Raw genomic sequence first — 287,370 nt, forward strand, 5'->3', positions numbered from 1 at the left:
TTGCAATGACCTTGACTTGCTGGTCATTGAGGGGAAGGCTTCTATCATTGTTTGCTTGCTGAGTTTTTTGTTGTTTTTCCAAGGTACTTGTTGGCTGTGGTGCAATGACTCAAGGAGTGCAATTAGTCAGAATGAGAGCCCTCTGTACTTGTGGCAATAAAGTTTGGCACATACATTTTTGTTATTTTCCCTGCAGTGAAGCACTCCTAGATGATGTATGGGTTTGGGATTGGTTGCACTTGCTGAGGTATTCAATGCCATGGTACCTTCTTTGAAGAAGACTGAAGAGTTTTGTAACTTGAGTTTTGTGGTAGGCAGGTGATGGGCAGCCTGATGGGACTCAGGGAGACTGCCACCCTGCCAGGGAGTGAAATGGGGAACTGGGAACTACCATGAGATGGGAAAGTCCTAGGGGAAAGGAAACTGAGGGAGCCTATGGAAAAAACAAGCTATAGGGTTATGAGGATTGGCTCAGGAAGAAGGCTTTGAACTTCAAGAAAGGAGGCAGGGATTAAGAAGCACTGGGGAAAGGAAACACAGCTCTGGAGCACATGGCTAGGAGCCATAGTGAGATACAAAGGAAAAGTAGTCCAGAGGACAGAGCTTGGCATGAGGAGCTGGGGAAAGATTTAGAAATAGGCCAGGAACCTGTGCCTGACAGCAGGGGAAGGGAAAAGAACAGGGTGGGGACAAAGGATGAGGAGACCAGACAGGCTGGGGGTGGAGGGTGGGGCAGCCAAGAGAAAGGAAGATGAGTCTGTGCCTATTTCAGTGTTCTCCTGGTTCTCACTCCTGGGTCTGGCATTACACAGCCTTTCCCTTCATCTGCTGTCAGAAGACACTGTCATGCCCTGATAACGTGCACACGTGGACTCCTACACAGGAGACAACCTGCCACAGAGGACAGCCTTTCACTGCTTGGGACACACAGTCACTGTGGCCTGTGGCAAAGCCACTGGGCCCAGCTTTATCTCCAGTGTCATTAACCCCCACAGGGGATGGGTAGGGAATTTGTGACTTTTAGATCAACAACATGAGCAGCCCACAAAGGTTTCAGAGCAAACATTCAGACTTGTAACAACACCCATCTTGCTTTTCACTCTTAAGTCCCTGTTTCTTGAGGTTTGCACCTGCAGCATTCTTTTTAAGGTACAGCTGGATTTTCCCTAGAAAAGCCTTCCCAAATGCCTCGTGAAGTATGTGACGGCTGGAATTCATGGCAGTATGACTTCAGCAGTTGAACAAGGCAGAAGTCAGTAGGGGGCCACATTAATGTCCATTAGTATTTGCTGGGGGCTCTTGGAGTAGGTAATGCAGCTTTTACAGAGAAAATCAGTCAAAACTGCACTTGATAAAAGCAATGAGGGCGTAACAATGTGGCTTATGCAGGCTTTCATTCTCTGTTTTTTTCCTGAGGAGGAGAAGGATATAAATTAAATAGTTATTCTTATGAAATGAGTATTGCTTTTGCGTAAAAGGAGACAAAACACTGAGCAATTTAACCTCCCAGATGCTTGGAAGTTAATGATTGCAGGTCAGCTTTGAGATAATAGCCTGGGCAGTGTTGGGAGAGTCATTTTCTGGCAGATAACAGATTCCATTTTGGCATGTGGACAGCGGATTACAGTTCTTTAACCACCACGAAGAGCTGCACTAAGCTCTGGTCTCTCCAAGAAACAAACAAGATTTCACAAGAGCCAGCTGGCTTCAGTTGCACTTACAGTACTTGTAACCTCAGATATTGTGGGAGATGCAGTCATGGTGAACTTAAAGACATATAGGGATGGTTTCCTAGCTGAGAAAGGGGGGATTGCAGAAAAACATGTTTGTCCCAAGCTGGTCACTGCATGGATGGATGCATTGGGGTGTGGTGGAGCAATAACTGCATCCACCCCAGCACTGAATGCTGCCTCAGGCTCATTTGGGAGAGTTCTCCCTCCCTAGAACTAAAAGCTAACGCAGCACAAGGGACCACATCACTTCTTTGCACTTCCAAAGGCATTCCAGGGCTTGTCTCTCCTTTCTCAAACGCTGCTGCGCCGATACCCTGAACAGGGAACTGTCTTTGCAAGGGCTTAACGTGTTCACTGTGCCACTGGAACTCTGTTTGTGTTCTGCATGAGATGCTTGGTCTGTGACTTGCTGCTGCAGGGTGTTATGCTCTGGGGAACCCTTCAGTGGGGCCTAGGTTTGGGGATCCATGGAAACAGTCCTGAAACAAAGAGAAAACAAACGGGAGAGTTGTGACATTCCTTCTGGAATACTATCAGCACAGATTGTTACCAAGAGAGAGGGTTTTGCTGTTGTTTCTTTATTCTTGCTGTTTTCTACCTGCCAGCTGATACATCCTACAGAAATGACGCAGAGCAAGATTTCGGTTGTGCAAGTGGTAGAAATTAAATTCATGATGTAGTAAAATAATTTTTTTTTTCTTTGTAATGTCCCGCTGATCTCATGTCTCCTTGCCCTTCAGTGTGACATGATGAAAGCTGCATGATGTGGTAACTGCTGTTCCTTGGGAATAGTCTGTCTTTGCTGTATTCCTCCAGGAGGTTACTTTGGCCTTGTACTATAACATACCAGTGAATGGAAAGAGTATTTTTCTCACTTCCACCTATATTTATATTTCCAGCTGCAGTCCTGTGAATAATGTAACATTCTCCAGAATTAGCCCATGTGGAAGTTATGAATTCTATGACCTGTATAAGAGTCTAATTTAAGAGAGGATAAAGACAAATCTGTAACAAAAATTTCACTTTTTCATGATCACTTGCTAGGAGAGAGACAGCGAAAGAGACATTTTTGACTTGCGAGGGGTTTGTAGCTGATGTGGAAATGTTTAGAGTTAAAATTATTGCAGGCAGACTTGTTGCAAGCAGCCCTGCTTGAGCAGGGGATGGACCAGATGTGCAGAGGTGCTTTCCAACCTTAATTATTCTGTGTTTATGTGAAGATCCACTTCCTAACAGTTTGTGTGTGCTCTGATCAAATGGGATAATGGGTTTCTGAAATGATAACCACGCAGGCAGGCACTGGCTGGATCTGCCCCACAAGCACTGATATTCCCCCCAAACACAGGGAAGATCTCCCTCTAATCTCTGAATATCTGTCCAAGCACTTCCCATGCAACACCAGTTGCTTTACCCTATAGCACAAGACACAACAAAATGTGTCTTGAGTCCTGAGCAGGGGCCAAGTTATTCTGGAACACTTGTTGCCACCCCTCCAGTGCCATGGGATCAGAGAGATAAATACCTAAATCATGGTCTTATGGTTATAATACAATGCTGTGAGAAAGAGATGTGATTTTATGATTGTTCCCATTAAGGAATCTCTCAACAAGTCTGGATTTCATTGAAATCCAATATTAACTGAAATTGAGTTCATGAGGTTTGATTGCAGAGAATTTTAATTTTTTTAAAAATTTTAATGTATATATCATCAATCTTTACACTGGCGTTGTTTCTTTTCCTAACCTGGAATAATTTTTCTAATTTAGATGTATTACTCTATGTGATGTGGATTAAGAGAGAGAGAGAGGGTGTGTATACATGTTTGTATGTACATTAGAGAGAAGGAGAGGGGTGATTTTGCTGATTTTGAACTCTAACCCCTATAAATATTTATACTTAGGACATTATTTCTCATTTATCATAAGGTAAGGTCAGTACTCCATCTCTTAGACCTGCAACAGCTGCCAGTGCTTCCAGACAATTCAGTTCTTCTTCCAAGTGCAATCATTCTGGACCACAGGAAATTTGATTTACTACCAATTTAGGCCTCACTGGATTGTTTGTTCTCTTATCTTCAGCCGTGCTGGGCTGGTGTGTTTCCAACATTTGTAAAGACAACCCAAAACAAAGATTTGGCCATCTGTGGCAAAATAAGCATATATTGAGAAAATTTTATTTAGAAAGATATAAACAAATGTCCACTGGTGCTTTAGAGGAATAAAGTACTCCTTTGAACTGGAATGGAGACTGTAAGAGGTTTGTAATAGGGAGGAGGTTTTTTTTCTGTTGTTGATGTAATATCTTTCTACTATTTGCACCAGAAAAAAGAAAAAAAAAAAGGAAGAAAGAAATAAGCTTTTGTTTAAAAGAAATATTGATGAAAAGTCTTAAAGTCTTCAGAAAGGTAAATGAAAAGCTGAACTTCTGTTACAGATGTTTTTAAAAGAGTGACCACGCAAGAAGACTTTCCCATACTTAATATCCATATATACCTGACGCAGAGAAACTTTGCCTCAAAACCTGCACCTACAAAAGTAGGTGGGCAAAACCTGAAGCTGCTTTCTATAGTAACTAATATTTAGAATGAAAATTCATTTATAGCCAAATTTGTGGCTGTTTGCTTCCATCATACTAGGCAGGTGCAGCATGTGCTTAAGGTCCTGAGCAAACATATAAATATTGATCCAGAATATAAATATCTTGATGGTGAAACAACTAAATGTTCTGAGGAAAAAATTTGTACTGAAGTTTTAAACTCATGCTCAGGCTTTGAAGGAAGGAAATCTTTCTCCCAAATTTAAACTCAAGCAGTTAATGTACTTCAAGTTTTTGACATTTCTTGTGACAAGTGAGTGTGTGAGAATTTGTGGGAGACCTTTGGTGTCAATATGTGCTGGAGAAAGGAGATGGATGATTTTTTCCTCTGCTAGCTGAGCACTAGACAACACTGGAACAGCTTCAGAAGGGACACAGAGCTCATCCATCTTTTTGGTTAATTGCTTCTTGGATGTGCACCAAAGAGAGGGATGGGGGAGCCAAGAGTCCCAGGGAGTGGAGAAGCTCCGTGGTGGAGAGGAGGCCTGGGCTGATGTTCCATTTCCAGCGGCTGGAAGCGTTCCCTGCCGCCACAGTGAACAAACCACCCGCTGAGATGTCCTCATGGTGGGAAGATGGATGAGCCTGAATGTTCCTGGGTGTCTTTGCTTTCCTGCAGTTCTAATTGCTTTTCAAAAGTGAGGGGCTTATTGTTTGTTTGTTTGATTTTAATTCCATAGTAAATCAGGTCTTCTGCAGATTAATTTAGGATGCTTTTCAAACACTGTTTTCATTATTCCTGTGTGAGCAAACTGAAGATGAGCATCCTGGTAAACTGTCAGGGACATATGGCTGAAACCCCTTTAAAAGCAGCTTCTGTGAATGGGGATTGACATTTCCTGGGCTTGTCATATGGCAGGATTTGTAGCAATAACTGCTGGAAAGCTGAGAAAATTGTTGCCCCTTGGATTAAAAAGCAAAAACTGATAGATGGACCTGATGGAGTTTTTTACTTTTAATTGAAAATATCTCAAAAATTACTCTTGGATTTTTCAGGGTTTTTCTGTTACCACACTAACAATATAATTTAGGTTTGAATTGTACTTTGGAGTTTTTCCCCAGATGTTGTTACTGGGAGTCTCTAGAAACTTAAGAATTATATATTGAATAAACGAGATGATTGGATGTGCAGATGAGTGCCTTGTGTTTAGTATGGCCTGTATGTGTGAGAGCAGCACAGAATAAAGCAGCTTTTTCTCTGTAAGAGGTAAGGAATTCCTGCAAGGAGCAGGGAATTGGACTCAGATGATCTTTATGGGTCCTTTCCAGCTTGAGATGTTCTGTGATTCCATTAAAAATTGTAGCAGGTTACAAAACAGTGCAGGACAAACAGAGAATGGCAGCAGTTCAGACAAATGGAGCAGGTTAGAGAAAAGGTCTCTAGGAGGTACTTTTGAAGTAGCAGGAAGGTGGGGCTGAAGACACTGTAACACGGAGTGTCTTACACGGGCCAAGAGAAGGCTTGTGGAGGGGTTGGATAATTGATGGTCTGGGTGGAGGGGAAGCAGTCGGGTGGGTGTAATTGTGTGGAAGATCTGAGTTGAGGAAGGGTGGTGGAAGAGGCCACAAGAAAGGAAAATGCTACTGCCAGAATCGCTTTAGTTGATGTTTAAGGGCAGTATTAATGACCATATTAAGAGGCTGTACTGCAGAAGAAAGTAGAGCGGAGAAAATAAAACCAGGCGTGTTTTCCATTTGAAGAAGAGAAAGGAAAATATATTTAAAAATATAGAAAGTTGGCAGATCTTGAGGTGAGCATAGATTGCTTAGGGAATAGGACTTTCATTTCAGCACTATCTTTTAGTTGTAGGCCCATGTACACAATTCCCAGTGACAAGCTTCTAAAGAGTTCTCAAGTCTCACAGTCTTATTGGTGAACTGGTTTTTACTGGTTTTCAAAAGGATCATTTGATAAGGAATTTAAGCTGGCTGCCATACCCACCCTGCCACCACTGGGTTCAGCCCCCTCATGGAGATCAGGGCACCAAAGAATCTGAGAAATGCCAGGACCCTGTCCCGTAAAGCACAATGACTACTCTGCAGCTCTGGCAGGGCAACCAGCTGAGAGCTGTGACGGCTGCCGTGTGTGCAGGGAATGTCAAGTTCCAGGAATGGCTGAGTGGAACCATGGATGTTTAGGCTTTAGAAAAGTTTTTTTCGTTTTAAGCATTTTGAGATCGCTTTTTTGTTTTTCAAAAAACTTCAATTAGAGTTTTAAAAATCAGATTTTCACCCCTTCCCTTCATCTACTTGAATTCAGCTTCATCTTCCTTTCATCTGCCTCCCAAGAGAGACACAAGGACTTTGGGAGGCTCCACAGTGCAAGGACACAAAACGCCCTGAATGGAGCTTCTCTTGCAGAGGAGCAAGAGGAAACAAGGAGGGTCTTCACTGTTGGCTGTGACTGTCCAGCTCTCAGGTACAGTGATAAGGATTAGGATTTCCATGAGAAATAGGAGAGTGTTTGAAGTGGATGGGTTCTGGGGAACCGAGGGGAGGGGGGATGCTCCCGGAGCAGCAGTGCTGCAGTGTCCATTTGGCAGCAGCTGCCTGTCCCTGGGCTGTGCCTGTGGCACCGAGGGGGAGCTGACACGGAGTGAACCTGTGCCAGGGCTGGGCCGTGCTCTGCCTGCTCCCTTCATCATGAGGGTGTGGGAAGCAGCGGAATTGTCTCTGATTCTGGTAAAGAACTAAAATTTATGGCTTGCCAGGGGTCAGAGATGGGAAGGGAAGTTAAGCGGCAACAAAATATCCTTGACGTAGTCGCTAGCAAAGTGAACATTGCAAACTGCGTGCGCTGGAGGCTGTGTCTGCCTTGGCGTTGGTTTGCTCCTGTGGGTTGCTGCACATCGGCTCTGTGAAAAGCCCAGTGTTTGCAGTCTCGCTTGGGACTGCCCGGGGCTGCCTGTGCTGCCTTTGAAGCCAGAGAGCTTCCCAAGCTCCAGGCATGAGCAGCCAGCCCGCTGTTAAACAGGAGATTAGGGGCGCAAAGAAAGCATGTTTTGGAAAACGAACCTTTTCATCCTGTTTTGTTGTCAGCCTCGGGCACAAAGTGCATTTGATGGGTCACTACACTTTATAAACTCTGTGTAGTTTGTTTTATTAGAGGGGGAAGGCCTGTGCCAGAATTTTCACCTGTTGTCTTTTGCTATCAGTTTGCTCCTGTCGGGTGGGAGGAGAACTGGTTTCTGGTGAATGCAATGGAACAAAACGGTTGTATTTATTTTAAACACATGTTTCATCATATTGCGATTTAAACAATTTAGCATGGTGCAGAGGCCACACAACTTCTTCTGGTCTAAAATAACTCTCCGGTTACTTTTTTCATAAAGCCAGAGGAGAAGATGTCCGACCGATGTTCGCTGCATCCCGTTCCCAGCGCTGCCGGCAGCGATGCTCAGCCGGACGGAGTCCGGGGTTCCTCGGCGCGGGGACCCGCTCCCGCCCCTGCCCGCTCCCCGCAGACGGCCGGCCCGGCTGTGCCGGCGCAGGGAGCGGCCCCCGGCGGGGGCGGTCGGGGGCGGGGCGCGGCGGGGGCAGCCCGGTGCCGGCGGGGAGCCCGGCCCCGGCGTGCTGGGCTCTGCCGCTCATCTTGCTCCCCGCGCTCCCGAGCCGGCAGCAGAGTTGCGCAGCTCCCGCCGAGCGGCCGGGACGGGACGTGTCGAGAGCTCGGCGGGGCTCGGGGCTTGCGAGGCGAGGCGAGGCGAGGCGAGGCTGGACGGCCGGGGCAGGGGCCGAGGCCGCCCGGCGCTGGCGGCGGGGGGCGGCGGGGGCCCGGGGCGGCGCGGTGCCGCCGGGGCCCGGCGCATGGCGGCGGCGGCGGCGGCGGGGGGCATCGCCACTCTGCCCGACGACGGTGGCAGCGGCGCCTTTCCCCCGGGGCACTTCAAGGACCCCAAGCGCCTGTACTGTAAAAACGGCGGCTTCTTCCTGCGCATCAACCCCGACGGGAAGGTGGACGGCGTCCGCGAGAAGAGCGACCCGCACAGTGAGTGTGTCCCGGCACCGGGGCGGGCGGGCGGCTCCTCGCCCGGGCAGCGGGGCTGCGAGAGGGGCCGCGCCTCGGCCGTCCCGCCCTGCCGAAGTTTCGGCAGCGGGCCGTGCTTGGGAAGCGCCCGTCAATGTGCAGAATGTTCCTATGCGAGTAACCGCGAGTGCGCAGACCGAGTTAATTCATACCGAGTTAATTCATACCGAGTTAATTCATAGCCCCGTCCCGTAGCTGGTGGTTCCGCATCGGAACCCTCGGGATGTCCCGGGGCAAAGCCTCGATAGCGGCTCCGCGCTCAACCTGCTGGGGGTACAGAGCTCGTCAGGTGCACAGAGGTTTGGTTACCGGCTTGAGGAGGTCTCGAGTTTGTTTGCTTGGCCCTTACGGAGGTCTAATAGCACTTGACCGGCTGTACACGGCGGCGGTGAAATGTGTTGGATGCATCAAGGTAGAGAGGAGGTTGTTCTTCCCAGTGCGGGTAGGTGCTCATGAGTAGGAGCACTTTCGGCACACAGGTACTCTTAGGAACAGAGGGGCAAATCTGGCCAAGGAAGCGGGGTTTATAACAAACTGCTATTTGTTTATAACAAACAAAGGTATCAGAACACCTTTTTTGGCTTAAATGTTACAACTTGCGTTGGGTTTTTTTGTGGGTTTTTTTTTGTTTTGGTTTTTTTTTTTTTTTTTTTACTTATTTAATGATGGTTTAGATACAGATAAAATCCAAGGATTCTAGCAGCAGAAGGCTGTCCCTCCAATACCTGATCTTTTGAGGGGAGGGAAAGGCTCCTGGGCTGGGAACACAGCCCATGGACTTGGTGATTACAGGCTTGCAGGGAGCGTGTGGCAGGTTGCTGTTAGCAGCACAGGGTGCTTTTTGTCCCACAAACAAAATGCCTTTTGCAGAGCTCAGAGTATTTTAGAAGTATTCAGCACAGAGGTTTTTTGGATGTGGTGGTCAGTTTTTGACTGTGAGGCATTTCTTTCAGCGCAGGTACAGGGAGCTGTCAGATCATCCCAGTGCCATTCCTGGTTGGAGGGAATTTGTTGCTGTGCAGTGTGTGCTGGGCCTGCCTGCAGGCCCTTGGCATGAGGAGCAGGTGAAATGCCTTGCTGGGGTTCTTCATCTGCTTTGCACCTGTGCTCTGAGTGATGGATGCAGGGACAGGGCTAAACTCAGGGACTAAGAGGACATGAGGACACAGACCAAGACGGACCAATGATTCTTAATATGACTTTCCACTCTGGACATTCACTTTTTGCCAAACAATTAGTTTTACCCAACAATTCCAAAGAAACCTTGTAAAAGGAATCCTTAAAGGAAATAAATCTCATCAGACATGGCATGTCACCCTAGAAGTAGCTATGGAAATGTGCTGGCAATCTGCTGCAAAGGGAGGTGATGTTGAGTGGAGGATGTACAAGGCTGAAGCTGAGTCCAAAACATTACCATGGCTGTTGGGTTCTTGCCTCATTCCCTGTCTTTACTTTTGAAAAGTGCAGGTAGTGGTGGTGTGTGGTGGTGTGTGCTCACCTGGCTGGCCCAGGCTGCCCTGAGTGGAGGTGGTATTTATCACTGCTGCCTTTCTCATCCTAGAGTTCCCCCATAATAATTTCTCCTCCCTGCCTTTTTTATTATTCTCTCAGTAAAACTAATACTAGTTTTTCATTCTTGAGTCCACTGAATGTGTGTTTTGTCTTCCTGCTGAGCCTTATCAATGCTACAATTTCCAACTGGCATCTCGTGCTTTCCTAGTAATGAATTCTCTCCTTTTCTCATTATCTTGGCTAGCTGCTTTTTCTTCCTTTCTTTCTTTTTTTTTTTTTTTTTTTTTTCCTGGAAGAACACTAGTTCAGAGAAGCAGAGAATAATCAGTGCTTGAAGCATCAGCAAGGCTCATTACTGAGGCATTGCGTGGTTCACATCCTCAGCATCCTTGCTGTAAATACGTCATTCCACACGACTCTGCTCAACTCTGACCTGGTGAGTGCTGCTCTGTGGAAGTCCCTGTGAAATCTCGTGGTATTCCTGGCATGGCAGAGGGCAATAAATCTTGGACAATGTGAGAGGACTTTAGAAATTAGCAATGAAAATATATACCTCAAATAATTCAGGGTGATTTTCTTAGCAAAAGGTTTTCTAAGGTGGTTTTGAGAAAAGAAATACGATGTCTGCAGTTTGGTTTAGAAATAATTAAATGCCAGTTAGTAGAGATGCTTGTGGTTGCTGCTATTCTTAGGAATTAATTATACAAAATAACATTTCAGTAGCACTTCATCCTTCTTACTTTTAAAGGAAGTTCTTATTTTAGAAGGCAAGTTATTGTCTCCTTATGTTTCAGACCAAAGTTTCAATACTATAAACCAATTTCCATGATCCAGGTCCTTTTCAGCTCCCCTCCTCCTGCCTCTATTTGAAATACACATCTGCTTTGTGTCGTGGCACGGTTTTACACTCACCCCACTCACCTCCATTTATTAATAACGGTGTCGTTAATGAAATTAGGAATGGAAGTTGACGTCCTGCATGCTGGAGGATTGGGATCATATGATTCAAACAGCTGAAACCCAGGACAGGGCGTCTTCCATGGCCATTATTGCCACATCTGACGCGTGTGCTGCAGTGACTCCAGTGAAGTGCCCCTTTGGACACACTCTGGGGACTCAGTCTGGAGTGTTTTCCCTTGAAGAGGTACTTTCAGACAAACAAGAAACAGAAGGCGCTTTCTGAGAGTTTTGTTGTCTAAAGCAAAACAAAAACACGGCTGGTTTGTTGTTGTTGGTCAACAACTGTTGATTTATGCCCTGGAAAACGTACAAAGGGTGCAGTGTTTTTGGAAAGGCTTTTAGAAACTCTCCAGAGGTGTTCCCCTCAAAGAGGCTACAGTGCCAGTGAGGGGGAAAAGCCTGGAGAATGGAAAGGGAACACTTATCCATACATTTAGAACATGTCTAGTAGCACAGCTGGTTCCTTTCAGAGTTTTCCTAAATGAGGAATGGTTGGCATTTATGTATTTCCATAATTTCTTAAGCAGCTTTGTTTCATGATGAGCATAACCCAAGACAGTATCCAAGGCATCCCAAACCATTCTTGTCCACTCCTTAATGAGGTGACAAGGCTCCAGCCTCTCACTTGGAAAGGATTCAGCTGTGTGAGCTCAGTCAGCCCTGCAGTTGTATGAAATACCTTTTCCTTCTCAGTACCTCTCTCCTCTTCCATACCGGTCCAGGAAAATTTCTGAAGAAGGTTCCTTTCATAAATAGTTGTTAATATTAAGATTTTGACTTGTCTCTCTCACAACATTTAAATGGTTATGCTCTAAATGTTTTGGAAAGACTGCTGAAGTATAGACTGACTTTTAGAGCAGCTCAGTGAAGACGATGGAAATTTGATCACTGATCGTGCAATGGGAGAAAACTCATGGCGATCCTCAAGTTGAGCAAATGTCAGGAAGTGTTTTCATATAAAGGTTCAGGACCTGGTGTTTAGCTTTTTGAGGTTCATAGGTTGTTTGGGACTTGGAATATCTCCTTTCCCATTTTGGTCTCCCACAGACGTGGCCGGAGCTGTTGACAGGGCAAGATCTCTTCCAGATCTTAGCACTAAGTGAGAGGTGACTCAAAAAAAACCCCCGCCCCTAAATGTTCAAATACATTGCTTCCACCCAAGTCCTTCTGGAAACAGACTCTTTTCGCATTACTTTTGATCTGTTGCACAGACCTTAACTGCTTTGCCAAGTGCTTTGTGGCATAGCACAGAAATTCCTCCTGGCTCCTGGATGTAGCTGCCTTTAGGGGATGAGGTAGCAGAGATCCCCTGTGTGAAAAAGTTTGGAATATGCTTCCTTTGCCTCTGGTCATAGAAATACCATCATGTTCCTGCTCAGGGGAGGATGCCTTCTCATCTCTCACAGTGTCTGCTGATCCTCTATCCCAGTTCCTAGTGAGTCTTGCCCATCCCGGAGCTGTGTGGTCCAGAGGTGGACCAAGACAACCCGAGATGTCTCCAGTGGGCAGTGAACTGTCCTGTCCCTCCCAGTTTTCCTCCCAGTTTGGAAGTGGGGAAGGTTCTGAGGGCACCCACAGGTACACTAGAGGGCAGGATTTAGCCCTTAAATTGTCTCACTTAGGAGATGAGGAGCACTTTTAGGTAAAAAGGTGGTTTGCAGGAGAATGATAATCCAACTCCTGTTAGCCACTGCATTCCCAGAGCTGGAAAAGGCAAATACAGGTAACATGTTGTGAGATCAGGTGGCTGCTCTTGGTTTTCATTTGGTTCATAAATGCTTGAAATTTGTGCAGCTGATTCTAAGAAAAAGTTTATCTGTAGTGGGATCATATTTAAAAGCATTTTATGGGAAGTAAATTGTTAGTAACAACCTGAATTTTGAATCATAGTCTTTTCAGTGATACTTTGTTTCTGTAAGCTTTCCCCAGCTCCCCTGGATTACAGGTAAGGCAGGCAGTTCTAATAAATAATTATTTGATTATTATGGTTTTTAGCACCCTTGGGAGCATTGCCCTGGGATCACTGGCCATCTGTTCCAGGATATTTGAGAGGTGATGGATTGTGCTGAGCTGGTTCACAACCCTGGAATTAATGGTGCTTTTGACTGTTGGTGACAGCGTGTTTAGTGCAATTATCTAATAAAACCAAACCAGACCCAATGCAGCCCAGAGAATGCTCAAGTTACTGCTGCTGAAGAACATACATAAGTATATGACATCTGTAAACTGAGTATCTATACCAGGTGATATCTGAAATGTTTATGGCATGATTTTTGAAGCCTTAAAGTAGTTAATGAGATACTGTTTCAATCCTGATGGAGAATTAATAGCTTTTGCTTTTGTTAGCACCTGTTTAAGACTATGTGTTTCAAAATAAAGCAGCTCTCTCACCCTTCATCGTTCTCAGTAGTGTTTGGTGACAATATGCCGGTCAACTGTTTTGCCTGTCTGCCTCCTCTGCTGCCTCCAGACTTGTCAATAAAAATATTAAAAGGGCGACTCTCTGGAGTGCCGGTGGCATTTTAGGGTTATTATCTTACGTAGTTTTTTGTTTGTTCAGGGTAGGGCCAGATTTTGACTGGAGCTCGATAGGATCGGCTGAGAATACAAATGAGATGATGTCTGCACAGTTGGGTGGAGGTCGTCCTGCAGGAGCTGTCATGGTGCACTGCTGCTGGAGTGACCCTGGCTGAGCCTGTCGCTCATCTTTGACTTTCTGAGCTTGAAACCACATTGAGCGAGTGAATCAAAGGAGAAGGAGACTCAGGGTGCTGAGAAAGGGCAAAGTAAGATTCCATGGCTGTGTGCAGCGCCAGTGTAGTGAAATTCTGCTCTTGTGCTGCAGCGCTCGGTGGTTTGTCTGTTACCTTCTGACAGGATTTCAGCAGATCTCATAAAACTGCAATCATTAGGATTCCTCGAATATGCGAGTCACAAAATCCTGGTAACCATGGCTGTGGCATCCTGCACGGTGTTTTGTAAGAGCAAGGAGAAATGGCAGCTGTGGTACAGCTTGAAAATACTTGTAGTCTGTTTCTTGGTTCTTTCGTTTCTGCTCTCAGGCTGGCCCACAATTCCTGATGTAAGCATACCCCACATCCCCAGACACTGTGCCTCTGTTCTGTGAGCTGTAGCTTTGGGGGTTATTTTTGCTGTTAAAGGATGTCCTTCATACTCAAATTGTGTAGTTACCACAGCATCTCAATCTTTTTCTTGAGGGAAGGTCTGTAGCACCTCTGGGGACAGGCATTAATTTTTTGGTATCTTTTCTTGGTGTTTCTGGGTACTGGAAAAAAAATCTTGAAGCCTTTATGTTTCACCACATATCCATCATTGAGATGCCAAGAAAAGTGCCAGAGCTGGTGTGAGGGAAGTGGTAGGAGTGAGAGGCTGGGAGTGTGGAATGGAGGGACACGGAGTGCCCCTCTCCAGCAGCAGCTGATTGTCACTGCCTGTGCTGTGATGCCATGTCCTGAACCATCTCGTCTGTGAAAATGCAGGACAGGACACAACGTCCTTCCAGATGGATGTCTTGAAGAGCATGACCAAAGTCTATTCAGTTGTTACATTTCAGGACAGGATAGTAATTTGGTATTTTTGTATTACAAAGAATGTTCATACAGTCCCACAACTCTGGGAAGACCAATGGAGAGGCTGACATTCCTGGCTGTAGGAAGCCACACCCATGGAGTGGTTGTGTGCAGTTGCTCTGTGGCACCTGCTGGTAGCCACGGGAACAGAGGTGGATACAAAACAAGGAGCAGGTGTTACTGTGGAGAAGCAGCCACCAAGGGCCGTGTAGGGTATGTTGAAGTCACTTAGGGAATCCTGCTGCACAGACTTGTTGGGCTGAGCAGTTCCTGGGAAATAGTATGTGGATTCAGTTCTTTGGGTTTCTCCACCTGTGATGGAGCAGTTGTGATGAACAGCAGAATGGGCTCCTGGGCATTCATCAGAGTATGTAAATAGAAGGGATTCATTTTGTGGTTTTAGGGAAGTTTGCAGACTCACTATGGATGTTTTGCTGTCAGTAATGTTGTTCATTCAGGAAAGTGGAGGAAGAAAATGTACAATGTCCTTAGAAATGCAGGAATTCCTCAAAGCTGAAGAGGTGCACAGAATGTTGCCAGGTGTCATTTATTTCAGTCCCAACCTTCTGCTTGCTTTACAGCTTCAAGCAGTAGCCTCTTCCAGAGCACTTAGCTGTGCTAGAGCAAGTACCAGTAATAGTAAGGCGTTTTCCAGTGACCAGGCTCTAGTCCCATGGATCAGTGTTGTCAGTGTGATATTTTATTAGGAGAAAATGCTATTAGGAGTGGGGTGCCTGGCTGCTGCTTTGATGTGGTGAGACAGTGTGGTGGCTCGTGCTTGTAGCTGGTGTACTGCAGGAGCACCCTCTTGCAGGAGGTCTCTGGAGCAATGTGGACATTAAAACCACCACATGGATCTAAACCAGGATATGGGAACTAGCAATAGTCAGGCTGAAGCAGCAGGGAGTCAAGTAGGTTCTTCCAAGCTGCAGATTCCAAAGTCTCTGTTGTCAGCAAAGTGCTCACATCTCTTCTTAGTACGGTTCAAATGTACTCAGAATAAAAGTGAGGAGTGTTACCCAAATATGCACTGTGTGTTTTATGTTCAGTTAAAGGATTTGGTTTCTTGCAAAGAAAACTCTTTACTCAAGCAGGGCTGCATTCAAAAGTAAATTAGAGCCCTTTTGTGAAGAGTGGGATTCATTACTGTGCTGGGTCAGCAGTGACTGACAGCTCTTGTCCTTCACTGCAGCTCGTGCTGTTCCCCTGTGGATGCTTTATTTAAAGGTCAGCACAGGGTGGTTACACAGCTTGATGGAAGGGGATGAAATAGGAGGATGAAGTAAGACTCTGAGCTTATTGTGGCATTAGCACTGTCCTTGCAATAAAGGAGCTGGGCTGGCACCAGCGCTATGCTGTGTGCGCACGTGTATAGCTTTTAATTTTTACTTTTTGTTTGTTTTGGTTTTTTTTTTTATTTTTTGCAAAAATATTTATTGAAGTCTCAATGATCAGTTCCGTTTCATTGGTACTGGAGATGGGGGAAGTACAAACCCAGCACAGTCGCTGTCTCAGCCTTTTGGCCAGGTTAAGAGCAATCACATCTAAAAGGCAGCTCCTCCATATGCGGTTGTTCCTTCTTCCTCCCCCTGTCTCCTGTGCCATCTCTCTGAACCCTGGGTGCCTGGCAAGAGTTCCATTTTCACCACCGTGCTCCAGACTCTCTGAAATCCAATTTACTGATTCTTCTTGGCCTTCCTAAAATCCAGCCTTTCCTTTCCTACTGTGACACTGAGGCTTATTGAGCCTATGGGTCGGCAATGTCTCACCACCGCTCTGGCAGCCTTTGCCTTTCATCTCGAGTGTTACTGCTCCGACACCTGTCACAGCCCTGAAATACTGTGTGTACTACTCAGCAGCTGTGTGAGGTGTACTGGGGGGAGGAACACTACAAAATACCTTCTAACAGTTACACATTTTACCTTCTCTGTCTTCTGAAATGCTGTTCCTGTTTGTGCCTTGAGTTGTCCCTGGTTTTACGTGTTTGTTTTGCTGCAAGTGAAAAACAGGTCATAGTTACAAGGAGAGGAGTGAATGCACTGTAAACATAAAGCTGAATTTCTGCAAGTTCTGTACGTGTCTTGTGACACAGCTGTGCTGGCTGAACAGTTGCACCAGCTTTGTTCTCAAGTTGAACACCCAGAAGTGGTTATCCTGTGATTTACTGCAGTCAATACTAAACGAAGTGAAAGTAGATGGAAGCAACGCGGGGGACACCTTACTCTTGCAAATTAAATTTGGGAACAGTCCTAAAAAAAACTACATGTGAGCAGGCATGCATCATTATTTTGATAAGGAAGCCCTGAAACATTTTTCTAAATCAAGAATATAAGGTGAAAATAATGGTGAAACTATTACCTGTACCCAGTAATGACTGAAGTTCTTCTCTGGTAAAGTGAGGAATTTTTTCTGTTTGCTTTTGTCCTCTTGACTTCCAAAGATGCATCAGTTCATCTGCAATGCCAAGGAGTCAGCAAACAGTGTGGCAGGAGGCATTTAGAAGGGTTTTACACGATGGTGACTTGGAGTTTCTGGCATACGATATCCTTTCGTAATGCGAAGCACTCACTGTTTACTCGGCAGCGCAAAATGCTCAAGTCGCGCTTTGTAAGCAGAATCCACAAACTTTGGACTTGCTTTTGCATGACATTTTTACTTTTAAAGGGCTCTCTTAGGTTTGATCTGCCAGATTATGCAAGCTGTGCATGCTTTACACATGGGCACACAGGTAAGGAGCACGGTGTCACACTGGTGCCAGAAGTGTTGGATGTCGCACTATTCTGAAATTATTGTTCTGCAGGATGACTTTACTGTCTTTTATATGAAAAAACCTTTTAAACTAAAGAAACTTGTATGAAGTTTATAGGGACCACCAGAGAATGCTGTGTATTTTGTAATCAGTGTTTAATGGGAGGGATTCCTAGTGCCACGGGTGCAGGTTAGGTAGAGTTGGGTGTTTGTAGGAATTGAGGTCAAGATGTAAATCAGAATAGGTGGAGAACCTGAACAAGGGAAATAATTTCCATTGTATTCAGTATCTGTACTACTTTAAAAGGTGAAAACTTTTAAAATCTGGGAATGTCCATGTTAATGCAGTGGATTAGGATAGTGTGGGGATACTTAAAGTTACACAAGTTTCTGCTTTAAGCCTCGGTTTACTCCTAAGTGTAACCGGAACTTCCTTAAGTGTTTGTGTTTCAGGAGTGTGTATTTTTGTTGTAGATGTTTACATTTTGGAGACCTTGGGTCTGTCTGCAAGTGGTTTTCTGTCTCTGGCTGGCAAAAAGGAAAAAGATACACTTAGAATGCTGTCATGCAAAAGCGAAGAAGCGTGCCTTTGTATGGGAGCGTGACTCACTGTTTCTCGCTGTGACACTCCATTGGCTCGATTGTTTTTGTTGCAATTCTGATGGTTTGGTTTATTAGCAGCCCACCTCTCCTGCTAAGGTTAGCTAGTTGTTTCTCCTCTCCCTGCCTCTCATGTGTTCCAGGTTTTAGGTAGTGTGTGCATCAGTGACTCTGGCAGTGGCTCAGTTTTACCATGAGCGTAAGCAAGCGAGCAAGGAGTTGTTCTCTTGTTCATGGTCTGAAGACTCGGGGATGCCTCATATGTCAGCACGTATCAAATAGCAGGAGATAGTAAATCGCTAGTTGTGCCTTTGAGAAAGAGATATCAGAAGTTGTCAGAGACTGATGTGGGAAAGAGGGATACAAACATATTTGTAATTCCTAGAGAAAGTTACAGTAGGCATCACCAGGCTGGGGTTTGGATCTGATCCAGCAGGCAGGAAATGTTGGAATGGGGGTGTTAATACATGTGTGTTTGTAAATGCATGTGTAGCTTTGAACCAGTCCCTGGGCTTGGGAGGGTTTGTCGTGTTAGGTGTGGAGAAAGCACGTCCTGCTCCTTGTGTTTTTCTTGGACACCTGGCTGGGAATAGATGTTGCCCCCGAGCATGAAGGAATGGCCAACTTCAGCCACAGAGGATGGCGGAGTGGGAATTCGGCTGCAGGGTGTTGCATTTAGCGAAATGTTGTTGAGCCTTACTTTTTTCTCTTTTTTTTGTGAACTTCCTTGCATTTCTGATGCTTATTCCCTCTGGAGCTGACCCACCTTGGCAGTGAGATTGCAAAATAGCTGCTTTGTGCTTTCCTGTGGGCACGGAGGTGCGGGAGGACGGGCAGTGGGAGCTGGCGCAGCAGCTTCACCGCACTGTCACTCGGGGGCCTCGTGGAAGGGTTTTCCTTACAGGGCCTCTGCAAATATGTTGGAGAAGGGCCCTGAGCCTTTGGCTGGGGCTGAGCTTTTCCACAGCAGACTGTAGTAACACTGGTCATTGATCCAGAGACGTGCAGCCTGGGATTTTTGGGGGGTACAGAAACTCTCCCTTCTCCTAAACTGAGTGAGAGGTGTTTTGCTTTTTGTTCCAATAAAGCAGCTGTATGCTGGTGAAAACAGAGATTGAAATAGTACCCAGTTTGTCCTCCCTTCCCCAGCCGTGAGCTGCTCCCTTAGCTGCAGTGTGGCAGGCAGGGTTCTCACTGTGAAGTGATGGAGGCTGGGCTAGAGAGTCCTTCTGGCCTGAGTTTTGTGTGATCCTTACACTGGGGCTGGTACTTGTAGCTTTAGTCTGCACTGAAGTCTGTGTGTAGGGTATTTGCTAGAAGGGTTACAGTGAAAATACAGCTGAGGCTGTAACCAAACCTTTATTTGCTGTGTAAATGCATCCAAAGCCAGAAGCTCATAGTTGGTTTTTACTTCAGGGTTTCTTTGCTATACTGGTTGGAGTTCCCATTTCCTTGTGGAAGAGTAGAAGAATGGGGTTTTATTAACCTCTTTGACTAATAAATCCTCAAATTTCATCTCCTTCAGATGTGTGTTTGCCTCACGCTTCAGTACAGCACCCTCCTGTACTGCCCTTACCCTGCCCTCACTGCTCTTTGCTGCGTTTACCTTTTATTTTATTCCTAATGTGCTTCTGTCCCTTTCTCTCCTGCCTGTGACCTTTATTTTCCCTTTTCCTTACTGATCCTGAGGCATTCTCCTGCCCCAGAACATCTTAGCCAGTGCAGCTGCTGGGAGTGAAATACCAGCACGTGGCTTTGCTCACAGGGATTGCCCTGGGTGAAGGGCTTGCCAACAGATTCCCACTGGGAGTCAAAAGGTAGTGCCAGCTTAGCAGTGAGCAACTTCCAGAATGTGCAGCTCTGTGTTTCTGAAGTATTAAGTTGGTAGATTTTGCCCAGGTCTTTGAAATGAACCGATTTTGAAGGAGATTTTTGGCCAAATCCATTATGATGCAGAGCAGCGAAACCATTTGGGACCATTTAAGCTGTGCAGTTCCTGGGTCTGGGCCACTCTAAAGCTTTGGTTTATTAGAACTGTAAAAGGACCTGAGGGTTTGCATTGTACGTGTGATTTTCCAGTTCTAGTGCTCAGGACAATAAAAGTACTTTTGGAAAATGTTCATGTTTTCTCTGTTCTCTGCATTTGCCAGCAGCTTTCCTGTCTAGCTACTTGTCCTTAGAATTATTTTCTCCACTGGACTGTGAAGAACTGCCTTGGAAATAATTTTTTTTTTGAGGTCTTTAAGAAAATGAGGAAGATCCATTTTTTAACAGAAATCTGAAACCTTGCCAACCACAATGCTATTAAATACCACTTTTCAATTTCCATATTCTTAGAAAAGTCTCTCCAAGTTGTGAAATAAATGCCCATTTGTAACTCTCTTAAATTATACTGTTTGGTTTAACCTGCAGCTTGTACATCTGTCCTGGCCACATACCCTGTGAAAGAACATCTCAGTGCCTGTTGCAGTGTGGTCCAGCTTCCTTTAGTGCCACAGACTGTACTGGTTTCAGTGGAAATTTGGATTGGCCTGTAGAGCTTGTGGTGTTTTTCAGCCAGAACATCAGTGAATATGAATCTCTAACAGAACCTCTGTGTATTGTTGGGAAAAACCATTCCCTCTCTCTCCATTTTTGATACTACTGGAAGGCACTGTAGGTTCACCTGAGCTGGTGTGGAAGTGCATATGTACATCCTGCAATTCATCCTTCTTCCTCAGCAGGGGGATCCTATGAAGCTTCTCGTGATAGAAAAGAAAGTCTTTTAATAGCAGCTGTAAATTTCCTGGGTCCTTTGAATTGGTTGTATTGTTTTATTTAATAATTAAGCGATGAGTTAGCCCCAGTCCTGGAGATGTTTGCTCAGCAGGCGAGCTCTGTGTTCTCACAACACCAGCAGGCATCGAGCCTTGTGCTTGGCGTTCCTCGTGGATTGCAGGGCATGAATGGGAACAGGGAAATAACTCGAGGGGCCCTCAAAGGAGTGCCAGAGTATCTGGGAAAATGAGCCTTTTTACCCTTGGTTAATGAACTCCTTCACAACAATCTGCTACTTTTGGGGGGCTACAAATGTCTTAATGATTTGACTTTCATGGATGGGGTTTTGAGGTTCACTTGTGCTGAAAACAAGTGTTGGGAGTAGATGTGATGAACACAGTCTGCACTATTGCTGTTGGTGACCAAAGGCTGCAAAAGGTGCGGTGTCAAGTGATAAATTTGTCTTACAACCAATTTAGTTGCAGTGAGCTAAACCTAAAATTGTCGCTTCTGGTGACGATCATGCGGTCAAAATGTGCTTGATCAGTAAGGCTCTGCTCTATCTTGGCATCTCCAGTTTACTGTGGCTGTGGCAAATAATCACTGCATTAATAAAGCTGTAAAATAACACTGAAACCTGACAAACTCACAGTACTGTTCTGGTTCTGTTTGTTCATGTGTTTTTGGAGTTGGAGAGGAAAATCCAGTGAAGCTGATTTTCCTTTTGAGGCTTTCAGTATTGGAGCTCTTTTCAAACTCTACAGGAATACCTTGGGGCTTTCTTATTCTTTTCACAAGCTTCTCCAAACTATACAAATTTTTACAGGACTCACAAACCTTTACCAGAAGTTTATTTTTACAGAATTTGAACTTCTGGCCCAGTGTGATGCTGTAGGATTTCGTGTGTGTTTTTGTCCAGAGAAAGTCACGAAGCATCATAAGTCAGTACTGCAGTAATTAATATTAATTTTCAGCTGTTCCACAGCTGTTTCTTGTTAAGTGTGTGGTGAAAGCTGTGTGCTTGGGCACATCTCAAAAGTCCATTTCCCACAGTCCCTGCCCAGAGCACTCTTCCAAGTTCTTGCTTCCCCAAAGGCTAAGGAGTTACACCAAAGTGTTTGGAGCTGTTCACAAGTCCGATTTTGGCCTCCTAACTTGGGAGCGCTGTATTTTGGATACTTGATTCTGAGATGAAATTGCGCCTGACTTTTTACTTTTACCCTGAAAAAGGGTTTGCAGCAATTATCCCAACAGTTTTACATTCCCTGTATTCCTGGTGTTGTAGTTTCGGTTGGTTTCTTCAGTACTGCCTTTTTTTCCCTTCAACAAAAAGCCAAACAAGCAACAACCTCTCTTTGAATCTCAAGAGATGCTCCTTCTCCAAAATTTACAGTCACTTCAGGAATTTATTCTGATGGCTGAAAAACTCAAGCTATTTAAAACTGCATTTCCAAAGGGAGTAAAGTCCCTGCTGAACCAAAGCAGGTGGGTGAAGGAAGCTCTTGTCTGAGATGTTGTATACAACAGGCAAAAGGGGAAGCTTTCATGTGTTCATCCAAACTACTGGGTTTGATTTATGGCTACAGAAATCAGTTAAGGCTTTTTGTTAATAATTCACAGGTAGCAGCTGAAAGCTGTTTGATAGGACCTTACAGGTTTTCATTCCTATAAAATCTTTAATTTCTTTTAATTGATGCAAAACATGTTCCTGCTTTGTGTAACACTGTCTCTTGTGCCTTTGCTGCCTTCACCTACTGCTGCAGTTCTGTTTGTTTGTTCCACCCACTTGTTGGATGGACGAGGTAAACAAATGGATATTTTTCTGTTGGGACCTGCCAGGGCCCTTAGGAGTGATATGGACCTGGATAGTCTCAGTTAGACTCGCTGACAGTCTGCCTGTACAGAGCTGTGTGCATTCAGTGTCCGAGGCTGTTCTGCAAACATTGAGAGACACCTCTGGAAAATTTGCCGTGAAAAATTTCCATGTTCTGGGAGCAGTTCACTGTGCCCTAAGTGGCCTTTCAAGGAATTTCATGGGTTTTAAGCTGCCTTTATGCAAAATGAAGATAGAACTACTCAATCTCGCCGTTGCCAGTTTGAGAGTAGCTGCTTTCTTTGTAAAAATGGGATCAGAAAGCCAAAGGTTGAAAATTTACTATCTTCATTCCAAGCTGAAGCTTTCTGTGATGGAGGGTTTGAAGCAGTGACTGTCAAGTGCTGCGATCCCAGGGCGGCTGAGAAACCTTTTGTTGTTTTTTTTCGTTTGTTCGCAGTCAAGCTGCAGCTCCAGGCAGAGGAACGAGGCGTGGTGTCCATCAAAGGTGTCAGTGCCAATCGCTTCCTGGCCATGAAGGAGGATGGCAGATTGCTGGCCTTGGTAAGCAGCACTTCCCTGATGTCTCTGTGTATCTGTGTACTGCCCTTGCTCTGTGTGGTGTATGTAGCCTTTCTTCCTGCACGACTTGCTCAGCTGCTCGGGGTGGGATTTATCAGGTGGAGAAATGAGCTCTGCACAGCTTCTGTCAATTACTTGAAATAGGAATTAGGAGGATTTGGGTATTTCTGCCCTAGCTAGGAGCGGCAAAATTTAACAGGAATGGCTTGTCTGAGAGAAAAAAATCACAGTGACCAGGAAGTTATAAAAACAATGAAGAATAAAGTGTCTGCCTTTTTACCCTCAGGAGTAATTTTTTCTCTTTCACTTACTTTCACATAAAGCAATTTTAAAAGACCTCTTTAAAGTGAAAAGTAAAGCAAATTTCTTTAAAAAAATTACCTTCATGGTACTAATCTGTGTACATTATTTTCTCATTTTCCTCTTTGTAGAGAATCAAGGTTTTGTTTTTTTTTTGGGCACTTCTACTTCCAAGCTAGAAAACTAGCAAGAAAAATATTTTTGAAAATATGATGATAAAATTTTAAAAGTTATATAAATGTGGGTAAATTAAGCTGCTCTCTAGTGAGACTAGTTTTAGTTTAAACTCTTGTGTGTTTTTGGTACCAGCCGAATTTTTAACCGTGTTTTAAAGCCAGTGCACGCAGCAGACTCTGAGAGTTAATGTCTCTCAGAGACAGATGATAAATTTTGCTTTAAGAACTGCAGTTATATTCATTTTTCTTATGAGACCTAGGCACTATAATTGCCTCATCTGCATTTATATCCTTCAGTGCCTGCTGAAGCACCACTGCAGGGCATCCACCCTACCAGAAGTTTGGTTTGCAAGAGTCCCTGGTGCTTTGTGTATTCACACAGCCCCATTCAGCCTCTGTGCAAGTCCCCTCCGTGGCTGGGGCTAAGAATGTGCATTCCTCACCCTGGCTGAACTGCAGCTAATGAAAGAGCCCTGACAGGGGCTGCAGAAATTGCTTCTGATTCCGCTCCTCTGCCTCCATGAAATGAGACTGAAAGTAGTTTCACAGGAGCAGGGCTCCCTAGGGCTCTCCTCAGTTCTGACTCCAGGGAGTTTCGTGTGGGCTCGGGAATGCAGTTCAAGAACCTGCTTCAAGTTACTTGGATACTGTGTGACAGCTCAGTTGAAGAAAATGTGAGGAGTTGTCCACTGTGCTATTCTTGAGTTAAGGATAATTGGGAATTTCCTGTGGTGCTGGTGCGGTGGCATTCGGCTTCCCATTTTAATAGCTCTTTGTACCCTGAGCGATGGGGAATGGTCAAAATAGGGTGTTGAGCACTATTTGTAAAATGATAAACAGAAACACAGGGCTGTGTTTATATTTGGGATTTCTGAGCTGCTGCTGCATGGTGGGTTTGGTCGTAGAACGTGCTTCCCCTGCAGCAATTCCAATTGCTGAGTTCCTATAAAGCAAAACGCTTGGAAAGTATCGTCCAGTCACTTGGAACTGCTCTCTCAGAGTATGCAAAATTGGGTCACTTTTTGCTTCTAACTTGAGCTTGTAAAACTCTTTTTTTTTCCTTTGGTGTTGTTTCTAGAAATGGGTATTCCTGAATCGTGTTTGCTGCACACAACATTGTTGTTATTCATAGGTGGAAACTCTCTAGTCTTTTAAAACTTTTTTCTCCAACCAGCCTAACAAATGCTGCTGCAATTTCACGTCTGTTTTCTGTAGCACCGGCAATGTTTTTCCATGTGGATTTCTGTGCTGTGACTTCCAACAGTCTGTGGCTGGCTGTGCCTTTAGCATTTTCTGCCTCTAAACACATTCAAGAAACTGTTTCTAATTGCCAGTGTCCCTTGTTCAGTTAGAGCAGGGCTGTATTTCACGAGAGCTCACAAAGAGCATACAGGGGAAATGTCTGTGGTAAATTGCACATGATGAAACACTGCTGAAATTTCTTTTAAAACTTCATGGAACTTTAATTCTTAAACACATAATTTAGTCCTCTAATCCATCAGTCACTCAAGTGCTACTCTGTCCTTTTTAATGTCTGGGGTTCTTTAATTACTTTTCAGCATCCAGAATCAATTTGCAGTGTCCTTGTTTTACAAATAAATTAACATTTTCGGAAATACATTTGCAAATTTTCCTTCAGGCCTGTTTTTCGTCTTGTTGGATGTTTTTGTAATTACTTGTTGAGACATGCTGCAGGGTTTGTTCTGAGCTGGACTTTGCAGGATGATTTACAGCCTGTGGACCACTGCTCACCCTGGTGATCTGCGTGGGGGTGCAGTGGGTTGCGTTCTTGTCTGGAAATCCGGATGATGCAGCTTTTCATTGATCATTTTCATGCTCTTTACTATAAGGCTCAGTCGTGGGGGAGAGGTGATCCCTAGCACTGGAGGAAATGCCTGGTTGTGAATGCAGATATTCAAAACTTCCCCTTGGAAAATCTACTTTTAACTGAAAGTATCTGTGCAGAAATGCATCTGTTCCATCAGATTTTTCGATGGAAAACCAGAAACATTTCCCATCTGATATGGTTTATTTTGACTTTCCGGTTTAATTATAAGAATGAAATACTTTAATTTTATGGAATGAAATGTGATTATTTCATTTAACAAAGAAATTTCCCAAACTTCTCATGAAAGGACGAATTTTGACTAACTTGTATTTTCTGGTAAATAATTTGTTATTTAAGGATATGACCTATTCATTCCGTCGTGCTTGTGTGGTTTCACTGTGATCAGCGAGATTTTGCCAGACTTCAAGGACTTGACTCGAAGGGAAATTCTTGTCTTTTGATGTTATGGATTCAAACTGTGCTCAAAGAATGTTTGTGAGAATAACCTGCATTTAGTTTGAGCAGAGTTCAGGTGTTTCATGAGGTGCTGTGAAAGATTATACTGCCAGATCCACCCTCTGGATGCAGCCTGGACTGAAGTGTGTTTGAAAGGAAAAAAGCATGGATATCCAGGGTTTTTCCAGGTGCTGAGATTGACAGTGCAGTCAGTGGCTGGCATCCTGCTCTTGTTGGACGGCAGTCCAGCTCCTGAAATGTCACCTCTGGAAGATGTTAAGGAATACATAGTTCATGAAGCCTGAGTTGTCATTTGTCACCTAAATGCTGGGGTTTATGTCAAAATGTTTACATTGACAACGTACTGTAGGAAAGCACTGGTGTTACGTATGCTTTGGGGAGGAATAAGGACTTTTCTTTTTTCAGCCTTTATTGATGTGCCTGAATTTCCAGCTTGGGCAATTGTACTGAATTGTCTACACTCAGTTTTAAAGTTTTGGTTCTTAAAGGCTTTATACATTTTCTGATCAGAACAAGGAATTACACAGTAAAAGCAAATTAAAAGCTGCTTGGTCTGTGTCAGAGACAATAAATGAACCATAGGTAAAAACCTCTTCTTGTAGGTGCTTTTAACAACATTTTCACAATAAATCAATAAATTCACAATTTCTTCAGTCATGAAACAGTCTCTAGTTCTTTAAAGCCAAGGTACTGCTCACATTCTTGCTAAGTTAGTCCCCTGAATGTGAAGAATTGATTTGTGGTGCTACAGCAGTAATGCTTTCTCTTTTCCCTTTTAGAAATACGCAACAGAAGAATGTTTCTTTTTTGAGCGTTTGGAATCCAATAACTACAACACTTACCGGTCACGGAAATACTCGGATTGGTACGTGGCACTAAAAAGAACTGGACAGTACAAACCTGGACCAAAAACTGGACCTGGACAGAAAGCTATTCTTTTCCTTCCCATGTCTGCTAAAAGCTGACTTCCATGGCAGGTTCTGAGCACCAATGCCACACCAGCACTAAAGATGTTGCCTTTCCTACTCCTCTCTGAAGTAGCCAAATATAAGCAATTATTTGCTGATATTATAACTACTTTTGCAGATACCAGATTAAACCATGAATGTTTAGTACTGTCTTTATATTGCTCTTTAAACCTATTGTGCCAGTGTGTGTGAGATAAAATGACTTGCAGAATGTATTTTCAGGATCAGTAACACTTCTGTTTTCTTCTAGGTACTTATGTATTTTATTTACCTTGTGCTTGCTTTATGGAGTAGAGGAGAACAAACCTGATGCACACTCATAGCAATAATTACCTTTAAAAATAATTTATATCTTAGCTTATTTGAGGACAATTACATTCTAATAATTACCTAGAAAGAAGTCCACAGCTAACTGTAATATGCAACACTGCAATAATAACTCTAAATTATTACTATAAGGAAATGTGAAATGTATTGCTATCACGTCATGTTTCTGTAGGACTCGGGCAGCTCCCTGTGGTAGAGTTTATAGAACAGGCCTGTGTAGACAGCTGGGAACTCCCTCATGGTTATGTCAATCCTATCAAACCCTTCCCGGTACCCGAACAGTAAGAGCTTGGCCACGTTGCTGGTGATGGGTGTGGTGTTTTCCGTCCTGGCCAGCTCCTCCAGGTCCATCCACTCGCACCGGAGGCACTCGTGCTGGCAGAAGCTGATGTGGAAGGAGGAGGGCTCCATGCGGCAGATGATGTACATGTCTGACTTCCCGAAGGCTCCGGGGTGTTCGTGTTGCTGCCTGATGCTTAGGATGGACTTGAACTCTGACTTGATGCCAGTCTCTTCAAAAACCTCTCGAACTGCTGTGTCTCCTGGGTGGAAAGAGCAATCCTCACAATACATCTGAGAGTAATTTAGCACTCCTTAAACCTTCTGGAAAGGTAAAAAGCCTCTTACTCAGCATGTTCTCTGTTCTGCTTCATAAGGTTTTCAGAACGTAAGTCTGTTTTTCCAACACAAGGATAAGCTAAATTTTTTGGTTCCCAAACAAAAATAATTACTGTGTGTTGTTCCTGTGTATATCCTACAGAATTACTTTGGTAATGCTGTACAGGGTGTGGTTTGTAATGGACACTGATGGCTGCTGGCTCCACTGATCTGTTAATCCAAGCACTGCACTGTCTTTGCAGTCCTTTGGATCTCCATCCCTCTCCTTGCCCCTGCCCAGTCTCGGGTTCAGACTCTGTGCAGCTGCACCTGTACTGATCTCAGTTCTCTTGATCAGATCAGTTTCTCTGCACCTCACCCCAAGGGGTAACAAAATGGGTAAAACTCTTTTCAGAAAGTGAAAGTTGGTGCCAGGTCCTTTTCAAGATGTACCTTTAGAGTCTGGTGACATTTCAAATATGCCACAGCACCAGTGCAACACAGAGCCCGTTCTTGCAGGAAGCATGCTGCGAGCATGTTGCATCTCTGCTGCATCTGTGCTGCACGTGTGCATTCTGTGTGCCCCAGCCAGAGTGAGGTCAGTGCTAACATTCCTCACCACAAACGCAGCAGGAACTTGAAGGGTCTGCAGGGTCTGCGTGCTGCAGTTCCAGCCAGAGAACCACCCATTCATCCACAACTCCTCCAGAGAGAAGATTTTTCTCTTCAGTAACAAATTCAAGAGCCCCAAAGAAGTTTTTTAATATTCCACTCATTTCCTCAAAGTCTCCAATTTCATCGTAGTCAAGTCAAATCCAACTTGCCTGGGGTAACTACTGGTGGGTTAAATACTGTCTTTTCCCAAATTAATGTAACCTGGTCGTGTCTGTTCTGAGTGGTCAATGTACAGAACTGTTGTGCAGTGCTATCTGCTCCTGTTAGTTCATCTTCAGTAAGGAATGTGTGCTGACTTGCTTCTGAAAGCAAATGCATTTTAAAAGACTCGTAGAGATTCACCATCCTACGGAAGCTTGCATCTTGCCAAGTCAGAGGGGAACAAAACAGACATTTCAGGGGTGATTTTAGATATTGGAAATTTTAACTCCCTGCAGGTGTTTTTGTTAGTGGGCAAGGAAGGGGCTGTGTTACATGGAAGTGAACTGAGATCGTGAGGAATGCTGAGGCAGGCTATAGTTAAGAAAATTGCAGTAATGAGGGATTTCATTTAAGCTTTGAGCTTTGCTTTTAGATGGAGTGCTGTTTTGTTTCTCTTTTATTTAAATGTGTGTGTGTGTATATATAAATATCTAATGACAGTTAAACTAGAAGAAACACTAAGGCTGGAGTTTCAGAAATACTCAGATACAAAAATGTGTGCACTTTGCTTAATCTGAATTGTGAAACTCTTGGTGTCACTTGCAGGAGTCAGCTGGCGCTCATTTAAATAGGCAGCCATGCATGTTGTGACTTCATGTCACCAAAGGATTTTAAGCATTGTAATAGCAATTTTTAATTGTAATTTGAAATTTAGTCCCTTGACTGACTTGTGTTTTTAAGGTTTGATGTAAGAATGAGAAAGGAAAATTAGGCTCTGTTGTATTTTATGCTTTACTAATTTATATCTTCTTGTAATATAAGCTGTGATGCAGAGAATAGTAACTTTTATTATTCTGAAGTTTAGAAGTGGCAGGAGGGAAGCTGTAAGAGATTCTTCTCCTGGGTGGTTTTGAGTCCAGGCTCCAGCCGTAGTCTCACCTGTTAAGTGAGGGGTGGCTGCTGTTGTGCTCAGTAGCAGTATCACTCTGGGGAATCCCACTGGAACACCAGTGCTGGTCATTTGTGGTTCCCCTGAGTACAAAAGTCCTGCTGCTGCTGGCACTAGAAGTGAGGAGGAGCCTGGCTAGACAACAGCCATGGCATTTGGGATTCTTTTGAAAACATGGATCCATTTCACCACATTCCATTGCATTGTTCAGCAAGTATTTTTGATTTCAATTACCAGGTCTGACAGAAAGACTTGAAAAATGACTCATGAGTTATAAAAACTAAACTCAGCCATATCCTGACAAGCAGAAACTTTCTTCACGAATTGAAATAGTAACTGGATTACAGCTCTACCACACACTGTTGTAGGGAGACTGCTAAAGCAGGTATTTCTAAGGTATGGAACAGCCAGGAAACCTGGGCTTAAGAAGTAACCATCCTACGGATCATGATTTTAAGGGCTGAGATACGAGGAGAAAAAAGCCAGATTTTCTCTCTCTCCATAAACACCCTTGTTCATTCATTCACCTGTGAAGATAAACTGCAAGCAGTGTTCACCAGTTGTGCTGTGTTGGAGAGAAATGAGTTCTCAAGCCAGCACTGTTTCATGCCACAGGAGTGCCTCACGTCTCTGTTGGGAATATGTGCCCCCAGGACTGAGGCCCTGCACTTCACCCTGGCCCTGTGCCAAGGAGCTCTTGGTCCCAGCTAATCAAGTGCAGGGGGTGGAAGGAAGCAAGTGCATTTATTTCTGTTTTGTGCATAAAAAGGGAGAGTTGGAAATTTGTGCTCAGTCCATCCCTGAGGTCACTGCCCTGGATTCCAGTGTGAGCCGAGAGCTCCCTGTTTCAGTTTTATTTGGGCTATATATGGATTACCTTAATCCTCTGCACTTCTGGCTCATATTGCAGCATATCTGACCAGCCTACAAAAACTTAGCTGGCCTCAAGCACTCAAAAGAAAAGTGTGGAAAAGAGTAAATGTTACAAACACAAAACTTCTTTGTCCTGAACATGCTACCCTGTTACCATTAGGGTCCCAGGATTGTGTCACTCCATCTATTCACCATTAATTGAAGGAAACAATCCATCACAGGAGTGACAAAGGTCAGGCTGTATTTCAGCGGTGTTCATGTGTTTATAGTTCAGTTGATGGCTGACCTGTTCTCACAGAACTTACCAATGTCTTCTCCTGGATTAGACAGACCTCCTGGAAATTTCCATGCGTTTATAGTCTGTATTGGGGGAAAAAATCCATTAATGAAACAGTCAGCCTGTGCTGCACTCTTTAATACAAAAGAGACAACATAACTCTTTTGACATATTGACACATAACTCTTTTGTTGAAGTTGCAGTAGTGTTATTTTACAAATATCAGTAAGTAGGAACTTGTTTGTTCCTGCTGATGTGATGATCAGAGATGGCTACAGTCTGTATGAACTATTGGAACAAAACACCTACTGACTGAAAATACAAACTGTCCAACAGTCATTAGACAATGTTGCTGCTAGATAGAGTAGTTGAATATTAAAAAAAAAAAGCTGCTATAGACTATATAATCTTCTATTTAATCACTAATGTATTCCACATCCATTGTTTTGGCTTTTAAAAAATGTATATATATTTAATCTTACAAACAGGTATTATGATTGTACTGTTCTATACTGCACTGGCTTTAAGATGTCTCTGTGTGTCTGTAATGATCATTTAATGTAACTTGTCATTTTCATGGAATACAAGAAATGAGGGCTTGTGTGTGGTTTATGTATAGAAACATTTATTGAATTGCAATAAAGTTCAGTATTAAAACATGAAGTGCAGGCTTGGTGTTGTTACTCACATTGCTAAAGGAGTCCCAGTCCCTGCACCTCTTGCAAGGGCACAAAGATTTGTAGGTTTTACCTTTACTTCTATGTACTTTCTATTTCTTTCCTTGTCAAAAGTTTATGTAGGAAGAAGTTACCCTTCTCCTAGAAATAACTGCAGTAAAAAGGCACACTGGCCCAAAAAGAGCTTTTTTTTTTGTCTCTGCAGCATAGCAGGGAAGCTGTGTGCTTTCCAGTGATTTGAAACCCTAATGACTACATTGGAAATTATTTTTTTTTCCTGGGCATTCTTAAAGGGCTTGGATAGCAATCTAAAGTAATAGATTAAAAATAGTGCAGATGGAAAATACATATATTTGTCTACTGGCTTTCAGATTTCCTTTTAGTTCCTGGAAATCTTTGTGTGCTGTGGAATTGTCCTGTCATAATTAAACCCAAACAGCTCTAATAATTCCAACAGTTGTTAATTTATTCATTTTTTTTTACTCTCATATCTGCTTCAAATATTTACTAAAAGGTAAGCATGCACATTTATATTTTAGTGTATAAAAGGGTAAATAAATGTCATGTTTCTAATGTTTACAATGTGCTGTTCTGTCCCTGGAGACTCTCTGGAGCTGGAACCACTTTTGGAGTCTACAGCATGAGATGTAGGTTTATGCTTTAATTGGTAATTGCTGAATGACAGCCTGAAAGTCCTCCTAAAGCCAAGTCCTCAACATTTTACTTTATTTTAAGTAAAAATATAAAACACAAAAATGAAAAATAAACATTTTCAATTACAGGAAATAAGTTCAGAGGAAGAGTATCTTTTGTGTTACAAACTGAGTGTGGTATGATTGAATCTGCCTATGAAAGCACTCTTTCACTGAAGCTCATTAATTGTGTTGTAAGTCATAACGAAGTGATGTTTTGGGTCCTGAGGAGAAAATTCAGGAAAGACAGGAGAATGAAGCCAGAGAGATTCTGACACAGTTTCAACTGTATAAAATGAAAATTATGCATCCAAGTGTTTTCAGTCTACCTAGCTAAGTTCTGATTGTTTTATGTTAAAACTGCATTAATCTCACTCTCTTAGAGAGTTAATTTGTGCAGTTTTAACAGGAAACACTTTAACTTGCAAATGGAAGCATCATGGAGGCTAAATGTCCCTTGAAATGAGTAGCACAGGCAGCTGCCAGTGAGCTGGAGAGCTTTCTGCAGCAGCTGAGCTCAAATCTGGGTTAGCTTGCTAGGGGCTGGAAGACATTTCAGTGATGGATGGAGTGACCTCAGGCCACATCACACCAGCCACCCTCACCACAGCCCTGCTCTGGTCTGGCATCCCCTGTAGTGAGGGTGGGCGCTTGCGTGTGCGAGGAATTCAAGATCTTTATACCTGCTGGACCAAGGTGGTCTCCAGGTCACGGCCAACCATGCTACTGCTTGTTTAAAGCCACAGGTACGCCTGGAACTCTGGAAACCAAACCAAATGGGTATCCTCTCAAAATCTGTTTCAAGCCATGGGCATTTTTCAGAGGTCTGCCTGGATCCAAACACGAGATGAGGGACTCCTGGGTCAGTTACAGGAGAAAACAGAAAGCTCCAAGCAGGAAGGATACTTTAGTTCTGCTGAATCAATCTGCAGTTATAACAAAGCTGTTGATTTTCAGAGTTGTTTTTTTTTTTCCCTTAATATGGAATTCAGTGATTTGTTGATATATGTGTTTAAGACACTTGTAAAAGGAAGTAACTTTCAATGTTGGAACAATTTTGGACTGGAATAAAAATAAACACATTTTTGTTTTACACTACAAAATAGGCTTATCTAAATTAACTTCTCTGTTTTATAATCCTGCAACAAACATACCTTATTTCTGTCTTGTACAACCAACACCTTTCCAGTGCTTTCATCTAGAACAGCACCTGGTATAGAAAGAACATTGAAAAAGAGGTGGTGTTGGACAGTGTCGTTCAATAAAGCATAACAAACCCCTAATGTACAGTTAGCAAGGTTTGTATGGATGAATCACGAAGCGGTTTGTCAGTGGAAAACAGATGCACAATAAAGTATCAGAAAAAGGTTAAGTATCCCGTATAAAAATTCAGGGTTGGCAGTACCAAGATAAATAATTGCAACATTTAAGTTCCAGATTAGACAAGAAATGAAAAGAAAAACTTGCCTGTGTTAGTATCAGAACTAAAGAATGCAAGATCAAGAGGTTACCCAAACAATCCGAAGCCACTCACTTCAGCAGAGACGTGCCTGTAATCTTCCTCAAATAACAGGGAATTTTCCAGTGACTCTGGCTCAGAAGCCACCCTTAACAGGGACCAATTTTTCTCTTTTTCAAATTTCAAATTTTTCACGTTTTTGTGAAATTCATGACAAAGCCCCCACCTGCTGCAGTGAAGGTTTGAGTGGTTTTGGGTTAGTAACACCCCAGGTTTAGTACTCTGGGCTGACTGCACAGATAATGTTCAGCTGTGTGACTGGCTCTGAACTGGCACTACCCAGCTAACAACTCATGACAGGAACTGCACCATAATCTGGGTCAACTTCTCAATCAAAAAGGGTTGCTTCCAAGTGGAGAAGTGACAAAAACTTTGATGAAAAAACCTGTCTGAGAAGTGCAGCTTTTCCTTATGCCCTCATGCTCAGCCCATGACTTTCTCCCACAGATTACAAGTTTTCCTACTTTCTGGAACCCAAGTGCTTTCATGTTTAATTATGTCATAATCACTGGTCATACTTTAAAAATGTCCTTGCTTTAAAGCAGGTATTTTTCTCAGATTTTGAAGAGTGCTGTGGTGAGCAGGACGAGTGCTGTGGTGCAACTTACCAGGATCTTTTCCACATCACTCATGCATGGCTTTCAAATTAGAGGTTAACTGTAACAAAATGCTTATGTCATTTTACAGCAGGAGGAAGAGGATACAGGCACATCTGTGATGACATGTGCATTTAAAATGCTATGGGGAAGTATGCCCAAAGGAAGGAATTATTAAGGAATGAGTGTCCAGCTAAAAACATCCTGGTTTTTAATAATACATGGCGGAGTTGTGTGTAGGAGGATATTTCAAAGATGAAGTACCAGTCTTCCTTCAAGATATGTCAAAGGACGTGCTTTAAGAGGGTAGTCACGTATCTGCCTCCCCAAGGCTTGTGACTTTATGATTTCATTCCTCCTGTAAATATTTAGCAGTGTCCAAGTCCAACTACTGTAATGATTAAAGGAGGCAACAAAAGGAAAGCAGAAGGAACTTTGCGATTAGAGGATCTGTTTTCTAGAAAAGCCATTTCTCAGCCAAAGCGTCTGCTGAGGCCAGGTAGGGCTGATAAAGGCAGGAAACTGCTGTTTGAATCAAACAGAAAGTGTGCTTGCTCTCCTCTGTCCCCCTGAAATTGAAGCATATGAATGTAATTTTTGGCAGTGAAATTCCCAGTGAGGTAATCAGAATCTCTGCTAGGGGACACCTAAATGCAGAGCAAGAGGGAAGAAAACACACTAACAGGATTTGCTGCCTGGTGTCATGTTCCCTCACTGGGCCACACCTGGTTGGCATCAGTGAGATTAGAGTGTGACTGCTCTGAATTGTGGTTTTTAAAACTCTCCCTCCTGCTACAAATGTGGAGGTTTAAATCATCCAATGCCAGGATGACTTTCTGGAAAGGTTTACACTTGAAACCCAACCAGGTAATCACTATTACAATACCACTTGGTTTTGGAATGTTCTCTTTTGGGAAATAGGCAAGAAAAGCATTTTATAAAGCATTTAAAAAATAATCCCTCAGATAACTCCAGATTATGAGTAACGGAGGAGAAAAGTATCTTTACCCCACCTGTTTTATTTATGACTGATGTAAAAATGCATGCAAAGATTTCAGTGTTGAGATGCACTTGTTAAGCAGAGATTGAGAGCAGACACCACTGCCTGCAGTGTAAGCATCAGCAGACAGGAGCAGGTATTTGTGAAACACCTTGGGAACTACTTTTAAGTCACAGTAATGCAGCTGCTGGTTTCAGACCTCCCTAAGTACCAGGACTGGCCAAGGCTGACGATCCTATGTGTGTGTAGGCTCTCCTTCCTGGAGTCCTTCAACTCCAAGGACTTTGTTTCAACAGGCGGATTAAGGTGGTAGCAATGCAAATAACAGCTGTGTTGTAAGGCTTGTAGAGCATGTGAGGGGGAAGGAAATGCCTTTCACTTTTCTTCCTCTCCTTTTACTTTCCTTCCTCAGCTTGTCCTCTCATGCCATTGTTGCGTGGCATGTTTACAAACACGTCACTTGCTGGATGGCAGGCCACATCCTCCTCGGAGGTGGAGAATTTTGGAAATGCTTTTTAAAAACACGTTAATCACTTCATACACCAGAGACTCCTCTGTACCTTCACACATGTGGAAAATCCTGCCGCCTACAAACGGATGTAGTAACTTAGCTGGGAGACACATCACATATTCCACTATTTCTAAACAACAATGGCCAAGCCCAATGAGTAACATTTGCTATTCTCTGCTTGGCCACTCTCTATCCAGTCTGGTAAAACATGACCTGACCCCGCTTATTCACACCTTTGTCATCACTTGGCTGCACTTGGTCCTGAGGCACAAGCCCTGGCTGTGCTGTTTGCTGCGTGGGAAAACTCCAGACAGGAGGAAAAGCAGCTGCTGGTCTACTTGGCAATGAGACTCGCTACCTGCTCCCTGTTCCCGTGCTGGTTCCTGCTGGCCAGCCAACCACTCTCCACATCTCTGCTTTCCATTTTGAGGATGCTCACGGGACTGACTCCTGCATTTCACTGACTGGCCACGGCTTCGAGATGGGGACTCTCACCAGAAAATTGATTTTATTTATTGCAACATATCCTAAAATACTTTTTGGTTAGGGAATAAAGAAAGCCTTGTGTTTGACCCCCTCCCCAGTATCCGTATTTAAATACTTTAATATTTCAATAAAATGAATTAAAAATATAGTGGAGCCTTTCCATTACCCCAGGTTTCCCTCCTAAAGTAGAAAGATAATGGAGTAAACCTACCAGGTGGTATCCATGTATTTTTGGGATGTGTTCCAGATCCACTGACAGTGAGTAGAACAAAGGACAAAAAAACCCCACATAGCAATCATTATTTTACACTTTTCACACTTTCAGCTGCCTAGAATGCTTTCCTGGAGTATTTACGTCCTTTAAAGAAAATCCCAATAAAGACTAAAAGCACACAGGTTTGAAAAATGGTAGCAAAGAACACATCCATTATATGTTGCGCCATTTTAAAATCCATACAATAAATTATGAAATCCATATACCTGCACTTTCCAAAGTTTTCTTTAAAGATTATTCCTACTTACAGAGTGCAAATTAGTACAAAGTACTTGCACAGCTGAAAATTATGCTCTGAAAATACATTTTTAAATATTTGCGAGCTTTTCAGAGTTATGATTTTTCTTATAGTTCTTTCTGATGCCCACCAGGGTCACAACAACAATCTCTTGCGTGATTTCCTTTCAAGCAGCACTTTCAGCTGTGCAAGTTCTACTTCAGAAAAACCTCTCTCTCCCTTAGGTTTCCTCACAAGGAGTAACCCCGTGCTTTTGCGAGGAGAATGCGCTGTCCCGCTCCAGTTTAATGCCACATATTTTAATGGTGAGGTTTCCATACCTCAGGAAAACATGCTCCAACATGCCCATTGACAAACTCCAAGGCCGCCTTCAGCATCCACCCTGCCCTCTGCTGGCCTGGGACCGGAAGACTCCCAGTAGTGATGTCTTTTCCCCCAAACTTCCTTTCACCTGACCTGCTGCTACACGGAACAAACCATCTTTTGTGAGTTCCTCCTAACTAGATTTTTAGTCGAGAAGTAACACTCCCCAGAGTCCCTGCAAGCCAAGGACAAAGAAGTCAGGGTTGCAGCTGGAGAGGTTTGCTCTCCCCAGTAATTTCTGTGTGTTACTGTAACCCTCAACCAGCACATGAGGGGTCCAAATCTCCAATTACAACAGATAACTGAGCAATGGGATAAGTAATGGCTTAGCTGTGGAACTCTGCTGAGTGAGAGAACACAACCACTGGAATTTGGTGAATCTAATTTCACTTATTATTAATACTGGCTTATTATCAGTCCCTTGTGCTGTGCTATATGAAAAAATAAAATAAAAAAAAAAAAAAAAGGGAAACTGTCTTGTCTAAGTCCTTGGAAATTTTCTCAGTTATGGAACAGCTTTCCAGCTGTGGTTGTGGGAGGTCTAGATGGGTAAGAGTATGGCATTTGTTGGTTTTTTTTTGTAAAAGATATGTTTGGATTAAAGACTTCTAGGCACTTAGGCAGCTTAGATCAGCTTTCAGACCATTGCAGTTTAGGGTAATAGATGCTTTAGCTTCTCAACAATCTCTGTTGGGTCAAGTTTTCCCCATTTACAGACATTAACTTGAACATAGCTTAGATAAATACACATACTAAGCACACGGAGCAGAGGAGTGCTTTCTTCTCTACTTTGGTGATTACTTTTTCATTCCAAAATGCAGGAGCCAGCTGGTTTCCACGTGCTGGTTGTACAGAGGAACAATTCCTACTGAACGGGCTCCCAAGGGCTCCTTCAAGACTTTCTGAGGGTGCAACCGCTCCCATAACTCACCTGCAACCCCCAGCTGGTGTGTGGCGAAGCCTGGCAGCCTGCTGGGCCCCTCTCCCAGCCACAGCGTCAGGGTGGATGAGCCCTGCTCAGCGTGGTGGAAAGCAAAGCCTTGGGAAGCAGCCACTGCCACAAGGCTGCTCTGGAGGATGGGGACACGGAGCCAGACAGCAACACGGCCTTCATCCCGCCACTGAGACACTGACTCTGCAAGAGAGGGAAGTGAGGAGGGTCAGGGATCCTTTTGCCCTTGATCTGCGCTGTTTTGAACTTTACCACACGCTACAGCTGTCAGTAATGTGCAAAAATCTGTATTTTCCATGTTATTTACCACAGGGTAAAACTATTGCTGGTGTGAGAAACTCACCAGCAGTCTCAGAGGCTGCCAGCTCAACATTTCATGTGCAACAACTTGGTGTTCACGTGCAAAATGATGGCTTTTACGTTTGGGTCTGCCATGAGAAACAGGGACAACTACTCTTCTGGAGTGCTGTGTCCCATTCTGGGCTCCTCAGCACAAGGAAGATAAGGAACTAGTGGAGTGGTCCAGTGGAGGCCACAAAAAGGATGAGAGGTCTGGACCATCTCCCTGTGAGGAGAGATTGCAGGAGCTGGACCTGTTCATGTGGAGAAGATGAGTCTCAGATGGGGCCAAATCCATCCATCCAAGTACGGCAAAGGTGGGTGCCAAGAGAATGATACCAGACTCTTTTCAGTGGTGCTCAGTAATGGGACAAGGAGCAATAGCCATAAACTGAAAACACCTGAAGTTTCACCTCAACATGACGAAGAACTTCGCACTGAGACTGGCAGAGCACTGGAACAGGCTGCCCAGTGGGTGCACGGAGTCTCCTTCTCTGGAGACATTCCAAACCCACCTGCTGTGGTTTGTCACTCCTATGCCTCCTGCTCCGGGCGATCAGACTGGATGATCTCCAGAGGTCCTTTCCAAACCTAATTATTCTACGCTTCTGTGAATGACCCCCTGCTCCCTCCTGCCAGTGCCCTTCACCTCCGGGTCGCGGCTCAGGGTCCGTGAGGGGAGGGCGGCGGCTGAGGGCGCCCCCTAGCGGGCCCTCCGCCGCCCCTCACACACCGCCCCCCGCCCGCCCCGGGACTCGGGATCCCCGCCCGGCACTTGCCCCGCAGCCACCGCCCGAAGGCGGCCCGCTCCAGCCGCGGGGAGCCGCGCAGCTCGCCCAGATCCACGCTCACCCCCCCGAACTTGTCCGGCCTCGCCCGCAGCCCCGCCAGGGCCACCCAGCCCCGCGCCCTCCGCAGCGCCCGCCACGGGCCCGCCATGGCGCTGAGCGGGGCGGGGAGCGGCCGCCCCCGGGGCGGCGCCGGCCTCTGCTCCGGAACCGCTCTGTGCCGGCCGCGGGCAGCATGTCCGCCTCCTCTTCCAGAAGGAAGAGCAAGGGGCGCCCGGCCGCGGGCGGTGGCTCCCCTCGGGATGCGCCCCTCGGAGCTGCCGCGGGCGGGCCGCTGGCGCTGCGCGTCGCCGACGCCGTGGAGGCAGGTACGGGGTGCGGGAGGCGGGGACGAGCAGCCCCAGCCCCGGCTGCCTCAGCACGGCGCGCTGAGGGCGCCTCGTTTGAATCGGAGTCCCTGCCCAGCCGCGCTCCTGGCTCCTCAGGAAGACGGGACCGGGGTAGGGGGCTGTCTCAGTCCAGGCCGCCAGGAAACCTGCTCTGATCCCCGTGGAAGGGGAAATGTCGGTGGTAGCTGAATCGCGGTGGAAGGGGCAGTGCCGAACGGCAGCGTGGGACCGCCCGTGTTCCCAGTCCCGCCGGCTGCGCCTCACGGGGCTCCGCTCGCTCCCCTGAGGGCGAGCGAGGTTGTGCTTGCCGGGGAGCGCGGGAAACGCCGGGTGTACTGAGGGGAAGGGGAGAAAAAAAAATACTTTGTTTTTTTTTTCCTTTCGAGGAGATGACAAAGTCCCGAAGATGCTGCGCAGAGCTCTGGCACAGCTGTCGCTGAACAGCATGAAATCGGCAGATCTCTGCATAGGGAGGCCGGCCCTGCTCACCTCCGCTGAGGGGCGGCAGGAGGTGAGACCCTTTCTTGACCCTATAAGTGCATTTCCTGTTCTATTAGCTTGTTCTTGTTGTATTCAGTGGAACCAGCATGGATGGTGCATTGAGATAAATGGTGAACGTGCTCTTACGCGTTTTCTACACTGTAGTTGCATCTGTTGGAAAAAATCCACGCAGCTGATATTTTTTTTTCTATAAATTGATAAGTCATGTGTGAATAGATGGGTTATATATTATATTTCACATAAGCACACACATCTCTTACGTGCAAATAAAGTGTATAGCTATTTGCTCATCTTTTTTTCACTGAGGGGTAGCATTTTCTGATCAGCACAATGTATGCTTTTGAGTTATCTGCAGAATGTGTAGAGAGTCCTGGTGGAATTTTTTATCATATTGGTAAGCAAAATATAGCCCCTTCAATTTTGAAAGTGTCTTAGATCAAATATAAGCTCAGTGCCCCTTGTGTCTTGCTCAGTGGGACCAGGTTTTAACCTAATCCTTCATATTAAATCACTGCTTACCTTGACTGGAAATGAGAGGGGCAAGACCTCAACTGACAGCTCTTTGCTTTGAAAACTCTTCCTAGGTCTGTATTGCCTGGCCCACCACAGGCTTCCCAGGGGGAAGAATTGGGCTGGGTGAAACCACACAGAAGAACCTGAAAGTAAATCCAGGTGATGCTGTCACTGTGCAGCCTGTGACTGGTGCAGTCATCCAGGCAGAGGAAGTCGATGTAAAGTTGAGGTATGGAACTTGTTATATCACCTTATTGAGGTTTTCATTCAACCACTTCCCTTCAAAATTTGTCATTCTCTTATCATTTCACAGAACTGGCATTTGGATTGTTGCAGAGTCTGATTATAGTTATTTTCTAAATAAAGTTACTTTACAGGTACTTTTGAAAGTGTCCTAGCACTTGAATTAACATCATAGCTCCCAGGCAGTCAGTTGCAGATTTTTTTTTCTGGGAAGAAATTCCTCCTGATGTCCAGAGAGCCATACATTCATGTAAGAAGCAAGAATACTAATTACTAAAAGAATAAATTGACGTCCCATTGTTCAAGCACTTCCCAGGTTTCTAGGTGCTTTACAGGTGTAGCTCATTCTCTGCAAATTAAACACCTCTGGGTCGTGCTTGTGTGCATAATTTAGCTTTTCCTCCACTTAAAAGAATCAATCCCCAACTCCAGACCCCAACAACATAACTCTATGTTTACTGATCAGGAAAGGCAATGATCTATTAAGAAGTGTCCTCTGAATTAACTTCGTGGCACCTGTTTTCCATCAAGTCTTGATGGTTAAAAGCCGAGAGACAGCTTTCATTTGCAGGCTTAGGGCTCCCCCCGTTGTTCACACTGAGCTGCAGCAGCTGCGGCTGCTTTCAATGCCTTTGGTGCCGCTGCTTTTCAGCATGGAAGTCACACCCAGGTGTCAGTGCTTTACACAAGTTGTGGATTTCCATCTGCAGAACGGATGAAGTGAGTCTTAGCTCTGAGCCAGTTAACTAAACGACTAGAAAATGCTGTGTGGGGAAAACTTGGAGTGTTTTGCTAATGGATGTGTAAATGCTCAAGGCACTGTTTTAGTCAATAGAGGTTGTGTATGTGTGTATGCAAGGCTGAAAAAGACATGCCTGATCTGAATTCTTCTCAGTTCAGTACCTGTAACAATTATCATGCCTGGACAGGTGAGATGCCTGCATTGCCTATTTGTGATCCTAAGAAACGATAAATACAATCTAGAATTTTGTTAATTACAGCATTTTGTTTGGCAAAACTAGCCCCAGATTAAATAGGTACGCTTCTTTTGTTGCTATATGTTTAATATCTTCAGGGTTAAAAATCCATATGATATGAAGACTGTGATGTTCTGGGGACTGTGGTTTTATTTTTAAGTGCTTGGAAAAAACCAATTTTTTTCCTTCCTACCTCAGGGACAAAGATGCCATCGTGAATGCTGAGGAAATGTCTGTCTGTCTACTGAGAAACCTTGGTATGAGTTTTCCTGCTTCTCTTTTGACTGTTCAATTTTTGTAGTTCTGGATTCAAGAGCAAACAGTTTCCTTTTATGTTCTAATCAAGGGCTTATGGCAAAATAAGGGATGTTACTTTGTTCAGGGATCTGTCCCTGATCCCTTCAGGCTGACACTGTGGTGCACTTCAGAGTTTGCTTGCACTGTGAGGAAGAGTTCACTGCTGCACGTTAATAACAAGTTAAAGGATCAAGTTAACTTGAAATAAAGGATTCAAGTTAACTTGAAATCCCAATCTTTGAATTCCCTTTTTTATGTTGGTGGTAAATAAGTCAAGTTGCTCTTCATTGGGTGATAGGTGTACTAAAAAAGCATGGTGAGTTATTCAAGGTAGTGAATACAAAATTTTTACTTCTCACAATACTAATTCCAAAATCCTCCCTTTGTATGAAGTTTAAAAAGCTGAAATTAATGATGAGTTTAAGTATGGGAGATTACATGTGATACTGAGAAATGTTTATCCAGTAGAGCATGCTTGTGCACAAAAGGATCATTGAAAGGACCTGAAATCACCTCCTAATTAACTTCAGTTAATTAATAACTTGTATAACACGTTTGCTCTCCCTCCTTAGTGTTTACACCCTTCAGTTATGTTAATTTATAGCACTTTCTAAGCTTCCTGATAAAGAATTATTCTGATGCAATAATGTCTTGAGTGTTAATTTGTGCCAAAATAGATTGAAATAGCATCATCTTTGTATTTTTTTCTTCTTTAACCTTCTCATAGATGGGAAAATAGTCCTGCCAGGAAACCTCTTGGCTTTCACTTACTACGGCAAGCTTTGCAACATCGTGGTGATGAAAGTGAAGGGGACTGACGGTGCCGAGCTGATTGCCCAGGGCAGCGCCGTTCCCAGCGACTTCAATGAGCCAGACCTTGAGAGATCAGATTTGGGGAGCAGTGCCTTAGACCTGTCCTTACAGCTCAGCAGGATGGACATTGGTGACAGCCCAGAGGTTGCCTCCACGAGCACCCCGAGCAAAGCCGTGGATCCAGGCTCACCAGCCACACCCTGCGCTCCCGACTCCGGGCACAGAGACAAAACCTGCAGCGCGGGAAATGGTGCAGACCTCACCCAAGATCTGGAGCTGGCTGGGGAGCACAGCACTGAGGGACTCCCACTAACTGGCAAAATCGGAGCAATGAGCAATACAGATTGTTTTTACTACATTTCTTCAAGAACTAAAATCAATTTTATTGAACCAAGGACTGGTGTAGCAGAGGATGGCGACTCTGAGTCCCGGGTCACCTATGACATGATAGGAGGCTTAAGCAGCCAGCTCAGAACTATTAGAGAAACTGTTGAACTGCCCTTGAAGCAACCTGAACTGTTCAAGAGTTACGGTATGATGCCTGAGAGTTGGCTTTCTTCATTAACTTGCTTCTTTGACGTGGCTTTTTTTTCATTTTTTTAAACATAAATTACTCCAGGATTATGCACCAAATTTTATGTAGCTGATCTGGTAAACTTGTGTGTCCCATCAGTGTCAAACTGCTTTATAGTTACACTGTATAGATACTGTGGAGATGTTCTGGTTAGCCTGTGTGAAAAACAGTTGAGCAGTGAAGAAATGTGTGTCTGTACCAAAATTCAGGCATGCATGAGGAGAATTTATAGCAAACAGGAAAGGCTTCTCTACCTGGACACTTGAAAGGTGCAGTCGTTTGTGTTGTCACACGATTTTGTGTTGGTAGACTCAGTTAATTGTATGGAGAAGAACTCGGATTAATTCTGCTTTTTTTTTTATCCCTGTGTGTTCCTGCAAAATTTGAAGGAGGTCTTTTAACTCTCTTTACTCAAACTGCTCAGTGTGGAGTTACAGGGTGGAAAATCAAATTTGATTACTGTTGCCACACATACATAAAAAAACTTGGAGGATTTTTGTGACTCTGTGCTGTGTATCTATCACAAATGGCTGTGTACCTTGTTGAAGCGTGTGTTGCTGTGAGACAGGGCTCTTCTACCTATAAATATTTCTTTAATATCTTGTCTTGGAGGCCCTTTGTTTCTCTCTATGACCTCTTCCCCCCCACACACTTCAGAGAGGAGATTTCAGCAGGGACAGTTTCCATAGCACACAGGTGGCTCCTTCCTGGTCATGATCCACAGGTGTCAGTGGGGCAGTGTGAGGTGTCTCCATCCAGGAGTGGTCCAACCCCAGCATCACCATGTGGTTTTGTAGCAGCAGTTTGCTTCAGCATGAGTGTTCTTCGTACCTAATCCCTAAAGCTTGATTCTCTACTAATCACATGATGGATGGTGATGTTTTCTCAGCAGTTACAAACATTTAGCCCCCATCCAAACGTTGGGGGTCCTTGTCTGCTCATGAGCAGTGAGGCTGGAGCTGAGGTGAGCCTGTGGTTCCACAGCCCTGTGTATTGCCAGTGCCAGAAATGCCACAGGAGGGAGCAGCACATGCTTTAATGGACTGCAGTGAAGGAACCTGTCTGTTGAGATGCTTTTATTTTTGTCCTTTGTCAGAGGGCAGATTAGTTTTTCTCTTTCCCAGTGTATTAGTTTCTCAGATTTGGGCTTGTGGCCTGCCTTTGAGGCATCATTCCCTGTCTGATTCCCAGTCCCACCTGATGTTTCTTTGGTTGTGTTTCACCAGCGTCTTTTGTGCTGGGGTCAGGCCTGTGTACAACATTTGTCTCTGCTTTTTGCTTTCTAGTTTTTCAACTTCTGGTTTTGGCTTTTGTGCCCATTTAATTTGGTTTTGCTGGTCTGAAACTTTCTTTGGTGGGCTCTTTACCTGGGATCAGGGTAGCGTTTCTTGCAGTTTACCTGTGTTTTCTGACCAACTTCGGCTGTACACAGCAGTACCTTGTTCTTCCAAAGTCCTCTGTGTTCTGTACCTGAATGTTTTTGGCTCTTATCATGTGCCATTAAATAGGCAGATTCATCCTTTTGATGTGTGTTTTTTCATCATCTTGTAAGCATTTGTAAATCAGGCCTCACAGTATTTCTAGAACTTTCTGGAGTGTTGAAGAGGAGTGGTTTTCTGCTGTGTGACATTTGTCATAATGATACTGCAAGAATCATGAATAACTTAAAGTGTATTCACAGATGTTAGGTACTCAGTCTAGTAATTTTTTTAAAAAAAAAGCAGTGAAGATTATAATGAACGACTGAAAATATAATGATTTAAATAGGTGATTTTAAAGAGAGTTTTCTGGACATTAAAAATAAAAAATGTGGATGAATGTCCCATTTAAGAGTGATCTTTTCCCTGAAAGCCTAATTCATCGTAATGACGTTTCTGCTGAGGGGATTAATGCTGAGGTCAAGCTAATACTGGTAATAACAGGGACAGTGAAATGTGCAAGTGCAGGCTGGGCATGGCATTTATCACCAGTAACTTCTTTTCTCTGTTTGCATGTGCTTATCCCAAGGGATCCCTCCTCCTAGGGGAGTGCTGCTCTATGGCCCTCCAGGAACTGGGAAGACCATGATTGCCAAGGCCATCGCAAACGAGGTTGGCGCTCACGTTACCGTCATTAACGGCCCTGAAATCATAAGCAAGTAAGTCCACCCACTTGGTTTTCATTAATTCTGTAAATACAGTAGCCCAAAATATACCCTGGCATCTGTCCATTGTGGAGGGATGTAGTATTTGGTGTGGGTTACCTGCCCAAAAGAGTCAAAACAAGCAGGAATGGGTTCTCTCAAGTCGGGCTTGTGTTTCTTGTATCAAAAGAGGTTTATTGGACTTGGCCAGGAAATTTGTGTAAGGCATGGACTGAATTTAAAGAGGGGATTAAAATCTGCATCTGCAGTTGCCTGTAGGTTAGTTCTGCAACAAGAAGAGAAACTTGTTAAAGTGTATTTGCAATTAAGGAGACACTGCACAGACTGATGTCTCCAGAGGAATAATTTCTGTGTTCTTCTTCAAAAATGTAGATAACACTGTTTCTAACACAGAAGAGAAGCAGTTCCCTTCATCTCTAATGGTTCTAACTTTGCCTGTCTCCCATTTCTTTATTTTCTGGTCCTTGTGGAAATAAAGATTATAGACTTCAGGACTTTGAATATGTGCGCTACAGCTTTTTGTGAAGTCACAAGCAGTAATTTTCCAAGTTGCTTGGAAAAGACAAAAAAACCAGTTTTTTTTTATTAAAATCTTTTCATTCTCATAGGTTTTATGGGGAGTCTGAGTCAAGGTTACGTCAGATATTCGCTGAGGCTTCTCTCTGGTACGTTCCTTTGGGGAATTCTATTAGTGGTATTGGTTCCAGCCTTAATGTTCTTAATAGAAAAATATATGCAAGGAGCTTTGAATTGTGATTTTTCTTTTTTTTCATCTATCAGCTTTTTAAAAGGAAATAAATTTCTTAATGTAGAGCTGAGCTAGAAGGAAAGCAGTGAGATTTTAGGATGCCTCTTAAATCCTTTAGGACACTGTCCTTTTTAACAGGCTGTTAGGGATGGTGCCAAATCGCTCGACCTGTGTGATTAGTGCATTGTGTTCTTATTTCATAACAGACGGGAGCATGAGCCAGAGTTTCACCAGGATCCAGATTTTCCTCTAGTTTTTATCTTTGGAGGCCAGCTCTAAACGAGTTGGCCTTGGTACTGGATATAGCATTCTTCTGGAGTAGGGTGGCATCTTGTCCAAATTGTTAGGCCTGGCTCAGGCAGACTTTAGACTTCCATGTGACTGGTGTTCATAGTACATTAGCAAAAGATTATTGCATACTGAGAGTATTAGTTGTCTAATATATTATTGGTTTTCATTTTCTCTCTGAGTAACACTGTATACAAGATTAAAACTTTCAGTTACCTAAAGGAGTGGGATGCTTGTTAATTTTTGTAGGAACTGGACGTTTTCTATTAGCAGCTTTCCTCTGCCTTAGTGTTTTAAATCTTCCCAAGCACCTTAACATTCTTTCTCCTTAATTTTTTTCCCCTCAGTCGCCCCTCAATTATATTTATAGATGAGTTGGATGCACTCTGTCCAAAGAGAGAAGGGGTTCAGAACGAAGTGGAAAAGAGAGTTGTTGCTTCACTCCTGACATTAATGGATGGCATTGGCTCAGTAAGTTGAATCTAAAGGGACAATTAATGTACATGGGGACTCACTAAACAAAATGATATTGCTTCTACTGTGGAGCCAATGTGAGATGTATCACTTGTGGGGAAAGGAAACAGATTTAGGTGAGACTTTTTAGAATAATCTAATGCTTTTTTGGATGGTAAGCAGAGGACATAGGAGAGGACTGTCTCCTGAAAACTGTTAGTTTAAAAGAAAGTAGGTTTTTTCCATTCACTGCCTTTCCTTTGCCTTCTCTCACCACTCCTTGTAGTTCTGGAGATCAAACTGAAATTTCAGTGATAGCCCATCATTGAACTAAACCAGGTATTTTTAATTGCTCTGAAATCAAGGTCATCAGAATATTTCTGGTGATATGTAGGCTGCATGATTAAAGGCAACAGCAGCTATTTCAAGATTGCCAGAGCAGTATGTAGGGCATAAACAAAAGCCTAATAAAGAAAGAGTAAATTTAATTGACTTGAGTAAATTATGGTTTAAGCCAATAAAGTTTGGCAATCTCTGATCTATTATTTTATGATTATTAGCAGGAAAGATGAAAGAACTCTGTCCAGAGTATGAAAATAAATTTCTTCTGTTTATGTAATCTGCAAGTTTCTCATTATTTTCCTGCATGGCAGTTTGAGTTGCCCAGCCTGGAATTGTTCACAGGCAGATCTTATTTTCTGGTGGCAAGTGCTGATGGATATTCTTCCTGGAGACTGCTTCATTCACAAAAAGAGAATGACATTGCAAGAGACCTCCTAACTGATCTTGCCTCATTGTAAAAATGAAGAACCAGAGCTTGAGGAAATTTATTAGGATTTTTGACCTTGCTTTTCCTGCTAGGCCTACAGGAAGTTTTATAACCTCCTGTCTCTGCTGGGTTTGATACCTGAACTGATTTGTTTCCCAACCTTGTTTATTCAAGGTCTGCTGATATCATTTTGTTTTTGTGCCAAAGCTGCATTTTAGCTTAAGCCTTTCTTTTTCTCTCCTTGGTTCTTTCCCAGTTTAGGAAAACAGATTCTTGGGGATTAAAGTGGGAGTGCCTCTAGTATTATCTGTTTGACATTTAACTGTACTTTTAAAGTAATATTTGGTGTTGCTTGATGCCTTCAGGAAGGCAGTGAAGGGCAGCTGTTGGTCCTTGGGGCCACCAATCGCCCTCATGCCTTGGATGCAGCACTGCGCAGGCCGGGGCGTTTCGATAAGGAAATAGAAATTGGAATTCCCAATGCCCAGGACCGTCTGGACATACTCCAGAAGCTTCTCAAGAAGGTTCCCCATTCACTCACAGCAGAGCAGTTGGCCCATCTGGCTGACAGTACACATGGTTATGTGGGTGCAGACTTGGCAGCCTTGTGCAAGGAAGCAGGTAAGGCTTTGCTTATCTTATTTAGGTGATTACTTTACTGTTAGTCTCTATTACAGGAAAAAAAAAAATCCACAGTCTGTACTAATAGCTTTTGAAACAACTGAGGTCTTAATAATTTTTGTGTCAAGGAAAACACAGCCAAGCGTGTCTCTTCCCAGGCAGACGGGAAGAATTATTTGAATATTAATAACTTTTAAAATGCAGTGTTTAGATCAATAACCCTTGGGAATCCCTCGTGCCATTTCTAGGATCTTAGCTTGCTCTCTCTCAGTAAACCACTGGTTTTGGGAGTTGACGAACATCCCTGAGAGTTCTTCTACTCTCTAGACAGCCCCTTGCCCACAAAAATCCTGAGTCACTCTGGCTGCACAGCTTGTCCTGCAGGTCCTTGTTTCCAGGATGGCTGTGGGCCTCAGTGGTGTTTCCTGTGTCTCCCTTCCATATATTGTGCCCAGATTCCATTTTCCTGCAGGTGAGAAGCTCCTGGCAGGGGCGAGGGCGCTGTGTGCACCTGGCTTAGGTTGTGCAGCAGAGCTGAGAGAGCTGCAGAGCGCGCCCTGTACCGGGGGCTGGAACGTGGCTCCTGGCCTTGGGAACAGGCATAGCCCTGGAGAATTATCCATGCATCATGCAGCCAGGGTTCAGTATGTTCCAGGGAATGCTTCAGCATGATTTCAGTTCTGTTTTCATTGGATGAAATATTGCAAGTACGCTCTATCAGTTCCCAGGTTTTGCTGGAGTGCGTCTGCAGTTTGAGCGTTGGAGCTTAAACCTGCCCGTGAGCAGCTCTTTAAAACAGCTGAGTCAAAATACGACTGTCCAGCTCTGCTGACATGTATTTGCTCCCTTGTAGTTCACAAATAAGTTTGCTGCATGTGCTGGTTACTTTTATTTCCTTTGGCAGCGGGACAGCTTCCTCTGGCAGTGGCACAAAGCACGGATAATTCTTGCATCAGAGCTGACTGTGAAGATGACAGATGTTTATTAGGGGTGATGGCACCTGGAACAGCAAGGTCTTTGCTTGCCAGCTTCCAGAATTTTTAAGGGATAGTTCTCAAGTGTGAATTCGTGGAGTTTTTATGGATCAAGAAGAAAAAAACATATGAGATGATTCATTTTCTAGCGCTTTCTTCTTGGCTTTGGTTGTGTTTGAAGCTCTGTTTTAAGTGAGAAAACATCATTATTTTTCCTGCTTGTATACATTTGTTAAAAAAAAAAAAAGATAAACTCCCTTTTCCTTCCGCTGTGTTTTTGGAAGCCTGTCAGTCTGCCTGTGTCTCAGGACTCAAACAGCAAACACTTAAATAATGCAATCTCAAGTTCTCAGTGAGAAGTGTTGTGGTTTCATTTCCAAACATGACCCAGCCGAGGCTTTTACTTACGCATGTGCAGATGGATTCATAATCCAGCTGCAAATAGATGATATTTACCCACTTCATGAGGACCTCTTAGAAAATAAATCTGGAATGTTGTGCCGGTTGAACATTACATGGATAAAAAAACTTCAGGCATCGACCTGTGGCTGATTGCGGGACACGATGTTACCCAGGATCTTTGCATCCAAAGCCAGTGGTGTGAATGAGGGGAGGAGGATGTCTCTCCTTCCTACTGCTCTTCTTTCTTCAAGCTCGAATCCATGCAGTCGGATTTCCCTGCCGTTTGTTACCGTGGGGTGACCTCTGCTGGGGAAAATACAGTCCAGCGCCCTTAACTCCTTGCAGCCCATGTGAAGTTTTCCTCTTCAAGAAGTTGCAGAAGCATGAGTCAGTCGAGCTGTTACATAAACTGAACTTACGTTGCTCATCATTAAGGAACGTTCTTAGTTGGAGTATTTGTTTTTTCCCCAATTAAGCTCTTTATCTGCTTTTTATATTACGTTTTCAACGCTTTATAAAAGATTACTGCTTTCGCTGGAGTTAAACTTAGCAAAGACTCTTATAATCTACTGTTTCTCCTCAGGAGAGCAAGATTCCTTCATATGGCAAATTTTCCAGTGTTTTGTCTAGCTTTTTGTGTTGTTCCAAGATACATGGGCTCCTATTGCTTCACTTCAGAAACTGTGCTGTGGGCCAAACTAGCTTGCTGTCCAGGAATGCTCTCTGATATTCAGCCTAAGCTTTCCTTGTTTAGTTTTATCCCATTATTTCTATTTACATCCTTGTATAACACGTTTGCTCTCCCTCCTTAGTGTTTACACCCTTCAGATATCTCTAGGCTGTTCTCATGTCCCCTACCTCCTCATTCATTACTGAGCCAAACTATAAATATTTAGCTCTTTTAATCTTTTCTCATAAATAAGTCCTTCCTGCCTTCCGAGAAACTGTGTTGATTTTTCTCTGAACTGCCTCCAGTTTGTCAATAACCTTTTTGGTGATGTAGGCCTTAGAATTGAATATAGCATTTCATATATGTATATATATATTACAGCATAAAACATGCTATAAACATATAGTTAAGACGACTAATGCACATTTCTAAATGTCCAAAATGCTTGGTATTGAGACAACATCCGAGCTAAGAATTCTTTCACAAATATTAAGGTTATTTGTGCCACATTCAGACCTGATGTGTGTATAAGTACAGGTGACATGTGGAAACTAGCTTAGAAAAAGGATTTCAGAACGCAGGAATGTTCGGTTTTTGGTACAGGATTACTGTTGCTTGCTGATTGTATTTCTGTTGTGGTCTGTGGGAGATTCTCGAGTCCTGCATACTCCATTTATATTGTTGGGTTTGTGGCTGGAAAGACTGCAAGTTTGCAAGCTGAATATGTTTATATTCTTAATACAAAGTTTAGATCATTTTCCAGAGAACTCATCTTTCCTTATCTTTCTACTTCAACTCTGTTTTTTTAACACATGTATTGTGTATATACTGCTTATATAAACCAAGGGTGTAGTAATTAGTGACATGGTAAATCTTGTATTTGTAGGGCTTTTGCATCTCTAGTCAGGTTTCCTAAGATACTTCATTATAAAAGCTTTGATGTTTGCCTTCTATATAGTTCTGAAGACCATTTTTTAATGGAAAGTAAGTAACCATTGTAGAATTAAACATATTCCAACTGTTTTTTTTTTTGGCAGAAGTTGTTTGTTCTCCAGTGCAGGATTTGCCTAGTGATACTGCTGGGGTCAGACAGGCAAGTTTCATGTTCTGTTCAGCAACTCTGCATTTTCCTGGGAATCCTGAAGAGGTTTTGGGGGCCTGTAGTGTCCATTTTGTGTTGAATGTTTCTAGGCCCCCGTGACTATGGTGCGTACAGAATTGTGGTGTGCTCTATGCTGGGATGGACAGGGAGAGGAAAAGAGGACAAGGAACCTGGAGAATCTGTGCAGTGTGATCTGGACTTTCCCATACAGGGTATTGTGATCAAAATCTGTGAAGCTTTTATATGGAGATGCTTATAATAATCAGCTAAGAGTGGTTTTATCTGCTGAATTTTAAAAATATTAGTGGATTTTTCTCTTTTTCCTGCACTGAAGATACGGCTCTAGCCTCTCACAAAAATGAAACCACAAGACGGATTTTTATAGGATATCTACATGTCCAGGGTTACAATATCTGTAATGGCTACACTGAAGAAATTAAGATTTGCTGTGATTCTCTACTGCCTAGCCAAGATACTTGTGATTTACACAGAAGTTAACAGCCAAATGTGATAAACCTGCAGATTCCTTGGTGGGCACTGGGCCACATCCCATGGACATCACCTCCCAGTGGGATCCTCTTGGTACACTTCTGAGGACTTGAGTACCATCCAAGGGATTCACACACACAGAATTCTTGACAAGAAAATGGCTTGTTTATGTGTGTAGCTGAGAAAGTCTCATTCTTCAGGTTGGGAGAGGTCTACTGTGTCCTAAATTATTTATTAGACTGGTTTTTAGTGTGAACAGCTGCCTTCTGAATTGGTTTATCTCAAGCAGAGGAATGTATAGAAGACAGACTGCCATATCCTTGCATATAATGTCAGTGTTTGTATGCCCTTGAGATCTTGTTGCCTCTCCTTTATTTAATTTACCACGTGGTCTTCTATTAATTCCCTAAAAAATTATAATGGTTTTAATTTATTGGCAAAGATAAACACCATGCTTCTTTTTTAAAAAAACCAAAACATATGAAATGTTAATTATGTAGCAGGGACATGAATGGTATAAACTGTACTGAATGTTAGAAGATGCTTAGCAACAAAGGTTTCCAAATATAGCAATTTATTATAAACTTATCCTTCTATGGCTGCCTGTAGCATTTCAAGAGGGTGAATATAAATATAGCTTGATTTCTTCAAGGAGTGGGTTCAGTCATATTGTTTACAGAGAAAGGAAGTCTTTGCTTTGTGACTCTCAGAATTTATCTGGAACATCCTTGTTCATTACACATCATTTCAGTGCGCTGATATAAAACACTTGGGCTGTGATAAGATAGCATCATGAGGAGAGGAAGAACAAATGGCCTTGTTTAAATAGCGGTCGCTCTGGCAGGAACACTGATTTGCTTCCAGTAAGGATGCTGTGAGCACTGAGACTTTGAGACTTCTGTGAAAGAGGCACTGGTGGCTTTGTTTTGCATCAGAAGTTTTTTAATTGCCTGGAAAAGGTATCACCCTGCTTAGCCTTTAGGATTAGAATGTTTTATTGGCTTGAGCTGTCGGTTACAAAAAAAATCTTAGAGAAATTAGAGATTGAGATGCATCTTTGGCCAGTAAGAATCAGCATTACTCTTCTGAATCTGTGAAGCCACTTTCCTGGGCGTGTGATCATGGACTGTTGTCTTGTGCTTATAATTTTGAGTCCTGTTGTTTGGAGATCTTGTCTGTGCTGTTCATTTGCCCCTTTAGTTACCCCTGCATTCTGGTGAATAATACAGGACGGAGAGGCTTTATGCTGTTTAATCCATAGCTCTGTGTATTGATGTTATCTGGATATTAGAACTGTAAAGGTGTGATTTATTTAGGAGCACGCTGTACTTGGCTTTTTGTTGGAGCTGAGAAACTTCCTGCTGTATCTTCGATGCCCCCAAAAGAAGAGTTTCTGCAACCCACTTGCATTAAAAGTAAGAATTAAAAAACAATATTCAGCTGAAGGACTGTCTCTTAGGATTTTTCTGCTTTTCCCTGTAATTGGCAGGGAAGTGAATTCCCCTGAAGCCTGGGAATGTCTCTTTGTTAGACCTGTGTAGGTTTTTTTCCCCCCAGCCCCTGCAGTTGTGGTTGCCTGGCCACCTGCAGGAAACATGAGCCGTGTGGGCTAATGTGATTAACAGTGAGGCTCTGTGCACCCCGAGGAGCAGCCCCCGACTGCTCTTTCAACCAGACAAACGCTGCCTTCACTCCGTGCCTTCCCAGCCTCCTATCTCCAATCGAGCTCTTCCTTTCAGCTCAGGCACAGCCCTGATGAAACAGCCCAGTGTTAGGGCATCAAGGATATCCTTCTTTTCTTTAAGCCATAAAGGTTCTGAGCCTTTCCCAGCGCTGTCTGGACCCGGGTTCTGCTGGGGGTGTGCAACAAACATAGATATTTTTCTTGGATTATACTGTTAAATGGAGGAATGTGGGCTTGAGATGCTGTTGAAAGTGCAGATTTTGACAAGATTCAGTTGATGACCAAGGCAATGGGATTGTTTATTTTGCAGGTTTTTGGTTGGCTTTCAAATTAAGTGACTGCAGTTACAGATTTGAAAAGGGAAGCGCTGCTTGACATGCTAAAATTATTTTATTCCTTTATGGAAAGTGACTGAAAATACCATGTCTGTGTTATTTATTTATTAGTAGCAGGGGCAAATATTGAAGCTATGCTGTTTGCAAACAATCTGCTATTGCATTGTGTGAGTACTGGTCCCCATGTGACACTCAAAATGAGGTGGGAAAGTCTGCTTGCCTTTTTGTGAAAAGGTCATGTAGAAAATGTGGGAGTTTGGGGAATATTAATAACATATCTGGTCAGATGGTCAATACAAAAAAAGAAAGCATTATGAAATTTTTGCAGAAAGGGCAGAATGTTGGGTTTTGAAATGCACTGAAAAGCACAGACGTGATACGAAAGTAAAGCTACAAATGAATTTTTGGACTGGGACAACTGAGTTTTCTGGCACTGTGTTCCATCACTCTTAATTTATGGTGTAAGTAGAGCAAGAAAAATCCAGTGTCCATCTTCAGTTCTCATGAGTGTTGAGTTGGTACTGTGTTCTGTGGTGTTTAAGTTGGGTCCCTGAAGCAGAGGGCGTTTCTGAACCAAAGCAAGTGGCTGAGCAGGTTAGGAGCAAACAGGCCCTGGCTTGCGCACACACACACAAACGGCAAAGCAATGTGGCTTTTTTGGCCCCTGTAACACATGTTTTGGGGTTGTTTCCTTGAGCAGCAGCTCAGAATGATGGCTTTTCTGCAGAGAAGTGGCTACATGTGGCTGCTGCCTCTCTGAAGCAATGCTGGTGCACACTGTGTTGGTTTTTGGTGTTATATATTTCTTTAAGAAAATCTTTGCCCCCTTTTTTTTTGTTTATTTTGTAATGGTACTTGATTTTTGTTTTAGCACGAGGAACGTTGCACTCACTGCAGTTGGGGCATGTGAACTTTCAGTTTTCATCATAACTAATTTTAAGTGGGTGTTTATCCAAAACTTGCAGCTAATTGGATGATGGGATTGCTGACTTCATGCACACAGTTGTGGGTTGAGTACTTAATAATCTGTTTAAATCACATCCCATTCTGCCTGCTGATATTTATATAAGCAGGAAATAGGGATTATTTTTCAGAAAAGTTGATCAATAACTAATATTTTAAATTAACCTTCTTGGCAGATAAGTCACCGTGTTCTTGCTTCTGCAGCTGGAGTGGTATGGAAGAAATGATATTATTCATGTGTGGCAGTGCAGTCAGCAGTAGGCATTTGTATGTAGAACGATTAGCTACTATTGGGGGACAGAGCTTAAACATTTTCAGGCAAAGTTTTCATAAGTCTCCTGACTTCAATTTTTAGCTGTATCCCTTGCCAACATTCCTAATTACAATTACACCGGGCAGTTAGCCATTAACTGTTGCTTCTTGTCTTTCTGCCCTTGCTGTTCTGATAGCCTGGCAGTCCTTATTTTTCTCCTCACACACGTGTGTGACCACCCTTAGGTACATTTATGTCTGGGAGCAGGCTAGGAACAGGCAGTCTGGTATTCCTTATTTCCCTCTGTTGTCACAGTGTTGGGATAAATGACGTGTGTGTGTACCTGATCTGTGGATAAACCATTTCCTCTGCGAAAGAAGTTCTGAAAGTGCAGTTCCTCCTTCCTTCCTTCCTTGCCCTCCCCGTCACACCTCTCAGCAGCTTTCAGGCAGCTCCACAGACATGTTCCAGCAAATGCCAGGGCTCCTGAGGAAGGACTATAAATCGTGGAAATAATCCCTGTAGTCGGTTAGTGCTCAGGTTAGCCCAGTAAATTTGCAATGTTATGGTTACAAGGGATTTAAGGGCATTATCTTTCCTGTGCAAACAGTGCATGAAAGTCCTTCAGGGATTTTTCCCATATAGCTCTGGCAGCTAAAGACAGATTGCAGAATATGGTTTTGAGAGCAAAAAGTTCTGCTTCCTGACTTTTTTTCCTAAATACAGTTTTATGTACAGGTTAAATTAAAATAAAGTTTAAAATACATTTATAAACTGACTTGAAATTATATGAAATGCTTTTTCTATGCATAAACCTGTTAAATTTTGAAGTGTATTATGTAAAGATCTGGAAGCAGAGGAAGATGCCCCCTCCAGTGCCACAAGAAAACTGGGATCTTACACATCTATGTGGTGAAGGATCACGTTGGATCTGACAGCTGACACAGGGAGATACAGTGTCTGTCTTCTGGGTTTGGCCAAAAGAATTTGGGAGGGAAATGCCAGGTTAGCAGAGAGAGAAGAAACTTTTCCTTTTGTAAACAATCTTACAAGAAGATAACAATTTCTTTGAAGCTACTTGAAAATTGTGGTATTTGGATTCTGGTAGAGTAAGTCCAGACAGGATGGATTTGCAAAAGGAACAGCTGACAGGCAGTAAAAGATACACGATTAACCATTTTGTTGGGCTCAGTTTATTTCCTCAAGCGTTGTGTATATATTCTGTTTTGGAAACCTAAACTATATATGTTGGTCATTCTGAGTGGCTGCTTCCTATTATGTACAGTGATGTGTAATTATACACAGACTCTGACAAATATAGCAGTGTCGTAGGGTCTATTTTTAGGCTCAGATATTTGTTATTATGACCTAATGTGCCAAAACTTAGCCAAGCTATGAGCAAGAAAATCTTACAGGCAAACAATGCTATCGACCTTGCGCATAGCCTGGTACCAAAGAAAGATCATCTGTACCAGGACAGGGCGTTCTGCAGGATTTTTCCTCTTCGTCCAGTTGGTTTCCTCTGTTCTAGACAGACAGGATGAGTTGGTGAGGTAGAACACACAGTTGCTGGGCTGGAACAAGATGTTTATTTTCCATTGTTTGTAATCATGCATGCCTTATGCTGCTTTTTTTTTTTTTTTTTTTTTTTTTACTTTCCTTTTTTGTTTTGTTTTGTTTGTTTGTTTAAACCAGGATTTTCCACTGCTGCTTCACTGAGGATCGGTGTTGTTCACTATCCTTTTGCTCAAAATATGTATCCTGTGCCTGTGTGAAATCCCACTGACCCTTCAGCAGGATAACTGCACTTCAGTCCTTCCTCCCCTCGTGCAGGACTGGAATAAAACAGGGAAAACCCAGTCACCCACTTCAGAGCCCCCTTCCAGGCTCTGCCAAAAGGATTACTGGTGCTCATTAACCCAGAGGAATGGAGTAACATCTGAAAAGCAGCAAGCAGAGCTGAAACAAATGCTGAGCTCAGAGTCAGTTCACAGCAGTGACATTATGCTCAGCCCAAAACATTCCCATGTGGAAGACACCCAGGAGGTGCCCGATGTTTTCAGAGGTGATCCTGTTTGTATCTGCGTTAGAACTTGTGCAGTGGTGAACGTGGCTTTGCTGTAGGGTTCCACTTCCTTTGCCTCTGCACTGCTTCTGGCAGCAGGGTTTGCATCCTACCTTGCATTTCCTTACATTAAATCCATCCTTCAGCGTCTCAAGACATGGATGTGTTTTCCTGCCTCTGGCAAGCCCCTGGCTGTATCCTTCTCCTGTTTCTGAGGCTCCCCCCCCCCCCCTCCCCTCTTGTTAGAGGTCAATCTGAAGTGCAGGAAAGAATGATTATGATAACAGGAGGAAACAGGAAGAATCATGCTTTCTTTTTCAATCTGTTTTTTATTATTGTTTTAATGTAAAACATTGTTTCAATTAAATGCTGACCTGTGCAGTGGCGTGTGCGTGCACATGCTGAAATGAATTCCGGCTTTGTTTGGAAAGCTGTGACCTCTTTATTCCTGTTCTGGATCAAGGCTGTTGCCTTTCAAACCCACTGCTGAGGACTGAAATTTCACTCATACTCCTTGTAGCTCTGGCAGTAACAAACCTTAGGAGCAGTGGTCTCCTTGGGCATTTTTATTTGCTGATCTTTCTCAGTTTTTAAAATAAGCATCCTTGGTTTTAAGATTTACTCACGTCAGGGTAAAAAAACCCAAAAAACTGTTACATTTAAAATGCATCAAATGAATGCTGGGGTACACTGGCACTTGGTGGAGCAGATAGGTATAGAAATAAGCAGATATCTTTATCATTTACTTGCTTTCTCTATGCCTTAATTTCATGTGATGTTATTTACTTGCAATTTTTTAAACTGGGAATCCCATGTGAATTGACTTCCCTGAAAGGAAATACAAGACTGGACCCCAATGCCCACTCCCACTCCACAAAATCTTTGCTGCAATGTCATTGGAATAATATGTTGAGTTCGTTATTTGTTTGGATATAAATTTTAAATCTGGGGGGTTAAATCTATGTTGTCTCATTTAAGTTTTTTGTTGTGGTTTGTTTTGGTTTTTTCCTTAAAATGAACTTCTTTGGAGGAAGGAAGAAGTGGGCAAGGAATAACATGAAATCTGCCTGAGTTGTTAAAATGAGTCAGTTACATTTCATACTTGTCCTCTGGTGACCAGATTTTCATTTTTCTCCTTGGCCTCATGGAATGTTTTTGTTTATGTATCTTATTAGTTTTGGATGTTCTGTGCAAGGGGAAACCTGAATTACAAACTTTTTTCTTTCTGCTATTGTATTAAGAGCCCGGGTATTGGATGCAGGTGCTCCGACTGTGCCGTAATTGGCACTTTATGGAGAGACAGCAGCTGTACTGCTTCACAGGGGACATATTATATCTCTTCACACGTTGTATATATCGTAGGAAATGCAGAATTCCTGTCATTGTCAGAAACTTTGCATGTCTGCATCTACCAGAGCCTCTGCAGAAAAAAAAAAAGACAACAATCTGATGAAAGTTAAAACCACCTCTATTTTCAGAAACGGCTCTTATCCCTTTTATTGTCCTTTCATGTAGCACTAATTGATGTTTTGGTTAAATATAGAAGAGACTTAACAAATGTTTGTCTTTTTATGGTCATGCAAGGTGGGCTGGTGTGGTATGAACTGCCTCATTTGTTTTGGAACACATGGCAACAGATACTGCGTATCTGGATGTGCGTATACCTGTATTTAAAATTATACTCATCACGTATTAATATACAAAAAAAAAAAAAAATTTAACATTTTCAGTCACAGGACAAGGTTGGAAGCAGAAGCAATAAAACTCTATATTATATTAGGCCTTAAAAGGGATAATTATACAGGGGAAACTGTCCTGCTTTTGGGTACATTGAGGGCTGCAGTTGCTCTCTGGGGAATGCCTGGGAGCTGCCAATGGTACCTCTCTGTCCTGCCTGAGGAGTATTGATGTGTGAGTAGGTGGGACTTGTGTGGCTTTTGAGGGATTGATTTATAGGAGGAGACTAGGAATTCGTATCAAGATTTATAGATACTGCATGTGAGTGATTTGTCCAAACAAAAGAGTGGGTAAAAGCTCTGCCTGCTTTTTAATAGTGTAATTGCTGAAGGGAACAAAGAACTGTTGAGTGTCACAGGGAATGTTTGTTTCATATCAAGAAAAATGCAGGTGTCTGGCATCTTGCTACATGGAAAAACAGGGTTCCAATGGAAGTTAAAACAATCTCATCAGGTTTTTTAAAAAAGTTTTGAAGATACTGTCCTGATAATAAGAGAAGTGGGCAAGGTTGTGGATTTCTTGTGAGCTAATTTAACATGTCCTTGAATGTTCATTGTCCTTCCTCTGTGGTTTAGAAATGTGTGCAGATCAGTGTATGGACACTTGGAGAGTTTGCCCTATAAACTTCATCTCTGGGAAAACAGCAATGAGGCTGTTTAGTTCTGTCTTTTGGAACAGATACAGCTTATGTTCTATCTGTGGTTGTTAAATCCCCTTTCTCATCCTCCCTCGTCAGAATTGTTTTGCCTGTTCTTTGACGCAGTTCAGGCCCAGCACTGAGACGCTCTTCTGAACATCATTTCCTTTCCAGTGCTGCAGTATGTCTGTGTGTGGTACACTCTGCCTGTGAGAACCAGGAGGAAGCCTACCTATTCCCATGTTTTTTTGTCCCGCTAGGTTTGTACGCCCTGCGGAGAGTGCTGGGGAAGAGGCCCGGCCTGTGGGACGCTGCGGTGGCTGGGTCAGTGATGATTGCTTTCAATGACTTCCTGCAGGGGATGAATGATGTCAGGCCCAGCGCCATGAGGGAGGTGGCAATTGATGTGCCAAAAGTAAGTTCTTTTGTGCAATGCTGTGGCAGCATTGTCAGGGCCACGTGAAGAGAGGATTTTTATGGAGTGGAAGCCTTAATTTAATGGTTAATGTTGTGCATCATCTTTCTGTTTGCCTGTTTGTTTATTTATAACTTTGAAGAACTGTTTGCAGAATGGTCTCTATCAGGAAGAGTTTGGAGAGCAGGATCATATCTCCTGATCTGTAGATTTTTATGCTGGGTGGGTTAATGGGGTAAAAATTTTCAGATGCATGTTCAAGGATGGTCTGGAGCAGCTGTGAAAGCTGGAGCCTTTTGGGAAGCAGACACAAACTAAAGCAGAAACCAGCTGTTAGCAGTTGTAACCAAAGTGTGTTGAAACAAAGCTGTGAAGAGTTTGCTCTAATTTTTATGTAAATGTGGTCTGAATGTCTGGCATTATATGGTTTTAAGTGAAGGCAGAATTCAATTATGTAGGCTGATTATCACTGCCAAACAGTCACCTGTCAGATGACTGTCATAATATGAACAGTTAATTTGGCTGTGGCAGGTTCATCTTCACCCTGCTCACTGCCCTCTTAATTACATATTATAATAGTTCAGTAGCAGACCCAACATAAATTGTGCTGGGGAACTGATCTGATTTAAGGCAGCTCTTGATCTATGTTAAGAAGATTGAGCAAAAGAATTTTTTGTTTAATCTGACTAAATCCTGATTCTGTGTGCAGTTGTGCTGGTGTTTCTCAGCAGCTCCCCAAGCCCTAGAAGAAAACATTTATGTTTCATTGCATGAAAATGAGTCATTTGGGAATTGGATTGCACAACTGTAGAGCCTTATTCCCAAACTTATAGGAATGGGAAATAAAATCCACGAACCGGATGCTGCACACAGCCAGCTCGGATGTCACACTTGGCTTGCTAAGAGTCCATGCTGTGCAGGGTGGAATTGCCTGGGCTGGCCCCAAACAGCTTTTCCTGGAAATGGTGTCATGGCACCAATATCCTCGAAGCTAAGTGGTTCTGCTGAGGGCCAGAGTTACTGATTCTTGCCTTGCTCGTTGTGCTTGCTGGCACATGGGCTCAGGTTGTCATCCCTGTGCTGTGCCTCTCAGGCACTCCAGCCCCTTTGGAGCCAGGTGGAATGCTGCCCAGCAGCACAACACAGGCAGGTAGAAGCAAGGTCTGGAGGTACAGCAGGAAATCTCTTCTCAGTCCAGGACAACCTGCTCCTCAGGCTTCTCTTTTCCACTAAACCATCCTGCCAGTGGCTTTCTTGATTGTCACTTGATTTTATTTGTTAAACACCCACTGAGTTATTGGAGTACTACTGGAATTCATTCATTTATTAACGTAGTGGAGATTGGTTTTGTGCTGACAGAGACTGCATTTCCACAAAGTAATGTGTATTCTCTGAAGATGTAGGGTAAATGTCAAGCTATCTGCTTGCTGCCTGGGGTGAGTTTCAAGTAGAATCTAAAGTACAGGGTGCAACAAATTTTGTGTCCTCCCGTATCACCTGCCAAAGGAAGGGAGTTTGGAACTAGATGATCTTTAGCGTCTATTCCATCTCAAAATATTCTGTGAATGCTGTAATCTAAAAAATCTTTGCTAAAAATAACTTCAAACACCAAATAAATTATAAGATGTGAGATTTTTTTTTCCCCAAAGAGAAGACAGGAATTTGAGCTACATTAGCAATACCAGCTTTTTAGGTATTTATTGCAGATACAGTACCCACTTGGCATTCACCCTTGCTGTGGATGGGACTTTTGGCCTATGTAGCTAATTACAAGTAAAACCATTGACATACATGAGATTTTTTTGATTTTTAGCTTTATTTTTCAGATGGTGGGGCTCTTTCATATTTCATTGCTTTGCAGTAGCCGTGTGCCAATCAAATGGCAAGACTTCAAGGAAACTTCCTGAACAAAGCCACAATTCCTTCCTCTTGTGTCTGAATTGTGTTGGCTGTGACCAAGGCAGACGTAAAATCCTTGCTGCCTTGTTCTGTGTGGCATCTTGCCTTCCATTTTACCAGAGCTTTCCTTGAACTTTGCTGTGTGTTACAACCTTTTTAGAAGGCTGCTTTTTCTGCATCAGGGATTTAGGAGAGAGGGGATGCACATTATAAATCAGGAAGTTAATATTGCAGTTCTTTGGAGAGTTGCACTGCAGTTGCCATTCCTCCCTCTCCTATGGGTCTTTTTGAAATGTTTTTGAGAGAGTGCTGTGGGTTTTGCTTGCCTCTTTCACTCCCTTTACTGTAATTCAACGCTCAGATTTGTGTCTTTGCAGCCAAAAGGTTCTGGACAAGACATCCTTTGCCTGTCTGCTTTATTTCTTTATTACTGGTTCTTAATAACCTCTGGGGAGCTGCTGCTCTGCATCATACTCTTAGCTCTGTTGACCTGGGGAGAGCTAAGGATTGCAGCAGTAATGAAATGTTGGTGTCATACACGCTGTAGCAGAGAGCTGGTTTTGTATGTGTGAGCCCAGCCCCAAGGCTAATCTTTAAAGCCATTTCCACAGTGACAGAACATCACACCTCATTGCTGGTGTTGCAAGACCCCTCCTTTGAGTTCCTGTGCAGGTGAGAGCAGTGTAACTATGGCTGGTGGACTGGTCCCCAGCCTCTCTCCCCACTCCCCCCCCCACTTATCTCTCTCCTTTTGAAACGAGAACAAATTTGTTCTGTTTAGAATTCACGTGTGAATTGTGAAAGTAGTGGTTTACTAGCTGTTTTTACTTTTAATACTCTTGCCACACCAATTCCACGCCTTGAACTGTCGGAATTTAGAACGTAACCGAAGTCAGAATGGGTCTCCAGATTGCTGAAAACAGCCTTCATCTAAGGTGGCCTTACTTCACCTTTTCTGTACAATTCTGTCACTTGTGCTGGTGTTAAATGACATGTAGTGGGTCTGAAAAATCACTTGAATGATGCCTGAATGATATTCAGTAGACTGAATATTTGCAGAGGGTAAATGACTGAATATTTAAGAGGATAAAAATAGCATTTAAGTGTTTTCTCCCTGGCTTTTTATGTGCAAGTAAAGTACTGCTAATAGAGCTTGCCTTCTGTTGCTGAAACTTCTAGGGAATTCATGATGGCCTGATTAATTTCAAGATGGTCGTGTTTGTCAAAGTCTTTGTCTAGATAGAAAGACATGATGATAGGAATGCCTGGTCTGTGCTTTGCCAGATTCCTGGCAAAGTAAGGATTGACACTGAAAAAAGGAGAACAAGCTTATGTTGTCTTCTTCTCTCAGAAAAAGTTGTCTAAGAATATCAAGATTTAGTTCTGTGCAGTTAAAAAAGCTCCTACACAGAATCAAGGGATGTAGGGGAAGGTAATAGATATTTTTAAACGAAATTTAAACCAAACTAGTTCATATATGACTCAGAAACACAAACTTTTGTTGTGTTTGCTCTCTGCTCTCTTTGTAATCTTCTTCTATGTCAAGGTCTGACAATCTAAGAGAAATTTTATTTGCTTTGAAATTTGCTTGGTCTTAAACAAAAGTGCTTGCACCACATCCAAATGCTCTTTTTCATCCACTTCAATAGCAGACTGGATTACATTTTTCAGGGACTGTCTACTTCTACTTTCCACTTCTTGTCCTGGCATCAGGAGAAAATAAGGACAAACCTTATTTATAAAAGGGTGAGACCAGATTTCAGCTCAGGGGAAAGGCAATGCCTTACCTCTCAGCAACACTTTGCTTGCTTTTCACATGTAACTCATTTTCCAGAGAGGAAGGATGATTTATGTGGAGCAAATATCTGGAAGAGTGTTTTAATGCAGAAGATCATTTGATTTAGGTGTGCCTTGACATGTTTAATACTTGAAGTGAATGGGAGTGGATGGTGACCAGAGGAAGAGCAAGCTGGGAGGATGTGGAGAAAAGTCTCAGGCTTGTTGACAGCCATGTAGGAAGAGGTGTGGCAGGTTTTAGATCTGCCTGCTTTTTTGGGTAGGATGTATCACATGCCTTTATGTATTCCTGACAAGCCTGTCTTGTGCTTCTTGTTTAACAAAGACTTTTTGAAGAAGTAACTCATGAAAAAAAACTTCATTAAAGAACTAGTACACATTCTACATAGCATTTTTGATTTGTTTACTTTTTTAATTGTTCTGTTCCATTGTCTGAATTCAGCAAAAATGCTCTGTTCTGCAGGTATCTTGGTCAGACATAGGAGGATTAGAAGATGTCAAGCTGAAGTTGAAACAGGCAGTTGAATGGCCTCTCAAACATCCAGAGTCCTTCATCCGAATGGGGATCCAGCCTCCCAAAGGTGTCCTGCTTTATGGACCTCCTGGGTGCTCAAAAACCATGATAGCAAAAGCTTTGGCTCATGAAAGTGGCCTCAACTTCTTGGCAGTGAAGGTAGGCCATTCAGACTCGCATTTTCTTAACTCCTGCATAACAATGGATGGTTTACCAATTTCCAGAGTTAAAATCCAGTGGCTCTCAGTGTTTCTGATCCCTCTACATGCTCCAGCAAACACCTTGTAAATATCAAGTAAGTTTGTGTTTTCTTGTATGCTGTTAAAAGAATTGTTATTTATTTTATCACAGCACAGATGTTGGATGGACCGGTAAGCTGTGGAGTGGCATCTTAAATGTTGGCAATGTTTAAAGTCTTTCTAAAAGTGGCAGCAGTATTTATACTGCAATTAAAGCAATGTAAGTGAGAAGTGACTCTGGATAGTGGATAGTAATAATTACTTGCGTGCATGGAAATATTGTCATCTAATCCCTTACATTCCTTTTCATTCCTCAGGACAGTCACTTCCTTTATCTCACTGTTCGTGTTTCATTACAGATTTTTCTTGTTCTATTTGCCTTTTTTTCTGGGAAAATAGTTCTATTTCCTCAGTTTTCAGAGAGCTTGCAAAATCAGTTATATCTTGAATGCTCTTGGATAAATGGGATATTCTCTCAGCGTTAAGAAACACTTGGTGTAGAAAAATTTTGGATTTTGTTGCCTATGAATCATTGTAATCGATCACTGTGGGTTGTATGGAAAACACATGAATGGAAGTTATTTAATAATAATACTGGGCTTCACTGCATAGGAAAGAAAAAAAAAGATAGCAGAGTGATTCCACATGGGGTAGTCTTGCAGCTGTGTCAGAATGTTAATGAAGTGCAAGAAAAAACATTTGTCTAAGTATTTTGAAAGTGTCTCCTCCTCAGCAGTAAGATCACGTCCCCTTCTCTGTTGACCATCTCTTTACTCACAAAGCCTCCTGTGTTGGTTTCTGCACAGCTTCCTCCTCCCATCCTTTCAGGCACACTGTAGCTGTGGATCCTCTCTGGGAGCAGAGGGTTGTGTTGACCCTGAAGCCAGCAGCCCTTCACTGCCCTGGTTCCCTGGGATTGCAGGCAGCCCTCTGGGTCACGGTCACATCGACAAGGGCAGCCTTGGAAACCTCAGCCCTTAAGAAACACTACCTTTACTGCCTCTTCCATAATGACAAAGTAGTTCTTTGTGCTCCAGAGTTAGTGGTAAACAAGGTAACCTTTTCCTCTGCCTCAGCTTAAAAGAAAACATTCCTCTTTGTCTCACCCTAAGCACTGGTGCCTGGGAGGGTAGGGAAAAAGGGTGGCAGTCTGGAAAAAAAAAAAAGCCTGTTAAAAATGGATGGTGTTGCTGTCTTATATCCCTCAATCCTGGCACCATCAGACATTTTTACTGATGCAGTTAATATCCAGAAGTGAAGGGTGGCTCATGTTGACCATGAGGTATCCGAGGGTGCAGTGATGGGAAGTGCTGGTGTACAGTAAACGCAGCATTTTTCCGTGGTGGAGTTCTGCACGTGCAACATCCCCCATCATTGACAAGCTGCAGCAAAAGTGTCTGGTTCTTGGAAACTGCCTGTGATTCCCTCTTGGTTTAAATCCCCTGGCCTGGAACTGGTCAAATAGTCAATGTACAGATGTTTTGAGAAGCACATCTCTGGAGCATGTCCAACCCTGGACATGTTGACTCCAGGAAGGGAACATAGCCCATTTCTCTAACTTCACATTTGTTTCCTGGATGGAAAAAGGCAACATTTGTCATGTACTAAATGTGTTAAACATCGTCTGTAGCACTTTTTCAAGCACAACAGGCATGAATTAATTTCCACTGCAAGTATTCCTGCAGTAAATCCAAAGTAGATGAATATCTACTGGGTTTTGGTTTGTTTTGTTGGGGTTTTTTTGAGAGGGGATTTTTCTTTTCTTGCTTACAGCCCTATTAATTTTCCCATTTGCTACATTATGTCTTGGATGTCTGTGCCTGGAACTGACATCAGGCATTCTGAAATGAAAGTGTGATCCTTGATGATTTACTTTTCAGACTTTAATTTTCCTTCCAGTCTCTCTCACATAAGTAATTCTGATGAAAAGTGTTGGCTGTCCAGCTTGTAGGTACTCTTTTGGGATAGTGGAGAGGGCAGAGGTTCTTGGGCCCTTCTGGAGCAGGGGCTGCAGGCAGGAGGCACAGCTCTAGCTGTGGGAGCCTGCTCTGGATGCTGCCTCTCCCTTTGTCTGTGAAGCCTGAGAGAAAATCAATGCTGTTGCATGCAGTGCTTGCTCGGTCCAGTGATTTTTTGGAAGGCTGGACCTATTGTGTCTGCACGCTGCATTTAAGAGCCATGTGCACAGTAAGTCTCAGCTCCCACCAGTGCTGGATGTACTGTCCTTGTCTGAGCTGGCTGTCCTGCCTCAGTGCAGCAGGTATCGCCCCTGCCCCAGCTTGCCTCTAGGAAGGCTTTGTTTGCCACATGTGTCTGTGCAGTTTGGACAGCTGACTCTGTTCAGTCAGACGTTTCAGCTGGGTTATGAGCAAACTGTTCAAATGTGACCTTTCCATCAGTCTTGGGCATGGGGAGCTGTCACAAGGCAGCCTCTGGCCCACGTCTGACTGGCCTCTCGTGAGGTTTGGGAGATGGGCTGAGTCTCGATGTCATTTCTGGGCAGAGGAGCTGAAGAAAATAACGTGATAACAGATGTTTGACGTTGCATCCTGTTCTCTCCTGAAATCTATTGTGAGGTTTGAATGGTTAGTGTTACAATGAATGTGGCCCTTTTGTAAACATGCTCTTTGATACTTGGCCAAAAACTTTTTATAGCTGTATTTTCACCGAGATTGGTGACCTTTTGCTTTTCCAGAGCAAAGCAGCTTGTTGGTTGGTTTGTTTTACAAAGCAATCTTGCATATAATTCCTAGGGGGAATAGTTTATTTTTGTTCCTTCTCTTGACTTTCTTTGTCTCTAATACAATGTATCTGCTAAATTTACTGGGGAGGAGGTTGTCAACTGCTTTCCAGAGGATGGCTCTTCCTGCTTGTTCCAGCCAACTCCTTTTTCTAAATCTCTTGTAGCATTGAGGCTTTTCAGGGTTTTAGTGGTCATCTGGATTATTCTCCCCTCCAAATCTCTGTTACTGAAAGGCAACTGAATTGTTCTCAGCTGCTTGGAGATTTTTCAGTGTTTTGCAGTCATGGATACAAGCGAGTCTAAGACTGCATGAAGGAATGGATTAGGATATTTTTTTTTTCATTCTTCACCATTGAGCATCAGTCTTGACTTATCAATAGCTTTTGATCTGATTCACTGCTTATTTCAGTCAACCTTCTCTGCACTTTTGTCCTTCACAGTCCTCTTGTGTTTGTCCCAGAGTTTATGATGTTCTTCTGAAATGTGTTTTATGCATTTTTTGTGCTAGTAAGAAAAACCTCTTGTGTACAGGTATTGGACCTATCCATATGAATATGATGGGGATATAATTTTCACCTTCTTCCAGGCTGATGACACATTGCTGTTATGTACAACCTGTGTCTCTGATATTTTGGTTTAGATGTCATCTAGCTTTCTGAAACTGAACATGAAGGAAATTAAATCCTTTGTCACTGTGTTCCCTCTTTTGGCTATTTATGTGGTAGGTATTTCTGTGGACTGTTTCGACAGTTCCTGCAATTAGGGTCAGCTTTGACTAGCTGTTGTTTTGAGCTATATTTTTGTGAGACCAGTAGGATTTTTGTGGTCATATTAGATTTTTGGAAGAAACTCACTTATCTTGCTCTATGGCATAGAAAATTATCTCTGCATTTGTCTTGCATCTTAGTTTATTTAGATGTGTTATGACTGTGCTTTTGGATTTTAAGTTTCTTAGTTTATTTTAGGAAATTCTGTGTCATTATGTTGTGCTAAGAATCAAATGAGTATTACTTTTCCTTACAGATTTTCTGTTGCTTTTCTAGAAGCAGTGGCAGAGACTCCATGTAGAATTTTTTTCCCCCTCCTATTATTATGCTATTTAGGCCATTAACTTTACTACCAAATAAGAGAACCATTAAGCTTTTTTTGATTTTAACCTATTTCAAAATGAATATTGGAGTCTGCTCTTGAGCTGTCAAGCTGAGAGGCACCATCAGGGTACCCATCCAGATAAGCTCTGTCACTCAGCTGTGATGGTCTGATCCATTGGGACCTACCTGGAGTTCTGTTTTCTGTCCAGCAAACAGATTACCTGTGTTTATAAGATATATAGCAAGAAAAACTATGTACCTTCTATATGCTTGTGAAGTTTTGAGAAACATATTTTTCCTCTTGCTGCTTAGTGCTTTTTAACGTTTGTCTGTTTAAAATCAACACCAAGGCAAAACCTCACTTAGGGGTAGTGATGAAAAACAGCTTAAATTTTAAAAAGTTAAATACCTTGCAGTTCAGCTAAGTGAGACACATAATTGCTGTAAACAGGATGAAGCAATACTTGGAAAAAAACCTCACCACACAAAACAAAGAAAACCAAACCCACCTGTGACAGTAAGGAATGTTTCAGGATGCCAGCACTGAGCAAACCACTGGTACAGATGATGTGAACTATACTGTTTTAAACTTTAATTTGAAACATTGATTAGGACATCCAACTACAGCATGACTTTAAAAAAAAAAAAAAAATTGAAAAAAAAGGAGAAAATATTCCTGACCTTTTATTTGCTGTTACTTAAGGGCTGGGACTGAAGGAATCTTTTCTTTTTTTCAATTACCAGTAATTACCAAAATATACACTGTTCCCAGGGCTCTGACTTCGCCTTGGCTTGGTTTAGCTTCCTCTATCACCCAGCCGATGCTTTTGTACCACTCCCCGTGCTTGACATGTGCTTAAGCTTAGTTTGTCATCTGGGTCAATTATGTCAAAATATTTTCCAATTCAAGTTTCCTCTGCTTTTCCCTTCAGCTCTAGGCTGTGGCAGCTCCAACAGATTAATGAGGCTTGGAAAGGTCGACTGCTTTGCTTTGTGAAGAACTGTCACTGAGTTTTGGGGGAGATAGCTTAGCTTTTTGATGGGGATTTCAGTGAGCAGAAGCCTGAAATAAGGAAGCTTGGTGACTGTGAGTAGTTATAAGCAAGGCATTTAGGATGAAAAATGCAGAAGCATTGTGGTTTCATGAGAAATTTTGGCGAACGTTTGATAAAATTTCTAAAAAGACCCACAGTAACACATTTACAGCAACTTGTTAGTTAATTAGCAGATAGTAAAAATAGCTCTATTTGAAAAATTTGACATTTTTTACAAGGGATAACAAGTTGAGACGCTTTGGTGAGCTCTTTTAATCCTGAAGCTCTCGGCATATTTTACTCAACTAAAGGTAAAAAAATCATTCATCCATTCTTATCATAAGCTTACCAAAAGTGAATATGCAGGCAGAAAATGGTTAAATGTAATCCCCATCTCTGTTTCTTTGTCCCTTCTCAATTACTTTGCAAATTTAGTTTTTATTAGCACTTAGTTTCTCTCTCTCTCTTCAAGTTTACAGTGGAGGAATGTAGTTTTGCTTGAGGTGTGAAGTCTCAGCAAATAGGTTTTGCAGCAGGGGTGGCTCGTTTTGTGTGGTTTTGCTGTGTGATTTTGGATCCTGCATGGATCCTGCCCTGATGATGCTAAAGGCACTCCGAGGGCACTGGTGCATGCAGTGAGTGTAATTCAATGTTTCCAGTCAGTTCATTCTGCAGTGCAAATCCTGGCTTCTGTCCTGTGTAAAGAAGCCTCAGAAGAGTGTAGCTGGAATTTGCTGGTCAAGGCAAATGGCAAACAAGTCTCTGAGGCATGGCAATAAAGAAAATCAGATATTATAGTTACCTTTGCGGTCTAACCATGCTATTTGTTGCAGCTTCACTGCAGGGATTGGGGATGACAGGGTTTTGCCAGTTTGCACCCTGAAATACTTTGGGAGCCCACAAGCACCTGCTGAAATTGAAGCTTTTTGAACCCCAGACAGGTGTCAACAAGTTTTTAAGGTCCTCTGGAATGCAGGGCAGAGGGAGAGGAAGTGATTAAAGTAGTGCATGGTGCTCAGCCTGGGGTTTCCTTGTGCTGAGAAGCTGGGAGTGATGCAGATTAAATCTTTAAGCAGCCCTGAAAGAGAAAAGGCAGGCTTTATTCTTAACAAGCAAATAGAATGCATTTTCTGAGCAAATATTTTTCTATGCAGCGCAACAAATTACCAAATCACACATGCATGGCCTCTGCCTTAGAAAGAGCCTTACTGTTAAAATAAAGGAAGTCTCAGTGTTTATCTTGTTAACTCGCTTCCCTGCAGCCACCCTGAGTCATGTGCTGCTTTGCTTGGACTGTGGGAGGGATGGAACAGCATTTTGCCATGGAGATCACAGTGCCAAAAGACTCAATAACTGATTTCTGAGTCTCTTCAGTGCTGTTAGAGTAGACCATAAAGCTGAGAGAATTGGGATTGAACAATCTGGAAAAGAGAAGGCTCTCCAGTCATTAGGTCATTAGCAGTGACCTAATTGTGGCTTTCCAGAACCTATACAGAGCCTACAAGAAAGGTGGAGAGAGGCTTTTTTGAAGAGCATGTAGTGACAGGATAGAGGGGAATGGTTTTTAATTGGAACAGAGTACATTTAGTTTAGAAAGATTAGGAAAAATTCTGTACTGTAAAGGTGATGAGGGAGTGGCACAGGTTGCCCAGAGAAGTTGTGGGTCACCCATCCCTGGAGTTCTTCAAGGCCATGCTGGATGAGGCTCTGAGCAGCCTGGCCTGGTGGAAGGTGTGTGTCCCTGCTCATGGCATGCAGGTTGGAATGAAATGATCTTTAAGGACTCTTCCAACCCAGGCCATTCTGTGATTCCATGACTCTATCTCACCTTCAGTGTCAAAACTGTAAAGAATTAAAAAAAGATGCTGATTTTAACACTGTGAAGGGTGTAGTGGTGGGGTGGGATCAAACATTGCTCCTCTGAGCTGGATGTCTAAGCTTCTCCTGCAGTCGTAAGAGAAATTAAGCACATGGCACCTGAGCAGTGAATGTCTGTCTGCCCAAAGTGTGGGCACTGAACATTGCCCTGGTAACACATTGTGAACAGCTGAAAAATAATTTTGACACATCTGTCTTTTTTTTTTGTTGTTCTTCTTTTCTGAGATTCACAATACAGAGCTCAGTTTCTAGAGCCATCATTTGAAATTAAATATTAATTATGACTGATACTTCAATGTCTGATCATTTCTGCTTTGAATACAGCAAAGAAGGAATTGTGCATTATCTTGTAGTAATAATCTATTGGATGTGATATAAACTCTCTAGTTGGATTTTTAGAACACAGGAATTGTACTCTGTGGATAACACAGTTTAATGTGTCTGTGTAAGAGCCCAGAACCTGTATGTGAGGTTATCATGGTATTTCTGAAGTGTCTAGACTGAACTGTGTGCTGGAGATGTCTGGAGCTATGCCCATGTGACTCAGAAAGCCTAAGTGCATAACTTGCCTGATTGTCAAAAGAGTAAAAAATATGGAAGAGAAGTCACTGATTAAATTTCCTACCCAAGTGGTGGAAAAAATCTGCAAGTGGTCTTAAGTCCTGCTCAGAAAAATGACTGATACTCTCTAACTTCAGGGATAGCAGATGTCCCTCTTGCAGTTTAAAAATGCTTTGAGAACTTCTGTCAAAACCATATGGGCACAAGCTTATCTCATGTTACTGCATGTAGCAGGGGTTTTATCTTCTGTGCAGGTAATCTTTCAAGAATAGATTCTGATAATATTTTAAATGTAAGGAATTTTTGGTTTTTATGGAAATAAAAAATAAATTAAGAGTCATCCAGTCCAGACCATAAGCAAGTACAAGGTTTCATGATATACGGGAAAGATCCTGTAAGTGAGGGTGGAATAGTCTTTAAGCAGAGCATGCCTGGAAACTCTCTCTACTTTGAGGCTGAATAAAGAAACCTCAGCAGTATCCAGTGGGCCTGAATTAGATTTTTTACTGTCAGTCTGGACTTTAGCTCACAGATGCTTATATGCATGGCTAAGCTACAACTACTTCTGCCAATTTTCTGCTCCAAATCTTTTACTGGTTTTGGAGTCTCTGTGCAAATGACCACAAGAAACAGGTTTTATTTCTTCATGTCTGTTTGTATGGAAGATTACTTGTTGCAGATGAGAACAGAGCTGTGCAGCATTAAACTGAGCTATTTTTTACTAGCACCTCTTGGTCAGTCTATCAACAGCTATAAAAAGCTTTTAAGAGCATCCTTATCCTCACCCCTTGGCCAGAAATGATCTTTCAACAAATGTCAGCTTGCTAAGTCAAGCTCATGTCATTTGATTTTTAAAGCATTTAGAAAAGCATTGAAAAATAAAAAAACTCTCCTGGTGTTCCTTCAGTAGCCTCCAAAAAAAGTCTGCTAAAGATGAGCTTTGTAAAAATGAGAAGCTGTGTCAGCTGCCAGCAGGTGACTTTGTGGTGGCCTGCAGACTGCCTGTCCTGCAGATTCATTTTTCAAGTAACAGCTGCCATCAGTCTGAGCTGAAGGACAGCACAGGTGCAGACAGGGTGAGGCAGAGGCTCAGCTCAGATGGGACCAGAGCTCACCCAGTTCATTTGCTATCTCCAGCTGCTTTGAACATTTCTAGTTTTTGTGTTGTGGTTTTCAGTGTTTGCATGTTTGAATTGTGCAGTAATTCAATCCGTGTTTCTCCTCTTCTGTGTGTGCTTTGTCTTACTTTGGAGCTTTTTCTTTTCATGGACAGTAAGGATTCTGAGCTGCTCACAATAAAAAACGTGACACTCAAATGCAGTTCTTGTATCTCTCAAGAAGGGTAAACTTGGAGACTTTCAAACCAACTTTCATGAAAATTCTCCACAAAGAGGCACTGGTCATTAAGATGTAGCAATCTTTCACCTAGGGTTGCAGCTTAATGAAGAGAAAACTGAGAAAAACTTCATGTTGAAGCTTACAGCAAAAAGTTGCATTCAAAAAAATTCTCTTTGAAACATTTTAAACAGTATTTATTGCTTTGATGTTACCTTCATCATATTTTAATGCTTAATTAAAAATAAAACTACAAGCATCTGAAATTATCTTGTACCTTAAAGCTCAAATAGAGTAGTTTTGGGTTTAAGTTTTGTTTTTGCTGAGACAGAAGAAAATGTCAGGCTGTTTGATGTTAGGTCATAGGAGTGGAGCACTCTGTTGGCACTGATGTGTGTGATGTTGGTTTCCATGGGAATACTGATGTGAACAAAGATTACTTATGGGAATCGGGGCATGAAAGAGAAGGTCCACAGGCTCCAAGGAAAAGTTAGTGAGAGAAATCTGTAATTGTGGGTAGAGTCTGCAGCGGTTTCTCATTGTAACAGAGAGCTGGATGGAAAGAGAGGACTCTGCTCTTGCTTCTTATGGATTTGTCAGAGCCATGCTGTTGGATTGCTCTTCTGTCCTGACATGATGAACAATGAGGGCATGGAGCAGCTGAGCTGCAGTCTGTCCCTCACTAAATGCTGCACGCTCCTCATGGGTGGTGTCAATAGCACCAAAAGACTCTGTGCTTCTCTCTCTCACCTTGTTTTTGGTGTTTCTCACCTTCTTTTTACCCTTCTGTCTTTCCTGTGTTCCTTGGTATTGTGTCTGTGTAATTCTGTTTCCACGCAAGTACCCACCAGACTCCAATTTTGCAGTCATTGGGGGCCTCCAGGTGACACTTCAGCTACCACAGCAGTTGCTTTAAGGGTAGATGTTGCTGAAAGAAAACAATGATAAATGTATAATTTACCTTTCCTACAGGCAAGGCACACATTGCTGGCCCTGTCAAGCCTTGTGGCTTCAGCCTGTGTGGTGTTCTAGGTCTGGCTGCTGCACTGTCTCACCTGGTCCTTTGGATAAAGGACAGCTCTTTGAAAAGAAAGAAATAAAAATGGTGTCTATGCCTGGATGCTTTGCTGATACCAGATAACCTGTGCTTTGCTTTTCAGAGGATGTATTTTTTAACCCCTGCTTAAGCACAGGTGTTTTCCAGTGTCAAGGTAAAAGTCAGTGCATTAACTGTTACTGCAGGAATGAAGATGAGCATGAGGAGGGGAGGCTGCAAAAACCAGTGTGCTGCGTTTTTAAAGTGATGACTCTCTGTTCCACCGATCTGGGAGCAAAGTCCAGATGGTCCCATTCAAAGAGGGCTTGTGACAGAGGCTCTGTCACTGCCAGTGCATAAATGTGTGTCTGTCACACATTTTTAATTGTGACACACCTGCTGTTAAAGCTGCTCTGGGCTGAGTGTTGCCTGAAGGCACCCACAGCTGGGAGGAGGTGGTTCAGCTTTCTGACTGTGAAGGAAGTTGTTTCTTCTGGGGAAATTACAGGGATACCTGTTGTTGCCTGGGAAATAGGTTGGAGCCACTGGCTCTTTTTGTTCAGGGCAGCAGATAATGATCCTTGTTTGTGGCTGCAGATCAATGCTGATGCAAACCGGGCTGAAATGAACAGCATGAAATGAGTCATTACCAAACCCAGGAGAAGCTGAGACCTATTAGGAAGCATGATTTAAGCAGCCTATCCTACAGGATACCTCAGAACAGAAAATACTCTGAGAATTTGCCATTGTTTTACTTTTTATAATTTTAAGAACTTGAACTTCAAGACTGGAATGCTGACCCTGTGGTCTCCAATCTGTTTCTGGTGGACAGGGCTGTGAGGAGAAGCAGGCACCACAGCAGCTGGCACTCATAATCCTGCTTGGCAGCCTCAGCAGAGGAGCAGGAATGTGCATGAGCTCAGCCACTGAGCAGCTTCCTCACTAGGGATGGGTTTCAGGTGTGCTGCTGTGGAGCTTCTTGCTTCACCTGCAGAGTGTCAAGTTCAAAGAAGTGCTGCTAAATATTGGTGTAAGTCACTGTTGTGGTGTTTGGTTAGACAGGATGCAGGTTGAGAGTGCAAGTAAATGCTTTACTGTGATTTGTCCTTCTGGCTGATTTGCAGCCCCTTGGTGTGCTGTTGTTGAGCACTTTCAAGAACCTCACAGTGTTTGGTTTTTATTGTTAATTCCATTTCTCATGAGGGTACTGGCAAAGTATTAGGATGAGAGGACTAACCAATTGCATAGGTACTAAAATAAATGGAGAAAGCTTGGTGCAGGTAGAGGGTAAGTAAAAATGCACTCATAAGACTTATAAATGACAAAATCTCAGAATTTTTTTGTAACGGCATGACCTGTGTAGCTCTGGCAGATTGTCTCAGTCATTTTGTGTGCAAATGTATCATGCATTTTCATTTTCTATTTTGCAGGGGCCTGAGTTGATGAATAAATACGTTGGTGAGTCTGAGCGAGCAGTGAGAGAGGTGAGAAAGGGCAAGCTGTGGATAACGTTAGATAATAAGCTTCCTTGGCTTTCAAATTCTTCTCTGCTTATGCTTATTAAGCTTTCTGAAAAACTCCTGGTGTAAGCTTAAAAAAGGAAAGAGGAAGATGAAGCAAGAGGAATATTTAGCTTCCTCCTGCATCAACCTAGTCAAATTTGACCTGCATCTCAAATTTGGGATCCTGTGGCAGCTTTTACTACAAGCTCATATTATTAAAAAAATCTGTTTTAAAATGAAAACAACCCAAGACAAGACAGGCTGCTGTCTGTTACATGAAGCTCTGTAGCTCTTGAGGTGTGCAGGGGGTGATAGTGTACTATGAAAAGCTTCCACCTCTTAAAACTGGGTATTTCATTGTTTTTTGTAGATCTTCAGGAAAGCCAGAGCAGTGTCTCCTTCAATTCTTTTCTTTGATGAAATAGATGCCTTGGCAGTTGAAAGGGGAAAGTAAGTAATCCTGTTAGAAAAACAACAGACATTATTTCCTGATAAATTACTCTTACACAGCACAATCACAAATTCATTTACCTTTCTAGAATTATTTTATTAAATATCTTTATTCTTTGTACAGAGGGGGGTAACGTGTGACTTTTACTCAAGCCTATTTAACTTGGCATAAACAGGTAAGCTGATGTAGTTCCTCCTTTCTCATCTCATTAGCAGGAATGAATCTACTGGTTCTCATGCTCTTTGGCTCTTTTCTGTGGTTTTACCTTTTATTTCCAGTAACATAACTCCTTTCTTTTCCCAGGCCCTGGCCTAATTTGGTGTCTCCATCAAGCAAACAACATGATCGTAGGCTGTATAGCACAAATTTCCAAAGAGAATACTCTTGTACCTAAATTTGCATCTATGTTTAAATGTTTTGCCAGACTGGGAAAAACTTCATGAAAAGATTTGGAAACACTTGTGTCCTTTCATGTGTGACATTAAGAAGGGATTATTGTGCAAACAGCTAATAGTATTTTTTTTTTTAATAACCTGCTTTGTGGTAATTCCAAGAGATGTTTAGCTCATGTCTGAAGTAGGATTATTGCAGTTTTTAGTTCTGCTACAGCATATTTAAGATTTGACAGGCTCTGTAAGTGGACTTTCTTGGGGGATACCTCCTTATAAATGAAACTGCTACTTGCTGTTGCAGTAAATACTTTTATCCTGTTTTATATTGCATGACAAGCTACCAAATTGGTGCATCAGAAAGTATCTGTTGTGTTTAAAGGCACATCAAAACTTCAGTGTTTTTTCTGGGAAAAAAAGCTCCCTCAGCACACCTACAGATCATTTTTGTTTACAAGAAGGGCATTTGTATCTTCAGGAAAGGATAACAGGTGTAATTTTTATGTTTTGGTGACAGAGGAGGTGGCATCACATGTAGCATGGAACTGCCCTGTGAAGCTGCTAAGATATGAACATTGCTGTTGAAAATGCAAAATCTGATTGAAGATGTTTTCCTCAGAATCCTTCTCATGTGTAGTGCATGCAGCTGTGAAATTTGTAAGCTTCCTGTGTACTAAAGCAACAAAGAAATTGCAAAATTGTTTGCTTGAATCAAGCCAGTGGAGGGGAAAAAAAAATCATCCTCTGCTGCCATTGTTAAAGTGTTTAGCTTTCAGAACCAGCACTTCATCAAGATCAAACCTCTTAGAAGGTTAAGCCATAGTACATTTTAAACAGTCTTTTCACACAGTGCCCTGCAGGCGCTGAGTTTGTTTGTTTGTTTGCTTTTTTTAGGGAGTAAACAACCTGATTTTACCTTACCTGGGACTGTCTGTGGGGAATAGTAGGCCTGGCACAGCTTGCTGAAGAATGTGGTGTGACCTGCTGCAGTCGTGTTGTGCTGGAGACATCTGGTTTTGGAGCTTTAAAAAGAACAGGGTGGGACACACAAATATTTCATTGTCAAATCTGAACCAGATGGGAGGTAAAATATGTAGCACAGTTCTCATAAAATTCATCTGAAATTAAATGGTGTAGGAAACCAGACAAGGCACTTATTAGAAATGACCCTTTTTTTACAGGCTGACTTTGCACAGTAGGAATTTGCAAATGCACTAGAGATGCTAACGATTTGTGGCCTCTGGAGATCCATTTCCTGTACTATTACTGACCATGCTGAAGTTTTCAAGGAAACACCTGTTTATATTGTCTCCCCATTCCCTCTGTTGGCTCAATTAGTTTTCTTTGCCTTGGCAGTGAAAAACACTCTGTGATACAGTATTGTGAGAGTTTGAATCCTCTTGGTTTAAATCCTTGACTGTGATGGGATGCTGTGGGCTTGGTGCAGAATGTTCCACATTCCATATCTCCTGGGTAGGCAACCTCTCCTGATTCTACCAGGGATGTCCAGAAATCCAGAAAAGATGAAACTGTTAAGTTGGAGGAGTAATTTTACGTATAATTCTGATCAGAAATACAGATGTAAAATAACCTTGAGTAAATTGCTTAATGCTTTTGTTCTTCAAAGCACCCTGCCAAGTATTCATTAACCCATTATTTAGATTTGACTAAAGCTTGTGGGTTTCAAACATAAATGTTTTGCTCCAGCCCTTCTGTAGAGATCACTAAACAATCCCTTCTCAGCAGCAGGCATATATGAACCAATAGACTTTGTAATTAAATGGGTGTAGAGGTAGACAGACAAAGCTAAAGAATTTTCTTGTTTGGACCATTCATAATAATGTCTCCTTTGGACCAGGTAGTGGATTCTGTCACTGCACAAACCATTACAAACACTGTGGCTGCACTCATTGATTTCACATTCCCAAGCCATAATTAATCCCATAATTGTAATGCATCTAACACGCTACCTAATGTAACTGTCCTGTGTAGCAGTTTTGTTTTACAAAATCTGTTTGTGTGTGTTCATCAGTTAGAACTAATAACACTTTGAAGTCAGAAAAAATTAGAGTAATTGACACTGTTCATTGTCAAAATGTTGTTTTATTTGGAAAAGATTATTTCTTATCCAGCCTGCTTAGAAGTTCTGTATATTTTATCCATATGAATTAAGCTCCTGGATTTTTTTTCCTGTCTGTCCACATCCTCCCTATTTTGCATGTAGGCAACCCATTAATACATATTAATCAAGGAATTGAGAATGTGGGATGGATACACACCACTGTTAAAGAGAGTTTATGAAAATATAATCCCGCAGCTCTGAAGAAAAATAATTCATTGTAAGGAGCAATTGCTTGAGAGACAAATCTAATTATCTTTAATGCAAGAAGTTGAGAGGGTGATTCTGAATGGACTTGAATTTCCAGTGTGGTAGTGAAGATGTGAAGATATTTTGAGCTGTGTTCACTTCTGCTTTTTGTTCTGTTACTCTGAGCTTGTAATGCTCATGGAGGATTTTTCCATCTCTTTCTGATTTATGTTGAGATATTAGAATAAGTTTAGAGAGAACTGAAAATGAAAAATTAGTGGCTCAGTGGCCTGACTGTAGAGAAAAAGGGGGCGTTCACCATGACTGTTTCTAAAGAGCACATGGTAAACCTGCAGCAGAAAAGATGATAGAAAGTTAGAGGTGTCACTGTGAAATTTGAAGAGGAGAAATGATTGAAAAAGGAAAACCTTCTGCAGTCATGTACCAGGAGAGTTGAACCATGAGATGCACAGAGCCTTTTCCTCTATTTTGTGGTTCTAATTAGCATTTGCTTATAAGCAGATTATGGCTTTTTATTTTCTTTCCCCTTACTTCTGAAAGATGCTGTTATGACTTTTTGTAGGACAGATGGCAATGAAGCAGGACAGGTCCAGATGCAGCAGAGTGTGAGCAGGAGGGTTTGCCTTGAAGTGATCCCGTGCCTGCACAAAGCTTGGGAGGCTTTACAAATTGTACAGCTGCCGAGAGTTACGGGTATTTGTTACCCTCAGTATCCTGACCATATAAAACCTAATTCTTCTGGCCATTAGGGGTTGCCAAGAGGGAAATAGCTTGGTAATTAGACTTGAAAGTGATGAATGAACGTGGGTCTGTGTAAATGCAGCGCAGACAGTCTGTTTGCTGAACTTCAGAAATCTCTGTGCTTTGGAAATGGGACATTGTTTATATAAGTAAGATTTTTAGGATTTTTCGGCAAGAGATATCCTTTTCTTGTTTTTCAGAAGCAAAGCATTTCCCCTTTAGCTGCAAGTCTCTCTAATGTAGGATGGGAAATTCTGTAGACTGCTGAAAAAGACACTGAGAAATTCTATTTTCCAAGGAGAAAAAATAAAGACAAGGGACAAAATCAGCACCTTGTATTTCACTTGTGGAGGCCAAAAGTTGCTAGATGAATGTTGCTAACCTTTTCAGAGTGAGGGTAGAAGTGACAAAGTGAAGGGACTTTGGTAGCAATCCCCTCAAACCACAGCATGATGATGCTTTGTTTTGGGAAAATAATGTTATCCTGTATGCTGGGGGGAGGATAGATAGCCACAATTTAAAGTAGTCAGAACCCCTGAAAGACACACTGTTTTCACTTTAGGTATTAATATCTTTGCAGTCTCAAATTTTGAGGCTCTTGGGCTTTTAGAAGGAGCTGTGAGGAGCAGCAGCTTCTCTTCTGCAATGTGCCACCTCTACCTTGAACAGGGATAGTGATAAATCTTCTTTTTAAACCAGGATATCTTTAAGGGATGTTTTAGCTCATGTTTATTTATCCTCTGCACTTGAACTTATTGCATTTCAGTACCTGTGCAAATTCCCTGGTGCAATGGACAGCATCTGTCATTGAAGGAGGTCAGTGTGATGCATCCCATAGTGAAACCCACGGGCTGGATTCTGTGGGGACACAGCAAAAGAGAGAGGTTCTTGGCAGAAATCCACTTTGCACAGGGTAAATTGGCAGTACTGAAGCTGGAGGAAGTATTGTTCCCCTAATATTTCTCATGCAAAGACAGAAGAACATGAACAAAGTATACCTGGAAAAAATTGAGTTTCCCCCTGCCTGATTGTTTTTGAGGGACCCAATTCTTGTTCAGCTCAGACAGAACTTTGTGTTTCTGGTCTCTGTTGGCACTGGTGTCCCTGAACTGGGGGACATCAGCTGTTTCCCTGCAATATCTGAGCCATGTTTGCACATGATGGAGAATTGAAGCATTCAAAACTTTTGTGACTGCTCTATGAATTCTTTAAAGTTTTGGAATTTGGTATCCAAACAAATATTGTCTAGGGAAAAAAGCTGCATGCATTTTACTACTGCCAGCATTTTATTTTAGGTCTAGAGAGGAGTGGTGAAAGAGGAAAGTTTTGAAACAATTTTATTGTACAGTAAAGGTTGTAATTGGTTTTGGAAGAGCAATTTTAACAAATAGCATTACCCATAGTTTGTACATTGTATACAGTAAATGTCTGCAATCCCTTTAATTTTAAGGTAAACTTCTTAGTGCTTCTGACTATCAAGAATCCTTTATCACAATGTGGTTTTGAATCTGTGTTTCTTCTTTTTTGTTTACAAACCCCAATAATTTTTAACTTCCCAGCCTGCATTAAAATTTGGATATTTGAAGTCAATAGAGACTTCCATTGACATCAGTGAAAGCAGGACTGGATTGATAAACGCTTTCCTTGAAGTCAACATTTTGATGATATGCTGGAGGAACATAATTGTAACTAAAATTTATAAACAGTGAACCTATTATAAATAAATATTGTTGTAATGAAATTAAATCAAATCCAGTCTAGTTAGTTACTCTTAAGTCTAAAATACTTACAACTTGGACTGTGCTTGCTTTCCTGATAGACATGATTGATTAGAGTTTTAAACTTGATTAACTTCCAGGAATGCACAGAGAAATGCTGAAAAAAACAGAATGAAAGGAAGTGGGAAATTTACTGTGCATCAGGTGTGTGCTTGGTTTGGGGTTGTCTTTTTATTTTGTTTCATTGCTTTTTTTTAAGGCCACATCAGTGTTAGCAGAGCAGGAGAATGATGTTAGCATCCTTCCTGTGTCAGCCAGACAGTGCCAGGGCCAGCTGGAAGTGTGGGCTAATGCCAGTCTTTCATGGTTGTGCATCTGGAATTAGCTGCAAGCAGATGGAAATGGGTGATGGATCACCACCTAGGCGCTCAAGCATTTGGAGATGTGCTTGGGGAAAGCCCTTTGGAAGAAAGACTGTTGATTCCAAACCTGTCTCAAACTGGCTCCTTTCCTCCTTTTCTCTCCTTTCACTTTGTTTCATTTTTCTGGGCCTACTTCATTAACTTTTGGAAGCTGCAATAATGAGATATTTAAGCAAGTGGAAGAGGCTGCTTACACAACCGTGAAGGATAATTAGGATGTGTCTGTAGCTGTCTGCAGGCCATTTGTTTCAAAGTCACCTGCTGACAGCTGAGCACCGTTTCCTGTTTTCACAAAGTTCATCATCTTTTTATAGGAAGGCTTGCAAGCTGGAGACCACTCGAGGAGTACTTGGAGTTCTTCTATTTTGCTGTGCTCTTCTAATGCCTTGAAAACCAAATTACATGAAAGGCGTTTAATCAGCGACTCGATGGTTGGCAAAGCAAAGCATCATTTTGGTGTGCAGGTGACCATGAAGATAAATATTCTACCCAGACTGAATTTCCCAGACTTTTTGCCTAGGTTTCCTCTGGATATTTTCCTTCTGTGGTACTTGAGTTTTGTGCTTGAGAAAGCAGGGAAGATATGAAACAGTGTAGTGGGTAATAGTTGATGCAGGTGCATACAGAATCCAACAGCATCTAATTGTGGCGTGCTGATGGGTTTAGGTTTCTTCTTGAAGGGTTTTCCTGATCACACAGGCAGGAAAATTCCCTGCCATGGGGAATATTTCTTGTCTGAGCTTTGAAGAGGCTTGTGTGTGTTTTGGGGTTTGTTTGTTTTTTCAATGAATAGTGAATCTTAAAGTGGTAATATTAAAGATTTGCATGCTGTATGTATTTTTTACAACATCCAAGCCTGTAGTGGTCTGAATAATGGTCATTGAAGTTGTACCATTCACATGATAAAACATTCACACAAGAAAATTTGGCCCAGTGTTTTAATACTGGACAACCCTGCTTTTCCTGGCTGGCACAGCAGTGTCCATTCTGCTGGACAAAATGCCCCAGTGATGGAGTTTTTCCACAAAATTTAATATCTGTGACCATCCTGCAGTTATTGTCTTCTGATGCTGTTGGAGTAGATAATTTTTTTTATTTTTCAAATGCTGAGGAAAACCTTAACCTACCAAAGCCATATTTCACCCGAGTTCATGAGGGAGGGCAATAAAAGAGCGTGACAGATAATTAGGATCGTGGCAGCCGGATGGAAAAGCCGGGCTTGGCAGGTGCTCCTTGCTGACAGGTTCCCCCTGCAAAGCCCCGACACAAATGTCAGACTCAATAAAAATCCTTCAGGCTGTGCAAGCGAGGCGGCTCTCGCGTGGGAGTCTGCTGGCAGGGTGCTTCTGTGTTTCATGAACCTTTTACCTCTGTAGTTCAAGGAGATGTGGAGAGTCCTGCCAGAAGGGTCTATTTCAACCTGTTCAAATCTTTTTGATACTGAGCATTTTGTCATGTCAATGAGTTTTACATTTGTTTTGATATGAAATTATTTCCAGAGGTTTCAGTGAAAGGGTTATTTGAGATGATACCACATCCACAAGTATTTTTAAAAGCTATAAATTTTTATTATGATTGCTATTCTTTTTTTTTTGGGGGGGGGGGGGGATAAAAATAATAAAGCCAGTTTTTATCCATATGTAAGTCTTGCCTGATAGGATGTTTTGGAAGAGAAGGTGGACTGGACTCCCTTGTGACAAAACCTGCATTATAGATTTCAGCTCTGTGGGGATTAATCCGTCTGCAGTAATTTATCCTGGATACTTCTCCTGAGCTCTGCCTCTGACCTCACAGCTCTGCCTGAGGTAGGGTCAGCTGTGCAGGGGAGGGGTTCTCCCAGACCTCCTCCTGCTTTTGCAGCCTCACAGTTGCTGTGATGTTAACAGCTCTCAAAATGTTATTGTGTGAAGATTTCCTGCATTTCCACATCTACAGTTTAGCAGTGTAATTAAATTAAGGTCCTGATTCTGAAACCAAGGTGTTCCAACAAGCTCCAGTGCCATTGAAGTTAGTGGTGGGATGGAGAGTCACTGGTCCTCCTTTATGAGATTTAAGTGGTGGTGGAGACTTAAATACAGTTTTCAGTGAAAATGACATCTGGTGTTGGAAAGGCAGTGAAATGAGTATTTTTTCAGAAGTGCTGTAGATGGTCAGATGATGCAAATTTATGTTTGCTTAAGCTCGCAGTGGCGATGCTTACCAAATTTCATCGTGGGGTGAAACCGCAGTGACTGCATTCTCAGACTGTTTTTAGTTTTCAAATATTTAAAAACCTGTTAGAAAAAGGGTGGTGGGGGGAGGAAAGGAAATTAAATAAGTAAAAATGTACAAAACAAAAAGTTGCTGTCAAAAAAATGCCTATAGCAGGAAGGGTAACAGATTTAAATGTGATTTCATACATCTGGTTATGTCTGGAAACAAAATCTTCTTGGCTTGAAGATCTGTATAAGCCAGTGAACTGTATGTACTCCTTGGTGCAGTGATAGGATCGGGCTGTGGTTGCTTTTATATCCCCTGGAAGAAGTGTGAGAGTGGTTTAAGGTGTCCAGGGGGAAATTTCAGTGCCCACTGATATATGAATCCAGCTGGCTTGAACAGTCATTGGATAAGACCAGAGGAGATAGAAATAAAAGCTGTGGAGAGCCCTGTCCTTTTATATTGATTTTGGAACTGGTGCTCCTGATCTTGGGTCCATCAGACAAAGGCAGAATTAATTCAGATTAATTGCGAGTCTTTGGTAAACTGTAGGATACTTGGTTTATTCTGCCAGAATTTGTATTGGGAATGCCTTTGGCCAGAGTAAAATACCAAGAACAGGTTTGTCTTTTGTATTCACTGTGGATAGTCTTACCTGACAGGCTTCAGGAATCTTCTCTGGTGGTCAAGCTGAGTGCCTGTGCAGGAGTGCACATGTGCTTTGTCTGAGACTGGTGGGACCCTTGCAGTATTAGCTGGAATATCATACAGAGGAGGATTTCTGTCCCTAAATGCTGTAACTTCTCTACCTTTAAAAACTTCATCGAGGATTGTAAATAAAATGGGCTTGGCAAGAAACTAAACCAACACACAGCCTAATGAATTTCGTTAGGGCAGCAGCAGCGGTCGCCTGAAGTTCTCAGGCAGGCTGCTCTTTGCTCACACGTTTTTTATTTCAAAGGTATTTCTGGTTGGGGCACGGCTCCTGCGTGCACACAGCCGTGCACACACATGGCCCTGCGTGGATTATGTGAGGGGCTTAGCTCTGGCTGCCTGGATTTGCAGGCAGCGTGTTGACAGGAAATTAGTTTGTACCAGGACGTGCCTTTGGAGGACCATTTCCAGGCAGTTGTGAGGATGACATCAACGTGTGGAGGTCAGGTGGAGGCAGGGGCGGGGGGCCAAGGCAGCCCCTTGGCTGGAAGTTGGTTTTGGCACTGCCTCCCTGGGACTGGAGGGTCGATCATGGTTTGTTTCTCTGGCTGGTGTTTGTGTCAAAACTCTGGGCTGCCTTAATGAACGTTGCCTGTGTTAATTTGGAAGCCTTGCTGGGAAACCATGGGAAAATGGAAAATCGCGTCCCTGCGTCTCACCGCTGGAATTAACGGCTTGGGCAGCACTGGAGCTCTCAGAGCACACCATGGCTGTGAGGCAGCTCCCAGCAGCTGGGGAAGAGATCTCTCCCTGTGCCTGCCTGGGCTTTTTATAGGGTGCCCTGTTCAGGCAAAAGCTAATTTATTGTAGGCTGTGCTAAAATGGTGCAGCTTGTGATAGCTTACTGAACTATGTAAATAAAAGCACCGACATTAGAAATCCCTGGTGTCATAGGACCCAGTCACTTCTTCATTGATACTGGTTTTATTATTGATATTTACAATCAGTGATTGCCTAACTGCAGTTTCCTGATGATGCCCTGATTGCATGGAAGTCTTTGCAATGTGCATTCCTCTTTGGGGATTTTCCTTAGAATAATCACTTCTTTAGTGTGTTGTGGGTTTGGGTTTGTTTTGTTTTTTTTTCATTCTGAAGCTTGTAAGAGAAATGTTTATACTGGGGAAAGATGTAATATCCGTTCTAGCCACCTCTCTCTAAAACAAAATGTTTATTTATTTATTTTTAAGGAAACAAAGAAAAGTTTAGCATCTCCTCCAAAGTCTTACAGCTTTAGATCATCTCATAAAATGTTAACATTTATGTCCCAGTTTTACAATTATTTTTTCCTTTGCTTAGCGTTTTCTTTTGCTCAGTCTGTTGGGTATAAAGTGGAGTAAAATTGAAACTCGTGCAAGATGGGAGGCCTGGATCCCTACTGAGACTAGCTAATGTTACAAAGTTGATTTTAATTTCCTTTAAGCTGTGTGTCTCTCCAAAAGCATTTGCTATCCATGTCTAATACCTGAAGTGTTTTATCACACTCAGCTCTCTATAAGTCAGTGAGACCCTGACCCGTGGATATGTTAGAAATGCTCAAATATGGCTTGGGAATTTCCAGTGTGGCTGCAGAAACCCCAAAAGCTGACAAGCAGGTAACCCAAGTCCCCTCTCTAATATTTCTTAACAACCTAAATATTTTACTCTCTTAGCCAACATTTATTATAGCTCCTTAAAGATGTTTTCCAGACTGGGCGTGATAAGTTCACTGTTTTGCTCTGGAAAATTGCAGAACCAGTTGTAGGATAGGAAAGTCAGGGGATTTATTTGGAGCCATTACTGTTGATTTGGCTCTGGGACATCACTGTGGTTGCAGGTAGGCTGGTGGTGGGGTGGCAGTGCTGCATATATATGTGTATAATAACTGTGCAGCTGTATTTGTGCACTCTCTGTTGTATGGAAATACTTGGAGCACTTATGTTTTAGTATCTTTAATATTTTTATTTTTGGAAAATGAAAACATCAGGATGATCGTACTGCACTTCTGTGTGTGTAGGTGCCTGTTTACCTGTATAAACATTAAAGAGAACTTTTGGAAAAGGGCTTTCAAAAAATTTGAAATAAAAAATTATCTTAATCCTCTATAAATTTGGTCTTGTTTCAAGTATCTTCTTTGTTTATAGTGATCCAGAAGAATGGGAGAGATTAGTTTTTTCAAATTGTATTGAAGAGCCTATTTAAGGGTAGAGAAGTGAAACCTTCCCCTGTGCAGCAGAGGAGGGAATAGCCCTGGGACAGCAGCCCCATTAGTGAAAGATGATGGAGGTATGTGCCTGCCATCCACAGGGGAAGGTTGTGTGGAAAACAGCGAGTTTTAGGTGTGTGCCACAAGCAGGATTCCCAGTTTCTGGCAAAGGAGTATAAAACTCATTTTGGGTACACTCTCCAGCTGCTGTCCCTAGCCTGCTTCAGTTTCCTTGCCCCTTCTCAGCAGAGGGAATGCTTTGTTTGTCTGCTTAGGTTTTTCATATATTGGTGATTTCAAAGCTGGAGTTCTCAGTTTTTTCAGTGTTGGGTTTTTTCCCTGGTATCTGGAAAACGAACTGAGTTAAAGGACTGACAGTGAAATTATGAGGCAGTTGGTCAACACTCAATTTATTCTCATGTGATGGAGAGAGTAGAAAAACGTAGAGCAACTCTGCAAAAGACATAACTGCCTAATTTTTTTATACTGCATTGGGTGGTGTAAGCTCTCACTTGGATGCTGCTATAAATGAAAGTTTGTCTGACTAGTAAAGAAGCTGTACGAATTCAGTTTGCTTCAAAAAGTTTATTCTAGATACCCATATTGTGCTATGTTCTTTACAACCTCCGTAGCAGTTCAATAAGTAAAAAAACCCAAAATCTCAGTTGCTTTGCTGAATACCACGAAAACTTATGGAACTCAAATTATCTGATTTGGTTTTACTTCATATCACTGATGCTGTTTCAGAGGTTGAAGGCGAAAATAAATACTATGAAGAATTAAGGCAAAAAAAGTGCATCCCTGTAAATTGGAAAGAACAGTGCATCTTTTCCTTTCTCCTATTTCTAGGAAGGGAAAGATAATGCTGTGACTTTTTCTTTTTTTTTTCTGTAAATCAGCTCTTCAGGTGCTGGGAATGTAGCAGACCGTGTCTTGGCTCAGTTGCTGACGGAAATGGATGGGATAGAACAGCTGAAGGACGTGACAATTCTGGCAGCTACAAACAGACCGGACATGATAGACAAGGTACAAATAGATGCACTGTCTATATCCTGTTCCTCTTGAAAATACCAGATTTTGGTATAATCCCACCCTCTTTTACTCTTCAAACTGTTTTCTGATCAATTTAATGATGAAGAGTAGAAGTTTGGAAATGAAGACAAGGTAGAGGAATGGTTCATGTCCCTCACTGTTTCTCCCCTCTCCAGATTTTTTAACAGAAAAAAAAAATGCTTTAGGGTAGCCTTGAATATCTGTTTCCTAGGAGAAGTGTTCTATAAGTCAAGCTCATTGAACTTGTGCAGCAACATTTCTGTCAAACTGCTGCTGTGGTTTTTGCTTCTGTTGTGTTTGTTTATGCAGGAGTTCGCTGGAGTTTGTTGGTTTCATTAGTTACTTCCTTTCAAGGATTAAGTGTCTCAGCAATTCAGTTTCCAACTGTAAACAGGGAAATTTCTCCTCAAATCCCATGGCAGCTCTGCTGGTGTGACAAGAACATTTAAAGTTTGTAAAATCTGTAACACTTCCTGCAGAAAACCTCCAAGCAACAAACCCAACCCAGCAGCCCTCTAGAAAATCCACTTTAAAACCATTTAGCTTCCTCAGAGTTTATTTGTGCATTTATCTCTGAGCCTGCCATGGCAAAGCAGAGTTAGCAAAGAGTTTTCAGTAAAAGATAGTAAAACTCATTAGTGAAAAGTGTGCCTGTGCAAGATTGAAACTTGCAAGATTTCACTTTTGTTAAATTGATTTTGGGTTTTTTTGGTGACTGTTCTAAGTCAGTAAGACTAAGCTGAATTTGAAAACATTCTGATTGTTGAATAGCAAGGAAATTGCCTTTGGAGTCAGTTCAATGTTCTGCTGTGTTGTCTCCATCACCACCTGGGAACTGGGTTATCTGTCATTCTCCCTTTTGCTGGATTTCTCCTGGGCACACAGTGAACGCTGCTTTCTCATATTTGAGGTTTTATTCTAAATACTGGCAACACTGGAACAGAAATACCACAAGTTAAGAGTGCCACCCTGCAATAGAGAGGACTTTAGGATAGAAGCTAAATTCCTGTGTACTGTACCTACATCACTCCAGATGCAAACCCAGAGCCTGGGAATGAAAGTTTTCATTTTGATATGATGCATAAAATTGTCTTGTGTATCTCTCATATGTCTTCTGTACATATGAATTTTATGGGAGTGGTGAACTTCTAAAAACGAAAAAAAATTTTTAAAAATGAACAACATTTTTGTTATCCAGACCAGACAGGGTGTACCAGGCCACTGTCTTCTCCTAGATCTGCAATATTTGCAGTGCATGAGTTGTATGTTTTCCCTTCCCTGGAAGAAAGAAGATGACACCAGAAAGCATTTGTACTTCAGTAGTGGGAAATCTTTTAGTGGGGGATTTTAGTTTACTCTGTAATTGGTGATCCCTTTGAGAAGGTAAGAATTTGTTAAATTAATATTTTATATGGAAATAGTTATGTATGACAATGAGTGTCCTGTTTTTATAGGTATGCATGGTGACCATACAGTGGTATTTTTTTAAGACATGACTTTTACATATGGTATAAAAGTGCAATGCAGTTTCTGTTCTCTCTTTCCAAGGACTGTGAAAATGTGTGGAATGGTTTTTTGGGGCTATTCTTCAGCTTTTCAAAGCAAGAAATGCTTGAGGAATGTGTGTTTTATGCCTGCAAAATTGGTAACAATCCATCCAGCATTTTAATTTATGTGGCCCCTGCTTAACTGACAATGATGTGATGATTAATCTCTTGTAATTTGCAAACAGCACGTGGGGATATCAAAAGTAAGGGTATTCCCCTGAGCCTATGCAGACTTCACTGTCCCTGGAAACACCACAGCACATTGCTTTCAGAGACTGAATAGATTTGAGTCAGACTTTATACAAAGTTATGTGTAATGGGAAACTTGTTTGGACTTGTCACAGATGCCTGTTAATAACATATTTCTCTAAGATGTCATGATTGTATTGAAATATTATTGCATCTTAAAGTTGTGTCTTGTGTTTGTGTCTCAGCTACTTTGCATCTCATTCATGTGATGCTGGGGAGACTTTGGAATTGTTTCTATTTTCTGTAAGAATACAAACCCAGTACGTACTGTTTTCAGCCATGTATGGTACAGAAAGTGATTTCTCTTGGAAGGGAAATACTCTGGAACAAGATGTTCTGAACATTCTTTGAAAGTGATACAGAAACAAAACACTCTGAGTCAGTAATAATAGTAAAATCTTAACTTCTCTTCTTCATTCTATAAGCAGAATTGATGAGCAATAACTGGAAAAACTGCCTTTTGGTTTTGGTGACTTACCCACTCAGGAGTGATTTTTTCATGCCTAAAATATGAAGCAGTAACTTTATGGAGCTGCTTATGATTCAAAGCCTGTTTGTATTTTCCTATGCATCAGTTGTCCTAATGAGAGATCACTCATCCCCACATAAAATTTTTTGAACCCTGTGTATAAACTGCTCAGCTTGAAATGAAACATTCTGTCTGGACATACATGTGAACAAGTTTTCAGGTGTGGTGAGACAGATTTCCATGGAAGAAAACCTAGACCAACTCATTTGTGTGCCCCATTTTTCCTTTTGTCAGTGGAACCTATTTTCCTGGTCCTCTAGTGCTGGGCTTAGTTCTAGTGTGAGAAGGGTGAATTGGGAATTGGTGTCATTACCTATCCATGCAAATCTTTTTTTTCCCCCTCTTAAGCAGCATTTCAAACTCCCTTAACAAGGGTACATTGGGAAGAAAGGGTGACTGTCAGATCCCCAGGGACCTCGGTGAGTATTTCAGCACAGGAAGCAATATGCACGTTGCTGCATCGGGTGGTTTTCCCTCCTGCTGGGTCAAATTTGAATGTCAAACACTTTAGCTGTGATGTAAAACACGAGGTGCTGAGTGAAAGGATGGCCCCGTGGTACAGGATGACATCCTGGTGCTCCTGACAGCTTCACTTCTCCTTATCTTGGGGTGCAGAAAAGATGTATCCTCAAATATGCTATTTGCATAAGAATGACAGGATGTGATAGGACAGATGAAGATTAATGGGAAGCTGTGCTGTCAGCATTGCCCATTGTCTCCAGATTGATGATGGTCTGGATTTTGTCTGCATTTGTGGGCTTCAGTGTAATTTAAACTGGAAGCTGCCCTGGTACCAGAATACTGAAGAGCTGAACCTTTACAAATGCTTTGTTAGCACAGGAGGGCAGTGCTTGCCTCCCCATTTCCAATCATCCTGCTTGTTGCTATAAAAACATGTATTTTGCATATTGTGCCGGTGCAGGGGATTTTTCCTTCCTCCTTTTGCATGTTTATTTTGCTTTTAAAAAAACTTCCTGCTCCCTAGTCTTCCTCCTTACTTTTTTCCTTTTCCATCACCTGCAAGTTTTGCTGCTTCTTATGTAAGCTTTGTTGACTTCATTCTATTAACCACTGGCTTTGAATTTAGCTTATTTAGTTTGAGTCATGTGGATAACACTGAGTTTTCTGTTCTGGTTGCATGAACAAAATAAAACAGAACTGCAGCTGATACTCTTCCTAGCAACTGCCAAGCATGAGAAAAAGGAATAAAACTCTCTTCCTCTATGCTTCAGTTGCGTTTGAAGAAATCTTCTGGGCAGAGAAATGAGGCAGAGAGTTATCAAATTGATCTGCCCCTCAAAATGTTGATTACTATGTAGTTATGGGACAATCTTAATTTAAAGTGGCTTGTTTTGATGAAAATAAAAAATGCGTGATAGAACCATTTGGCAGAATCAGTAAAGAAATTATAATTTCTTGCCTGCAGCAAAAGTGAATAATCTTTCCTCTTTACAAACATCAAAGTTCAGCCTTTCTGAAGGCTCATGGAAGAAATTCAAATATTTAAGTCTTCAGTTTTACAAGTTAAAAGGAATAGGAAAGAATCTTACACATTTATTCATTATTGTCTGGAGATGTGTATGTGCTGTTACAAAGCAAGTGATGCAGTCAGATGCAGTGGCACAATCTTACCTCTGTACCACGTCATATATTCTCCTATTTACATATTTGCCTATTTGTGATTTCTGTTTTGGCCAGATACATCTCACTAAAAGTTATTCCTGTGTTACAACTGTGACTTGGTAGGATTTCAGTTTTCCATTATTATTATTATTATTATTATTATTATTATTATTATTATTATTATTATTATTATTTCCCTGTAGATTTAGAAGCCACATAATCCATCCATGTGTCTTTCAGTGGTAGGGAAGGAGCAGAGTAAGGAAAAGGGGAATAAGTCTCTTGCTGCCATTTCTCAACTGTGCAGATTTCATCCAGATTTGGAGTACAGGGTTCCCAAGACTGGGTGCTTTTTAGAAGGAAATGGTGCAGGAACATGTAACTTTCCCACCTATTGTATTCTTGTGATGCAGTATTTTGGAGCAGGAATCAGAGTGCGGGAATGGAATCACCAAGTCTGTCCACACTGCTGGACCATTAATTATTTTATTTTTTTTTACTTTAAATGCTGAAATGCCTCTCTGCTTGTCAAAGGACACTCCTCATATTCTTGTAAAACCCTGGGATTAAAAACAGAGAGGGAGATTTTGTGGGTCTCCTTTTCAGTCAGCCAGCACCTAGAGCACTTACATCATCTTGCCCAGGTGCAAGTATGGCTCTTTGAAATAACAGAAGATGTGGGATTTCTTTTGAAGACAAGATTGTTCTGGAGCATATAATAAATTTTCAGAAAATGAAGCTTTAGGGAAAAATTATATCAAGCTACATGACATGGAAAAGAGGATCTGATATTCTAAAATACTTTCACAATTTTGGCACCATCACATTTTCCATCAATTGGTTTTCTCTGGTATGTGTTTGAGTTTTTCCTCTTAATTTTCTTAAACCTGCAACTCTGAGTGAGGTGGAGAGGTGCTCTGAAAAGTTTTTCAGAGGTTCAACTTTACCTTTATTAATATCAGATCTTTACAATTTAGGGTGATTAGAAGCTTATTACCTTTATTTTTAAAAAAAAGAGCAAAAGAGTAAAATAAAATTATTTAAAAATTTTCACATGTTCTTTTCACCTGCCAAACTGAAATGGCTGAATTGACACAGTTGATGAGCAGTGCTGTTTACTGGCTGAGACTTTCAAGGGGCTGAGAATACCAGGCTTTGAGGCTGGATTACTTAGCAAATCCATGGTTTCTAAAGATCCTGACTGCTTTTACTGTGCAGAGGTAGTTTTGGGGTTCATATATATATATATATATATATATATATATATATATATATTTGTACCTCTTTAAGTCAAGAACCAGGTTTTAAGATTCACCTCAATCTCCCTTCTGTCTCGCTCCCCTTTCTCCCCTTGCCTTCTTCCTCACAGATGAAAACTTTGTTTTCTCATGAGCACAGCAAATAAAATATTTCCAGGTGTGCAAAAGTGATTTTTGTTTCCAGCTATTCGATTGTCAGAGTGTGGAGGGCTGAGTAGTAAATCAGCCTTAAGGCTGCTATGGTTTTAAAAAACAAAATCTTAGTGGTGACAGCTGAAGAGCACAGTGACTTTTTCACTCAAGATTTATTACTTGCCTGAAAAGAAAGGTTGGAGGGAAAACTTGCTGGGCTGCATATTTTCTCCTTTAGCAGATATACTATAGGGCCAGGACAAGCTGGCTTTATTTTGTCTGTGAAAACATACATTTAAACAATGTATGTAAAAATATAGTAGTTTTACTTCAAATAGAAAAGTCAATACACCCTTCTCTTGTTGCTTATAGTGGAAAGCATTCCTTGTGTCAGCTCAGTTGTGTGTTTTAGCATCACTTATGCTTTTATAAACCTCCCTGCAGCACATGCCAGAAAATTTACTTCAAGATATCAATGTGTATTTATTTCATTCCAGAGATGGAAAGGTAAAGGCCACAGGCCAAAATTTGTTCTTATTCAGACCTCCTGCCTGGAGGTCACAGAGTCCAGCTAAGGTACACAGGGTGCTAGCAATCCTCTGGACACACTGGGAACTTGGAAAGGCTCTTGGCTTCATGTCTGTTGTGTAAATGCCATCCTGGTTCAATGAGTCTGTAGGTCTGCTACCAGGTGTGATTTTGGAGGTTTGTGTTTGTTTTTTGTTTTGTTACTTTTTGTGTGTTTGGGTTTGTTGTTTTTTTTTTACTGTGACATGGAAATTATGCTGTATTTCTAAGACAACATGGGAATATCTGGGGTTAAAATGAATAGTGCCTCTAAAAATCAGGGGCATGTAAGCAGTACCTGTAAACTGGGTGTTAATTCCTAGTGTTGAGTTAGGTCAAGTTTATTCTTCATGCAGGTTTAGTGACAAAGCAAAAAACTTCATCCAGAGAAGTAACAATAATTTTATGACTAAGTGTAATGTACCTGTACAGCAAAGTACAGAGGAGGCAGCGAAGCAAGGTGCAGCAAGGCATATTCCATAGTCAGCGTGCTGGATGGCATGAATCTTGGTTATATTAAATTAGCTTCATTAGGATGGTGATAACAGTTAAAGGAGAGACATTCCAAACAGCCTTGGGTTTTAAATATTTATGGGAGTGATGCTGTGGAAGGGTTATAAGTGTAATTCTGAGAGCTGCAGAAGCTCGAGGAAGGGCCGCAGTTACGGTACTTGGGCTGTAGCCACAGACACATTTAGAGCTTGCTTTGCACTTGGTCTTCTGCCCAGCTTTCCTCTTTGTGGATGCAAAATGCACAGTGTTTGTCCAGCTTTTTGTGTATGCTATATTAAAATAGCATTATAGAGGACGTTGTGTTTGTTGAGCACTCATGAGTTAAGAACTGGCTGCAATCTTAATTCATTCATCCTCAGTGTGTGCATCATACTGCAGTCTCGATTTACATTAATTAAAGACGTGTGCATTGTGCATGATTAATTAAATTGCATTCATTTAGAAAATTATTTCTGCAAGTCATTACGATTGCCTATACTTTAATTACCTTAATACTCACACTTCCTTGCTTTTGAGGGCTCTGATTAACACTGTTTAAAATCAGACTAGTTTCTGGGGAGGAATTATCAGGTTCTATCAGTTTGTGTCATACTGAGATCTTTGTGGTTATCAGCAGTACAGGACCCTCTGGGTGTGCCACAAAAAACTTGTTTACTTGAAATAGGTGATAAATTGACAACATTAAGCTCCCTTGCTGGTTTTTTTTGGTGGGGTCTGCTGTGCAAGAATGGGATTTTTGCCTGTTACCCAGGATATTTTCTGACAACCAAAGAGTGCTTTTGCCCCAGTGTCCAGACTCTTGGTTTTCAATTTGCTCTCTCTTCATATAAGGCTTTTCATTCTGGTGTCTTCTCTCTCCTTCGGCTTGACTGTATCCAAAAAGCTCCGATAAGGGGAGAGGTTGCTTCCCTGCTGTCATTTTGGGAGCCTAAATCCAGCACAGGCTGCAGACTCCTTGAGCCGTGGTAGGATCAGTCTTTGAGTGGGCAAAATTTGGAAAATGTATCCACAAAATGTCAAGAAGCCTCACAAAGCCTTTTCAAATTGAGATGTTTCAAGTCCTCCGTAATGTGGTCAGGTCTCAAGACCTCTCTCCAAAGGTTAGGGTGAAAGAGTTTTATTTTTATTAATTTTTATGAACTGTAAATAAAGCAACATTTTTCCTGGTCTCCTTCTCATGCAACAGCTGAAATGTTTTGACTGGAGCATTACAAAACAAATCAGTCTAAGGCAGCCAGCCAGCTTGGAAAGGACAAGAAGGTCAAAGCTCCGAACAGCATAAGCTACTAAATGGATTATTTTATAATATAAAATGTTGAGTGACTTCTATATTAACTGTTGATAGTTATCTCTCCCCTAATAGGGTAGGGAGCTGTTCCAGTGAAAAGGGAAGTTGTGGTGAAATGGAAGGCCTGGCTTTGTACAGGTCAGTGGGTTGGTGTCAGTCAGAACCAAGGGCAGCTTGGGGGGGATGAGATGGCCAGTGCACAGTGCCACTATTTGGTTGCCCACTTAAAGATTGTGACCTTTTCACTTCTCGTTTTAGGTTTAGGAAACCTTTGAACCTCAGAGCTTTATAATGAGAAAGCTGAGATAATAGTCAAGCTCTTTATATCAGTAAAAGGACTCTAAAGAGCAGCTGCATTTAGGGGTTAGGTGCTATGCACTTGTTTCTCAGTAAGGATTTTAGTAATATTTTGTGTTCTTTATGGATATTAGATGCCATCATTAGTCCTTTCAGTTGGTTAGAACCATTTCTTTGTGAAATTTCTGTGGGGAGAAGGAAAAATAGATCTCAGGCAGCCAATTTTTAGAAAAAAATTTCTTTTTTTCCAGGAGATATAACTTTAAATTCTATTTGCTCCATCAGTCATGAAAGTTGAATATCTTGCACATGTGATGCACGTACTTTCAGGGATAAATGGAAATACCATTCCCATGCAGGGTATGTAACACTGAAAGACAATGGATTTGTTCAGGAAAGACAGGTTCTTTCTCTAAGATGTTAGTTAAATTCTTAACATGAAGCTGAATGTGGTACTGTAATAATGTAGAACAGAGGGAAAGGGAGAAATCTGAAGGTGACTGATTAATAATGTATCATTTCATAAGGTGTGTGGAAGGATTGATGTGCACTGAAGTGCAAAGCTAGGGCTCTCCATGTGCATGTGAGATGTTTACATCTCCTGTGCACACTTGGATGACTGCTAGATCGCTTGGATGCCTCAGGGTTGGATTGGATAGGCATATAACAAGATTTTAGGGGTGTTTTAGGCTGTGTATGATTCCTTGTATAGGCAACTGTCAAAGTTGGCTCAGGACAGTTTGTGATATTTTTTGGGATAACCTAGAAAAACATGTGAATGACTAAGTGATTGAGAGCAAAGGGTCTGAAAGTTAAATGGATATTTTGATTGAGTGGTGCCAGGCAGGATTCAGCAGTTCTGGAAATCTGAAGTGACTGCTTCTTTTGGGGGTTATATATTACATATTCTTGCCTAGTTGAAGAATTCAATTAAAGAGGGTGTAGTCACTTCTTCCTTTGTTTTACATGTAAGTGTATTCCCTCCATGGCAAATGAAGTTTTGTGTTACAGAGAAGCATAAACCAGGTATGTGTGCTTTGAACGCACTTCACAACAATACTTTGATTGCTGTCTGCAGCATCTTCTTGAAGTACTGTTCCCAGTCAGGTGCTGGAAAATATAATTTTGGGAACAGCCCTTTTTCTGGGGGTGTTGATTGTGTGATACTGTTTTGTGCAGAATGAAAGGAGAGTCAGCTATTCCTAAACAGAAACTGGTTTATGCCTTTGATCATCCTTGCTGCCCTCCTCTGAACCTCTTCCAGATCTACTGCATCCTTTTGGAGAGAAGGGGACCAAGGTGCAATCGGGGTTTGTGTGGGTACACAGTGATGTTTTCTGGTTTGATCTCTACCCTTTTATTAGCTGTTCTGAATTTTTAACACCAGAATTGCTTTTTTGACTGCTGCCAAGAACCAAACTAGAGTTTTCATCACTGTCTGTTGAGAAGTGGTAATGATTCATCTCATGGCACATCCGTTTATTTCTAAAGAGAATATTGAATTTCCCATGCTCAGTGCGGTGCCTTTACTTAATTGAACATTATCCAATTGCTGTCTTCTGAGATTCTTGGACAGTTCTTTACCATCAGTTTTCATCCCTGTTTCTTTGAATAACTCAATCATTAGAAATTAGGGCTCCTATATGACATAATTTCACTGGTATTAAACCTCATAAAGGAGGTGTGAATTTTATACAGGAAAAGTAGGTGGAGATGAAGGGGTCTGTATTGTGTCGCAATAGAGAGGTAACAGGAAAGGCCTCTCCCCTGCCAGTGCATGCTGTTATCTCCAGACAGATCCTGACAAGCACAGTTGGACTCTTACTGAAAACAGAGAAACAGTGGAATGAGCGATAAAGCATCACAAAATACAACGAGCTTGAGGGAATTTGTATTCCTTTGCACTGTTTTTTATCGGTTCTGAAAAAGGAAGGGAGAAGAACGAGGAGCCTGTTTTTCATGCTGGTTTGGGTGCAAAATAAGCAAGTAGAAGCAAAACAAAACAAAACAAAAAAAATCTTGAAGAGAATGATCATTCTAAAAAGAGTTTGTATAACAGCGTGCCTTATTGTGTGGAGAACCTAAGCTTGCCTATCTGTTTATGAAGAGGAAAACAGTGAAACAGGCAGTCACTGAGATTTACTAGGTGGTAGGAAAATAAGCAATCTGTAAGGAGGACTGTGTCTTTACAGTAGGCAGCAATCACAAGAAAAGTGCAGAGTGCCAGCGCAGTCTGGGGGAAAACACTCCTGAGAGTGGCACAGAAAATGGAGGGATCACGGTGTTGGTTCTCACAGACAAGAGTGAGTCTTCTTCAGACTGCAGAGAGCGTAGCTGTGCTTCAGAAGTTGTTTTTCTTAGCGGTGAATGCTTTCTGCAGAAGTCACCGAGCGAGGAGAGGCGGCGTTAGCCAGTTTGCAAGGCAAGTCTTATTCCATTACTTAACAGGGAGGCACGTGAGCTATGTAAGCAAGAACACACGCCAGGGTGTGTGTGTTCATCAGTCAGCATGTGGGGTGTGTGTAATTGGCAAACACACACCTTGGAACATGTTCCTGCGCCTATAAAATGGGCATTTATTTTAGTTTTATTAAGGAATGTAAATACCCTCTGCTAGCAAAAAAATACTCTTTTTTACATATATAAAATTGAAACACTGTTCTTTCATGCATTTAATGCTGAAGTGTGTTAAAGTCTTTAAATACCTGTTTTAGTGCTTAAATGCTAGTTTGATCTGATATCTGAGCCTCTCTGTTGTCTTGATGCACTAACAATTCCATTTGAGTGGGTGTGAGGAAATGTAACTTGACTTCATCCTAGATTTCCCCATTGATTCGTATTCCTTGTGCTCCTCTGAGCTTCCCCACCTGTACTTAGAAACTACATTTCCCAGGGGAGCTGCGGTGCAAACCTTATTCTTCATCCAGAAGGACTAGCTGCAGAGGATATCACTCTTAAATGATGGTTTGATTCTGTGTACCAGCAGGGAGGGGATTTCGTGATGTTGCTTCTCTCTCCAGAAAAGGTCTTGTCAAGGAATGGAAGAATGCAGAGAATTAGTGCCATGGAAACAGGTTGTGCTCCTTGCTGCACTTAGGTCAATGTACTGCTTATGGAAGACTGACATCTTCTTATTGAAGGCCTCTGTCTCCTCTGTGCACCGTGAGCAAGAGTGATGGAAACAAAGTGAAAGAGCTGTAATTGCTGTAGGCACTGTAATTGAGGCATTAGGTGCAGTTCCGTCACTGTTTCTCCCAAAATTGCTGATTACCATTCACAGAGCTCAAAATTCTTCCCTCTCTGCAACCCCAACTGCGTGTGAAGGGATTTCTGAATTATGGCTGAAGGGGAAGTCTTGTGTTTCCTCTGTTTTGGGTTACTTTGAGTTACTTTCCAGTGAAGAGAGCAGGGGAAAGGAAAGAAGCCGCCACTGAAGGCTCTAGATCACGTGCACCACTTGTACAAGACCAATTACTGGCTTTGCAGCTAACAGGACTCTGTCCTGCCTTTGTTTTTCATGTGAAAATAGAGTATGTTTCACAGGAGACGCCACATCACAAATAAAGAAACTGTTTAAGCAGACACATTTCCACAACAAAGGCATATTTTGACGTCATCTGCCAGCCATGCTGTGACAGAACATAAATAATGTAGGCTCTTGGAAAAGGAAAAATATTAATTGGAACCATTAGACTTCTGAGACAGTGAAGACATTTGGAAATAAATGATTTTAATTAGTACTGTTCTAAGAGAAGGAAAGTTGTGGTTTGATTCAGAATCACCAGAATTTGTGTACCTGGCATGCCACCTGAAGTTTTGGGCTCACAGAGAAATGCAAACTCATTATTCAAATGGCAGCCTGGTTTTGGTTTTTTGTTTTTCTTCTGTGGTAGGATTTCCATGGGTTTACATTTTATTCATGTGGATCTTATAAAAATACTGATACAAAAGATCTTAACCTGGAACTCCTTCAGTCCATGCTCAGACCATTTTCTTTTCCCATAAGCTGAGGATTGCATTTTTTTCTGACACTGGAATCATTTATGTATATGCTTTACTGTAAAGCTCAGTGTGGATTTGAATGTTTGCAGAATTGGAATTTTAGGAACTAGCAAAGGGTGGCTAAAGTCAGTATCTGATTAGGCAGAAATACACCATGCATAAAAAAGGGCTGAAACAATGCTTGTTTTGGCAAATCTGAACCCTTTAACATTGCTTATATAAATATAACATATATATATATAAAATATACCTAAATAATTATTAATATAATCACTTGCTTTTCTTCTTTTCTCATATAATAATGGAGCAAAAGAACTAAGCTTTGCTGGAGGAAAAAATTGAGAAAAACTTGTAAGAGTTCTCCCACTTCACCAGAGATGAGGGAGAGAGTGAAAATGAACCTGGTTCTTTCTCAGCCAGATGGTCCTGATGCCCTGGGCTGATAACTTCCTGCACATGGACAGTCATCTTTTGTAGATGCACCAGGTAAAGCAGGTAAAAACATTCTGGGTTAGAAAAAAAACCCCCTTCAAGTCCTGTCCTCATCTCACAGTGTGTTCCCTTCCAAAGGGGTGGTTGGTGTAATCATATTCACATCATTCAGCCCTTCCCCAGGTATATGCTATCTTGAGGGAAGTAAAAGGACAAATGTCAGGGTCCTGAAGGTGAATTTTCTTTCTTCTGTGTGTGTTTCATTGGGGTATGATAAAACAAAGGCTTTTTATAATATTGAATATTTTTGTGGTAAAACGGGTTGTTGTGGTGTTTTCCCTTGTGGAAGAGAATATAAAAGTAGTTTATTATTCCTCTGTATTTTCTTTGGGTTTTTTAGTAGTTGCTTCAACTGTGATTCCCTTTTCTCTAAGGAGCAGCTGTTGCACCTGATTTTCTGTTTCTTACTATCACAATGGCCCTGGGCATTACATGCTTTTTTTTCAACAGCCATCTTATTCATGCACGTGAAATTATTAAATTTTCTGTGTCTGCTTATCTGAAAATTAGCTAAAGGATCTGGACACTTGGTCTAATTTTACTTCTTTAAACAAAGACACCTGTTATCTCTAGTTATCTGATTTCTTCGTTGCCAAGAACTGGAAGAAGAAACACTGAACATTTTGAAAGTTCTGTGCACATGTTTTTAAATTACTCTTCAGGTTCCCAAAACTTGGGATCAGCAGATGGCAGTCAAACCAAAGTTCCATCTCTCAGCTTGCACGGAGATTTCCAAATCCCATGCCTGTAGGAGAAAGTGGGAAGAGAGACTCTGGGACAGAATTGTGTCAGAAGAGATGTTTCTTACACATCTGTAAATAGATACAGGTTTGTCAGACCTTACAAAAGAGGAGCTTTGATTTCTCTCTGTCTGGGATTTGCAGAGGGTGTTTGTGTCAGGTCTTTAGACTTGGGAAGCTCTTGAATTTTTTTTTTTTTAAAGCAACTGTGGGTGTTTTGAAAAGAGCAAACTGCTGATTAGGTTGCCTCACTAGTGTTTGAGAGCTCTGTCTGTTTAAAAATATTTTCATATTCGACATGTGTAAGGAAAGAGCTTTGATTTTATACTTGGAGTGTCTGTCACTACGGAGTATATGTTTTTTATTAATCAGTTTTTGTTTATTTTAAATAAAAAACCATACATTTCTATAATTCATGGTGGTTAATGCTTAAAAGGAAATTTTGTTTTTACACTTTCTACTTGTAGTTTAATTATTGTTTGGTGGGATATCAGCTAAGTGGCTGATGATTGGTTGGTATTATATGGTCTTTTTTTCTACATCCTGTTCTAAATAGTTGTGACACTTGCAAACCAGTACAGCTTTATTTAAGTTGTCGATGGAGTAATTTCCTAGATCTGCACCTTCTATGTTACATAGTTATTCCAAAGCTTAGTTACTGAAAGCATGAGATCTGGAAGGAGTTTGAAGTATCATTATGCATTTATTGTACTATTATTTTATTCTGTTTTCATGTTTTTCACTTTACAGTGTCTTTGAACTTCAACCATTGATTTTTATTTTTTTTTTCCCCCATTTATGTTGCAAATTCTGTTTTCTCCTATCTGCTATTAGGAGGGGAGAGGGAGAAAAATCCCCTTAATGAAAAGCAAGCCAACAAAACAAAAAACTTTGTGGGGAAAAATACCCGCAGGTTTTATCATGAGTCGGTATTTTCAGTTCACACTTCACATCTCCTTTTCCCCTGGAGGGATTAACACTGCCTATTAATTGAAGAGCACAGTTTATACTGAGCATTATTTAACATATTCTGGTGGAATTACTGTACTTCCTGTTTTGTATTCACAATAATAGGTTGCTGAAGAGTTGTCTTTGTGTAAATACCTCACTGACATTTTAGGCAAGTGTATTCATGTCTTGGAGTAAGCACGAAAGAGTAATATGTTGGAACACTGCTAAAGAAGGAAATCTCTTTGTGTTTCATAAATGATACCCCTAAAGCCTTTTAAAAAAATCTGTGTTTTTAATTGACAGTTCTGCAATGGTTTTGTTTCTTTGCTTTATGTTATTCTGGATTGAATTGGCTCTAGTAAAGCATAAAGGGAAACTTGTGGCTTCAGCAAGGAATCTTCTCTGCACCTGGAGTGCTCTGCCGGGAAGCTTGAAATACTGTCACATGGAATAGCAAATCTGCAGAATGTGTTAATGTTAAAAGGAAGTGAAAACTTAATAACAAACGAGCTATTAATGCAAGTACTAATTTCCTTATATGTCTCTTAGTCCCATTTAAAGTCACTTGCAAAAAAATCAGGGGGCCGTGGGGAGCCCAGGGAGTGAAAGTTTTCACCAGACTCTGTGTCCAAGTTTTGTCTGTAGTGGTTGTGGGACTGCAAAGTTCTTATGATGGCCAAAGCTGATAATGCATGATGGAGATCAGGTCAGAACTAATTAGGTTTTATTATCAAAAGTCATTTGCTAATACTTACCGACCATCTGGTTAGTTCTGAAATTTATTTTGAGTCTCTAGAGGAGAAAGAGATTAGAGATAACAGTAATAGTGACTTTTTTTGCATGAATGTTGAAATTAATAGAAGATATTTATCCTCTGTTAAGGATTTGTAAGCCCTCTGATAATGTTTATGTTTGTTGCTCATTTGTTTAATGTGCACAAAATTGACACTGGGCTGAATCATCGGTTCTGTTTTCTTTGCCTCTTACTTAGTTTTTACCATGTTATGTAGGCACACCACTGCTCTCCAGGATGTGTGAAGTGGTTTCTGACATTCCAAAATGTGTAGAAAAAGTAAGGAATGGGAGGATATTTTTTTCTCCTTCAAATTAAAGCTGCTAAGTGTAGCTTTACATATTTGCCAGTTAAAATCTCTGATGAAAATACTGTAGAAAAAAACCCGGTCTTGTGTTTTTGTGCTCTCAGTTTCACTTCAGTTTTCACCTGGTCTGAAAGTGACACCGCAAAGATATCTTGTGTTTAATCCTGAAATCATCTTTGTCCTGTTTTATAGTCTGAGAGGGGAAAAAAATGTGGGGAATTTCCTTTTAAGATACCCTCGTTTCCTGCCTTCTCTTTAATCTCCACACAAGATATTCTTCCCAGAGAAGTGTCAGCTGGCAATCGCTAGCAGAAGCAATGCTGCATGTGCAGGCCCTCAACTGAAAAGAAATTCAATCAAATGACACATAAACCTGAATTCACAGAAATTTAAGTAACTTGGCAATCAGTCTCCCCTCTGCACGAGTTTTGGTTTGCCTGCCTGAAGCTCTGCTCGTGGCTGATCTGCTGGCAAGGTTTGCACATTTGTGATGGTGCTGGTGTAGCTGAATGCCCAAGACCTGTATTTCTCTGGCTGAGTTACCAGAAGGCTCTGGTGGGGACTTTCTGCTGATGCAGCTGTACCTTTTCCCTCAATGATGTGAGCCAAGCAAGGCCAGAAAACAAAAAAGAAGCCTCAATTCTTTCCAATTATTTGACTGCTGTGGTACCAAACCTATATACCCCTAGAGGAATAATGTCCAACATTAACCACTCTGACTGAAACATTCTGGGCTTGCTCTTAGTTCTGGGCTGACTTGTCTCTTTAAGTTTTCACAACGATGTTGCAGATGATTCTGAGAATTAAAAAAAAGAAAAAGAAAGGCATAATCTGTCTAGATGAAATCAAGTCTCTGAAAAACTCCAGGCTCTTTATCTTTGGAGGATTGGTGATGATCCAAACAGGAGGATTGCTTTCCCTGGAAGGATTCACCTAGATTTGGCCATGGAAAATATATTTGCTCAGCAAATTTAATCAGCTTATCACAAAGTTCTGCAAGCATCTTCTCTGTGTTTTGGGTAGTCTGGACAACATACTGCTTTCCGAGTAGCTGCAGCCCTATCCTCCATGGTGTCTTGTCTGCAAAGCACAAAGCTGGACTTTGGGCTTGAGGAGAGGAAAGAGCTGGGAATTCTGAGGTCCTCCTACTGTCCTTTGTGGAAAGGAAAAGGGCAAAAGGATCCAGGAAAATCTTAGGGTGTAAGTTCTCTGGATTTTATGGTCATCATGGCACAGTGCTGCAGACCAGAAGGCAAGCAGGGAGCGCTCACCCTGTTTGCAAATGACATGATTGAGATGCTGCTTGTGGTCATATTAGATGCTTGTGGAGAAGCAGAGGTCTAATTGTAGCTGCACCAGAGCTCTTAAATAGCATCCATTTAGTCACCCAGACTCTGAGAGAAGTCTGTGTTTGGTTGTGATGCTGGTAACCACTGCACCACATTCCTCCTTAGGGGCAGAAAAAGAAGCCAAGTCTTAAAAGAAATAATTTCTCCGCTGCCTTGCAAATAGTAGCGCAATCCACAGGCTGCGTATCTGTGGTAGGGTTTTTGAGTGGCTGGTCCGTGCACAGAATAACATCCTCCTGCTGCCACAAATTGTTCTCATCATCCAGATGGAAAGTGTCTGCGCTGTGGATTGGCTGCTTATGTTAGTAAATTCAGGAAGGCTACTGGGAGCTGTGGTGATGGACCAGCACCACACTGGACACTGTACAGGAAAAAAACCTGTCCTTGCCAGCCCCAAGAGGTGAGGAGCCCAAGTTGCCCTTCTGTCAGCACTGTGCCATGGGATAGACTCTGCTTTTCCTTGCAGGTAGCTCTTCCTTTAAGCTTCAGAAATAAAACCTACACAGAATCTGATAAAAGGTTGTATAGGCAGATGCTGGGAGTTAACCAGACCTGCATGGGCAGCTGCAGCGTGATTTTGTTCTCCTTTGTGCGTGTGTGCTACAGGGTCCTGCCAGAGATTTCCCAAGCGAAAAGTATTTGTTTGAGGGATTACTTATGGATGGCCCAGTGCCAGTGAAAATATCTGCTCTGAGCACAGCAACAATCAAAACCCAAACAAGCGTTTTAAGATATATGCTGAGCAGTATGGGGGTGATATAAAAATAGTTTGGTGTTTTGCTCTGGGGTGGAACAATGTGGCCAGAGCCTACATGGTGCTGTGGAGGAGGCTCAGAGATCAGCATCAGTCCTGCAGGGAGTTCAGCCACTCTCAGATGAGGGAACGTGGCCTTTATCGTTACAGTTTTAAACTTGGCTAATTAAAAAGAAGGCAAAAGTGGACGGGGAACAAAGATAGAATAAAAATATCTATTTGTATTCCTTGTGAGTTGAAGGAGATAATTACATTGAGTGGATAAGTGGCTACCTGGTGACTAACGGGGATAAGTGGCTAATGGAAGAACTGACTTCAAAAAGCTATTGAAGAGAAAAATAGCTCATAGCAATCACTGCCATGCAGTGTCATTGAGGTAAGCATCTTAGCTGGGTTACACAAGGGATTTTCTGTTTGTTCAGGTAATAAAATTATCCAGATTTTATGAAGAAATATTATATAAATGTGTTTTGTCATGTCTGTATTTTAAAATGAATCCAAGTCCTTAAAGTTGATTATATTACTCACATTCTGCTTCCTGGAGTTTGGAGGGTCCTAACCAAGTGGAGTCTGCAAGTTTTGACTCAGAAACAGCAGCAAAGCTGTGGTAACCCTTCCTTTGCACAGCACATTCTTTATTTACTGCAGCAAGTGTGTGGTAATTTGCCCATCTGGATTTGAGTTATATGCTGCCTCTCAAGGAAAATGTGTGTTCCAGCCACCGTGGCAGGGAACCTGAAAGATAAAATGTGGTTGCCATATATAAAAGTGTAAATAATGCAGCTTCTTGTCATCAGATGAGCCATGGTGGTTCCAAGTCTGTGAGTACATTCTCAAGAGCTTGAAGGATGGAGAGTACACAAGTAATATTTCTTCTCTGACAAAGGTGTGTGTGAAATGACATGCTAAAATAGGTAATTTTTGTATAATAATTGTTGCTCATTTTCTAGTTTGGAGCAGTTTTCTGCTTTATACAGTTCTTTATGAGGGAATATGTTGTTGCAAGCTTTTTTTATTATTATTTTATTTTTATTATTGATTTTATCGTGTTGGCTGTGGAAATATTGCCAAATCCTTCATGGTGAGCTGTGTAGCAAAAACACATGGGATTAATCAAAATGCAAAATAATATATATGATTTCCACTTTTATAGGGTAGGAATCCCATGTGTGCATGCCAGTTAATTTTGTTCAAGGAAAACTTTCTCTTGCACTGCTACTTGTCACAGAAGTAGAAATAATATTATAGTTGCATTTTAAAAAATCCAACACTTTACTCTGAAGGTAAACTGGAATTTTTTTTGGTTGATTTTCACCATGCTGTCAATTAACTGGAACAAAAATAAAAGCTCTTTCTGTACAGTGTGAATAGGCAAGCAGAAAAGCAATGCAGAACTGCTGCCCTCTTTACCTTGTATGCAGCAGGTGAATATTAACATGTACTTGTAGGTGCAAATACCTCTACAGAGAATGAGCATGTACAAGTTACATTTTTCCATGCCCAGATCTATTTGACAGCTTTTGAAGCTACAGGAATGGGTGCAGTAAGGAACAGTACTACAGACAGAGATCCCAGCCATGATTTCAAACATCCCTGTGCAATTTGGATAGTTTGACACACAGTAGCAGACCAGTACCTTTTGTAAATAAACAAATGTCATAGATGATGAACAGTTAACTAATTGAAACTGTCCACCCTCAGCCAGCATTATAAATGGACTGCCATTTAGCAAGGCAGAGAGGGCTGCACTTTTTTTTTTTTCCTGATGATTAGATGAAAACTATTTTCTTGTAAGCAACATTTTCAATAAAGTGGATTGATGTCAGGTTCAGTAATGCATGTAGAAAAACTTGGTAATTTACTGAGGTACGTGATGGTTTTGGTGGTGTAAGTTTGATGTAGTTGCATTACTCAAAGTGTGGCTGTAAGGAGCTCTCTTTAAATCTGTGTCAATATGGTATTTAAACCGTATCACACAAAAAACCCCCATGTAGTGCCATTTTTATATGCAGGACCATATAATTTTTGGAAGAAGCTTTGTTGAATGAAAATATGTTGACTGTCCTTATGATACTTTTTGGTTAATCATGAGATTGACTCCTCCTCATGCTTGTAAGAAATGACAGTGTTTAATTAAGATATATAATGAGAAGTAAATCTAAAATACATAATTAATAATATCTAAAATAATCACAGAACCATGGCCTGGTTTGGGTTGGGAGGGACCTTAGAGATCATCTAATTCCAAAGTAGGGACACCATCCACTGGACCTTGCTTGCTTGGTTGCTCAGAGTCCGATCCAGCCTGCTCTTGAAGAAGGTCTGATGCTTTACAACCTTACCAGCCTAGGGAATAAAAACCCCAAAAATCCAGGTTTCATGGTGAATTTCTTTCTTTGGCTTAGTGGTAGCTGTCTGGACTGGCAGATTCTTTAGGAGGGTAACTACCAGATGGTGTGCAGGACAGGCAGATGATGGTGCAATAGTGACCCATCCCCTTATGTGGTTCTGCAATTCTGGCTTGTAGGTGTCAGTAGTAGCCAAATATAGACAGTGATTAAGTTCTAGTTACTCAAACTTAAATAATGTAATTCTTCGTATTTTAGTTGCTCTGTTGATTCTTACTTCAGCTCTATCTCCTGCCCACCCCCTTATCTCAGCTGTTTCATTTTAGCATGTCAAGGGAGAGGAAGAAAAGAGAGGCTGCAAATGTGTGGGGACAGCCTTGTGCCTGTGGAGCAGATTACCTCCGGGACATGCAGCTGAAGTGTTTGAAACACCCTGGAGTTTGGCAGCTTTCCGTTTGCTTTCCCTTTTCCTTCCTTTTTTTAGTCCTCCAGTAATAGCTCCCTTGTTCCAAAGAACAAAACCAGCACTTAGTGGTCATTCAGAAAGATTCATTAAAAACAGGAATGGAGTAATTGTAAACAGGCACCCCCCTCCTATCATTCCTCCCCCTTCCATTCTAGCCCAGGGCACAGCAGCCTTGTGTTGTCTGGCTCCAGACAATTTTTGGGAGAAAAAAGGGAACAATAGCCTTTGGAGGTTAAAATAACCATTCCTCATTCAGCTGTTACAGTACTTTCTTAGAAAAACTGAGAAAATAACTACAATTTTATTTTTTTTTAAAACCACACACTTTAACTGATAAACGTTCTCTTGTTGCAAAATCATAGTATGACTTTTATAATAAAATAAAGGTAATGATTGTGCTAAGATTTCATTAGAGAAGGTAAGAAAGGTAGAAAACAGCAGTGAAAATGTTAATTAATGCTGTTTTCTTATAGACTGGGGTGATCAGTGGCTGATAAAGCTGTGATTCACTCCTGGTTTGTCTTTTTCACAAGAGCTATCCAATAATATTGCAGATTTGTTAACCTTTGTGCTTACCAGGAATAATTGGCAGCGGTATAGCCCACAAGGAATAGCGGTGATTTGCTGGATAGATGATGTTTGTGGAAATTGTTAAGAGACTTTTTGAATTATGGAATTATGGAAGGGAGTTGAAGATGTGCTCTGGGTACCTCTCCTTCCTCCCCTTTGCCTTCACAGCTGCAGAACCCTTGTAGTGTCTGCTGCCTTCCCACCCTGTTACCTCTGCCCTAGACTGACCTGAAGCTGGAGCTGCTAAAATGCCGTGGATTTAGATGCAACAACAGGTGCAGAGTTGCTTTAACATTTGCAGCTGCTCCAAAATTGAGCTTATTATTGATAGCAACCAGTACACTGGACAAGGGGTGGGTACTTAGTAAGAATTGTGGCATTTTTGATTGACAGATGGTTTGGCAGTCCTTCTTGTATAAACTGTTCTGTTACCTGCAGTAGTAAGTGAGAAGCTAGAGTCCAATTGGAGAGCCAGCTGACTTCAAAGCAGGACAATCCATGTGTTTGTCTGAGCTGGCATGGGGTTGCAGAGAGATGAACTGGATCTGAGTGAGGCACACCAGGCAGTGACACTGTATGGCAGTGGTTGCTACAAGCAATTCTTACTTTTCTCTTTGATGAACAGCACAGTGGCAAAAACTGCAGAGCTGCTTTCCATGGGGTGTGGAGAAATGTGTTTAGTCTGAGAGCTGCATTTTTCAAACTGGTACACAAATTAATTGAGTTTGAATCATCCTGGGTTCCTTGTCATGACCCACTGTTTTGCCAGGAGGGATCTACGTGGTGCTGGTAGAGGATGGTACTGCAAGGTTCAGGTGCAAGGATGTTCAGGCCAAATCACAGCCCTGTTGTTGCCCTCCTGACTGGGTGGTGTAGCTGTTTAAAAATAAATACCATTAGGAACAGTCTAATCCATCTAATATTCACTGCTGTTATGCAAGTGATGGGGAAGAAATTAAATTGTTAGCATCCTTGTGTTAGGATCTATGCTGTGTATTTAAAAGCTTCTCAGAGTGACCCATTTTATCCCTTTTTGCCTCCCTGCCTTAAGCAGAAGAGGCCAGAGCAGGAAAGCGTGGGCAGGACAGCACGTGTAGGGTCTCTTGCCGTAGCAAATGCAAAGAGACAGGTTTTGTGTGCTGGATTGATGGGATGTGGCACAGCTCCCCTCACCCCCAGCCTGACCCTCATGGCAGAAGACGGTGTAAGTGGTCCCAGAAGCGATAGGTCTGTCATGGGAAGTCGTGTGTGGCTGTTGAGCCGAAGCTCCACACCTGTTCTCTGTCACAGCAACTTCCCCTGCACACAGGGGGAGTTCTGTGACTTACTTGTTTAGCTGTTACATCAGCAAAGCTTTCACCTAAATCTTTTTGACTTGTCCTATTAAACTTGCGTGTGCATGTCTGCAAAGACTGTTACTGCAAAGGCCTCTGAAATCATACTGTGATATGGAGGATAATAATTACTTTTTTCACAGATTTTTTATTTGTTTTGTCACTTCACAAAGTAAGCATGAAAAAAATTTGTGAGAATTTTCTAATGTGTTATGGAAGAATATACCAACCTTACACTTGATTTGCCATGCTGTTACCCCATTTACCCTTCCTTTAGCTCTGGCCTCAACCAGGTTTGCCTGTTACAGATTAGTATTTTCAGTCAGAGACTGTAACAGCATCATAGCTTGGCAGCATCCTCACACCCACAAAACCACATTTTTCTGTGGTTTTTGACTTGCTAACCTCAGTCCTTCATTGGTTCATACCTATTTAAGTAGGTGGTTGTGCTGTGTCTTCAGAAAGCATCACCAGAGCTGTGTGCTTCAAACTGTGCATAGGGAAGATGGAATTTTTTCCCTGAGCCTGTTAAAATCACAGGGGAAGTGAGCAGGGGAAGTGCATTATCATTATCTTAGTATTATTTTGGGTCAGTGTCATGCACCATAAAGCTATTATGCTTTGATTATGAGTTTTAAGTACAAGGGTGTGACTCTGAGAGTGGTACTTGAGGGCTTTCTTTTATAATAATGCATATAGTCCATTTATTTTGGTATAAAAATCTTAAAGCTTAGTTTAATATTGTACTAAATATCTGCATACCTTATAGTCATCTACCTCTTCCTTCACTAGGATCTATTTTATAATTGTTTTCCATTTTTCTGTGTAACCTGATGAGATCAGGCTTGGGTTTCAGTGATTAGTGCTATTTTAGATCTGCAGATACCATTTATACAGATGGACCCAGCTGTTTGTGGCTGATTTTGATTCCAAGCTGCTGATTGCTGTTGGCAGGTTTTTTTTACTACTGTGCTGCCCTTGGTTGTCCTTGAAGTTGTGAACTGTCAAAATAATGGGGTTTTGGGAACCTCATTCTTCACTACATCACAGTTGTTGTCTTGAACCTTGCACAGGTAGGATGTTGGAGGGATCGTCCTGTCTTGGTTTGTGAGTGTGAGGAATTGCCAAAGTTAAGGCACACAGGGAATAGGAAATAGATATAAAGGCATCTTTAAGAAACAGGATCATTGGCCCCAGAAAATCCAAAGCAAAAAGCTTCTGCAGCCTGACCTCTCATCAATGTTGAGGTATAAAAGAAATTTGAGAAATTTGGAAATTTGTGTTTAGAGTTTTACCAGGATTTCTGAATGTGTTATTGACAGACTAAAATCTGTGTTTAAATAGTCATGACATATTATTGCTAAGACTTAGTGATAGGAAAGGAACTTGAGGCACATGATTTTCTTGTCACAGAAAATGTCGGTGCTTTCAAGTATGAATACTTATATGGAATATCTCAGCTTTCTGTGTGTGTTTTTAGTTTTGACTTCCACTGTTGACATTTTGCACAATAGCTTCTGTAAGGTGTAAATATAGAGAGTGTCCAGCAAAGGGCGAAGGCAGGTCATGGTATTGTACAGAGGAGATAATACTGGATGGAAAAGAGGAGAAGAAGCACGGAGGCGGTGTAAATTATAGCGATTCAGTTACTTTTGAAGTGGTAAGTGCTGCAGTATTACCACAGTTGCTCTTCCTTGCCTTTGTTCTGTCATTACCTAAGAAAAGATTGTTGTTTGATAAACAATGTGCAGCATTGGATGCCAGATGAAAGCATAGCCAAGAGATTAGATTACATTATCAAGGGAGAGAGGAAGGAAGATGCATTGAGAATGGGTCTGTTACCAGTCACCAGGTAATTATCAAACTCCGTAATTATAAAGGGACAGCCTCTCCTTTCTAATGTCTGTTTTAAATGTTGCTTGTGATTAAAAGCAGATCATTTTGGGAGGGAGGAGTGTGCTTTGTTATTTCTGCATCCAGATTGTTGTTGAAACAAAAGCTGCAAAAGTAAAACAAGTCCTCTGATGGTGTGCATACATGTGCATGTTTGGAGGGCAGATGGGATTGTGAGAGCTCTGAACTTTGGATTTCCCAGCAAAGTGGATGTAAGAATCAATCTGAAAATAGTGTGGCATGAAGTAAATTAGTTTTCTTCTGGTAATGAAGTCATAGGTCTGGTTTAGCTAATGTGAAAGGTTGTTGTTGGTGTGATATGCTGAGGTGTCCCTACAAGTTTCAAAACTGGGGGAAAGATAAAGTGCAAAATGCAGGTAGCTTATTCTATATCACACATAATGCTGATGTTTTCACAATAGTTAATATCATTTTGCCACATGATGTATTTTTCCTTCTGTGTCTCACGTCATTAGAAATTAAATTTTGCCAGCTCCAATTACTAGAATATTAAATAGAAAAAGTTTTTTCCCTCTTTAGAATCACTGTATATGTGATTGAATAAGGACTGTTTTTCAGTCAGTCCTTAAATGGCCAAACAGCCAAAACAGGTTTCCACTCACATAAAAGTGTCTAAAATCCCACAAGTAATGCTATGGAAGTACCTGCATGACCACCACTCCTCTGTGTTAGATTCTCATTGGTGATCTATGAGGAGAATGAGAAAGAAGACAATCTCAAAATTATGCACAACAGTCTATAAAATGCCTTTTTATTTCTTCAGTGTTTCTAACTAGGAAGATTGCCAGGATGATGTGCTATGGCCTTTGTACTGGTAGAATTATTTATTTTCTGTTGTAGCCATGCTCACCTTTTCAGCCTTTTCTGCCTGCCCAACCCCATGGTTGAATTTGTAGATGCTGTGGTTGCAAACATCTCTCCAGAGAGGTGAGGCTCACCAGGTGCAGAGCACCTGTCACTGTGAATGGGCTCAGGAACACAGTTCAGAGAATGTGTCCTGGAGAGCCAAGGAAAGGACAGACTATGGCTAATTAAATGGAAGAGCATTAATGTGCCATAGAACAGGAAGAAGAGAGAAAAAAAACAACAAAAAATAACCCAAACACAACCCAAATGAAACAAATTAACTAAACAGCTTTCAGAAATATGAGGTCTTCTAATTTGAGCTCAGACCTGGAATATGTCTTAAATCTCAGACTACTTCATCAGGTTCAGTCGTAAAGGGAGAGCAGGCACATGCCTTTGGGAGCCAAAGAGAAATATTGATAAATAAACTGCAATGGATAGTTTTTCCATTCCTTACAAACAATGCTCTTAAAGAGGACAATGGAGGTGTTGTTTTAACGAGATTCTAATCCGTGAGTGGAATAGTTTTGCGTAAAACATGGAAATTTTGCTTTGTCAGAGGCCTGTGAGTGGTACTGAAACTGTAATTGTGGTCAGTGCTATTGTGAGATGGAAACACTGGAAGATGTGATCTGTTATGAGTTTTCACATGTTCATTTTATTTGCCTGGTGGCTGATGTATAAAAGCCTTGTCATAGTTGGTAGAGCAGGGAGCAAATGGACTTGCTAATGCCAGAGAGTCAGCCCTCAGTTGGCATGTGAATGAATGGCTGTGGGCTCAGCAGCATTTATTGCACAGTCTGCTGTGTTTAGCCTGTTACTCCAGAATGAAACCTGAAATTCTTAGAGTCCTGTGTTAGACCTGATTCACTCTGAACTGATTAAAATGTTTCTTTCTGACATTCAGTACCATATTTAGTCCACATAATGTGGACATGTCTGTGAGAAGCAGCTTGCCCTGACTAAGTAGTACTTGGTAGGGTCCCAGCCTTCCTGGAAAGCTTCTCCCCCTCCCATACCTTTTTCTTTTTTTTTTTCTTTTTTTTAAAGTAGGTTTTGTGGAAGTATTACTGTGGTATTTCAGAACAGACTCCTCAGATCTTAAAAAAAAAAAAAAAAAAATTAAAGGCAGGGGACTAGAGGGATGTAGGAAGAGAAAAGCTCTGCATGGCAAACCATTGTCTCCAGAAATGGAACACGCCCACTAGGTATTTTTCCATCGGGAGCCATTGAATTAGTCCTCTGCATCCTGATCAGATAGATTGTAAAAGTAGGATGCTTGTGGTGAATAGGCTGGTTTTTGTCAATAGCTTTGAAACTGCCTGCCAGAGCTGGCGTGCTTTTGTGCAGTAATTTGTTTATGATTACTTCCTTCCTGTTAAAGCAGAATAAAAGGAGCGACAAGCAAAATACACATTTGGGTGAGAATTTGCAGTTTGAAGACTGAAGTGTTTCGTAAGAATAATTCGATGGTGTGCATTTGTTCCCTCGTGCAGTGGGAACCCAGAGGGCAGTGTCTGCTGGGGTGTGCTCTTCAGGAAATGGGAAAGCAGCAGGATGCTCCATCTCTGCAGGGGACACAGTCACTACTGAGATGTGAGAGATTGCATTGAACTCAGTTCCTTGAAACACTTCGTGATACCATTAAAAGAATGGTGCTTGGCAGCACAAATTAGCTGCATCTCGTGGCTACAGCAGTGTGGTGAAAGTGTGGGTCAGCAATCACAAGCTGCAGAGTTCCCAGGTTGTGTAACTTTGCTACCCCTGAGACAGGAGCTGCTGCTGAGAAGAGTAACTGAATTATGAGTGGGTGCTTCTCCTGTGCCAAACAACTTAACTTGAGCCGTGAAGGTGATTTACCTGAACTCATTTTACTCATTGTTTACACGTGCAGACTTTAAGAGGGGTCAGAAGTAAGGCCTGAAATGTGAATTAAGGTGAAGGATTTTAACCTTCAGGTAGACAGCACTTTGGTTGGTTCCTGTCCTTTGGCTGGTTCTTCTCCTTTGGCTGTTGTGTCACAGTGAAGAATCTCACAGTGAGTTGATGGCAGGGGCAGTGTGAATGAGCAGCCACTCATGTTAGCACCTCACAAACAGCTGTGAGGGAAGCTTGCAACTTTAGAGTTCTCTAAACCACAGGTAAGAATAAGCTGCAGACCCTGAACATTAGGTACTCCTTACCCCACCCCTGGAGTTGCCTGGTTCCTGGAGATGGATAGGTATGCTAATGTATTTATTTTAAAATTCAGAAAACATAATTTCACCTCACCTCTTTTTTAATAAAATAAGATATACACAAATGCAGCACAGAGTTGGTTAAAGAAATTGGAAGTCCCTAATGTTTTTTATAAATATTTTTTAGCTATTAATTTCTTATTTCTTATTCACTATTCAGTTCAGATAGCATGCAATGCCTGGTGTTTTTTTCATGAAGGCTTGGCGTAGTCAACGATGAGACCATCTTAACCTTGCAGCTCTCAGCACGAGTGAGGTGAAGAGAGCCTGGAAAGTGCGACATGTTTTCCACAGCGAGTCGTGGGTGATTAGCAGTTGGCAATGAGCTGATATGAAATGATAATGCAAGAGTGGCTGTGGTAATTGTTGTGTTGTCTGTGTCTCAGGAAGAGGTGTGTCTGCCTCTTGCCTGCAGTAAAACTGATGACATGGTCTGATAGACAAGTGCTACATAAAGACTGAGAGGAATTTATAGGCACCTGAAGGCAATACAAGCCGATGATGAAAGGCGTTCTCAGTGTTAGACACTAATTCATAGTGAGGTGAAATCCTCTCAAGGGCTTTGTGTCTGCCGTGCAGCTCACCAGGATGAAAGCCCACCTAAATGGCAGCAGGTTGTAATTCAAACACACTTTGGTACCATGTTGAATTCACAAGCCAAAAATAAAAAGTAGAAATATTAATTAGATCTTAGCTGCAAACTTCTTGCTGCAGTTTGCTCTTAGGAATCTCCTCAACTACTCCACCTTTTCCTCATCTGTTATTTTGCTATCTGCTTCTTTCCTTTTTGGTTATCTTAAATAGGTGTATTCAATGCACATCAATAAATGCTTCTGAAGTAGAGGAAAAGATATATTTGAACCAGTTGAGTTAGAATTTTACACTGCCTCTTTTACAGCTAACTAAGCATTTTGTTCTGGGGAGTAACACATTTTCTCAGTCTTGCTGTCTGTCTCCAGAGCCTGTTTATGTAGTTCATCCGGTTTCTGTGAAACAGGGGTGAGGTGACACACTCCAAAGACTCAATAGTGCTTAAGAGCAGTTTCACTTCCTAAAATATTGCTCATGGTTTAAGGACTGCTGTGAACTAGTCTTACTACTTTGTTTTCTTCCAGAAGATACCAGTTCTCAGTGATAAGCCAAAGAATTGTTATAGTACTGAATGGAGAATAGAAGACTGGGGCAATTTATGGGAACAGATTAATTACTGTTATGTCCTGTGCTGTAATCATGTTATTATGGCCATCATGGTCTGGCTCTGTAAGAGGGGCCAGGCTTATAGAGAAATACATGAAAGAAATGGAAGAAGTTTCAGGCACGAGTTACCGTGATCTGGAGAGTGGTGTGTTTGCCAGGAACCTTCTTTCTTTTTGATTTGTCAGCTGATTCATAAAAGATAGTGCTTTCTGTGTATCCTGTTGGAGAGAGAGAGTTACAAACTGCATTTTGGATGACTGTAGCAGTCTGAGGTAGTGAAAAATCGGTGTTATTGCACTGTCCTTTCAGAACTATCCTGTCAGATGCTCAGTGCACTGGTGGAAGGACATGTTCTTTCATTTCTCAGAATGCTGAAATTCAGAGACTACATTTTTATGTATGTATAAATGTAACTACGTTGTATAATTGTCACTGTGCTCACCTTTTCCCCACATACTCAAAATCTGTTTTTCTGTGTATGGTCTGTGTCATGTTTGCTTGCAAAGCTAAGAGCAGTGTAGTGGCAGAATTCTTTTAGAAACATTAGAGGTGCCAACAATAATGGTGATGATACAAAGTTCATAAATACTTTTCTTTATTTCAAAACTAATTTGTTTCACAGTCTTTATTCACACTTTGCCTTCTTGTAAGTTTGAAAGAAAAAAACAACATTGGACTGTGTCACTACATCCCGTTAAAGGAGGGCAAGTTGTACTCTAACGCCTAAAGTTATCTGAGACTCTTCTCAAATATGCCAAACAAATCTCCATTTCCAAGGTCAAAACCAGCTAAATTCCAGTGGCTCTGGAAGTTGTCTTTTTTTCCTTTTGGAGCCATCTTGCTGTTCCCTGGATGGCGTCTCCTGTTCACTCCTTCAGTTCATTCACTTGAGCTGGTCTTTACCAAACTCTGTGTGGGTTTCCCCCCCTCCGCCTCCAAATCTTTCTCAATTGTTTTTCTGTGAACCACAACTTGCCCTTTTCCACCACTAATGATGCTTTTTTTTCTGACTTGCTCCTTTTGTGAACACTGGCCTATTCAAGGCTGAATTTCTCATTGCTCCCAGCTTGACCTTTCTTCATTTTGTTGACTTCATGCTTTCAAATTTTGTCTGCTTTTCCTCCCTCTCTTTTTGTTCTTCTCCTCTTGTCTTTTCCCTGGCACTGTATTTCTCCATCTTAGTGTGTCCCACCCTTCCTGTTCATGTCAGCTACCTCTCATTTTGTCACTTCTGGTGAAATCAATCACCTTGGGAAGGAAATTCTCAATTATATTGTATTTTCCTTTTCAGTTCTTTGCTTTGTAAATCGTTTTTCTGATTCTGTCCCTTTTCCACTAGTCATTTACTATCTCAGGTTTTACAAGTTGATTAGTGAGATGTACTGAGTCAAAAGAGTTACTCTCACAAAGTGAAAATGTATCATGAATTAAAAAAATATGTCTTGAGAATTATCCATGGCAACAGAAACAGCTCTTTCCTCTCAGAGCTAAAACAGGAGCTTCCACAAAGCTGCAAAACTAATGAAACTTCTGAAAAATTTGTATGTTTGCTTGTTGACTGACTTCTGCTAAATTTTAGGAGGGCTGTAGCTGAACTTGTGGTATATTAAATATCATAGAACCTACTGCAGGTAGAAATATTATTCCCAGTGAGCAAGGGCTAAAACCTTAACTGGAGTTATTACCAGTGTGGACACTGGATAATTTGCATGGAGATGGTATTGGCTCTATTGGACATGGTGTGATGGCACAAACCTGATTTCCTGGTGAAAACAGACCAAAATGTGTCAGTGGTTTCAGATCTGGCAAAACAAAATTCAGAAAGTTGAAGACTGTTGTATGTTGGGTGTGTATTTGTTTGCTGTTGTAGTTGTTTGGTTTTGATTTTGTTTTTTAATATCTTGTTGCAAAGTGTAAAAGCTTTTAGGTGTTTTTCTAAGCTTTATTGTCCTCTGATTTCTTTTACCCACTTTGAACATTTCTTCAGTTCCATTTCTTTCTTTACTGACTCTTGCCCATTCCTCACCTCTGCACTTCTTTCCCAGATTTCTGTTTCCTGGTATTTCTTGCTTTGAACTGATGGTTGCTGTGTTATATATAGCAAACCTTTCTGTTTTTTTCTGAAACTTTTCTGGTGAGGTTTTTTGTGGGGTTTTTTTCCTTATATTATAATGTCTACTCTTCTTTCTTATTTCTTCCTAGTGCTAACTAAAACGGTCATCGTGGTTTGAATTCACATTATCACTGTCTTTTGGCCATTCAGATCCTTTTCTGAAATGGACAAGTGTTTTCTTCAGTAACAAAAGCAGTGATGCCACCTCAAGTCTCCTTCCCCCCTCCCTGCAATGGCCAGTGAATTAAAGTTACAACAAAGGGAGACAAGGAAAGGACTTGTGATGGCACAAGTGGGCAGCAGCATTGCTTTGGTTGCCATAGCAATGAAGTTGCCCATTTTGGCATGTGAGCATCAAGAGATTTAAGTAATGGCATCCATTAAAATATAGTGTGGGTTTCCTGCAAGTTGGCAGCAGGGCTGCAGGGTTATTCTCAGCTATCTGGGGCTTTTTTGTCTGCTCTCTTAACCTTCCTGATTGACCTGTTTGCAAAAACATTCTGTATCCAGTGGCTGCCTTCCAATCGGAGACAGCCCCGAGGGTAAAGTTCACTGTTTAATTCCACAAGTGCTTATGGACAATGGGTATTATAAAGGTACACAGAAGACTGTTGTGCTTGCTCTGCCAGTGTTAATGGAACTAATGTACTTGTCAGGAGAGGAAAATACAGCTACCCCTGTGCAGAGAGTGAGCACAGACTCTCACTGAAAGGAGAAAAATATATTATTAGTTCTATGGGGTCCTTCCTGGTCTGTAGGATACATAAACTCGGAGAAGAATAAAATGATAGTTTTGATTTTATTACTTTTAAATGACAGCTAAATCCTTGCTTCAAAAATAAACCACAGAATGAAAATCACTTTGTAAAGCATCCCATTTCTTACTTACTGCATTACTTTTTATTTCCTGCTACTGTAGCTTTTGCAGAATTCCTCATACTTGAGATATTCAGCTATTTTATACATGGTAGAAATATTATGGATGTATTCCATGGCAGAGATGATGGCTATTAATTTGTTAGGGTGACTTCTGAAATGTGTTTTTCTGTTGATGTGGACATTTGGTGCTGTTTGCAGATATACCTGAGGGTGCATCCTCTCAGAATGTGATTTTTCTTTTCTTCATGGCAGTATTTCTTCTATTGGTATGGAACCCTATTGCTTTTATTTACACTCATTATTTTTGCAAGTAGAGGAAGCATTTCTGGATATTGTCATAACATAATAACATTAAAGGAAGCATTGATTTTTCTAATCTAATCTACTCAGAAAGTAATGTGAATGGAAGGAGCATTTTCAGTTTGTGAATACTTCTTTGTTTTTATTTCTGTGCTTGCAAGTCAGAGTATTAAAGATTTAAGTATTAAATTCTGAAATATTTTTATGTTTAAATCCCTGATATTTTTCTGCTTGATTGTGCAGCATTTGCTGCACTTAATTAAAAAAAAGAAAGAAGTAAAATTGGATCCCAGCTAACTGTTACTGTTGCTCATAGAAATAAAAAAGTTAAAACTTGAGCTGAATGGTTGAAGAAAGTGTGAGTTTAGACAAAGGTTATTAATTGTTATTTAGCCTGCACCAGTGAGTATCAGGGAACACCAACATAAGAGTTTTTATGTAAACCTGCAACCACAGCTACATAAACAAGTCTCTCAGCTCCTTTGAAATCACAGGCAGCTTGAAACCATGAGCAAGTTTCCTATGGAAATAACTAACATTTAAACCCTTTTAAATTCCACTGGCAGTTGAGAAAATAACCTGTTATTTAAGTCATGGAACATTTTTGTCCCTTACTTTGCTTGTACCCCTTGCATCAAATGAGGCTTCCCCTTCTATTAAATGTGACTTTTTACAATTGGTTTTATGCCTCATGTTTATTGTAGCTGATGGTGGGGGGCACTGGGGACTGGACACGTTTTGAGTCTAATTACAAGTGATTGGTTTTTCATTTTTCTTTACACATCATTGTTTAAATTCTGCTCTTTTGACATGTTTTGTCCTAAAGCACTGCCTGTTTACAATTCAGTACTTCTATTAGCTTAAAGCCCAGCTAAGAAAATCCTGTTCTGTGTTAGTAAATGTCTTAGTTCCTGACAGATGCTGCAGCAGGAATCTGATGGATATGACATTTACAGCATTAGAACTGCAATGGTGAGAAATGATCCATATCTTGTCAGTCTGTGGTAGAATCAAACCTCTCTTTTAGTGGAATGAAACAGTAGCTGTTTCCCACTGCAAGTAAGAGAGATGCATTTTTGGTTGGTTTTATTGGGTGGGGGTTTTTTGTGATTTTTTTTTTTTTTCAATTTAATGGAAAAAAAAAATCAACTCTTTCCCGCAATCTGAATTTGTAAAATAAGTTGTGGTTGTTACAAAATTTTATATAAAGTGTTTGGATCCATAAGCATGAGAAGATAAATGTTGTATTTCTCAGACTCAGAAGGCTAATTCCAAGTCTTTGTTTTATGTACCCAGATGTTTTGGATTTACTGGGTCTACATTGAAAACTGTGGGTGAATTTGGCACAGAAACTACATGACTTGATCATAAAAAGTTGTGTTATCTTCTGAGAGAGAAAATTTTCATGATAGATGGAATAGTCCCTGAGCTGTCCAGCGGTTCCCAAAGCAGCAGACAGGAGAACTACTGGTCTTGGCTTTCCTTTTCATTTCAAGTTAACAGGAAAAGAACAAATGTGTGAAGATAAAGGCTTTATCCTCTAAGGAAGTTCTTTGATCCTGTGGTGGCTATCCCTGTCTAACTCCTTGTGAGGACACTTGTATTCCAGGATGAAAATTCCCCCTTTTTTCTGTGTACAAAATACAAGCAGAAGAGGCTAGGCAGCATTAATCCTGGAGTACAAGTGTCCCAACAGGATTAGCATAGCTATTAATGTCTCTGTAGACAGGCCTGAGAGGAGAGAGTTAAAGCAGTCTCTATTCTCTTAATTTTCTTTTTCAAGCTCAAAACACGCCCTGCCATGCCCCAGGCTAAGTTCAGAGTTGAGGGGTGCTTCACTGTGAGTGTTTTCGGTATCTGCCGTTACCCCTTCGGTATCACAAAGAGGTGTCACACCCAAAATCTGCATCAGGCTGTTCACCTGTCCCAGTCACAAACCCTGCTGGAAGGGAGTGTTTGCTCTCAGGTGGGATAAAACGAGATCTGTGCTGCCTCACTTCCAGAGCTCAGGGTTATTTAGCACGTACAGTCATTCCCAACTTGCTTTTTTTGTTTTGCTCATCAGTGCAGACGTGTTCTTAAGGACAGAAATCGCAGTGGCCTGAGTATGAAGGAAGCTGCTGACAGCTTTACTGCTCGTTTTTAATTGCTGTTATTCTCTGTGAGCAGTGTGGCTTTTCCAGAAGTAGTTCTGTGGAATTCAGTGGAATTCTGAAAATCATACTCTGAGTGTTAAAAAGGTGCTGTATTTTATTGGTAAATCTTTCTGGGTTTTTTTCCCCTCCCAAAATTATGCTAATGGATAATCTCCTGTTCACTTTTTGAGCATTTATTATTCTGAAGCAGCTCCCACTCTGGTTCATAGTTGACATTCTAATTTTTGGACAAGTACTAGTTTTTTAGGAATAATGGATTTTTAACAGTAACAGCTTGTATGAGAAGTATTTTTCCAAACTCATATACAGGCAAAACAATATCCCTGCTTTATAAGGAATTGGCAGAATAGACCTCAATTTTCAATCATGGGAACATTCTGAAAACCTGCATGACAAATTCAGTTATACTGAGGGTGTGAATTTTTTTTCCAGCTTTTCTTGTTTAAAGGAGTCTTCTGAAGCTGATTCCATTTGTAATCCATATGCCATGTGTGGAGCACTGTCCTTTATTCTTTATTACACTCTGCAGGTTGTTGATTGCATGTACCTTTTGAGTCTATCCTCTGGCATCCAGGAGCATAAACAAAGCTGCAGACACTGTGTTTTCCTCTCCCAGCAGCATGATGTGTTTGTGAATTAACCAAGTAGCCTTGGGTTCTACTTGGGTTTCCCCATTGTTGGAAAGGCAATTTATTCCTTTAATGAGACCGGAGATTAAGGATTGAATTAAAGGGAGAGTGTGGGTTGATACAAAAACCAGTTAATAAATAAGTTGAATTACTGGTCTTTTCAGTTTTAATAGCTGATGAGGTGTTGGCTTTCTTTGGACGGTGCTGAGTTGTTGGGAATGATTGTTTTTTTTTTTACGGTTATAACCTCTAAAGAATACTGTGCACTTAGTTTTTCATAACTGAGAAACCACTGAACTAAAAAAGTAGGCAGCTCCAGAAGTGGGAGTGTGTGATTTAGGAAAGATCATGTGAAGATCCTGTGGTTTAGAAAAAGATTGGGCTGTGAGGAGGAGAAACCACCCATTTTTCTAGGGTGGCATAAAAAGATTCACTGCAGGAGGGGTATTTTGCAGCCATGTCTGTGAGCCTCGTTAGGCATACAGCCACATGAAAACTTAAATAGAGAAACCAAACATAGCTCCCAGATGCATCCTACAAACAATCAGGTGTTGGCAAACGGACCTTATTTCTGTCTTGCTCCTGTCTACTGCCCTTATCCTTTCCCACCCTGAGCCTTTTCATATCCTGAAGGGAGCTTTATCTCACTGCATGGTGCTTTATCTCCTGTTATATGGGTGCCTCTCCCACATGGCTCCTCATGGGACATGTGCCTTTCCCCTTTCCTCTTCCCTGCATCTCCCTCTTTAGGAGAGGGACAGTTCAGAGCCAGCTGCTCTTACCAGAAATTCACACAGTACCTGGCAGCAGAGGGGGAAAAGCCTTTGAAGTTGTGAGTAGGAAGGAGAAAGGACTCTCTTGGGACTCTGGTGTGTGTTTCCTAGGCATGGCCACAGGCTCTGAAGTCACAGGTGGCAGGAGGGAGCCCCTTTTAGCCCCAGGTGTGTGGGCAAGAGGCCACCCCGCAAGTGGAGGAAGCCGTGGCGCTCCTGAGCCATCTGGCACAGGTTAGGCATGCTCACGGGCTTTGCTCCTCGTAGTCCCTTACGGAGGGAGCTACAGCAGGGAGTCAGCCATGGCCCAGGTCCCCTTTGTAGTTGCAGAGGAAGTTGCTGGCTGGAGATAAGGCTTCCAAAGATCCGGCCCGAATCAGACTGGATGTCTGGCACTGGGCTGCAGCCGCGCGAGGAAGTCCTTCGGCATCAGAGTGAAATGAAACGCGGGTCAGAGACTGTGGGGTCAGAAGACAAAAATTGCTAAGTTAGCTTGAAATTCCAGGTCAAAAGTTTTTCCTCCTTTCATTAAACACAGCAAAAGGCATTTCTGATTACCAGGGATACTGATAATGCGGTATTGTAGAGATCCAGATCCTTTTGTACTCGGCCTTGCGCTGCTGCCCGTGCTCTGAAGAACTTTCTTGAGATTGAGACTGGTGCTTGAAAACAATATTCCCTGGGGTTTTGTGTAAGGAAACTGGCATATTTTAAAGCAAAAAAAGTGCTGAAAACCATGATATCGCCATGTTTTTACTCTCTTTTAAAATTACTGTATTATACCTAATAAAAAATTCCTTATTCATATGCAGCGTGATCAAAACCCTGTATGTTCCAGGGACCCCCTGTCTCATAACCAAAGCCATCCTGGAAAGGAAATGGGGATGTTTCCCTTTAGACCATTCTCCTTCTCCCTCTCTACTGTGCTCTTCTAGGCTTGTCTCCCTCTCAGTAGCTTCTCTTTTTCACTTCCTGTCCTCTCCTTGCCCAGGAGCTACCTCAGGGACATGAGCATTTGCCCTTACTGGATTTTCAATCCTTTTTTTAGGCTCTTTTCCCCACTCCCCTACAAAATGGACTTGCTGTTGGTCTGTAAAACCTCACCAGATTTTGGTTGTCTCTTGAGTGGTTCAGTTGGCTTGCTTCAAAGGTCTGAATGACGTGGCTTTTTGAGTCATGTCACTGACATATCCTCTTCTGATTTTTTCTAGCAGTCCAAATTATAAATAACAGTAGTAAGATGTGTTTGCAATCAAAGTGCAGCATGTTATTGGAGCCAGTCTCATCGCTGCCATTCTGTCTCACTGTGTACAATGCTGGATTTTTCTCCACATTTGCATGTTTTGGTTCCATCTGAACGAAGAAGCTGTAGAACAGCTTTCCCTCTCAGGCAGTGGAGTCCTTTTTTATGATGTTTAGCCACATGCATTTGTTCATCCCTTTGAATTTACCTTTCCAATTTACCATTACCTGTCCTTGTTTGTGAAGTAACTCCTTGATGAGACTGCAACCCAGTGGCGGCTTGCCAATATTTTCTTAGTTTTTCTTGGAACATTCAGTTTAGGAAGTGGACTAATTAGCGCGTAAACATTGTTTAGCAGAAGAACTCCAATTAGCACTGTTTGGCCTGGCTTCAGTGATAAACAAAGTTTAGATGCACGTCAGTGTTTGTCCTAACAGTTTATAAAGTCCATTTTGTGGTCCTAGGGGACAGCACACAGCAGATATGTTAAATAGTCACTGCAGCTGAGGCCATGAGAAAAAGCTTGCTGTGTCAAGCTTATTAGGCTGTGCATGATACATTAGTGAGCTACTTTGGAAATTTTCCATTAATCTTAATTATTCTCAAATACTAACTAAATCTTTATAAATATGTCTTTTTCTTGTTATTCTCTGTCTGGTACCATAGGAAAAAATATATATGACACACACTTCAGTCCTTGTAAACTAATGGAATTTACGTTTTCAATGTGTATTTTTGTGTTGTCACTGTACTTTTCCCCTGTTTTGTTAAAGCCTAAAACTAAGCTAGATTCTTATCAGTGCAAGCATAGGCAAGCTTCTTGCCCCAAGAAAACAGCTATCCTTGTTTTGGCATGACAAAATTAATGCTGATAAATGGGTGGGATAAACTTGGACTACCAAGTGTAGAAGCATACACTTGGTAGTTCTAAGAGAGGGGTGTGTGTCCAGCCATGGTGGGCTTATGTGTAAGCAACTGAAGACTAGAAAAATGTTGAAGTGTAAAATGAGATGTAAAATACCATCCTCCTTCCCTACTCCACATGTCTTAGTCACAGTTTTGTTGACTTTTTTTTCTGGTTGTCCTGTGAATTCCTTGAGCCTGTATATGAGCAGGGGAGTTGGAGGGAGCGGATGACACATGTGCCCACCCCTGTGCTGGGACTTCTATGATACAGGCAAGCTGACTCAGGGGTTGAGTTCACTAGTGGTATCTTTAGATCATAGTCAGTATTAGATGGCTAAAGTAAATATGAAATATTCTGTGGGTGCTAAAAATACTCGCACTAATTGATGTAGTCCTAACTCTGTGTGAGAGAAGGATGCATGGAAGCAGCTGTTAATGTTTTGCTGGATTAACTCTATTTGTATTTCAGGAATTACTATAACTAGAGGATCACACAGAACAGGTCTGTTCTTAGCTGTTTTAGTGGCTTAAAAAATCTCCATTTTTGTTCCTGACAGCAGAACACAGACCACAGAGGCAGCCCAAAAGAAATCAGTTTTCTGCTGGAAATCTTTCCAACCAATTGCAAGGCATTGTTAAAATGTCTAATTCCAATTTCATCACTCAGTTAATTTCAGTTAACTGAAAAAATAACAGATGCAAATAAAGGAAAACTATTTCCTTTCTCCTTTAGACATTGAGACAGGTCCAGAACTTTTAGACAGCCATACAAGGATGTCTGCTCTTCGCTGCAAGGTCCTGGGTTGCATGTGTATTACTTGTCATTAAACAGTGCAGGATGTGAAGCTGCCCTTTCCCTCAGCCCTGGGTGGTTAACTGAGAGAGTGAAATAGTCCACTCACTGGGGGAAGGAGGAATCTAACCTTAATATTTAACTATTTATTGCACTTCAGTGTCACCCATGCTCTGCCATGGCAGTTTCCTCGTGTATGGAGTCAGTGAATAGAATTCTTGATAGTCCAGCTGCAAAAAGATCATGTGATCCTCAAACTAAAGTTGTTGCAGGTTTTTTATAGCAGCTGGAGAAAACCCTTCCTCCATAAATAAACATCAGAATCTACTCCTGTTGCTGAAAAGGATGGGATGTGACTGAGGACATGGTTTAAGTTACTTGTTAGCTTTAACTAAATGCATTCACATTTTCAATTTTTTTTCCCCTTTTATGAATATTTTACTCAAACATGTTTTCTAAGTTACCACTGTGTCTCCTCATTCCCTAATGCTCTTCCATTGTCTCCCTCTTTCTCTTCCTCTCATTACTCCCTTCACCAACATACCAGATTTAACTGATTTAACTGTTTCATGGTTGATACTTTACTCAAACATTAAAAGATTTGCGCCTTGGTATTTTTTTTTTGTCTCCTACAAACAGGTTCAATTAATTAACCTATAATTACAGTAATTAAAAAATAATAGACTCTTCCTACCTGCCATCATGTGGAGATACTGCAGAGTAGCCATGTACCACTTAAAAATTTTATTCAGTTTGTAGTAGTGGAGTTCTCTATGAGTTTAGCACATCTAAAAATAAGTCTTTGAATATGGCAAGTGGAAAGGTGCACAGAAATTAATTTCATTTTAGATGTACAAATTTCCTAATTATTCACATTTGCAATATAAGTTCTGACTTGCAGTGAACTGATAAATGGTGTCTCATTAATTTCCAATTTGGTCAAAGTTTGATTATGGTTTTTTTTTGTTTGTTTGTTGGGTTGTTTTTTTTATTTTTTTGTGTGTGTGTGGTATTTTGTTTTTTGGGGTTTTTTGTGGGTTTTTGTTTGTTTTTTGTTTTTTTTTTTGGGGGGGGTTTTTTTTTGATTGGTTGGTTTTTTGTTTTGTTGTTGTTGTGGGTTTGTTTTTGGGTTTTTTTTTGTTTTTAATTGCAAGGGACCGCTCTTGGGAAATATTCCAAAGTCTGGATTAAAAATGAGCTGTGATAAAAAAGGTCCCATAATGATGGGAACTGTCTGATGGCAAGGTAAGTTGATAAAAATTGGTGTCACATCAGAAAGTAAATTATTAACTGCTTGATTTTTCTTGAGGTCTGCTGTTCCCTTGGGCCTTGGAAACTTTATTGGGGTTCTAAAACCAAATACACTCCTGATTTAATTCCAGCACACGCCAGGTTGGTGTCTCACACTTCTGCAGGTTTTAAAGAGACTGCAGGTGGTTTTTGTTACACTTGCAGTCTTAACTGTGGGGCTCTATTCTGGAATGCACCTTTGTGAAAAAAATGTTATTTGAAAAGATACAAACCATTAGTGGAAAGCCTTTGAGTGATATCTAAAAATATAGATGGTTCTCTTCACTAAAATAGCTCAGGAGCTCGCATTCATACAGTCATGGATGGTGTTTGTACACCTCAGAAACAGGTGAATTACAGAAGAATTACATCCAAGTTTCTTCAAGTCCAGTAACCAATTTTGCTTAACTACTCTTTTATGGTTTTTCCCCCTCCCTGGTGATTTTTTTTTTTTCAAGTCAGCTATAGAACAGGGCTCTAGTGAATTGAGCAACAACTCATTTCCTTTGCGATCACCAGGAAATACACTGAGCAATTAAGGGTGGCTGGATGGGAAAAGGGCTTTCATTTCACTGAGATACAAAAGTTCCCAGGCTTTCCTGGCTTTTCAGCAGCCTTCCAGGTGGTCTGACTTGGAGCTAAGTCCCCCATGTTCCAATGTCCATGGTAGCAGCAAATTTGAGGAAACAGGACTGACGGCCTGAAGGATTTAATTTTTTTCCTCTGTGTTTCATCATTTAACAGCTCTTGTACAAATCTCAGCTTCCATTTCTTACCTGTTTCTTTATTGTCTAGATAAAGAGCAAAGAGCTTCCACCAACAGCCTATAGATTCACAGAGAGTAGTTCCTTATTAAGAAGGAATATCTCCCAGTAATCCTTGAATTCTCATTCTGTGTAAAGATTAACAAGTATGGGGCTATGTTTGAAGGGAAGGTGACCATCTGCTGCTCCTGTTTTGCACAGAGATGCTCAGTGGCTGTTTTTCTTTCAAATGTTGACCTAAAAATATAACATTTCCCCACAATGTGAGCTCCATGTGCAAGTTGTAGCTTGTTGAAATGCACTATGCCCACTAGTGTAAAATGAGAGTATCAGGATTTCATGTGGAAACATGACTTTGGCTTGAAACTGATACAAGAGATGTACAAGATAAAAACCCTGAAAACTCCAGCAAGTCCTAACAAAATACTCTCTTTAAGTAATGCACACAAAGTAAATATTATTGTTTATTGGAAACCCTTTCCCTGTTAGAGTCTATTTTGCTGTTTACTTCCGTAGGATCTGAATAACAATGCCAGTGTATTTTCTAGGAGACAAAAAAAACCCAAAACCAAAAACTGAGTTTTATATTTCTTTTAGAAATTCAGAATTCTCTTGTTCATTGCTAATTTATCCAAACTGAAAGAAACTGAATTACAGGCATATCCATATCTGCTAATGTGGCATGAACTTCTGGTCCCTTGCCTCCATGGTTGAGAACTCACTGTCTGCTTTTAAAAGACATCTCACAGTCATAACAGATGCCATAACAAAATTTACTGAACCTTTTTTGTTCACTTGCTGACAGTACTCTGAATTTATTTATTGTAAAGGGGTTTGTGTGTGTGGTTTTGTGCACATGTGGATTATCTCAATTTTGTGTTGTTTCCCTCCCTTTCAATAATGTTCATGCCATGGCAGTGTTTTCACCACCATTTCGAATTCTGTTTAGAGCTCCTAGCCAAATAACACTGTCCTGAATGTTAATTCTCTTGTGAACAGTGGTAGAGTTCCTGTGTCCTTCCTCTCTGAGGCTCTTAAGTGCACTGTGATCTGTAAGACCCATCACAGGATTAAGGAACAAGAAGTGCTAATCTGGGTTTTACTCCTTCCTGGCTCTGTAGTTTAGGCTGCCCCGTGAAAGGAGAGAGCTGACCTGGGTTTCTCAGAGGGGTGGGGTAAGGATTAATTAACTGCAGAGGTGAATTGTTGCATGGGTGCTGGGGAATGTTTCACCAAGATTTTCAGCTGGTGCAGTTCAGCTGAACTAAACAGAAACTTCCATTTTGTTACAAGAAATATGTAATTGTCTGATGGAAATAGATCTGAAATGTTTTTAGCCTTGTAAAATGCAGAGGAACAATTTCACTTGTATCTCACTGTTCAAAATACACACCACATTTTAAAATTTGCCTGCACCTGTTTTGGCATCCAATCCAACTAGGATTTTCTATCTGAAAGGTAGGAGTGCAGTTTGTTACTTGGAATTGTAAAAATAGAGATTGGTGCCTTATTCTGTATCAGCAAAATGTGTCATCAGCCTTCAGCAGGGACTTCTGAATGCAGTTTCCAAGAGGCCTCTACTACCTGAGACATCCAAAGGCTCTGATGCCATCAGCTGGAAATCCTGGCCTAGAAAAATATTTGTGTCTTTTAATTTTCCACCTCAATTTTCAGTAGGTACTCTAGTTTACAATAATATTATTTGTTAGCTGGAGCCAAGACCAGGAAAATATGACTGCTGTGTAAAACCTCTGTAGCTTTTGTGGAGGTTTGATAGCATTGGACTCAGAGGGAACTGTACTCCCAAAGTAGTGTTAATATCATTGAAACACCTGATTTTTGTATAATCTCCTATTTTGGAGAGCCAAAGAGAGAGAGAGGGTGCTCTATACATGTGCACATAATAAATGTCAGTCTGGTTTATTCCTTCAGAATTAATGTATGTGGGACTGGAACTTCTGTAAAAGGCATTAGCACGGTGAATATTCTTGCCAGTGCCACATTTGTGTGATTGATGAATGATGCCTTGGTCATGAAGCCCTTGAGGAACAGAGTGCAAATAGCAGATTTTTTTTGAATTTTTTTTTTTAAATACTTACTCTTTCAGGGATTTTACAGGTAAGTCTTTGAATAGAGTAAAATTTTAAATATGTTGTCTTTTGACCACAGTGTACAGGGTGCTACATTTCCTTCTCATGAGTTCCTGTTTGGGACAGACAAAGCAGATGTTTGGCTTGGAAGCAGGCTTTATTTGGCGTGGTGGCAGGAAGTACTGAGAGATTTGCTATTGACATTTAATCCCTGATGTTTCTGTAGACTGAAAGAACATTTTTTTTCTTTATTTCTCTCTTTTCTTTTTTTGTTGCTTGCTTGAAACTATGTAAAATGAACTGAACTCATAATACATATTTGGCAAGGGAGCTGGAAACACAGTATTCTGTTTCTTACAATCTTGACAGTTTTACTCATAAATCCCAGTCCCCTGATTCCTCTGATCACAGTGAGTTTCGTTTTGTTTTTTTTTTTGCAGGTGTTTAAAACGTGAAATTAGATGTTTCCCCCAAAGCTGTATGTCTGATCTCCATCACTGCAGCAATCCTACTCAAGGGCCTGTCCTCCAACTCACTCTAGCTTAGGGAAGTTTCTTCCTGCATCTGGCCCATGCTTTGTGTTAATCTGTATTAGTATTAATTAATATGTATTAATATTAATCCATTTGACAATTAGGGGTAAAACAGAGAGGGAGAAAGCAGCTGAGAAGATAACTGAGCTGTGAAGGCAACCAAGCTGATTTGCATGAAAATACTGGAATGAATTACTGTTTTAATAAATTCTGATGTTTTTTCTGTAAAACCTCTGGGATGGGAGTTTTCACACAGAAAGTTATTCAGCAGAGATTTTTGTTGCAAAAATCTAAAGTGCTAGAAAAAGAACTTCACCTCTTTTTCTCCATATTTGCATTTTCACACAACAGACTTTTTGCTTTTTCGGGTGATAATCTTGGTTTGTGGGGGCCATGAAACTGCCCCTCTGCTTTCCCTTACCTGTGGCTCAGGCTGTGATAACCTGAGCATTCCTGTGCTGTGCTGGAAGCAATGAAGTGATGCTCTGTGCATTTTATATGCAGCAGATTTGAATCCTGCAAAAGTAAAGTTACTGGTGGCAAAAAGCAAGTCCATGGAAGGATTTCAGCTAGTGAACTTCATTTTGGGTCAATACCTGGAATACTTCATTTTTAGTGGACTGGATTGAGGTGGTTTGGGCTTTAGAGCTGCTTCAGCTTGGGCTGTGTCTCAGATGGGAGTATGTGAGGGCTGCTTCTATTGTAATAGGAATGCTTTGGAACCAGAATGTAACTCCTTCTATTAGGCAGTCAACAGAAGTTTAAATGCCTTTTGTTCTTAGGGGTATTTTTATAAAATCTTAACAACCCGTGGTTTCCCATTTAATTTGAATATAGCTTAATTCACCAGCTTGCCTTTCAAGATGGTCCTGGATTTACCACCTGAGCCACAACTTCCTTAATGTCATGCCAAAGTAGTTTTAAGGGAAGGATATATTCAAATAATGTGGAAAATGTGTCCAAGAGAATGAGCACTCTCGGGTTACAGAGTGCAGTGGAGTCTGCAGGAGAGAAACATGTATTACCCATTAACACCCAACAGAAATGAGTCCTGCAACAATAGTTACTGACTGGAAAGAGTAAAAAAAGAAGGCTAATTATTTTTTCTTCACCAGTTCTATTTTTCACCCCTTCCTGCTAGTTCTTAGAATGTGGGTGCTCTGTTTTAAAGAGCTTATCTGTATAATTATGCAATTCTATTATTATGTAGTGACTGTGTGGCTACAACCAGTCACTAAATTAGTTCTTCTGCACTAGGTGTAGCTTGGGTAGCACTGGAGAACAGAATGGTTTTTAACAGCTGTTTCAAGAAATAAAAGAAATGGTGAAGCCACCAAGCATACAAGGAAAAAGCATTGGAAGTGTGAAAAGCTCTTCTTTAGAGCAGGAGGCTTCATAATTTAAGAAGTGTAAGGAAGAATTATAAAGGCCTGAAAAAAGATGCTCCTCCTCCCCTCACACAACTGGAATAGATTTTGTTTTGTGCTTTAATCCCAGGTCTTGCTTTTGTTTAGATAATCTTTTTGTCAGGTTGCAGGGTACGTTCCTGTGCACAGTTTTTCCTAGTACTGACAGCCAGAAATGGTTTCCAGTCCACGGTTTTTTTAAGTTTTCTAGGCTATCTCTGAATTAAATGAAACTGCCTTAGGTCCAATAAATTTACTCATTAATGGTATCAGCATTAGGTTTTGGAGCTTTCTGGGTTTCTATTTCCCTGTCTTTTCTATGCTCTGTGGTCTCTCACCAGGCCTTTCTGTGCACATGGAACTGCAAAAAAATCAGAATAGGAAAGAATTACATGACTCAAGTTGTCGTCGCATTGTTCACGGGAGCCTGCCCGTGGGAGAAAGAAAATAAATATGGAAGGCAGAAAATTCTCCTCTATTCTTCCACCAAAACATGGCTGTGCCAGCACAGAGAGCTTCCCTGTCCCTAAGGAATGAGGTTGTCCATTTTTTTTCCCACTGCTGATCAGCTGTGCTAGAACTGCCCACCGATCCTGGGTTGCTTGCCTGTGGCTGGTTTAATGGGAAGAGATCTCAGCAGCTCAATTCCCCCTGCAAAGAGCACATATCCCTTGGCACAGGCACAGCAATTGGGATTGGCCTGGGAGTCTTTGGGAGTGGGGAACGTGCAGGAGGTGTTGATGTCTAATGGGTGAGCCCTGGTGAGAAAGGGTAGAAATTTGTTTTGTTTTTTTTTCTACTGCTCCAGTTGTTTGTGATAGGAAAATTTTGTGACAGAATAACTCCAGGCCTTGTGTCTGGGAGCTAAAGGATGTCAAGGATAAATTTTAAGTAAATTTAAATTATTTTAATCTGATTTTTATTTTAATTTCCTTTTTTCCCATGGTTTAATAAGTTAGCATGCTTTGATATTTTTATCTACAGCTTTAGCACGAACAGTAATCGTTGCCAATCCCTGTAATTATTATTTTGTGATCCTTTGAGAGCCTGCTGTACCAAGGCATTCTCTTCCCGTTGCTTCGGCACCTGGGAATTCAGGCTCCAATGATATTTTCCAGCAGATGTGACTCTCGGGGCTTGTTTATTTTTAGCTGGGGATTGTGCACCTTGATCTCGGTGGGAAGCTTCCTGTCCTCATTGTCTTTTACAGCCGGTTGTAAAGGCAAGTGGCTTATAATGACCTACCCTTACTTCCCCTGGCTGCTTCCAAAAGACACAGGAATGTCATCATCACATGTTATAATTTACTCAGGGACTTTCCGATGAGGACCTCACAGGTTTAACCTTTCCAAAAGCTGTGTTTGTTCAAGAGGGTAATAGTGTTGGTAACTTAAATGTTGAGGCTAAGAAGTTACCAGATTGTGTTTGATAGGTTCACTGATCTTTGTCCTCTGCACAGTTTTTATTTTGGGGTGAGTGGATCTGGGTTTTTCAATGAAAGGCATCACCTGATTCCATTATAATGAAATTTCTGAGGAAAACCATTTTTTTTAATGTTACATATCAAAGTTCTAACTTTTCTTGAATTAGTTTTAAATAATGGAGAAAATGGGGGGAATGTACAGGAATGTTTTATATTTCTCCATCATAAATGGCAGCAACTGCTTTCCTTAAAACGTATTTTAGAACATCCTGAGACTTTAAGCCTTGTGTGTCTGTGCTCCTGCACGCAGGTGCCTGTATATACATTGTCTGTGTGTGTTTAGACCACTTTAAAAGCCTCGTGTAGCAGGTTGTGATGGAAAGTTTTTAATTTATAGATGCTTCCAATGTTTGTTAAAAGGAAAAAATTCAGCAAGAAAGGGCTCTGATCCCAGGATCAGGAGTTTGTGTAGCCCCTGTGAGCGCTGCTGTTGCGATGCTGTTTTGTCGGTTTCCTGTTGTATGAAAAACAGTTTAAGGAGCAGATTTCCATCTATTATATTCTTCAGAAAACAGGCAAGATGATCCAACTGATGGTTGGGTTTCATATATGGGGGGTTTGGAATAAAGCCCAGGCTTGCAGATCACTTCATCTTTTGCTCACCTAACTTGTTTTGCCATTACAGGGAAAAAAAAGTTTGTTTCCTAAATATTCCATCTGGTAGACAGCGGAAGCTCCATGTCCACTACTTTTCTCCCCCAGGAAGTTTTTTCCCCACTAATGATATGCAGATTTTCTTTTTGGCAATTGTTTTGAATTTTAGAAGAGAGATATTATACAAGGATCCTCTTTCAGTATTTTTCTGTTAAAATTGAAAATAAAACAGACCCATCTTTTCCTTTGCGAGGTGAGCAATTAACAGGAGAGGGCTGCTGCTGTTGGTGCTTGCCATGTGATATTTATTGTTGGTGAATGTGGCATGTTAATAATCCTCTGAGTTGTGGTTTTGGGAAAAGACTCAGAGGCCTTCAGTTCTCATTGGAGTTCTTAAAAAAAGCCAGAGTTGTTTTGAATGGTTTGTTTCAAACACCTGTCCCAGGACCATCTTTAGTGAACTGTTATGATTTCCAGTGTACTCTTGAGAATATCCTGCAAAGTTTTGGTGCTTTCCTAATTGTTGCTTCTCTTGTCCCAGAATAATTCTCAGTCAGGCCACTGTTTTCATCCCTAATAGGAGAAGTAACTCCTAAAACACATTCTGTTGTCAGTGATGGTGCTGCAGAATAAAAAACAGTCAATATTGGAAAAAAATTGGTAGGACTGGTAGAAGGGATATTTTGGATGTGTTGTGTATTTTTTCCTATGCACTTTTTTACAGTATTAAATTGATCAACACTTGTAAAAGTGATAAGATGGTCAGAGGGGACCTGGTAAACTGGTACAGAAATCTCCCTGTCTTGTTCCTTAAGCATTTGTGTGCACTCCTGGGTACTGATCCTGATAAAACCCCTCCCAACATGTACCTACAAAGCTCTGTAGGGTGACATAGGGTGAAAACAGAAATAATTGTAGGGCTGAGCTAACTGAAAGAATGACTTGGCATTCCTGCAGCTGAGGGGAGCTGCTTTTGAGGAAAGAAAGGTGATGGGGAGGAGCCTGGCCAGTGGTGAGTGTGTGTGTGGGGTGTCAGGAAGACAGGCTGGAGATAAAAAGACCACATCCATGTTTTTCCAGGTGTCTCTTTTGTAATACTTCACTATATTTTTAAGAAGAGGCAGCACATCCAGTCATTCAAAGAACTAAGTGACAAGAAGAGAGAGAAGCCAGGCTTGTGCTGAGCTTTCATTAAGTGTTTTACTGCAAGTGGTACCTCATTTTATAATGCTTTCTCAATTACAGGGTCTCCCACACACTCATTGCCCCTCATTTTGTTCCTCATTACTTTATTGCTTTGTTTAATCCTTTATAATGTGTCTAACCCACTGTTCGGGTTTCTTGCAAAGGTCAGGCTGCTCTTGAGATGTTTTTGCTTGAACTAAGTGAAATGGTTCCAAATTGTCTGTTTAGTGTGACCAAAAAAACCTCAAACCAACCCAATCTTGTAAAGCTTCAGAAATGAGTGACTTCTTCCCTGATCAAACAGGACTTCCAGAATTGGTGCTTGCCTTCTACTTAAAATATTTCGGGAGGCCCCCTCCATGCTTGAAACATATATAAATGATGAAAACAATTAAATGTGTACATATTTTACAAGATTTAACTTGACAAGCCTGAATAAACTAGCTTCTGCCCTGCACCTTTGTTCTTGCCCTAGGACTTTCTGTGTACTTGCGATAGACTTTCAACTCAGTCAGAAAAAATTCTTTGTAACCAAAAGACTTGGCATCAGAATTCAAACACAACTGTTTCAGGAATTGCTCATACCTTTCCCATTGCTTTGGCAGTATGACAATTGCAGGTAGAAAAATTAAGCCACAGAATTCTCCTGAGCCCCCTTTTGCTGCACTTGTTTGGTGTAGTTTTTACAGAAGGATGTCCCGCAAAAGCAGCTTGCTAAGAGAAGAGGTGGAGCGTGTGCTTCAGTAAAAATCTGTTTCTCAGGTTAGGTTTGCATCCTTCCCTTGCATTGTTTCAAGGTGAATTTCAGTTATAAATAATAAATCTCTCTGGAATTCTGCACTGGTGTATCTTGCGGGCTGGGTGTAGCTGTTGGTGAGAGCTACCTTCTTATTGTCTCGCCAAATTTATTTTCATTTTGATTTTCTATGATTCTTGATTAACCAAAATATGTTTGTATATTTCGGCGTTCAAGTTCAAAATATTACAGTCACTGATGTCAGAAAGGCCAACACTATGCTGAGAATTATTCAAACTTTCTCAGTGAAAGCAAATGAGATTTTTTTTTTTATGGCAAGGGGCCTTGAAAAAGTGTCTTCTTTTCCTGTTTTTCTTGAGAGGTGAGATTTAGTTGCATATTGCTGGCTTTTTGACTTTGAGTTTTTCAGCATGTAGTTCCAATAGCTTCTTTCATTATATAGCTCATGAACCTGTTCAAGGTTATGTGATCTTTAATGCAAATGAATGCATTGATGCAAAGTCCTGGTGTAAAATAAAAGCCTTGTGACTCTCAGTGGTGTGAAATTGTTTACATCTGAGTTTACAGGTACTTCAGCCATCTTCCTTACCCTCCCTCCCAATTTTTCCTGTGAAGCAGACTGATCTTGGTGGCCATAAAGCCTGTTTCCATGTATATACAGCTCTTTGAGTAGCAGAACTAGGTATCATACACACATACACACAAATGAAGTAATATAATGACGTAAGGAAGAAGCCTGATGGTGTCTGTTTGTATTAGTAAGTGAAACTGTGACCTTCCCAGAAGTTATGGCTGTCTTTCTGGTTGTAATCATTTAACAGCTTAGTGAAGGATAAAGGGACTCCACTACCAGAAAGAAAGGTACATCTATTATGAAGGGCATTATCTTTGAGTATAAAATGATAAATAGCATTTATTTTTATTTATTATTTTATTTATTTTTATTTATTACTCCTTTGTGATTCAGTAGTGCATACTGAAATTCAGGAATGGTAGCTGGGGGGTATGCAGTATAGCCAAGAAATAAGTGAGACTTTACAATCAGCTAATGCATTATTTTGATTGTTTTCACGGAATATTGAATGGTGTGGGAATTAAAAGGCTTGGGGAAGTGTTGAAAGAAAAATCTTCACTAGATTTGCTGGTAGGGCAAGAATTGCTCCCTGTTCCCCAACCTCCATGTTCTCTAAACTCAGGTGTCTCTGTAGCGAGGAAGTTTTTCAAGCAATTTTTTAAAAGATACTGTAATTCAGAAATTGTCACGTGCCTCATAACTTCTAGTGAGCGATCTGAACTGCAAAACTGACAGAAGCATATTGGTTAAAAGCCCATTAAAGGATTCATTTCTGACTTTTTATACATCTATTGTGGTTTTTATTATTTGATGACAGACTAGGAGATACCCAGTGATAGATCAATTTGAAGGAATACTTGGCCTTTAAAGAAAAAAGTTGTTGTTATGATTGTGAAGAAACCTGAGCCATGAAGTTATATAAGTTACAAACAGCACTGAGCTCAGTTTACAGCAGAGCTGTGTGTGATGCTTCTGCCTCTCACATGACTGTAAATTAGTGTTACCTGTCAACAGGTAGTTATTCCGTCTGTTTGGCCTGTAAGTGCTACGGAAGGAACAGGGAAAGGGAGGAAGTCAGCTTTGGTCATGACCCAGAATCTGATGAAGATATTGGAAAGATTTTTGTTGGCTTTATTATGCTTGAGATCAGATCCTTGGAGTTTGGGGAAAAAAAAAAATCGAGGCAGGGAGAAAAAAAACAGAGGCTCAAAAAAGAATTTCTGTCATTTGATTGCTGTGTGAATCTATAGGTTAGTTCAGAGCAAGCATTTTAGCCCTGAGTAAAGAGAAATAATTGAGACATTTTTCCTAAAAGAAGGCTTTGCTGGATAACCATGATGTGAAAGATTTTGCATCATGCACAGATGCTCTACCAATTTACAAGGTTGTTTTAAAATAATCTCAGGAACAGCAGAGTAGCCAGACTAAGGATTCCAATTTCCAGTCCCTAGCAGTTGCCAGAAAATAGATTCCTCTGAGAGAACACAAAATGACTTAAATTCCCAATATGCTCCCCCTTGAAGGTACAGAGCACCAGAACATTTATCAAGAATATCACTCCTTTTTCTCTCCTGTGTATTCAAGTAATTGACAATATACACACAACCATATGGTTTGTTGACCGAGAGAACTGCAAAACAAACAAAAAAGGACCCAAAGGAAGCTTTTCACCAAGACTTAAAAAAATCATTGTATGGCAGTGATACAGTTTTAGCATTTGCCCATAAAAATGCTAAGTCACAACCCTAAGTTATTGTTTTACAGCTCTGCCTGGTTTTTTCAGTATGAACATTGTCTTTGGCTATTTTGTTTTCAAATATTGTTGGATCAGCTCTATTAATAAAGGTGCCCTCAGGGTATTTGCAGCTAGTTGAGGTGGTGTTCTGGGTACTGATTCAGCACTGAATAAGAAACTATTTGTTACCTTTTTGTTTGCAGCAGCAACAAGTTTTAACATTAAAGCATTATGGTATCTGATTGCCTACAGGAAAGGGATATAATATTCACTTAGCAGCCAATGAATGAATGATTAAAATCTTAAAAGCATTTAATAAGATTGAAACACAGAGCAGGGCTGTTCTCTGGTGTAAAGTTACAGAAGAGGTTCACTGGGTCAGAGAAAGAGTATGGGAGATTGGATTTTTTTGTTGTTGAAAAAAATTGCAGTGTTACTTTTGCTGTCAAGTCAAGACAGCTCTGAGGGGAAAACCATAGATGAGTGATGGTATGTTAAAAACAGCACAAAACCAAACAAAAGAATTGGTTCCATGCCTGTAATAGGACCAAAAAAAAAAAAAAAAAAAGTCATTCTTGTACAAAGATGTGCGTACAGTTTCTTTCCTGACCATTAGTTAAAGCTGTAACTATTAGGGTGTTGTAAACAGAATCTGAATTTAAGGGAAGTACTCAGCTGAAACTGCAGTTCAAGGAGTTAATTAATAATAATAACGATAATAATTCAAGGGACAGCCTTGTTGCCTGTGACAATCTCTGCAGAATCTGACAGCTGCTTCTTGCTTACTTGTTTATTAAGAAACAGGCTGTTTTTAATGACACCTGAGCACTTTGATAGTTTAATATATTGAAAGGTTTTTTTGATGCTTGGTGCATTTTGAGTTTGGCAGTCTCTCTCTAGAAAATGAGAGGTTATATAATTGGTTCTTATAGGACCTTAAGTTAAACAAAGATTTCTGCTAAACAATTTCTAATGAGCAGGGAGAGAGCCCAGGGCATGATGTGCCCAGCTTTCCAAACACAGTTCGTGCTCAGGTCCCCAGGCTGAGGAGCAGCCTGAGGGACATCACTGATGAAACAGGGAGAAAAGGGCACTTTGGAAAGGTGAAATTATCTCTACTTAAATCCTCAACAGCTTGATAAAACTTTGCATCTCCTGAGTAAGTTGTGCTGGAAATATAGAACTCCAGGACTAGTGGGATGTATCTCTGCACATGAGAACTGTTTATATTTTCCTGGGATTATTCTTCTCCAACTTCATACTCGGGCTTAGAGGCAGAGAAATGGGGGCAGTACAGTTTGAAAGTTCCCAAGAACACTGAAAAGCTTTTGGATACCATCATCTCCATTTGAAAGTGCTGTTAAAATAAATTATGTGATAGATTGGAGTGGGTTTTCTGACAGCCCTGAACTGTTCCATTTTCCTCCATTTTAGTCTGTCTGCCCTGTAAAACCCGCATTTTTTGTGTACAGAAATTGGATTTGGGTAGAATAAGATCTTCTGTTTATTCATTAGTTTTTCTGAATGACTTGATCCAAAATGATAATTGCCTGCAGAGGAGATTACTTCACCTCACCAGAGCATCCCTGTACTGGTATCCTGGGAGTGCAAACAACCATGAGCTTTGCAGTCCATTTCTTGATTTTTCAGCTTTAAGAAAATAGCTTACTGAGATAAGAATTTTAATCCTGTCAATAAAATAACAACAAAAAATTGTAAAAAAAGGAGAAAAGGAAAGGGGAGGCTGGGCTGACAGGTTTCTCTAACACAGAAGTCTGTGAAGATTTTTTCCCTAGTTCCTGTCTGTCTCCCCAGCCCTCACTCACCCTAAGGACAGCAGCACTGCTCTCCCTCTCGCCATCAGTGTTGGTGGCGGCAGCCAGTCTGACCTGGAAAGGAGCCGAGGCTCCGGAGATCTCCCCTCAGACCCGGAAATGTCAGGAATTCCCTCCCTCATCCTGCTGTGTTTATTCAGGGCGCCCGAGAGTCAGCTTCACCTGATGGCACTGTCAGAAGGCAGCCGGAGGCTTTTCCCCAGCTGTGCCCGTGCCTGGGTCTGGCTCAGCTTTGTGCACGCGATGCTCCCTGTGCCTCAGGAGGGGATGTATTTCAAGGCTTTCCTTTAAAGCACAGTACAAATCAGGAGAAGGCATTGCAAGGTGCCCAGTGGGTCCCTGGCACAAGGTGATGGATGTCAGATAACATCATTGGAAAATGGGGGGAAACAGTTTGAATATTGGTAAGGAACATAATTTCAGATGATTTGTGTGAAATAGACTGTGGTGGAAAATGTCAGTGAAGACAGGAAGATCAGGATGTCACGCAGATAAGGGAAGAGGGTTGGGATTGGGCCGGAGAGAGTGAAGAGTGAGATTTTTAGGATGGTAGAAACCAGGGGTGTGTTCCATGGAATAAGAGGTCAGAGAATAGACTAAAAGGAAAGATGGACGTGGATTTGAAGGACATGAGCAGATGAGCTGGATGAGTTCAGAAGGACAAGAAGACTGAAAGGAGAAGGAAGAGGCTGGATGAACAAAGGGAAACTGCAGCTGGGTCAGAAATACAAGAGGAAAGACTTGGTGATACAAACGTTGATGGAAAATGGAAAGCTGAAAGTATTATATTTTCTATGGGAAGAAAATTTCCAGGTTATGGGTGGAAAGAAAGTAGATGCAAGGAGGAACAGCGAATGAAAAATTGGTACAACAGACTTAGAATTTTGAAAGTTCTTTTTACTGAAGTGGGAAAAAGAGAGCTGACTTAGGGTTGTGGCAAAACCATCAGGAAAGATGAACTTGCAGTGGAGTGCATCAGCCAGATCTTGAGACTTCCAGCCCAGATGATCCATAGCACAAGAACAGGAGCAGAGGAAATGGGTGTTGGTTTATTGGGAACATGCAGGTCTCATGCCAGGTGTCTGGGTATCAGTGTGTCAGTGAATGTAGATAGCATGTCTTAAGTCACTCTTTAGAAAACTGTTGCTCTGAAAAAGCTTCAACCATGCTGTCCTCTTACAAAAGTTATTCCTGTCCTAACATGCTGTAAGTTGGCAGGAGAAGGTGTGACTGTTCCTGCACTGTCTGGAATTTGGACAGTTTTTGGCTGTAACCTCTCAAGTAAAGGTAACAATAACAAGAAGTCATTGCCTTATTGTTTCTTTTTTCAACTATAAATTACAGACTTTGGGTTGTACTGTCAGGAATTTAGAGCTGGAAGCAAGTTTCTGCCACCTTGTTCCATTTATGTTTTAAATCTTACTTGATGAGTAATAGAAAGAACAGGCATGCTAAGTGAAGTGGGATTGAGGGAGAGAGATTTTTAGAATTTTCAGCAGGGCTATACTGGGGCAAGAAGAAATGCAGGTTAATAGAGTTCAAGGAGTTGTGCTCAGAACCTTGCCATTGCATAAACCAACAAAATCAGGAAAATCATTGTTAGGATTTCTTTGGTCCAGTCTACTGCTGAAGTCCAAACTACCTGTCTTTATCGTAGAGCTGGAGATTGCTTATGATTGCTCTGTGGCAGTGACATACAAGTTTGTAAGCGCTCAGGAATTACTGGAGACCTATGAGGGTTAAAAAGCTGCACAAATGTAAGACTAGATGTGAGAAACAGTATGCTAGTTGTAATTTGAACACAAATTGCTATGATGCTTCTGACAAACCACTCCAAGTCTGTTCTCCCCAGTTTCCACACCTGTAAAACTCTGATCTTCCTTTTCTCACAAAAATGTAACAAACATAAGCTGTTGCTGTTGTTATTACAGTATTTTGAAGATGTAGAGTGATAAATTATTAGCCTTAACATCTGAAACTGCTTTCCTGACAGAAAATCAGGGAAACTGTGGATGCCCCATCCCTGGAAGAGTCCAAAGCCAGGCTGGATGGAGCTCTGAGCAACCTGGTCTAGTGAATGTCATCTCTGCCTGTGGCAGGGGTTGGATCTAGGTGGTGTTTAACCTGAGGCTTTCTCTGATTCTGTAAATAACAGCTGCAGATCAACAGGCTGAGAAAGGCTGTAGCTTTGAGTCCTTGTCAGCGCCCAGTTGAGGGCAGGGATCTGTGTGGGTGCTGTGTTTGGGGTTAACATGAGAAAGCAGAGCACTGAGAGGTCCTCAGATGGTTTCTAGAAGTGCAAATGTTGGGGGTTTTGCTTTTTTGCCTTCCTGTTCTTCCCCCAGAGGAAACATTTTCTGCTGATTTTCCTTCCCAGTAATGATGCATTTGTGTGTGTTTTGTGTGAAGTTGCAAATGAAAGTGTTTTTTGGGTTTTTTTTGGTCAGGGGACTGGCTTTCACACTCCCTCCCTCTCCAAGTCCAGGCCTGCAGTCTGTCCGCTGCATATCTGATTCATTTTAGTTCCTTCAGGGATGTGTTTGTATAACCTTTTAATACCAGGGACCTGGGTGACCTTGGCATAACACCATGAATCATATATGGGAAATGTAAAGTTAGCAAAAAGAAATGAAGTAAGCGTAGTTACGGTCAGAAAAGCAATTGTACAAATCTCATCTTAGGCAGCAGATAGACTTCCTGTGTATGTTTTGAGTTGTCTCTGCTGACTTTCCTGTCAAAAAATGAACCCACAGGGATCTTAATTGGCTCTCGAAACCCAAGCTGATTTTGCAGGCTGATAATTAGTGTGTTTCTGTGAGCATATTTATATACATGTTGAAAACAGACTGTATCTAATTTAGATCCTATTGAGAGACACAAGACAGGGACATCCACGGTGTGATTTCCATTATATTTGTTTATTTATACAGGTTTCTAAAACTCATTAAGAGCACATTCTGTACTCTGAACTCATGACACATAAATCTACATGTGCATCACTAACTTATTATTATTATTTTATATGAAGACCTGCTCAGCACATCTTAAATCAGAACTGCACACCACCCAGCAGTAAAATCAACAAGTTTGTAGCCACATAAATCTCTCCAGCCTTGTGTCCATCTCCTCTTTGGAGTGCAATTGCACTTGAAGCACAAGATCATGTGTGGCACATTCTGGATTTCAGGCACTCAAGAGTGAGTTATTCCCGAAACAATTTTCTGAAAATTGCTTTTCCTGAAAGGACTCTTCTTTTTGTTTCTTCCCTCTTTCCCTCCAGCTGATGAAACTTTATTAGCAACTGAGCTGAAGGTGTCTCAGAAAATTGCTTGAGCTGTAGTCATTCCTCTAGGTAATAAAGGTATTTTATATAATATTATATCATGAATTTAGTATGATGTGACCTCACTGTAGGTGAAACTCTCAAAAGTCCTTTGCTCAGTATTTTTCAGAGGGGAGGGCCTGACCTGTCACTGGAAATATGAAAGAATCACGTATTTGGGACTCACACTTCTAAAGCACCTTGAAAAATCTTGCAATGCAATAGGAAATTAAAATACACCTTCCCTAACTGACTTAACTATTTGTGTTTTATGATCTATTCTAGTTAAGCAAATTATGGTCATGATTCAAAAGATCCCTGCTGGCTTTTTGGTGGAATGCTTTAGAGAAAACAGATATAAAATAGCAGAAAATACTATTGGTTGTCATATTTTTTCCCCTGCCTATGCCTCCCTCCAGGTGAGAAGTTCATTTCTTTGACAAGGCTATGTAGAACATTTCCTGCATGTCACATCCAATATTCACTTGAATTTAAATGATTAACAAGTTGTTATTTTAATATGTCAGCAGAATTTTTTAAAATTAGGAAGCAAATAAAGGCACCAACATCTACGGGATCCTTAAAAAGCTGCTTATACTTTTCTTCCTTTCTCCAAAAAGGCGTGCAAGGGCATGGGAAGATCTAGAAGTAATTGATTTTGGTGGGAGAACATTTTTTTCAAGCAACTGATTAATGCTCTGAAGTTATCAATAATTAACCATTACTTTGACTAGCGCCAAAACATGCCCATTACTTAATCTGAAACAAATCCTTCCACCTCTGGTTCAGACGCATTTGAGAGCCTTTTTATTCTGACATTGCCTTCTCGCTGTCTCTGAAATGCCTTTTGTTCATCTTTTGATTTGTTTCATTCCGTGAGGCGGCGGTGCCGTTCCGCTGCGGTTCCTCTCCCGGCCAGCAGGGGCGCCGGTGGCTCCCGGCCGGGCAGGGCGTGTGCGGCCATTCCCCCCGGGTGCCTCCAGGGGGCGCTGTGGCTCAGCCGCGGCTCCCTCAGGCGGCGACGGTGGCTGCACTGCAGCGGGAACCTTGGAGCGGCGGCCGGCACCTCCCCAAGGTGACAAACAAAATGTAACAGAAAAGTCCACAGCCTTAGCAGGAGCTGCGGGGGTCAGGTGGGTACACAGCCCAAGGCAGGGGCAGCCGGCTCCTCCGTAGCTGCTGCCAGAGGACGTGCCCCCACCCCTGGAAAGGGGAAGTGGTTGGCCTCCTGTGTTTTCCCCTGAAGCACCCTAATAGATGGTGAAGGGCCTTTCCACTCAGATCAGGTGCTACTAAAGTCCTGGTTCAGCAGCTGCTCTAATGAGCAAAGCTCCACTCACGGTAGGAGAGGACAGCAGGAGACAGAACCCCGCGGTGGAGGCGGATTCTCCCCACAGCGATCACAGCCTGTCTCCCATCGGATGCCGACAGCGAGAGAGGGAGAGGAGCCGAGCCCTCACCACCTGACCAAAACCTTGTGGTATCTTTGCCCTTCCAAAGAGAAAACCCCCCCAAAGTAAGAGAGTAGCCAGCTGCACCCTTCCCTACCTTGGCCATTTCTCTCTTAAGGGGCAGTCATTATTGTCTCAGCAAAAGATGGGACAAAATTCTGTGACAGAAAGAAACAGAAGGAAAAATCTTAACCCCCAACAAAAGGTTTTCAAAGTTGCAGTCTAGAGTCTTAGGCCTTGGTTATCCAAAGTGCTTTAGCAAAGTGTTTTAAGTCCTTTATTTTAAAGGTGCTTATTCACTGGCTTTTGGACATTGAACAGAATAACAGTTCAGTTTTCTTAGTTAAGAGCAGGCAGTAGCTTCCCCGAGCTCTGTCTGCTGGTTTGTTTTGGAAACCAGAATGGCAAGAGAATGTCTTTCCCGCTCCTGGGAATCCAAACATTTTGGGGAAAGGGTGCACATTTTTCTGTCTGACAAATAAAACGAGGACACAGTTTTATGGTTCAGAGATGAAACTTAAAATGAAAAACCTGAGTGCAAAGGTAAAGATGTAACAATTGTTAATTGTATTTACAAAGCAGAACTTGTTCTGTCCTCTATAATCTACATAGTATTTAAAACAGAGCCAACTCCCTTTTGCCAAACTTTTGTGGCTTCCAGGCACCTTAAGATGTTCCCTTAAGATGTACACAGAGACAGGTGATTACTGAAGTTCATCATAGGTACAAAAAACAGGAGAACGAGCTGCTGTGTTGTATCAGGTGATGTGAGGGGACATCATTGGTAATTAGCCAAAAGTACTTTATTTCTGTTTTTTCAGTTTCAGAGGAGAAGAAAATGTTGCAGAATTTTTTTCTGCATGTGTTTCTTTTGCCGAGGAGATGTATTTACATCTGGTTTCTTTGCAAATATCTATATTGCCTTATTTGCTTTTCTCAATTTATGCACACTTTTATAGCCAGGAATCATTTTAAAAGATGGTTCTTTAAGAAACGGTTTCAAAACATTTGATGTGTGTGAGACGTTGACTTGATGCAGTGAAGCACAAAATGTTGAGATCTCTACCTGTTTGTTGGACCAATTTTATCAGCACAGTCCTGCTGCTTCTCCTTCACATCGTATCAACTCTTTTTCGTTATCTCAGAGGCATCAGCACGAAAAGGGCTCTGCTTCTGCATTCCGACAGCTCCTGCCTTCCTTCTCAAGGGACTGTGCTGGGAGTGGGCTGTAAGAGGGATGGGATACTCCACAAAGCTGGCTCTCATTTCATTGATATTTTTCCCTTATATGAATGATGGGAGGCAATCCTTAATTTTTTTGCTCTGAACGAAGCTCAGATTTTCACCTATCCCTTAATTTTATGTAATACCTTAATTTTGTGCTATATGATTGCCTCCTTGGCAATAAAACCCTTCATACTCTATTGCACTGTATTTGTTCTCCTTTGGAAGTCAGCGTGTTTTCATCTCATAATTGTTCCTCATTATCCAGGCCCTGCTGCAGGAGGAACCTCATGTTTCTGAGAAATATTTGGAGCCAGTTGGCAACTAAGGCACCCCAGCATAGTTAGCAGAGAGAGCTGTGGCCTTGCTTAGGCACGAGTGTGAGAGCCTACATGTAACTGGAGACATTTGTTTTCCTGCTGTTTGTGAAATCATTGCCAGGAGAGGAGCATCAAACAATGCTGTAATGTCTTTTGATGTTTCTCCCTTGGTCTTAAGTCAGGCTCTGATGTTAATTAGTTTGGTGGGGTGGGTTTGGTTTTTTTTAATCATTTAATAATTCAAGTATATATAAAATAATTTTCTTTGCCTACATCAAAATATTGCAGACTGGTGAGATGCTGCTTGAAGTTTTGAGTGTGAAAGTCAGGGTTTTACACAAAAACTCTGTCAGCAAGAGGCAGAGCAAGCATCAGTACAAATTCTTCAGCAGCTTTAGGGTCTACAGTTGCAACCAAATGTTGATAGGAGCTGAAAAGTTCTTTCAGTAGCTCCTAGAGAGCCAGGAGCCACCCAAGGCAAAAGGTTAAGAGGTGGCACAGGGTTTGTAAAGCCCTACCAGCAAATATCTGTGTTCAGTAACTTGGGTTTATTCTGAATCTTTCAGTATTTCTTTCTTGACACAAATTTTTCCCCATCCTCGGAGCACCCTTTGTTTTCACAGTTTTAGACTTTCTGTAGCCTTATATGGAATATTTGTGTTCAGCAGAATTTCTCTAAATTAGCCACTATAGAGAATGAACTTTAAGCAAAGAATGATCATTCCAGAGAACTGGATGGGAATAACTTGAATAAAATGAGAAAAAACAAACCCTTAGGACAGCTTAATTATTTACATTTATCTTATGACTGCGCAAAATAAAATTGTATTCATTGTACTTCTAGATTATCATCATCTGTATTTTCATACAGAACATACCAAATAATTTAAAATATTGCACCTGTTTAATATCTGTTGTTACATTAGCATTTTGCCACTAGTCAGATCTTCCAAATAGTGTTTGTTCTTAGTTATGCTGTTCATTATATATTATAATTCAATATCCAGAGGCCACAATAATTTTATAGGGTAAGTGTTAAGGGATTCACAAATAAGATGATAATTTTATTGGTGTGAAAGCACATCATGCAAAATGGTTCTGGGTTTTCTTACATATTTACTTTGGGTTTGTAATGGTGTTGATGAAATAAATGTTCCAACAGTGAAGAGCAAGAAAGGATTCATCTAAGCTAACCAAACTGGTTTTTTATTTACTGTGAGGCTGGAACAGGTTGGCCAGGGAACTGGTGGATGCTCTGTCCCTGGAAGTGCTCAAGGCCAGGTTGGATGAGGCTGGGAGCAGACTGGTCTGAGGAAAGTGTCCCTGTCCGTGGCTACTAAATGGTCTTTTAGGTCCCTTCCAACTCAAACTGTAATTCTGTGATTTCCTTTATAGTCCTTCGCACTTTTATAGTCAGTTGGAAGTTTAAAGGCAAAAATAATTTTATTTAGTTATTTATTTTAATGAAAAAAAGAATTGGAGCTTGAACTCCCTGACTATCAGAGGTGTGTGCAGTGATTAACTTCAAGACAAGTATCTGTGTGGAACCCCAATTCACTGAGGTTCATTATCAGACACGTCAAATACTCATGGTCATGACACAAGTCTGACTTACCCTCCTCTTAAACAAGAAGGAAGGAAAGAAAACACTGGAATATTCTAAAGAGAAGTTTCTTTAGGCCATGGTCTCACATGATTATGCCATTGCTTCTCAACAGCAGAGAGACGAAGTCTCTCTTTTGTACAAGTCTTTGATCAAAGTGAGTTCATTCCTGAGACGTATTTTTTGAGTGTAGTGAAATTATAGATTTTATTTCTGGATTAGTCTATCAAGGTAAAGCATTATCATCATTAATCAGTTTAATATTTCAAGATCAAGTGTCTAGATGCTCTGTTTGTCAGGGACAGCATTTTGCCATCACTGGGAGATTCTGGATTTTGAGTGTTGCCCTTTTTAAAGCCTTCAGAAGCTTTTGCCTGTGTAATGTTCTGAGACTGGAAGAGAAGTGCCCTAAGTATAGCTAATTATTTACTTCCCTCATCAAAGGTAAGCAATACTACTCCTTGGGGTGCGTTTGTGACTCACCACACTTACCTGTATCCGCTACCTTTCCCCTGTTAAATATTTTGAGATGTGAACATGCATCTGGAGCTATCAGCAGGAATGTCAGTTTGCTGGGAAAAGAAATAAAATATACCTTAAAAGAATCCACAGCTGATTCTGATGAAGTTATCATCTTTGCTGACAAGGTAGAGTGGCACACACGATCTGCCTGCCTTACTGAAGCTGAAGTCCTAGATGCTTTTTAGGATTATTACAGGTGATGTAGATAGTGCTGTCTGTACTTGAAGTTGTCCAACTCTTTGTCAGATGGATCGGTTATAGGAATCTTTATAATAATTTATTCATGTCAACAAAAAATACTTTTGTTTTTCTCAGGAAAAGCTAACAGATTATATCTTACCACAGTTGCTGGTTTTGCCCATACAGATATTGTTGGGTTTTTTTACTGTGGTTTGGTTTAGAAACTCTCTCACCCCTTGCACAGTAGAGGAGAGACTTCAAACTTTAGTTATGTGTGTACCTTTTCTTACCTTTTTGAAATACCTTTTCTATCCAGATTTGGGTGGATTTTACTTCTGTTAAACTTTCTTTTCTACACATGACAGAGTCTGGCAGCTAAATTAAACAGTTGTCATGGGGTGTGATCCATTGTGGCGTGGCTGACGCTTTGGTTTTCTCACCCCTCTCACTCAGAGGATTGAAAGTTGAGAGTGGGGCACCCAGAGGTGTAGGGGAAGCTTGGAGAGTGACAGCATCTCTGTAGCTGGGTATCAGGTGGCTGAACAAATTGGAGACAATTGATGTAGAAGTCAAAACTGGGAAAATCAAGCAGATGGATCTTGTAAGGGGCACTTTAAATGTCACAGAGAATCTAGATTACTCTGCACACTTATGAAATCAAAACAGAGCTGTGAAACCCAAAGGCACGGTATAATCTTCATTTTCCTCTGCTGAGTGGCCCACCTAACAGACTGCTACTGCTTTATTAGTTCCAGTGGTAGATGTCTGTACTGATATTTCACATAAAAAACCTGGTATTATTCCATATGCTGAAAGGGTTTTTTTCTACTATGCTTCCTTTTCTAAAATGTCACATGGGAAAAATTCCCATAAATAATGTTGTTTTCACTCAAACAACGTTCATAGTAGGAATGGTTTTCCTTTCTCATAGCATAAAACAAGTTGGGTAATTCTGGAAAATATTGACCTAGTTCTTTCATGTGAAATAAAAAAAAAAGGCAAAGGGAAAACCACAGAAATGAACAATACAGTTAATTCCACATGGATCTCCTTTTGTGTTTTTGTATATGAAATAGCATTATGGGCAATACTAAATAGGCTTTTAATGTGCCAGGAATTTAGCCTCAGGTATTTGGCTGCCCTCCCACGTCCTGCTTCTACTGCTCTGTCAAACCATACAAGGATAACCCATCCCTGTATGTTGTGTGTGGATGATAGCAGAGGCTTCAGGGTGACATGTTCAGGCAGTAGGGAAGGTTGGGCATATTCCCTGGAGGAGCTCTAGGATGTGCTTATCAGTGGAATTTCAAGAATAGGCACTGTTACTGTGTTCAGTCTTTCAGATTAATTTTCAGTAAAATATTAGCAAATAGTTTTCATGCTCAAAAAAACTATACAAGAATTATTTCTAAAATTGTTTGACCTTGGCTAGCCTGGGTAGAAAAAGATAGGTTTTTGACGGTGCTGCTGTAGTTAAAAAAGAAAGTCAGCTTTTTCTATGAATAATCAGTGTTTCAGATTGGTCTCTTTCAACAGAAATTAGTGTTTTCATTGGTAACCAGTTGGGGTTTTTTACAAGAAACACCTGGACGTGGAAGGACATACTTTGGTTTGGAGATGCTCTTGTTGGGCTTGCAGAACATGTTTCCACCAAAGTTTATGGCATGCAGGCAGAGCCCCAGGGAAACACCATATGACCATTTCTGAGTCTTTAACTTGCTTTTCTGACCCCAAAATTTTCAGCCTAAAGTTTTTCCCAGAAAACAAAGGGTTGCAAAACCTGTGCAGGTCTAGATGCCAGTGTTCTTTCCAATTCACTGTCAAGCTGCAGTGCTAATTGGGGCAGATCCTTCTGAGAGCAGCCTTTGTGTGTGACTCTCTTGACTTACCTTAATGGAAAATATTCTCTCTTCTTTCTGACTCTATTATCTTCTTCCTCCTCTGTTTCTCCCCCTTTCCTCTCATTCCTTCCACTGTGGTCTGGCTCTAGCTCCAGGTGTTTTTCCTCTGTGCTAGAAACAATTAGTGCTGGTTTAGGTTTTTAGCTGCAATTCCTCAGTAAGGAAGCTCTTTAGCCTGGGCTTTAATTCGGTGGAGTGGGGTGGAGCCATCTGTAATCCTTGGGTGTTGATCGCAGTGAGTTAGAGATAATTTCCGAAGTCTGGAATTCCTTGTTGGTCAGGAGGACTCAGTGATGGGACAATGAGTAAATTCAACCACCCAAGTTTTAGGATTTTGAGGTTATATAAACTTGCTGATTCATATGATGAGAAAGCCACTGGCCACTGTTTAATTTCTGGGATCAGCCTCTGCTGCTGTAAATATTAACAGAGTGCCAGGAGAGAGGAACTGCAGTGGTTTGCAGCAGCAGGCTGGGGCTCTAATGTCTTCATAAATGTAAGTGTGCGTTGTTACAGTGATTCTCCCTTTGCTGGACTCATCAGTGGAGAATTTGGAAAGGCAATGGAAGGGTACTGTGAATAATAATCCAAGCCCTCAAAAAAGATATTTCTAGTCTGCTTCATAGAACTGACTGTGAGCACTCCAGCTGAGCTTGATGCATAAAAACATAGTATGTGTGATATGTAAACTATGTATTATTAAATCTCATTAAAATGATTGCCACTCTAGAAGAGATTTTGTCTTCCAAAAGAAAAACCCCGTGCATGCTGCAGTTTCCTATTAGAAGACTGAAAATCACAGAGATTAACATCTACTTTTCTACTTTACACATTTATAAATGCCACCTGAATTATATTCTCTCATCAGTTATAAATGGTATTTGAATAGGTTTTTTTCTCAATTAATTGTCAGATTTTTAGAGCACACTGTTAATTCAGACTCGTCTGGAGAGATTTTTCAAAAGAGGAGTGGGTATTTTAAGAGTGTTAGAAAACAGAGTTTGGAAATCTGATCAGGTCTTCAATTCCATGGTTTTCTCTAAATATTTTACAGCTGTTTGTTGCCTCTTCTAAATGATTTTCATTAGTTTTATTTCTTCAGTCCATTCCTGCCAAGTTTGCTGCAGACTCGGGTGTTGGTGGGGTGATTTGCAGGCAGTGATTGTGTGCAAGGGCCTTGTCAGTCCAGTTCCTGCCTCTGGTTCCTGATGGGACCAACTCCTCATTAAACTCCCCTAAGAACACAGCAGAATGAACTGCATGTACATTGCCCTGCAAATAATACATTGTAATTAATGTAAAATGACTCACAGAGAATAATTTTCTTTGATAATCATACCATTATTTAACAATAATTCTTGTGGGTTTACTTTTAAGTAACTTCTCATAAGGAGTGTATGTGCCCACGGGTACTGTTTAAAAGCTGTAATTTTTGCTGTAATTCTTACCTTTTACAGCTGCTTCACTGAAATTAATAAGAAAGAAAACCTGGGGGAAAAAAAAACAGCAGGAAATGCGTAATTGAAAAAAGTCAGACTTGATTTAAAAGAAAATACAAATAGGAAGTTGAACAGTCTCTGATACAACTTGGGTGTGTCAAGTTTCATTTCAGTAATATGAATAGTAACATTAGTTGCATTATGATAATGTAGCATCCATTAGTATACAGCAATGAATTGAAATTTAGAAGGCATTTTTATTTTATTCCAGACTTACCAAGTTGTAATTAAAAAATGAATGAGAAATCATCCTTTGTTTTGATAAATTCAGTACAGTTTTGCAGTGATTATTGTAAAGATGATGGGAATTTTTTTTCTTTTATCTTTGCTCTCCTCCAGTCACTTTCCTGTCTCATTGGCACAGACAGGGAAAGCAGGGATGTGGCTTGTTTCTGTCAGCCTGGCTGAGCTGGTTTGTGGATACAGAACTGAGAGGAGAGAAATGGACACTTCACAATGAAATCCCAGCAATTTGTAGACAGGTGAAGCCTGGTGCTTAGAGCTGCCTGAATTTCTGCAGATAGTGTTCTTTTTCAATGGTTGGCATTTTTGGCAGGCAGAGGACCAGGGATGCTCGCCCAGCAGAGCCCTGCAGTTATGCACAGCTGTGGCCAAACAGGCTTTTGTCCATCCTAAGACTGCACTGATGTAAGGAAATAAAATATCAAGGACTGTGCAACTCTGCATTATGTGCAAGGACTAGGAGGATTTTTCCTATCAGCAGAGTGAGATGAAAAAGCAGTGTTAACTAGGAGATGAATTTCCACCTCAGCCCCCCTGAAGATTTTGTCTGTGGATGTTTGCACCCTCAGAGGAGTCAAAAGCTGTCACATTGGCTAATAAACCTTCCAGGAATTTTGAAAGCCTGTGAGCTGTGGAATATTTATGTTGGGCTGTATGCAGGTATACCAGAAGTGAGGGTAAAACCTGCAGAGATTCTGAGTGCTGCTCTTGGAGACTCTCTGCTACTGAGGAGGTCTCCAGCACAGCCCCCATCACCCATCTGTGTAGATTATTGTGGTCTGGTGTTTTTATATATTGCGGTCTGGTGTTCACTTATATTTGAATGCTGGCAGTTCCGAAGTTGCAGTTTAAGAATGGGAGGTTTCTGAGCTTTTAAACTGTGATACAAAGAAATACAAGAAACTTTCTCTGTGATACAAGTGTTGGTTTTGAAATATCAGCCCGTGAAAAAGAGATGATAAGTGTGTTTGCAAAGGGGGGGTTTGATTTGTGCATTAACTGAATTTTAACTTGCCTTAAGCAGATGAAAAGTCGTAGTTTCATCAAAATCTGACAGTCATAATCCCCAACTCTGTCCAGGGAGCAAGTTATTTCCACTTATGTTATAATTGTCTTCATTTTTGTGTTTTGAAATGGGATTTGATTCATTGTCATACCGCTTGTGACCATTTTGATGGTGCTCATCATGAGAGGAGCTGAATTTCTAGCTCAGATTTCCCATAGAATTAATTTTTGCATGCATATTCTATTGGTACAAAAAGATTTTATCTTTGCATCCCTGGAAAGAAACTAAAACTCTGATTTTTCCATCAGAGCATCTTGAGCAAAATGAGATTCTCTGTTTCCTCCTGCATATTCTGGCCTTCAGCCAAAGCATGGCTTTATGAATTCAGAAACTTGAAGAATGAATATAATTCTGAAAGCTAAGTAATGTGTGGGAGGAAATGTCGGTAGTTGTGCAGGTCTTGTGTTAAAAATGTAGCTATGTTGAAGTAAGGTTTTTTTCCTTAAATTCCTTTGATAAATCCTAACCCTAGAGCCCAAGAGTTGTCTGTATTCAAAGGGCAATTAGTTAGAGGGCAGCTTTGAGTACTGATGGCCCTGTGAAGTAAGTTAGAATAATTTAAATTTTAAATGTCTCAGTGGTTCCTGCAATTTGCAAATGCTTCGGGAAGGTCCAGATCAATAGAAAATCGAGGTGAGTGTCTACAAGCCACATTGCCCTTGGGCAACATCAAGCTCTGGGCACACTATTCCCGAGTTGCATCCTGAACTGGGCTATTGTCTGTCTTAAACGGTATGCCAGGAGTAATCAGATAGTTATGTTGAATTTACTACGGGTTTGAATCTTCCTCTGAACAGTGATTAGAGCCCAAGATAAAGCTGGTGGTTCAAAGTGACTCCTTAGCAAGTCACTTAAGCTCTCAGGATCAAACGCTGCTAAATTCCGGGTAGACCTTAGCATGAGCACTGAAGATATTTCCTGTTTCCACAAGTGAGCAATAACTCACCACTGGAGTTCGGTAGGAAAAACACAGCGTTTCTTTTAAATAATGGAGCAGTTGAGTATTTTATCTAATACATTGCAGGTCCCAGGTGCTGAAGAGGGGGATTCTGTGACATTGGCAGCAGGATGGGAACGAAGCAAGCCATTTACTCTTATTAGCTGACAACGTGTACAGGTCGGGTTATGGCAAGAACTTCTTTATGCTTTGAAATTGCTTATGGTTTCCAAAATCTGCATTCTGTAAGGAGAGGAGGCTTGTTCTCTTAGGGAGCTCACAGTGATTTGGACACCTATAAGCTGAATGGGAATAAACCTCCCTCAACACTTCACAGGAAAGCTTGGCTGAAGGAAAAAATTCACCCCAGGAGCTCAGCGTGGCTTCTTTTGGGCCTTTCTGCTCAACAGCATCATAGCTGGCACATGAATGCAGCTTTCCAGACAGCCAAGTATTAATAAATCATAGTCGGTTTATATATGTGAAAGTTGTTGAAATTATGCAAATTAACTGTTCAAACAGATCCTTTCGGGGGGGAAAACCCAGTTTCTGTGAATTATACAAGTAGATGCAGTCTGCTGACTGCATGACTGAAATGAGATACGTGTCTGACTGTATCAAAGGAGCATGAGCAAGTGTTAAAATGATGATAGGAAAACACTTTATCAGTATGGCTAACACCTCCAGAGACTTCCTAAGGAAATCAACTAAGTATTTTTAACAAGAAGAGAAGGAAATAAGCAATGATGATATTAAACAGCTGAGTAGAGCAGTGATCTCTAAATCTTGGCAAGTAAATAATCCCTAAGTAGACCATCATAAAGCTCACAGCAGAGAGGAAAAAAAGAAAGGTTTAAAAGGGTTTAAAAGCTATAAATGAACATGGATCCAGAAAATGACCAAAAAAAAATTGGTAAAGGTAACTGAATTTTTAGTATGGAGTCATTAGAAAAGTGTAATTAAGGAGAAAAAAAAAAAAACCAAAGAGAAGAGCAGAAATTAAAGATGGCCTGTACTACTATAGTAATTAATATGATTCTGTGCTTTTTTTTTTTTTTTGTTGCTGGAAAAGTCTTCTCCTGTGTTGTTTCAGGTAGGATAAAGAAATGAGTTAAAGTTCAGTAGAACAGAAAGTCATATGTTGACCAAGTTTAATCCTGAACATAACTCAACTAAACCCTTATTTGAAACACCTCCCCTGGTGTTTTATCACACAGGTTGTACTCATAGATTTAGAGATGTCTGAATCTGTCCATCAGGACTGGTACTGTAGCACCTTGAAATGACAGGGTGCGTTGAGAGAAGTTCACTGAGGCTTTAGGTCAAGGTGCAGCTTTGTTGATTGAAGTACAAGTTCACTGGATGAATACTCATTCATGCAGACAAGTAGAGGTGCAATCTTTCACCCCTGCTGTTTGGAGCCACTCTTCATTTAAGTGGGTAAATGTGGGAGATAAAAAAGGTAACTCAGGTAGAACATACAGTATGTTCCTTAACAAAAACCACAGCTGGGTTGTTTTCCAGCAGATGCTCATGAGGGAAGGAGAAGAAAAAAAGAGAAGGTGAGTTAAAAATCAAATAGACTTAATGAGAACCACAGTAGTTTTCAGCCCTGATAATGTGATGGAAAAATAAGCAAGATGCAAACCAGGTATCTTCACTTTGCATGGCAGTAAGATGCAGGATGTCCAGAAGGAAATAGTGCAATACATCAGTGAGGCAGCAGCTGCATTTGGCCAGCATGAAAAAGATGCAGATGTCGATAATCCACAATTTAAAACCAATGTAAGAGTCTTCCACTGAAATTCTGTTTCCACCTTAACAGTTGGATGTGAAAGCTGGAAATCCACCAAAGGTACAGACAGACGTCTAAAAGCTTTTGAAATTAAATGCCTTGGGGAAACAGTGGGTATTAAATGGAATGAATTTATAACAAATACTGAGATTCGTCGGGGAGTTGAACAAGACTTAATCTCCTAAATTATCCAGAAATGAAGATGGAAATATCTAGGATATGTGGTAAGAATGAAGCCAGATCTGATGCCAGACAGTCTGCCATGGCAGGAATGCCTTCAGGCTGACTGTAGAACATGTAAAAGGGGCTGACCAAAATAATTCCTCCATTGGAAAGTGCTTAGAGCCAGAAACATCACAGGTGGCTTCACAAAGTGGGGGGACAGTCAAGGAGAAAGCCAGATGGGCAACAATCCACAAGGTCCCGCATTTGTTTGAGGGAACTCTTGGAAGTGTAGGGAAAAAATGTGAGTTCAGTGTGACCAAATGTTTTCCTCTAATATTTCATGTCTGTTAGGGGGCTATAAATGCTTGGCAGACCTGCAGAGTGATTTCAGGACTTTTATCAGCACCGCTGCAGTCCTGAGGAGCAGAAAGGACGTATTTTAACCCCATAGCTCCAGCTCTCTCTTGTCCTTGCAACTGGCAGCTGCACTGAGTTCTGTAATTTATGTAAACTCTGCACCACCCACAAGACTCTTAAGATCAACACACAAAGTGGTTTCTGCCGGTATGAGGGAGAAAACCACCAGGTTGTCTTCCTGCATCCGGGTGGAGGAAGTCAGTGATTGTCTGCTTGCACTAATAAGAGGAGGCATGTCTGTGGGGCCTTTTCTCCAGGCAGAGTGTCTTGGCTTCTGACCCAGCCAGTGCACCGCTGTTCTTAATTAGCCATGTCTTGACTGCATTAATATCCTGGCATGCAGCTATCTGGGATTCTGGAGTCAGGCGTGCAGTTCTTCAGTGTTACCCACTCTTTCTGAGTCACTGAAGCCATGTCACCTGCTCTGTGGCACCAGCAGCAGCCTCAGTGACCACATCTGGCTGTTCACAAAGTCTCTTTGCTCATCTGACCCAAGAATGTTCTTTAACTGCTTGAAGACTCACGCTGCACGTCTGCTGCTAGATGTTCTATGCGAAATAGAGCGCTTTGCTGTGTGAGCATCACTTTGCAGGTGCTGCTTAGAGGCTTCTTACCCACCTGTTTCTCTTTTTCTCCTCAATTTATAACTTAAACATGGCTTAAGAATGCACCTTTTGAAAGGAGGAAGGGGCTTCATTGGTGTTCAGGCATGTACCCACAGCAGAGGGGTTGGAACGAGATGATCTTTAAGGTCCTTTCCAGCCCAACCATTCTGTGATTCTTCCACTACCAGGTAGTAAGTTAAAACCTATAGTGTGTCTTCTGGTTGTTCCTTTATCAAAAGCATGGCTGGCATCCTATGAACAGAGGCATCCTCTTTGCTGTTTCTTCTGCTCAGCAGGCTCCTGCCTGGCCACCAGCTATGCCCTTGGCAGGGAGAAAGACCCTTTGCATCTCTCCCCGAGGCTGCCAGGTGTTCCCAAGTTCTCCTCAGTCGGTCTCAAATGGGCTTGGCACCTGCATTGTACTGGTATTTGTTAGCTATGAGAGGGCAGGAGGGCTGTATCTCCCAAAGAAAGGGGTTTAAACCAGGATTTGCTTTTTTTCACTCCCAGTTTGTTTGGAATATAAGCTTCGAGATGGGTTTGTAAAATGCAAAATCTCCTTGATTTCCAATTACAAGTACAAATGAGTGATATTTATTGTATCATGGCTTTATTCTCTCCCTGAGTTGAATGACTTTTCCTTTAGCTTATAGTTATTGTGACCAGTATCTACTTTATTGCTTAAAACGGTCTTCCAGAACCACAGTAGTAAAATAAGATCTTTCAAATAATGAAAACCAGAAATTTATTTTTTTCAGCCGCAGCACTGGCAGTAATGACGGAAAGTCAATGATTTCCTTTTGAAACTGTTTCTGAATTGTTTCCTTGATGTTGCCTACCTCTCTGCTGATTTCTTTCTTTAGAAGCAGCTGCTTTCGCACATCTGGTTTGTTCCAGGAATATTTCTTTTGCACTTTGTTTATCTGTAGTTTGTCAGACAGGTCTGTAAAGTTTGGTCACAAGCCAGGAAAAATCATGAAGAATTTTGTGGTAGAGTAGTCACTGAAGTAACCAGGTGTAAGGAATACAGAAACTGCTACGACAAAAGGTTATATAAAATGGATCATGAAGCTTTAGAAATACATCCTCTTGTCTGCAGTACAGCTTAACTTCTCCTTGTCACACACTGAAGTATGCGGCCTCGAGAAGTGTTCAGAGCATGTCCTGTGGATGAATCCTAGGAAAACAGAAAGAAGGAGGTGAAAAGCTATTACGAAGCAAGTCCTGATGGAGCTGACCTGCTGTCAGTTTTTGTCATTTGAGGCTAAGTTGTCACTCAGAAAAACATCTCATCCCATGCTGGTAATTTAAACACTCAGAGCAGTGGTACTATAAAGGTAAAGCTTATATATGGAAAATAATGTATTATGTGGTAGATCATTGTTGCAGTGTTCAAAAGCTTCTGAGGAGAATTGTGCTATTTTGGCAGGAGTTCAGAATTCTCTTTCCTGCAAGGAACAGGTTCAGTGGTTTGTTTTTTCTCTAACATGTCATTTTGAGGTTACATGGTAACATCTGTCAGAGCTATGCTAACCTCTGTCATCCAGCTGTTATAATTGTGGTATTTTCCTTCCTTTTCCTTTTCTTTCCTCTCCTTTTTGCTTTCCCTTTCTCCCCCCTCAGAAAAAAAAAAAAAAGAAGGTAAAAAAACCCAACAACGAAAACCACCTCCTTTTATACTGAAACTTCAGGTGGAATGAAGTGGTTATAAAAGCATCTGTCAACACAGGAATGGTTTGCCAAGCCAAGTATTTGGGTTGGAAGTCATGCCTTCCCAACTGCTTGAAAACAGGAAGTATCTCTGTTAAGTGATGGATAGCTCTACTTTGCTGAGAGGAAGAAAAGGCTTTTTTCTTTCTTTTTTTTTTTTTTCTTTCTTTTTTTGCCTCTGGGCCAACAAATGAGTTCTGCAGTTGTTCCATGTACGTAAAGAACGACTCCTGTGGAAATGTGTATATGGGTGCACACATCTGTGTGGATGTGTGTGTGTATATATATATATGTCTATATTTGTGTGTGTATATGAATATACAAATGAAAAAAAAAAAAAAGTACAAAACCCAAAACCCAGCAGTCATGTACACTTTGTACATGATTGGTCCCTGTCAGAAGCCAGCCCAGGCACATCTTATCCCAGTGATTCCTGTAAAGCTCTCAAAATCTGTCAGAAACAGCCTGCAGGATTGCAACGGCTCCTGGGTGATTAATTGCCAAAAGAGTCTGGTTCCAGGTTCCATTACATGTAATTGTTATCTTTTTCTAAAGGGGTTCTTTCATTAAACCCCCATTCCCTCCCCCCCCAAAAAGAAAAAAAAGGGAAAGGAAAAAAAAGAGAAAAAGAGCTGACATTCCTGAGGTTTTGCACCTCTTAGACAGGAGCATGGAGGACTCTCTTACGTAAACATACACTGAAGAGGGTGTGTTATGTTGTTTATTAGCTGATGATAGATTTTTTTTTCCCCCTTCACTTAATTTTAACTTTACTAAAAATCATTTTATTAGAAATAGGGGAGAAAAGGCTGCATGGAGTGCACATCTTCCAGTGTCTTCTCCACATTAAAACCTTACTGTGAGACCCAGCAAGTGGCAGAGGACTAGATTGCTCTTGCTCCTTGCTAAAATAGCAGGAAAACAGCTGAAAACTGGGACATCCTCTGTGCCATTGTGGTAAGACTGCTCGGACTGGACATGGGGAGAGGACAAAACCTTGTGTCTGACACCCCCTTTGCAAAGGAAGTTTGTGGCTTCAAAATGTGCGGTTGAGTATCCTGAAGGTACGGGCAGATTGTGAAGAATAAATTGCTTTTCTGGGGCCATATTGACAAAGCAGGGGGGATTGAGAGCCTGATTCCCTGGTGGTGCCTCAGTGGGTTCGAACACGCGTAATTTGGAGCTGAATTTCTTTGGTGCCAAATTGGGATTGTATCAGCACGGTTGCTTGGGTTTGCACTGCTTTTACTGCGTTGAAAATGGGCTGTGTTCCTGACAGGTTTGGACTTTTATAGATGGAGGCTTGGGCAAAGCTTGCCTCCCAATGAGCGCTGCAGTGATTTGTGCCAGCCGGCCAATTCAGCTGTTTGAAATATCAGATGGGAAAAAAAGCACGGCGATACCGCTTCTGCAGCTGCAGAGTATCTGCCTGCGGATGTTTCTGCCAAGAGAAGTGGTTGAAACTTGGTTTCTTGAGGTATTTTAATCCTATCTGAACGAAATGACATAAAAACGTGCCCTGGTATTGTCTGCATGGGCCAAGGAGCACATTGTTCCTCGCAGTTGCGTTTGCACAGTCTCATTGCAATGGAACAAGTCTCCTCAAGTCTCCTTTCTCCACGATTCCCTGTGAATTGGCTGTATCCATCAAATTCTGCCAGTGGCAGGATGGTGATGTGCAGTGGTCAGGACACTGCTGGTAGTCTGATTAAAAAGATGAGAATATTTTGTGGCATCCAGGTTTGGAAAGCCAAGCCTGGCCTTCCTTAGAGGCTTTTGCGGTTCAATATGCTTTCACATCAACTCTGGAAATTTTTGCTTTCTTGAAGCACTTCAAGCACTGCCTATTTGTAGTTATTGAAGTTATACCTGTTTTAAATCACTACCCTTGATGGAAATGGCTGTGAAACATGCAGAAGCAGGGAATGTCATTCCAGCAGGCGATGACAGTGGTTTCAATTGACTCAAGGCAGTTCTTTCCCCAGGTTTCATTTTGTAAGGAAAGATGAATTCACTATTTTCCTGCACACTGCCGCATGGCAGGGTAAGCTGTTCTTCTGTAATAGCTTAAGAGACTGATCTGTAGTGCTGGCTGAAGGTGCTAGTTCCTGTGGGTAGCCAGCAAAGAGCAGATCCAGAAGACACATGGAATTACACGGGGAAGTTTCCCACTGTTGATGTGACAAACTGGAAAGAGGTATGAATTAGTGGCTGAAGGGAAAAGATTAACTGAAGATGTGTACTTGGAGGATAAGCAGAGGGAGTAGCTGCTACACAGGCAGGGGCATCTGAGGGACAGATCATGTTCTTATATTGGAGGTAGTTCACTCTCCCTGTGGCTTCATCTTGCTTTGGACTGGGATCATCTCAGCTGTCTCCCGTTTGGAGTTGGTTTGCTGTTTGCCAGTGTATCAAAGCACACGTTTGCTCCCTGCCTTTAATTCGTGCTCCTGCTGAATGCCTGAGCAGAGGGTTCCCGCCGCGCTGCTGCCGCTCGGTAGCGCGTTCCTGCTGAACACCTGCTGTCAAACTATCATGTCCTTTCTTGTCAACTTGCACAACGCTCCGGGTCTTGAGCAAGACTGACAGCGCGGAAGGGCTGTGCAGCCTGGCTTTTATAAATCTGTGTGGAAAGCGAAGCCTTCGCATAGGGAGCTGCAGCATTTTCTAGGAGCTGGTTTCTAATAATACTTGATAAAATTCTGTTAGCAAATGCATTTTATGAAGTAGTGGATGGAAGCAAAGTGCTCCACCCTGAGAGGAGTCGTAGGCGTTGTGTAATGACAGCAGAGAGTAATCTGTACAGATCTTGGGAGACGTACAAGGGTGGTGACCAGCAAAAAAAGTCATCAAAGAGGGGAGCTGGTTAGAGATGTTGGCATGTGCTGACGGTGGTGACAGACGTTGGCACAGGAGGAAGAAGGTGGGGAGGTGGAAGAGTGTGAGGAAAGGGGCTCTTGGCAGGAACAAAGCAGTATCACTTGACTCGGGAGCCTGTAATTACAAGACTCCAGCCTTGTGACACAGTGAATAAGCGTGTCACCTGGAACAGAGGAATTTGGGGTTGCCTCCTGAAGCAGCTCATGCCAGATGGAGTGGGAGTAAAAACCTTGTGGGGGAATAAAATTCAGCTCTCCGCTGGACCATGGTTTTTAAGTCCTTAATAATAATAGTCCAATGTGTCTTTTCCCCTCAGCACCTTCTGTTAATTTTGGTGATTAACCCATGCAAAAAAGCTTCCACTAATCTGTCTAGCAAACAGGATGGATGAGCTTCCTGTACTTGAAACTTTCAAAGATCCTAAAATGCCAGGCATTTCCTGATCTGCTGGGCTGGGAGCATGACCTGCTCTGGCACAGAGCGAGAACGAAAACATCAGGCACCGAGGTGAGCCTCAAAAGCGTAGGAGAAGCACCTTGATGGGAGCTGCCTTCACTCCTGCCAGAGATAAATGATGGCACAAGAAGGCCTTAATACTTGCCACACTTGCAATGCATCTGTCCTGACATGTGAGCAAAACCATGGAAAGCATCTCACAAACAGCTACTGCTTGCACAGGCTGCAGGGTGGTGAGACCCTGGCACAGGCTTCCCAGAGAAGCTGTGGATTCTCCATCCACTTGGAAGTGTTCCAAGCTGGATAGGGCTTGGAGCAGCCCGGTCTAGTGGAAGGTATCCTCTTCTATGGCATGGGGGTTAGAACTGGATGATCTTTAAGGTCCTGTCCAACCCAGGCCATTCTCTGATTCTGTTTCTTTAAAATTACTTAGGAATGTTCAAATACTGTAATGATGAAATTTAAAAAAAATTATGTTACCCAATGAGGTTACAAGATACGGAGCATCTCTTGTAATGAGGAGTCCATGTAAGTAAGAGACACAACTACAATTCATAAATAGCACTTGTTAATCTAAATTGGAAGGATTTAGTTACAAAGGAACTTTTCCCAGTCCTCTCATTTTCATCAGTGTTCTAATCTCAATGGACTCAAAGGCAAAATTAAACTTTCAGTTGCATTATTTAGGTTTTGCATTAAAAGCAGTGTATTTGCTTGAAAGGAAACAAATTTGGTATAAAAATCTGTTCCTGCTTGTGGAGATTGATTGATTGCAGCAGAGAACATGCAGTAACACTGATTCTCCAGATGAGCTTTTCTACCTCCTGAACTGATTTGCTTTCTCTTACTCACCTCAATATGCCACTTACTGCTTGGGAGTTTTTAGGTTGTATTTATTTTTGCTAAAGGTAGGTTCTCCTCTGGCACAGTTCATGTGTGAGATTTTGTTATGTGATTAAAAATGCTTTTGATAAATTAAGCATGGCTGCAGAGATATATTAGTAGGAAATTTTTTTTTTTTTCCTGCCCCATAGAGATCTCATCAGCTGGTTGTTTCTGCCAGTGCTGTAGTTCTGCATTCTTTGACAATGGGATTTTTAAAATGGCCAAGTATCCTATTAAAAAGCTACCTAAAGGTAGATGCTTAAAAAACAAAACAAAAAAAAAAAAAAGAAAAAGGTAAGAGGAGGAGGAAAATTAGCAAAGCCCTAAGGTTAAATCTGGTCCATTCTTAACAGGAACCACAAATATTTTCCAGGCTTTACCTATTAACGTTTTCTTTCCTGAAATAATTGTCCTCATAATTGCAGACAAAATGCATGTTTTTGACCTAGCTATCTTTTCCAATGATATATTTTGAGGAAATACTCCATTTTAACTACAAAAACATTGAAACATTTCTTTTTGAAAGGGGAGCAGTTCCTCCTTAAAAACCTGTGACTTTGCTGTTGATGATACTCTGTATTACATGACAATTATCCCACTTTCCTAGTGTTCTCCAGAGGAGAATTTTATCTGTGTACCACTCATAACCTTTCAATGCCTGAGTACTTAGACCTCTTTCATAACTGTTGTGGTAACAACAAAAAAAATCACATAAACCTGTCAAAGAATTGCTCAGTGGTACGAAGTATTCTGGGTTCGAAGTATTATGGTTTCTACCAAAACTCCAATTATTTAATTTTGTGCCCTTCCTGGCCGATGTAAATTATGCAGCCCTTGCATCTCGACATCAGTGAGTTATGTAGGTTTGTGCACACATCAATTAATTTTGGCCCCATCAACTTCCCACCTCCTGCGTGCTCCTCACCCCAAATCGGGTTTGCACCTCCCAGCCGCGAGCGGTTCATCTCACACTCCCGGCAGCTGCATCTGCCCGGGCCTGCAGCCCCGCTTCAACTCTTCACCCTCCCCCTCCTGTCTCTGCTCCTGCTCAGCTGAGCCACTGCCTGCTCCTACTGAATCCCTTCTCCTCCTCCTGCTCCACAGCGTGGATCCATCCTCGTGCCTTGACACTGGGTCATCACCTAATCCCAGTGCACCCAGCCCAGAGCAGTGGGGCTGGCCCTGGTTGTCCTTATCACTCTCCTCCCCATTTTCAATGTGCACGTTGCAAGATTGAAGCTCCATCTCCTGGAGTGGCCTATGAAAGTCATGGTGTACTTGGAGCAGCCACCTCCAAAGCCCTTCCTGTGGTGAAGGCTGGATCACACAACATCTTGCTGAGAAAAGCAGTAGCTTTTAGGACTGTACAAAAAATGGTGTTGAGGAGAAAGGTGGCACACATCCAACTCAGCCCTGCTGGTTAGCATCACCTGGGCCTTGGGCTTGAAGTGCTTAAGGTGCCCACATCATGTGCCTCAGCAGGCTTCCCTATGCAACCCATTGATTTTATCTCCTCAGCAGCATGGAGAGGGGGAGACTGGTGGCTTTCCAAAAGGCCAAGGTGATGGCAGAAGGGCCAGGAGCAGTCAGGCTGTACCCAGGGACTCCCAGGGTCACTGTGTCTAGAGGGCTGGTGGAGCCTCCAGGGGCTGAAGGGAGTCTGACTCATCTCAAGCTGAAGTTACAGAATATTTTTCTCCTTTTGTCTGTGTTGATATAGTCAGTGTGCAGTGCTGTAACTGACTTGTGCTTTTTTTGTACAGTTCTCAGCACATCTGGTCACCTTGGATAAGGTCCCTGGGCCTGATTGTAGCAAAAAAAGTAATGCTTAAAACTTGGGCCTTCAACTACCACCATATGTAAAACACAAAGCACTGGGGACAAAGTGGAGGAAACACAGATTTTAGTTACTGACCAGAAAAAAGTATGTTCATTGTGCTATATCTGCAGTTGTGCTTTTTGGAACTGAGAGCCAGGCAATGGAGTGCTTGTCCCAGGTGATTGGCACTGAGCATTTTCCCTGTCCCACCTGCACCACAGCCCTGGTCATTCATCATTGGGAAGCTGAGCTGGCTCTAGATAATGTTCCTAATTATCTGGGTGTCCTGATGAAACCTGCCTTGGTTTGAAAGAGGCACCACCATACTCACGTGAACATTTCTTGTTTCTTCTAAATAATAGAATTAGCTATGGGCATTTCCTTAAGAGCATGCAGAACACAATTGCAGTCTAATTCCTCTCCCTCCAAGCCTAGTCTTGAAACATGCAAATTTCTCTTTCAAGTGTGTTGGCAAAAAAATGGCAACATCCTCACACACACACATGATTTAGACACTGAATTATACACTGCACCGGTCGAGATACTGTCAGTGAGCTGAGTTCTTGGGTGGATTCATCAGGAGTGCTGTGGAGAACAGCGCAGTCTGCTGAGCAAATACCAGTGGACAACTTGTTTCTTGCTCTCTTCTGTAGGGATCCAGCAGGATCTGGCCACTGCAGGGACAGGGTGCTGGGCTGGGTATGGACCTGTGGGCTTCCCAGCCTTGCTCTGTCCTTGCACAGCTCCCTGCCGCACCACGGGGCCGTGTGCTTTCTGCTGAGCATTTTCATGTTCTGTTTTAAAAATAACAAGACATCTCTTAACATTCAGGATACATTTTTCCACTCTGAAGCACCACAACAGTCTTTTTAAAGAAACTCTAGGAAGGGTGTTAACTTGATCAATGCTGTGCAGGAAGGAAAGCTCTTTCCTACTATTTTTTCAGCATGACTTTCACTGACATGATCAGGCTGGGAAAAGACTTATTGGCTGACAGCCCAGGACAGCCATGCAATATCTCTAGTCATCTGGAACTCAAACTAGTCTACCCAAGGGAGAACCATAACATAAAAACAATTTAGGTTACATGCTGAATCTTATAAACATTGTTCAGTTTTTTAAAAAATAGTTTAAATACTATTTATGTGCATTCACTCTGCACGGGATTATTGTATTTTGCTTTTCTTTTTTCCAAATGTAAGAAAAGTAAAAGAGCAAGAAAGGCTGGAAGGGATTTTTTTCTTTTTTTACTGTAGATGGTTTTCAGAGGTCTTGGAGATTTTTTATAAACATAGGGAAATGAGCTTCCTCCCTTCTCATAAATTTAAGCTCTTGGCTTCTCCTCTATATCGGATATAATTGTTTTATATATAGATAAAGTTTACTTTTTGACCCTGTCCAGAAAGCTGTTTGAAGGGAGCTTCCAGAGGCCCAGCAGTCCTCCTCCTGCAAACACAGGACTTTCACCAGACCAGGTTGGGGAGAGCTTGGCTTCCTCTGCTGAGCCATAAAACCCCCAATGGCAGAATTTCCACAGCCTCCCCAATAACCTGCCCTGAGGCTGTGCTTCTCTTCTAGAAATTTTGTCCTCTCATCCAGTCTGAACCCTCCATGCTGCCCTCCATGGGCATTGTCCCATCTTACATTGTCTGTCTCTGTTCTACCACCCTCCCATGTCCAGTATAATGTGAGTAACCCTGAGCACCCAAGGTGCAGGGTCAAGCACGTGTGTATGAAGCTGAGCATCCCTGGCCTCTCTCTGTTGTCACCTTATTTTGCATAGAAAACCCTGTCAGAGTAACCTGCTCGTCTGTAAGCATGTGCAGCTCTAATAATGTGGGATAAAGCAATGTGGAACCACAATTCACTCCAACAAAACCCTTCTTTTCTTGCCTCATTGTCTTGGTGGAAGATCTGTGGATGTGTCCATTGCCACCTGTCCTTCTGCCAAGTTCTAACATTCCAGCACACCTTGCAACAAGTTTAGAGCTATTGTTTTAGGAAAATGACTGTGGTTCCTTTATGATTCCTTTTTTCCATAAACTGCTGTTTCACAAGCTGAGTAGCCTTACTGTCTTTTCTTGTGCAGGTTCGTGCTTTTGTTTAAACTGTTGGTTATTTGATGGTGGTGCTGTTTTTGAATTGTGTATTTTTTTACTTCCTTGACGTGCTGTAATTTTTGCTGTGACGCTTTCATTGCAGGCCTTGCTGAGGCCAGGGAGAATAGACAGAATTATCTACGTGCCACTGCCAGATGCAGCCACTCGCAAGGAAATCTTCAAGCTTCATTTCCAGTCCATGCCAGTCAGTGATGAAGTCTGCTTGGCTGAGCTCGTGGAGCGCACACAGAAGTACTCGGGAGCAGAGGTAAAACATCCTGGAGTCGGTGCACAAATGGTGTTTGAAGTTGAACTCAAATAGCCCTTGAGCTTTCTCAGAGTGCTGGTGGGCATTGTGAAAGGGAATATTTCAGATATTCCTGTGTTTTTGCAATCTGGGGCTTTTTTACTTTACTACTCCATGAGTGGAGTGGTGCCAGGGGAAGGGTCTCTTTCAGGGTGAGCCCTCATACAGTCGCAGGTGGCCGCATTAAGGATGTGCTGCTAGGAATGGAGGGAGGTGGAGGCAAGTTCTCCCAGACAGTTCCCCCCCCATCTCTGGGAATCTTTTGAATGTAGGATTGTGACTGAGAGCCTCAGGAGGATAGACAGAGTTAGGAAACACTGCAAGGGAATTGCAAAGGAGTCACTTTGAAGCTTGAATTTTCCTATTCCGTATAATCAAGACCTCACAGCAGCACTTACTGTTACAGCTCACTGCTATTACTCAGCTTCTGACGCTGGATGTCAATTATTTCCTGTCCTGGGTAGAAGGAGAAACTTTCTCAGATGCTGCTGCCTGGCAGTTATAATAAGTATCAGTACATTAGTGGTCACCATTCTGCTCCCTGAATATTATTCATGTCAGTGTCTCATGAAAGGATATTTCATTCTTTCCTCATTTTAATTAATTGAGAGTAATTATATTAATTCAAAAACTCAAAGAATGTTAATAAGGTTGCCAAGTTGAGCTCTTGAAAGGTATGAAATACCAGAATTTCCACCTAATGTAGCCAGCCCTAGTGTCTGCATTATCACACCATCTAATTATACAGTCGCCTTCTGCTTTTTCCGTAGCAGAGTGGAAAATGTGATGTGCTTGCCTTGGCTCCCCATCTCTCTGTGTGCTGTTTACAAGGGCAGGGAAATAAGCTAAACTTTTGTCTTGGGTGATTGTGGAGGATTTGTGTGATTGCTGAAGGCCCTTCTCAAAGGGCTGGTGATGCTCCCAGGCAAGGCTTCTCTTCATTTAGCTGTCACTTGGGTGCTGGTAGGCTGTAAAAGACTGTGCTTCTTCCTACTAATAACCTCTGGCTGGTGAGGGCACTGCTGTGTGTGCTGTGGGTCATTTTGGGAAGCTGTGTCACAGCAGACACCAAAGCCAAACCCACGAGCGTTTTCCTCCTCCACAGCACAGGGCAGACTGCACTCTGGGAATGAATGAATGAATTAATGAATGAATGAATGGAAGCTGTGTACTGAGCAGAGCTGATTTGTGTAGCACATCTTTCTGCCCAGAATGTGGTCTCTCACAATGAAAAAAGAAAAGGCAACAATAAAAAGGATTTCAGGTTTTACTGTTGGTCTGGAAAACTGTCACAGCTCTACTGCCTCCACGTTTTGGAGCAGCGACCTGAAACAGTGTTATGTTTATATTTGGGGACAGTGACACAACTTGGGAAAATTTATCTGCCCCTGGCTGAGTTACAAGCCTCCAAAAAACATAAATATAAACATATCCTCTGTTGCATATGGCAACTGTCGCCTTACCAGGCAACAACTGCAGTGCTTGTATTTTAGAAATTCTAAGCATATGGGGATTTCCTTTGGGTCTGGATCAGCTGAAAAGCTAGTGGTGAATTCCAGTGCCTGGCTGATAATGAGTCACAAATGTCTTGGTGCTGGCTTTGTACAGAACCAAAAATAAGTTAATGGGTCATTGAGTGTAGCTACAGACTGGTTGCGGGGGGGGAAAAAAAAGCTGCCTGTTTCTAATATGGCATTTCTCACGAATTTTATTCCTTTGGATCATGCAAAGGATTATAATAACTGGGATGTAAAGAGTAAATGCAGAAAAAGCCTCAGTCAGGGTTCCTTGGAAGAATATATAAAGTCTTGACAGTTGGCACACACAGTGGCCAGTTTCATTAAAGCCTTTTCTTCCCAGTGTCTCCAGCTTCCCAGCTTTACAAATAGTTTCCGCTGCTGAATGGCAAGTTCCCATTCCACTGTTCTAGCCTTTGTTCAGAGAAAGAAATGGAAAATGCCTGGTTTTGTGACTAGAAGATGCTGTATGAATAGTGGGCTGCGTGTAAAGATGCGTTGAATCATCCTGACATGAGCTGAATAAACAGCCAGGAAAGCGGATAGTTCAGTGTGCATCTGGCTTCCAACTTGGCCCCTTTTCAGATCAGATACTTGTGTGTTTTTGCCTGTCACTGCTTATGACCAGTTATCTCTGTTCACCTGCTGGATGTACGTTGCTTTTAATGACTACCTTTAAAGATATATCAAGATAGCAAAATAGGGTGATTACTTCCCACTGTTTCATGTGAGGGAAGGTAGAAGATAATTTATGAGGGTGAATTACAGTTTCCTTCCCTCGTGTGTCTGTGAAGTTTAATAAGAAAAAGGCATTAGATGAGCAATGTCTGTACAGTTAACTTCTAGGTCGAAGAAATCCTCAGCTTTCTGGAAATACTTGAATTTGAGTGCAGTCTTCATTTCCAGAGCCTTCTGAAGTAGTGCTCTGCAACACTGCTTGGGCTCTTCTACAGGGACACTGCATTTTATTTTGGGCAAAATTGCAGGAGGTCCAGCTTTTATAAAACTGATAATTTTTTAATGGTTTTACATAATTAGAATGTCTGCACTCTGAGGTTGTTCACACAGCTTTTCCTAGAGCATTTTCACTGTTGTACTTCATGCTGAGAAATTTTATCTGTTTCATTTCCCACTGAAGTAGGAATAATTAGAGATCTGACCACAGAAGTATTTAAAAGCTATGTTTTAAAGTACCGGCAGTGTGAGTTCTTTGGGTCTCATTTGCTTGTTTTCATGGTGCTGCCATAGCCAGCTCACCTTAGGAAAGATGGGCTTTCCACAAACTCAGGTGCTCCATTTTTCAATTTAGGGTTAGACAAGCAAGGGATGAATGGAGTGTCTCCCCACTGGAGAAATATTTTGTTCCAGAAAGGAGGGGATAAAAAGGAAAATAAACCCAGCAGAGTGAGAGACGTTCTTTTATTTTCTGAGCTGCAGTCAGATTATGTTTTTGTTACAATTTAAACGGCAGAGGGAGGTTTTAGGCGGAAACTGAAATCAAGTGTTGAGTTGTTTTGAGTTTAAAGTTGGTTGGAAGTAATAAAAAATTAAATAATCTGGGTATGATGACAATATTCCTCAGACGAGTGTGCTTATAAAAGTCAGATAATGGGACTGACTGCTTTTAAATTGGTGGAAAGCAGGTCATGGTGAAAGCCAAGGCTGGCATGGTTTCTATAGTATTATCAGTTTCCATGCTTACAGGACACAATGGTAGAGTGGGAATCTTGGAACCTGTAAATCTTTCACTGGTTCTGAATCGAAGTGGAACAGTTAATGTAAAAAATATCTTTCTCACTTTGCAATAACACTCAATGGGAGCATAGAAAATGAAAAGGAAGAAAAGCAAGCTGATGAAGGTTTGCTCTGGCTCAAATAAGAGCAGATGTGATGCCAAAAAGATCTGTGCAGCAACAAACTAGCTCAAATCAACTCAAATCTTTGACTCTTAAAATATGTATTCCAAAACATGCGTGTTCTTGTTTACCAGATATTGACATATTTAAACTAGTAACTTTAATTAAAAACACCCCCAAACAACCAAACCTTTCCAAAATCCTCTGTTTCGTACAGAGGAAGATACTAATTACAGAAGGAATGAGGATGTGTTCCACCATAGGTGCACAGGAGGATAAAGACCCTTTTAAGAAATGGGGCAAAAATTTGTCTGTTTAGTAAAGAACACCTACAGTAAAGGAGAGAGAGGGTTTAGATATAGGGGGAAAAAAAGACATTGAAAAGATAAGGATGTGTTATCTTCTTTACATCTAACTCTCCATGAAGGAAAATATCTTCCAGACTTGAGGAAAAGTTTCCTGCTCGACATTTTTAAGGGGCAGTGGATTCAGTTCTATAAAGTAGCCTGAAGTATTGCAGTGAAATGTGATTTTCAACGTGAGGTACTCCATCAAATTGAAATGTAGCAAGATTAAGGCCTCAGATGAACCTCTGATGTTTCTCTTGGAGTGGTGCAGAGGATCTGTTAATTTATATCACTCATTGAAAAGTGAACATTTTTGTGTGGGTGGGTGAGGAAAAGTCTCAGGCTTCATCCAGTATAGGTAGCATGGGATCACCTCCTTCCTACACACATTTATCAGTGCTAAGGATGTGTTTGGCACAGGTGTCTGGAAGGTGAGGAAATACCTGGCATTGGGAATGTTTTCCAAATGTTAGTGTTTGGGATAAATGAGATGAATCACCAGAAAGGAAGGAACTAACTACACAGGACTTCCCATGGGATTTTGCCTGCTTCTGGTCTCGCAAGAGGCTCCTACGTGCAGAATGTGCTTGGGCAGACTGGGAACAAGGGCAGTGTGAGCACCTGGGGATGTCTGGGGATGGCATTGGTGTGGCAATGCTGAAAGCAGGACTTTGGGGCATTACTCTCCCCACTCTTTTGAGTCACTTCAGAAAGATCAAGTTCCGGTTGTCCATTTTTCAGAGGTGTTGCCCAGAGTGGGTGGATTTTCATCATGTTGTGTCTCAGCTGAGGCCTGATCCATGAGTGCTGTGTGCTCTGACCTAGGGACGCTGTCGAGCATGGCTGGAAATCAGCACATTTATGTCAAACATAAGGTTTGGTGTGGAGAGGAGTATTGGCACTGAAATTTATGCATGGCAAGCTCATCTGGGAAAGAACATTTTCTCCTTCAGTGAGATAATGATTTCCTAATAGTTTAATCAAGCAGGGGAGATTTAATGCGTCTGGCTGAAGGGACATTAGTGTTTCCGAAAAGGTCAGACCCATTAACAACTCAGGAGGACACAGTCGAAACTGCTTCCTAAGTAACTCAAAGAACAGGGATCCTCAGAGGAACTTGGGGGAAAAAAGCCAGAGGGAATTTGAATGAGCATCAACAAGTGCTGAGGTATGAAATTTTGCTTGCTTCTCAAACCTGACTTTTTTTTCCCCATAATGCCCAAAGAGCTGATATTTTGATTGCTTAAACACCAAAACAGTTCAGATGCAGGAACTTCACAGCTGATTTCAACACATTTTTCTTCATTAACTACTTTAAAGGTATCGTCCACCCAGGTTCTGTAAGTGAGCACTCTTGCGTTTGCTTTTCAGGGTTGTTTTGTGTTGTGTTTGGAAGGAAGATCAGTAGGAGCATCACCTGTGGCAGGAGCAAGCTCCCTTCCCTTGAGCTTGCACAAACCAACTGCAGCTTCACCAAACCAGCTGAGGCCAGGGGAGTCCCCTGGCTTTGCCAGCAGCACCTTGTGCTGTTTGTCTTTTCCTTCCCATTTTCCCACAGCCTCACCCACGGCAGAGTAACCAGGAGCTCCTGGTTGCTGGGGGTGGCAGAGGGGTGCATGCTGCCAGCACAGCAGGGCACTGCTGAGCTGCCACTGTCACACAGGCTTATAAGAGGGACTAGACCCAGCCTCTGTCAGCCAGCTTCACTTGCCCTCTGCTCTTGCCTCTGGCTTTGCTGCTTTATTGTCCTGGGCTTGGCTGTAATTCCCAGCAATGGAAAAACATGTTGCTCTTTAAAAGCAGATGGGAATTCATTCCTGAAGGAAAAAATATGTCTCTTTAGGCAACTGCTATTGTTTTCTTAGAGTTTTATTTTTTGCCTGTGAGTTATTTCTAGCAACTTTTAATTAATTTATTTTTTTAAATCAGACAGTGGGGATTACTCCTCAGTGTATTAAAGCACATGCTCTTAGTATAGCAATGATCACAAGTGGGGGTACATAAAGTTCAGAATGAAAATTGCATTTGTAGTGATCAGGAAGGAATTGAAAGTGTTGGCTTATTTCTGCCTTTTGAAGTACTTTCATTGGTGTAATACAAATGCTTGTATCAGCTCAGAGTTGAAGAACCGGCTTTTATGTTTAAAAAAAAAGGAAAATAAAAAGTAAAAAGTGCTTTTTTCCTCACACTGACCTGTTTTTTGATTTAAACCTGCAGTGCTGGTACTTGATCTCATAAGTTATGATGTGTCACAGAGTGTGTGGTCAGGAGTGAGCTTGCTGATTGGAGTTTGTCTCAACTCTAGCACTAAAGTATAAGACAAGGTGTACAAATTGGAGAAAGTCACCAAAAAGTTATTGCACTTCAGAGAAAACTGATTCATGGTCCTCCAGTCTTATATGACAACTTCAGGGCCAGATCCTCTCAACAGGCACAAGTTGCTGTAAATACTGAGTATGCCTTAGTACCTTAGTAAAAGGTATGTGTGAAGTTTTCTTGTTTCATTGATTTGTATCCACTTCTTTCATAAACTGGTGAGGAAAGTAAATATTCTTACCTATTCATTGCTACACCTCCTGCCCTTAAGATTAGTGTCTGACTTACTTAAGTGCTTGTTGTGATTCATTTTGATAGTATGCAGTGTCTGACTGACCATCCTCAGTGTTCAATTTCTCTTTTTTTACATGCATATTCATTTTCCCCTTGGATATGCTGCTTTAAGAGGAGGGCCACCAAGTTGATTAGAGGGATGGAGCATCTTTCCTGTGAGGAAAAGCTTAGAGAATTGGGATTGTTCAGCCTGGAGAAGAGAAGGCTTTGGGGTTACCTAATTGTGGCCTTCCATTACTTGAAGGGACCATGCAAGAAAGGAGAAGGACTGTTTGCAAGGGCATGTAGTGACAGGACAAGGGGGAATGGCTTCAAACTGAAGAAAAATAAGTTTAGATGAGATTGTTATGAAGAAATTGTTCCCTCTGAGGGTGGTGAGGCCCTGGCACAGCTTGCCCAGGGAAGTTGTGGCTGTCCCATCTCCGGAAGTGTCAACAAGCCCAGGCTGGATGGAGCTCTGAGGAGCCTGGCATAGTGGAAGGTGTCCCTGCTCATGGCAGGGGGGTTGGAAAGAGGTGATCTTTAGGATCTCTTCCAACCCAGGCTGCTCCATGATTTTGTGATTTCAAGGAGGTAGCACCAAGGCATAATGTCCAGCATCAGCTTGGCCAGGAGAGCTGCAGAAGGCTCCTCACTTCTGCAGTGAAATTACCTTCCATCCTTAATAGAATCAGCCCTCCAAAGCCACGGGCTGTACTTGGTCAATGAGATCTGAAATAATCCTGATTGTGATCTTAATTAGCACTAGGAATATTTAGATGTAGTACCTGAAGGCTAATTCAGGGTGTTTATACCAGATGAAAGCATCCAGAGGAACACCTTGTGCTGACCTACTTGTGCTTCTGGGACTGTGCCAGTTCAATTGCTGTCGTGGTGGAAGAAATGTTAATGAACGGCAGAGGAATAATAGGGCCCAGGTGTAAAAGCCTGTTAATCTACCTGGCTATTGTTGCTGTGAATGAAGAACATGTTGTTTTAATGGCAACACTGGCTGTTTACACTTCACTGAACTGCAAAGATTGGAGAGCTGGGTTTGTGTGTGTGAATTAAAATCTTTGAACATATATTGGTATCTTTGTGTGCAGGGAAAATAGGATGTTTGCTTTTGGCAGTCATCTGCAAAAAGTCATTGTTTCTGTTGCAAAAATCTGGAACCTAATAATGAATAATAATATCTAATAAAATCAAATCACAATAGGCTGTGAATTTCTTGAACAATAAATGTACCTAATTTCAAGCTTAAATGCTCTCGCTAGTAAAGCTACCATTGTGTAGTACATGCACCAACTATTCAGCTCCCATTGCTTTCTCCCATGATAGAAATTATATTTCACTTGCGTTAAGTGAATTTTGAGTTTGTTTTCTGAGGGGTGATCATTACTGATTAAATATTTAGAGTGGGGGAGTTTTTTGGTTTCTTCCTTAACATTTTGATTGTGATTTGTTTTGATACTTCCTGTCCCTACAAATGTGTATAAGGCACAGGCTTATGCACTTGTCATCCCATAAAGTTATTTGAGTTTGGAAATGCACTCTGCTATATTCCTTTAAAAGAGGTTTTGATTATGAATAATTTATTTTTCCTAAGTGAGATTTTTTGGGGGATAGAATAGTTGAAATGTCTGCTTTTGTTCCGCTTTCTTTTTTTTTATCGACAAATGTCAGCAATGGTGTTGTTGGTGCTGGTGGCTTTTTGGTGAGATTAAGCTTCTCAGTGTTAATTCTGAAACCATTCGAGAAGTTGTTGGTAAATCAGATAGTCACTGATGCTGAATGTGGGAGCAGGGAAACTTTCAAGTATTGCAGCCAAACCTACATTGTCAAACGGGGCAGTTTTCATTCTTGCCATGTAACTTCTGTTTTCCAGAGCCCTGCTCTGTTATTTCTGAATATCTCTGTTATATTCTGAAATTGTTATTTCCAAGTTATCTTTTACTGTTACCCTTACATACATATGGGAAAGCTTTGGATTGCCTTGGGCAAAAGGATTAAAAGGTTACTGGCAGATGGAAGCTGCACAATATATTACTATGCAGCAAATTATTAGCTATGTTAGAAGCAATTCCATGGTCTGTTTTACTTTCTAATTAAACTTTTTTCAAACTATCACCTAGTTTTCAGCTTAGGCTTTTTGTTTCCTGTCTTTGAGTAATGAAAATGTCAAGGATAGCTGGATAGGAAAAAAGCCTTTCAGGTCTTAGTCTTCTGTAATTTGTCCATGGCATTGCGTGTATAGAAGGGAGCCATCGGATCTGGCCTGACCACTTGCAGTGGGAGAAAACAGAGCAAACCCCAAGATGACTGCAAGTGCTAATTGGTCTTGACATCCCCATTGTCAGGGGAGGAGAACCAAGAGGGTTTTGTCCAGTTTAAAAGAGCTGCTCTGGGTTTTGTTTGATGGTTTATTTTCTTATTTAGGAAGGTTGGGGGTGGGAGTTATTTTCTCAAAGTAATTGGCGTCTTAAAGACGTGGTGTGTGTTACTTCATTTCCTAGCAAACAAAGTGAATTTGTGATAAAACTAGAAAATGACTGCTACATTAACATTGCACAGTGAAACACACCGTTGGAGGGAAAGGAGGGGGAGAACAGCAGTTTTCCCTCTGTTTTGTCCTCTTGTCTGCTTTTTACTGGGATAAACCAACTTTTGTCCTTTTCTAGAACTGCTCCCAGTGAGCTCTCATTTGATGATAAACCAGTGAAGAGGGGTTAAAAAAATTGCACCCAGCTCATAGCTCATACTCTGTGGGTTTGTGAGCATTTGTGAGTCTGTGTAAGGAGAACTTTTTCTGCTTGGTCTCTTCAGCAGCTGATTTCCCTTGCACAGTGTGAGTTTTGTTGTTCAGCCTGGGATGAGGGACCAAAGAGCAGGAGCCAGCAGGATGGGTTGGTGGGGGCTTTCCCCATGGCAGGCAAGGACAGGGGCTTGAGTGTTCAGCACTGCCACAAGCAGCAGAAAACACCAAACCCAAAAGCCTCGTGCCACTTGCATTTCTGATTACCTGTGCAAGAGGCGGTCGTGGCTGTGTTCTTGGAGAGAGGGATTCTGGGGAGTCCCCTTGCCAGGGAGGGCATAGTAAAGCTGGAGGGCTCATCAAAGGCTCCTCATTTCATGGGATCTTGCCATTTCTGTTTTCATTTCTGAGTATTTCTGTGCTATGTAAACCAAGGGGCAGGGAACCAAGCCGCGCTCCTTTGTTAGTGAAACAGAATTTGCAAGGCAAGAAAATGAGTGCAGTAGTTTAGTGTAAACAAGAGAGGACAAAACTTTCCTTGACTTTGACTTTTCTAGTTTAAGGCCTGAGGACTTCCAAAGAAATGTTGTTGGAAGCCTTGTTTTAATCTTCAAATAGCAAGAGCTCATCATAATGAGATGTCAGCTCTCAGAAGTGGAATATGGAATATAGTCAAAATGTTAAAAGCTAAAAACTTGCTCTTCATTTCTAACATCTGTCGCTACTAAATTTGCAAAAGTATTTGTGAAGTAAGCTGACAAACCTGGGGTTAGGGGGATTTTAGGAGATTTTTTTGTATATGGTTATATACATAAAGATCTTTCTCTTGTTTATGATTTTCTTCACAAGAAAATAAGTTTCATGAACTTGCCGATAACAAAAACGGTTCTGTTCTTTCCTCTTCTTTGTTGTATACTGTCTTCATAGCCATGAGCTTAAAAAAAAAAAATAAATTGGTTTATTTATTTAAAAAATCTATAGTTTCTATAGCTTCATTGAACCATGTTTATTAGTAACAATATTTATAGAGGAGAGGGAAAAAAAAATTTAAAAAAAAAACAAGTTTTAAATTAATTTGTCTTCTGTCAGTGCTTGGAAGTTGGGATAAGAAAGGGAACTGGAGCACTGAGACAGTATCTTACCCTAGGCTAGTTGTTTACCATTAAAGAGAGAGCTTGCATGCGGGAGGGAGTGTTATGTTTTGGACTTACTTCCTTGTAACTCATAAATCTTGGCTGTATAAATGTTCAGTCATTAATTAAGGCTTTCAAATTAATCTGTTTCCTGACTGGACTTGGCTGGTTTTGCATAGAGCAGCGCTGTTGCCCAATCTCCCAGTTTCGGAGTGCTCTCGAACGCGTGACACGGGAGGATGGTGTTTATTGTGGAGAGTTAATGAACAGCACCAAAGGAGAGAGGGGGAGCCCCTGGGTTACCAACATGTGCAGGAAATAGGGTGCTGGTATCAAAATGGTTTTGTGCACTTGAATTGCTTCCCTTACTTCAAACAATGGCAAAAGTGGCTATTTTATATTAATAAATGTCAGGCCCAGGCAGAAATATTTTTCATTCCTTTCATTATTCTCACATAGTGTTCTGGTTTTGCAGTTCAGCCAGTTTACTCAGGATGATGTATAAGTACAGCCAAAACATCTCGCTCATGTGAGGGGAAAAGATTTCAACTTTTATTAGAGGCTTCTTAGAAATTAATTGGTAATCACTCAGGTGCTGCTCATCTGAGATTTGTGTCCTACTTGTTTAATCCTTTCTTTACAAATGTGTAAATGTATAGATATGTATTTCTGTGTCTCCTTTCTTACTTATGTAGCTGTAGAGGAGCTTTTATCATATATTTAATTATTTCTCGAATATTAAGTATTATCAGAAATTCATCCTGGAGATGTACTACTTTTTGTAGGCATTTCAAACCAAAAGTATTTTCATTACCTGAGTACTAGATGTGAATTAAAGCAGTCAGCTTCCCTCAGTTCTGCATGTGCAAAGGATTTCATACATAACTTGTAAGGTTTAGATTAGACATATGGAAGAAGAGAGTGGTGAGGCCCTGGTACAGGCTGCCCAGAGAAGTTGTGGATGCCCCATCCCTGGAAGCATTCAAAGCGAGATTGGACTGGGCTCTGAGCAACCTGGTCTGGTAAAAAGTGTCCCTGCCCATGACAGGGACATTAGGACAAGAAAATCTTTAAGATCCCTTCCAACTCAAACCATTCCAGAATTATTTTTTTTATTTATTACTATTATTTTATTTTTATTTTTTTTGGTAAAATGATTTTTCCATATCCAAGAAAACACCTTGCATTTTAATGGCATCAAAGTGAAGGTGTGTTTTCAATGTCATGTAGTCCCAAGCTAAGCCTTTCTAAATATTTCCAGGTCTTTTCAGTATTGCTTTTTACAGATTTCTGATGAGAGGCATGTGTTTGTGAGGAGCACTGGTCAGGGGAATCCCTTTTCTTTTAATCAGCACTTTGAAAAACTCAGTGTGTCCTCGATGCTAATGTCAGCATGTGAAAGAGCAGCCTCACCTTTAAGAACAACTCTGCTACTCTCACATGTTTTTGGAGCAGGAAAAGAGATTATTGTCAATTTTTTTTTTCAATAGCAGCTTCATCTCTAGGAAGTTTGTCACAGAGACGCAGCATCAAAGATGTGCAGGCAACAAGTGACCCACTGAGTTGGGCAGGTGATGGAAATCCAGGTGGGCTTGTTGTGCATGGTGAAAGTACCATGTGGAGCATGATAGGAGCACTTGCTAAATATAAATAAATATAAATATTGCTAAGTATAAATAAATATAAACGATGCATTAAGAAACCGTGGTAATAAATCACTCTTCTTCCAGTACACATTTGCTTGGAGACAGTCCTGGACTTGCTCGGAGATAGGATGGATTGTTGGATTGTCTCATTGGTTTCTTCTTTCTTACAGATTTGATAAATCACTTATCACATCGTATTTGGTAACAAGTAAACTGTATTTCAAAGCCTGAAATGAGGCCTGGATGACATTTAGGATTTGAAATCCGTTGTTACATAAGACTTCACATTCAGTGTTATGTTCAGTGGTGTCTGTGTGAAACCTGAGGGGCAGAACAAATTACAGTTCACCTTATTGCTTGCCATATACGAAGTAGGACTGGTTTTGCTGTGTGCAGATTCAAAACGAGGAGCTACACTCAAAATACCTGTAGGGCTTCATTACAGATGTTACAGGTGTGTTTTGGGGCTGCCCATTTGTTCTGGGACCTGTTTCCCGAGGGGTGTTCCCAGGCAGTTTCATCAAGCCACTTTGCTGTGGCTGGTGCTGGTTTCGGTGCCTCTCCAAACCTGTACTGTGCAGCAGAAGTCATTCAACCTCTTAAAAAAGGGCTTAAAGCTAACTAAATCAAGTAAATAATCAGTTAACGTGGTGCTGGGAGCCATGACCAGTGATGACTCCCTGGACCACAGGAGCTGCTCTGCTCATCTGGCAGGCCTGGAGCTCTCCAGGCTTTCCCAGCAGAGCCAGTGCAGAGACCCATGCAGGACTGCCTTGTGATCACTGCTCCTGCTGTGGTTTCCCAAGGTGAACAAAACAATGATCCTGGTGTTAAAATGATAAACCAAGTCCAGTCTTAGCCCAGTCAGGATCCACGTGGAACAGGTTGTTCCCTGCAAGTCGGAACAATGCTGATAACATTTAGCAGGAATAGCAAATACACATTAATATTTGCATTATGGTAACAGGCAGAGTCTATTTAGAGGGTTATATTTGGTACTAATTATCCATTCTTGGGTTTGAGATGATTCCTGAAAGAAAGTGTCTGATTCCTACAGGGACAATCTTTCTTGAATGTCTCATTTTTCAAACAGAGAGCTTTTAGTCACTTTATTTTTACCATTTGAAATCCAGCAGTTTTATTGTACTAATATTTAGCCTGCCAGGATGTTTTAGGACCATATTTTTTTCCTTTGAAAGTAGTGAGGGGTTTTTTTTCTGTTCGTTTCTTCTTAATTCATATGCAACATTTAAGGAAAGCTTAATTAATTCCAGCATACAGGGAGAGGGGAAGGAAACAGTGCTCAGCAATTGAGAATATATTTAGCTACATTTATACAGAAGTGATTGTATTACCTAAATCCCCTTTTCCTTATTTTTAGATGGGTTTAGGGGCTAGGATGGGGAAGGCAGGCACAAGCTTGGTAAAAAGAAGTGCAGGGAGGAAAAATACTTCCATGGATGTGGAAAACAGAAATGTAATGAGCTATCTCTTTTTCTCTGTAGAGCTGAAGCAGGTCTTGCTCTTAAAAGTCCTTGAGTTGGAGTTTAGATTTCAGTTTTAGGAGGTTTGCAAAAGTTGGAAAAGCTGTGGAAGTCAAATTCTATTCTCAAGGTGTGAACACAGGAGCGGGCTGATCCTGGATAGGAGGGCCAGTTCTTGTTACTGTTTTTTATTAAAATATTTTGTTACTTCTGCTGCAAATTAACATTGGTTTGAACATTTTCTCTCTTAAGTATTGTTCAGTCTTCCTCATTAAAAAAACATTTCCTCAGTAATAATAGGTTCCATATGTAGATGTACTGTGTATGTAAAGTGATACATATTAATATAGCAATTGCCCACGAAAATGTGGTTTTTTGCTTTTCCACCATGTAATGACCCTTCCTGCTCCTGCCCCCAAACAAGCAGAACAACAAGAGGGCCCACTGAACGGAAATGTGCAGTTTTAAACCATTTTCCAGACCCGACGTTTTTGGAGCTGGAGCGGAGCTGGCAGAGGATGCCGGCAGAGATGGATCGCTGGCTGTTCCAGGAACAGGCTGACTCTGCAAAGCAGCCTCAGTGGCGGGACTGGCGTGCCCCTGACAGACGGCGCTTGGCTTGCCTGGGAAAGCTGCTCCCCAGGTGCTTCAGCAGGACCCTCCTGCAGGATCCTTCTCTGACAGCACCAGGCTCACTCAGGTGCTTCCAGCTGAGCCCTTGCTCAGGGCTTTGCCAGCGTTGCAGTGAGATGGGAACACTTTACAGTGCTCTGCACTTCATCTCAAAAACCTGTGGGTAAAGCATTCCTTAAAAAGAGGGAAAACAAACCCCCTTTTCGTTTGTAGAAGGTTACAACAGTATCCAACATCTGCCTGTAGAAACAACATCCAACTCCGTTTCATAAAACCATAGAGCTCTAAAAAGCCAAGTTACCTTGTGAAATCTCTATTTTTTTAATCTTTATGCATTCAACAAAAGGAATATTTCCGTGTGCTCTGGTTAAGGATTGGAACATGATGCAATCAGTCAGTTTGGCTGAGGAGATGTTCTCCAAGTATCCTGCAGCAGATGAGCTTGCCAAGTTCCACAGGGAGAGGAGGTGGGGGAGAGCTACAGGCATTCTTTGCTCCATCCAGTTGTGAGTTAAAGACTACCAGAACCATTTCCCAAAGCAAGGGGAACACAGCAAATTTTTCTTCAACCCACAGGTTGATGGGAAATGAAAAAGAAATATTTAATTCCTGAATAAGATGGAGCAGTACAGGACATAGCTGTCTCATTACTTATGTGGGAAAAAATATAGATATTAATTTTACTTTTATAAATTTTACTTTGGCTTTCTTCTGGTAAAAATTTATTCAGAAACACTAAATTCAGTAATTTCTTTAGGTCTGTATCATTGACCTAACTTTTTAAATTGGAAACAGAATTCAGAATGTTTCACCTTTGAAAAAATTTTAAGTATTTAAATTCAAAATTACTTTTTCAAGGTTTCCTTTCAATTCTGTTTCTAAATGGAATGGGTGAGGTTGAATTTGACCCTTCATTTATTTGGCTTTGGATTAAATAATATATTCTGCTTGAGAAATGTTCTACACTCTATTCAGCAGAATAGAATGCTTTTGCAATTCTGCTTTTGGATGAAATTAAAAACTAGAGGGAGTTTGGTTTTATGAAACATAGAATAAAAAAGAGAGGGATTTTCACATTTTAATAGATGCACTTGAGCATCAACATCTATTTTCAGCTCTTTTACTGTTTCACTTTATAATTCTTTTGCTAAGAAAACTGAGCAGCCCAGACTGATAATTTGCTGGCTGCACTTTTGCATGGACCCAGGTGTTTGTGTTCTTCTGTTTATATTGACTCCACAGTTGAAAGATAAGACTTTCTGTCTCAGGTGGAAATGGAAAAGTTGTAGGAAATAGGTTTTAGAAAGAGGAATATTTAGTTGATCTGTATCTCAGAGCATACTGTTTTGAAAATGTATTTAAATGATGGTGTGATTATACATAGTTGTGGGCGACTAATCTAGTCTGTTGCTGCAGGTCATGGGAATAGTCATAAAAAGTATTTATTGTGGATGTGAACCCGGATGCGTGCTTTCCCGACATGTTTCCCATATGGTCTGTAAGTAAACAGTAAATCAGATAGAGAAGAGCTGAGGAAAGAGAGGAAGTGGGTACGTGGGGATTCTGCAGCATTAAAACCCTGCATGGTTTGAAGCCCTGGCTTGTTTTGTCTCCGAACGAAAAAAAAAGAGCAAGTCTAAGCAGAACATGCTCTGCAGACCTTGGAACCCATGGAGATTCAGGCACTGACTAAAAACCATATTTTTTTGTCAGAAAAGCCTAGGTGGAAGTGCAGAGTGGACTGGCCACCTCTAGAAATGTTTTGCCACTTGTCCACCTACACTTAATGCTGTGGCAGAGCCCGGCACACATCTCCAGACTGCAGCCTGCACGTTCTGTTCCTGAAACCAAACTAGTTTTAGGGAATTGCTGGTTCCATTTTGACAATTCACCATTCATATCGGACATGTGGTTGCCCCTTGGTCCTCTCTCCTTGCTCTGGGGAATCCAAACCAGGGAGGCAGGGATGTGTCAGATGGTCTCAGTGGGTGTGGATGGGGGCCTGAGCTGGAAGCACTGCAAAAATGCCTTTTTTTATTGCAGCTCAGGAGCATACAAGAGGTCCTGAGTTGCAAACTCCCTACACTGGATGTGTGAGTGCAAGGGTAGGAGTTGTGCCTGGCAGGAGAAACACTGTTTTCACACTGCCACTTCAATAAGCATGAAAAATTTCACTCTATACTCATACATTTGCTCTGTTTTACCTAATTTATCTTTGAAGCCATCCCAAATCTCTTAAGTGCTGTTCCTCCATACTTGTAGCCTAAGCAGGTTTTCTTTTAGCCACTAGAGCAATTTCTCTGTCACTAAAAGGAGCCATTTCATAGCTCTGGTATCTCAGGCTGGGAAATTTGCTCTTGCATACAGCTCACACAGGCTTTTCACTCCGTGCAATCCCTCTGATTTTCCTGATTTTTGTCTTCTTTCACGAGCTAAAGAAAGTACAAGTTTTCTGTGGGAAATGGTTGGGAGATTGGAGAGAAGCTGGCTCCAATCCAAAGGGCGGTGAGATATATTAGCACAGTTTATAAGATAAAGCCAAATCTCTATTCTCTGCTACCTCGTGAGACTCCAGCCTAGGGCTAAATGCAGCCACAGACAAATGCTCTTGTACTTCTGAGGGCACGTCAATGTGAGGAAGTTATCCTGGAATGAGATAGGGTGTGAATGTAAATGCAGTAGCTGTTCCAGCACAACATCCTGTGGAGACAAGGCCCTGCTGAAGTGACTAAAAACAGTGGAATGACTCCAGCAGAAGCTTAGGACACTGCATTCCCCCCTCAGCAGGCAACCCTGTGGGCAGAAGACAGGCTGGACACCATCTCCCAGGCCTTTTTTGTCAGTTGGAATACAAGGTCCAACCATCTTTGCACAGGCTGCTTTTCCTGTCATTGTGGAAATGATGATTTATTGCTCATGTTATCAATTGTGAGAATGTCGTGGATGAGGTGATGGCCAGCAACATCACTGTAGGTGTCTTGTGATCACAAAACATAGTTTAACACCTGGTGTCATGGGGAATGTTTTAGCTCTGCCATCTCTTCCTGTTTTTTGTCATTCCTACATATTATCACTCTGGCTTGGATTGTCTCTGTGGGTATCTAGGGTCTATTAGTGTATGTTTGTAGTGCTGGAGAGATTTGTGTGTGCACACACTCTTCCTGTGGTACCCTGGGCCTTAAAACTCAACTTTTTTAATGCTTGAGGGGTTGCTACACAGCAGTTTTTAGGTCTGTGCGGTGTGATTCAGTTGTTACCTATCCTTTATGTTCTGCTGGAAATGAGTGTTTATTTTTAAAGTGCCTTTTCCCAGATTAAATAGAGCATTAATTAGTGTGTGTGAGGAACAGGGCGCATTATTCCACCGCAGCTTTCCATCGTGTCGAGAGCTCATTACCAGATGTAGAGACCATAAACAAACACACATGGCTGCTGCATGTAAATCTTCTGCAGGAGAAATTACTGCTGATCCCTCCTGATTACATCACTTTGTCTTCCAGCTCATTAATACACTTTTGACCATGGAGACTATTTAGGTGCTAATAACTCACAAAGCAATATACAGGAAAGTACTCACTTTCCATATTTGTTAAACATATTTCCATCTGGGATTTGAATGTCCGTGGTCTAGACTACTCTTTTTAATTTTGGAAGAGTAGTTGTGGAGTCAGAGATTTTCCTTCATAATTAGTGTTTGCTTCCACAAGGTCTGTAGCAGGATATACAAATAGTCTTCCTAAAGCCACACAAAGATGATGATACAGAAATTAATCTGAAATTATTAGGCCAAAATCTTTGCTGGCACAATCCCCAGGGGAGTTAGGCCAGCAGGTTAATTGGCCTAAGGATGACTAAACTTAATGAACTCCAGGAATTGCTAATTTAGGACTTGATCCTGCCTGTTACTGAGGAATTAGATCCCACTGCAGTAACTCCCATGGCATGCCAGGGACTGCAGTGGCTGCTGTGACCCCTCCACTGCTGATGGTCCTTGAGGTCTGGGACAGGAATGAGCTCTGACCTGAGAGGGGCAGCTCACCCCAGGGATCAGCAGAGCTTGCTAGGTGGTGACAAATGACATTTGTGACAGAGCCAAGACTGCAATCCTACATTCAGTCAGGAGTGACTTTTGCCTAACTCTGCCAGGATCCTTGGCAGGTAATGCTTCACATAGGCTTGTGGAAAAGACCATATTTCATACTCCTCTCCTACATTTCTCATCCCTCTCCCAAACTCTCCAAGAGCACCAACCACACACTGCCTGAGCTGCTGACCACAACAAAATGACCTGCCAGGGATGAGTAGCCTTGGACCAGAGTTTCTTCCTATTTTCCTTTTACTGGAGACATCAATATATAAAAAATAGGTAGAAATATCAAGCACCAAAGGAATGTGACACACTGTCATTAGTCACAACCTCTCTCTGTGACCAGAGCATGAATTTTAGCATTCGTAATTTGACTGAATCCTGCATTAAAAATCCATCTCTACTTCTGATAGTGAATATTATTGACTCCAAAGCTTTGCAGAGCCATTAAGTACCATCACCTTAAAGGCAAAAAAGGTCTCGTTTGTTTATTGTCCTGCTCAATGACTTATAGCTTCCATTTGGCTTCCAATTATTAAAATCAGATAAGGGGCTTGGAACATACTTAAGCATGTGCTTTACTTCAGTGGTGTTTGCTGACGTCAGAGGAACCCAAAACAGATGCCTGTATGCTTTCAGGGATGCTTTCTTGAAACAGGGGGAGAGGAAAAGAGAGAAGCCTCTCCTTCCCTTCTTGGCTCTCCTCTTTTCATGTGTGAGTAACACACTGTGTGCCTGGTTTTGTTTAAATCCAAGGATGGCAAACAACCACGTTCTGTGAAAACGTCCTACTTCTTCCCATCCTTAGTTCTGGTTTGTTTTTTTTAATTCTTGCTATTGATATTTGGGAACCTGCAGAGACAAAGCGATGCGAAACTTGGAGGTCTGACAGAGGAGTTCATTCTGGCAGTGTTTGTGTGAAGCCCTGTGGTGCCATGAAATCCCCCTCAGTTCCACTGCTCACTTTGCTCTTTCAAACACAGCCGTAGCCTGGGCTGGTGCTTCATTTGCAGGGGGTCTGTCAGAAGACAGGGAGATGGATGGGAGAATCTCCCAGCTCACAGGTTGGTTGAATTGCCTCTTATATGGTAATAACATTCCTGAAGGGTGTTCTAATATTTTATAGCTTTTGTGAAAGACATGGATATCTGTGGGTAAATTACAAGTCTATGAACCCAGTAAACCCGTTGGTTCTTCTGAATCAAGGGTGCTTGATGTTCAGATGAATTTGCATCCCATTAAATGGCAGTTGCACTCATTGTGTACTTCAACTCTACGATAAAAGAGTGTGTATACAGCCTCTTCTTTTTAAAAGGGAAATAAATTTATAAGAATTTCATTTGTGGTTCTGTGTTTTGGGTTTTTTTAAACAGTGAAGCATTCCCTGACGGCTTTGCAACAGCTAAGCAAGATGTGTGTGGAATTCACATTCACATGTGTTACGTGGCTGTCCCTGCTTTGCCAGCTGCTCAGTTCATGTGGTGACAGACCAAACGACTGCAAAGTGGCAGTGCTGAAAACAATTTCACAGGTTTCTCAAGAAAGTGTAAAGATGAGAATTTTCCACCATCTAAGCTTAAGGGCCACGTGCATCACGTCTGAAATAGTCTGTACTTTGTAAAGATGAGGAGAGGAATATTTTGGAAATATGAGTGTACGTAGTTGGGGCACTGATAGTTGCATGTCACATCTTTTTCTCTCCACCAAAGTTTGGTTTATGTGAACAGGGTTAAGCTGACCCTAACCATGAAGTCTAGTGCTGATCAGAGAATTCAAACCTACCCTTCTGTGTGCAAAAATGTCAGCATGAACGCATGTATAAGCAGTATAGACTTGATTAAGATCTTCTTTTAATCAAGAAATCATATTACAAAGTACATCTGCTCCCAACAGCTTAAAGAAATGCCTTGTGGCAATTAAAGTAATCACTTGCTCAGAAAATAATACCAGGAAGAAATCCAGCACATTTTACTGTTTTTTTTTTTTTTCCCATTCTAGATATGTATACTGTGTTAAAGAGAAAGATCAGCAGTCCATCAGTAGTACATAAATTAGGAAGTCCCTTGGTGGTTGATTTAATAATCTAAGTAGTGTGTACTAGCTAAAGGAGAACTGGGAAGTAGTGTGCACACTTACTGCAAGGTTGTCAGGCAGTACTTAGTTATAAATCTTGCAAAACCAAAAAAAACTCATCCTGATAAGATTGCCAAGACATGACAAACGACAGCCATAAATAGATTTTTTTACTTCCTGCTCATCTCTTCTTTCTCCTGCCCTTCACACTCTGCTCCAGTGTAACAAAGCTGTTAGGGCTGTGCAGCTCCTCCAGGTGAAGGTCAGCTCTTGATATATTTTTGATCATTGTGTGAAGTTCCCCTGTTAGTATGTGGTCCCCGCTTTAACCTCTTTGCAGATTCCCCCGATTATCCCAAATCACTTTCACATGGAGCTGAGGTTAAGCTTTATTTCTCTTGGCTTGTCCCTTCCGTAGCAGACACTTCGTCTTCACTTTGAAAGGACAAAGCGATGTTCAGCTGCCTGGGCCTGTGCCCAGCATTTGATTTATACATTATTTAATTTCCTTTAGAAAATTGGAAGCAGAACTTTAGGAGTGGAAGTCAGTCCTTTTCATTTGTTTAAGGATCTTTTAGGACTAATATAATCATCGATAGTAGATGTCAGCATGATTAGGGTGACTTAAGGTAAAGCAAAGAAAATTGAATAGCAGGAGAGACTCTTAGAGGAGAGGGTGCCAGGATTTATAGCCATGCACAACATCTGTGGGTTATGAATTGTGGCATTAAAAAATGAAAATAGAAAATCACCGGGTTTTTGAGTGACACATTGAAAACACCTGCCTGCCCTGGCTGCAGGCTGGGGCAAGAAAGGCTCACACCCTTTGCGTTACATTTTGCAGTTGATCCTTGGGCTGTGGGTCTCTCTGGAACTTGATTCAACCAAGGAACTAATTCTACAGAAATTCATCACTCAGTCTGGAGGTTTGCATTTGGGCTGACACCGCATTCACACCTGCAGTTAGGTCTGCACATGCCTCTAAGTGACCGCCAAGACAGTTTGAAAATTTCTCATGCAGTGGAGTCAGGAAATTAAAAATTAACTCTGGAAAGGACATCATATAATACTTGGCAGTGTGGTTTGAGTGCTGTGTCCACTGAGGGGTAGAAAGTCCTGTTCTCACCAAAAAACAAACCACCAAAAAAACCCAACCCAAAAGTTGAAATATGTTTTCCATGGGATTTTGCATGATCCACAGCTGAGGGAAATGCAGGAAGGGGAAAGGCCTGTGGCATGCATGTGCTTATGGATACAATATGAGTTGTGGCCTTTAATTTAGCAAAATAGCATTCAATGAGGCAGAGTGAGAGTCCCACATTGTTTCAGGCTCCCTGGTGCTACGGCTGCTGTTCCCAACATGGTTACATGGTGGGGAAAAGGGCTTCAGTGCCAGAGTGTCACTGTGGTGCTGTGGCCATTCCAAGTCTCAGAGTTATCCATTTGATCTGGAAGTCACTTGATAAATAGGAGGTGCACACTGCAGCACAAGAGGGGCTTTCTCAGTCGCAGCCCTTTGAGCTAAAACAAGCACCTTCACCAGTCTGGGCTGCTGAGGGAAGTACCAGTCGTGTTGTGTCTCACAAAACGAAGGGAAGGAATGAAGTCCAGCTTCCCTGTGACATTTCATGCAAGTAAAACTTGCTCACCCCATGAAAAACAAATGATTGATATCAAAATCTACCAGATAGCACGAAAAGTATTAAATATGATACCAAGTAGGAGATGTTGAGAACATCTGCTCTTTTGCTGTACTGAATAATTACAAAGCTGAGAGAAAATAGCATTTGGTTTTTGGTTCAGTGTGGAAAACTGTGCTTCTGTGGCAGCATCCTGGATGTGGTGTCTTCATTCTTTTGGTCACCTTTTATTGCTTTTGCAGATGGGTTAAGACTTTTTGTCTGAGTCCTACTATCTGTACATCTAACATGAAAAGAGTAAATACAATACACAGGGAAGTGGGAAGTTCACACTTTCTCATGCACACAGGCAATTCCTGAGCAAATCTCCTGAACTCAGCTCTTGACAAGGGTCTGGAAACAATTCCAGCCGTAGATACCCACACAAAGCAAGACAGAGCAGCATCTGCTAAGGACAAAGTCAATGTTACAATTAAGGTGTCCTCTTTTTTTTCCACCTCACTAACTCATGGCCACTTGGCACGTGCTATTGGATGTTGTCATCCTTAGAATCCTCCTCTGTGCCATGCAGAGTGGGTTGCTGGGTTATTCCTGAGGCTGTTAGGATGGAATAGCTCCAGAGAGAGCAATTGTGCTTTATTGTATCATTAGATAACTTGGCCACACAATTCAGCACAGTAAAATATTTGTGGAAGTTCAGGAGAAGGTGTATGTATGCTGCAGGCTCTAGCAAGATGAGTGCACTCACAGCACTGCAGGTAAGAGGAGCAGATGGTCTTTTCCTGTGTATTATATACTTATATATTATATATATACTCAAATTCTGGTAGGCAAACCAGCCCTACAGCAGGAGGCAAAAAACCTGATGGTGACTTCAATTTGTAAGTGTCCCTCAAAGTGTCCCTCAGGATCACTTCAGGACTGTCCTGTGGCTGGTTGTATGTTTCTTAGTGGCTTTTTAGGGTCTTAGGGTCCTTAGTTCTGTTAGAGTTTCTGAGCTCGCTCTTGTGGCATCCCCCTTTGGGCAGCATCCCCACCACCCTTGAACACTATTAAGGATAAATTTCATTCTTTTCCAGCCTCAATTGTTTGAGTATCATGCTAGACTGCAACTTCTAAGAAGTTGAAATGCTGTTAGCATTAGAAAGAAAAACTGTATACAACATGGAAGAAGAGGAAGGGAGACTCCTTTGCTTCCCCCTGTGCATATTTGCAGAAATGCTGAGGGTAAATTTTGAATGTAAAGCATCTTTGTGAAGAGAAACTCAAGTGACCCGTTTTCTAAGCCTTCATAGTGTTGGAAATGTTGGAAATGTGCATTACGCTGTCTTGCCTAGACAAGGAAGTAGTGGGAGAAAACCCAAGAGACCAAGGAGGTTTTTGCAATAACATGGCACAAATGGAGAAGGAGTTTAGGAATACAAAAGAGAAGAACTTGTTAAATTAGATCTGTTAACCATGGACTGAGCAGATCTGGATGACTTTCAGACATTACGTGGATTCTGTTTCCTCAGTGGAGGAGGGCACCCAAATTACAAGCTGTAACGTTAACAGTGGAAAAGCAGACACCTTAATTGACTTTCTCTTCCATTAAAATATAACCCTTCCATCAATCCTTAACTCAAGGTAATTGTTGGTACCCCACTTTTCTTGTTCCATATATTTGCATCATTCGTGGTTTCTTTTCTTGCTGTAATTATTTCATTTCTTGCACAAGCAAAACCTGCATTAAAACTTGTATAAATTCTTTTCCAGCATTTTTTGCTTCCTCCTTTAGGAGTAATAATCATATGCAAAGGCATTTTGCTGGGGCTTAATGGCATTGCTTTCTAGGTCTGCCTGTCCTCCCAGCCACACTGCCTCCCTGGAATACAGACATGCAGTAGTCCTCCTCCCCGATTTTCCTGGGAAACATGAGCAGCTGGTGCCATGGGAAGCTCCAAGAGGTAAACTTAGAAACAGCCTGAAATTTCCTCTAGCTTTCTGCTGAGGAAATAGAGACTCCACAGGAGACATCTTGCACCTTCCAGGAGCTAAGAACCCAATAAATAAAAGCTAGAGAGCTTCCATTAGGGACATTATTCATTTTGCAACCCAAAGGCCTTATGTGTGTTCTCCCCAAATGTCTTTTCTCACCTCCTGCCTCAACCTAGGAGGTGTATGCAGGTGTCACCCAGAAAGTGTAACTCTTATTATTGTTGGATTTGTGTGTTTTCTCTCCAACCTGACAGAAAAACTAAGTCTCTAGAAGATTTATCATTATTTTTAACTGAGTGAGTTTGCTTTTACTGTATTGTATTATGATATCCTATGTAGATAACTACTGTTGCTATTTTCAACCTGCTGTGTAAGATCCAAATCAGGACAATATTTGCTATGGCTCCAAAGACAGGACGAAAGGCAGAGTTTAAATGAACCCATTGAAAAAGAAATTTTTTTTGCTTTCCTTCTTTGCTAGTTGGATTCAAAAGTTTAGGGTTGTATCTACCTTGAAATGGTGATATAATGTAATAGAAATGGAGCTGGAGCTGAAAGGAGATGAAAGATGGTTCTAGACCGGCTGTGCTCTATTGACAAAAGGAAAAATTTAGGGAAGGGAGAGCACTTCTTCCAGTTCTTTTTGCAGAATTGCTTTAATTTGCTTTGTTTTGATAGGAGTCTGAAGCCTCTGCTCAGGTTAAACTTGAGAAAAGAAGGGCAAGAATTATCTTCCAGTGTAAGAAACAGGGAATACACTGAGTATATCACCCAACCTTGTAAGTGCCTCGAAATCTGAAAAGCAAGCAAGCAAACACAGCAACCACTTAACACCTCCACCCTTACAGGTTTCATAAGGTAGGAGCTGTTTTACATAGTTTTTTTTTTTTTCCTAGGGAGAAACTCATGATAGCCACAGCTAATGATGAAGTCTTCTAGTTTTAAATTTTTAGTTGCATAATCCAATCTCTCTTGCCGGCGGCGTTCGGCAGAATACCCTTGGCTCTGTGTCCAGGCCCTCTGCAGCACCAGCAGACTGTGAGTGAGAACACAGGATTCTCTTAATTACTTTTAATTAAAATGAGTGCATGCACACACACACACACACACATAGAAAGACTGTTTTTCTAGTGGCTTGGCTTCCTTTTCCTCATTGAAGGGAAGAAGTTAAACTTTCCCATTAAATGTTTATATAAAAATGAAATAATTCTGAGGTTAACCAGAAATGCAGCTTAATCTTGTATAGAAACATACATGTGATTTTTTTTGGGGGGGTTGGGTATTTTGGGATTTTTTTTAGTTGCACAAATATAGCTGAAACTTGAAGTTGGCAGAGAGTGCTGTTTAAAAATATTCAGTCCCAGCATGTAAAAACTCGTTTTGTTACGGAATTCCTTTGTGAGAGGTGTAGCTATGCCATGTCTCTGCCAAAGTGATGGGAGCCATATCGGCTGAGCGCCTCTTGGAAAATAGCTGCGTTTTGGGCTTGTAGTTACAAAATTGAAATCGGAATTTACATGTTTTGTACATTGCTTGGAAGGATACCACATCTAGGAATATTTTTTAAGAGAGTGGAAGGAAGAAAAAAAAAGAAAGCTTGCAGATGGAGCCGAGGCTTTGTTCTGTTAGAACATGTCGGGATGAGCAGAGGTATGTGTGATGACACTTAGCATGTACCACTGCAAGCTCTGCTTTATTCCCCTTAGCTGTCATCATGTGCTGGAGTTATGATACATACACCTAATTTTGGCTACATACCTCATCTTTCCCTTCCCTGGGCGTGTGTGAGCTTTATAGAATAGCAGGAGCTACTGATACATGTGATGCTGTCTGCTGCCTGGGCACAGCCCCTGCTCAGTTTCTGGTACTGGAAGAGCAATTGAAGGCAGCATTTCGGGGTCACTCTGCCTCATTAATTGTTGCCATGATTGTCCCACATGTGCAGCTGGCCAGTTGTCTGGCTCAGCTCTTGGCTCACCTTCAGCTGATTCTGAAGCCTGGCTGAGACCAGGAGGAGAGGGCAGAAGGAGGACTTGGTGTGGCCACCATGGAAAGGGTGAGGGGGAACCCCCATCCTGGTCAAATAGGATGGATTCAGGCAGCAGGACAGCTTTGTGTCCTGTGCAGCACCTCAGGTAAGCTGTGGACACCCACACACATACATCAAGCCACAAAATTACACAAATAAGCAAACGGTACATTAAGTTTTGTAGGTTTGGGGAAGACTGCTCTGAACTGAGGTCACTTACACACATCATTATTTTTATGGTTTTATTCAAGTACATGTGCTTAACACTTAATCATGAAAGGGATCAGGAATAGCAGAGATCATTTGCTCTCAGAGACATAGGATACACATAATCCTGGGTTTATGGTTTGGGATGGAAGGAACCTTAAAGGTAATCTCATTCCACCCCCCTGCCATGGCCAGTGACACCTTCCACTAGACTGGGCTGCTCTAAAAGTAATACCTGTCCTTTTCATTTAAGAATTGCAAAGATGCTGCCTCATCAGTACAGACCTGTTTTAAAAGTAGACAGTCCAATGTCTGCTCATACTGAATGTCTCTTTAATAAACAAGAGAGAAAGAGTCTATATTTTTATGAAAAATAATATCTAATTATCGACTCTCATTGCCAAGGGTAGGAACTCGTCTGCTCCAAGGCAGTGTTCCTAAATACAATTCCTAAATACAGTAGAGATCTAAGTGCTTTAACCTGAGGAAAGCTAATAACTTTTTTCAGCATAGCTGTGTAGAGATCAAAGAAGCCTCTGTCTCACTGAGGCACTTGTGTGGCCTGTGAGGGCCTTGCACACTTCAGCTGGGAAAATTTTATGGAGCAATAATCATATCCTAAACAAATCCAGTCCATAGCTCCCATGGTTCAGTACATGAACCTGAGGAGTGAATGGATATTGTCTGGAAAGCGTGATGCTAATACACTTCATAATTTTCTGGTTAGAACTGATTATTCTCTCTTTGCAAAATGCCCAAGTGAATAATTGTATAATTTTGTGGATGCCCCATCCATGGAAGTGTTAAAAGCCAAGTTTCTGAGCAACCTGGTTTAGTGGGAGGTTCCCTGCCCATGGCAGAGTTAGAACTAGGTAATCTTTAAGGTCCCTTCCACCCCAAACCATTCTTTGATTCTACAATCCATCCCATTTAAATCTACTCAGATCATGGAACTGAGCAGGGTTCTAGAGATGCACATATGGGGTGATTCTTTGTCTTTCAAACATTGGTCAACATTTATCACAAGGTGATCAATAATTCCATAGTATTGGAAACTTTTTCCTCTGTACAGGACAAGATTTGTAGCAATCTGTAACAGTTTCTTTCTGCAGACAAGAGAAAAAAGCTGTTTTCTTGTCTTTCCTTGTTTTATGCTTGAAAAGGGGGAAGTTGAAACACAAGAGAAGTACTGCATTTCAGCCTTTTTGAAACACATCAAAAACCTCACCTCTCAGCAGCTAAGACCCTCTCAGTTTAGCCCATTTTAAAGAAAAAATGATATTTATGACATCTTAAAATAGCAGTTTTATCTAGGGCAGGTTTCCCCAGCAGCTCCCGGAGCATAACGTATCCCGCTTGCTACGCTCCCACTCCTCCCATGCCGACTTGTCGAATCCCCCCTGAGCCCATCTCAATACCCCAGCAGCAAGCTAAGGCTTTTTTTATTTTATTTCTGGATTAGTTTTCTGATGGTCTGGTGCATTGAATCGGTGAATGAAAGGGCCAGCTTAGCGCCGGAGCCAGCACAAGAGGCGGGCAGCCGGCAGCGGGTGGTGCCTGCACAAAGGAGAAGGGGGAAAGCGGAGCTCTGAGCAGGAGTGACCTGCTGGGGGTGGCACAAACACCGAGCTGTTCTTACGTCTCTGCCCGGTACTGCTTTCTTGAGCCCCCTGCAAATCCCTTGTGGGAAGTTGTGCGCTGCTGGAGCTGCAATGAATTGTTTATGTTAGTTATTATGTATTTTTAAGAGTACAGTCGCAACCTCTTCCAGCTACTCTGTGTCTGTGGAGCAGCTTCTCGCTTTGGGAAGGCATCCGTGCCCACCTTTTCCCTTATTCTCAGGTGGGTCCTGAGAGCTTTCCGGCTATCCCTGTTTTATCGGGATAAGTTTTGCTCTCAAGAGCAGCTCCTGGCACAGGGGTAGGGCAGGAATTCGCCCGAGTGAGACACAGATGTCGAGACCCGGGGGTTATTCACGTCTTTTTCAAGTTTGTGAAGCTTTTATCCCTCGCTGGCTGAGGGGGAAGTGGGAAAGGCGAGTCCCCAGAGCTGGGCCCGGCTCCCTTTGAGGTGCCCGGCGGGCGCTGAGGCTCGCAGGTAGCGCTCCGCCAGGAAGCGCCCCAATTTGCGCTATTCACAAGCCGCAGGGCACTATTCTTGTTTCCAGGCTCCTAATCCCTCTCTCACACACAATCCCTTACAACTTTAACTGGCGGGGTGGAGGAGCGAATTAAAAAGGAAGGAAAAAGGAAAATGAAACACAATGTAGGGCCAGGCAGTGGCTGCCAGTTACGGCGCACACAATCGACACCAGCTGCAGCCCAATTAAACCCGACATTCACAGGTGTTCCCAGCACACTCGGCCCTAACAAAACCACTTTCTTGAAAATACCTAAGGCTTTAACACAGAATCTCTCTCTCTCTCTTTTTTTTCTTTCTTTCTTTTTTTTTTTTTTTTAAAGGTTCTTTAAAGCTATTTAGAGCGCTTTAAATACAAAGAAGCTGAAAAGGACTTTGAATTCGCTGGAAAAAGTTGTTGCTTAATGCCAGAATGGGGGAGAATCAGCCCAGCTGAAGCAGCCAGTGTAACCATTGGTTTCGAGGGAAGATGGGTTGTGCTCACTGCTTTTTATTCAGAGAAAAGTAACTTGCACCGGGCATTTTATTGTTGCTGGGAGTGGAATGGGGCAGGAGGGAACGACTAGGTGTAAATCCTTTTCTGCTGGGGGGGCTCATCGTTGTTTGCAGCATAGCTCTGAGCTGGTGTGTGGCTCAGACAGCAAATTTTAATTCTCCTTTCCTGCCAGGAAAGCTTGACTCTGGTGCCTTTTTGACTTTGCCTTTTTGAAGCAGAATTCTAAATTAATTGTTTATTTTCTGATCTTAAAGCACTTTCTGAGATGATAAATCAGTTCTTTAAGAAAGCAATGTACTGGTTTTTATACATTAATTCAAAACTATTCCCATGCTAAGAGACGACTGCAGACAGCAGATGAATGCATTGGTTGGTAAAATGCTCTGACTCTATTGAAAACGAGAATTCTGTTTCATAAGCTTCCTTTTATAATTATATTAATAGTAACCAAACTAGGGGATATTCTGGTACTCTTAGATTCAGCAGCTTTTTACCCCACCTGGCTGGCTCTTTACTGCTGCAGTAGCACCTATGTAGTTCCAGTAGTTACAGCTTAATTACCTGCTGCCTGGTGTGTTGCTATTTAATCACTTCTGTCTCTGACAATCACTTCGTTACTGCCTTAGAAGGGGTGTTGAAAGCCACTCTGCATTCAGATGCAGTCACAAAATATCTATTTTGTCCCTCCATACAGTGAGATGTATTTCCAAAAGACTGTGCTCTCATTTGTCTTTTTTTTTTGTGTACTGAAAAGGTAAAAATTAGGATCCCGTGCATTTTTGTCTGAAACTCATTAAGAATTGCCTTGCAGGTAAGGTAGTGTTGGCTCTTAGCAGTCATTTATAGAGGTAGGTAGAGGCTGTTCATCCTAATAAATGCAATGGAGAAAAAAGAATATTGCCCAAGCTTCAAAATCACAAATAATTTGGCCTAAATTAAATAGTGTCACTTGGGAAAAGATGCTGGAGGCAGCGTGAATAATTTTCTGAGAAAAATCCTCTCAGGACAAATACAATGATAAGAAAGGAACTGCAGGCAGCCCAGGGACAGGGCTGTGGCCTGGTCCAGCTCCCTCTGTGCCCTGCACAGCTTCAGGCACTCAGCAGGGAGAGCTCAGGGCAGAACTGGCCAAGGCAGCGATGGCAGGTGGGAGGAAGAATGGACAGGTTGGGCAGGAGCAAAGTCTGAGTCACTGGGGACTCTTCAGCTTGCAAAGACTTGACTGAGAGAGGATGAGATAAAACTCCTTAAGATCATTGATGGTACAGGGAAGGTGAACAGAGAAGAGCAGATGAATCATCATTCTCATAACACAGGGAACAGGAGGACTTGCTGAAATTGCCAGGTTTAATACAAACAAAAGTGCTTTTATTATATGAGGCATGATTGGATCGTGGCACTTGATACAGGGTGATCTTGTAGAGGCCAAAAGAAGAAGTGATTTAAGAAAGTCACAGGAGAAGTTCATTGGGACCTGTTGCAGGGTTTTGAAATTGATGATGTGGATGCAGCTTCTAGGTTTGGAGTGCTGCTAAGCTTGGGAAAGATCCACGTCTTGCTGCAAAGGGTGTCCTTCCTCTGCTCTCAGTTACAGCCTCTTCTGTGGCCTTCCCTTTTTTCCTCAATCCACAGAAATAACATTTAAAAGCCCTGCTGTTGCTCCATCTGGTAAGAAATGTCCTAACATGGCTGTGACAAGGAGTCTCCATGACTGACCAGTGACCTTATGCCAATGAGGCCTAATTCACCAGATGAATTCACCCTCCTGTCACTGTGGCTGCATTACTACCTGTGTTTGCTTTCCACGAGTGAGTTAGCTTTACCAGCTAGTGAGAATGATTGTGAGGACTTTGTTTTTTAAAGTTTGCATACTTGAACAAAGCAAAATAATCAGACTTGCCTTGTTGAATCTCTTACCTCAGAAACCTGATCCCCTGGGTAAGCCAAGGAATGGAAACAACTCCGTGTGACTCTGTGACCAGACACAAAATTTTCAACACTGTGCTGTAATGCCTGCTGTTTATTACTCAACAATATAGAAAAATTCAGTCCACAAAAATTCTGAGTGTAGCCAGAAAAAGGTAGAACAATAATTTATGCCATAAAAGTCTTTCCTTGTCCCTTAAAAGTAGCTGAAATGCTTTTAATAAGCCAAAAATAATCAGTTTTCTGGTGCTTCCTCGTGCCTAGTGATTTTCATTTATCACAGATCTTATGGTTCAGTGTTTAAGAGTAAAATTTTTTTAAAAGAAACTCCTTTGGAGGTTAGTTATCATCACTGTTACTGATAGTGTTGGCAGAGTATAGAGAGCAGATGAAAGCACCATCAGGACTATCAGCCTATGGGTGAATTTCTCCTGAGTGTATCGGTGTACAAATGAAACAGGAAGAAATAGGATTGGCAGAGATGTTCCTTTGGTTTTGGATGTGACAATTTGACAGTGTCTCCTTCAGCTTCTCCTTCACTAAAACAGCTGCTGGCAAGTGAACACCTTGGCAGTGACAGCGTTTCATGCTGTGGTGGGTGATGGTCTCCACGAGAAGAACAGGGCAGTCAGAACTTGCTGTGACTGCATTTGGGGATTGTTTTAATAATGCCTGTGAAAACTTGCATGGAATCTCTTCATTTTGTGGCCTTACTGCAGTATTTATCAAGGGGAAACGAACCTGTCCTTCATAGGCCAGCATGGTTCAGAGTCCAGAACACTCGAGATCTGGTTTTCCATCACCAGTCTTCTCCCTTGTGAGAGAGTTCTGGGTTTAGTGATAGGCGGGGAGTGCAAGGGTTGTTTGATCTGGTGCAGGTTTTTGTCTTCAAGTAGCTTAATATTCCTGTTTGAGATGGGGACACAGTCACAATGTCTGCTTAGAGCAAAACCTGCACAGAAAGAGCAGGGGCCTCTCTGTTAACTTTCTGGGTGATGTATTGCTGATCTCCACGAGAAGCTGGTGCACTAAATCTCAGCTGCACTTCCACGTTCAGCTGTCTCTGAAGTCCTGAAAAGCATTAAAATGCGTAACAGCAGTGTTTAGCTTTGGTGCTCATTAGAGCAGCACAGAACTAATAGTAATATTGTTGTAACTTGACAAAGCCATCTAAATCCATGCATGTTTTCTTGTGAAAGCTTCCTAAACATGCTGCTAAATCCCCTAAAAAGCTACTAAACGGCTTTGGCAACCATTAGCAGAGCATAAGCGGGGGAACTCCTTTCAGTAAGTGAACAAACAGAGAAAATATGCTGAATAGCCGGACAAATGCGTTTCAGTTGGCTCTTTCATTTACAGATATAAGGGAGCAGTCAATATCAATCACTGTTTTCCCTGTTGCACTGGAAATCACAATATCTCTTTTCATTCCACAAGCTCCTTTCACCACAGTAATGTGTCTTTAGAGTGACACTGGCATCAGTCTGTTTCCGCTGTCTGAAGTCCAGAGAGCTTAAAAACACATTGCAGGGTATGAGACCTTAACCCTCCTCCTCTTCCACACACCCCTCTCCTCCGAGCCTCCTTTCGGAATTAATTGTTTTTATTTCTTTCCCAGTGCAAGGCTGGGAAAGAAAAGTGCCTGCAGAGCCTGGGAATATCTGCTCTTGCACTTTGGGGATGGAAAAATGTATTGCTGGTGGTTGGGATTTGAATCTATCAGGTGTTATGGGGAGTTTAACACAAGGTAATTTGATTAGTGAGTTAATTTGCAGCATGCTGTAATGTGAAATGTAATGTAACTGTGGTTTGAGTTTCGACCTACATCCTGTTTTTTGGATGTCCTAATCACCCACAACCTCATATATTTTAAAAAGTTGGGAAAACTCTACTTGTGATTATTTGGCATTTGGAGTGGTTTGATGTTCTTGTGTTCTCTTTCTTCAAGTAATGTAAATAACAATAATGATAATAATGATAATAATGATAATGATGATGATAATAATAATAATAATAATAATAATAATAATAATAATAATAATAATAATAATAATAATAATGTGGTTGTTTTTTTGTTATTTCTTTGCAGATAACAGCAGTCTGCAGGGAAGCAGCCCTCCTAGCTCTTCAGGAAGACATCCATGCCAAATCTATCACGGGCCGGCACTTCCGGAGTGCGCTGACGGTCGTGAGCCCGAGGATTCCCGACTCGTTAATCCAGTTTTATGCAGATTACCAGCAGCAAAGTGGACTGCACACGCTCTGAAAGGCAAATTAATACATACCCCATTCACTGTGTGAATGGCAGATTTCCTTTGTGAAGCTGTCAGAAGCCAAAGAGTTTTGTACTGTGAGCGAGTGGAGTGTCTGGAGTTAACTGAATGCAGAATTGCCGTAATAAAAGTCCCTGTGGAAGTTGTGTCATAGGCATTGTCCTCAACTTTAGATTTTACCATTTCAGTGGTATAACCTGCCTTTTAGAGGAGGTAGTCTGGTTTAAGAGATTTCTGGTTTAAGTCAGTTTATCTCAGTTGTATATCTGTGTATCCAAAAAAAAAAAAAAAAAAAAAAAAAAATCTGAATTTTGGTGGATTCTTGGCCCTAAAGAGAGAAGCAACAAATGCTATTACTGCCTTCATTTGTTCCTGCCTCAACCGCAGTTTAATCCCAGGGACCATCCCAGTGAATGGCCTCATTACAAAAAATGTTTAAAATTACTGTGAATTTTTTGATTTATGATCTCCAACAAAGCTGCTGAACAGGCTTTCTGAGATAAAGCTGAGGCATCCTGATTGCTTACAGCCAAACATTTATCGTTGGTCTTTACCAACTCACTTTTAGACATGCTGGCAGGTAGGCACCTTAAAAAACTGTCCAGCCCTTCACTAACCTGAAGCCATTGCCAGGTGTCAGCAAAAGATTCTTGTTCATGTTTGTTTCCATCAAAATAAATGGGAATGTTGATAAAATATGTAATTTAAAGCTGTCCACTTAAAATCTACAATGAACCCTAATTAATGGATGAGAAAACTTTCTTGCAAGAACTGTTTTAAATGGCCACAAAATACTTCAGGGACAGATAAAATCTCCTCAGGTTGTTTCTTTGTTATATCGTCTGTTGAAACGATGACAAGTCCTTGTGGGCTCTCTGCTCTCGCACTCAGGATGAAATGCAGTTAAGCAAACTAATATTCAGCTTTTTTCCCCCACAAAAGAAAGGCTTTTCTAGTCCAGACATAAAAAGTTGAGGAAAAGGTAAACCAAAGCCGACGCGAATTTCAACAGAAAGGTAATTTCTTCACCTAGATTATGGTTTTGCTCTCTTTGCTTCCACACTGTACACATTTCATAGCTTTTAAACAGAAATCTGCTATTTTTAAATGACAGCTTTTTTATTACTCTCATTCTAACCTGCTATTGCTGTAATTAGCATTTCATTTTACTATTGCTGTGAAGGATTATAGGATGAGGAAAAGGGGGTCCTTTACTTAGTTCAGCCGATGTGTATGAGTTTTTTTTTCTTTTTTTCATTGTTTTACTCTACTTTTACATAGTCAGACAGAGGGAATTAAGAAAATTATAAACTGGAAAAGTTGCCTTGGGGATCAAGACTGCATCTGAAACTACTTTATCCTTCTTTTCTAAATTCTACATACTCCAGCTTAGAGCTCAGGATGTGAACCATTCATCATAACCATTAAATTTTGAGGTTTCCAGAAATTAAATGCCATACCTTTATCCCCTGGCACTTCACTCCAGTGTCTGCTCCTGAAGGGAGGAAAGAGAGACTGCAGTTCTCACTGCCAGTAATGAATTCTGTTTGTGATTTTGTAGCCTAAAAATAACACTGTGTGGTGCTCCAGATGAGTGTTAAAACTAGATGGCCATTCCTTGGGAAGTGTTCAGGTTTATTGGGAACATGCACCAAGGAGTGAATGTGAACTGAGAAACTACAAGAGGGGCAGGTGGGAGCTGGCTGCCCTGTCCGTTTGTGGAATCCTGCTGCCATCAGAGGGAAATTCTGCACATCAAATTTGAGGACAGTAGGAGGGAATGCTGGCCCATGTCTGCTGTTTGTGCCTTGGGAAAAATCCCATCCCTGCAAACATTTATCCTTTTACCTGTGTGGTGCCACGTGGGCACCAAATCTCTTGATACACACCCATATATGCCTGAAGTGATTTTAAATATAGGAAGCTCCCCTTTTTATCCTTGGGTTTGTGAAATTTGATTTTTTTAAAAAATAAGATGTTCTTAAAAAAAAAAAAAAGCAATGACAAATTTGTGAAGTCCTCAGGAGGTGTCTGTTGCTCCCAAAAAATTCTGTTTGGTAAACTTTGCCAGTCTGATGCCAGTCAGGATCTTACTCCATCCCAAGCCACTCTTAAATTGAGATTTAAAGGAAGCTATGATGATTCCCTGTATCTTTCCTAAAGACAGATCACTGCTACAGTGGATGAGCAAATTGAAACCTGGGTATCAGAATTCTGGAAAATGACCAAAAATTTGGTTTTGATTAAAACACAGTGTAGCCCTTTCATGATCCAGCTTGGTGAGAGCTGTTGCACCCTGAGCCTCTCGTTGGAACTTACTGATGAGGGCACTGTAGGACAGAGCACTCCAGGAGCATCTCCTGTCATTTACAGGAGCGAGTTTTGATTCAGAGCTGACTCCTGAAAATGTGTTTTGCTGAACACCTCGTGCCTTGGCACCCACTCAGATCTCTTGCAGTGTGAGCCCATAAAAGCCTGAATACCTCTGTGCTGCAGAGCAACTCAAAGATAGAGGCACTCTCTCTTCTGCTGGGTTTTGTTGTTGTGTTTCCACGAGATTTAATTTTAATAAAAGGATTGAGGATCAGTGAATCACAGCAGAGAAGGCAGCTGAGAAGAACATCTCTGTCCCATCCTCTCTTTAACTGCCTAGACTTCCTAGGCTTACTTCTTTAAGTTTTTTAGAAACACGGTCTTTTTCCTGCCTGCTGTTATCTTTTGGAGCTGGTTTTTGGCCCAAATACTGCTTGAGTTGCAGAATTGTTAACATTAAATCAACTTTTCAATGTTTCAGGCACACTTTGTTTGAATAAAAAATCTACCTTTTTCCTCCAATAACAACGTCTTGCAAAATGGCATAAAATGTCTTTTGACAGTTTGGCCAGAAATGACCAGGAGAATATTTATGATCAAAATGCAAAATTGTCTTCACTTAACTTGAAAAAAAGTTCACTCCTGTGTTCTACCTAATGCATAAAACAGATTTTCACTGCAAGTATGATATACAATTCTTAATCCTAGAAGAAAGAATGAGGTTTATTGTGGATAGTTTTCTGCAGCCTCTAAATGAGAGTGGAACATAAGTTTTACCAAGCTCAGGTGGCAAGGGCAAACATCAGAGACAGAATAAAAACCATTTATTTCAAAGTTGTTTATTCAAAATCATTGAATTTAGACTTGTCAGCCCTTTTAAATATTATGTCTTTAAAGCTGATTTTTGTGGGCTCTGTATCCTGGCTCTTTCAGCTTCTTTACTCATTTTGAATGCCAAAGTGTGGTGATTCCCCTCTGGAAGCTGGACACATGCCAAACAATGCTCCAGGAACTGAGCAGCCATGGAAGGCTGGAAGTGATGTTTCCTGGTGAAGAAGGAGTCTGATTCAGCTGATGGGGTGTGGAGAGGGGAAAAGTGGAAGCCAGATGTGGTGTTTTGTCCTGAGGATGAAGTTCAGTGATGGACACAGGTTGGTGGGCAGGAGAACTGTCTCTGCTTATTGCAGTCAGGGCTGTGAGGAGCCTGACCCTGAAAGGTTTTGGTTGTTTCTGGCTCTGCCACAGAAAGCAGCTGATGTGTGGGTGAAACAGAACTGCCAGCTCCAGAAATGCTGCTGTCCAGGGCTTGTGGTATCCTAGTATGTAGTGCTGGAATTTGGGAGGGATTTGACCTTGAAGAAGAAGAGTCACGCACTGAAGGTGTCATAACCTTGGTGGAAGGTCCTAAAAGAATGAGTGAAAAGAGGCACAAAGAACTTGCCTTGCTTCCTGTGATCCCAAAGCTGGGATAAAACCAGCTGTGCTTCCATTCATGCTCCCAAGCCTTGGGATTACTCCTGTGCTGATGCAGTCTGGGGCATAGGAGACAGTTTGCAGTGGGAGCAGAGTTACATTCGGAAAATCAGTTTTACATTGGGACCCCTTTGTATTTGTATTTAATATTGTTGCTACGGTTGTAGTGAATTTTTATCTCCTAGGAACCCCAAAAGCTTTTGCTGATGGCTTTTTCTGTTTGACATGGAAGACAACACCAAAGGTGATATTAATGTGCGCAGTTTGATAAACAGCTTTTCCAAGGTAGTAGGTGCAAGAGGCAGAATTTCTGTTGTTGCTGTGCAATGTTTTCCCCATTTGGCAGGTCAACAACATCTGTAAGAGAAATATTTCAGCTGAAACCTCCTCCTGATCTCGGGGTTTGTGTCAGCTCCTTCTGGAAGTGCTACCTGTTCATTTATTCATCTCCTCTGCTGGAAACTTAACTGTGCGTTTTCACCAGGGCTTTATGTGTGCTGTGTTAAACGTTTTAAATGGTGTCATTCTTCCATGCAGACTTAAATCCAACAGCTCCAGAGCCCTGACAGAGAAGGAGATGTGTGTTTTCTCTGTTAACTGGCCTGCCAAGGACAGGAGGGATGAGGGGGGAGAGAGCCCCTCTCTGTGTTTGCGTGGCAGGACTCCAGCGAGAGCGCAGGTGTTGCGAGAGGAGGCAATGGCAACCAGATGACATTCCTTCCCCTTGGACTAGCGTGGAGCCATTGCTCAAACTGATTGTGGGTCCAGCACTTGGACTGGATCATCTTAATGGTTCATTTCCAACCTAAATGATTCTGTGATACCCTTCCAATAAAATTGGAGGCTAGCTTGTTGTCTGCGTGTGCCTGTGTAAAATCCATGACATTAAAGCTTAGGTTCCTCTAAACTAGATTAGGGGGGTGGAATCACTCTTGGCAACTGCTGGGAAGAGACTAGAAGATAGTCCAGACAGTGATTTATCCCAGCTGAGAGGTGAACTACCTTTCTGGAGGAGCTGATGGGGCAGCTGATGTCAGGAGAGGCCCTCAACACTTATCTAGAGAAAGTGCCTTGAGGTAGAGAGAAGGAATTAAGAGCAGCAACCCTCGATATATTGAGAAAAATATTTTATTAACTTGTGAAAATATATCCTGTTTGCCTAAATGGTTCTGGAAATGCTGCGGATCTCTTCCTCTCATACCTGTGTGTGTGTGGCATTAACCATGCACCCCAGGGATTTTTTTATCTCTTTTGCTAACACTGAGGAGTTTTCACATCCCTGTTTGGTAAAATGGCTCTGCCATCAGCCAAGTGTGGAAAGGGCTTTGATAATGTTCAAGGTGAAACACTTGTCAGCTCTCACTTTATCCAGGAACGGATTATCTGGGCTGTGGAATAATGAGGTCATGTCTTTGCTCTACACCGCTGGCAAGAGCTTCGGATTTCACACAGGGGCAGCTGCTTACACCAAGCCTGCTCTACTTAATGCCTTTAAAGCTGCCCTGCTTCCCTGTCAGCGAGTTCTCCCCAAGCTGAGGGTGTGAAACGTGCTCACACAGCCTCCTTTGCAGTGCCTCTGAGGGGCTTCCTGGTGCTTGGATTGCTGTCCTATCCCAGAGTTGGGTGGGTGGGATGCGGGAGCACAGGATGTGAGAAGCAGTGTGACCTGTGCATGGCTACCGCACCTAAAATACAGGAATGTGTGGAGCAGGATTCGTGGGTGGGTGGACCAGAGCCATGCAGCTCTTTCCAGGTGTCCCACCAGCAGCTTGCAGTCTGAATCTGCAGCTTTAATGCAGAGCTGTGGCAGTGAGAGTGGCCATGGACATGAAAGATCCCTAAAGCACACAAGCTGTGGGTGTTAAAGCCTATGGGTGCTTAAGTAGATTAGCAAACAAACAAATCCTTTAATATTCTGGAATGCTTCCTCACCACCTAAGTAGGGATTATTCCACCAAGCCAGCAAATTCTACCCTTCTGCCTGACTGAAAAGTCTGCCTTTCAGATAGCCATGTTCTTTAATGATTTGTACTCTTAGGCAAAAAAAAGAAAAAAAAAAAAAAGGAAAATCTGAAAGCGTATTGAAAGTGTTGGTGAGGATTTCAAGAAAAGCACAAAAATGGTAAAAAGAGCTGTTAAAAATGTTCAAGACCCTGTGAAAACCGAGTTTGCTGCAGTGCAGGCAGTAGCATATGTAGGATGCTACACCACAAAGGTTGCTACAATTTTATCCTGAAAATCTGTTTTACGCAACTCACTACGACTTTATGTACAAATACGTGACACAACTCACTTTCTTCCTAACACTGTGAAAATCCTGGTTAAACTGTCAGCTTTCTATCTGAAACACGCAGAAACAACCAGTTACCTTGGTCTGATTCCACTTCCAGGCTTTCATCATCTGGGATTTTGGTAAAAAGCTGCTTTTGTTAATGTGTAATGCCTCATAGTAACCGGTTACACTTTTACTACAAAGGGGTGTTTTATTTTCCCGAGGGATGAATAGTAATCAAGGATCAGCTGGTAGTGCCAAGTGCTCTGATAACACAATTGGCTGCATACAGCTTTGTTAGGCCTCTTCCTGCACTGGCTGGCTGGGGAGACTTTAAGAGAAGATGTTGGAAGAGCTGTTCTTTACCTACTTGCCTGTTGGGGAGCTGAATTTTGGGATCACTTTGTCTGCTGGGTGAGGAGGTAAGAGCTGGCTTAGGGGCACATGAAGCCCTTACTGGTTAAGGACAGTGAGGGGCAGGTGGGAGAGAGGGTGGATGGAGAAAATGCTTGAAAGTAAGCATGTGAATTAGAAAAATTACCCCAGAATTCATCACTGACTGATTTTTGTGGAAATGTGTGGGGGTTGATGGAGTTGGAAGGAGACAGGAAATGGGAATACTGATTCTAATGAGAACAGGGGCTGATTTGTGTTATTTTGATGCTGACTTAGGTGAGCTGAAGGAGGGCTGCAGTCACCCTGGCCCTGTGCTAGGAAGTGTCTCATTGCTAGGCACAAAGTGGAGTCTGGCTTTGAACTCATTAACCCCATCAGCACTGGAGTAGCAAGTGTGTTTCTGGAGCTTGACTTTCAGACACTTGGGGCACGTATAAAGCAGCAGAGATTACTTCAATACCAAAAAAGGTAAGAAATAGATCTTCCTCTTTGGATTTTTTCAGAAATTTAGGGTCCAGTAATGGTATCAAGAGACAGGAGGAGAATTCTGCCTCTTTTCTCAGTGAGAAGAGGAAAAGTTGGAGGAATAAATATCTGAAAAGTGGGGAGGAAAAGAAATTGGTAGAAAGCATGTGTGAAAAATTTCCTCCTTTCTTCTGTCTGCTCATTGTTTATTTCTAAACTCCAGAAGAAAAACAATGAGATGGAGAAGAAGGAAAACCCACAGCAACAATAACAGGAAGAGCATCTTGGAGATGGATTTGCACAGAGTCAGTTCTATTAGGATGTGACTTAGCCCGATTTTCTGGGAATACTCAATATCCTTAGTAAGTGCCCTGTATTATAAGTGCCCCTTTTAAGCTGGATTTGTCCTGCTGGATTATCTTGGGAGGAAGGGTCACAGCCACACAAGGTGAGCCCAAGCTGTGCAGACTACTTCGAGACTTCTGATTTAAAAATGGGATATAGAAGTAAAGTTCTGTGTTAGCTCCAAAATTCCACTGTTCCATCCGTGAAAGGACCCCCACCTCGTGACTTTGATAGTAGAGTGTGTGTGGAAGGAAAATAATGGTGGTTGTGACTTGCTGAGCCCTCCCAGTTTTAACACACTTGTCCTAAGTGAGGGCTGGAAACAAAACTCCCATCATAACCTCAGGTTTTTAATCTCTGCAGAACATAATGAACTATTTTGAAAGGGTGATTGGAGGGTTAAGCTAGGAAGGACTAACTGTTGGTGTAATAACATCTATATTAAAAATAAAAAAAAAACCCAACCAACCAACACAGATGTAACGTATTATATAATCTCTGTTAAACTTGCTCTGGGAAACCCTCCAAGAGCCAGTGTCAGTCTCCATTTTGTACAAGTCTGTACATAACCTTTGTAAGAATTTCTGTGAAGTTGGGTGGGGAAACAGAGAAACACAAAGTTAGAACAGAATGTAGCCTGGCCAAAGCCTTTCTGCAGCGGCGCATTCGGAGCAGGGACAGAGCGAGGTTTGCTCCTTCCTGGGCCTTCCCACCAAGGCACCCCCTCAGCACCGCTGCTGTCAGCCTCTGTTAGTTGCTTACAGATAGAGCAGTTAATTTAATGACTGCTAATAATTAATGTGTATGATAAGATGTGGGCAATGCCACAGGGCTGTTTGTTTTCCAAGAGCTCAGTCACTGCCTGTCTCACCATAGATGGTGTTCACTTGCCTCCCAGCAGAGAAAAACTCGGAACAAAGTGCTTTCAAGCATGGTGTTTGGATCCAGGGGAAAGCTACTGGGAACAGAGGAATTATAGTGATAAATCCCCTTGTGAAATGTGAAAGAAGATTTTTATGCTTTTCTGACAGAGCATCAGTCTGACTGTATCGATTTACTCCTGCTGAGCTCTTGTCAATTTCTTGCCACCTTGTCACTATCTTTCCACCTTCCTCCTTCCCTGGATCTGCTATCCTGTTCAGCTCTTCTTGTGACACCTTTGGAAGTCATCTCTCTTAACACAGGCGTTGTTGTGCTGCTTCCTTCCCATTCCCTGCCAGGAAGGATTGTTTTCCTCTACACAATTCAGCAGAGCAGCCACTGGCGCTGAAAATGTTGATGATGTGGAGGTGATTTGGAGCATGGCAAGTTTCCTCAAACAAACAAGTAATGCTGTTACATTCATGGGCTTTGGCTGAGCTGTCCTGCCATGAAATACACTGAGAAAATGTTTTTTTTTCAGGCTTTTTTAATTTTAGTCTGAAACCTAAGTTTAAAACAGAGCCGACGGACCAGCTGTCTCCTGTCTAAGCTACTTTTAACAGGAACAGTAGAGCTGGTTTAGCTGCTCCTCGAGGAGCAAACAGGGAATAATTCCACATTTACTACAACTCTCACACTAACTTTGCATCTTTATAAACACAAATTAGGATACATACGGGTATCCTAATACCTAACAGCATGTGGAAAGAGTGATGTGATTTAGAAAAGGCATTTCTTGGAAGTTCTCCGCATCTCAGCTTGGTTTTCCTGCGGTGGTTCTTCTTTTCAACCTCACTTTTCTTTGCCCAGGGAGGTCTGACAGTAGGAATTGTCCCTTCCTGCCTTAGAAAGAACTCAGAGCAGATGATACTTTCTCTGTCTTCCTAAGAAGCTGAGCACTTTTACTCTATAACAATTGGCACCCTGGAAAATTAAGTCTGCAGGAGCTAATGAGTCTACAGGAGCGTTTGTAATTGACTCAAAGTTGTTGTTTTTTCATGTGGCAAGTTTTAAAAAAAAATCAGCAGATGGTTTTGAAAGGTAATTCTTGACATCAGTCCAGCTCCAAAAATGTTGTTTTCCATTTACTTCCCATGTTTCACACTGTTGGTGTGTGATGAAATATGAGTAGTGCTACTGCTGAGCTCTTGCAGGCTTGTGGTGAGAGATCTTTTCCATGTCTTTTCAACCATAAAAGAGTAAAAAGAAGGTGTGGTGTTGGTTTGTTTGTTTTTTCCCCTGTACTATACCTGCAGCAAAGACTCTGAATATGGTAAAATATATCTGTATCTTGGGTGCATAAAGGTTTAAGTTTTCTGGAAATGGAACATTTGGAGGAGAAATAGAGAAGTCATGTTGGTTTGCTGAGAGAACAGGGTGGTGTGTAAGTTCTAACAGATTGATGTTTCGGTTTTGATAATTGCCCTCTGCAGAGCTGAAATCCAGCCAGGTGGTGACAGCTATTTCACTACTCTGAGAGGTGTGGACATAAATAATACCTGAGCAGTTGACTTCAATATCTGCTGGAGCTGAAGATGATCTTTCTTGAATGCTCTGAGGTCTCTGTCTGGCCTTCCATGTAGAAAAGACTAGAAGCCACTAGGGAATTGTTGTCAAGGATTCTTATTTTTTTCTTTTATTCAATAAACAGGATGGGGAATTGCTGCAAACACTGAGTTCAGCTAGGCAATGATGACCACAGTTCTAAGCTAATATAAAATGTGTTTTCTGTTTTTCAACTGGGCACACGTGGCATTCTTATCTTTATTCAGGCGCTTCTTTTATGCTGGATTATACTGCTGAAAATCTATGGAACAATTACTGTAGGCAACAGTGCAATCCTTCCCTTGGGAATGCTGCTGCTCCAAGAAATGTCACCTTGAAGCAGCATCACTGCAGTGTTCTGGAAGGTCAGTGGGCAGGCTAATTTAGGAGGAAATTCCATTTTTTGCATAAATTTCAAAACTACTGGACTTGGGAGGCAATAGAGACAGGACCCTGAGTAGGCTTTGAGATACTTTAAGCAAGGTGTGTTTCACAATAGATGTGCTCTTTGTACATGGGAATTCTTTGGCTCCTCAAGGACAGCATGTTTAATTGATCAGGGAAAGAAACAAGAATCATGGGAGTGGTTTCAAAGCAGAGAGTCATGGAGGGAGTCTAAAAGAGGGACCACCCCCCAGCACACACAAACACACAGTTTCTGGTGTCACAACCTCCCTGTGTTGAGTGTGTGTCTGTACATGTCCTCCTGGGTGGGAGCCAGCAGGAGAGACAGTGCAAGCTTTCCCCATGGCTTGTGTGGAACTGGAGCAGCCTGTCTCCCACCCCGATGGAAATGAGGTGGGTTTTCATCAGCAACGTGACAGTATGTGCAGGGGCATGTGTGTTTTCTGTTCTTCACTGTCAAGGGTTTTCCCAGTCCTTTTTGGTGGGAGAAATCTGACCTTTTCAACCCAAAGGCTCCTGAGGGATAATATTTTTTTACACTGTCTCCAAAATACCAAAGTCTCCTGACTTCCTCAGTCTCAGAGGGAACCAAGGTTAACTTTGATTTCCTCAGGAACAGAATCTGGCCCTTAACACTGAATGTTCCTTGGCAGGTCATTGTTACTACGGAGCTATAGTCCAAGATGTGCCTGACAAGCTCTTCTAGAGTACAACAAACCATGTCAAACATGCAGGAGGGGGTGTCTTGGCACTTTATACTTGAATTGCCAACTGCAGCATCTGTCAGAGAAGTAAATCGTAGAGAATGGGAAAAGGATGAAAAAATAGAGGTGAATAGCAAATTGTATTTTATCATTTTTTTGTTGGGATGTGGCAAAGTGACATCACTGCTCTGTTGTAGATTTGTGGTAAGAGACATATCTTTTCAGCCATAAAAGAGTAAAAGAAAGGTGTGGGGCTGTTTATTTGGTTTTTCCCCTGAGAAGTTACAATCTGTAAATATTGAAGTGGATGATGCTGCAGCCAGAAATCTGTGTGACTCCTGTGGCACGTTCCTTTTCCTGTAGCCAGTTTCTGGTGGGAAAGCAGTGACAACTTCTGAGCTATCTGAGAACTGGCTCTAGATGAACGCTTTCTTAGCACCATTTGGTACCACACAAGTGTATGAAGGCTCAGAGGAAGAAGTTGCCATGAAAAAGAAACTGCCTGTTGCAAACTTCTCTTCAAGAGATCCATGGAAAAACTTCGGCCCTGTTTGCATTTGCCTGTTAAAATCCCACTGAAATGCCTTTCAATGGTAAAGCAGAACCAGGAACGTGACACGGACGTGGAGCTACTGCTTCCCCACAGAAGCTGCTGCAGCCACGGAGGGAGCCTAAACTTTGGCTGTTGACACACTGCTCTCGAGAGCGACAAGAGAGATTGTGTTCATTAGGCCAACCCCATCATTCTTGCTAAAAGCAGGCTCAGGTTTCCATGTATATTTTCAAATCAAATTAGAAACGCTGCTCCCGAGACCTCCTTCAGCTGACAGTGACGGATTGCACAACCTGATAAACAGGAGGCATTCCTGGAGCTGCACGAACACCCGAGTCACCACAAGTGTTTAGATAATAAAAACATGCACAGAGCCATGTATTTAAATTAGCAGAAAGCTTCTCCTCTTCCTCCACTCCTGGGGAGCGGCCACTTCTCCAGCAGAAATGGGAAAGGTTTGTGTCTGTGCAAGGAATTGTGGATTGGAAAAGGCAGTTTGCTCAGTGCTAGGACACGAGACAAGGACTTGCAGATAATTTATGGTGGATGACAGTAAGTTATTATTGGTGTTCAGCAATAATGACAATTTTCCTTTTTCACAAAGCTGTTTATACAAGCAGATGAAGTCATATTAGCTGAAATAGTTAACAGTTAATACAAAATAAGGAAGATATGGTTGGTCACTTAGCAGAATATCTTGTGCACATGCTGGCAATCTGTGTAGCAGCTACACATGAAGGCTACAGAGGCAGTTCTCCAAGGAAGATAAAACTTGATCAGCAAACAGTAACTCTGGATACTTGAAGGAGAGTTGTAAAGGTATGAGTTGCCTGCATGTCAAAGGGGTGGTGGAAAATGAAGAGACTTGCAGTGGCCTACCCTTAGGAGGGTGAAGTTTTGCCTGTGGTTACCCAAGGAAAATACTGGTTTCTTTGATACAATGCAGGAGATGGGGAAGGGAAAGAGTGTTGTCAGACTCTCAGCCTATTTTACAGACATTGGCATTTTCTTTCTGTATAATTTGTGCTGAATTTGGGCACAGACCAAACCCCTCTCTCTGCAGCGTTTCCCCAGTGCTTTGATTCCACATTCAAATGTTCATGAGGCAGGTTCACTTCGAGGTTCGTCCCTTTGTTCTTGGAGGTTTGCCTGGCTGCCGCCTTTTACTGTCTCCTCTGCCTCTAAGAAAAACTGATGTTATCTCCTGAAGTGAAAACTCCAGGTTCTATTTGTAACTGAGGATTTCCTGTGTGCCTTTCCCCAGCTCGAAGTGACGGCAAGAGGCAGCGGCGCACGGGCTGCGCGTCTTCAGAGAGCTTTGAGAGCAGCCCCTACACCGGAGCTGAAGAAATCCCCAGCCACCCGTGCCTTTGATCTCAGATAAAGGTCAACCTGTCTGGTAGAAAGTGTGATGGGAAACGCTACCACATCAGCCTTCGCTTTCTCTTCCTTACCCTGAAGTGATTCACTGTACGTCAGGGTACGCCTTCACCGCGGCACCCGTGGTGTTTGGCTCTTGGGAGCAGCTTTATTCATCTCATGCACCAGCTAAAGCCAGGGCCGGCAAGGTTTCATGAGAGCTGCTGAGAAACTGCCCATGGCACTTGTTATTACAGCAGTGTTCCATAGCTATTGTTGGATTTTGTTGGTTTGTTGGAGATTTTTTTGAATTATAGATTCAAATTCAAATCATTTGATTTAGATTGGAAAAAAACCTTTAAGGTCATTGAGTCTAGCCATCAACCCAGCACTGCCAAGTCACCTTTAGACCAGTCCCTAAGTGCCACATCTACACACACATATTTTAAATCCCTCCAGGGCTGCTGACTCAGCCAGCTCCCTAGGCAGCCCTGTTCCAGTGCCTTCAGTGAAGAAATTTTTCCTGGTACCCAATCTAAATCTCCACTGGTGGAACTTGAGGCCATTTCCTCTTGCTTTGTAGTATATATAGGCCTAGTGGTGTGTTAAAAAGTTAGTTATGCTGATCTTGTCCCAACAAGCGCTGGGAGTTTCTGAGACTGTTCAAGCACTGACAGCTACAAAGTTCCACCTGACACAAACTCAAAGTTGCTGACACACAAAGCTTTGGGGAGCTGCAGGTTCCAGTTGGTTCTCCCGACACCACCTCTGCAAGATCATCACTGGTGGGGGAAGTACCTGACTTACAAATGCTACAGGTAAGAATGGCACAACAATTTGGTTCATAATTTCATAGGTTATAAATGCTAATGGAAGGGGGGTTTGGTTGCCTTTGAATTCCTCTGTAACCTTAGATAGGTTATTGCAGCTGTGATGATTGGTTATGAAGTGACAAGTAACTTGCAAAAAGGGAAAAACTTTCTCTGCTGAGTCTCCTCAAAGCCCTGTTGGCTTTGTGGCTGGGCCTGAGTGTGTGTCCTCCTTCTGGACTGGGATCTGTGTCTTAGACAGGGCTAAGAGACGCGGCCTAGGGAGAGATAGAATAATATTCCCAGGTGGGATGCACCATGGAAATAGCTGTTACTGACAGTGGGAGGATCACAGTTTATCCAGTGCATCTTTACAAAGGTCAGTTAAGCCACCTAGAGATAAAAGTTACTTTTAGGTGTGGATTAGAAAGAAAACCAAACAAAAAGCTGAGGATGGATTGCGCTTTCATTCTGTCCTACACACCTTTTGGTACTCAGGCTGCCATGAGGGAGAAGTAGCATCTGCAGAAGGTGGGGATGGATTATCTCCAGTAATCTCAGATCCTCAAAGTGAAAGTGGAAACAGGGATTGGGTCACTGCTCTTGGCCATCACTCAGTCTCTTGAACCCCATTCTGGCAGGTTTTTCTGAAGGATTTACATCAGGCATAGAGGGCTGGACTCGATGTCAGCTGGGCCACCTCTAGAGGATGGTTTGGAGATAGAAAATAACTTGGTTGCATCAGATTCCTGCCTGTGCATCAATCTTCAAATTAAGGCTGTGCCGGGATGTAGGCATAAATGCCAGTTCATTCTCCAGAATGTAGCTCTCATTTTTCTTATCAGAACTTCTCACTGCTATAATTTCCAGGGATAATCCAGTGAGACGAACTCCTGTGAGGTGCAGGAATGTTTGCTTGAGCCTGTGGAGAGCCTTTGGATATTGCTGGAGGGTTTTCCCTTCTTTCAGTGAAGTATTAATTCAGATGCCAGGTGATAATGAACACCTGCCAGTACTCTTGGTTATTTGACTGACCCATTTAAACCCAGTATTATGTTTCTAAAATCAAGCTCTTACACTTGGCATAGTTTTGTTTTTTTAAGGTGATACTGGCTTTAGAGATGTGAAAAGAGAGGTGTTGAGGTGTTTTTATGGTCATATCCTAGGAAAAATGCATATGGACTTTTGTGAGAAGAGAGCCCTGCTACCTCCAAAGGCTCCAAGATTAACTTGCAGCACCACTAAGACTACTCTGTAGGAGTAATTGGTTTTTGGTTTTTTTTTTTTCATTTTCTTAGCCATTTTGGTTCTTCAGTTGGGTTTTTTGTTTGTTTGAACTCTTTATAGGTTCCAAAGTTTTCAGATGGATTTCACTGAAAATGGTCATGTACTTTGTGCTCCAGGTGTGCATGAGGTGTGCCTGCTTTTGGTGAACAGCCACATTTTCTAAACCCCACAGCAGTATTAATGCTGATTTGGAATGCTTTTATTCCACACCAAGGATTTCTCTTCCATTGTTTGTCCTTTGAGCCTCTGTCACTGGAGAATGGTATTCATGGTCGGTATCAGCAATCTGTTCATTACAAACTCAGAAGTATCACAGGTCATACTACCACTAGTACTAGATTCTAGTATTCAGTGTAGAACCTCTAATGAGCACACATTTGATTTCATAGAGAAACAGGTGGTTCAGGAAAAGGTTGTGCATAATGATGAAAATTTCAAAAACGCAGTTTAGGTGATTCTTTCTGAGCTTAGTGAAGTTTAATGAAAAACAATGGTGCTGCATCCATGAGGGTGAGCTGGGTGCACAGACTGTCACCAAGTACCACCTTTGTGGTACAATCCTGTTTGTAGGGATTGTTTGCTTTTGGATGAATGTTCCTGCTAAGCAGCTTCACATATCCTTAGCACATACTTCTTTTCTTTGGGGTAAAAGGTAGGAGAATGTTGTTTTGGTTTGTTTTGTGAAAGAGATTGTTAGTATGCTTCAGATAAACTTAAGGCTGAGTGGTGTTTAGCCAAGTCTCAACTATTCCAATACTTTACATGTTGTTATGAAATAATTCTCAGAATTTGGATGTGCTTTACATCACTTTCCCATCTTCTTTTGGTGGCCTGTTAAAATATTCCACTCACAGAAAAACCAAACCAAACCCCCAAAAATCTTACATCAAAGATGATATCTGGCCATAAAACTACAGGCTTGGAAAGCATCCCTGCATCTCTGGCACCATGGCAGAGATGCAGTGGTGAGCTTTGGGTGGGACCTTGCCGAGGCAGGGCTGGAAAGACAGGAGAGAGTCAGCCGGGTCAATAACCCGTATCATCTCTGGTGCTGCAGTGCCAGCCGTAAAACAGTGGGAAGAAGCTTCCTATCTTCCTATCTCATGGCAGGATGACAAGAGGGAATGTTTCTCTCGGGTCCTCAGCTGCTTCTGCAATAGCAGAAGATACCTCGTGAATATAAACGAAGGGCTGTTCCACCTGGCTTGAAGGGCGCTGGCGGTAAAACACAGACGAGAATCTCTGTGTAACGCTGTCGGAGGAGCGTGGCAGAACTTCAGCCCTGCAGCAGAGCCCAGTGCCCGGCGGTCGGGGGCAGCGTGTGGGACCGGCCAGCTCCGAGCTCCGCCGGGCCGAGCCCCCGGGGCGCTCCCTCTGCCGGCGGGGCCGCGGGGCCGGGAGGAGCCGCAGCTCCGGGACAGCGCGGGGCCGGAGCCGGAGAGGGGCAGGTCCTGCCTCTCTCCTTCCCTCCCTCCTTCCCTCCTTCCTTCCTTCCTTCCCTGGCGGCCCGCGGGAGCGGCGGTGCCCGCGCGGGAGCGGCTCCCGGCGGGAGGGCGGGGAATCCACGCCGGGATTTCGGAGGCACACTGACATCAGGGGGGCGCGGCCGGCGGCGGGCGGGGGCTGCGCGCTGAAAGGCGGCGAGGCGCGGCCCGAGTCACTCCGGAACGGCGGCGGGGCAGCGCGGAGCGGCTGCCGGCACTGCCCGGGCTGGATCCGCGCCGCCAATGTGCCGCGGGAGGCGGGCGCTCACCCCGGCCCTAGGTAAGCCCGGGCGGCGCTCGCCGCTCCGCACACCCCCCTCCCGCCGGGTCAGGTGCGGGCGGGCGGCCGGGGCTCCCCGCGCCGCGCTGGGGGCGGCCGCGCTGCGAGGCGTGCGGGAGGTGCGGGCGAGCCGCGCTCGCTGCTCCGCGGGGCAGCGGGCGGGAGAGCCGGGGCTCGGCTCCCCGGGCCGGCAGCGCTGAACTGGGCGCGATTCGCTGCTCACGGAGGAGCTCCGGGCCGGTACTCGCCCGTCCCCGCCCGACGCGGGGTCTCCGGCGCGTCGGAGCTTTGCGCGACCCTGTCGAGCCTGCGGAGACCTCGGTGCCAGACTGCGGCGTGCGGGGCCGCCTCTCCCCGCCGCGTCCTGCCCCTGCCCCGAGCCTGTCACTCGGCCCCCGGCAGCGACAGCCAGCACATGGCTGTGTGCAGGGAGCTCGCAGGGCCATTGCACTGCGCTGCCTCTGGCTTCGTTCGCAGTTCGCTCAGCTCTGCCTGGAGAGCCAGAGCCGCTTCGTGACCGCTTTAGAAAGAAAATAAAAAAATCGAAGCGAAAAAGCAATCAAAAAAAAAAAAAAAGCCAACCAAATCTTTCGCACCAGAGGTGGTGGTTGCACTTTGCCAGACGGGACTTGCGGCAAGGACCATGCGGTGAAGCCGAGCGCCGGAGCGGGACCGCAGCCCTGCACTCTGCGATCGCAAAGGGAAATAAACAGCCGGAGCAGGAGCCGCGCACCCGCCGCCTCTTCCCGGAGACCTGCATCGCAACAGCCCCGCTGCCTGCCGCAGCCTGCAGCCGCCTGAGGCTCGATCCAGACGCTCCGCTTTGCAGGAAGGGCTGGATTTGCTCCCCGTTGCCTCCGGACCCAGAGAGCTGCGGCCGAAGGAGAGCCCCTTCCCCGGGCGGCCCGGGCCGCTGCATGCTGACCCCCGGGAGAGGGGAGCTGCGGTGGGCAGCAGAGCGGGGCTTTTCTCCGCTGGCCCAGTAGGACGTGGAGATCGGCGAGCGAGGGCTGTGCGGGGACGAGGAGCGCAGCCCGCCGGCCTTCCCCGCCCCGGGGGCCGGCAGAGCGAGGAGCCGGGGCCCCGCCGCCCCCCGCCCGCTGGATTTGCCGTTCCCGGTGGCTCCCTGCACATCAGTAAGTTGGGACCCGCCGTGCGCTCACACCGCGGCCGGCGCTGCCGCAGCGAGCAGGTGCCGCGGGGCGCTGCGGCGCCCGCCCGGCGAGGGGCGGCCCCGACCACCCTCCCGCCGTCCCCCGCCCGGAACGGAGGCACCGGGCTGCTGCGGGAAGGCTTGCTGGGAACCGGGGCCGGCTGCGAACGAGCAGAACGTCAGAAACACCCCTCGAACGCTCCTCGCAGGTGGGGGCCGGAGGGGCTGAGGCGGCGGGTGCCGAGCCGCACCGCGGGGAACCCCCGGCGCTGAGCGGCCGCTCGGCTGCCGCTTTAAGCGCCAGGTAATCCGCCCTCCCGAGGCAGCGCCGGGCTAAGATCTGCCTTCCCCTGTGGAAGAGAGAGAGAGAGAGAGAGAAGGAGGGAAAAGGAGAAAAAAAAAAAAAAGCCTATGTTTTCATTCATAACTTTTTTTTCTTCCCCTTTTCCCCTCCTCTTCCTTCCTCCCCGTCAGCGCCGTGATCCGCTCCGCTCCGCTCGGGGCGCAGAGGGCGCCGCGCCGCCGCCGCCCGCCCGGGGCTGCGGGGAGCGGGCGGGACGGGGGGGGCTGGCGGCGTGTCCGAGCGAGTGTGGAGAAGGGGAGGGAAGCGGGATCCCACCCCCGAGGTGCGGGGAGGGAGCGCAGCCCCGGGTGCAGAACCGTGAGGTTCTCTCTCTCGCCGCCTGCGCCGTGCGTTTATTATTTTGCTTTATTATTTTTATTTTTTTTTATTTTACTGTCTGGGGTGGGGGAAGCAGTTTACGAGCGATCTGCTCAGGGGTGGAGGTGGCTGGTTCAACTCTCGCCCCGGTCTGCAGCTGGGCTTGTCAGTCTGCACCGCGTTGATGTTGCGCTTTCCCCCCAAAGATGGCACTGGATGTCTTTCGCATTTTCTTGGGATATTGTTTTTCATCCCCTAGGGAGCCCAGCTCCTGGCTGGTACAGCTGTAAATCTTTCCCTTTTCACATTCATTCACCCATGGTCTGTTGTGGATTTGTATTCAGTGCTCGTGAAGAAGGCGGCTTGTTGTGTGTGGGGTAGGAGCAAATTCTCTGCTGGAGGGTGGTGAGGCACTGGCACAGGAAAACGTGAACGCCCCATCCCTGGAAGTGTCCAAGGCCAGGTCGGATGGAGCTCTGAACCACCTGGTCTAGTGAAAGGTGTCTCTGCCCATGGCCAGGGGCTTTGGGACTGCACAAGTCTCTTAGGTCCCTTCCAACCGAGCCATGATTCAGTTCTGTGAATTAGAAATGAGAGTGTTTGGTTTTCTGTTTAATCTGGTGACCGCAAAGCCCACACAGATGATGTTAGATGTAAAATGAAATCTTTGGTTACTGGATGAGGACAAAGACTTTGTGTCACGGCAGAAGCTGTCACTTTCTGCCCATGGTGACTGCCTGCCAGAGGAAACCTTTCCTCTTCTTCTTCTTTCTGTGCTTCCACACCACCACACCTTTTTCTCTCTGGAGTGGAGAACAGCTCCGTGCTGGCTGTGCTCTGGGTAGGCAAGACACTTTCTTAGGGTTATTGGATGAGTTTTTGAAACGCTTGATAGCGCTTACCTTTCCCTGCTCTCAGGTAAACAGGGCATCTTGGGGGGGAGTGAAAAGGTACTTTTTCTTTGGCTTGACAGTAAAGCAAAGCAGATTGTTGTCCTGTTTCCCTGCATAAATGAGGCACTTGGCTACATTTTCGTGTAGGTGCAGAACTGTCACTGCAGTTTTCTCAGTCAGTGTTGCAATCTTCATGTCTCTAGCTAGGCAGGATGGAAATGTTTAACATCCCTACTATTCCCTTACTATTTATAAACGATAGATGAGCAGATATTCTGTTTGTTTGAGAAGCTTTTGGTCTGTCTTGTGAAAATGGATTTGTTCTTTGTGTTTTGAGGTGGTTGTTGAGGTGGTTTTATCTGCTCTTATTCTCATAAATCCTCAGGTACTTTTTGTTTGACACCTAGTTCATCTAAGCCTTTTCTGCCCCATTTTTCTTTCACACTGCAGCCTGTGGTCAGGAAATATTTCAAAGCAGGTTGTTTGCACCCTTGTTTTGATTTTATAAAGGAGCATATTAGATGTGTAGGCTGAGTTGCTTTCTCACAGAAAATGTCTTGGCCACTTGACAGCACTTAGTTCAGGACTCTGTAATGCACATACGTCACTTTAAGAGGGAGACTTTCCAAATGCACTAGGAAGCAAATCTGTGGAGCTTTCTGATGCTGCAGATTCAGGCAGCAGAGTGAGAACTCTGCTGGTTCCTCACTGCCATACGAAACACGAACGTGGTGGTGTTCTTGGCTGTTTCCAGCTCAGTGTCGGGGGCATTCGGAACTGCTGTTGCTAGAGACAGATGTTGAGTTCAGTAGCATGGGAGAGGCACTTCCCATGGCTTGCCAAGTCAGCATACAAGTTAATACTGGATTTTTAAACTTTGTAAAATTTTTTTTTTTTAAAATGGCATGGGGTCTCCTTTACATTCCTCATCTATGATGCCATACCCAGACTCTCCCCCATTACTGGACTTTGGCCAGATCCTCAGCACTGCTGTAATCCCCTGCTGAAAGTGATCGGTACCAGGTGGCTGGGGCAGTTTGGGCTTTGCCAGATCATTTCTGTTTTCAGAAAGTGTCCCGCGCTCCATCCCTCCGCTGCCCTTGATCTCCTGTGTGTGTCTATGTACGCACGCGGTGTTTATTTACACCTTCTGTCTCCTTCCTCATTTCAGGATTTCAGATGCATGCCAGGTTCCCGCTGAATGCCAGCAGCAGAGATCCCTACAGATGGAGCCCCAAAGTCAGCATGGCAGCGGCGGCTCCCTGGTGGTGATTCAGCAGCCCTCCCTGGACAGCCGGCAGCGCTTGGACTATGACAGGGACAGCCAGCCCACCACCATCTTGTCACTGGACCAGATCAAGGCCATCAGGGGCAGCAACGAATACACCGAGGGGCCGTCGGTGGTGAAAAAGTCGGGTCCGCGGACGGCGCCGAGGCAGGAGAAGCATGAGAGGACTCACGAGATTATACCGATTAATGTGAATAACAACTACGAGCACAGGCCCGGCCACGCGGGGCACGTGGCGCATCAGCATAACGCCAGGGCTCCCGTCCTGAGCCGATCCACCAGCACGGGCAGCGCCGCCAGCTCCGGCAGCAACAGCAGCGCCTCCTCGGAGCAAGGGCTGCTGGGGCGCTCGCCGCCCTCCCGGCCGGGCTCCGGCCACAGATCCGACCGGACAATCCGGGCGCAGCCCAAGCAGTCGGCCCTGATCGTGGACGATCTGAAGGGGCCTTTGAAAGAGGACTTGACGCAGCACAAGTTCATCTGCGAGCAGTGCGGGAAGTGCAAGTGCGGGGAGTGCACGGCGCCGCGGGCCCTGCCCTCCTGCCTGGCCTGCAACCGGCAGTGCCTGTGCTCGGCCGAGAGCATGGTGGAGTACGGCACCTGCATGTGCCTGGTCAAAGGGATCTTCTACCACTGTTCCAACGACGATGAAGGGGACTCGTACGCGGATAATCCCTGCTCCTGCTCCCAGTCACACTGCTGTTCTAGGTACCTGTGCATGGGAGCCATGTCCTTGTTCCTGCCTTGCTTGCTCTGCTACCCTCCGGCCAAAGGATGCCTAAAACTCTGCCGGGGGTGCTACGACCGCGTCAATCGTCCGGGGTGCCGGTGCAAGAACTCCAACACGGTCTATTGTAAACTGGAGAGCTGCCCCTCCCGGGGTCAGGGCAAGCCCTCATGATTTTGGGAGGGAGGTTTACTTCCTCCAACTTCAGTTTTTCAGGTTGTAGCTGATTTTTTTTTTTCCCCTCCTCCCATCTTTTCTTCTTCCCCCCTTCCACTCCCAATTTGGGAGGACTGTTCCTTTCCTTTCCTTTCTGTCTGCCCAACTTCAGACACATGAGTTCGTCCCCTTGCATCTTTGCTCTCCTCCTCCTACTGACTTGGCTGAGTGTGGAGCGTTTCACGCAGTCGCTGCTGCTCTTTGGTAAGTGTGGACCTGGGATCTGCACCTGCCGCTCGCTCGGGCAGGGTCTTTGAGTTTGCAACTGAACCACTCCTGAAAGAGACAGTGAGGGCTCACTGGGCTCTTGAAGCTTCTTGCTCTGTGAATATCTTCCCAAAGATGTCTTTTTTGTTTGTTGTTTTTGGTTTTTTTTTGTTCTCAGCAAGTTATGTTTTTTTTTTCTCCTTAACCTCCCGGGTGCCAAGGAAGAATAACTTCCCTGAGTGAGCTGGATTGTGAAATAACTTTTTGTGTGTGTTCTTTCTGGAGAGGGATGTAAAATAAAGGCTTCACCAAATGAAAGGCCTGACTCTTCTATAAGCAGCCTGCTTCTTTTTGCATCTTTTTTTTTTCCACCCCCCCTCTCTTTTTGTCTTAACTTTTGGAGCATTCTCAGGTCTGAGAATTGCCCTGCCCTTTTTTTCTTCATTTTTTCTATTTTACATTTTCAATGTAACTTCAGTTTTTGCTACACTGTGCAGATCTTCACATTGGAGACATTGTGGCTGCAACATACTCATGTTTCTTTTGCTGTCCAGTCTTTGAAGGATATTGCTCACTCCACCCTCCTAATCCCGTTTTTATAGTCTGTCAGTATCAGTTGATATTAAAGTTGGTGGTGTTCATATATCCAAACAGCCTTCAGGTGTCATTGAGTCACCTAAACGTTCTTGAATCCTTCAAGTCTCTTGTGATCCTTTGGCTTAGTGAGTTTAGCTCTGCTCTGTACTTTATAATTTTATTCTGTCCCTGTTTTATTGCCTTAGCCACAAATTGTGGTCCTTTTTTGTATATTTTATGTATAAAACACAAAGTTGAATCCCAACTATTTTTAAGACAAAAGTCTGTTAAAACTTTTTTTATTGTAAAGAATATTTATTATGTGAATCTCTATTATTTTATGATATTTATTGCAAAAGACTTCGAAAATGTACTCATGTCTGAATATAACAAAATATCAATACTTAACGAAATAAGGATGACACGAAGAAAGTACATATGTTAACTATAATGCAGAAAATATATTAATTAATGAAAACGCCTCTGGAGTTCTTTTGTTACAATGACAGGTTGTGAGCTACGTGTGTGTATTGCTGGGCTGTTCCTCCTTCAGGTCTGTCAGGTGGCAAACAACCTCCTGTTGGTACTTCAAAGCCACTAGTCTGTGCTCTAGTTTAGTTTACCTAATCTTAAGTTTAAGCCAACTATATATCAAATAAGGGATATTTAATACAATTGAATCTGTGTTGTGCTTAACAGTGCCAAGAAACGGAGGCTCTATTTATTTACCAAAGAATTTGGAAATACAGTTGTGGAGGAGGAAACCACAACTTCCAAGTTGTTTCTTTGTTGGGTTTTTTTTTATTATTTTTTGTTTTTTCTTAAGGAATACCACATTAACATGCAAAGCCATTTAAAATTTTCCTATCTAGAACTTCCTGTCTGGTTAAACTGTGCAGCAGCTGAAGAAATGAATCTTCCCAGCTGGATTTTAAATAAAAAGCTTGGAGGCAGGATGAAAAACAGTGATTGTGTTGCTGTAGTTTGGTAGCTTTGAAATCTGGGAATGTGTGTGCGCGCTTGGGCCCACGTCTGTGACTTATTCGGTTGTTTTCCCATACGTTTTCCAATGTCAACTGAATCTTCTGTCTTTAAATTAAAGGCTCTTAAGGGTGACCTAAGTGTCACAGCTACTTGTGGCCATTTAACACACATTCCACAGAAAAAGCTTTTCATTAAGAGTGAAAGGGGAGACCTCATTCTTTTCCTCATGTGGGTCAAGGTTACATCACAATTCTCCTGAACTTTAAAAGTTTTAAATGGATGCAGTTTCACATGGTGTTCAGAGTAAGTGGTTCTAGAGAAGCTCCACTTCAGAACAGAGCGATGACTTGACAAATGTGTCATATCTTGCTCTTTTTTTAAGTCCTGCTGCTTTGAGTTGCCATATTCAAGCTGCTCTGACTCCCAGCACGGTGATGATTTGTAGTTAATTCCATGCCAACTGACGCAGTGTCACCGAATGGAGCTGACTGAAAAGCTGCTCTTTTATTAAGCAGCACAGATGACCCCTGAGAGGCACAAAGTGAAATCATCATCCGAGTGCGTCTAGGAACGCTTTGCAGGATGCGGCTGCTGCTGCTCCTCTGTGTGACACAAGTGACGGGCTGGGGGGCTTGTGGGGCAGCACTGGATGCACACAGATTCTGCTTTCCGAGATTTCCCGAGAGGAAGCAAAGCCAGGAGAGGAATGTTCCCGAGGAGCAGGGACTTGCACTCCTTCGCTATCACCGTGCGTCTCGAAGAGCGACAGCTGCAAGTGGCCCCGCGGACACAATGGAGGCCTTGTCCGGTGCTGGCCAGAGATGTCCACTGGTAACTGTGCGCTGACACCCGGGAACACGGAGCCAACTGCCTCCTCACAGCTGGACCACAGCCAGCTCCCTGCTCGGGGCCTTTGCTCCAAGGGCGCTGCTTGTGCCTCCTCAAGGAAAACGTTGCCCTCTGTACCGCTGTCTCTTTTTTATTCCAGCCAGGTGACTTACCTGGGGGCTTGGGTTGGTTCCTAGCAGAAGAGGATGTTCTCCGTCCTTTAGTGATTGTCCTATGTCGTGGCACTGTTTCAGATCTCTTTTTTTAAAACAAAAGCTACGCTCTAGTTAATCATACTCCCTTTACTAACCAGATTTTGGGAATAACCTGAGGGTGCAGCTCCTCTGGAGAAAAAATTGATTTGGACCTACACAGCAAAGAGAAGAAAACAGTTCCTTGCAGGTCTTACATGGTTTTCTAATTGCCAGGTAGAGCAGGCAGTGTTAGAAAAATGAGAATAATGTATTTTTCTCTTGGGTTAGATGCTGTATGCTTTGTATTTAACATCCAAATATATCTGAGCTCACTTCTGGGTACTCTGGAATGTCATTGCCACTATGCCATGGAAATGACTGGGGATTCATTCAGGCAGCTGGATTTTGTGGTGTAGAACCATGGAGGGTCACATGAGAGTACAGCTGAAAGAGAACGGAGCAAGCTGACAGCTGGGTGAAGTGAAGCTGTGAAGCCTCCACAGCCTGAAGAGACACAGGTTACTTTAAATATGGCCCAAGTGGTCTGCTACTGTGTCTTTTTCACTTTCCATCCATCCAAGGATGCTGTGTTCTGTTGGAAGGGGGTTTGCTGTGGGGATTTCCAGCAATTAGGGCACTGAAGTGCACATTTCAGTCCTTCAGCCCCAAATTTATCAGGGGCTGTTTGAGGTTACACCTCCGCATCTGCAGAGCGACAGACTGTCAGAGCCTGTTGCAACATAAAAAGTGACTTTTTTCCCATGATATTTCTGAGATCTTCTTTTGAGAAGCCAAGAGAACTCTGTGTAAAATGATGGTGTAATTAGGCAGTAAGTTCAGCTGACCTACTGACCTAATTGCATGGGTGGGTGATGGATTTGGCTGAGGCTGCCATCTGGTTCCAACAGCAGAGGCCTCAGGCGTGTAAGGTCTGCGTTGAAGGAAAAAAGAGAAGTCCAGAAAGTTGGAATTCTTGCTTTGCTTAATGTCTTGAAACTCGTGATAAGAGATGAGTTTAGGAAACAGTAATTTAGCAATAAAACCAATGGGTAGATAAAGTTTCCATGTTCCATGCTGGAGGAATCCATGGCCGGGGTGAGAATTTGCCCTCAGAGTCAGGGTGTTTCTCCAAAGATGGCTCCATTACACCACTGCTGGGGTGGGTGAGGGTGTTTTTCAAGGGGGGATAATGCCTAACAAATGAAAAGTACTTGCTCTTGTTTATGGTTCCATATCATAAAGACAGGTAGGAGAGGATTAGCTCCTCCGTCTGTGATAAAGCAAATCTGTTAAAAGGGATTAAAGGGGCTAGATGAAGTGTTTTAATGGACTTATATGAAGTAATAGATTTTTGTCCTGGAGGAAAAATCTTCTTCAGGACTCACGGATACTTCTGCATTTCTTGTTCTGCTAAAATTGCCTCCAAATTCTAAGGAATCCTGATTAATTGTTGGCTTTCTTCCAGCTGCAGCATTTGTGTCAGTCATATGGTGGTGCTTCAAAAAACCTGGAATAAAATTCTGTTCTGCTCTCACACAGCTGGATTTACCAGCCTTCTTAGACAGCACATGGGGCTGCACAGGTCTTATTCTGATGACCCTTCATTTGGAGGGCAGTTTGCTTTTGGGGCAGCTCTTAATCATTTGTAGTTCTTCTCCGTGGCAGTGTTTCACCTTCCTCTGGCTGGTGGGAGGAGCCAAGGCATGGCTTCTCCCCTTGGCATTAGGTACCCAGCCATGGGGAGGCCGTGGTAAGGAGCTTTCTGCTCACTGGAAGGATCTGCTCAAAAACCTTGTGATCTCCAGAGTGGTGTTTACCCCTCAGTTTGTATTTGTGATAAACGGATGCAGTGCAGTTGGTTTTCCCAGGAGCTGCCATTCCCACTCCTCCTGCAGAAGGTGTCTTGAGATACTGCCTCATTTACTGACCAATAAATACAAATTGGGGAAAGTTTCCCTGCAAACCACACATGGCTTGGCTTTTCAGTTTAAGTATGTATGGATGAGACACTAGTCTTAATGAATAACTTTTGATTTTAGCATCAGAAAAGAACCAGAAATTCACCTGGATTTCTCAGTATTCCTGATACATGCATGGGGCAGCATTATAAGAGACAGAGTGTGCTTCCAGGAGAAGTACATATTCCAAAATTAGCTTGAAAGTGTGGTAGCACTTTATTTTGGAGCAGAGAAACATCCTTTTGGTCAGTCCTTGGAGAAAGGTGTGCCTGATAGCCGTGGCTCTGGCCTTGTAAGCACGGCCCTGTTTTGTGAAGCTTTGTCTACACCTTCGGTGCCCCGACCTGAAAACAAACATCCTGCAGAACACGATGTCAGGAGGCACAAACAGCCTGACAGAGTCTCTGCCCCCAGGGGCTGAACCCCATTGTGTTTGTGCAAGAAGGAGCACAATGGGACATCCTGCCTGACCCCGCAGGGTCGCTGCCGGAGTATGAGCGGGTTTATTCCATGGAATATTTCTTCTGAATGGAGCTGATGGATTTACACCAGTGAATGAGTGGGCTGGGTGACAGGAATGGCCAGTGCTCATAAATGTTAGGATGTCCTTAGTTTGTGGGATAAAGTGACTGTGAGAAGGAGCTGGAGCTCCCTAAACAGGCTGATATTACATAACTGATTAACCACTCAATGGCTGTTTTAAATGAAACCTCCTGTTCTCTGGCACACACTTCAATTTCCAAACTGCCTGAGAGTTCTTGCAGTGCCGTGAGGATTCCTCTTCCATACTCCAAGCAGGAGGAAGAGATGAATTTACATGACCTGGTGAAGGTTCTCTCCAAAGCTTTGTTTCTTGTGTGATGTCTGATTTGTTGTTTTTGGACCTGTGCACTTTATGAGTAGCACACTTGCAGATAAAAATTTATAAACTAATTGCCTGAAAGGAAGGGGAAGTGCTGGAGCTTTTCTCTAACCTGGATACTGGGAGATTTCACAGTACCTTCTTTTTATACCAAAGTCTTACCTAAATCCAGTCTCATTTACCTGACCCCTTCCTTTTAGGGAATAATTGTCCATTTTTCTACATGGCATGCAAAACTTTTCTGGATGAAATGTGCTACAACTACAGGAGCACCTGTGCTGTCACTGAGGCACTTTTTGATTTAATACATTTTTACACGTGCTGTGTCTCATCCAGTTCAAGGTGAGGATAAACCCAGTTAGGGCAGGAAATACAGGATAGCTGGATGTCGTGAATTTGTTCTGTTCCGAAATTCAACTCCGGTATGAGCTTTGCCAAACTTTGGCTGTACTTGGGCTTGAATTTACTGATCTGCCAAGAGTATGTGAGGAAACACTGTTAGAATTGAAAATGCAACAGTTCTGCTGTGTTGAATAGTCAAGGGGTCTCTCTGTAGCAAGTGGTAGCAATGGAAGGTGCCATTCTGGAGTCTCCACAGAGATTTTTGTATGGGCTTTCAAACCTGGAGTTCTAGGGCCTGTGTTCTTGTATCCTCACTTTCCATCCCTTGCCCTGTACTGGAGCAGAAGCACTTGCCATGATAGTTCCAGAGTTATCCATCACTGCTGCCAGGTGCACGTAAATCCCCTGGAAAAGTTAATCTCATCTGCTCTCCCTCCTGACACTTCTAACACACTGGGGTTGGGACAACTTTACCTGTTCAGGTGGCAAAAATTGCAAAGTGTCTCAGAGCATTTTGCACTTGGACTTAAATTCTCTTAAATTAACTGTGCCTGACAGAACAGCTCCGAAGGAAACACTTCTCTTTGGCTGCTGGGAAAACTTGGGCTGGAGGGCTGGAGCCACACTGAGGCACTGGCACAACCAGGAGCCTTTGACCAGCAGTGTTTAATTACTGAGTCATTCTGTGCAGAGGGATGGATGGATGGATGGATGGATGGATGGATGGATGGATGGATGGATGGATGGATGGATGGATGGATGGGAGGGAGAAACCCCTTCCTTCTGGAAACTAGCACTTTCTGGAGAATATTTAAAACATGCCATAGATGGGGAGGGTGTGGTGGGTTAGAAGGATTGTTAGTACTCTAGGGGGAAAATATATAATCCCAAGACAGGGACCAATTGGAAACGTTCTTGGTACAGCACACTGTACGGTATGATCCACCTGTAATGAACAGTTTCCATATTTATTAGTTTTTGCGGGGTTTTTTTTTCAATGGCAGCAGTGCTGATGTCTGGGTGTCAGCGTCTGGATATGTGGGAAACGAGGTAAGAGCCTAAATAATACATGTTACTTGCAGGGCTGGAAACTAGAGCCATATCCTATGGCCTTCTAATTAAAACTCTTTATTTCCACAGATTTATTCTGTGGGCCTTACTAAATAGATCAGCCTTGGGTTTCTAATGGTGACTACTTGAGGAGGAATGTCGCCTTTGTTCCCCTGAATGGTGGGGAGCAGATTACCGGGCTGCCAATTTCCTGCTGCCTTTCAGAGCTGCAATTTGAGCCCTATTTGCTCCTGGCTCTTGCACAATTGGAAACAATGGGTGGCTTCTTTCAGGTTTCACTTCAGAGCTCTTAGAAACTGGGGAAGTGGCAAAAGCCCTACTTTACAGGTAATTAACAATAGATAATGTTTGCTCTGCGTTTCCACACCCCCCCCCCCCTTTTTTTTTCCGTTTTTTTTTTTTTTTTTAAGAGCCGATAAAGGTAGGAGTGCACACCGAGCTCCCAATACAGAACCCGCATGGGCAGTTTTGTGGATGCAGTCCCGGCCACAACCCCAGCAAGGTGATGGTGTGGGTCAAACCTCCAAGCAAAGGCAGGGAAAGCCACACCAGAAGAGCTGCTGGGTTGGCAGCAATGCTGAGGGCCCTGTTCCAATCAGCCCAGTGTGTGAGTGAGTGTTTGCTGGTGTGAACCTGCTCTTTGATTTAGGGCCCCTTTTTATTGTAGTCTCTATCTCCTTTATTAGGTGCACTCTTCTCATACCTTGTTGACATTTATGTAGGATGGTTAAATGTTTTCTTGGGGATATTCCATTCTAGGAAACCACCTGTCCTGTAAAGTTTATCTTAAATACAGAAGCTTGTTTTACCACATAAAGATAGAAGTGGCTGTTGTTTAATCTTATCTTGCTAATGGAGGGCTATGGATGCCTATGAAGAAGATACAAAGAGATGCTCTTGCAATGTTATTAAAATTTATCAAAAACTGGATTGGGGCAGATGGACAGTGTCTAAATTGGGATGCTCATGCCTCTCTCTGTGTTAGAGGTGCTCTCCTTCCTTACCTCTCTGCCTTAAGACACATCACTGCAGGTGCTATGAACCAAAAATGGGATGTATCCAGCAGCACCTGAGGAAAGTCGGTCCCTGCACTCCATCCATGTGTTGCATTTGAACATGTAACCAAAGTATTACAAAATAAATGAAAAGAAGCAGTTCTGCGTTTCATGCCTGTGTTTCTGAGTTTCCCATGGGGATTGCAGAATTTCATTAGCTTTAACTGTGAACATGACTTTTACTTCTTGTTCTCACCATCTGCAAAGCTTGAACCCAGTAAAATACTTTTGTTTTTCCTCCTTCCTGTTGTAGCTGCCCATCTTTGTACTTACGACTTCAGTGATACCTTTTAGACTGTAAATCTTACCATAGAAACTGTCCCAGAAGGAGAGAAGGATTGCAGAGCTGCAGCATTTTGGATGTACCTCTGTTCCAGAGTGGGAGCAGATGGAAGGATGTCCATGCCCTCTGTTGCTCATCTTCACTGGGCTCTGAAAAAGAGGAGGAAGAGATTCTGAGCAGAGGCTTGGAGCCAAGCTGTACAACTGCCTCACTGGTAGGTTTGTTAGGGGATTCTGATTATTCCCCCCTTTCTCCAGTTCCTTGCAGATAATTTAGGAAGATGGAGGAGATGTGAATGAACAAGGTATGTGCCCATCACTCTTCCTGCCTATGAGCCTGCAGCAGTGCTTCCATGAGATGCCAATGCAAAGGGTTTTTCTGGCTCTTCTGTGCTCATGGAGAGTGCATTTATATCATACAATAAAACAATAATGACAGTATATCCCATGATAGGAGCTGTATGATGGATAATCCTTTCCTCCTCCTGCTTTCCGTGGGCACAGAGACACATGGGGATATCCGCACACCAAAGGTTTTCCCCTCCTTCCTCTAAGGCCTCCCCAGTGCCCTTGGGCAGACTGTTCTTTGTGTCAGCCCTGCTCATAGGAGATGTTCTCCTGAGGAAAATGACTGCCTCCCTGTTTTTCAGAGGATGTAAATTTGCCAAAACAAATGCTGGGGAGAGGAAAGCCTGACAATTCTGTTTTGATTTTATGTAACCTTTTCAATGCCCTCCCTGCGATGCCTCCCAGATAAGGAGGTGTTGTGCCAAAAAAAGAGAATGGTTACAACTCCTGATGACCTCATCCCATCTCCCTGTTTCAACCAAGGCGCTTTGTGATGGGTTACAAGATGTGACATCAGAGTTTTCGGTTTTGTGCCTGCAGCGATGGTGGGAAGCATCCCACGGAGCAAACCCACTCGCTGGGTAGAAAGGGCAGCAGTGAGACAGGAAAAGTGTGAGTGACAACAGCCACAAAGGAAAGGAGGAGTTGGACAAGGCTGTACAGAAATACACCAGAGTCAGAAAGGAAAATCCTTTTTTAAATTCCCTACATCCTTCTTCTGCCATCAGCTTGCTTTCAAAGCAATCTCTCACGACAGGGCTGCCACAGGCTGTGGCAAGGGCTGGAGGTTAAAGGCTGTCAGGTTCAGCAAATCCTGGAGTTAAACACTTTCCCAAGTGCAGGAGCCAGGTCTCACCAGGATATGGTTGCGCAGGGAATGTTTTGGGGGGAGGTGGCTCTGTCTCCGTTGCCCTCCTGTGCTGGAAATGCAGGGGTGGCCTGTGAAGCCAGACCCCAGATGGAATTTCTTGTCTAAGGAGTCTCAGCTTCAAGTTTCTGCTGAAGCCTCAGCTGAGTCCAGCCATCCAGAGGAGATGCTACCTGGCAAAGGAGAACAGGTGAAAGCACTGAGTTACTTGCAATCATTTCCCTAACAAAAGGGCTCAGTGCTGTCAGATGGTCCATAGCCTGGGGGTTGTATTCTTATCTAGACTTAGGCAGGAAACCATTTGATTTACAACTGGATGTAAGGAATAGGGACTGCTTGCCTCATCTGCACAGTAGATTACTGGCATGTATTTCCCTTAGGTTACAAACCTAAAGGATCCCACATCAGCAAGAGATGGCAGTGTGTGTTGCTGGCTAAGCCAGTTAGGATGCTGAGAACATGGCAGGCCGATGCTCCAGAGTCTGTAAATTCAAGGCAAAATGAAAAAATCTGCCTGGAAAGCTCTGAGCAACTCAGCTGGTGGCAAACTCCTTTCTGCCCCTTGAGAACACCTGGGATGCTCCACAGGAGTCCCTAACTTCCCACAGCTGAGGGGACACCCAGAACAAGAGCCTTTGGTTATATAGAGAGATATTAAGCAGGCCTGCTCTTCTTGAGTCAGGTCATGGTATGGTCTTGATCTCCTTCAGGCTTGCCCTAAGACTGCAGCCTTAAACCCAAGGGTTTATGACAGGAGAGCTGTGCTGTTCTCCTGCATCCCTTCTGGAGCTCCACGGGATTTGGTGAGTCTGTGCTAAGGGTATCAGCTAAAACTGGTCTGTGATCAAGCTACAGCGGCTTGTTACGAGAACTACAGAATCTGCTCCCAGCAAAATGCTGGGCTTGAGTAAGCCAGAGAGACCAAATGGAGGTTCTTACCAACTTAGCCTTTGTTGGGTGCCTAACTAGAGCTGAGCCTCCTGCAAGGACAGGGGCTTTGACTGCCTTTTGTGATACAAATGGGGCATGTTTAAAACCCTGTTTGTGGCTGGGAGTGGGAAGCTGTTTGTTGGAGGGTATTAACTGTCTGATAGCATGCCTGGCCCTCATCGAGGTGGCCCCAGGAGCAGGGTAGCTTGGAAATGCCACTTGCAATTAAAACCTGTATTTTAAAGTGCAGTTCCGCTGCTTGTTCACGCTGAGAAGGGTTTCCTATCTTTCAGAGTCTTTTGGTCGCTGGGCTACACTTAATAGGATGAGATTTATTTTTTTCTTCCCCCTCTGCTCCTTCCCCCCTTGAACCACAAAGCTGCCAAGCTATCCAAGAAAGAGGCTTGTAATTAATGCTAAGTGGAGTGGAAAGCAGGGTGGCTGCCCAGCGTAGGGCACGCTCTGGCCTCAAAGAATGCCAGTGGAGCTCTGAAACAACTGTTGAGTCTCCAGGTTTTTAATCATGGTACGTGGGAGTAGGAGCTGCCCCCACTGCAGCGAAGCTGTTTGGCTCCGTTGTGGCTGGAATGTGGATATTGTCCTGCTCGGCCATGGCAGCGGCCCTTTGGGTGGGTTTCTCTTGTGCGGCACTCCAGAAAAGGCTGCATTTGCTTCTCTTTAAAGGCTTTGTCTAATTTCCTGCAGGTTGTGACCTTGCAGTTTGGGGCTGTGATCTTCCTGGTGATAACCTCATCATCTTGCCTTGGCCTGTCCCTAAAGGGTCTGTTGCAGGGACACATTTTCTCAGCCATCCCCTCCTCCTTGCACACAGACTTGTTGTTCCAGTAAGTGGTTTCACTTTCTGAAGTGTTGAAAGTGGCTGTTAAAGCAGCAGCTGCCTTAACCTGAGGCTCACCTGCTTTACATTTCGGATTTTTTCCCTCCCACCTTCAAGCTGTTTTCCCACTGGGTTTGATGAGCAAGTGGAATGCAGTTTCCATGTCTGCTATATGGGTTATAGACCTCACCCTGGGCAATAACAGGGCAAGGCTTTTTGCTCTGCTCTCAGAGAGACAGGGAATGTGGTGGGCAATGTCCTTTGCCTGTGCTTTTCCAACCACTTCTGGGTGTCTAAAAATCCTTAGAGAAAAGTGCCTGTGACTGCCAAGAAACCCTTAGCTAAGTAAAACTGAGAATAGCTCAGTACTGAGTGGCAAAAAAAAAAAAAAAAAAAAAAAAAAGAGGGGCAGGAGTAGTGACATAGGGGTTTTTTAACCTACTTTATAGTAGGTCCATTTCAGCTCTGTGGTTTTCCTCTTTGGCTTTGCATGCCCTGCCTTTCCGTGTCTGTTTGGTGAGACCATAGCAGAAACTCTGGTGTCTTTGCACTGCCTCAGCTTGCAGAGCTGTAGAGAATAAATACCAGAGCTGTTGGCTTGGCCATTTGGTCACCTTGCTTTTGGTAGTGGGGTGGTTTTTTTTTTTTCCATTCTCTAACAAATAGGCTGTGGCAGAGGAGCTGCTGTGTAAGTTCTCAATTCAAACTTTCGCTTCGTGGGATTTTTTGGTGTTGGTTGGGTTTTTTTCTCCTTTAAAACAAAGCCCCTCAGCTGTCAAGCTGTGCCCAACTTTTAATTCCAGAGTTTTTACTTCATTCTTGAAGGTGGCGGTACAGAGAGCCGATGTATGGAATATTTTTCTCCTCCAATGTCTTCGTGGATCTTCCCCCAAGCCGTATGTTGGTGTTTCCCAGCTGCCTGGGTTTCTCATGCAGATGAGCCCTGCAAAACGGTTTCCTCCTGCACCCTGTTAGGACAAAGGCTCAGTTGTTGTTTTCTGTTGATAAACTGGACATTTAACTGCTTCGTTTCCCCTCCACTACAGCAGAATTAGTCGGGGGTATTTGCTCAGGCCCCAATCCCTGGGATTGCTGGGGGACAATCGCTCAAGAGGTTCCGATTTAGAAACCAATGAATGTCAAGCTGAGCCTCTGAACTAAACTTTCTTTGAGATGAGCCAGAGTGACCTGCAGCGAGCTCTAAAGAAGAGTGCAATGACCCCCCCCTTCCCTTCCCTTCTCGAAAGGAAAAATATTTCCCAGACCACTGGGAACCCTCCTGACTTCCTCTCCTGTGAATTCTGGATTAGTGTGATTTGCATGCTTAAAGTTAATTCACTGGTGAACGGAGGAGGTGTCTGGGCGCTTGAATAGATTCAGCTCCTCGCCGCCGAGTGCCAAAGGCCTCCGGTGCGAACCAGGGAGCGAGGGAAAGTGAGGACATGGAGGACAACTGCGGGGCCGAGGGGAGGGAGGAGGGATTGTACCATTTGTACTGAAGTGTTTGCAATTCTGCCCTCCCACAGGCCATGGCAACTGGACTGAATGTAATCTGGCCCTTTTATTTTCTTGCTTTCATTCAAGTGAGGCCATATAACAAGTGGGGAGAGAGAGGAAGGGGGGAAATGCATGAAGTATACATAATAAAGGTGATGCTGCTGGAAATGCCGTTTGCTGCTTAAAAATGCAACCAAAACTCAGTCTACTGGGTGGGTTGGGAATTTGACTCTGCTGGGTCCCTGGGAGGCTTCTTCTGAAGCCATCCTTAAAAACAAAACAAACTAAAAATATCTGCTCATCAACCAGCCTCGCTCCCTGATAAGAGCCATCTCTCATGACCAAGATAGAACATGGGCTCCATCTTGCAGCTTGCACTTGATGAGGCGCATCCATCCGCCCGTTAGGAGAGTTCCGGTTTCCAATTTTTTGGTGCCTGGGAAAGCTGCTTTAAAATTGATGGGGGAGAGAAAGGAAAAAAAAAAAAAAAAGGAAGAAGAAGAAGAAAAGTTTGAATCATTGCACAGAGTCACTGGCCCCGCTGAGGGGGCTTTCTCTCTCCTCCGAAGAACAGACCACGCACAAAGCCAGATGGTTCCCGTCTGCTGGCTTTATTCAATGCACTTCCTCCCACAGACGGGAGCCCTTTTGCCCTCCGTCCACCCCCCTCTTTCAAGCATCCACCACTGGGCCTTTCTGTTCTGCGGCTGGAAATAATCTTTTATTGCCCAGTTGTTCGGAAGTGACCTTTTGCCCTTGATTAGATAGCACCAGGCTCTATCGCCGGATTGCTTTTGAGCTGGCAGTTGCTTTTTTGTGTCCGCTGATCCGGTGTCAGGGAGAACAATGCAAGGCTTTGCAAAATTTTAGTCCGGCTAAGGCTCCATGTGGGATGGCGGGGGTAGGGAGGAACGGCGTTGGATAAAGCAGCCTCACGGACCATGATTAATTATATGAAAACATTTCCTTTAATAAACTGAAAAACAAATCGTGGTTTGGTTTGGGTTTTATATTCATCTCGCGCACTGATGCGAACCGCTGCACGCTCCTTTCCAAGCCCTTGGATCCCTGTTGGAGGCAAAGGGGCAAAAGTGCCCCTTGTTCCTCTCCTATGGGTTTTTTTGTGCCTGGCTGCTCAGGCAGGTGAGCTGAAACCTGCCTCCAAAGCCTCCAGCTGGAGTCAAACTCAGTGTTTTACTCATGGAGTAAATTTATTTCAGGGAGAGGCTCTCAGGCCCTGGAGGAAATAAGTGATCCTTCTCCAAAAAGCAGCTTTGATAGCTTTAGAAAGGGGAACCTTAGCACTCACCTGTTGACAAAAAAAGTCAGTATTTAAGGAAAGTTATGGAAATCATGTAAAATGTAGTAAAAGAGGAAAAGAAAAGTCTTTCTTGAAAAATTCTAACCCCAAAACCTAGAACTGAGTGTGCGTTAGACCTCACTTGGCATGTGGATTATATACTCCTGTATTGTTTTCTATTCTTATTTTCCATTGAACTTAAAATACACTGCATGTGGGGGGTGGGAATCTCTCTCCTAAATAAACGAACCTTGAGCTTTAGCCTAAAACCAAATCAAACAAAGCCCAAACCTGCCTTTCCCCTCCCCATCCAGCTTGATCTGGACTGACTTAGAAATAGCAGGAGAGAAGCTGGTGGCCTGTGGGTTATTCAGTAATCTGTAAACTAAAATCAAGAAAACTGTTTTTTAGGTATTTTTTGAAGGAAGATTTTCAGTGTTCAAGACAGCTTAGTCTTAGGCAGTCTGGCAAAATAAAAAATTGATAAATTAAAAAAAGAAAAAGAAAAAAGTAAATACATCTGGTTTCCAGTCCTGTAGAAGTTAAAGGAGAAAGATCCTTGTTCTGCAAGGATTTTATTCTTTGTGTTTGGGTCTGGTGGATTTTTTGGTCTGTTTTTTTTTTTTTCCTTTTTCCCCCCTGATTGGATTCTGTCACTACCCAATTTTGGAGGAATTTTCTCCAGGGAATAATTTGTTGGTTGCCACAATCCTTTTGTTACTGCTGTGCACTACACTGCTTCCTTGAATAGTAACCTTTAAAAATAAATATGCATCAGCTCTCTTGGCCTCACTGATCCATCAGCAGCTTTTAATTCTGTCAAGGCCACCCCTTCATCTGGCAAATCACACGAATGTCTGTGGTGTGAATTGGACACGTTCCGTGTCACGAAGGCAGCTTGGGAGCTCTGTTCCCCGCCTGTCTGGGCTCCAGCTGCTGGGATCCTGGGCCCAGAGAGGAATGGTGTCCAGCCAAGGTGCCACCACGGCAGGTACCTTCACCTGGATTCTCCTGGCTCTCCAAGCAATCTGTTCCACAAGCCTGTTGGTTTCACCACTCTTAGATGTCACAGGACTTCTCTGTGAGGAAGAGTTTGCTTATGATTCTTAATTAATTCCATGTATTTTTTTCCCTCATGGTCCTATTTTATCCATTTAAGTGTAATCTCTGGACAGTAAGAAATACTGAAATATTTGTATAGATTCAGTTCCACTGCTTGGAAGAGTTGTCAGGTGGTAACTTGAGGGCACCTGAGAAGCAGAGGTTGTATCAGCTGTGGCTCTCCAGGCTACAAGAACTCTTCAATTAACAAAGGCTGTGTTAATTGAACCTGTATCTGTTGGTTGTAATCACAGCAATGACTGCTGCTCTGTCTTCTCCCTTGTGCCAAAGTTATTGCTGTGATAAGCAATTTACATCTTAGAATATTTTAGGCTGGAAGGAACCTCAAAGCAGTAGTTCCAGCCCAATCTGCTTTTATATAGGTCTTAACTTGTGCAAGTTAAGGATGTTTTTTTAAAATGAGAATTGATGAAGAACAGCTATAGGAAAATTCATACTAGCAAATTTATTTTAATTCTTTCCACTTGCCAAATCTCTCATGTGGGTTCAGTAATGGTGGTATGATAGTTAGTCAGGTTTGAAAGAAGTCAGTGACAGAAGAAACTTCAGAGTAACTTATGAGACTTTATCAAGCGGAAAAAAACATGAGCCGGTCTGAGGCAAAGCAGCAGATCTGTTTTTTGGCGTAGGAACCACGTGTGATGTGTGTGTGTCTGTTTGTAACAGGGGACTATTTCCACTTGCTGATGTCAGTGCTGCTGTTAATGAGCTGCCCACGGCCCTCAGTAATGTTGTTTTCAGATTTGTTCCACACCTTTTTGCCCACAGACTGCACCTGGTGGGACGCTGGGCTGGGCTGCAGCACGGGGCTCTCAGGCTGTGCCCGAGCATCAGGGCCCTAAATGGATGTCAGTGCTTCTGGCTGGGCTGCTGTAGGGCAGAGACAGGCAAAAAAAAAAAAAAAAAATAAAAGCTTGGTCTTTTCCATTCTCTTTTGTAGTGAGGGTAAGCTTCAGGTCAAGGCTGTGAGCTGCTCCTCCTCTTGCTTAGAGAGGAAAGCCAGGAGATTTCTTATCTTCTAGGACACTGCCAGGTCTGAGACCACTTCTTGCTGACAATACGCGATAGGACAAGGGGGAACGGCTGTAAACTGAAAGAGGGTGGGTTTAGCTTGGACACAAGGAAGAAATTCTGCCCTGTGAGGGTAGTGAGGCTCTGGCACAGGTTGGCCAGAGAAGCTGTGAATGCCCAGCCCTGGAAGTGTTCAAGGGCAGGTTGGGTGGGGCTCTGAGCAAGCAGGGATAGTGCAAGGTGTCCCTGCCCATAGCAGGGGGTTGGAATTACATGGTCCTTTCCAAAGCAAGCCATTCTGTGATTCTATGATCAGTGCTGCCACGTCTATCCTAGGGTGACTTTAACTTGAAGCAATACACCTGCTATTATCCAGCTCAGATGAAATGGGGATGGAACTAACTGGGAAGCTCAGGGGAAGACTGTCTTGAATTATTTCATTTCTACAGTGCTTGAATGCATTTTTCCTTCCTAGATAGTTGTTTGAGTTCCCCTGACTCCTTTTATTTTCACACTTATAGAGGAGTTTGAATATCAGAGCTGGTCTTGGCTTGCTCATAATGTTTTCTCTTGAATTATCTTTGAAAAGTTTTTTTGCACCATGTTAGATCTGCCTAAATAAATTGCCTTGGAAAACTAACAAAGCATTGAGACACTGAAAAACTGGGCTTCATACAGAAGAGACTTTAGATCCTTGAAGTAAATTTAGGAGTTTCAGGATATGCATGCATGTGGTGGGCGACGGGAAATGAGTTAATTTTCTATATTCCTAACTTGTTCCTTTCTTCTCCAGCACTGTTTGCCTGGGAAAACAATGATTGCCTTTCAGCCTTTTCTTCCCTTTCAAAGAACGGGGATTTAGTCAATGGGACTATTTACATGCAAAACGTGAAGCATATGCATAAGTGCTTGCAGGGCTGCGGCCTTTCATTGTCGCTAAAGCAGCGCTGCTTTCCGGTGGCAGATGAACTTGTCATTTTAAAACTTGTAATAAACAAAATTAAGTCGTTGCGGGCAGGTAATTAGGCTTAAGAAAAATAAACAAGCTTTAAGGAGTTTAATAAATGTTTTCCTCAATCTCCCAACTGAGGAAAACAAGGTACTGTCCATTGGAATAATACAAAAGTGCAGAAATAGACATACTGAAATAAAGTGGGCAATGGTGGGAAGCGGGGTAAAACCGCTCCTGGTTGTGTTGAAACCAAAACTTTGAATAAGATGTTGAGAGAACTGGGTTTTCTCTACTTAGTTTATATATAGCTTTGACTTAGACCTGCAGATACCTCAGAGTTCTGCTGACCACAGGTTTGCTGAGCAGTGTAGTCTGCTGTGTAAAGCAACAACAAAAGCTCGACAACCAAAATTTCCAGCCACTCTGCTGTGGTTCAGCCCGATAGCTCTAATTTTCTTCTTAGGATAGATGAACCAAAACACTCTAATTCTATCTAATTTGGTGACCTAAGAACACAACTGAAAAGGAAATTTGCTTATCAAGATATATGATGGAAATAGCCGTAAGATATGTTGCAATGCTCATGTTCTTGTTAAGGCTCCTTGAGGTGAGAAAAGCTTTGCTGTAGAACTGTTTTCCATGTGATCCTCATGCTCTAAGTATCCCACTTGAATTGCACTGGCATCTAATTCCAAAAATTCACGTTTTCCTTGGGTGTTCAGACAGGATTTTTCAGTGTGTAAATATTCAGGCCTGAGGTGGGCTGTAAAAATCCCTGGCTTCCTAGAGAGCCTCTCTGCCTTGCTCAGCTCCCACCTTTGCATCAATAACCAAAACCATTCCAAATGAAACCGAGGGATCACTGTGCTCCTTACTACGAGCAAGGGCTCTCTGTCCTATACTCCTTGGACAGGCACTGAGCACTTTTTGAAAGCTACACAAATAGTAACCCTATCAAAATAAAGCAATTTTAAATGGTAGCAAATAAAAGAGGAATACAGTCATGTGGCTTCTTTGCCTGACTAATGTTTCTATGTGCTCAGCCCTCGGTCTTACTGCCTTTATGAGATTTACATAAATTAGTCATCACATTTTATAATTTTCCTTTTTACATATGTATGGATGCTAGACGTGTGTGAAAAAATGTCATGAGTATCAGAGGTCTATTTGCATTAGAATTTCCAGTGGAAATGTCAAGTATGACCTTTCCCTTGTCCGGGTGGCTAATCCCATTTGAAATTCCTGCCATCTCCTAGGGAGGGTCACTGCGCTTGTGAATTCAAGCACAGCACCTGCTGCAGCCTCCGCTCCTCCTCTTCCTCCCCTAGCTCAGATGACAGAGCTGGCAGCCCGCAGAGCCGGGCCGATGTTCGGCCTGGCTGCGGTTTACCGCCATCTCTGCTCCCCAGTCATGGGGATAAAATGCGTTGTTACGAATTTCTTTCTTCTTTTTCTTTTTTTCCCCTTTCTCGGCAAGTTGTTTTTGGAGGGGTTTAAGAACATAAAGGAAAGACGCGGCAGACAGATTAATGGTGACTTTAGAAATACAGGAATGGTGATTTGGAAATTTTAGGACAGAAAAATAAGACTTTTTTTTTTCACATTAAGAGAAAAAAAGGTGAGAGTAAAGATGTATGGGGGGTTCATAATGGATAAGAGATGCACCTTTCAGGATGAGGGAGTTGGAAGCCTTCCTTTTTGGCTGTAAATCAATCTGGAGGCTGTAAGCAGGTGCAAATATATTGGCAGGATATCCACATGTGATAAACTAACCCTTGCTTTGCCACTGCGTGGGTCTGTTGACAATTTCCCATTATAGGAAGTGCCTTTTGATATTCAGAGGAAATCTGCTCTTGGGTTATAATGTCTATTATAAGTCAAAGTGACTTTTTAATCCCATTGTATGCTGAGGGGATTTGGAAGTAAAATTTCCTCCAGCCTACAAGAAAATAACTTTTATAACCTTGCTTATCTCTAATTACATTTTATTATTTTTTAGATGTTAGTTTATTTAAATATTTACTTTGGGAAATAACCACCAGAGATTAAGTTCTTGGTTCCTGTAGTCATGTGGGTATTATCTGTTTATGGCTCCTTTCTGAACCAGCCCTCAGCCAAATAATTTTCTACCAGACTGGAGCTGTATTGGCAAGAACAAGAAGCACTGGTGCCTTTGTAATCAGTTCCTGACATTAGAGATAGTACGGCGAGTTCCTGGGCCTCCTTCATCTTACATAAAGTTTGATTAAAGCACAAAGCCAAGATAGTGGGAATGCCAAACTTGCTCCTAATCCTTCTGCCAGACTGCCCCATGAGCTGGAGCAAACAACCCATTTATAATCCCTAAACTTTACGCCCCTCTATGAATTGACAATAATTCCCTGTAATGTGTGGAGGAGGCTTGGAGAATGGATATTCTTAAGGGGGAAAAAAATTAACTTTGTAAACAAGATCCAACAGTAGCTTGTGTAATACTGCTGGGAACTCGTGCAGCCCACTCTTGCTCCTGGTTTGGACCTCCTGGCCTGGGTGGGGACCTGGTGCCCGTGGGATGCTGAGAGCTGCTTAGATCCACAGGGAGCCCACCTGTTCCCATGACTCACGGACAGCTTTCCGTGCACAGCTCACACTGCACTGCCGTGTGTAAAACCACCACGCTTCAATGACTGCGTGACAGCAGGATGTTCACTCTGGGTGACCAAACCGGCCACCGTGCCAACTCAGCTATTCCCTTTCCAGCCTAAGAGGATCCCCTTCCTGCAGCACCTGATTGAAATCGGTCCCAGCACCTTTATTGTTCCTAAAGTCTGAGCATTTCAAGTCTTACAGCAAGTGTTTTGCTGGGTGATCTGCATTCTGATACAGCATAACCTTCAGTGCTTTTCCTGAGGAAGTGACTGTGCTGACAAATGAAGCATGTTTATCTGCTGAATAGAAAAAAATACAACTAAGAAATGTATTTAACTGGGAGGTGACTCAGTATGTGACAGGTGGGATGCTGGTTACATATTTTCCTTAAGGAGTGGTAAAAGATGACAGGAACAAATCTGTCATGTCCTCCCAGGGCGTGTACGTGGGCAATGTGAATCAATATACTACAAACACAGACACCATGGTGGGTGGTTTTAAACTCAGTGCTCCAAAATCACTGGGGGCTAAAGCCAAGGTCTTTAAGCAACCTCCTGCCCTAATGCACTTGGCTGAACACTCCCTTTAGGTTCCAGTAATGGCTGGATGTCTAAGCAAGCGCAATCAGGACTGAGTCCAGTGAGACAGGGCAGCTTCCTTTGCGAAAAAAGTCTTGTTCCATCATGTTCTGTGTGTGTTTATCTGAAAACAGAACATATTCTTGAAATGACTAGTTATTGTCTGCTAACATTTTCTGAGTCAAGAGCGCTGCTTGCCTCTCTAGGGAGCAGCAGGGCCTGCTGCCAGCACAGCACCTGGAGGGAAGTCTGAGAAGACTGTGGACACAGCAATTCCCCTTCTGTCTCTCTGAAAGTCTGGATGTGATATATCTGTAGTGTGTGCCATCAGCTAGGCAGGCCAGCATACACCATAGCTGAGTGTACTGGGCAAACACCAGCTCTTAAAACTGTAGGAAATATATTTTTTTTAAAGCAGGAATCTTTGTGTATCACTGTTAGTTTGTCAGGCCTTTCTGCGAAACAGAGGAGAAAGGAATTCTTAAAGGCTTGAAAGCTGAGCTTACCCTTCACAGCCAGCAATGGGAATGGCTGCAGTCCCATTCTCTTCCCCTCGGACACCCTCATAGCCACCTCTGGTACCCCACACTGATCCTTCAGGAGGAATCTGGTAGGGATGAAAGGACAGGGATGATTGTTGTTGTGCCCTGTGCCCCTTGGCAAGCTTGTCTTTTTGCTGCCTGGTCATTCCTATGAGCTCTTATGATTACTCCCCATGTTGGACAGATGGCTCCAGCCAACTGGTGTCATGGGAAGTGTTCTCACGTCCTCAAATCTTCCCGTAAGTCTCGCTTTTCCTTTAACACAGAGCCTGCTTCCTTATATAGGAAGTTGCACTTAGAAGTGCAACTCCTGTGAAGATTTAGGAGCCTCTCCAGGCTGCTGTATCTCTTCCAGGCACTGTGCTGATACAAACAGGCTGGGTTTCTGATGTTGTGGAGACCTTACAAGGTAGTGGCCAGAGCCTCTGTAATAAAACTCTTCTGCTTATTAATGGCTTCCTGCAGCTTTCACATGCTACGATCCAGCTGAACACAGCCCTTCTCCAACAACACCATTTCCAGCAGCTTCACCCACGTGCACTAAAAATTCAAGTCAGATCAGAAATATTCTTCAGTGCCGCATTAGTAACAAACACTTCATGATATAGGAGTTAAATGGCATGGGTGTGACACGACGTGATTGTACTTCAGGAAAGCAGAAGACAAATAGGGTCATAAACAATTTTTATAGTGCTAGGAGTGGGAAGAGAGAATTTAGCATTCTAAGGCATAATATTCCATTTGAGCTGCATATCTTTTCTCCGGTCTCCTGAGATTGGTGTACCACAGGTCAGCACTGTAAATCAGCAATCCTCCAAATGGTCAGGTAACATACTAAATACTCCAGGTTGGGGGATTTTTCTCTTGGTACACAAGTGGCATAACTCACCTCCTTCATGTATATATTTGTTTTCAAATATGGTCTTTCTGAGGAAATAAGGGGACTAGAAATAAAGGATTTGCTGTTGTACCCTGGCTGAGGAACAGATATCGCCAGCATCACTGGTAATCTCTGAGATCTGACCTGTACCAACACAGCTGGAGAGGAATTCAGGTGTAGTCCATTGCCTTCCTGGCTCACTTGGATAAACAGGAGCTAATTAATTGTCATGCTGGGTTATGAGGTCACTTTCAATCCAGGGAGAAACTCCCCAGTTCTGACCTCATAAAAATTTAAGTCCTAATCTGTTAATTCTATCTGTAAGAAACTTCTCCATGTGTTCAGAATTTAGGTCCAAAGTTGCCCCCAACACACAATATTTGATAAATGCTGCTAAGTTCTAGATAAAATAAATAATAGATTGCATGACAAGTAAGGGTTTTTTGTTAGATTTCTCTATTTTATATTGCTGTGATTTCAAACATATGTGGTTAAGCTTATCAGATTTCTAAAAATGAACGTTCTATAAAAATCACACTGGGCCCCTCAGCTGTGTTTTCCTCTATTATTTATAGACAAATTGAAAACAAATGCCTTCTCTCTTTCAAAAACAAAAAAGCACAATGGAATGGAAGTAGCTGTCAGAATGTGCTTTTCCTCCCAAAGTCATCTGCAACACAAACTAAATCAGAGATTATTTCCTTTAATCTGAAGTGCGCTGCCATTTAATGGTGGCTTCTGTGGCAATTCCAGTGGAAGCTGAAGGGAAAAGTGTCAAAGCAATGGGAGAAAGCTCAAAGGCCCTTTTTGGGCCATGCCCCATCTGTGCGGTGCTGTACTGTTGGAAGGGGTGTGAAGGAGACTCCTTGGTTGTTAGAAAACAAGAGACACAAATTTAAGGGATACACAGGCTGGTGTCAGATTCATGCCTCCTAAAGGGGACCTATACCCCATAAAACATCTGGGAAAGGATTTGGAGTTCAGAGGGGACACAAGTGCACTTAATGCACTGGAGTATGGCATTCCCTCTAGTTGCTTGTGCTTTTAAGAGGGTGCTGAAAGATGGGAGAGTGCAGAGCTGTTTTAAAGGCTCGTGTTTTGCATGGAGAGAAAGAGATCAAGAATTCCATATATTTAAGCTTATCACAAAGAAAGGCTGAGGAGTGACTTCATTACAGCACTTTAAACACCTTTGTGGAGAGGAAATACGTACTAAAGGGCTCTGCAATTTAGCTGGCTAAGTCACAAGACTGAACTTGAAACCAGAAAACTCAGAGCACAGGCATGTATCTTTAGCAGGGATGTTTAATAACCACTATATAAACCACCAAAGAAAGTGATAAATTCCCCAGCTCCTGATTTATTCAGGTCAGGGCTGCAGCCCTACTTGGAAGTGGTGCTTAAGCCAAGCATGAGCTGCTGGGATGAGTAGAGAGGTAACTGTGATTAAATGACCTCTTGTACAGGATTGTGAGTGCAGTCCATTCCAATAGTAGATGGAAGCCTGGACCTGCTGTGAAAATCACCTCACAGAACAGGGCCACAGATCAAAGCGTGACATCATCCTTAGAAATAACTCCACATGGCACTGGCAAGTGTTATATAACTCCTCGCTGGATCACGAGACTACTGTAATTCTTCCGGGTTTAGGTCCTGTTGGAAAAGGTCCAGCTCAAGCTTTTATTTCTGCCCTGACTTCAAACTCAGACACTCAAACTTCTATTAGCAAACAAAACCATCTTTATTTGTATAGGAAAGAAAACTGCTAATTTTTACGATAGTTATCCTTTATGAAATAAGCACACAAACTTTTGTAAAACAAGCATCCTTATAAATCCTCTGGTACCAGATGAACTAATCTGCTCGAGTTACCCGAGTGCCTATTTGCCTCCAGACAATCTTCTCTGGGAGCCTGCTGAGAACAGTGGCTGCATGGAAGTGAGCAAAAGGTGGTAGAATAGAGTTTACAATGGGAGGGGCAAGAAATCAAGATGATGAATGAATGCTTTGATAGTGTGGAATGACATTAAATTTCTGAAAGCTGAAACAAGGGCAACAGGAAAAAAAAAGAAATCCACCCTATAACCTTTGATTTTAAAATAACCCTGGGTGTGTTGCTTGCAAGGTGTCTCTATTTCTGATTTTTAGAGGCTTCAAGGACTGAAAGCCTTCTGCTGATCAGATTGCATTTTGTGTGCTCCATAGTGTCCAACTTTTCATCCCATCTCCAAGGGGCACCACACTTAAATCAATACAAGTCCAAGTAGCTCTATGAAGGCCTAGACTAGGAAGAACTCTGACATCCCCTTACATTGTCATAAATTAAAATTTAAAAAAAAATAAAAATTACTTACTTTTGGTGGCCACTGAGTGCTTTTTCAGCAGCAGAGAATCTGCTGCTCTCCACTGATCCAGTATCCAAACTCTGTGTGGGATGTCTCTCAGTGGCATCAGGTCAGCTGCATTTTCACAGTGCCTTACTGAAAATGTGGTGGTGTGTCCTGGTTGCTTCTCCTTTCCATACAGTGCTGAACAGAATAGGATTATGGCCCTAAAAGCACAACCCCCAGCTTCTAGACAACATGCAGTATGTGATAATAGTTACTCATCTATTTTAACAGTCTTATGTGATAATTCATTACTTGTTATTTTAGAGACAGGAACTTGAGTGAGGGTGATGAAGCAAACTAATTAATGCTTTGGAATTGGTTTATGTAATCATGTTTCTTGGAGAACATTCAGCGTGCTCTGAAACATTGTCCAATGTTAGTGTCAGGGACAAGCTTGTGGCCAAAAGGAGCTGTTCTACTGATAATGTATGACCAATCCTGTCTTCCTTACAAGAAAAAGGAATCAAAGCTAGAACTAGTTAGAAACTGAAATATCTTATCTAGATAAGGTGCTTTGCCACCCCTTCTATTTTATTTTTGGATCTTTCTGGCAGAACCACACAGTTAACGGCCATGACTGAAGAAAAATATCCATTAGCACTGTGCTACTGTGTGGTATGTGCTCCGTAGCCATTACTTTCAGAAATCACTTAGTTTAGGGCACTTCCTTGTGACTTTTCTCTCAAACACACCCTATTAACAATACACTTTGTCTCCGACTGTAATGCAGCTGATGATAAACAGATGGATCTCGGTCACTGGATGAATATGAGAAAGCTGCTGGAGCATGGTATGGTTCGTATTCCCATTCAGCTGCCTCGGGCTTCTGTCCTCTTGAAACCCTGCTGAATAGTGAAGGCTTCTAATTAGGGTGAGGTTGAGGGTCTCTTTCTGGCCATATATCACTTTCTTCGGCAGGGCTTCCATGAACTCGCGAGAGGGAAAATGCACGAGTCTGTCAAAACAGCGTCTTCTTCAGAGCGACCTGAAGAAAAATGGGGCTTGTGTGAAAGCTGGCTCTTTGGGGGAGGGTGGGGAAGGGAAAAGAGGAAAGAGCAATGGTGAAAATTGTTGGCATCTCCCTTAAAGCAGCTCCTGGCATGCTGATGGGTTTGAAATGATGCTGCGAGTCACTGAGGACACAACGCAGTATCACAGGCTGCAGCACAGCGTGCACATGTGCGGCCATTGAGCGGTGATCTCTGGATGCTTGAATTGCATTTTGGGCTCTTTTAAGATTTTAATGTTTTGTTGTTTTTTTTTTTAAGGATAACTTTAAGGGGTTTGTTTTCATCAAGTTCCCTTTCCTAGCAATAAGGTTTAATGCGGCACATAGTGCCACTGCAGTGAGAAGATTTTATCTCTGTGAAGTTAAGTGGTCTGAGGTGATTTTAAGTGCTCTGAAATTTGCAGGAAGTACGCTTCTATGTGACTGATGCCTTGTTGGGCTGGAATGGAGTCCTGGCACTGCCTAGATGTGCCAAAAGCACCCGCCAGCCTCTTGGAGAGATGTTTTTGTCCCAGTTTTTAGAAAGCGATGGCCATAGGGAACAAAGCGGGTGTTGAGATAATAGAAATCGGAGTCAGTGGCTGCATTCGGGGGATTCTTCGCCCGCTTTCTGTCTGCAAGGCTGAGCCCACCTCACCGCGAAGGTGTCCGAGGGGACGCGGAGGTGACACAGCGTTCTCCCCCTCACGCCTCCCCTCTCAGGGCACGGGGTGTGGAGGCGGCCGCAGGCGCTGAGGGCGACGGAGGGCGATGGTGCCGGGCGCTGGCGCCATTCCCACCTCGGCGGGCGCTGCCCCAGGTGCCCCTCACGGCTCCCGCCCGCCTCAGGGCTCTGAGGGGCGACAGGAAATGGCGGCGGCGGCGGCGTTCCCGCCACGCAGCTCCCCCTCACGAGCCCGCGCAGCCTGAGGCGACCCGCGGAGGGCCTGGCGGTGCTGAACCCGCCGTGAAAATGGCTGGAACTGGGCGTTTTCCAGCAGCCTTCTTCCCCGGGACCACAGCGGGCGGCGTGAAAAGCCCCGTTGCAGCTTTGTCTGCCGTGCCATTGCGGTGTCACGGTGCCCAGCCGGCTGCACGGGGCTGAGGTGATGTGCGGAGCCACCCCGGTTGTCACTGTGGGGAAGGTGGCGCCCCAGAGTTCACTGATCTATTTCCAGATATGCCAGAAGGCTTGGTCACTGTTCTGCGGCAGGTTAATAAGGTTTCATACCTGCGCCGAGACAGCCTCCCATGGAAAGGGGAGAGGCCGCCCCAGGGCTGCCGGAGCTTTGCTTATCCTCACAAAAGTTGCCCCGCTGGGTTGTTTCCGCTCCCCGCCGAGCTGATAACCCGCACCTCCCCGAGAGCAAACAAACCCTGCCGTTCCCCAAAGGTTGGGACACATCCTGAATCCCGCCTGGAACGGGGTCACTCAGCTGCCAGCCACTGACCCACTTTTCCAGCTGCTGCCAAGCGCGCCCAGCCTTGAGGCAGCCCCGGGGCTTCGAGCTGTGGCCCTCCCTGCAAAAAGTGGTGATATGTGAAGAGAAAATAAGCGTTTTTAGCAGGGGAACCTCGAGTCCCGGTCAGTAGTATTTGAAAACCAAAGGGAGGCTGAGATGGGTTGTTAAAAAGTCACGGGAAAATCAAAATCTAATTCTGGAATGAACGTGTACTTCCCCAGTATTTTTTCCTCGTTGTAGAGGCCATCACAGTTTAGGTAAATCTAATTTTAGATGGACATTTAAAAAATATCCGAGACTGATCCTACTGGAGGGAGGGGGTGAGCAGCTATTTAAAATGAGCCTCTTGCAGTGTCTGTGAAAATCAGAGGTTTGGCTTGTTTTAACTTTACCTTTTCTTGATTGTAGATTTGTTGGAGGTTTGGATATTATATCATATTTATTAGATATATTTATGCATTGAGGACTTCCATCTCAACAGAATGTATTATTGCTGCTTACAGGAAGGAGGATCTGTAATTTCTGTGTATTTTTTTTCTCTTTCACTTCTACATCTTATTGCTCACTCAGACAAACCCCAGATGGTCACTTTTGTGCTGATTTCACCACTGTCTTCTAAGCTGTTTTTGGAAAGTGACAGGAATGTATATTTCTCACCTCAAGGGTGGGATGTTTCCCATATATGTATTGGGACTGAATATTTTCAAACATGGGCTCAATAGAGCATTTACTTCTACTGAACCATGAGAAATAATCGTAAAGGCTTTCTCAGAGTGTATTTGGTACGTGAGTTCAAATGATTTTCAAATAATTTAAATAATTTCAATAGTTATTTTTAGAAGAATGATGCTCATAATTTTTTAGGTGTGAAAAATATCTATTAGGTGATGTTTCCCCTTAGTATATATTTAAATATATATATGTATATATTCCCCATATCTGTACGTAAAACTGATGTTAATATCGAAGTGTATCAATTTCATACACATCTCCCAATTTGCTCCTCTTACTTGCATTACAATACTTCTAGGTTATATTCTCATGTGTTACAGTAATCTCTCCCTTTCGCCTTTGGGGAGAAGAAAAAATCACCTGCACATCTGTCCTTGCTCTCGGAATAATAAAACCTTTATGCGCCAGTGAATTTTTCTCTCCAAGCACCGACACCAAACTCCTCAGATGGGGCTGCACAGGGAATTTAAAAGTAGGATGCCCTGTGGCAGTTAATCATAGCTAATGCAGAGCCCAGGAGGAGGAGGAAATGATTTTATGACTGTAAGTGGAAAAAAGGACAAGTCAACAGGGCTGGGAAGAGGAGCTGCCTGTGCAGGGCAGCCTCAGGCTTTTGGCGTGGTTGCAGGAAATGGGCTGAATGCATCATGAGGGGCGCCCACAGATGCACTTGGGGCTTTCAGGGATGTATTTAGGTCACTGACACTCTGAAAGCTTTATACTTTTTGAGCCCAGGGGCTGTGACAAAGGCCTGTATACGCAGAGTGAAGGCTAGCATCCATCCGTGGCTGGCCTTATTGTATCCGCAGGAATTTCAGATCAATGAAGGATGTTAGCAATTATGTGCTGAAATAACTAAGTACAATGGGATGAGGTAAGGAAAGCAATTCAGCCTTGAATTTGAATTTCTTTTGGTTTCAGTCAGCTTGTGCCAACACCCCTTGCGATGCACACTGAGTCTCTGGGGCTGTCCTATATTGTTCAGGACTGGAAATTTGAGAGACGCAAGTTCAGCAGCAAGTGCCGAAGTTGCATGTGTGGATGCAATGTTTTCCCTGGCGTACGGGCTGGTTTCGCTGCTGGACACGTGAGGTATTTTGTGAATGTGATGCTGGTTTCTCTCTCTTGGCACAAAATATTTTATGGCAGGTGCTGTTCTGGTTTTTAAGCCTGAGAAATGTCACTTGGCTTCCTGCAAAGCTCCAACCCCTGGTGGGCTTGAAGAAAGTCCCATGTGCCGCCTCATGCTCTGCTTGCTCCCTGTGGTTCTTTCCGCTTGTGATTCCCAAAGGGCCAAACACAGGGCTGTGTGCCTGACTCCGGTATCCAGGCCACTGGGCAGACTGAAGGAAGGAGGAGGAATTCCTTTGAAGTTGTGGAGCTGCTCCCCAGTAGCTGACTGGAGCCCAGCGCTGGGTGCAGTGTCCCATGCTCCTGTCACAGCCTCCCTGAAAGGGATCTGATTCCTGCTGCTCCCTGCAGTGCAACCATACCAGTTCCTCTACAGTGCAGCCTTCTCCCACTTGCAGAGCAGTGGGCTGAGCCTGGCTCTGAGCAACCTCAGGATGACAGAAACTCACAGAAAACCCCTTTACAGACTTCCTTTCTCAAAAGCCAAAACACACGCTAGGAGAGCCTGGAGTCTGTGACTTGTAGTTAGGGCAGTTAATCAAAACGTTTGCCATGTATTGTGTGAGCTCCTTCACAGTTTGTGCATTTATCTTTTTAACATCTGCAGAACAGCATGGCTTGGATAGGTTTCTGTTACTACTCCAAGCCTTCATTGGCTCTTGAGAATGAGTGAAGAGGAGCCAGACAACATAAAGGGCAGGCAATCAAAGCTTTTGACTCTTAGATCCTCGCAGATGGGCCTTCTGATGAAATGACTAACAACTGCTGCCAGATCAGCAAGTAGCAACCACAAGGCACCTGTATTTATTTAACTTTCATTTTGCCAGATAACTTGTCTTTATGCTCTTGCAGTTTTAACTATGGATTATAAGTCACGAGGCTTCCTTCTGATCTCCCTAGCACAAGTGTAGAATGAGTCACTTGAGATTGGTTGGCGATAAGAGTTCTTCTACTGTACAAGTGGTGTATGCAAAGGCAGGAGGATCAGCTCGAGGGGCAGATGATGAGTCCAGTGTCGAGTTTGTTTCAAACATCTTTATGGCCAGCCTCCAGGGTGAAGCTTTCTTAGGGCACGTACTAGAGGGGGGAAAGGTTTTTTAGCAGCAGCCTTTGGTTGTTGTGAAGATAAATAAATAAATAAAAACCCGTGACCTCGTTTATCTTTTCCAAATGGCTGTGCATCTTGTGAATTCTGCTGTGCAAAGAGACACTGTCTGCAGCCAGGGCCCCCCAGCTGCTCCAGCCTGCCCGAGTGAAGCTCTGGGTGAGGGGCAGCCAGCTTCCCTGACTTTGCAGCCGCCTGCCAAAGCCGAGATGTTGCCAGATGCCTCAGGCTACAAACCTCGCACCTCAGAGCACTCGTCCCAGGAACGACTCGCAGGTGGTGCTGCCAGCAGCTCCACAGGAGCCTCGTGGCTCAGGCCATTATGGAAAGGAACAAAACCCCGGATGTGGCTGTGTCCCAGGATGACCTGGTGGCGTTGGCTCCAGCAGCTCCGCTGCCTTGCCGCCTTTTGCAGGCACGGGCTCCGATTGCCCTGTGGCTCCAGTGCCAATCCAGCCCCGCTGCCAGACGCCTCAGTGTAGCCCTGGCACATGGAGTACACTGCTTGCTCATGGGCCATCTGGGGCTTCCTTGGCCACCCTCTCGGCTTCCTTGAAGGTAAATATCCAGAATGTGCCATGCTCAATATTGGTTTCTATCAGGACAGGTAAGAACGTGCTTTGTGGCTCTGATTGCTCCTGCTTTTGGGTGCTGTGAAGGGGCCCCCAGTGGGTGCTTGGCTGTTCCTGGAAAGCAGTCAGCTCCCCTGTTCCTGGAGTCAGGTATCTGAACAATGGCAAGTGCCAAATCTTTTAATTATTTCTCTATCAATCCCTGGTTTTATAGCCAATGCTTCACCTGTGTGCTGTTGGTCACTGGTGGCTTTTGTTCACCAAATAACATCCTGCCCATATGTGTTGACATAGGATAAAGTCACAAAGCAAACCTGCTCAAGTGTTAGAAGCAACATTGCAGCACTACCATCAGACTTGGCCCATGGTTTTTAGCAATCCTTGCAACTGTGCCTGTCCTTCAGGATTTAGGGATAAGCTTTGCTGTCTAAGTAAGCACATGTATTCTCTGTCTGATAGTGGAAACTAGTTAGAACACAGAGTTCTGCCAAATTTGATCTTATATTTTTTTTGTATGTCTAAAGCAAGATCTGATAGTTTTAAAAGGCTTTCATATGACTCTTGCTGGAATAGTTTTCTTCAGTCACTTCTGACTGTGCTCTCTTCTGAGTCCAAATATGATGAGGAAACCACATAGCTGATTTAAGTACCTCAAGTTAGTGAAATTAGACCAAATTGATTAAGGGCATGTGTGGCAAGCACAGCGCTTGAAGGCCAACCAGTTGTTTCCTCCTGAGAAATGTTCTTACCTAGGGACTTGGAATTCCAATCAGTTCCAGGTTTTCAGGATCAGGATTGTTTAAATATTATGCTCTGCCTTATTGCTGTCTTTGGGCTGTAGGGTATGATCTGTCTTTTTCAAGGAGTTCTGCAAGGAGAGAAATGAAATGGAAGGGAGCCAAGGCATGCTTTGGTCTGTGGTGTATCACCCAAGCAAGAGTGGTCCCATCTTTCCCCTGTTCCCTGCTGATGTGTTTGCTTTACTGGGGTATCTTTTTCTGGAGTCATCTCCTGCAGGGATTAGTTTGGATCTGAATTTATGCAAATATGGGAGCACTGAAGTGTCTTGTGTTGTCCAGAATCATAGTCATGGAATGAAAATGCTGTTTTTGCTCATGGCTTAGAGCTGAGCTTAAATATGGATTTCCTGGGCTATGTGCATTTTAAAAACAAAATTTACTTTTGCATTAGCATCACATCTAAACCCCAAATTTCCTTGTTTGCTTTTAAGATAAGGGGAAAAAGTCAGGAGCAGGACACACATTAGCCATACTTGTTATTTGTAAATCAATGAACAGCTTCAGTCAGGAAGCAGAAGTTGTGTGTGGGATGATGTGGGATGGAATGAGGCATCATTCATGTCCTTTGTGGTGCTTCAGTTGGTGATATTGATGAGGAGTCATGATGGAGTGCACAAATCCAAGACTTTGCATGGTTCTGGACACACTTTTGAGCACGGTAGGGGCCAGGCTGGCTTTGGGAGGGTAAGGTTGCTGTAGGAAATGTTTTTCAGTTGTGGCTTACACGGGATTTACCAATGTTCTGGAAAGAGCTGGTTTGTCCAGCTTTACAGATAAAACATGCCATTTGATTGTGGCAAAAAAATGCACGAAGGAGATTGACAAAACCTTTATTTTTTTTTTTTTTCTGTGCAGTTTCTGTACCTGTCAAAAAGATATTACAGGATGGAGAGCGAGGTGGGTACGTGGTTTCCTGCGCTGTGCCTGAAAGGAGATAGATTTATGAAGATGATTTTGACGGTGCATTTGCTGCTCTGAGGGAACATTTGGGAAATCCTGCTTGGTGTGTTTGAGTGAGGCAGTCACCGTGATGCTCTCCCTCCTGGCAAACTGCAGGTAACCCTGTCTGGGAGCAGAGCACGCATCGCATTGCCCCATTCATAACAAAGGTGTCGAAACCCTCGGTGCCGCAGCGGCTCTAACGCGGTGCCCGGGGTGGATCTGCTGAGTCAGCAGCGGGGCTGCTTCACGCACCCTGCCTGGAATTACGGCAGCGCTCCCCTTATCTCCCAGCGGGCAGGGGAAGGGCACAGGAGCCGCAGAGCTGGGAATGAGCGATGCCAGCGTGAGGAGCAGGATTCCCATTTATCTTCAGAGTAACCTGAACTCTGCTGCCCTGCCCTTGCTGCTGGTTACCTGACAGCGTTCCCTTTGCTGTGCCATTAGCTAATGGTCCCTCAGACCGCCTGTTAACGAGGTAATTTGCCGCATCTGCTTCCACTTTCCATGTCATGGACAGTTGTCGGCTTTGCAAAATGTTTTGTGTTTGTCAAGCTGCTCTGCCTGCCTGGAAATGTTTTGCCTGCTCAAATTTTTTCGGCTCATACCTCAAGGACTTGTTACTAGGTAACAGAGTTCCATTTGCCAATTGCCCACTATTTCCTTCTCACCGTATTACAGGCCTGATTATTAACATTTAGTTCAGAGAAATTGCTGTCATTATGTGAAGTAACTTCCTTTAGAGGTTACTCATTAACCTTAGGTATTTTACTGTGCGATTATAATTGCCAAATGCCATAGGCATGGAAAACCTTTGAACTCCTCAAGGTATTAGTGTATGGGAGAAATGGTATCAGCTGTGATTTTTTGTACATTCTCCATCCCCACCCCCCCCCTCAGTTGTTTTTCCTTTTGACTGTATTGTCCTTCCATTCCTGTTGGCATGTTGCATGGCATACAGGACCTGCTCAGCTGCTGGAAAAGAGAATGTTTCCTTTTAGATGGGAATCTGCCTCTCCTGTCCCCTTCAGATCTGAGATTAGCCCTAGCCAGCTCAGGGGCCCATTACCTGGTTTGCAGTGTGCCACTAAGAACAGAGTTTGATCCCTTGCCCTTGCATGAAAAGTGAAATAATTGGAAAGTTCTGTGGCATGCTCCATACTGTTAACATGTAGTTTTCCAGCATTTACGATGGCTCTTCCATGTTTGCTTTGGGAAAGATTTTTGACTTTACTGTTGTAGATTGTGTTCAAGGAATGGAAATTTTTAGACAATAATAATTCTCCCCCTCCTTTTTTTTTTTCTTTTATTTTTAATACAGACACAATCAGCTGCATACTAAACTGTTTGCTTCAGGGCAACATGTGTTCTCTGGAAAAATCTTACTAAATATATTTGTCTTTCTCTCCTAACCCATTTCTACTTAGAAGTCCATTGACATTCCTAGTAACTTGATGCCTCTGACAGGATAGAGCAAAGCTGTAGTGCAGTCTTGTGTCATCATGTGACTTCAGTGAGGAAATATATATCATATCCAGGAAATTAGGGAACAAGTGAAATATATACCTAGTGCTTAAACAGAATGAAAAAAAAAAAGAAAGAAAAATTACCCATGCAATAGGAATGTTTTTACATGGAGTCAGACCTAATTTTGATGGTAGTAACCAAAATGTTGTGGTGGACAGGGAACATTAATCTGGTAAATCTTCTAAAATATAACATTAGAAAAAAAAATAATACTATAAATTTAAAAAGGAGAAAGCTAAGGTGGGATTAACCAATGATTCCTCTTAAGTCTGAACCTGGTAGCAGGGAGAATAAAACAAGACCAAGCAACTTCTATCAAGCCCTTGATTTAATACTGCTCACCCCACTCTCCTCTGTCCATTTGATCTCAGCATGAGCTTTTGGGTTTTCTTGAAGGGGGAAAAGTGAGGAAAAACCCACAAAACTAGTATGTCCTTGCATGATGCACACAGCACAGTCTCCATGATGAAAGTGCTAGATCAGTACCATGGTACTATGAATAATGAAAAATGTTTAGTAACACAGTTTCGGGTAGTGCCCCAACCCTCTATTTTTTTTGTGGTGATCTTTTTCTTCTTTCATTCACTAGAACAATTCTTGCTCCTGATTTCAGTGGATTTCCTTGTTTGACAATGTGCCAGCTGACTTCTCAACTACTGCGTGTTGCAATGAGCTAAGCAGTGGAATTTGTGGTGACATCAAATGTTGCTCTCCAGGATAAATTTAGCGATTCACGAAGTCCAAGCAGTGCAGGAGGTGGGTAACACTTCAAAACTTCTTTTAGTAAAACTGTGGTTCACTAAATTCCTGTCTACTCCTTCTACTTTACCTGCTCACCCACAGCTCCAGGTCTGATTCATGGATACCTCATTCAGCACTGTAGGAATAGCTCAGTGTTCATCTTTTGCTTTCTGTTTATTGTCAATAAATCCACATAATTTAGTACTAGTATGGTTTAAAACCAAGCACACCTCAAACTGGCATTAGCTACTTGGAGCCTTTCTGCAGAATACAGCATGAAATACAATTTTCTGGTGTGTAATGTGAAAATTACTGGTGAAACTTTATGCATGAGAAAGCATTTGGGGAAATTAAAAGCCTATTACTTGTCATAATGGCATTCTGTACAAAGAATCTGGATTACAGAGTTACAAAGTCCTGCTCCACTGAAGCAAGTGGATGCAGAAAATAGGGAAAACATGGCTAACACCTGAGACAAGGCATATTCCTGCCAGCTGTGGCATGTCTCTTGCATTCACAAACACAGGCAAATGCCTCAATGTATTTGTTTGTTTATCTTTCTGTCTGTTTATTTATGAAATGTCTAAATGTGTCTGTTCTCTATTGTACAGGCATTACAAAATATTTACCTTTATTTTGATACATGACACTGTTTCTTGGAGCAGGTGTCATGGAATAATAACATTAAGTGTCATAGATGGGGTACCTAATATTTTTTTTCCTACAGAAACACCTGTGGTAGTTCAAATGTTGCATTTTTTCCACATCAGTGCAGAAGAAAGAGATGTATTTTTAGACCAAAATTGAACTATATGGCAATACACAGTAAAATACCTTTTCCCACAGAAATTGTGGCAAATTTTAAGTTAAACAATGATTATTACATTTCCATAGAAAAAAGTACAGCAATCTAAATTGTAACTCTACTTGGCAGGGAGAACCAACAAGGAAACAAGAAAGTGGCCTAGAATCCAGCATGAACAGAACAGTCCTTAGGACATACAATAACTGGCTGAAGTTGTCATAAACACTCTTTATTTCCCTAAGGTATGGGTGTGTGTCTTTGCAAGTTTCATTGGAATCAGGATGTATCGATCTGGAATCTCTTAGAAACGCCTGTGAGGTTCAGTGTGTTATTTTCTTATAAAAATTGGTTTCTTTTTGAAAATGAAATGCCTATCAAGCTTATAAAACGGACAAAATGTTATTGATTTGACACCAAGGAGGTTATATATAAACTTACCAAGCAAAAAAAAAAAAAAAAAAAAAATAATTTCAGGATGCCTGATAAGGCATCCTGATTTTTTTATTTTTGGAAGTCATTCCTCTTGACTAGTCCTGATGCAGTCAGGCTTTATTCCTTTCACCAGGAAGGGAAAAATGGAACCTGTGCTTGATGGTATATTGGTAACTAGGCAATGTCCAAAAGAAAAACAGGATTGGTTGGGATTCTTTTAGGGAGGGGGCTGTTTGGTTTTTCTTCCCTGGAGGGGAGAGAATAAGAAGAAATTCTGGTCTCTTAAAAACGGAAAGAAAAGGCAAGAAACTGATTAGTCCTTATGATTTCAATAATGTTTGACTCGCTGCATTGTGACGACAGTGTTTGATTTTTCTATTTGCTTTCCCCCTCTTTGAATGCGAGGCTGGGATCTGTTGTTCCTGATTAAATGTGTGCTGAGCCATGTGGTGTTAGAGAATTGCACTCCCTGCCCCTCCATTCCTCGTGCTCTCTGTTGCCCAATGTGGAAGTTGTGGCTCTATGGGGATTTACTGTTTCCTCTTAGGATCACCTGTGCTGTGGCTTAAATAAAAGTTTGTTTCTTCAGCTGTCTGACTTCGGAGTTTATCTGACTCAGGCTGACCCCTCAGTTTTATAATGAGCTAGTTTATTTGCTTGTGCAAATTGGGTTTTCTTAGACAGAAATATAACAGACTGTAAAGAGGCCAATCTTTTGATCATTTCACCTCCGGAAGGGGGAAGGCTACAATGCCTTTCTGCACTCACTGGGCACTCCCTGGGTTGTTAATAACATTAAGTTACTGTTCCTGAACATTCTGTGGCTGGATTTTTTTTTTTTATTTATTTTTTTTTCAAACCGTGTTATAAAAGTCTGGTGTGTAGAAAAATGTTGTTTCTTCTGTCTATGCTAGAAATATTGATAGGGTTTAGAATCTAATTACTTCTCTATTTGCAGGAAATGCAGAGCCTTTGCTTAGCAACCAGTCTGCCTGTTTTCAATTCTTTAAATGTATCTTTGTGCTGCACCTATAGCCGTGCACACTCAGGCATGAGGCAGAATGCTGGAAGAAAAGGAGGCGTGAGCACTTTGTGAAAATGGTGCCAGTTTTTCCTCGATGGGCCTGGAGCCTCTAATGCAGCCCAACAAAGCTGAGAGTGATGCGTCAAAATATCTTTTAATAAACAACGTAGGCAGTAGGAAATAATACTGGTCAGGGCTTGTTTTTCTGGCTCAGGGCCTCATTCCAACCTGTTGCAACCAGCTATTGAACGTCTATGGGGACACCCCCACACAAGAGGCCCCATGGAGGAAAGGAACTTTTACATTTCTGTTTGACTGGGATCCTTGCCAGTGGCTAAGTTCAAAGTGCAGTTTCCAGTAATTTGCTGTTACTACTCCGCGTGTTTGATAGGCCAGGACAGAAGCATGCAACCCGAAGTAATATTTCCTGATTTCTGACATTTCTCAAGATATGAATGGAGGTTGCTGAGGCACTAAAACTCAGAAGGGTTTTCCTGACTCCGACACCTTCGATGCTTTCCTTTTCTCCTCTTGTGCAGCCCCTTTCCCTCCCCCCATCTCCTCCCTTAGCTCACATTCCCTGCTGTTGTCAGTTCCGTATTTGGATGACATTCATATTGATTGTTTCCCTATGCAAACACTGTGTGGCTGGTCTGATGCAACCAGAAGAATCCTATTGATTTACTGAGTGTGAGGGTTATTTAGATTGATATCCTTCTGGAGTAGTGATAACGCTTTCATCTCCCCTCAGAATTATGGTTAACCTTTCCATTTTGGGGGAAGGGCATGGAAATGAATTTCCTTTGCCCCGTTAACTGTGGTAGGAGAGAGGTAAGCACAGGGAGAAGCCAGTGGAATAACTACTGTTCTCTCCAGCATATGCAGTTGTAGGCCATGTGTATGCCATTGTGGTTATGGAAGAAGCATCCTCTGTAATTAAGATTATATAAGCATTCCTATTGTAATCCTTTGTTTCCAGCTCTCCAAAACTTGCCTCTTTTGGGCTGATGTTTTCCTGGCTTGTTCTTTGCCATGTCACAGCTTAATTATTTATTTTCCAAGCAGGGATGCAAATGTTGGAGAGAGCTGAGGAAATGGACTTTTCTTGCCCATTTGAACAGAGCTCTTGACTTTTTTGAAAGTTAGATCCAGAGTCCAAATGAGCTTCAGGTAGAAAGGATGTGACTGTTGATGAGCTCTTGGGGAATGCTATTTTAATTAGTGAATAATCCACATTTGTGCAAAAGGTAATGCAAATGGGCTGTTTAAGGGCAGAGGTGAGGCTGGGAGGGCAGGCTTCAGTGCTTAAAATCCTAATTCTCTTTTTTTACAACTTGAGTGTGCAGTCTTCCTAAGTCTGCAAGAGCATGGGGGTCCTAGTACAGCTACCCACAAAAGCAGAGCAGTAAGAAATTTAAAAGTGCAGAGTTCAGTTCTCACTGCCCCCCCTGCAGCAAAGTCAGTGCTCACAGGAACAAAAGCTGGGTGTTGAAACTGTGTGTGCTGGCTTTGCACTGAAGCTTCACTTTTCAGCTGAAACTGTCATCTCAATTCTGTTTTAAAAAACAAATAAAATTCCTTCGACTAGTATGTAGCTTGAGTTTTCAAATAAATAAGCAGGCAAATACCTTTTCTTCCAGAGAGCACTGACAGGTGTTCACACAATCCAAGCACTCATGAAGTTTTAATCATTAAACTAAACAGTTCCTTGAAAGCAGAGGAATTTGGAGTTAATTCTGATCTTTATACTCGTGCTGATCACATCCACTCGAGTGTGTCCATGCAGTGACATCCACGGGACTGCCTAAGCAGCAAGTACAAGGAAACAGTGAGAACATATTTTTGAGCTGAACGTTTCAAGCACTGTAATTGGAACTGCATTATTCGTGACTAGTGCCTTTTTTTCCGATCTTAAGTCCAAAATCCTCTGGGGGGGGGCAGTGGGAGAAAGCACGGAGCAGCAAATAATCACAAGATGCTCTGTGGTGGGAGCTGATTTGCCCACGAGCGCCGTGTGTCGCTGGTACCAGGGCGTGTGTCATGTGGCCGGCAGCTGTGCTGCCTTGCCGGATGCTCAGCCCTCCTCCATGACCAGCTGCAGGGCCCTGGCCCCCGCCTCTGTGCTTTTTTTTTTTTAGCCAGAAAGATGTGGAAAGGAGAAGGCTGCAACCTGGTCCATGTGTTGGGGGTTTTGTTGTATTAATTATTTTTTGTAGTCTTGTTCAAGAATAACTCACGGCTGTCTGGCTGCGTAAGTTTGTTAAGCCCAGAGTCTCCTATGCTGACAAAGCCTCTGGCTGTGTTACAAGCACTCTGAACTGATTGAAGAATGTTGGGTTGCATCATGAGACCAAACAGCAGGTAAACAAATGGAGCAGGCTGTGTTCAAATGAAATAACTCCTCGTAAACCTGGAGGATTGCGGTGAACTTTGTGGTTTCTTGAGAAGTGGTTTCAAGAGAAGCACCAGAGATGTTACACTGCATAACTGTAAAGGGTTACTACACTGAAACTGCAGTCTGACTCTGTTGAGGAAGATGCAGGGCTCACTGGATCCCACAGGAAATTTTCTATGTAGTCCCTTGTGTCTTCATTGTTGATATGTGAAACCAGAATAATATTCAAGAGGCTGTGTTTGTTTTCCATAATATTTGCTCGAATGTGAATTGTTCCGAGGGAGTTGGGTTCATCCCTTGAGATGATATGTGCAAAACAAGAAGTCGTGAAGGAAGGAACATGTCCTGTTGTTCACTGTAACAATAAACATGGAAAATGATTCAATGATCTGTGAAGCTCAGTGAAATTTATGAGAACACAGCAGCTGTCACATTATATTAGATCAAAGATTATTGTGACCAAGTATCCTGCCTCCAGCAGAGGCCGGTGAGAGTGGGATGGGGAAGGGGCCTCAGAAAATAGAAATATATTTGGAATCATCTTTCCCTATCTCTATCTTTTCAGCTTCTAACTAAGAGTTGTGTAGCAGCCTCTGAGACTGTGCCTGGTAGCTTCTCCTGGATGTTCATTCCTCTGATTTCGATTTGAACCTGTGTGCTGCATTGCCTCGACCAGCCCCTGTGGGCACTGAGTTCCACACTGTAATTGTTTTATGAAAAGGCATTTCCTTTTGTTTCTAAATTGCTGCCAGTTTAAACCAGGCTTCCTGACTTCCTTTATTACATACAGTAAATAATTCCCTTTTTTTACCACATCATTTTTCAGATGTCGATTCTGTCCTCTCTTAGCTAGCTGGCATGTCCTGATTTATTTAGTTTCTACTTGTCCGGATTTTGTCCTTTACTTGTTACTTTCCACGGTGCCTTTTCCCCCGTCTTTCCTGGTTTCTCTGTGTGCTCTGTGAGATGGTGTGGAGGTGAATGCAGCACTGTAATCAAAGGGCCCTAATGAGTAACCTGGTGAGGGTGCTTGGATGAGCAAAATGCCTGTGGACTTGAGCCAAAGGTTGCCCTGATTAGCCTGGGAAGACCGGCACTGTCAGGCTTTGTCTGTGCGGTGTCAGAACAAGATAAAGGTGTACAAGTGCTCCTTGTTACCTGCCTTAAGTTCATCATCTCCCTTCTGAAGTTACAGCTGTGATGGCAAGGATTTGGGTGAGCCACACTTGAGGCTCCAGGACCTGAAGCAGTGGGTGCCAAAAGAAAAGGATTATACCAGCCGTGGTGGGGTGATGAAACTTTGTGTCATGCTGGGGAATGAGGGGAGAAGTTCCTAAAACGTGCTCAACAAAGAATTATTGCACCTCCCTCCACCCAAAACCCTGCAATCCATAAATGTGTATTTTTGGGTTTTTTTTTCACAATGTCTTTGGGTTATTTGCGTACGTGGATTTTTGCCCTTAAAAAGCGATTTTGTAGTCGGAAGTGGGGATGTGTTCGAGACTCCTCTCAGATCGTGGCCTCATGGGGCACTGACAATTCAGTAACAGCCCTTTGCAAAAGCCTCGCAGTGCAGCAAAAATCCAAGTGGTTCCTTTTGTGGTGAGGTTACAAGTCAATAACTTGAGCTCGAATTGTGTCCATATCCGGTGAGGAGTGAGGATTACATCCCCCCACCTCCTCCTTGCAGTCCTGCCTAACAAATCCAGACCCATTCCCCGCAGGGAGCCCAGGCGAAAGGAAGGGAGTGTCATCCCCTTGGGAGCTGTTACTGCATCCGCTCCCCCCAGGAAAGAGGAGGGAGGAATTCCGACTATTCCTTGCCAAGCTATTCCAAGGGTATAGCACTTACACCCCACCAGCTAATCAGGGCTGTTCCTTAAGGCTTTATTTTAAGCATCTGGACTTCAGTAACTTTTTTTAAGCCTAGTTTTGTACTGAGGATTACTGTGAATTTAGACCTAAACCATTGCTTGAGCTGCACATCCAAAATAAGCATTGTTAACAAAAGCCAAGTGCCTTGTGCATTTTATTCAGTGCTAAGAGCAGCTTGACTGCTAATATTTCATGTGCTGGAAGAAATGGAGCTGCAGTGTTTCCAGCTAATTCTGGGATTTTGAAGCACATCCTGCATGGCAAACTGTAATGCCCATGGTTGTGCCAGTGGTGATCAGTTCAAGGCCAGTGAGATGTGGCTGCAGAGATACAGGACAGAATCCTTATAAGAAGGCAATTGCGTCCTTTGCCATGTTTGTTTAATATTGCACTATTTGTTTTTTGAAGTGCCTTTGTGTATAAGGTCTTGTGCCATATTACCTTTTAAAATTTTTTTTCCAGGTCTGCTACCGTTCAAATAAATCATATGGTCGAGCAATAATTCCTTCTGCCTCCTCCTAAGGCATATAGGCTTAATCCTTTTGCTGCCTAAATCACAGTCATGGTGTTAAGAAGGTTTAAACAAAACTCTGCTGTATCCCAGCAATTAGTTGGGAGAAATATGTGGAGAAGGGGAGCAAGGTGAGAAAGGGAAAGAGGAGATCACTTACCTCTCTTTTGCTGTGCAAGTCCAGCCTGAGTATCTGCACAAAGGAGCTTTGAGTTTTTCCCTTTGCAGGAATCGATGAGCACAACTGGGTAGAAGCAAACAGGACTGAACTAGTCGGGAAGGTGGGTTGCTTCGTGTGTCACAGTCGTGTGTCCCTCCAGCTCCGGCCGGGCGTTCTGCCTTTGCTCAGCAGATAGCTATATTAAACAGATGGAAAGCTTGGTTTTCCTTGCATTGCTTTTGCCCTTTATGCTCTAGATTTCACAAGGAATGCAATTTTTTTTGTGTGTTGAACCAAAGGATTCCTAAGTGAAGGAGCAGATTATTTGTTCTGCAGCGCGCACATGGATGAAAAATGCAGAGCGCTGGGTGTAGCCCGATGCAGAGCTGCACGGTTCATAGGTGTAGTGACAGCTTCCACTTGCATGCGTGCCTTTTTGGCAAATACAGGGCAAGAAAGACATGGAACAACTCTCCCAGTGTGTTGGGAGATGAGGTCCAGATAAGTAGTGTTAGTAGCCAGTTGGGAGGGCAATTAATGACCAGGTGGAGAGCATCCATTCCAGGTGCCGGATGTGAGCATTGGAACAGCAGTGACCTTGGGCACGCTGACTTTTACAGCAGAGTAATTAATAGGAACAGGATATGCAGATAAATGGAGGCTAACTTACTGATATCTGGCTGTAATCCCTTTGTCACAACCCCCTTTACTGTCTAACACACAAAGGTGTGGACATCAAAGTATATTGAATTGCCTCTCATTTGTTCACCCTTCTAGGTAGAAAATGGTGCTGATGAATGTATAGATCTTAGAGCAGTAAGAACATAATTTGATTATGTGTATAATGTGATATATTGTTGTTGATTGAAAGGTAGAAAAAAGGCTGTCAGAAATCACAGCTTTTAATTGCAAATTGCTATTCTCAAAGCTTTTAACTGTAAATTACGATTCTAGGTATAAGTTCTGTGGGGTCTTGATTAGATTTGCTGTCTCCCCCTCAGCACCCTGGGATATTGATTAGTTCACAATCCCAAGCTGTTGCTAATAATGGAATGAATCTATCAGCTGTATGGTTCTGCTAAAATTATTTGCAGTAAAAGGATTATTTAGTTTTGCATTTGCATGGTAATGGATAGGCTTTGGCTGTTAAGAGAGGATGAACAGATCAGATTGCAGGGTTGCTTACAGAGTTAGAAACGTGGGGTGGTGTTGGCTTATAGTTTGTTCTTTTGGAGATTGTTGTACTGTTCATAGTGAAGCATTAGGGAAGCTAAAGAGATAATAAAGTGATCTGGTGTCTAGGACACTGAGCTGTCTGGAGGGGGACACCAGCTCCTTGCTCCAGTGAACATTTGGAGTATTATTTTCCCACCTCATCTTTCTTCTCTTGTCCTGCTGTATGCACTTTTCTTCCCCTATCACCAGTCTTTGGGGATATGGGAACTGTAGGAAAACAGCTGTTGGATATGCTGGGGATGCCTGCATTCCCTACCTGCTGCCAAGAAGCCTTTCTGAAAGATTTCTCGGGCTAGATCTTATTCTGTGATCACAGCCAGTGTGTTTTCTTGGAGCGAGGCTTGCAACTGCAGTAGGCAGAAAAGTTAGCCTGAAAATCCCATCAAAATTAAAAAAAATAATAAAAAAAAGGAGCTGGGAAAAGCAGTGTCCTAGGAATCAAATTCTGAATTTATCTGCTGATGAAAATCTAGAAGCCCTGCAGGATTAGGATTAGCTAGGTCAGGGTGTGAAAGCAGATGGTGCTACCAGAGAGAGATGCCTAAATCCATCATTTGGATTTAACTTTGTAGGTTAACTCCTAGAAAGATGTAATGTGCTAACCACACAGTTAAGCTCAGAGCATCCCTTTCCTATTTCCCTTGGCAGCCAGTTTGTTTAACTGTAGGTCATGCCAGGAATGAAAAAACTGAAACAAATCAAAGCTGGTGTGCATTTCCCAGTCTGACTCTCTCACCTGCTGCACTGTGGAGCATCACCGTGGGAAGCTCACACTCTGCCACATGCTGTGGGATGTGATACAGCACAGCCTGACCTACCCAGGCTGTGTCAGCCACAGGAAGTCTGAAAATATGATTTCCTGAAAAACAAGTGAAAGGAGGGGAAGTGCGCAGTTTATGTTTTGAGGATGGCATTATTGGAAACTCCATGAGCACCTCTGTCAAAATACCTACGAAGTAACTATTTAGTCATATAAATAGTTGCCATTTATTTACAAGGCATCTGTGTGTGAATTAGGAAAAATCCTTTAACATGTATCAGACCTCACAGAGATGAGTAATTCTGTGGAAACAGTGTGCGTGTCAGACGTGACTGATCGCTTGTTACCCTGTATTTTGTCCTTTGTTTTTGAATAAGACTCCAATGTATGTGCTAGCAGTGCTTCAAAACAAACCAGGGGGTGTCTGGTACAATCTGCTTGTTGCTTGCATTTCAACAGAAGATGCAAGGTTTTCTTATGGAGAATTTTCTTGACAGAATTAAGTGGTGAGGCAGTTTCCCAGTTGGTGTCAGCTGGTGAGCGCTGGTTTGCATCAGGCTAGGACCTGATCTCTCTACTTATAGGACAGCTGTCCTAAAAACACATTTCCCAAAAGGCAAAAGCAGTTGTTGGTGAGACCACGCTGTGCCATGCAGAGGTAGTTGTGATTGTTATCTTTCCTCGATCTCTTAAGTCTATGTGTAGAACAGAAAGCTCTTGGTTTCATCACCTGTGGTTCAGGTAGGAGTGGGATCTAGGAACTGGAGTCTAACTTGGGGCCTCTCTCTTTAGGCTCCATATGTTAACTTTAATTACTTTTCTATGTGATTTCCTTGAAAAGTTTCATGGTTTCCCCAGTGCTTTAATACTGAATCTCTTATTTCCTGGACAAGTCCCTGAGCAACCCGATCCAACTGGACCTGCTCAGAGCTGGGAGTTGGATTAGATGACCTCCCAGGAGCCCTTTCCAATGTAAACTATTCTGTGAATAGTAAAAGATACTTCTGGGACTGATAGATGAGGTATAACAGGGTAAGATGTGGAGCTGGGGAAGCCACAAGCACTCAATTTTACCCAAATATATGAAGCACTGTTATATTCCTGTATTTGTTGTTTCCATCTTCTTGCAGTAAATTCAATTACCATCGAGCAGAACTTTTTCACAAGGGGCTGGCTAGGAAATTATCTGCAGAGGGCTGGAGATAGAATTTCTAGCTGGCACGTTGTGTTAAGTTGGCCTTTCCTAACACCAGTTCCAATTCAATGGATGTAACTTCTGTAGCTGAGTTTAAGTTTAGTTTAAGTGCAGGCAGAAAGCAGATCTTTGGCATGCAAAATGATGCACATCTGCAGAGAGCTTTAGCGTGAACTGATGCAACTTTCCTGAGCAAAGACACATCTGGAGGTGCCAGCAATAAGAAATCAGAGTAGAGATTTATTTTTTAAGCAGACAGCAGGGGCAGGGAAGATTAAATACATCAGATACCTTGTCCCCATGGAAGGCAGTGGGAGAGCGAGGGACCATAGCAGACCTTGCCTGCCTCATGTGTTTCTGCAGGGATTTCAATCCTGCCAGACCACCAGTACTCCTGGAGAGAGAGAGAGAGAGAGAGAGAGAGAGAGAGAAAGAAGGCAGAGAGTGCAGTCCTGTCTGCAGTGAGAGAATTTGATTTGTTCCTCCTTTGGCCAAGTAGCTGCAGCCTACAAGGCAGTTGTGGGTCAGCTTTGTGCCTGGTTCTTCCCTGGGTTTGTGCAGTTGGGAATTGGTCAGGCAATTGTAGAACATGTTTTTTCTGGTCCTCTATTAAATCTCTTTTAACTAACACAGGTTGCCTATGTTGGGCATGTCATTTTTGCCCTTCAGTGCTGTGCATGGATTATGCTTGGGGATGATTTCAGTTCTTTGTGCCATGTTGCAGACACCTGAAATGGTGCATTTTTATAAAAATGTGTGCAAGCTAAATTTGTTAATTCAACAAGCAAGGATTGTTGACATAATATAAGCACTCTTGTGTGCTCATGAGTTATTCTGCATAATTGTATTAGAAGTGTGTCTGTGCCTAAAGAATACAGATGATAAGAGAAGGACAGATATTCAAGGAGAGCTGTTTAATTCCTGAGCCATCAAACTTCTGAAGCAAATGTGTGGCATCTCTTTGTTTCACAGTTCACTTGCGACATAAATATCACCACTGCCGTTTGCCAGAATGTCAAAATCCTACATCATGCTTTGGACAAAGGCCCTGTGGAAGCACAGCATTTAAACTTTTTACCTGCAGAAAAGCTTTCTGCTCAGGCTTTGTCAACAGACGCATGAAGCGCAAGAATTACTGTTGACAGTGAACACTTTATTATGGGGCAAAAGATCCTCTTAAGAATGTGAGGTCAGCAGTCTGTGAGTGAAGAATTTCTTATGCACATCAACACACAAATGCTTGATGCCTAATCCTTTAATATGATTTTTATGGATTGATTTCAGCAGGAATCCAAGGACAAATCTTCAGTAGCTGAACAACCTTCTAGCAACAAGCTGGCTTTGTTGGAATTCATGCTCAAAAATTATCCCACTCTAGTTGCTTTTTAATGTTGTGATTGCCAGGGCCCAGTCCTGTATCTCTTCTTCCAGCTTTGAATGGCTTCTTACTGAAGCAAACTCCTATTGACCTTTTTTGAGTATTTTGCTAAACCATGTACTCCTGTTTATAGGGGATGTCTTAGGGCAGGCTGTAACGATGATGTGTGGATGACTGTCATGTGGGTCAGTCTGAGCTGATAGTGGGTTTGTCAGTCATGGAAAGCTACTGGTGATTCAGAAGATAATTTCCATTCTATGTGTTCTTTCAGCCTGACTAGGTTGCCCTTGCATGGCAAATTGCAATTGGCTTGAGAGTAAACTCTTGGCCCTTCAGTAATTTCTCTGTGAGAGGCCATCCTCAGTGTCTTTGGAGCTCTGTCTTGTTATCCTGAGACTTGCTTAGCCCTTTCCTTCCAAAAATAACCTAGTAGCTGTAAGTCTGTTCTCTATGCTCTCACTACTTTTCTGTTCTGTTTTAAAATATCTTTCTGCTGTATCTCATTTTTATGTGGAACACGGCCCTTCTCTAAACTGTCACACAGTTTGTAGTGAGCTCAGGAAGAAGAGGCATCTGAAAGCTACTAAAAACATCATGTTTCAAACCCAGCAGTTGTCAGAAATAAAGATACCTTTTGGTTTAAGTGATGACTAAACTTTTTCCAGCTGTTGCTCTTGTCAAAGAATTTAAATCTAGGAGGAAGTGAGGGCTTTTCACTGTATTACTCCTCCACCTGAGGTACTGCTTTAGTTCACTGCACTCCAGATATTCACTAATCTTTCTGAACAGAGGAGCTGGACATGGGTTTGTTTAGTTTAGTGTGCAGGTTCTGCCTGATCCACCCTGTTTCCTGTGATCTGTGTACTCAAGGACAGTGAACTCCTTAGACTACGCCTGATTACTTGACCCAGGAGGTCTTCCCAATTCCTGGACTAGATACATGTGCCAGACATACCCTGAATCTATATCAGGGTGAGATTCTGGGCTTAAATTGGCTTCCGCTTTACCCTTGTTTCTCCTCAGAGGCAATTCAGATGAATAGACTGGATGTGAGCTTTAACATACTCTGACAGGTCCCAAATCTGGGTGGTTTGAGGGCAAAGAAGGAATGCTGAGATTGGAAAGCATGCCAGGCTATCTCCAGCAAGGATCTGGGCAAGACCTTAGAAGACCTGTTGCCTACAGAGCATCTGAAGAGATTTCAGCTGTTTGATTTCTCATGTTTCTTGAGTTTGTTTCATTACAAACCTTCTGGTCATTCAACATAGGTGTTGCAAAGATTGTGACCTGGATTCTTCATGGTATCCATGGAAGATGTAGGCAATTCCTAGGAGAAGAGAGATTCCTGAACCTATTTCAGTAGCTCAGAATCAGGCAGCTTTCTTTACAGGGGCATGTTTACCACTGTAAATCCTGAACATTACCTACCTTCTGCTAGTTCCTGGGGCTTTGCTGTCCTTGCTGATGCTGCATTTCTGGCACTGAAGACCTGTGCCCAAAATTAAGAGAAGTGTGTTCAGTTTGCTGATTATTTCTCCAGAAAATGCTTATGCTGAGTTAATATCCCACTGTCTCCTTGAAATCCGAGTTTTATACAAAAATTACTCTAGGCTTCTTTGTTTCCTTCTGTTGGTGGTGACAGTATTTAATGATAGGGGGAAAATATAGAAAATAAGGATGTATTTTTTAACTTGGATTTTTAAAAAAATGCATGGATAATCAGAAATAAAAAAATAAGAAGCACAAATAAGTATATGCAGTGCTGTGAATTAAATGGCGTAAAAGGTCCATTTATTGTGAGGGTGGTGAGGCACTGGCACAGGTTTCCCAGAGAAGCTGTGGCTGCCCCATCTCTGGCAGTGTCCAAGGCCAGGCTGGATGGGGTATGGAGCAGCCTGGGATAGTGAAGTTGTCCTTGCCCCTGGCTGAGGGGTTGGAACCAAATGATCATTAAGGCCAGTTCCAACCCAGATTTTTCTATGACTTGATGCTCAGCTTCCCTTACACTTATTTGTGACCTAGTAGACCTGTGCTAAAAGTATTTTTATTCTGTAATCTGAGGGCAGAAAGTAACACGAGTAAAGCTTTTCAGGTCACCTCTTTTTAGTAGGATCTGCCTCAATCCAAGGCATTGAGTGCCTTTCCTGCAAGGAAAGGGTTATCTCTCCTCTCAAATGTGAGAGCACACCCTTCTCTAGCCTGCAGGCACACAGATAATAATAACATGGAAGGATGGCAGCCTGTGCTCTGGAACGGTTTATGAGGAGGAAGTCCGCAATTACATATTTCTGGGCAAACATTAACCAAGGCTGAAGCCTAGCTTCGAAGAAAAACAACAGGCTGGAACCTCCAGTAATATAGCTGTTATGTGGACTGGAAAGAGCAGTCATGCATTCATGGAGCATTAGTAGCTAAGTAAGAATAGCACGACAACAAAGCAAAAGGCTTGATAATATTAGCACATCCTGGTGCGAGCCTGCAGAAAGCGTCTCTGTCCCAGCCCAGCCCTCCAGTGATATTGGAAAGACCAAGGAGATTTTTTTTTAAGTACTCTCTAGCTCTGTGAAAACAGACCTAAGCCAAAGTAATGGGACTATTGTTTGCTGTGCTCACGGCCTAATCCATTTATATCGGTGGTTTCAGGGCTTGCCACCACACACTGAAGTTTTCCCCTTTAAAAAACAAGTTACTTTGGGCATCTCTCAATCACTGCGGTTACCACACTAGAAACAATTGCCATTCTGCGCTGTGGTTTTGTAAAGCAGCTGTCTTATTTAGAGCTTTGTGTGCTAAACTCGGATATGCCCATTCTATTATGGACTCTCTGTACCTAAAAATGGAATTGTTACACTAAAATTAAGGAGACAGCCAAATGATACATACTTCCTCTGCTTTGTTTTTTCTGACAGACCACAATTGCTGCAGAGAAGCTGTCCACTCATTACTGCAAGCTCTGGGGAAAAGGAGTGACAGAATTTAGACCTGTATGGGAGAGGAGCCTTAGTCTAAAGAGACACTTGCTGTGGCAAGCATAATATGTAAATTCCAAAGTTAAGCACTTTGGAAAAAGTCCAGAAGATGAAGATACATACATTACTGCTCCTGGGGGGAAGGAAGGGAATCTTAAATGTCTCCATAGAGAATATTTACTTGGCTTTTTCTCCTTTCCTTTTTTTAAAGGGCAAGACAGCTCTGGCTGAGAAGCCTTACACTTGGATTAGGCTATCTGGTTCAAGTTTAATGGTAAAAGTTAGTTTATTCTGTTGTTAGCTGGGCTCAAACAAGAAAATAAGTTTACTGTCCTAACATTCTGCACTGCTGGGGCAGGCACTTATCTACCCACCCTTGTCAGTGACCTGAAATCAATAACATCCAGAGCCTTTAAGGAAGCTAAAATGAAATTACTGGTTCAGCTGGCTTCGTTGGGGACAGTTGTTTCTGCCACAGTGCTGTTCTGACAATTAGCTGTGATTAACAGTCCTGCTGCAACCAATACTCCACGGCGAGACTGGAATGGGAAATGCAGCCTTGGGGACTATGTGAGGTCTCTCACAACAACAAATTATCTTCAAAAAGCAGCTGATCCTGCTTTGCCTTGTTCTGATAATGGAAAACTGTGTTCTTTGTTTTTGTCTTTTTCTTTCTCTTCTGTGCCCAATACTGCACGCTTTTTAACGCCAAAGCAGCTTTTAAAGGCAACCCCTCCACTCCAGGTGTTTTAGCAGGTTAATGTTCTGGAATATTTTAACAAAACACGAACAATGACATTCAGTCACAGAGTGATTTCTGCCATGTTTATGCTTGCATTTTGAAAACCCAGAATATTTCTAGGTAAGTACCGGTAGATTATTTTAGGTACACCAGAAGAGATCTGTTTCTGGTATTTTGGAAAGGTCCCAGTTCAGAGGGATAGAAAGAACTGGCCTGTTCTGATGAGTATGTCTGGATTGTATTGTAATTAAGGAATAAAGAATTCTGATTCCTAATAGGTATCCTTCAGAATATTTTAATCTAACCCGAATAAAACCATTGTGTTTAAATAAGGGAGGTGATTAATGGGATAATGGGAGGGGACATAGTTTCACTTCTTGTAAAAGGAGTGCAAGTATAAACTTGACAAAAAATTGCTGTTTTATTTTGTTTTGAGGATGGACAAATCACAGATAGCTTAAAGAGCTGCACAGATCCTTGGCTTGTCTTTTCATAGTTTATTGCATTTTTCAAACTATGGTTTTGGAGGCTGAACATGGATTTAGGTTAATCATTTAGTGATGCATCTATGTAAGCTTTTATATGTTGATGACATTATCTCCTGAATGGTAGTAAACTTGATTCCTGCTTGTCTTCTTAGTGGTATGTCCTTCTCCTTTTGGGAAACTTAGCACATGTCAGTGAACCAGCAAAGGATGAGAATCCAAGCAGAATATTCAAGTCAGATAATTTTTTTTTTTTTTTTTTTTTGCCTGTTTGAGAAGTTACTCATTGCATTGTCATTCATACTCGTCTTCCCGTGTGACAGGATGGGCTCATCAGATCCCAGGGAGATAAAGAGGAATTTGTCAGCTCCTAGGGGGCCAAAGTAAGCATCCCTCTGACTAACAGTCTTTGAGTACTGTGTCAGGAGTTATGGGAATTTGGAGTTACGTGCTGCTGTTGAGTGGCATGGCAAAATATGGTTGTGTAAGTGTGGTTAGTGGTTAATGATTTCTTTTTTTGTCTTTCCTTCTCTGCCTTCTGTGCTCCTTGCTCTGTACACGAGAGCAGGAGGGAGGATTTGGATGGAGCAATGCAGCCTCTTCATCTTTTCCTAACTGAGTCAATATTGTTGCTATTTCTAGAAAGTCATCTTTGGTCTTCTCTAAAGGACCATCAAGAGACGAGAGACATCTTTGACATGGTAATGTGGAAGGTGGGAGTTCTCCAGCACACCAGGAGCTCTGCCTGCTGGCTCTTCTGATTGCAAGCATAGTATGTATTTTACATTCTCCCAGAATCTCAATTTGCCTCCCTACTGCACTGCCTCAGAGCACGAGCCTCTGCAGCACTGGGTGTGAGAGAGAATCTTGTGTAGGCAGTGCTGTGTTGACAAGTGCCTTGTACCATCTGCTTCCTTCCTCCACAAATCCATCAGCATCCATGCAACAGCTTGTACTTGGTAAGAGCACTGCAAGGAGATGTGATTTGGATTTAATCATTAGCAAATGTCCCTTGACTGTTTCTCAGCTGCCCCATCTGAGTTTAATTCCAGGAGAAGGAAACTGATGTATTCCTGCTTTCAGGTGTAATTACTTCAAGACAGATTGACCGTTTAAGCACACACGACACTGCTTAGCTTTAATTAGAGTAAATTGGCAGAATTTATATGACCGGTAGTTTTGGGGGCTGTCAGATGCATGAAAGTATACTTTGCATATCATTTCCTGCTGAGGCTGTGACCAAGGTACTAGCTGAATGGCTTGTAATTAGGATAAAAACACTTTGTAAATTTAACCCTATCTCCATTAGGAGCAGAGTGGAACTGGCTGGGGAAGGGGGTGGGTGGTGCTCCAGGGAGACAAAAACATTTGAAAGAGAATGAGAAGTAAGAAGTTGCTGGAGACTGTGCAATAACACAGTCAAGTGTTATTGCCAAACTGGAGTCTTTGTAGAAAGGCATGGCTGATTTGTGAGTGTGTAAGTAAGATTTATAAACCCCAAAGATAATTTTTTTCTGGAACACTATTCTAGTATATTGTGTGACCCCAGTGTTGATATAACTGAGATTAAAAAGAAAAAGAGGTTTGGCTGGAGGTTCTGTCACGGTGGTTCTTAGTGCTCCAATTCAGAGTGCCCTGGAATAATGTTAGACTTTGCTGGATCTGCTTCTGACTTGACCCTCAGCTGTAGCAGCAGTGCAAGCAATGAGGCAAGGAGTACATGAAGAGACCCCAAATCATTGACTGAGCAGTAAGAGAAGCACTATTGAGCCCCTTCTGAGCAACCTGGAGGGAAGGGCCTCTCTTTGCTGTGTCCTAGACCGCATTCCTGGTTGGAGAAGCTCTATGCCAAACCAGGAGCAGAGAGGTTGTGCGAAGCACCTGCTGATGGATGTTGTCAGTGTAGTTTGGATGCAGTTTACAGTCAGTCTCTGCCTGGCAGCTGGGGAATCTCCATTTAAAAAATAGTGGAAGATGCAGGGTCCTCAGTTTTCCCAAAGACGGAATACCTGACCATAGGTTGAAATTAGATTAAATTATTGGCACAAGATTTGCTAACTGATCTCTGCTTAATGTTGGGAGCTCTTACTGATGGTATTCCGTAAGAATACAGTTGGAAACAGCAGGGGTTCTTTTTCTGGAATAGCCCAAAGTGTATTATTTTCTGTTTTATTGCTTGGCACATAAAAGGTGGTTGAATTACCTTGCTGATTTGGAGTTTTGTGAAGAGGCTTACTGGAAGTGATCTCAAACGTCTTCTGTGATGAGGTCAGGATGGAATAGGAATCTGTTTGCCTGAGGATGCTGCAAATATGGTAGGTCCAACATACTTAGATATTCTCCTTTTTATTATCTGCATACTTTATGTTGGGCCTGAGACCTGTGAAGAAAGTGGAAGAGCTGTGGTCTTTCACACTTGGGTACCTGTATTTAAGTTTCTGAACAGCTCAGAGTACTGAGAGGAGTTTTATTTCCATATCATCTGCACCTGCTGGGACACATCTCTGCTTTAATTTGGTGTAAGTGCACCACTATCTGAATATGATATATCTGGGTCCAATAGTCCCAGAAACTGTGTTTTCTCTAGTCAAAGGGATGGAGTCTGTAGATGGGTAGAGGTGGTTATCTTGTGTTAATCATGAGAGAGGCCAGTCCGGCTGCTCCTTGTTGCTGCTTTCATGGGGTTTTTGCTTCTGTGACTGAGTTTAAGTACAGTCAACAAGACCTGCATCTGCTGATGAGTTAAGAGCTTGCTGTCAGCACCCATTCTCCCAGCACAGTATCAGTACTTCAGATTTCAGTCACCCTAATCTCTCTGCTTTCAGAAATGGAGTCCTGCATCCCTGAAAATGAGACACAGCGGAAACTCTGTTGATCTTTCTTCCTAAGATCATGCATTAACAGCATTCTGGCAGGACTAAGGTAAGTAAGTGTGAGGAAAATCTCCAAGTTCCTTGCTGTTCATTGTTCTCCTTCTCTTAATACAAACATTGCTATAGCAATTTCTGATAAGAAATAGTTTTTCTTAAGCCCATGTGTTCCAGGCTTAAGCAAAATGACAAAAATAAGGGCTCAAGATGAATAAAAAGCATTTAGTGCAGCAGAGGAATGGTGATGGTCGTGGTGGTGCTGTGCATTGGCTTCTAAGCCCAGCACAGATATTTTTTCCGGTCACTTTTTTTTTAGCGGGATGCAAAACAAACATGAAACGTTTAGGGGCAGCATTTTATGCTGTGACTAGTCTGTCTTCTGTGAAGCTAATAATCCTCCCAAATTCTTCTACAGGAGAAGTCATAGATTTGTACTTTTCACTGCATGGCACATCACAAACCAGAAACGTGGTTAATGGCTGCTAATAAGTCCCTGAATTCTCCTCTTCAGGGAGCCTTCCCTCGGGAGAGCCGTTATCGTTAATCTGGTTAAATCTGGATGTTTTCCCTTCTTTTCTTATATTGTTTGTTCTCCTTTGAGGTAGTTACAGTTCATTTATGTCTAGTGAAGGGGCAAGTGGTGTTTGCCAGAGCCGGCTGCAGGGGCCGATGGGCGCCCATTTGCATGGGCCTCGTTACAAAGGCAGACCACATCCTGGCCAGGACAAAGTGCTGTCTGATCCACAGCCGGCACACACCAGTGCCTGCCTGGAGCCACGCCAGAGTGTGGGCAGCCTTTGTGAGGAGGCACTGTGTTAGTCTGCGTGGAAGTCGAAGGAAGGGATAAACCAACTAAATTAATCTTTCTTTCCATTCTCTGGCAGTGCTTCCACCAGTCAAAATATGCATGTGATTCACTACAGTATAAATTTTTCCTGTGCTTTTTGTTTGCTGTCATCTAGGAGAAAAGTGGTGTGTCATTCACTCAGCTGCTTTGCTGGGAGCAGAACATAGAGAAAATTAAAATACCATATCTTGGGTATCTTCTTGCAAAGATATTCTTGGTTTGTGTGCAAGAGGTATCTTTGCAACCAACTGATAAATACAACATGTTTGTCATCCTCCATCTAACAAGTTTTAAACCCCCCATGCAGCTCAGGCTCCAGGATTTAAACTTCCAGTACTTGCTGAAATGGGTGGGTGAGCAGCTATGTGCTTGTCAGCTGTGTCTAACTCATATAACAGAAAACCTGAGCTTGTGGGGAAGAGAGCGAAGGTGCTGTTGTAAGACAAATAGAAATCATTATTTTCTGACAGTTAAGGACAGCAAAAGGAATCCACAAAGTGGATTTGGTGACATAGTTGGAGATATTACCCCATACTTCCTTGATTTTGGGTGAGTAAAAGAAAAACATAAAAAAAATCAGAGGAAAACTGTTTTTCTTTTCATTTAAACAGCACAATAAAATATGAACTCTGTGGAATGCTATGCAACTTAGCATTTTTAAATTGATAATTTTTAAAATGAGTACAGCTGCATAGGTTTGGGCTTTTTTGGGTCTTGCATTGCATTTCTCAGTTGAGAGAATTATCATGTGGCTACAGGGTTTTAATAAACCTTTTTGCAGCTAAAATAAAATGTTGAGGTTTGATGGGAAGGCAGATTGAAGTGGAACATTGGTTACATCAGTAAATGTGCCTTATTCTCAACTGGCAGTGGTGAGTGTGAGTCAGTTTGTTTCAGCCTCTAAAAATACCATATGTCTTTATAATTCCAAACAAGTCCTTCAGATGGACAGAAAGAGTGCTCTTTTTTTTCTGCTTAAATATGGCTCAGTGTCTGCTGAATATCTCTGAAAACACACCAGCCCACGTCCTGGTTGGCCACTGCTGTCTACCTCATCAAAAAGAGTGATCCCACAAAGGTGTGAACCTTCAGCTCCATGTGGGGATGCTGGTCCTCTGCCTTCTGTTTGCAGGTGCTGGAGAACAAAGTCAGTCCTAACATAAGCAGGTGAGTTTTCTATTCAAGCTGATGGGAGTTGTCCCCATCTGGGGAATGAACTCTTTAAAAATGCACTTGTGGGTGAAGTCCTCACAGATTTTGTTTATCCAGTTTCGGGTAAACATGTTATCCTGAAAACTAGTCTGCGAGTCCAGCTTTACCACATGATTCAGTACCAAAACTAAGTGAAATTAGCCCTTTTTCTTTGGATCTCATGGGTTTGACCTGAGAATAATTCTGAGTTTTTTAGTTTACTTGAATCTCAAAGTTGAGCAAAATGAACAATTTTGTTTAACTCAACAAAAGTGCTTCTAGAAAATACCTATTTCCTAGAATAATCTGGGATCCTAGTTGGTTTCAGGCCTTTCAGTGTAGGCAAATACTCTGACTGGGATGCCTTTTCTTCACTGATCTCATTCAAATGTGTTCCTGGTCAAACTCTGAAAGGAGGTGGGTTTTGTGTTTTATTGGGAGCAGACCAGTCATTCACTGTTGGGACTCAAATCCATTTGTCTTGAAATCTTGGAGTCCATTTGCTGATATGTATTCTGGCAGGAACCACCAGGAATTCTAGTGGCCATCATATATGTATTTGTCTGCTTGACTGATCTGCCCTGAAGTTGTGAAATCTCTTTTACAGTGAAAAGACATTTTTGAGCCCTAGAAGGAAACCCATCAAATCCCAAAACACCCATCTTTTGGTCTGGAGCTGACTTAATTTCATCCACAATTTTACAAAACACATTTTATATTTTTTGTCCCAATTCTATTAATAACTTCAGCTGTACTAAATACTGTAGTATTTAAATTTTTGCCATTAATTTTCTTTTCTGCTATTATGACTGTGAGAGAGTAACTTGGAATATTTGATATACCTGTTGAATAGCACAGAGGGACTGTCAGAAGCATTATAGAGAGAATTCCTTATCCATCTGTAGAGAATTATGGACTATTGCACCCATTTTTGTCAGTACAGCTATATTTGTGCACAAAACATTTATTCAGACAAGTGCTGAACTTGAAGGAACCAAACTCAAGATGAGTGCTGTTTCCAGTGAGTGAGAACTGCAAAAATTCACTGATAGAGTTTAGAGTTCATTTACAATACTCCCTGTGTCTTCCTACAGTTGTTGAACATTTTCTGTTCCAGACAGTCCCAAATCAGGCTGGTCATGTTTACTTTGAGATGTGTGGTGTTCATAATCAGATGCATAAAATTTGATTTTCCTCTTACAATGTAAACTTCCAGGACAATGTCAGAGAAATTTGATAATGGGTTTACTTTTGCCGTAACCACAAACCTTTTTGTGGGTGTTCTGTTCAGCTTAGATGGAGAGTGTGGGAACGTCTGGAAGGAAAAGTGCAAATAATATTTCTGTGACTATGTTGCAGCTCAGTTATGCCATTTGCACTCCTTCAGAATGCTCAAGTAGCACCACTGTTTTTCTGGTGGTGTAGCACCAGTAAGAAGAGGTGCCATCTCTTTGCTCTTCTCTAATTGCACAGTGTTTGTCCCACGCAGCCTGCAACATTATTATTATTGCCTTTTTTTCCAGCATTGAACTGAAATTTCAGTACTTGGATATTGTAATGGGGTGTCAGATACTTATCAGATACTTGAGACCAGATAAGACTCCTGAGGGGGTTACAGCACTGAAAATTAATCTCTTCCCCTCCAGTCCTGTGCTGTAGGTTGGCCTTTTCAGGATGGTGTTGGCTTTTTTTTGGTTGTGGTAGGGTTGGTTTTGTTTTTTTTTAATTACATGGATATAGGAAATACTAGAGCTTTACTGGAGTTGAGGGAACAAGCTATTGTCACTGTTTGTGGGAGAAATCTGCTCAATAAGCCGATCGGGTCCCTGTGTCAGCTGATGGCACCCCCGTTAAAGCCTGTTACCATAGGCCTGTCTTTCCTCCTGTTCTTGTCACTTGAAAAGCTCTAAAGCCATCACTCTTTATTTATCTGGGTTTAGAGAGAATGGGAAGAGCTGTTTCAAATCCCCAGGAAACGAGCTGAACAAAGGGTGTGATTTGCTAGGTCAGACCAATGGCTTATCTCTTCTCCTGGCCGCTCCCAGCCTTTGGCCTTTATCAGTGCCTCAGGCATCAGTGGGATCACTTGCCCAGGTATCTTCTCAAATAGGGGGTACAATGAGGGGCTGGGTGTTTCTTTGGCCAAAAACCCCAGTTGCTTTATACCTTGAAGCATGGTTGTTTCTGGTAGCATTGGCTTTGTTTATTTAGCAACAAATGTGGCTTGCACCCAAGGCTTTATTCCAAATGTTTGCCTTGATGTGCTGGATGCCTGACAGCAAACATGCAAAAGGAGCCCTGAAGATGTGACTTGGAAACAGAATTAACTTCCCTGCAGGAGTTGCCTGAAGGAAGTAACAGCTAACAGCACAGGATCTGCTTGGAGCTTATACTTGGGAGCAGTAGGGAACATGGAGCTTTTTTGTGATTTAGGTAGACTCAGCTCTCAGTGCTGGACATATAAGATCTCATTTTGCCTTTAAAAAAAAAATCCATTATTTTCTCTGCTTATTTCAGGTTTGATTCATAGTGCTCCTCAACACTTCCAGTGATGGAAACTAATATGTGGTGGTGAGATGTGCTTGCAGGCATAAGGATTTCTATTTTTAGAGTGTGAATATCTGCATGGCTTGTCCATGGCTTTTGGAGGCATGGTAAGGAACGGAATTCCTGGATTACATACTCTAGGAATCATTACAGTGCTTGGGCTGGCTCAGACAGGATTCCAGAGACTCCACTCCTTCCAGGAGTCTCTGGAGAGTGTAAATCAGAGAGACAGCACAAGCATCCCTATCAAGAATGAAGTGTGTGCACTGGTGCAGAGCAAGGGTGACATTGTGACCTTTCCCCCTCTGTCCTTTTGCAGGCAGCAAAAGCATTCTCTGCCTGTGTTCCAGGCAAGAGACTGAAGATGCCAGGGTGATTTTCCATGGTTTTATTCTCAGAAGAGTCTTGTTAAGTGTCTGTGACGTGGCTTTTTTGTTGGTTTTTTTTTTAATTTCATTTTTAATAATGTTTGTACATTTCTGGTTTCCACTCAAAGTTGCTCAATGCAGACTGAATAAAATAGAGGTCTTCAAGAATCTGTCTTCCTGTGGGCTTCCCTTCAGAGATCTTCCAGGCTTTTTTTTCAAAAGACTCTTCAAGTTCTACTTTCTTCTTGGGTTAATTTTGAATCTGTTTAACAGGGATAGCGACTCTGTGATCAGAGGACTAGCTCGGGTGGTGCCTCAGTTTCACCATGGAAAAAACCTCCAGAGGGAAAGGTGCTTTTCTTAGCTGCTGCACACAGTAACAGAAGGTGATCCACTGAGAGGTGCAGATGCTGAGCAGAGAGGGCAGAATTGCCTCCTGTCCAAGGGGTCTGCATGGTTGCTTTGCTTTTCACTTCAGTGCCACTTAAAAGCTGTTTTCAGTGCTCAAGTAGGACTTAAGTACTGGAGTTCTTGCTGGCACACCAGTGAGGAGAGTTTTGGGTGAATAGTTCAGCAGTGCCAAGAGACAGTAACTTGCTTTGATGGTTCTGGTGGGTTTATTTTTGTCTTATGAGATGTTGCTGTGATGCGAATTGATGGAACTTTGGCTTCAAAGCCATGGTAGCGTGTCTGAACTGTTTCTATGCTGCTTCATTTCTTTCCGTCTTCATTTAATGTGTCATCACAACAAGCTTTTAGTGAGGCACTAATTAAAGATTGCTATTTGATGATTTCAGTCACTGGTTTCTTCCTTGTGGATTTCGAGAAATTGATTTCTTCATGTCATCCTCTGATGTGTCTTGCAGAGGCACCTTTATAACGCTTTAAATTGGGATGCTCCTGCAAACTCCTGCTTCCTTTAAGATACTTCAGAGGCTGAGTTCAGCCATCAGAAAACCCCCTGGAATCCTGAATTGTTTCCAGGCTTCTAATGGTTGTGTCCCTACAAATCTGGTAGCATTGAGATGTCCAGCTTTATCCCACCTCGTCGATTCCATCACGTAGCCTGCGTGGTGGGGGGCAGTGCTGGGGAAATCACGAGCTGCGTTAAGCAGGCAGCCTTGCAAAAGCTCTTGGTTTGTAGTTTCCTCTCTTCAGTAGCAGTAAAATGCTGCTGTCTCACATACCACGGATACCTGTCTATCCACTTAGAGCAACCAGATAGTGTGCTTTATGGGTACAAAGGTCAACTGGACAGGTTCATGAAAGAGAAATTAATTGAGGGTGACTAAATAGATAAAAAGGAGTCTGGCACAGGAAGTCTCTGATCCTCAAATGGTTGGCTGCTGGGAGACTGCCAGGAGGTATCGTGTGTGCTTACCCAGTTCTTCTGCTCCTTATGAGAGATCTGCTCTCTACCACTACAGGGGGACAGGCTCATGGGATGGGTGATTTGTTCTGACACAGCGTGGTAGCTCTTAGTTTTTCATACATAGCCTCCTTCTCCACAGAAGAAAATATTACAGCATGGGCACCTGTTTTAAACAGCTGTGACCTTGTTACTGGAAGGATTAAAATGTAAATCTGAATGACCTGATCCTGACATGCACTTTATTTTGGAGACTTGCTCTCTCTCAAACCTAAAAGTATCAAAAGCTCCACCTGTGTTTGGGGCTCCTATTCTCTCTGGTGTGGTGAAAAGCTAAAATTTACATAGGGGAATTGGGAAATTGGCTAATTTGAGAGTAAAAAATATTTGTCTTTTGTCATTGCCAGGATCCGTACTAGCCTAATTGTTGCAATCCAGGCCTAGCTCCTGTAGGAAGTTGCTGGTGTCATCTTCCAAGAGTTCCATGGCTGTGTGTGTTGACCCCATAGTGCAGCCTGAAGCCAGGGAGCTTGTGTAGGTCTCCACAGGCTCACCAAGATAGCACAGCAGCCCCAGGGCCCCGGTTAAATGTTAACAGCCCGCTGCCAGCAGTGTGTCTGGGGCAGCGAGCAGGTACTAGTGGCTGCAAGTTCAGCATGCTCTAATTGGCAACACTAACCTGCCTTGGCATGCTCTCAGGTGTCTGTTTCACCTCGTTACAGCTTGCTTCAGGACTGCTGCATGTGCCCTGTATTTTTGTTGTCTCAAGTATATCGGGTGTAATTTTGTAGGCTTAACTCTCTCTGACTGTGTGCTCTCTGTGTTTTAAAGTATTCTGAGGCAGATATGTTGTTTGCTTTTGTCCTTAAAATTCAGATGAACAGTCTGTCTTGCATGAGCCTTACATTTTGGAGGCACTTGCAGCTGGTTTAATTATTCCTCTGCAGGTTGCTGTGACTCGGAAGTGGAAATGCCCAGTGAACTCATATTAACTTTTGAAATCCTGACACATTAATGCACTACTTGCTTAGGTGCTTAATTAGCATAGTAACTAAGTAACTGGGCTGCAAGTAAACTGTGCCTGAGCTGGCATCCTGTCAAGGGTAGGAGCGGGCACTGTTGGCGGCTGCTCGATGGGCAGCGAGCGAGGTGTTTCTGATCGAGAGAGGGTTTTCTCTCCAAGTTAATGAAGACTGGAACGAAGTCAGCAAATGTGGCTGCTGGGCTGGCAGCCCCCAGGTAGGAGCAGGAGCTGTAGGACACCTGAGGGATTTTCCATCTGCTTCCCTAACACAGCTGTGTGCCGCTGGACGAGCATGGGGACACACAGGCACTGTGCTGGTGCTGGGATATTCACTTCTTGGGACTCTGTGCCAGGTGCCCTCGCTGCTGCTGCTGCTTCTGCACTATTCAGAGACTCTGTTCCATCTTAGATTAGAGAATATCCCATTGGGCAATTGGATTTAATGGAGCTGAACTTCACTGTGACAGTTGTCCTTGTGGTCTGTTGTTACCTTGCTGTGGAGTCTTGTGTCATTGCCTAATTTTAGGGCTGGGAGCCACAGAGCATTGCCCCAGTGCCCTGGTGAGCAGTTCCCAGTCAGAACTGGGCCAAATTTGTGCATGAGTCTGCATGAAATTGCCTTGAAGGTGGCAGAAGAATTTGTCTCTCACCAATTTCCATCTAAACTGGACACTTCATAAAGGCCTCATATATGTGTTTGAAAGGGTTAATGTGTCAGAATTAAATCATCTTGAGGGAGATTTATCCAGCTACAGTGCCTTATATACCCCTCAAATCCTATTTAACCTCCTAAACAGTTATGTAATGCCTTGGCCTTGTGCATATGGGAGAATTTCACCCAGTGTGGACAGGTCTAAAGGAACGTGTGTGATCCTGTGAAGTAGGTAACACATAGGGGTGACTTAATCCCCCACTGAAATACAGCCACAGCAAACACCTTTTCACTTCCAAGAGGAAATGAAGAGGAATATCCAAATATCCACTTGAAGACTGAAGACATGCTTTTAGCAAGGGAACTATAATGACAGAAATAGCATTCCAGCCAGGATACCTGCTGCTGTAGTGTCTCTATTCCTGGGTTTCCTCCTCAGCAGGCCATGTTACATTTCTCTTGCTTGCGTGAGGAGCCTGGGATCACTTCAAGATGGTGGAGTTGCTCAGCAGGAGAGTTATGTACTACTACATTTCCTGTTCAAATGCATTTCCTCTGTTATTGACTGACAAGGAGGAGGAGGAAGGGAATTTTTTTCAGAAAGGCGGGAAATGAGCCTTAGACAGCTGCTTTCCAGATTGTAGAGAAAGCAAGTGATTTTTTTTTTCTTATTTTTTTTTAAATCTTCTCAAAAATGTGCATTTACCCACTGCCACTGTACAGTGTAATACCCGAATGTGCCAGAGGTTTCTGAGGGGCAAGGGAAGAAAGCAACTTGCTGTTGTGGGAGCTGCCTCAGCAGCAACAAGCAAGGGTTAAAAATTGCCCAGGGAAAGCTGAAGGCAACAAGAATAAGCTCACGTGGTTATGCCATAAGGAAACTTCCAGCCCTTATGGTTGGACTAAGTGAAAACCATTTTTGTCACTTTTCTCTCTGGCTCCCTGTGAGAGTGTGCACCTGTGGAAGGGCTGCATAAAGCTAGAGAGATGATCTTGTTAAGTGTTCTAGCTCATTGGGTTGTTCCTTCAGCGTGGTGTTGTATCACCATGAGATTTTTTTTGGGGAGGGAGTTTGTTTTTTTGGTTACTTGCAAAGGCCTTAAAGGCCTTGTCTTGAAAACAGCTGTCTGCTGGGCAATGGAGTACTAAGCGTGGCAGGCTTGGAAATAGAAAGGAGTCTTTGGAATCAAAATGTGAAAATCCTGAGCTCTATGCAAGTGGATGGGAGAAATGTGGAAATGATAGGAGGTCAGATCAATCTCTGATACAGTCCTGCATCAAATGTATTTTTTTTCTTTTTCTTTTTTTTTATTTTTTTAATTAAAAAAGATTTAAAACTTTAATAGTTGCTGATGTGAGTTTGCTGTTGTAGTATTTTTTTTTTTCATAGGCAGTAGAAGAAGAAATGAAAAGCATTAACAGCCTTGCAAGGTCACTGGGACCTGAGCAGAATTATTAACCAGTTCTCTCTCTGTCAGGCACTCTGTATTCACTGTATCACAAGCTTGAAGCCAGACCTTATTTTACTAAGCAAAAAATGGTCCTTTTGTTGCTGTTTTTCCCCTAGTGTCATCTCTCATGGTTGCCAGGGAAACCAGTGTGTATCCTTTCAGCATAGGTTATTGGGCCTCAGGAAGGAAGTGCTCCAGTGCTGGCCTGCTATTTTTATAGAACCGTTACATAATACAATCTATTAAAGCTTCCTCTCGGTGTTTTATGGCACAAAGGGGAAATTAAGTTTGATGACTCCTAAATGTTTGATGGAGGATGTCAGGTGACTTCTGGATTGTTTTGTGCTCGCCGCATAGCAACAATATTTCTGTGTGCAATTCAAGAAGAACAAATATACATTAGTGCCCTGGGCAATATTTGCCTGCATGCAGATCACCAGAGGAAATTGAATTCTAAGCAGAGCAAGTACAAACAGTGTAAAAGTGCAGGGCGCTACCAGCTAGGGAGGGTGAGACAGCAGAGTAGTTGATGTTTTGACAGCAGAAGGAAAAGAAGCTTAGAGGAAAATATTATTTTTTTTTCCATATTCTGTTGTACTGCACAGAAACTGGGAGGTGCTGCAATCCATTGGCAATCACCATTTACATCTGCAGCATGCGTATTGTAGTAGCTCTCTACTGACACTGATTTCTCAAGATTTAGTGCTGGGAGAGAATGGGGATTGAAGCTTTGGCATCACAAGACTTGATTATCTTCAAGTGAGAGAAAACTGTAGAATCAGTGGTGTTGGTTGTATGTGAAACTTGAACAGCTCCCATATATATTCCCCTCCTAGGTTTCTTTCACATGCACACTGACTGTTCAGAGGTATATTTAAAAATGAACATTCCTGGGTTTAATACCTGTCCAGGAAGAAATCTCTGCTCAGAGACTGAGAGCTCACAATTCCTTCAGCTCTTTCTTGTCAAGGTCAAGTCGACACTGTGTCTTGACTGAGCCATAGCTCCAAGTGAAAAGGTTTAGCATGCAGATGAGTTGCTGTGAAACAACATTACTGCACAACACTTGCTCCAGGGGAACTGTCCACGTGCTTGCACTTGGCCTACATCAAATATGAGATAATTCAAGACAGATTAGCCATCAGTGTCTGTTCTTTGTCTGTTGCACGTAGAAATGTATGAGTTTCATAAGTTTTTAGTTGTCAGTATGACAACTGTGTTGTACTTCAGCCCAAATTTAGCATGGATCTGGAGTTTCTAGTATGTATGACACACAATCAGAGGTAGCTTTGTGCTGAGTCTTCAGTGCTGTCCTTTGAAAGGAGGAAATAATGGGAATGTGAGTGGCAAGGTTTCGGGCTTTTTGGAAAAAACTGGAAACCATCCGTCTAAAAACCTGAAGTGTGGGGGGCTAAACTGCCTCCTGATCTTTATTGCTCCTGAAAGAAAGATGTCATTTCCCCTTGAAATGGAAAGCTGCCAAGAGAGTATAATTTAATTTCTATGCAAGCAGAAATCCTATTAAAGCTGAGAATTGCAATTCAAACACTTGTATTTGCAGAAGCAGCTTCCATGATGTTGTGCACTGCATTGGAGGGAGATTCATCGCTGTTTTCAACTGTCCCTGCTTATTTTGAAGATGGCACTGCGCTTCCAAAACAGCAGGGAGCAAGGGAAGAATTTTCAGCTGCTTGTAATCCTTTGCAAGTAACAGAAAGCCTTCTGTGCCTGTAAAATCTGTGCCACACCATTCAGGGAGGACATCTGAGATGATCCCTGCTGGGGGAATCGCTTGGTGTGACTAGGTGAAAACAAGAGGGAAAGTTACAAAACTCAGGTCTTGATGCTTTGCTCCTGAGAAATAACAGGAGTTTGATTAATAACAGTGAAGACCAAAAAAAAAACTACTACATTTTTGACCAGGAGGTTATATAGGACCCAGAGGCTGCAAGATTTTACATGTCCCAAAGGAGGGGTGGAGGAGGAACCAGAGCTCAGTACAGTTTTACTAGGCTGCAGTCAGCATGTGTGCAGCACACTGCTGTAAATCCATGGCCATGATTTAACGTGAAGATTAGAGCTTGCTAGGAATTTTCCAAGAAAACATTTTTTTCATCAAAACTTTTCATGGAAACTTGTCACTTTGGATGAAACTTTTGCGTGGAAAAATTTCTGTGATCTGGCACTGAGTTCCTGCAGAAAGCCAGAGCAGAGAGCTCAGAATAGCCAATACCCTGGAGGGTAAAGCTTTTCCTGGGAATGCAGGAGATGTGCCTGCCAAACATGAGGTCTTGATTCTCAGGTTCCTGTTCCTTCACTGTTACAAGCTCTGACTACTGGGCTTTTTGGCTGTCCTGTGTAGATGCCTCTTTTTCAGAGGAGGGGTTGGAGGGTACATCTCCCACTCTGTCTCCTCTTCTGTGTCCTGGTGCAGAAGAATTTGTTGTTGTAATCCTAAACATGTTAGCAGGACAAGAAACAAGCTTCCCACCCTGTCCTGGGGTGATGCATTTTCACATGTTCCCACCATATGCAGTTTCTATTGTCCTGTGGCATGTTTGTAGGCTGTGGGTCAGGCAGGATTCAATCTGCCCAGTCCTGATCGCTCAGACTGGTGGCCTGGCTGGAGTAGGTGGGTGGTTACTCTTCCACATCACTGCTTGGACTGCTTCTGCACTGGAATTAAGTTCTACCAGGACCATTTCTTAGCCAGCTTCAGTTTGGACCAGACACTTAAAATAGGTCTCCAGACACTCAGCTAATCTCAGCTTTGAAAGTTTTTCTATTTTATTGTCATTTCTGATGTAAGTTGTAACTCCTCAAAGGAGCAGGCTTTGGAGAGCCTGGGTGAGGTGACTAGCTTAGCTCCACCAGGTGATTGTTTGTCTTGATCCTTTTAATTAATCCTTAATTTAAACAA

The 287,370-nt window shown here is 42.5% G+C and overlaps 4 protein-coding genes across 8 annotated transcripts; 3 read left to right on the forward strand and 1 right to left on the reverse strand.

The window, feature by feature from the left end:
• Positions 1-8,044: 8,044 nt before the first annotated feature.
• On the forward strand, positions 8,045-26,667 carry FGF2 (fibroblast growth factor 2). Its single transcript, XM_058837468.1, has 3 exons — positions 8,045-8,316; positions 22,796-22,899; positions 26,478-26,667. The coding sequence occupies exons 1-3, from the start codon at positions 8,136-8,138 to the stop codon at positions 26,661-26,663; spliced, it is 471 nt and encodes a 156-aa protein (XP_058693451.1). The 5' UTR covers positions 8,045-8,135; the 3' UTR covers positions 26,664-26,667.
• Positions 26,668-26,712: 45 nt separating this feature from the next.
• Positions 26,713-39,127, reverse strand: NUDT6 (nudix hydrolase 6). Its single transcript, XM_058837467.1, has 5 exons — positions 38,932-39,127; positions 37,793-37,996; positions 33,029-33,084; positions 30,534-30,588; positions 26,713-27,535 (listed from the first exon to the last, which is right to left on the reverse strand). The coding sequence occupies exons 1-5, from the start codon at positions 39,089-39,091 to the stop codon at positions 27,147-27,149; spliced, it is 864 nt and encodes a 287-aa protein (XP_058693450.1). The 5' UTR covers positions 39,092-39,127; the 3' UTR covers positions 26,713-27,146.
• On the forward strand, positions 39,076-205,333 carry AFG2A (AFG2 AAA ATPase homolog A). 3 transcript variants are annotated; one of them, XM_058837466.1, is made up of 16 exons: positions 39,076-39,308; positions 39,716-39,840; positions 40,415-40,572; positions 41,762-41,820; positions 42,588-43,205; positions 45,255-45,384; positions 45,999-46,055; positions 46,774-46,897; positions 48,014-48,269; positions 59,841-59,995; positions 64,155-64,364; positions 75,553-75,606; positions 75,995-76,074; positions 87,666-87,792; positions 154,517-154,609; positions 167,364-167,499. In XM_058837466.1, the coding sequence occupies exons 1-15, from the start codon at positions 39,176-39,178 to the stop codon at positions 154,595-154,597; spliced, it is 2,367 nt and encodes a 788-aa protein (XP_058693449.1). In that variant the 5' UTR covers positions 39,076-39,175; the 3' UTR covers positions 154,598-154,609; positions 167,364-167,499. The 3 variants fall into 3 exon arrangements, with proteins under 3 accessions (XP_058693449.1, XP_058693447.1, XP_058693448.1); XM_058837464.1 differs by lacking the exon at positions 154,517-154,609 and adding an exon at positions 200,191-205,333 and having other exon boundaries at positions 39,141-39,308; positions 167,364-167,528; XM_058837465.1 differs by lacking the exon at positions 154,517-154,609 and adding an exon at positions 200,191-205,333 and having other exon boundaries at positions 39,141-39,308; positions 39,719-39,840; positions 167,364-167,528.
• Positions 205,334-216,827: 11,494 nt separating this feature from the next.
• On the forward strand, positions 216,828-229,324 carry SPRY1 (sprouty RTK signaling antagonist 1). 3 transcript variants are annotated; one of them, XM_058837617.1, is made up of 2 exons: positions 216,828-216,985; positions 220,864-228,615. In XM_058837617.1, the coding sequence occupies exon 2, from the start codon at positions 220,919-220,921 to the stop codon at positions 221,879-221,881; it is 963 nt and encodes a 320-aa protein (XP_058693600.1). In that variant the 5' UTR covers positions 216,828-216,985; positions 220,864-220,918; the 3' UTR covers positions 221,882-228,615. The 3 variants fall into 3 exon arrangements, with proteins under 3 accessions (XP_058693600.1, XP_058693601.1, XP_058693602.1); XM_058837618.1 differs by lacking the exon at positions 216,828-216,985 and adding an exon at positions 217,989-218,121 and having other exon boundaries at positions 220,864-228,616; XM_058837619.1 differs by lacking the exon at positions 216,828-216,985 and adding an exon at positions 218,221-218,442 and having other exon boundaries at positions 220,864-229,324.
• The last annotated feature ends 58,046 nt before the right edge of the window (positions 229,325-287,370 follow it).

The sequence above is a fragment of the Poecile atricapillus genome, chromosome 4 (genome assembly GCF_030490865.1).
Source record: "Poecile atricapillus isolate bPoeAtr1 chromosome 4, bPoeAtr1.hap1, whole genome shotgun sequence".
In the NCBI taxonomy this organism is placed as follows: domain Eukaryota; kingdom Metazoa; phylum Chordata; class Aves; order Passeriformes; family Paridae; genus Poecile; species Poecile atricapillus.

Coding starts and splice junctions, on each gene's coding strand:
- FGF2 (XM_058837468.1), top strand. CDS start 8,136: ATGGCGGCGGCGGCGGCGGCGGGGGGCATCGCCACTCTGCCCGACGAC. Junction 8,317..22,795: donor CGAGAAGAGCGACCCGCACA/GTGAGTGTGTCC, acceptor GTTTGTTCGCAG/TCAAGCTGCAGCTCCAGGCA. Junction 22,900..26,477: donor ATGGCAGATTGCTGGCCTTG/GTAAGCAGCACT, acceptor TTTCCCTTTTAG/AAATACGCAACAGAAGAATG.
- NUDT6 (XM_058837467.1), bottom strand. CDS start 39,091: ATGGCGGGCCCGTGGCGGGCGCTGCGGAGGGCGCGGGGCTGGGTGGCC. Junction 33,085..37,792: donor ACACCAGCTGGGGGTTGCAG/GTGAGTTATGGG, acceptor TTTCTATACCAG/GTGCTGTTCTAGATGAAAGC. Junction 30,589..33,028: donor TTGTACAAGACAGAAATAAG/GTATGTTTGTTG, acceptor CCCCCAATACAG/ACTATAAACGCATGGAAATT.
- AFG2A (XM_058837464.1), top strand. CDS start 39,176: ATGTCCGCCTCCTCTTCCAGAAGGAAGAGCAAGGGGCGCCCGGCCGCG. Junction 75,607..75,994: donor CTGAGCGAGCAGTGAGAGAG/GTGAGAAAGGGC, acceptor TGTTTTTTGTAG/ATCTTCAGGAAAGCCAGAGC. Junction 76,075..87,665: donor TTGGCAGTTGAAAGGGGAAA/GTAAGTAATCCT, acceptor TCTGTAAATCAG/CTCTTCAGGTGCTGGGAATG.
- SPRY1 (XM_058837617.1), top strand. CDS start 220,919: ATGGAGCCCCAAAGTCAGCATGGCAGCGGCGGCTCCCTGGTGGTGATT.